Source organism: Perca flavescens, chromosome 5 (assembly GCF_004354835.1).
Source record: "Perca flavescens isolate YP-PL-M2 chromosome 5, PFLA_1.0, whole genome shotgun sequence".
NCBI lineage: Eukaryota > Metazoa > Chordata > Actinopteri > Perciformes > Percidae > Perca > Perca flavescens.
The window spans coordinates 398908-687265 of NC_041335.1; the positions used below are offsets into that span (position 1 = coordinate 398908).

General features: G+C 43.1%; 12 protein-coding genes and 3 long non-coding RNA genes across 20 annotated transcripts in view; 9 read left to right on the forward strand and 6 right to left on the reverse strand.

Annotated features, from left to right (window-relative positions):
• Positions 1–271: 271 nt before the first annotated feature.
• Positions 272–25568, reverse strand: traf2a (Tnf receptor-associated factor 2a). 2 transcript variants are annotated; one of them, XM_028578337.1, is made up of 11 exons: positions 25077–25568; positions 23199–23277; positions 22333–22431; positions 21241–21402; positions 20590–20664; positions 20383–20457; positions 19210–19692; positions 18545–18722; positions 18276–18424; positions 16464–16682; positions 272–323 (listed from the first exon to the last, which is right to left on the reverse strand). In XM_028578337.1, exons 1-10 carry the CDS (start codon positions 25265–25267, stop codon positions 16464–16466), a joined length of 1710 nt encoding a protein of 569 aa, XP_028434138.1. In that variant the 5' UTR covers positions 25268–25568; the 3' UTR covers positions 272–323. The 2 variants fall into 2 exon arrangements, with proteins under 2 accessions (XP_028434138.1, XP_028434137.1); XM_028578336.1 differs by lacking the exon at positions 272–323 and adding an exon at positions 12339–13634.
• LOC114555730 (uncharacterized) lies at positions 10498–11762 on the forward strand. The gene is made up of 3 exons (XR_003692586.1): positions 10498–11176; positions 11314–11392; positions 11470–11762. It is a non-coding gene; the product is annotated as an uncharacterized LOC114555730 (long non-coding RNA).
• Positions 25569–28535: 2967 nt separating the features above from the next.
• Positions 28536–43054, forward strand: rabl6b (RAB, member RAS oncogene family-like 6b). The gene is made up of 17 exons (XM_028577633.1): positions 28536–28823; positions 29949–30331; positions 30465–30599; positions 30944–30991; positions 31190–31219; positions 31617–31669; positions 31792–31880; positions 36017–36157; positions 37165–37270; positions 37551–37654; positions 38075–38454; positions 39437–39584; positions 39758–39961; positions 41362–41599; positions 41834–42020; positions 42721–42773; positions 42869–43054. Exons 2-17 carry the CDS (start codon positions 30202–30204, stop codon positions 43052–43054), a joined length of 2232 nt encoding a protein of 743 aa, XP_028433434.1. The 5' UTR covers positions 28536–28823; positions 29949–30201.
• Positions 43055–49805: 6751 nt separating this feature from the next.
• imp4 (IMP U3 small nucleolar ribonucleoprotein 4) lies at positions 49806–54885 on the forward strand. The gene is made up of 9 exons (XM_028578343.1): positions 49806–49917; positions 50757–50865; positions 50955–51038; positions 51803–51912; positions 52758–52890; positions 53240–53394; positions 53476–53570; positions 53659–53732; positions 54507–54885. Exons 1-9 carry the CDS (start codon positions 49915–49917, stop codon positions 54617–54619), a joined length of 876 nt encoding a protein of 291 aa, XP_028434144.1. The 5' UTR covers positions 49806–49914; the 3' UTR covers positions 54620–54885.
• Positions 54886–56362: 1477 nt separating this feature from the next.
• Positions 56363–82424, forward strand: zfr (zinc finger RNA binding protein). 3 transcript variants are annotated; one of them, XM_028578321.1, is made up of 20 exons: positions 56364–56497; positions 56641–56722; positions 59362–59656; positions 61236–61374; positions 62151–62363; positions 66381–66622; positions 66843–67046; positions 69134–69455; positions 70488–70669; positions 70770–70889; positions 71465–71610; positions 72389–72554; positions 72682–72884; positions 74707–74857; positions 75468–75609; positions 77604–77701; positions 78552–78647; positions 80331–80442; positions 80762–80859; positions 81753–82424. In XM_028578321.1, the coding sequence occupies exons 1-20, from the start codon at positions 56461–56463 to the stop codon at positions 81933–81935; spliced, it is 3231 nt and encodes a 1076-aa protein (XP_028434122.1). In that variant the 5' UTR covers positions 56364–56460; the 3' UTR covers positions 81936–82424. The 3 variants fall into 3 exon arrangements, with proteins under 3 accessions (XP_028434124.1, XP_028434122.1, XP_028434123.1); XM_028578322.1 differs by having other exon boundaries at positions 59362–59641; XM_028578323.1 differs by lacking the exons at positions 77604–77701; positions 80331–80442; positions 80762–80859; positions 81753–82424 and having other exon boundaries at positions 56363–56497; positions 78552–78634.
• Positions 82425–83244: 820 nt separating this feature from the next.
• Positions 83245–87875, reverse strand: LOC114555320 (retinitis pigmentosa 1-like 1 protein; the record flags this gene model as incomplete). The annotated part of the gene is made up of 1 exon (XM_028577634.1): positions 83245–87875. A coding segment is annotated over one exon (3156 nt), but the record flags the coding sequence as incomplete, so codon positions are not given.
• Positions 87876–87929: 54 nt separating this feature from the next.
• fam169ab (family with sequence similarity 169 member Ab) lies at positions 87930–111914 on the reverse strand (the record flags this gene model as incomplete). Its single annotated transcript, XM_028577635.1, has 12 exons — positions 111813–111914; positions 104396–104532; positions 104120–104305; positions 97770–97941; positions 97484–97663; positions 97251–97373; positions 96990–97114; positions 96868–96898; positions 96700–96787; positions 90374–90443; positions 88146–90281; positions 87930–88061 (listed from the first exon to the last, which is right to left on the reverse strand). Coding segments are annotated over exons 2-12 (3378 nt in total), but the record flags the coding sequence as incomplete, so codon positions are not given.
• Positions 111915–119110: 7196 nt separating this feature from the next.
• Positions 119111–126170, forward strand: LOC114555731 (uncharacterized). The gene is made up of 4 exons (XR_003692587.1): positions 119111–119144; positions 119410–119459; positions 119930–120058; positions 124720–126170. It is a non-coding gene; the product is annotated as an uncharacterized LOC114555731 (long non-coding RNA).
• Positions 126171–129145: 2975 nt separating this feature from the next.
• On the reverse strand, positions 129146–131832 carry gcnt4a (glucosaminyl (N-acetyl) transferase 4a). Its single transcript, XM_028578340.1, has 3 exons — positions 131813–131832; positions 131503–131573; positions 129146–131140 (listed from the first exon to the last, which is right to left on the reverse strand). The coding sequence occupies exon 3, from the start codon at positions 131137–131139 to the stop codon at positions 129850–129852; it is 1290 nt and encodes a 429-aa protein (XP_028434141.1). The 5' UTR covers position 131140; positions 131503–131573; positions 131813–131832; the 3' UTR covers positions 129146–129849.
• Positions 131833–132659: 827 nt separating this feature from the next.
• LOC114555726 (uncharacterized) lies at positions 132660–142565 on the reverse strand. Its single transcript, XM_028578341.1, has 8 exons — positions 142483–142565; positions 140083–140237; positions 139787–139883; positions 139501–139597; positions 137321–137852; positions 136821–136961; positions 133371–133485; positions 132660–133112 (listed from the first exon to the last, which is right to left on the reverse strand). The coding sequence occupies exons 2-8, from the start codon at positions 140167–140169 to the stop codon at positions 132958–132960; spliced, it is 1224 nt and encodes a 407-aa protein (XP_028434142.1). The 5' UTR covers positions 140170–140237; positions 142483–142565; the 3' UTR covers positions 132660–132957.
• Positions 142559–178379, reverse strand: LOC114555323 (putative ankyrin repeat domain-containing protein 31). The gene is made up of 9 exons (XM_028577636.1): positions 178297–178379; positions 175103–175275; positions 164643–164929; positions 154059–154217; positions 153786–153925; positions 152317–152488; positions 146632–146793; positions 146373–146512; positions 142559–142654 (listed from the first exon to the last, which is right to left on the reverse strand). Exons 2-9 carry the CDS (start codon positions 175192–175194, stop codon positions 142559–142561), a joined length of 1248 nt encoding a protein of 415 aa, XP_028433437.1. The 5' UTR covers positions 175195–175275; positions 178297–178379.
• Positions 178380–178574: 195 nt separating this feature from the next.
• Positions 178575–181330, forward strand: LOC114555729 (uncharacterized). Its single transcript, XR_003692585.1, has 3 exons — positions 178575–178883; positions 180679–180855; positions 180958–181330. It is a non-coding gene; the product is annotated as an uncharacterized LOC114555729 (long non-coding RNA).
• A 971-nt stretch (positions 181331–182301) lies between these two features.
• LOC114555718 (3-hydroxy-3-methylglutaryl-coenzyme A reductase) lies at positions 182302–193796 on the forward strand. The gene is made up of 20 exons (XM_028578328.1): positions 182302–182455; positions 184012–184188; positions 184735–184846; positions 184968–185055; positions 185140–185224; positions 185316–185421; positions 186170–186276; positions 186361–186480; positions 186565–186725; positions 187237–187490; positions 187571–187737; positions 188368–188562; positions 189506–189664; positions 189854–190011; positions 190131–190236; positions 190340–190510; positions 191668–191808; positions 191930–192088; positions 192265–192419; positions 192802–193796. The coding sequence occupies exons 2-20, from the start codon at positions 184024–184026 to the stop codon at positions 192854–192856; spliced, it is 2664 nt and encodes an 887-aa protein (XP_028434129.1). The 5' UTR covers positions 182302–182455; positions 184012–184023; the 3' UTR covers positions 192857–193796.
• A 3361-nt stretch (positions 193797–197157) lies between these two features.
• On the forward strand, positions 197158–203690 carry fxn (frataxin). Its single transcript, XM_028578344.1, has 6 exons — positions 197158–197338; positions 197538–197603; positions 197868–197959; positions 198053–198173; positions 201937–202034; positions 203218–203690. Exons 1-6 carry the CDS (start codon positions 197231–197233, stop codon positions 203354–203356), a joined length of 624 nt encoding a protein of 207 aa, XP_028434145.1. The 5' UTR covers positions 197158–197230; the 3' UTR covers positions 203357–203690.
• A 46904-nt stretch (positions 203691–250594) lies between these two features.
• tjp2b (tight junction protein 2b (zona occludens 2)) overlaps positions 250595–288358 on the forward strand; it is an 86200-nt gene continuing 48436 nt past the window's right edge. For 2 of the 3 annotated variants that reach the window (XM_028578317.1, XM_028578318.1), the window contains exons 1-2: positions 250595–251133; positions 284839–284892. In XM_028578317.1, the coding sequence (XP_028434118.1) occupies positions 251071–251133; positions 284839–284892 (117 nt within the window). In that variant the 5' untranslated portion in view covers positions 250595–251070. The remainder of the gene's footprint in view (positions 251134–284838; positions 284893–288358) is intronic. The other variant, XM_028578319.1, reaches the window with a different exon arrangement.

Here is a 288358-nt window from a genome sequence, read left to right on the forward strand (position 1 = left end):
AAGGGCGGGTCTTGGCATAGCCATAGTAGGATTTGTAATTTCACTTCCCGGTGGGCTGGTCTGGTTTTTTGGTATGGCACTGGGTTGAAATCAAAGTTGAATATTATGGATGCTGTCCTTTAGGCTGCCTGCACTGGCAGCCCACTCTTTGTATTTCCAGTATTTATTTATTTTTGCAGCCCAATGTTCTCTACATTCATGCAGCCCACTCGCAGATTGCAGCCTGGTTAATGATGACGTATTTGTGTTTTGAGTCCTCCGACGGCGGGCCCTTGCTACCGTCTGCATACACTTCAGTCACTGGTGCTTGTTGGAGGATGCCACTGCAAGTGAAAAGAAGCTGTTTTAAACGGGTAATAGAAAGCGCAAAACGACACTGAAAAGACAACAATTTAAAAAGGAGAGCTCTAGAAGTGACCAGATGAACTTTTTCTGTTTTTAGCAAAACGCCAAATGAAGACGATGAGACGGGTAAGCTAAGTTAGTTACTGTTGCAAAACAATACAACGTTGCCTGCAAACCAGCGTATATGTTTATGAATCAATCTTTTTCTTGTAGCTCCGCAGCAGCAGCTACAAGTCCAGTTTGCTGCTAACAGTGACAATGAAGAGCCAGTAACGTTACCAAGCACATACATATACACAGGGTACAAGCTGATATATGGGTCTGATAACATTTCATTAGATCAGAATCGGACCTAACAGGATGTGAGTGTTTCTGTGACTTCCTGTTCAGCCTGAAGGCTGCTTGAAACAGCGGGAAACTGTCCGACTTGACCATGGATTTTTGTCCACACTTGGTTGTCTTGTTACCTCCGTAGTTATCCTGTTTTATGTTGTCTATTCTTCCCTGTGTGTTAATGTTTCCCTGTTATTTCTTCATGGTTGTGGTACTCCTGTTTTGTTTTCCTTGTTCTATCCATGTGTATGTCTTATGCTTCAGTTTCCTGTTTTATTTTTATTTTCTGTCTGTTTCTCCTGTGTCGTGTCTTGTTTTACTTCCTGCCTTATGTGTTTTCCTGTCTCTGTGATTGTCTGCTCTGCCCTGATGTGTCTCACCTGTCGATCAGCCCTCATGTCACCTGTCCCTCGTTACTACCCTCATTACCTCGTGTGGGACAGCTGTATGGTAAGTTCTTTTAAAGCTCTTTTACTTTTTAATGTAGAACCCTTTTTTTTTTTAAAGACAGTGATTGTGCTTTTATCTCACGTGATAGTTTTAACCTGCAGCTCATTTAATCGGGATTAATACAGTTTTTCAATTTAATTTAATGGAGCAGTTTTTTATCCAGCAGCATGGAGACCAGCCGGGAAAGCTATAAGGGGTGAGTCATCTGGAGCTATAACATGTGTGGACACTGAAGAAACCTCCAACTCACCACATACACAGAATGGCTTCCTAATGAACTTTTCGTGCTTCTTTTTTAACACTTTTTAGACTGTGTGGACCCAGGGGAGATCCAAAGAGGGATAACAACATCTTAAGTCACTACAAGGCCTCTGACCCTGTGAGTGTGAAGTTACTTTAACTTACCACTGAAACCTTTTCTTCTTTTATCCACAGCCTAACTTCTTTCACCATGAACTGAGGGATGAGCAGCGGCAGCAACTCAAAGCCTCCAAGACCAAGCGACGTCAGGAGAGACGGGCACAACGATGGAGGAGGTGTGAGCAAAGACAAGAATGTTGAGTTAAATTTATTTTGTAATCACAAATCGTGTAATTAATGTAAGTTTGTCTTGTGTACGTCAAGGGCTGTAGGCTCCACCGGTGCTGGGTGGCTAATTGCTGCTTTGCTGGTTTTGAACTAGGCACTCTGTCGCCAGTGCTTTGGTTTCTATGTCCTATTGCTTAGGATAAATCCGGCACAAAATGAACCTAGGGGTTAATAACACGTGTACCGAGTCGACCGTTCTCTGGGATATGTTTTCATGCTAATCGAATGTGACCAGTTTCATCGCAAACCGCTAATTAGCTTATAACGCTAGTTGTCGGGGCAGAGGGTAAAGTAAAAAATCGCTATCCCGTGAGCATGCATTACAGGCAGAGTTAATGCAGGTTATCATCATACATCCATATAAACAAGCATTTCATATTAGGACTGGCAGGAGTATTAGTTTATAGTCCAAATGCAAAGTTGCAATGGCCACCTACCTTGTAAAATCTTAGCTCATGTGTAACCCAAGACTCTTGATGTTTATATGGATGGATGATGATAACCTGCATTAACTCTGCTTGTAATGCATGCTCACAGGATGGATGAGCACGTTGAGGCTCCAGACAGTGAGATGATACCTAATGGAAAAGCTTCTCATGGTTTGTTCAAAACATAAACTTTGTTGTGTTGTGTTGTTTTAACATACTTGTATAATCAGGAGTGTTTTTATTTATTTAAAAATGCCTTAAAGGACACACGTAAGGTTCAAGTGGGGTGGATGAACTATGATTTTAAAAAGATGCGTACTAGTCTACAAAGGAGAAGGAGGAACCCACGTCCGCGACATGAAGAAGGACCAGGGGAGAAGGGAAATCGACTTCTCAACTGCTTTGTTTTACACAGATGAGGAAAAACAAGGCAGTTGTGGAGTTAGCGGATTTAGAGGTGGACCTCCTATATTTTAATAATTAACCAGTGGAAGACATGACTCTAGGACTCTCGTTATACAATCTGAAAAGTGGGTGTACCTCGGTACAAAAAAAATGTAAGTGTGTAATGTAGGAGCCTTGCTAGTAAAATGCATATATGGTTTTATGGATATAGATAGATAGATAGATAGATAGATAGATAGATAGATAGATAGATAGATAGATAGATAGATAGATAGATGGTTTTACTCGATAGATCAGATAACATTAAGTAAGGGTTAATGCCCGAGGTGTCCATTGTATTAATGGCCGACGGCGAGGTGTAAACCGGCCGACGCACAAAATAAACACTTAAGTAAAAGTACCATTAATATTAAACAAAGCATACAGAGAAGCAGGAGTTGTGTCATGGATGATGAAGTCAGATCCCGTCCTGTGGTGTAGGCTTCATGAGATTCCTCCGCCCACTCTTTACCTCTAACACGGAGCATGGCTGCTTGTATATCTAACAGAGGAAACCAGAGAGTCCTCTTTCAGAACTCTTCACACACAAACGCTGGGTTTAGAATATGTGGTTTGGAAACTTTAGACCCAGAGGATGAAGGGAAGTAGTAAAAAATTATATCATGGAGAGGAAAAAGGATGGAGGCTGCTACCCGCAATGCCTGATCACGCTGGATTATGGTGACCATGCTGAGGAGTTGTCAGGAGAGAGGATGGATATATGTATGGATGGTAGACAATGGCAGCATTAATCATTCTGCTTACCTGCCACTCTGTATCTTTCCCCTCTGTATCTGTAATGATGCACACTCAGGTATACAGTGAATCCCACACTGCGATAAATACATTAGAAGAACAACACTTAGGTCATACAGGATAAGGTTTGTGGTATAACACACAAGAAAACAGACTATATGGTAGAGCATTGCTCATATTTGAGTTAGTGTTTCAATGAAAACTGAGACTCTGCTGCCCTCTGCTGAGCAACAGGATACAGATCTCTTACTGACACACTGCACAGAGGCACATCACGCAAATATATACAAGAATTGGAATCAGTTCCATAAATCAATCCATTCAATTTGACCATTTGCCGTTCATTTTCTTTTCCACAAACATTTGACTATCCTGGGATTTGTTTCCAACCTGTCTGATCTGAACCTGAACGCTCATGTCTCTCACACCTGGTGAATATAATGTCGTTATTACTGAAGGGGATGATTGCCGAAACAACGAGTATAATAACTAAGTCTGAATGAACCAGAATTATTCTTCAAGACAATGAGAGGAAAATAAAGTACTCTAGTAATGCATTTACAGGATGAGGCTAATTACATATTCTATTTGTCTTCTAGTCAACCAATCCAGTGTGCAGACCCAAAGCAGCAGTGAATGTCTCTGCTAACAAGTTGTGTGTGTGTGTGTGTGTGTGTGTGTGTGTGTGTGTGTGTGTGTGTGTGTGTGTGTGTGTGTGTACTGCTGCACTGGCTCACATGTTCCTCCATCAACACACACACACTGTTCTTTACTCTGACTCAACAACACACACACACACACACACACACACACACACACACACCCGTCCTGCTGCCACAAATACTCACTACAGCACCAAATGTGGATTCATCCACCGCTGAAAGTAGTCCCCAATAAATGCACAATTTTCTCCTGTTTGACTGACCAGGCTTAGGGTGTTTATGTTTATATTTTTTTTATTGAAATTGACTGGGCTGAGTTACATATGATTTTTCCACTCTATCCATAGTAGGCTATATTTCCTGGCATTTCTTGCCCTTGAGCAGTTCTTCCTCAGTGACACTGATGAATTATATAGAGTGTGGTCTAGACCTACTCTATGTGTAAAGTGTCTTGAGATAACTCTTTTGATTGATACTATAAATAAAATTGAATTGAATTGATAACGAGTGCTTGCTCTGCCCTCAGACTGGTAAAGGGATTTATAGTTAAGCATGTTCCACAATCAACAGCGCTGGAAGTGGGGGGGCTTTAGGGGCTGCAGCCCCCTCTAGTGGCGGCTGCAGTTGGTTAGACTCTCACGGGAATAGTAATACGTGTGTTTATTTTTAGCAACAAAGCTAACAACAGTCAGAGGTGTCAAGTAACAAAGTACAAATACTTTGTTACCTTACTTAAGTAGAAATTTTGGGTATCTATACTTTACTGGAGTAATTATTTTACAGCAGACTTTTTACTTCTACTCCTTACATTTTCACACAATTATCTGTACTTTCTACTCCTTACATTTTAAAAATAGCCTTGTTACTCCTATTTCAGTTTGGCTTGTTTTCCTCCCGGCTCGTCGTCGTTCAAAAACACACACAAAAACTCCTATCCAGATAAATCGCGCCATACGGAGAGAGTGATTTTGATTGTGGTTGGATGAGAAGTATAAACATATACCATTCCGACACCCTATTGGTTTGTATGCGATCCATCGCACCTGCACAGACCCGGTGCTAATACGGCACCGGTGCCTTAACGACCGTTATCTGCCGGACCGAATAGCAACGCGGATTTCGGTGCCTTATTTAGGTTCCACTTATTGTGCCTCCGCTTCTCTCTGATGCTCCGAAAACGGACATTAGACGGAACCGAAACATCGCCGCACTGGACGCTAGTTAACACTACCGTTGGCAGCAGGTAACGTTAGCCTACTGTTAGCTAGTTAACACTACACTCAACAGCAGCTACCATTAGCCTACCGTTAGCAAGCAGCTGGAGTAAACAAGGGTAAAATGCTAAACGGTGTAAAAGTGTGTCACTGACTGTAGCTGCCGTTGTCTGAAAAACACAGACTCAGCCTGAAATAAGTTATTGTTATAAGTTATTGTTATTACATTTTTAATAACTCATTTAATTGACCTGTGGCCTTGGCAATAGGCTATACAAGCCGTTCTTTAATGTCACCTTGTGCTCCCTTTTTTTTAAGATCAACTTTTTATTGTTTTATATTTTTGAACAGACATTACTTAAGTATAACAGACATTACTTAAGTATACTTAATACTTTAAGTAGTTTTGAAACCAGTACTTTTACACTTTTACTTGAGTAAAAAGCTTAAGTTGATACTTTAACTTTTCAAAACCTTCTTTTCAAACCCTAGTATCTATACTTCTACTTGAGTAATGAATGTGAATACTTTTGACACCTCTGACAACAGTAAACATTAATGGATGGTTGATTATGGATAAAATACAAGACTATCAATACTTGATCTAAGAGTATGAATTTATTGTACCTAAGTCCAGACTGGATAGAAAATATTTTGAACGGGCTACGATCTCCCCAAGGACAGGACAGCATCGGAAAGCAACAGCTGTTATCTTTCAGAGGAAGAAGACGGTAAGGAGCCAGCCTTTACTGATGTTATTAAATCATCAATAAACTGCCATTTTGTTATAGTCAACCCAGTCTCACGGCAGTTCGTGAAATGGTCACGCTATTTAATCTATTGATACGTGTACACAGACACATTTATCTCGTTTTTTTTGTGGTGCTCAGCACGTTTTTTAAACTAATGGATTTAATGGTAGCGAGTCGTATGAAAGGCCGGAAATCCACCTAAGGAGGTTGGTTGGGGTGGTGGCTGGGTCGAAAAACACAGGACTTTCACCCCGCGGACCGTCCCCGTTCTTTTTTCCTAATTCCAACCGTCCCGTTGTTGTCCCGCGTCCCTCGGAGACCAGGGATTGTGTCCCACGTGTCACATTTTCTTTCGCTGTTCTTCTTTTCCTAAACCCAACCGTCCCGTTGTTGTCCCCCGGCAGTGTTGGGGAGTAATGGAATACATGTAACGGCGTTACGTATTCAGAATACAAATTATGAGTAACTGTATTCCGTTACAGTTACAATTTAAATAGTTGGTATTTAGAATACAGTTACATTGTTAAAATCAATGGATTACATGACGATACTTCTGTTTCACGAGTTTATTCACTCTGAATAAATTAAGGCAACTTAATGCATTTTCCAGAAGCCGCGATATGAAATAGAAAAAAATAGCTATTTGCGTGATCAGTCACAATGGAGTCGGAACCGGCACGACAGAGCCAGGGCAGCAATACGTTTCTATCTTGGAAATTCAAACAGCGTTTCACATTAAAGAAGGAAGAGGGAGAATGAAACACAGCTAACTGGGCCGTGCAGCCTCTGCTTGCCAGCAACCAGCCTCCTTTCAGCTCCAAATTACTCCACCTCCAACCTGAAGAAGCATCTTAAAGTAAGTTCTTTTTTTAATTAGCCAAGGGTAGTCGTCTGCTGTAGTTTTACTGGTCACCTTGCTATTTTAACGCTGACGTGCGACTTTATATTCTCCTAGGTGCTGATGTACTAGCTCCAGAGCCGTTTAAAGACGATAGCCCCGTTTGACATGCTAACTAACGTTAGCTAAAATTAGTTTGTGGTAGCTTAGACCGCGGTTAGATTTTTGTAGTATGCAGTTCGGGACTACCAATACAATAATCTATCTGCTTGTTAAGGTACACATTCAGCTGGTTGGAATAAAAAGAACACACCATTATAGGCCTGTTTAGTAAGCTGGATGGGATAGCCGCATTCCTACACTTATAAAACGCAAATCCAAGTATTCAGAATACGTTACCCAGATTGAGTAACAAATTACATTTGTGGGCATGTATTCGGTATTCTGTAACGAAATACGTTTTGAAAGTATCCTTCCCAACACTGTCCCCCGGACACCGGGAGTCGTGTCCAGCGTGTCACGTTTCCTTTCCCCGTTCTTCTACGTGCAGAGCACCACGAAAAAAAGTAGATAAACGTGTCTGTGTACACAAATCAATTGATTACAAATTATGTATGTTATAGTATATGACAAGCTCGGTCTCAGAGGGTTTAAGTGCATGCATGTATAGTAGCCTATATAATAAGGGGACCATTTCTCAAATCAAAACCAGGGGGCAATTTGAGTTTAGCGCCCAATATCATTAAAATATCCGATGTTCTTAACTATTAAAGTAAACGGGGAGACAATTCCAGTTTAATGTAACTTGACCATTGTAACTGTTGTGCTGCAATAAACTGATGTGCAGACATACTGGGAAAATTGGGTACTAGCCTAACTATTTCTTTTTAGATTAAATGATTAAACCTTATAGGCCTTAGCCTAAAAATTTACATTTTATAAAAAAGTGACTAATGTCCACATGTAGCCCTAATATTGGATACAGTACTAAATAAAATGGAAAGACAAAGATAATGTTTATAAAAGCTGCTCTAAAGTAGGCCTACAATTTGACTAAACCCTGCAGAGCAGCACAAAGCCGAATTCCTACAATTAAACGTGACAGTTATAGTGTTCTCACGTATGTTTGTCTGTAGGGCGATCATACAGACAGGATACACTTTACTTAAAATAGCAATGGTATGTGTTATTAAGGCAGGACACCAAAAACGGGGACGTCTGGCCATGGCAGCCCCCCCCGGTCAAAATATGTTCCCGCGCGGCAGCCCACAACGCCTTTGGGCATATGGAGGAAATTCTTCATCTTGGATATCTCCTGTGTTAATCCCCATGTTAGAGCCCATATCCAGGCTCAACTCGCCGAGTGCACAGATGTGTTCCAAATGTGTTCCTTCATAGTTTTGATGTCTTTAATATGAATCTACAATGTAGGAAATAATACAAATGAATTAAAACCATTGATTGAGATGGTGTGTCCAAACTTTTGACTGGTACTGTGTATATACAATGTTTATACAGTTAACTATTTACATACAGTACCAGTAAATAGTTAACTGTATAAACATTGTATAAACATTTAAGTAAATTAACTCAAATATATGAATTAATTTGTAAATCTGACATTATTATAGTGCTGAATGGTATACATCCCATGTGTTCATTATTAAAGCTTGAAAAGGTGAACTGAGTTCTGATCCTGAGCTCAGGATGTTGTGGACCAGCTGTAGATGATTTTGCATCATTGTGTAATGAGTTGCATCTGAAGATTGTTGAATGAATTGTAGCAAAAACCAAAGACAGGTGACCGCTTTCAGATGGACACAGCCCTGCCTCAGTAACCCAAGCATCCACATCAGGCCTGTGATGTTGTTCCTCATGCTGTACAGTATAGTACTTGTACCTTTAATATTTTTCAAAAAGAAATATATATGATGGACTTTTAAAATCCAGTCCATTGTTAAAGATGAAACCAGTTACGGGCCCAGTTGGGCCCTTTGTCACGTTTCAGATGTCTGAGTTGGTAGCAGTCCCACTGAGAGAGATTTAAACTTCTGACGGTTTTATTTAAAGAGCTGTTTAAGAGATCAAATGATCCAATAACCAAAACCTTTTTCTTCTCTCCTACCCCATTAGTCCTGTCACAACTCCTCAGGTTTATCTTGGGACCCTTTATAGGGACCCGGCCCCTAGGTTGGGAACCCCTGGACTAAACTGTGTATGAAGCAGTGAACAGTTAACAATGTCATATATGATAATCAATCAGCGACAGGGGACAGTCTTCAGCAGAAAGAGAACTTTTACTTGAGAACGATGTTGAATGCAGGACCTTTACTCATTGAGTAGGTTTACGTTGTGGTATTGGTACTTTTACCAAATGACTTCCTCCACCTTAATTGAGTGACTCTGTTCCTGCTGATTGTGGCTGGGAGGAGTCTGGTAACAACACGGTTACAGGATCAGGACTTTTCCAGGGAGAGAGTGTACCAATACCATGACTTCATACCGGTTCCTGAACAATCCTTTTTTTGATACCAATTTCATGAAACAAAAATAAATTACATTACTGGATTACATTATTAAATCTTGGTAGAAGCATGCTGCATGCTGATTGGCTCCTTGACGCTGATGAGATTTACTCCTTAGGTATTGAATGACGAGGGATTTTTCAATACTCGATTCTTCACAGGCAATTCAGTCAAACACTTCTTAAAAACCAGCTGTGGTTATCTAAAAAGCAGTTTAAAAAGGACCCAGATGTTTAAAGAACCAGTGGACAGGAGGGTCAGCAGGAGTATACAACTTTAAGTAAAGGTTACCTCCACACCAGCCCTGGCCTCTCTCCTGAACACATTCAAAGACATAAATACCCTGCTGTCACTATATGGAAATCTATTCTAACCTTTAAATCATAATTCATTAATATTAAAACACATTTCAAAGACGTAAAGTACTAATTTAATTACTTGCCATTGGTTAAAAAATACTCACCAAAATACAAAACAACTCCTGATTATACAAGTATGTTGAAACAACACTACAACAAAGTTTATGTTTTGAACAAACCATGAGAAGCTTTTCCATTAGGTATCATCTCATTGTCCGGAGCCTCAACGTGCTCATCCATCCTGTGAGCATGCATTACAAGCAGAGTTAATGCAGGTTAAAACAAAAGAGACTTCTTTTAGGCTGTGGATCAAAGGTTTCAGTGGTTAGTTCAAACTGACAGGGTCGGAGGCCTTGTAGTAGTTTTGGATGTTATCTGACCCACAGTCCTTGGGCCTTTCCCAATTCCCAAATTCGTACCTCCTCTGGCTTGTGACCAGGAAATCATTCTCAGCGCGCCATGTTGAATGACGTCCCAATTCCTAAATTGAGCATCGAGGACGCTCCCCAGAGGACCCACAATGGCGGATACACCTTGTATCCTTTGTGCCTCCTTTGCAGGAGCGTTTCCTGCAACCGTGACACACAGCTGGAATCATCTCAAACCATGGTGGCACTCCACAGATAGAAATGTTTTAAGACACTTGCACGGTCAAACCTTCTGCTCTTCGCCTTTTTTGTATAGCGCCTTGTAGGCACCGTAAACTGCATTCCTTAACAAAATTTCACCTTGATATTACTTGTCGATAAATTTAGGCTAACGTTACACCAAATTTAACTGTTAAACATGGTGTTCATCTCCAATGTGCTGCTAGCTTCAACTTATAGGAACAAAAGTCCCCTTGTAGGACTTATTTGCTGTATTTCATGTTGTCGTTGCATTTTGCCCATTATGTAGTCTGCAAATGTCAAGTCCCGTGACTACAGTCATAATTGTGTACACTACAATTACTACATTTGATATGAATTTCACCTTGTAATTTTTTACAGGGACTGATGAGGAAACGCTCCCTGTCATCCGCCTAAGAGCAGAGAATGAGCACCTGTTTACAGGTGGCAGGCACGCAGCCCAAAGGGCCTGGGAGTTACTTACTGAATATCAATGTATTGCATGATACTGATAACTGGTCTTACTTTTAACATATGCAGTGGCCTAATATCCATTACGACCTGATGTTCCTTACATGTCATAATGTTGACATACATTTTCCTGGATTGGGAAGATATGATAACCAGTGTGTATTGGTGGTGACAACTGGTATTTTGATGTGTCATTTGATGATGAACTTGTAAATAAAATAACAACTGCTATGTAGCCCACACTTGAGTTGACACATGTGGCTGTAGACTTTACTTGCTCACCGTGAGTTAGCCATTAACATCTCTGTACCACTCAGGGAAATTCTTCAGGTGACGGAGCTCACAGGTGTCACTCCGAGATAAGTTGCCAAGAAATGGGACAACGTGAAGGGGAAGTATAAAAGTGAGGTTAACTTAGCGATAAATGTTCTGATGCATTTTTCCAGTTTCGAGTTGGTCTGTCACATCAATTTTCATGTCTGCTTATTGTACTGTACTGTACTGTACTGTACTGTGGACCCCCCCCCCCGGCCTTTGAAGGTGCATTTCCTGCAATCCTGATGCATGAGAGGTGTGACACAGCTAGAATCATCTCAAACCATGGCAGCACTCTACAGATGTAAGTGTTGTAAAATCAAAATTGTAAGAGTTGTTTAAAAATGCAGTCAAACTTTCTGCTCTTCACCCTTTGTATAGCGCCTCACCCAACATCCACTGGCTCATCAACCCAGTCCGCCCAGAGTCAAGACACAGCGGAGTCTAGCTCTGACAGCCATCCCTCTGCCGGGCCCCCCCTCCCAGAAAGAAAAGGAAACACTCCCAGGTCTTGCAGTTCCTGGAGGAGGAGAGGTTCAACTGCCAGCCCCAGGCCATGCAGGAGATCTCCACCAGGTTCCTGAACCTCTTTCAGGAGCTGGTGCAGAAAAGATTAGTTTGTGTTATGTATAGCTTTGTGTTAACTTGCTTGCATTTTAGTTGGTTATGTTTTATTAAAAATGGAAATAATTTAGCAAGCAGAAACCAAGCATTCAGCCTTTTTAAAAAAAACTGAAATAACATGTTCATTACTGTAGAGATAACAAGGATATCTTAATTTTAAAAAAGCTATGACATGACGAAGCCAAGGTTTTTAGATTCATCACTCATGCAACGTACAGTTCTATTAGAGAGGTAATTATGGTCATATAGAAACATCAGCAACATTGTGAATTGTACATTGAGAAGTTCACATTATGCAGTATCAAACTCAGAGTGTGTGTGTGTGTGTGTGTGTGTGTGTGTGTGTGTGTGTGTGTGTGTGTGTGTGTGTGTGTGTGTGTGTGTGTGTGTGTGTGTGTGTGTGTGTGTCCCATAGACATATATAAGAGATTCAAGGCTCTTCCTCGGCTTGAATCTCTGCTGTGGCAGGAACACTGGCTTGCTGGTTACCCTGTGTTTGCATTGTGCGCCCCCGTGTGGTCAAACCATGTTATTTACGCTCTAATGTGCTGTAGTAGTTCTCCACTTGCAGCACATGTTCACATTACAAAATGATAAGCACTGCACTTCTTTGCATAGAGGGCATCTTAAAACCTTTAATGAAACAAAAGTAAATACAAATGGAACAAATGTCCAGTAGTATAAAGAGTTCACTAACACACAGTTACTGTCCAAACAACGTAGCAGAGACAACAGGTAGATTGCAGTTTGATGTCATCGCTCCTCATCTTAATCTCAACATGGGCTTTACAGAGATCCATTCAATAGATATGTAAATAAATCAAACTGAGCTGTTTCAGTTTGACCGTGTCATTTGAACACACGTGCATCACACTGACATATTGATCATTCTGTTGCAGTAACAGTGAGGCAGTGTGGCATTTCCTAGAAGTCCATATCGCTGATGCAGCATAACATCATCCAACTCAAATAGAGAAGATTCTGTCACATCCGATCAACAGATCGAGCTACAGACACATCTGTTAGTTTGCCTTTATGTGACATTTAGCAGATGGAAATGAAATGTGAAGCCCTTTTGTTATGTTCACCAGCTGTGAATAATAAAGAAGTCTCGCCCACATCAGGTAACACATTTTACAAGAGAGAGCAAGTTAAGAACATCCATCCAGAGCTGGAAGCAGCACATAGGGCCCAACTAATGGCCACAGTCATCCATGCAAACGGCAGTGTACACAATGTGCAACAGCAACATACTGTGAAGAGGAAAGAAGGGAGGACTGGAGCCCTCCGGAGGTCAGGCTGCATCCCCTTACACACACAGGCAACATGCTTTTAAACCGTCTCAACACGCACCATCACTTGTTTCTATATCTTAATCAGATATGGTTTTCACAGCAGCACACATCTCCTCAAACTCAATACAGTAGCATCACACGCTCGTGTGCCGTATATATTGAACCTAAAATCATAAGAAATGAAATGCTGGTCTCCAACATGAACCAGTGTTTGATATATATGCATTTTTCCTACTGAAACATCTCATGCACAGAGAGCCTTCAGTATCGTTGAGAGGTTTAAAAACACGCTGGATGTTTGGATAAAAGATAAAGATATTCTGACCTCATTGAAGTTATGATTACAGAAAGTAAAACTGTAACAATCACTAGTTGTATGTATGCAAAGGGAAACATTCTTAGTCACTTAGATTTTCATACCATAAAAAGGTAAGGAACAGGGAGCTTATAAAGGACAACAATAAAAGAAAAAAAGTCATATTAAAAATACACTGCACAAAATCAAAAGGTTTACATCGTGGTAGGCTTAAACTGACAGGACAGTACATCCACAACTGAGTGGGCTCAAGGAACATAAAAAAAAGGTACAGGCACTTCTTTTTCTGTAAAAAGTAGGTCGGTTCAAAGCTGTAAGGAAAGCCAAAAATAGGACAGTATTACAATAATATCAACCATTTTCTTTTCTTATACCTCCTCCTGAGGCCTCCACATCTCAGATCCAGCATGGGTCCAAGCACGGCCGAAGGCTACACCCATATGGAAATATAACACTACACCCATATGGAATTATAACACTACATCCATATGTGTCTTCACAAAGGGTTCAACATCCACACACAGCTGACACACACACTAATAATAGACTTATTAAAATGTAAAAGCTGAAATGCAGTCTACTGATGAATGGGTCTCCAATGGAAAGCCTGCTTGTGATTGATGCAGTGAATTTCTGCCTCACAGGTTTTAGTGCATGTCACCACACAAGCACCATCCCTGAAGACCTGGAACACAGGTTCGGAGGAGTAACCCATGGCAACAACTGCCACTTGCTGCAGCGTTTTGATGTTGCATGTTGCAGACCGTTTGCCCCAGCACATTCAATCTCCTCCCAACAGCCGAGAAGGGAGCAAGCCCCCCACATCAGCGTTTGTTCTGCAGCGCCCCAGGCTCGCACTGTTCCATTCAGAAACCCAACAACCACAAACTCTACAACTAGATGGATCCTTTGTGAAGACTCAACATATTTTTAACATACCTGTACAAAAAAACCGCACAGATACATTCAAAATTTCATTGTGGCCATTTCAATATTTGTACATATGCATGTTACTTAATATTATAAATTGCTACAATGATAGTGATTTATAAAATGGTCAAAGAAAGTGTAAATATGCGAGAACAAATATTGAAAAAATAATATTGAATCTCTCAAAGCTTGGGAAAATCAGCTCGTCTACCACCATCGCTGTCCTGGACAAAGAACACACACACACACACACACACACACACACACACACACACACACACACACACACACACACACACACACACACACACACACACACACACACACACACACACACACACACACACACACACACACACACACACACACACACACACACACACACACACACACACACTTCATCTCTTCCTGTATCTGTCAGCTGTTTCATCATGTCACTGCTGAAATTTCAAACTTTAACAATACAAAAATACATTACAAAAAGCCCAGGTGTAAATCAGATAACAAAATACTGTTTTCATCACAATTTGGTCAGTGGCACCATCAATATCTCTGTATTAACAGAGGGACAGATGACCCTCTGTTAATACAGAGTATTTGTACTAATACAAAGTACAAATACTTTGTTACTTTACTTAAGTAGAAATTTTGGGTATCTATATTTTACTGGAGTAATTATTTTATAGCAGACTTTTTACTCCTTACATTTTCACACAATTATCTGTACTTTCTACTCCTTACATTTTAAAAATAGCCTCGTTACTACCTATTACCTATTTCAGTTCGCCTTGTTTTCATTCCGGCTTGTCATCGTTCAAAAAAACCAAAACCCTATCCAGATAAATCGCGCCATCCAGAGAGAGTGAACGTGATTGTGGTTGGATGAGAAGTATAAACATATACCATTCCGACACCCTGTTGGTTTGTACGCGATCCATCGCACCTGCACATGACACAAATCACGTCACGCTCCAGCGAGGAAATAGCAGAAGTATGTAGCCTAGTACCAAGATGTCCATGGCAGAGACTCAAGAGAACTCGCAAAATGTCCCAACCAAGCACCAGCAAGGAGTTTGGTAGCCAGGAAGACCAGCCAACCCTTCTACATCCCTGGCCGTACCTGGAAGAATGTCTCAAAATGGTTGGATGCAAAAACAACTCCTTTTGAATGCGCTGCAAACTCTGCGCACCCAAGTACCACGAGCTAATTACAATACTTAGGCAACTAGTCATCATATCTTCCGCTCCAAGAAACACATGTTTATGCTCAGTAGTACACATATATGGTTCTTTCATGTTTTTTTGTGGAGGTGGGGTAGTGCACTATAGGCCCCTGTGGTGCGGGCTAAGCTTTTGTCCCCTTACATTACTTAGTACTTTTACACTTTTACTTGAGTAAAAATCTTGAGTCTTTTTAAACCCTAGTATCTATACTTCTACCTCTGCAGATGACCATATGCCGTATACCATATATCACAGTCTAGTCTAGATCCTTCACATTCCACTTCAGGGATCGCTCCCGTGCAGCAGGACGTTCCGCCGGATGCATTTATTTTCGGTTTCCTTCCGTTTTCTTTGTGTTGGAATTTTATTATTGACTGCTCCTCGGATCGTTGCAAGGTAAATTGACACAGCTAGCTAGACTATCTGTCCAATCTGAGTTTTCTCTTGCACGACTATTTTGCAGCGGCTCTGTGCGGAGTTTAGCACCGCCGATGACAATTCTGATTGGTTTAAAGAAATGCCATTAAAGCAGAGAACGTTTTCCTTCCATCCCCGAATGCTATTTCAGCGCGCTTTGAAGGAGGGTCTGGCAAAGCCAGACTACTCACAGTCAGTCTACAGCAGCACCCCCCCCTCTCAGCCCTACATGTTTGTGTGAGAGTTTTGGTCCAGCTGGTTGTTAGCAGCAGCCTGCAGCTGCTCCCAGTGATACAGCCCCTGTACTCTACCTGCAGACAGACACAGGCAGAGACGAGCTGGGGAACACAGTGTGGGCAGCGTTTAGCAGCTACAGAGACACATGTTTCCCTCAGGAGTGGGTGGAGACCAGAACAGAAGTACAAGGAGATATTGGACTGCCGTTCATCAGGCTGCCAGTGACACGCCTCCTAGTGAGCGATCATGTTGCTCTGTGTCTGCTGGATGTGGAAACAGGGATTAGTCTCCTAACAGGAGACTAACTATGACATGTCAAACGTGTGGTTTACCTAGAGCCCAGTGAGGTCTACGATGGCCTTGATGAAGATGGTGTCGTCGCGGATGTACGAGTTCTTGGAGTCCAGCTTGGAGAGCGGACAGAAGAGCGGGCAGCCGCTGGCGATGTTCATATCGCTGACTGGCCTCTGGAAGGACGAGGACGAGACGTCGGGCCGGAAGGCATCGATGATGTGCTCCCTGTTGTTCTGGTCCAGCAGCATGAGGGTGACCTGCGGACAGATGTTAGCAGTCTGAGCCAACAGCTGGAGCTGAGCCACGGAGGCCGGTCCAGGACACTTTGAGCTGCTTGGTACAGTGTATTCAACATGAGTAATGGGTCACAGAAAAGGTAGATCACATAAATACAAAATATTAGTGCAATAAGACACAAATCTGCAGCTAAATGTAAAATAACCAACACGATGCTTTGGGATTTCAAAGTCATTCAAACACAAAGTTAGCAAAAATGATCTAAATCCACAGTGTCCAGAAATACTATTACAATAGGAACTAGTGTAGAACTATAGAGCATTTTATACAATTATCTGCCTTCTTCTTGAAGTTAGATGAGACGGTAGCGATCTCTTTTTACGTTTAAGTTTAAATCTGGAATCAGGCAGTGGTTAGCCTAGCTTAGCATAAAGACTATTAGTAAAACAGCTAGCCTGCCTCTGGCCAAAGTTCAGAAATACACCTTCATACTGTAGCTCTGTGGATATAATGTGCCTTCTTTTAAAAAATAACCTAAATTATCTTAAAGCCACAAAAAGACATTCCATTTGTGTTTGTGTAACGTTCCAGGTTAAACAAACCAGCGTGCCAGAGACCAACTGTTTCATGCTTCATGCTAAGCTAGGCTAACCCCATCCTGACTGCAGCGCCACACAGTAGCAGTTCCAGCATGTTCAGCTTGTTATGCGTGTATACATACTGTACATTCAGAGGTTGAAGAAGTACTCAGATCTTTTACTGCAGTAAAAGTAGTAATACCACAGAGTAGAAAGGCCCTGTTACAAGTTAAAGTCCTGCATTCAAAATGGTAAAAGTACCAAGGTATTAGCATCAAAATGTACTAAACGTGAAAAAAGTAAAGTACTCATTCTGCAGAACAATGTCTATTATATTATGTTATTATGAATTTTGATGCATTAATGTGTTTATCACTGTAATGTTGCAGCTGGTAAAGATGGAGCTCATTTTGATCAATTAAAATATAACAATACATCATTTATTTGATGATTTTGTATTATTAAAATCAATCTGCAAAGTAACTAGTAACTGAAGTTACCTCTTAGATTTAGTGGAGCAAAAGCATAAATTAGCAGAAAATAAAAATTACTCTAGTAAAGTACCTCAAAATTGTGCTTAAGTCCTCAGTCCTCAGCTACTTTCCACCCCGGGATATATGGATTTGAGCTAGAGCTGGGCAATATATCGATATTATATCGATATCGTGATATGAGACTAGATATTGTCATTTTGGATATCGTAATATCGTGATATGACATAAGTGTCTTTTCCTGGTTCTAAAGGCTGCATTACAGTTAAGTGATGTCATTTTCTGAACTTACCAGACTGTTGTAACTGTTATTAACTGTAAACTAATATTTGCCTTTACCCACATAGTCATTATAGCCACATTACTGGTGATTATTTATCAAAAATCTCATTGTGTAAATATTTTGTGAAAGCACAAATAGTCAATTCTACAATATCGTTGCGGTATCGATATCGAGGTATTTGGTCAAAAATATTGTGATATTGGATTTTCTCCATATCGCCCAGCCCTAATTTGAGCTAACTCCCATGTCTGGATGTGTTACCTTCTGATTGAAAGGCCACTTGAGCAGTGCGTCGCTGTGTCCTCTCATCACCACGAAGAACAGAGACAGGTGGGTGCCACGGCCCGTCCCGTCGCCATTCAGGTAGATCCGCAGGCACATCTTGTAGCCGTATTTACTGGTATAAAAGGCTGGAAAACACAATACCCCAGCACAGTTATTCACTGCAAGAAGTGAACACTTCTAATCACACAGATGGCTCATCATGTCGGGAGAATAACTCAGATGTAAGTCATCAGTGGAGCGGTTACCAGGAGAGAACATGGCGGGAGCACGGCCCGCCACGGCGTCCTGCCTCTTCTTGGTGAAATCAGAAATTTTCCAGACAAAGATGCCGTCGTATGTGGCGGCAGACATCTCCCTCATTTTCCCCTCCATCTCCACGATGGACAGGTCCCTCAGACTCACCGTCCTCTCCAGCTGACGGACCTGCAGCGCCGGAACACGTCAACAAGACACGTTACTACCTAATTTCTGTTCCACTTAATGTGTCGACTGAAATATTTTCTCTCGGTCACTACGAAACGGAAGTAAAAATATCCCCCTTTCTCTGTAGTCTACCGTTAGCTAGCTACCGTAAATATAGGCTACTTTTAAAATGCCATATTTTCCCTCTGGGCTCACCAAAACGGACGTAAAAGCATATTAACCATTCACTGCACGGGATCGCTAGTATCTTTGATGTCATTTTTCAAGAATCGGTTTAGGAATAGGAATCGTTTTAAAAGTACTGGTTCGGCATCCGAATCGTAAAAATCCAAACAATACCCAACCCTACTTTTAGCAACGACAGAATGAAAGTTCAATCATTTATGAACGCTGAACTTCATTGTACATGATGATCATTTTCACCCTATTTTACTTCCTGGTGCCTTGACAATCTGGTTGCACAGGCAAACATGTGTCATGTTGTCACCTTGTTGTTGAGGATCTCGATCTTGTCCTGGTCCAGCCGGTGCTGGCGGTTGTAGGCCTCCATGGTGGTGCAGGAGCGCTCCATCTCTCGGTTGAGCACGCAGACAATGTTCTCGAACGTGCCGACTTTGAGCTCCAGCTCCTGGCAGCGCCGGCTCAGCTCGGCCACCTTGGTCTTCTCGCTGTGCAGCTGCAGCTCCAGAGCGGCGGCGGCAGCGCTGGGCAGTGGCGTGAAGGAGGTGGCCAGGGTGGGGGCGCCGGCCCCCTGCACAGGAGGCGCTGCGCCGCGGCCCAGCTGGCTCATCTTCAGCTCCAGCTCCCTGAGGGACTGGTGCAGCTCCTGCAGCCGCTGACCCGCCACCTCCAGGCTCTGGGGCTGCACACTCTCCAGGCTCACCTTGATGCCCATGATGAAATGCAGCAGCAGGTTGAGGTGTTCATAGGAACACTGGCGCTCATGGTCATGGATCCTCTCTTTCTCCACCTCCACTCAAAGAAAGACACAACAGAGACACGTTAGGAACACAGACCACAACCCTCATCCTTTACATACACACAGACATGTCAACAGGAATGGTGATGTGTGGAGTTGTGACACAGAAGAAGAAAAGCATACAGCAAAGAAATCATGGAGGTAATGATGGAAATATATGATATGTGAGTGTGATAAGGCTGCCACAGTTGCTTCTACTGAATACTGATGCTAAGGGCTCATTGTTCTAGTGTCCAGATGTGGATCTGAATGTTTTCAAGTCTTCTGTTGAGCACGGCCCAAAGGCCTAACACACACCTGTTTCATGTATTATTGTAAAATCACACACACACACACACACACACACACACACACACACACACACACACACACACACACACACACACACACACACACACACACACACACACACACACACACACACACACACACACACACACTAATACCTTTGCACACTAAAGAAAATGTTCTAAATGTAATAAAGTTGTCTTATCAACAAAATATCATTTCATTTCTCTTATATTAGTTACTGTACTGGGAATAATGCTGGTGTTTTAGTGAAGACATTGAAGTGTAAGTGATAAGCAGGAGATCTTGTTGAAAGTTACCACATCATTACACGACCCACTCGTTGTTACATTGTTACACATACAGCAAATTAGGACAAAAATGTCTACTTACAGACGTATCGCAGCCAACAACATGAAATCTGCATGGTTCTTTAAATTTACTGCAGAACTTAATATGGTCCACATACTGCAAAACAAAAAATGAAAGAAGCTAATGATCTACAGAAGAGGTTGAAGAATTTGATCCCTGGCTAAATGGTAAATGAGATCACTCCAACAGAATTATGAGAAATCACTTGAAAAGACATTTCTGTCATACCTTTTCTCTGGGGATCTTTTTCTTTGCACAACCTTCACAAATCATCGGGTACTTTGGACAGATTTCATCGTGAGCCTGAAAAAACAAAGACTATGTAAAGTTAGTTCACAAGAAGAGAAAAGTCATCCTGGTGCAGCTGGCATCAGTGAGACATCACACCATCTATTTTACAACTATTGTACTAAATATAGGTTATAAATGGTATAAAAGTTGGAAATCATTTTAACTGCCTCACTAGTAAAAGTATGATGGTGTCAGTGTTCCAGGAATATACAAACCATTCAGAGTCTTAGTAATATAATACAACACGTTCATTGTAATGGATTTCTAACTCTTATTATTACTGTTGTATTTGGGGAGTTTAGGTCTGTAATATGGGGGCTTTGGGGGATGTAAACAGGAAGTAATGTTGCCATTGATTCAGTGAGTTACACTGTGGGCTACAGCATGATTTTTAGCCAGGGCTGTGTAATAACATTGGATTTGTTTTCAGCGCACACAGAAAATAGAGAGCTAAGTGACCGTGAGGAGATATTCACTGAATTTGACAACAAGTGTATTGGATTAACATCGCTTACTATACTTGCTCTGAAACTACAACTCCCTAAACAAAGTGGTGTCAGAGAAATACTTGGACAGTGTTTGCCGGACCTTGATGTTCTTCAGCAGGAAGGGTTCTTTGCAGTATTTGCAGTTGAGCGTCCTTTCTGGACACTCCCTCTCGTTGTGGCGCTCCTGCTCGTTGGCTCTCATCAGCTCTTTGCAGGAGGGACACAGGATGATCATGAAGTCACAGTGGCCCTCGTGGCTGGCCTGCAGGGGACCACCATAAAGACTTTCAACGTTTTAATTATGTTCACTTGTCTTATAATGACCTGGGGTGGACCTTTGGCTTGATGCTGTCCACCACATGTAGGGATATATCCCACACATAGACAACACGGATACGATCAAGTCCTGCTGGTTCTTTACAGAGTTCAGCATGACCAGCTGCCAGCTTATTTTCACAGACTTCTATTAAAGTCAACACTTTCACAAACAGCATCGACAAGGTGATGACGTGAAGCAGCAATGTCACTTGTTTAGGTAAGGAAAGACATAGGTTTCAACGATTAAGTTAAAAGTATAAATATAAACCTACAGTATTTAAAAACTGATCCGCTGATGACAAAAAAGGAGAGGAGAGTTGTTTTTGTACAGCGGGTTTCCTGTGTGCTCTAGAATAAAGGCCAGCCTGGGTATCACCAGTGGAGCCAGCAGAGGGAGAATGTTAGGTGTACATCAGTGCCAGACCTTCCTCCACAGCGCCGCAGAGGAAGGTCTGGCTAACCCTAACCCAGCATTTTGAGGATTATGAATAATCTTGTGTACCTGATAATTTTACATGCAAATTGTTACAGCCGCTACGTCACTGTACAGGGCTTCACATCAATTACTGCTCCTGGAAAACTTTTTGAGCAGTAACGTAGCGCAGCACTGAGTCATGATGTAAATGTAGAACTTCTCTCAACATGGGATCAGAGATGTTAAAACAGGAAGCAACTGAAGGGTGTTGGGAGGGCAGAGGTCCCAGCTAGTGGCTCGTCGAGCAGACAACTATATATGTTCTTAAGGTTTGCATGTACTGTATGTTGTTAGAAACATTGTATTGCTGCTATCTTGGCCAGGGCTCCCTTGAAAAAGGGGATTTTGTAATCCCAATGGGATTTACCTGGTTAATATTAACTAAAGAATACCAGCCACCTCAAACTCTTTGATGGTTCCCGTCCACGTGCATCCCTCGTTGGGACAGACAGCTGCCAAGGCCTCCACTTCTCTCCGAGCTGCATTGTCAGGGAAAGCCTGTGTGGAGAAGCAGAGGTGGTTGTCTCTTCAGTTACAGTGTGAGGATCAGCATACCCACAGCCACCTTTTCCCTCCTGGCTCACATTTCTGCAGCACATATGCTCCTTCTAAGGACACAGGACTACGGTTGCTCCATCTATTGTCTACGCTGCCAAGAATTAGAGAGCAATCACACTTTGTGTTGTGTTGGCTCTGAACTCTAGCACATTGGATGTGTGGGACTATGACATGATAGAGCTGGGCCATGTGGAGAAAATAAGATATAGCCATATTATTGACCAAATACCTCGATGTCAAGTTTGACAGTTGGTGCTTTAACAAAATATTTTCACACTGAGATTTTAAATAAATAATCATCAGTAATGTTGATACAATGACTAAGTGGGTAAAGGCAAATAATAAAAACAGCTAGAACAGTCTGGTAAGTTCAGAAAATGACATCCCTTTACTGTAATGCAGCCTTTAACACCAGGAAACGATAACACTTAACATATAACGATATATACGAAATCTAAGATGATATCTTGTCTCATATCACAATATGGATATAATATCCATATATCACCCAGCCCTATGACGTGACAGTGCTGACTATACAAGGCTGTTACATCCACACTAATGTTGGCTTTCATCACCTGCAACCCAAAGATACCAGACCATGGCTGACTACAGTCCTACTGACAGACTCGGCATTATGTTAACAGACGAGGGAACTTCCTAATGCAGTATTTAATGTTACTGCGAGGGGAAAAAGATGCACTTACACCGCCTTGCTTGAGAATGGAGGTGGGTTCCTCAAACAAGTTTTCTTTGATGCACGCATTGCATTTCTGTGGTCCAGAGCTTGAAGGGAGGAAAAGCAAATATTACAAAAGTATCATACATATAATGTTAAACTACCACATCTACAATGCTGTCTGTCCAAGTCACTCTTAACTCTGGGATCAGGACAGAAACATCTAAACTCAAGGTTTCCCAATGAGCTTTCAGATGCTTCTCATGGTCTTCAACCAGAGACACTCCCAGCTCCGTGAGATGAAGGTCTGAATACAGCTGGTCAGCAGAGTTTGAGTTGAGATCATTTACTCAGAGCTGAAAGGATTACTTCATTCGCAATTAGTTGATCAGCTACTGCTGTTTTTGAATGAATTAGTTTAGTCATTTTTCAAGCAAAATGGACAAATAGTTACTGGCATTTACAATATTATATATAAATATCTTTGGGTTTTGGACAGCTGGAAAAAAAACTAGTCATTTGAATATGTCAATTGCGGCTGTAGGAAAATGTGACTTCTGACATTTTTATTAACAATCATTGGCTGCAGCTGTACACGCATACCATGTCATTGTATTAAAGATATTGCAGAAGCTTGAGGCACTAGCTTTATTATCTAAACTTCATAGAATATGTAGTAAAGCCACAAGTTGTGTATGATTTACATTTATATTGACACAAAAAACCAGACGGCTGTGTGATAATAAGACAAGAATAACATGTTGCAATAGAATGTGGGAATATTAAAACCTGGTGCCACGTTTGCTGTGTGTCATTAAGTTCTGAATATGGACTGTGCTGGGGACTGTCACATTTGATGTATTTAACAACAATGTGGGGTAGGGTTTGGAAACACTGAAGAAGCCTGATTTCTTGGCCATATGTAATAAAAGTTCATTTTAGTTATTTATATCATATGTACTATTGTAGTCACATGCTTTACTACTGCTAGTCATCACCAATACAAATTATTTAGAGTCACAGTTTTGTGTGGTTCTGATTGAGGGCATGTGCTTAACAAAGACTGCAGACAGAAGTCTTGCTGAGGCAGCAAACATTACGGATCTAAAATACAACTAAATCTGAAAATGAAAAAATGCCACACACACACACAAAATATGGAAAATCAATGATCTCACAACCAAGTTTGACGTCTCACTGCGCCGTTAGTCCAAATACAGTCTATGGTCCAAACAAGAAAAATAATATATGGATTTTGTTTATGTATTCTTGTTTCTGTTTCATGATAGGCCTACTAATAAAAAAGAAAGAACATCAGTCGTACTATTGTTCCTACTGCTGGCATTCTAATATAGCTAGACAATCTATTGAAAAGTACATGGGATAGACCCTTATCAGGTCACATTATCTACCATATGGATAAAGGTCATCCAAACTCCGATCAGAAACGGACCATTTTAACTTTGGCTCGCTTATTGACAAAGATACATACTGAGTGGAGTATACTGTAAAGATTTTAACAGTTATTTGTCGGCGGATCTTCTAGTGAATTCGGCATAGATATTACTTTAATACAACACACTGTCAAGTTACAACTCTTCGACATCACAGTGCTTGCTCGGGCCAGCCACAACAGAGGTAAGCAGGAAAAGACTACGAGGACACCTGACCAACCCGTCACATAAGTTACGATTTTATTAAGATCAAGTGGTGATTGGTGACTTGCCTTTAAGCCGAATTTTGCATTGGGTCTTTGCAATCTATATATCGTAACGTGTCTTAGTAGTACATAGCGTTACCTGTAACAATAGGCAGGGAAGTATTAAATTGAGGGATATCTGAAGGAGGGCTGGTGACAGGCTCTGCATGCTCCTGTAGCTAGCTCCCTAGCAGCGCCAGCACTCACCTCACAGTGTTGTTAAAACAGAAAGAACAAAAGCGGTGACCACACTGAGCCTGCAGGGGCCTCCTCAACACTTTCTGGCACCAGTTGCACAGATGCTTGTCTTCCAGGTTGTTGGCCAGGATTTTCTTTGGGAAGCCCGGCTTGTTTCCTTCCAGGGAAGATGGTGGAGATGGCGGCTCCTGTGCAGCCATTATTCCCCTTGAACAATATACCAGGCACTCAGCGGGGTGTGTTCAAGACAGCAAACACAGCTGTCGCCAGCAACCACCCATCGTTTTTTTTGACAATTTAATAAGATATGTATTCCTGCTAATGTTAGGAACGCTTAACGATATCTGATCTACATATGCACTGACAGATAAGAGCATGCATATGATGTGAGAGGATGCTGTGTTCGGTTGTAAATCACTCATCTGCCGCTAGGCGCCGCAGCCCGAGAGAAGAGCATCTATTCTAGGCGAGTACTATCAGGAAGCAGGCTGCTGCCCTGGATCTGGGATCTGGACCACAGAGCACAGAGCTGCGGCTACATTTAGCCAGTATAGTCTCGGAAGTTGTCATTTTGTCTTAAAAATAAAAGCAAGGTGTTTTTGTATTCAAATATCCAGATGATTTTGGACATATTTGCAGTCTTACTTTTTTGAACCCACTAACTTTGTCTACTATTTTAACCTTAAAGATATTATCTGTTTCTGAAAGCGACTATATGATTTCTGGTTCTGTTTTTTGTTAATTTGTTTGTTTTTCTTTCCTCGGTGGGTGGGTGGGGAGGGGGGGGGTGTCTGTCTGTTCTGTATGTTAAAAAATATTTAAAAAAATAATAATAAATTGATCATAAAAAAGATATCTGTTTCTATGATAAGTCTTAAAATGTTGAATATTTAAGTAAAGTAATTATTCTATATTCCAAATTTTATATCCACAAGCAGAAATTCTCTAACTCCCTTCTTGTTTTTTTTTTACCTTTTCTCATAGAACTAAAATCTCTACTCAAGTCACTTAGATTGTTAAACAACAACAAAAGTATTAAACTTGTGGAAACTAAAGCTTTTTTCCCCTGAAACTTTTAACTAAATATGATTTTATGTTGACTTATACCTCTTTTTTATTTATATTTTTGATGTAATGTATTTGTAAGAATTAGTCTGGATGTTTATGTGCTATTGTTGTTTACCTGATTCTTTGTATGATACATTTTGTCAATAAATAACAAGGTATGTTTGTATTCATCAGTTTTAGGATGTGCATAATCAATCACCATGTAGCGAAGGGGATCTTATGCTCACATATTTCTAAAGAAACTTGATGCTAATTTTTATTATTTTGCAGACATACATACGGCCGATATCAAAATCAGTAAACAAAACATTTTCATCTGGTAGAAAATGTTATGAAAAGAGAAATGTGAGTGACTTGTGTTCTCCTTCAGTATGGATGATGGGATGTTATATGGATATGTTTGAAGAGATCGCTAAAATTACGTGGCAAATTAATTAAATTAAAGTGTCAGTTTATCGGAATTACACAAAATACACATTTTTGCATTTCCTGTCTGCAGATAGTATGTGCCCACATATGTCCCTCTGAGAGCTTTGCTGTCACTCCAATCTTCTAAAGAAGCCCTTAATACTGAGTATGTTGGTCTTTCAAAATCTTTTCAGCCTGAAGGCTGTGGATTCTCCTGTTTTCTAGAGAAACTACCTTACTGCTTTTCACCACAATGCAATGCATCACATATGGAGTTCAGTGTGTTATGGAAATACATGTTCACATTGAGAGCTTTTAGGATTTCTCATCCATGTTGTCTTATGTTAATAATTTTCTAAAAGACGTGTTCTTCGATTTCTGGAGGAGAAAGGAGAGGCTGGGGGAATTGAATGTTAAGCAAAAAGGTTTAATGAAACTGCATGAAAACGACAAGACAAAACACAATCAAACATAAAACATAAAACACTGCAGCTGACAGCGGACTGATCTCATGCTTCTCCTTGCGGAGTTACAGAAAAACAGTCATGTGACATGACAAACAATACGCTGTAAACAGCGATCTCCTTCTGTTTCATTGCGGGGTCACAGATTGAAGTGCCGACATCACCTCAGTTTCCGAATTATATTCCTGTGGAATTGTGGGTCTCTGATTAAAGACACACCTCTGATTTTAGGTTTACCCCAGGTCACAGACAAAGGTCGTTTCACATGGTAGTGCGATTCTGTCTAATCACGCCTGGCCCTGCAGGGAGTGGCTCCCCAAAACCAGAAACAATAGTTACCTTTCCTGTGGGGACAATGAGTCTTCTTCATATGCTAAATGTCAGACATGACCTGTTCAATTCTTTTGAAGCTACAGACGGTGTGAGCCAGACCAATGCTAATCAGTGTAGTTATTTGATTAGATCTAGCAAGTACATTGTTTTTAAAACATAAGCCGGGTTTTAACTTTTTAACTTCAACACTTAACAGCTGAGATTCAGAATCAGTTTTAATTGCCAAGTAAGTGTGAACCATAGACTGTTAATATTAATAATATACAGTATATGGTGTGAACACATATAGGGAACTTTGTGTTGCTCTCACAGTACACAGAAATAAACATGCAGCTAAAACAGGACAACAAGCAAGGTAACATTTGACTACATAACGATATTATGGTGCGTTCTTTTTGTCTTGTAATCGCGATTAGTAGCTCGAGTGTGACGTCACATCCATGTCGGAAAACGAGTAACCGCGGGTTGTTGCGTTCTTTTTTGTCACACAATACTACGAGTCGGAGAAAAGATGGATTTTTGTAACATTTTTAGTAACATTTAGGATTCTATTCACCCAGTTATTGACATATTACACACATATATTTCACAGTTTGATACATGAAAATTACGTTTTGATTAACATTAACGTTCGGCTACTGCTCTGCTTTCTGCTCAAGACTCGGCTTAAGCCGTTGTTGTCATATAGCAACCGAGCGTCTCTAGCCAATTTCAGCTGCACAAGCTCCAAAATAACTAATCAGGCGGTATTTAACTCCTAATAAGACTGTAGAGACATGTCTATAGGTAGCAGTATACAGTGCTATGTTTAACTCCTAATAAGACTGTAGAGACATGTCTATAGGTAGTAGTATACAGTGCTATGTGTACCACTTCTTTATTTGGTTACAACAAAGACAAAAGTGCTTAAAATTGTAGAAAACCACAATGTTTACTACGTGTGATGCACGACGTAGCCATCTTTGAAAGTGAACTCGGGGTCCTCTGAGTTCAGACGACTTGACGAGTTGTATATACGACCTCGGTGGCGTTCTTTTTGCAACTTCCGGTTCGTAACTCCGGAAAAAAACTCGTAAATCGACTTCGGTGGACAAAAAGAACGCACCATAAGTTTGTAAAACACACACACACACACACACACACACACGGAAATAAGCTACTGCATGGACCTTGTGGTGAGATTGCTCTTCCATCTGCTGTTTCCAAGTTTGTCAAACATGTATTTTTCAATGTTCTCATGCGCAAAACAACATAAGCTTTATTTTGAAAGTTATAAAGGAAGTTGTACATGTGTGTTATACGCTTGACGTTGCTCCGTGACGCTGGCACTGTGCTGTAGCTGCCTGCAGTAGACTGGGAAGGTAGCTCCTCTCTTTGCGAAGGAATGTCGCTGCTGCTGCCGTGTCTCTGTTGGGATGGAGGACTGACAGACGCTTTGGGACAAACATGTCGGGACTGCAGTCTCTTATCTTCTTAAATAACCGTAAGTATGTGTAGCTGCTGGCTGCCAGCTGAAAGAAAACGTCCAGTCTAGCTGCCGTTTAATGGGGGAAAAGCTAAGCTAGCTGATGTCGACTGGATCGCTAAGGATAGCGTTACCTTTCAGCCATAGTAGGTTACAAACTGCGGGCCTCCTCACCACTGTTTGAACCCGTGCATACCCATTAGAGTATATGGCTTTAATATTTTAAGCATAATCGCATAAACATCCTAGAAAGCCCAGTGGTAAGCGCTAACAGCCTGGGCAGCTAATGCTACTGAGTCACTGTGATGTTATTTAACGTTCCGGGTAGTATTGAGATGAACAAAGACCCCCTCTGCGCTGATGCCAGCTGAAGACACATCCCCACAGCCACAGGGGAATGACACTGGGACAGCAGCTCCCTTTAGGACTTCATAGGGACAGCATGGGGCAGCTGTAAGGCCTCAATTATGTATCACTAATATTTCTCTTATAATATAATGTAACACCTCCTGGGACACTGTGACAGCTCCTTACAGGGAATATGGTTTGCAGCCAGGATTCCTGCACAAAGCCCCAAAACACTGATGGACATATTTTACAAAGTGGTTCAGTAGATTTTACAGCAACATAAATGCAAGTAGACAGTGTAAGCGTGACGTTGTACACATTGAGCACAGACATGTCATCAGGCTAAATAAACTGTGGCACCACTCTGGTGAATTTTTTTTTATTATTATTATTATTATCGTGCAGCAGATGGAATATTGTTTCATTTAGATGGTTGAAAGAGTGTTTGAGCTGTCTAATTATTTTGCAGAAACATGGATGCTTCGAATGTATTGACAAAAAAAACATTAGAGGCATAACCTGGGGCTACATCAAATTGGGTATTAATGGTGTTATTTCCATCTGTGTTTCTTGATATTTATTGACTGAAATAACTAGAATATCATATGTTTGATGGATTTCCCTCTAAGTTACCAGATCTGGCTGCACGTTTCCTTCATACCTTGTAATAAAGACATGATTTTGTTTGGGCTTTTGTGTTTAATAAACCTGCCTTTGTTTTAGTATGCCGATACCTGGGCAGGGAATTGAAGTTAATTCCCATTCATAACATCTGTATTCCTCTCTGTTTTACAGATGACGCTCAAAACAACACAGTAGGTACCTCCACCTGTGACTGGCAGCCAAGAACATCTAGTCAGATTTAAGAGTACCGTACCGCTGCTGAATCAATTCAGAATCCAAATTTATTAATTTGGCACTGTATTTGCTTCTAAGCATGGACCCTTAACTTCCCCATCCATCAGGACACACGGTTACACTTTTTCTTCAGTTGTTGTCTGACAAATTGTCAGGGTGTTACTGTACAAGCTGGTGAAGCCTTGTCAAGATGTTTTCAGCGCTTAAGAAGCTGGTGGGGTCCGAGCCAGGGCAGCTCAGGGACAAGAACATTCCGGCTGGCTTGCAGTCGATGAACCAAAGTTTGCAGAGACGCTTCGCCAAAGGGGTCCAGTATAATAGTAAGTGATGCAGCCAATCTGGTGAGCAGGCTTCTGCGGTCAAATATGTCTGTATAAAATTTAAATTAAATGTAGTTTCTTAGTTAAATTATTGAACTGACAAAATTATTGTGCAATCTCTTTCCAATCCAAGTGAAAATAGTAATCCGGGGAGATAGAAACACTGGGAAGAGTACTTTATGGCATCGACTGCAGGGCAAGAAGTTTGTGGAGGAGTATCTACCCACTCAGGAGATCCAAGCCACGAGTATCCATTGGAACTACAAAAGTAAGTCATTGCCACTCATGTCATCTCTGAACATTTCAGCTTATTTTATTTGTTCATGTTTCTATTTTGGTGAATATTTGACATCTGCTGTTTGTGCCTGGGTGATTTATTTCAGTGGCTCCATATCAAGGTAAAAACAGAGACTGTGTCTTTAGATGTAGCTTCAGCTAACCAAGTTTTAGAGTAGGTGTCCTGTGTTTGTGTTAGTCATCCCATACCAAGCACACCTTTACCACCACTACTTCTTCAGGTGTTTTCAGTTCTCAACAGCCTGCACATTTGAAGCGTTTCCCTCTGTGGCCCAAGAACATGAATAATGAAAACGCCCTTTCTGTTTCTCTCAGCTACTGATGATGTGGTGAAGGTAGAGGTGTGGGACGTGGTAGACAAAGGTGAGTGTTGACACACGTGTCCATTAAAGAAGCAGACTTTCCACTCAGGCTCTAAGAAGTTAAACTCTACCTTCTTCTATCTATTGCTGTCAACCTGATACTATTTCATGACAACAAATAGACGCATGGTAGCTTGTTTGTTTTTCTGTCCTCAGTGTTGATGTTGTCTTTTTTGCACCTCTCTTGCACTCATCTCAGGCCAAAAATATCCTCTTCCTGAAGGTGTAGGTGAGCGCCACTATAGTGTATAGAAATTGAGCTTGCTTGTGTGCTGTGGGTTTGTCCCGTCTTGTTTCTCTCTTATCTGAATGTCAATATTCTCAAGGTTTGACTGTTCCCAGGTTTGTTGCGTGGCTCCATTTTCTGAGTTTGGCTGGGTTTTCTGCTTTTTTGTATAGCTAGAGCCTGAGCTGAGCGTCTGCACCGTGTGAACCATGACTTAATTCCAGCACTGTGTATTTGAAGCATAATGTGTGTTTAAAATTAGGCAGTAAGATGTTTTTCCTTTAGAAAAGCGGCTGTGCTATCTGCTTGTTTTACTAAACATAATCTAACATAAAGCAACAAACTAAGGATGTGATATTTTTTTCAGCTCGTCTAAACTTGTGATTTATTTTTCTTTCAGGCAAAGGCAAAAGACGCGGAGAGAATTTGAAACTGGAGAATGAGCCCCAAGAGGTGATTATCACATGATTGTCATGTGTTTAGGAAACGCATGGCTCATTGATGGTATGTGGGTCAGTGATGGAGCAGACCAGAGGAAGAGTTATTAATACATGTGTCTAATATGTGTGTTGTAGTCCGATGAGGTGGCCCTGGATGCAGAGTTTCTGGACGTGTACAAGAACTGTAATGGAGTCATCATGATGTTTGACATTACCAAGCAGTGGTAAGAGTCGTCTGTCTGACACTGAGCTCTGATGCTACAATATGCATGGGCAGATTAGGTTTCAGCCGATAGCTGCAACGGCTGGATTTTGTTCGGCTTCAAAGGCAAAAAACCTTCACAGACATTTCAACACGGCTAGTTTAGACATCATGTCTGAGGGAATAGATGGAGATTTTAATTTTTTTTAAATACTAGAATATCTATACAAACGGGACATGATGCATCAATAGGTATTTACAGTAAATATTGTTGTGCCATGGTATAACAGGAGACAACACACAGGGAAGCAAACACCATTCAATCCCATAATGAAATAAGGGATACATAGAAAACAACCCTCCTAATGCAATCTAAATCATGAGAGTGAAATAATTACTTTACAAATCAAATTAACTATTTCTTAATTCAGACCCACATAAACACTAGTATGGCAATCTAATAGGTTTCCCCCTGATGTTTGTTTAAATCTGCACATATTAACATGAAGCTACTCTAAAATAATGTTTTATAAACCGTTTTGGGTTCATTGAGTGATTACATGCCAGAAGTGTGTCTAGTCACTAGAGCCCAACCGATAAAGGATTTTTAAGGCCGATATCGATACAACTATTTGGTGATTTAAAGATTTGATATTCTGATATATCGGCCGATTATATACTTCCTTTTTTCTTTTCAGAAAAAAAGAAACTCTTAACAAAACAAACAGATTTCCCTAATGTTAGTTATTTGTAGTTATGAGTCCTCACTGAAATAATATGATAATGCAGTTTAAAAATAAACTTTTGTTTCATTGTCACAACAGAACAGAGAAACATCAAAATATATTAAAGTTCTGATAAATAAAATGTATAAAAATACAAACTTAAGATATGAAAAGTGTTAAACACGAGTGTTGCCAACAGTTCCGTTGTAGAGCGTCCTCTGGTGGACAGACAATGCAACGCCAACACTCACAACATGGTTAAAGGGTGATTCGTCAGTTTTTTATTTTATTTTTTAAATATTCATTTATCGGCCATTATAAATGCCGATACCGATAGTTTGGAAAATGCCTAATATCGGCCAGCCAATATATCGGTCTGGCTCTACTAGTTACACATTGTGTGCAGATGTTTAACCCTAACTCTTACAACTTCATATCTTGCTGCTGTCACCTTAAAACAAATGGTGGACTTTATGGGTCTTGCATATCTGCTTTTAGGAAAAGTCTGACCCTATATTTTAACTGTCAACAAATCCCATTAAAACATTAACAGTATGTTGTCAGTCTGTGTCTCAATATTACATTTCATTCAGCTGTTGCGTTTTCCAAAGTGACTTCCAATCAATGCATTCGATCATGAAGGTACACACTCACAACAGCAAGAATAGCATAGAAGTTCATTAGCTTCAAATAAGCCAAACTACAACGGCAACATGTCATTGCAGTTTATTATTATTACAATTTGGTCTTGTGGATCCAGTGTCACTCAGGCAGGCTGAGATTTGTGCTTCTACCTGTGATTCATGGGGAAAAGAGAGAATTAGTTGGGTGTTGTCTGTGCAGCTGTGGTAGGAAAAGCCATGTGAGTGAATAACAGAACCAAGAGAGTTAGTGTACAGAGATGGAAAGTTGATTTCAGAAGGTTGGTAGAAAAAGAAGTGTGTATGACATCTATCTTTTATAAAGTAGAAGAGAGGAAGGAGGAGGGGACTGGGGGTTCTACGAGGTAAGTGAAGATGAATAGTTTTTTGGGGTTGGAGCAATAGTGACTATGTTGGTGAATCTACATTTGGTATTTGTGGCAGCAGGAAGGTGTGTGTATTGTTTAGTCAGAATAAAGTACAGAGTGTGTGTTCATGGTGATGAAGGAACTAGGGCTGTCAATCAATTTAAAATGTTTAATCTCAATGAATCGCATGAATGTCATAGTTAACTCAAGATTAATCACACATTTTGTATCTGTTGTAAATGTACTTTCAAAAGGATATTTTTTAAGTGTTGAATGCTCAAGTGGTGTTTGAGACTGGCCTTACTCCGGTAATGTACAGTCCTGTACTCCGGTACAGTATATGCATAACTTTTAGTCTTGTGGAGAGAACCATCTGGAAGGGTTTGGAAACTTAACTCACCATTCAAAAGATGCTTTTTCTGCTCAAGGAGCTTTGTTTCTGCTAGCCATCAAGTTAAGCCATCAGTTAGTTAAATGATGTATTATAAGACCTGTTCCGCTGTCTCGTCTCCGCTACCCCCCACCCCTACTGACTGCCTGTGCAGTGCTGCTGCAGTGTTTCCTCTATGTTGATTTTATTGTGGCGGTGCGCCATGGCAAAATTTCTTCCGCCACGCTATCAGAAATAGGGCAGACGCACAATAGTCGCAGTTGCCTTTTTAAAAGATCCTGCTGACATAAGGCCCCCAGATTTTCAATGTAATTGCTCAATATCTAAATGATTTCGACAATATGGCTGAGGTTGTTATAATTGGATGGCCTGCAGTTTCAAGCACAGTTCGTTTGGATACAAGCGTTACATTTTGGAAGATAGACGGGATTCTGAACAGCGATGCACGCACACACGCAGCAGAGATGGGTTACAACACGCAGCATACACATGTAGGAAGCGATATATTTCCATCTGATCTGGCTGATCTGGCTGTCAATCCACTCTCGTCCACCGCGCTGTTTACACAAACACAGCTCTACTCTAAATAGCGAATTTTGACAAACAAGCTAAAACAAAGAAGGAATACCAGTTTTACCATAAAATAGGATGAGAAATAGTATTGTTTTATTACAATTCTATACAACAATATTGAATAGGGTAATAAAATGCGGGGTTTCTGTTCAGACAGACCTGCCCCCACTGCTAAAAAAAAAAAGTCTTAAAGGAAACGCAGTGCTGTTTAGTGTTTAACCGAGGATCCGTGGACGGGGAATGAATTACAATAGAAATATATTTATGTCACTAAGAGGGTCTGAAAAGTCAATAAATCTAGTGAGAAAGTCGCCAAGTTGGCAATACTGGCCACAATGTTACTGCTGCAGCATCCTAATTTCCAAACTATGGAGCGAAATCACAGAAAAAAAATTAGTGGCGTTAAAAGGACTTTGTTAAAGGAACTTATTGGGAGTTTAGCTTATTCACCGTAACCCCAGAGTAAGACAAGTCGATGCATACCCTTCTCATCTCTGTGCGTGTTGTAATGCTGTCTGACGGCTCCACCGGTAGCTTAGCCTAGCACAGAACCTGCAGGTAACTGGTTCCAGCAATCCTACTGCTCCCAATAAGTAACAAAATAACTCCAACATGTTCCTATTTACATGTTGTGATTTGTAGAGTCACAACGTGTACAAAAAACAACGTGACATGAGACACAGCCATCTTCTAACTGTAAACAAACCGGGAACTATATTCTCAGACAGGCTTGCTGCAAAGCATATCACTCCGCCCAAGTACTATATTCTTCCGCCTGAGAATATAGTTCCCGGTTTGTTTACAGTTAGAAGATGGCTGTGTCTCATGTCACGTTGTTTTTTGTACACGCTGTGACTATACAAACCACAGCGTGTAAATAGGAACATGTTGGCGTTATTTTGTCACTTATTGGGAGCAGTAGGATTACTGGAACCAGTTACCTGCAGGTTCTGTGCTGGCCTGATGCCAGACAGCCTTACAGCACGCACAGAGATGAGAAAGGTATGTATCAACTTGTCTAACTCTGGGGGTTATGGTGAATAAGCTAAATTCCCAATAAGTTGGCGTGTTCCTTTAATGTAAATGGGCTGTATTTATATAGCGCTTTTCTAGTCTTAATGACTACTTAAAGCGCTTTAGTACAGGAACCATTCACACACAATGTATACATCCGTGTGGCATCCCTGCAGCATGCATATCCTGGTGGCCCAGATTCTCCTGAAAGAAGTGATGTCTAGAACTTGATTGCGCATCACCGGGTTGAGGTTACACAAGCATGATTACACAGGAGATCAAGCGGACAAAAGATTGGAGAAAATGGTTTAGACCTCTGAGGTCTGTGTATGTACTGAACTATTAAAAGGTTTCTCGTGTACGCCTGAGAGACATAAATACATACTGACTGATACCAATACTGCCACCCACCGATCAATGTTGTGTTGGGATTTTGTCAATTGCAGGACTTTTAGCTACATCCTGAGGGAACTGCCCAAGGTACCCACCCATGTGCCGGTGTGTGTGTTGGGGAACCACAGGGACATGGGCGAGCATCGCGTCATCCTCCCTGACGATATAAGAGACCTGATTGCTGGACTGAACAGGTAGAGATCAGCACTTGGCTAAATGGTAGTGATGGGCGGATGAAGCTTCAGGGCTTTAAACGCAGCAAACACAGTGACATCTGGGGATTTGTAAAACCGATAGCAGCCCTTCAGAACGGGCCAAAACACAACAACACCTCTCTGATTTTAATAGTTTTAGTCTCGGGTGCATTGCAATAAAAGTTCAAAAAACCTGTATGGTATTATCAAATATGTAAGTTATTCAGGAATATGTTCCAGTAAAATAATGAATGCATGTCCAAAAAGCCTGCATCTAAAATATTTGCTGACAGCAAATATAAATGACCTTATTAGTGTAGTTAAGGAGTCCACGGAGTATTATTGTGATTTAACTTCCTGGTTAATATTCATGTAACATTTTATGTGATTGGACAACAATACTCCTACTACGTTTTATTATTTTATAACGTAGTGGTTGTTGTATTTGAAAGTAATTTCTCATGATCTCGGATGTACATCAATACAAGTCATACATGAGCATTGTACCACGCCAGTAAGCTCCAACATGTGATGACGTGTGCACAGTCAGAGGTGGCGGAAGTGAAAATCAAACAAGTGTGAGTGTTTTTGTGGAACAACAGAAATGAGAACAAAATAACTCTGACTCAGAGAAACCTCTTTGCCAGTGAAAAAGAGGAAACCACTGCCCAAGCAACAATCAGCAATAATTTGTTTAGTATTCAGAAGAGAATACGTTTGGGGAAGTTGATAGCTCATGCCTTAGTTCAGTCTTAAAATCTGAAGGTCAGCTACAAAAGTTGACAAAAAATTGCTGTTGAACATTTAACAATGAGTGCTCTGTCTGCTGGCTGTGTTTTTAAAGACAATGGTTTGCTAACAGAAACCGTAATAAGTGGTAATTAATGCAGCGTTAACATGTTTATAATCTTGACCTTAATATATTGAAGAGGGTTACTGTCAAATATACTGCATATGTTAGAAACATGAAGTCATGAAGGATAACCAGTAATACTATTGTTTTACAGACCAATGGGAGCTTCTTACATCCACTATGCCGAGTCCTCAATGAAGAATGGCTTTGGCTTGAAATATCTGCACAGGTTTTTCAACATCCCCTTCCTGCAGCTACAGGTTCTTTTTACTTTGTCATTATTGGTGTCATAAATATTTAGTTTGTCCATTCTGTACTTTTTGTTCATGTGTTGCACAGCGTGTATATGAAGTCTTAATCGTGTGTGTGTGTGTGTGTGTGTGTGTGTGTGTGTGTGTGTGTGTGTGTGTGTGTGTGTGTGTGTGTGTGTGTGTGTGTGTGTGTGTGTGTGTGTGTGTGTGTGTGTGTGTGTGTGTGTGTGTGTGTGTGTGTGTGTGTGTGTGTGTGTGTGTGTGTGTGTGTGTGTGTGCGCGCGCGCAGAGGGAGACCCTCCTGAGGCAGCTGGAGACAAACCAGCTGGACATGGACGCCACCCTGGAGGAGCTCTCTGTGCAGCAGGAGACTGAAGATCAGAACTATGAGATGTACGGTCTGCTTTGTTTCTCTCTCTGCCAGGGCATTGTTGCAAAGAGCCCCTAGAAGGGCATGAGCAAAAGCTTTGTTTTCCACAAGTTTCTGGTGCACAGCCGATAGTATGCTGCAAGCACCAGAAACGTGAAGCAAACTTTTGCACGTCCTTTCTGGGAACACACTATAGACTAGCTGTGCTTCCATCTGACTGTTGAATTTTACACCCATGTATGAAATACTGTGCCTTTTTTTTTTTTTTTTTTTTTACTTACTTAATATCATTTTTCCCCTCAAAAATCCAATAGTACTTTCTCTCTGCAAGCCCTTCTCTGAGCCGCTCTGGCCCTCTGCAGGCCCTGCGCTGTGTTTGTAGCCTCAGATACTATTGCCGGTGAATCGTAGTTTATTAACCAGGCCTATTGTGATTCCTGCAGTTTCCTGGAGAACCTTGAGTCTCGCAGTAAGGGGTATGGCTCTCCTGGTCCAGCTAACGGTCAGAGTCCCTCCTCTGGCTCCCAGTCCCCCATCGTCCCTCCCAGTGGGGCCTCCACAGGCAGCTCTAGCCCCAGCACCCCTCAGCCCCCAGTGCCCTCCCAGATGCTCCCACAGTCACCATCCGCCTCCTCCCCTCCACCTCCGCCGGCAGCGGCTAGCGGGGCTGCTTCACCCGCTGTTGAGTCGAAGCCATCAGCCCAGTCGCCCGAACACGTACAGGCCTCTGCTGCATCTGGAGCGCTGGGCCCCCAGAAACGTGGCTTCATGTCTCGCTGGTTTGGTTCAACTCCTGCCTCTGAGGCTCCTGCTTCTGCACCAGGTGAGTCTCTTTTACACTGAATTACTGAAGCAGTAAAAGACTCTGCATCAGTCCACATGCCATCTCCTCTCTAGTTGTGTGCACATTGTCCACAACCATTGATGATACTCACATCCTCACTCTGACACTGTAGCTTACACTCAGGACAAGTCTATAGGAAGCACATCAGAAAGGTTCCAGAAGGCTAACACAAAACATGTTATCCATGAATTCATCCGTACAATGCTGATTATTTGGTGCAGTATACATTTAAAACCCTGCTGTGTCTTTATTTTGAAATTAATTGATTCATCATGCAGCAGAGAGGACAGCAAGACTCTGTTACAACATTTTGATTTATATAATTGCTATGGTGGACCTCCACATTGTCACACAATTAGAAACATAGCAAGATCAAGACCAAGCCATCGTCATGCTTTCGGCGTGTGCCAGCAGGTATATAATTGCACTGCTTTGTGAGTGCATGCATGGAAGTGTGGAGGTTAGTGTAAGAACCAACCAAAGGCCCCAACTCCCCCTGGCTCTTATAACAGGTGGGGGGTGCGACTGACCAGCGCATCACTGATGAGCACAGTTAGAAGGACTCTGAGAAACTGCAAAGCTAGATTTCTAATCCTTTTGCTTCAATGAAAAGATCATATGTTATGTGAAATCCGTTTGACTAAAATGACAAAATTATTGGTTTTGACTAGATTAACTGAAATGTGTAATATAATCTGATGATGAATTAAAAGAAGCTATTGATGCTTGAACAAAAAACAGTAAGATGTAGCTTCTAAAGCAGTTAGCCAATATTTATAGTTTGTTACTTGATCAAAATTGTGTTATTAAAGTAAACAATATTGTTGAGATCATCTTTTATATGACTTATTCAGCCATAACTAAACCTGGCTGGTGTTGTGATGTCACTGTTTCATTTGATTTGAATAAAGTGAATTTGTTTGAAAGTTATCACATAAATTGGGCTGTATGTTTTCCCCAGACGAGCCGACTGCATCAGTGTGTCCTGCTAAGGTTCAGAGTGTGGATGATTTTATGCCCGATGAGAGACTGGATAAAAGCTTCCTGGAGGACAGCCTGCCCCCCCGGACCAAGCCGCCCCAGCATGCAGTGGCTATGGACAGCGACAGGTCAGAGCTTTAACAATCAGGTCCTACATTAGACCTTTTTTACATTCACTTTGAAATCAGCCTTAACCTGGCTAATAAACCAAGCTTTATTTAACCAGCCCAACACTATAGCAGGCTCTCTCTCAATGAGTGAAGGTAAAAAAGAGCTCTTTCCTGTCCTGTCTCTGTCCCAGTGATGGGGAGAGCCGAGGAAACCCCATGGTGTCTGGTTTCCAGGACGAGCTGGATCCTGATGACACGGAGCCCGGTCTCCCCCAGCCCAGGACCCTACCCCTCAGTAAAGACATCACTCTGACCAGTGATGAGGACGAGGTGGCCCCAGCAGCCCCCGTTATCACACAGGACCAAGACCTGGACAGTGAGCACGAGCTCAAAGCGTAAGTTCTTATATAAATCTATTATAATACTGTATGGGTTGAGGTATAGAGGGAATGTGGGGCTGTCATAGGAAGCCAAAGTAAAAGTTAACCAACCAGGGCATTGCCATTAACTAGTAACATCAACACGAATAACCACAAAGCAACAGATTATGTTGCTTCTCTGTCCCTTCTCAATCCATACTGTGACATAGAATTGTAAAACATTTTGACAGGAAACAACAGGCATGGCGGGTGCAGATTGGGTGTTAAGCAGTTAGCTAAGCAGCTAAAGCCATTTGGACCATCACCAAAGAGAAGTCCCAATACGCTGATTAGGGGCGCACGATATATCGACTCAGTATCGTTATCGCAATATCACGTTGTGCAATATTCTATTGAAAGTGTTGCAATAAGTATGCAATATTTAGTTTATTTTGTGGAGCGCTGCGTCCCGTCCGTTGGCTGTGTGGCTGCACATGCACATGTTAGTGCACATCAGCGCACGGGTCCACTACGTGACAAACCCTATGGAGCGTACCACGTGTGGGCATATTTGGACAGAGTGACAGTGTGAGTGAAGAAATAGATAGAGACAGCAACACAGAACAAATCAGTGAAGCCAAAGAAAAGTTGTGTCCTGTTGTCTTTATTTATATATTTGATACTGTCCAACCAGTAGAACATGTTCTGTTCTCTTTATTTATATATTTATACTGTCCAACCAGTAGAACATGTTCTGTTCTGTAGACATGGTCCTTATTTATTAATTTATTTATTCATTCATGTTGGACCAGTCCAATATGACAGTCAGTTGAAATAAACCTTGTGTTGTAAGAAAACTTGTTATATTTGTTATGAATCTATTTTGATGAGTTTTCCCATAACTTTTGTAATTTTACATATGTTTAAAAATATCGAAATTAATATCTTATATCGATATTGCAATATTCATAATATCGCAATATCACATTTTGTTAATATGGTGCAACCCTAACGCTGATTTCACCAATACATTGGTTTTGCATGTAAAGGGAAGATTGAAAATGTAAATGTGTTTAATCACATGTTCTGTTGATTGATGTCGGAACAGGAATGAATCCTGTTTTGGCTTGTGGGATATTTAGTGGGTGCCGCGGCCCCCTGCGGTGCCTTGACAACAAGCGAAGAGTGCTGCAAGATTTGTTCATTTGCATATTGTAGTGTGCTTTTTAAAAAGAATCTGACTGGATGTTAGATGTAGCTATGATGGCTGCTGACTTCCTGTGGTTTCTTCACCACTGCTGCAGAAAAAGATCCCAGTGACCTCAATGAGTGAACAGATAAGAAACAAAGTTAGCAAGTGAAGAATGTGAAAGACACTGGTCTATATGGAATACAAATATGAAGGTGAACATATGTTCCATATCCTGCTGTTTCAGGCCTGTGATCCACATCACCAAACCAAAGGTGGCCCCTAAAGGCCCGAGCATCTCCCTGACTCTGACTCCAGCTGCAGAGCAGCCGCCCCAACACCCAGCCAGGAAGACGGGAGGAGCAGCCAGAGCCGAGGACTCGGACTCCGAGCCCGAGGCCCCAGTGGCCCAGCAGATGCTCTCCTTTGTCATGGATGACCCCGACTTTGAGTCTGAAGCATCAGACACACCAAAAATAACAAAGGTAACGTGGAACACTCATGCCATCACAGCAGACTCGCTCTGCAGGAAGTTTTCAATGGAACGGTTGGATTTGAGTCATTCAGTCAAATCCACAGTATGATAGCAGTCAGACAGAGTACCAACATTCTGGCTGACACAAAGTCAAACATCAGAAGCCTTATTTCTTTCTTTCTTTTTTTAAATCTAAACATTTCCTCATGTGAGCGTTCAGTTTTGGGTACCCCTCTTTTCCCAGGAGACATTTCCAGTCCGAGACGAGCGTCTGTCCGACCTCTCTGACGACGACCTGCAGTTGGCCAATGTGGCAGAACCTCTGAAGCCCACTGTGATCTCCTTCAAACCCAAGGACGATACCGACCTGTTTGGCCTGGGCATCAAGGAAGAGGCTCCCGCAGCCAAGGACAGCAGCGAGGAGCAGGAAGGCAAGTCCACACACGTCCGTCCACTCAATTAGATTCGCACTTCCTTAACTGCATGCCCCAAAGTACAAGACAGCATCACGCTCACCACAAGAAATGAGCTTCTGCAGGTATTACATACAGTCTCTGATAAGGCTGCTCCATTCTGGAAAATATCCTTATCACCATTATTTTGGTCAATATTGAAATCACGATTCTTTAACACGATTACTCATTGACTTTTGGGAAGATGTTGCATTTATTAAACTTAAGAAACTGTGAATCTTCCCTTTAATACTTTTCCCATTTGAACTTTTTGAATTCACCAGAATCGGAACACAAGAAAAAAGAATTTATTTGCAAAATGTAATGTACAAAATAACTTTTTTTTTTTTTTTCCCGATTAAATAGTTGTTGTAAAAGTTAGGAGCCGAAATTGTAATCGCAATCAATTTGATTAATTGCACCGCCCTAGTCTCTGGTGGTCATCCAGAATGAACAGAACCAGAGTTAATGATATAGTTACATATTCAACATGACTTTGGGAGTGAGAGGCCGGTTTACTATTTTTAAAATCATCGGTTGTTTAAGCAATAATGAAGTATAAAGTCTCTTTCAGTCAAATGGTTGAAATATTTAGTCCTCCTTAAATGGTTGTTTTTTGATTTGAACATAATTCAAATGGGATATCAATCATTCTGGTATGTATGTGCTCCTCCTTCAGGGAAAGAAAGCAAACACTCCTCCAAAGAGAAGAAGAAAAAGAAGAAGAAAAGCAAAGAGGTAAAGTTGTTGTTGTTCCTATTACCTAGTAGTAAATAGCAGTAAAGACAGTAATATTACTACAATCAATTGCATCCTTCCTTTTTCAGGAGGATGAAAAGAACAAGAAGAAACACAAACACAAGAAAAAGGAAAAAGACGAAGATGCAGCAGGAGACGAGAAAAAGAAGAAGAAATCCCGGACCAAGAAAACGGAGGTGGACGAGTTGGAGGACTTTCTGGGCGGAGGAGCAGGCTCGATCAAAAGAGATGACGGCGATTATGAAGAACTATAAGTGCTCCTCTTCCATCAGGAACGGAAGCATAAAGCATCTCCAAGCCATACGCACTCCCTCTGGTACCTGTCTGTTCCTTCTGAGTGACTCCACACCTGCACTACTGCTGTCACTTCCATTCCAGCCAATAGGAAACAGCCAGGAGACCCCCGGGAACTGTAGGGTCGTGACATTAAAATCTGATGATTGGCTCTCTGTACTTTGACATGATTGAATAAGTTGGCTTAATATTTCCTTTGATTTGATATACCAGTGACCCACTCTGTAAATAGGGTTCCCATTGTGTCTGGTTGGTGTACTAATGGAGAGCATGCTTACAGTGACCACTGACAGTCTTCTGTCTTTTTCTTTCATTCTACTTCAGTGGCTAACGGCACATTTAGTCTTGTGTCTCTACATATAAACAGTGAACAATCATTCACAGTGAGTTGATTTAAGAACTCTGAAACCACTTCCCCTTTTTTGCTCTGAGAGAACGTCCACGCTAAGCCGGCTGCATGTGGAATCAGTTTGCTTTGTTCTGGCCTCCGTCCACCCTTAGCCTTGCTGGTGTTTCAGGGCGGAGCAGGGAAACGATAATCTAACTCTCATTTCAAGTGTCCATATAGCTGATCGCACACTACAGTTTGTCATTAACTGGTCTGGCTCAACGGATCTACATTGCTGAGATAAAGCATCACATGAGAGACACGACTGGATGTCCCTCCCCTTTCACTACCTCTGCTATCAGGGCCAGGACAGCTGGGATTAGTTTAAAGAAAAACATACAAGTCCAAGCTATGTTTCCCCCCCCCATCCCAGAATAGATGGGCCAAGTCTGGCTATGCCAGCTTAGTCATTAACCTGTATGAATGTAGATTCTGTCAGACTGAGGACTAAACAGAGATTGAACCAACTGAGACTCAGCAGAGTGAGAGTGCTGCATCTGTCTCACCAGATGTAGAATGAGGCAGTTTGAGAGGACTGAGAAGATTAGACTACGATATAATGGCACCAGGAGCCAAAATTAGCATTGGACACGATAGTTGCACTTTGAATCCCTCGTAGTGGCAGCATCTGGGACGCCTTACAACGTTCTGAACAAAAACTTGTATGATGTGTTGCATGATGTTAACCATTATGTACATACTCACCCTCTTTCTACTGACTGGGAAGGGAAAAGACATAGTGATCATGAACTGTTCCAGGTTCAGTTTATTTTATTTTTTTTTACATTTAATGCAAGGTAAGGAAGAGAGAGGAGAAGACCTGGAACAAAGCCTCTCCAGGTTCTGTGTTCACATCCGTTAGCATGTGTTTTCTGTCCGGTGGGACAGTGAGTCAGTCGTGTGTACTGTAGTTTGGCCAAGTCTTAGCAACAGCATACGGCTCTGATGTCTTAATGTGACCGTGAGCATCTTGAAAGCAGTGTCACAAGATGTGTAATGTGTGTGCGTTTGGCCGGCTTAGTGTGGACGTCAGCAACATGATTTTATGATTTCTTCCCATGGTCAAAACAGCTGGTACAAGCAGTTCTCTCACTGGCCCTTTCTGTCCTTCTCCTTGGAGGGCGATATACAAATTCTCCTCTTGTTTTCTGCTATTGCCTTAATGGAGGTTACAACTAGGGAATGCCGAGCCGCTATCCTCATGAACCATTGTGAAGTGTTCTTACTGTGATGTGTTGGTGGTACTCTGAGAGCTCCTATACGATTGCAGTGGATCAGTACATCTGTCTTTTCTTTGATTCTCGTAGGACAGCAAAACACCTGTCCTTCTAAAGGAGTATTATGGAACTATGTTAATATTTCTCTGTAAGTAACCTTTCCAAGATTTCCTCATTGTTTTATGATCCTTGTGTTATTTATTGCTTCTATTTTGTTTTGTTGTGTGATTTGTGCTGAAACTCTCCTAAACGGTTGGACACATGAATTCCAGTTGTTGCAGTCTCCCAACGTCACTGCTTTTAAGGACATTTACGTGGTCATATGAACTACATACACTGCAGTATCTTCCATTAATCACCAAAACGTTCTAATAAGTGAAGCATTTTTTTGCATCTAAGAGAAATTCTGTGTATTTTTAAACTTGTTTTGACAACTTGACAGATTTCATACAGTTTCCATCTCCCATACCTATATGGCTACACTCTGTTGGTTTACAAAGACATTATGTTTGATATTCCAAAGTTGAAACTATGCAGCATTGATCCTGAATACTGTGTGCTCTTTTTTTTTTTTTTTTTTTTTTTTCTTTAGTCATGGAATTGAGGATGAATGCTGAAAGCACAGTTTCAAGCAAAGCATGAGACTTAAATGTACAGCAAGAAAAGAATGTATAAAGTATATAGATAAATGCATATATTTGGAGAGCTTTGTTCCAAAAATGATACATGCACTGTGTGGAAACAACTTAACTGAAATCCAATCAAGTGATCGAGACAGCAAAGATCTAATCATGCTGTCTAAAGTAAAAATCATCTCTGAAAATGGATATGCACTTTGGAAATGTTGTCTTTTTCCAAATGGATGTATGACTGTTGGAATGAAGCCCTTCATTTATTTTTCACCCCGTGACATGTTTCATCTCTACACTGTGTGAGATTGCCTCTGTTTGGTTTGTCCAATAAATGCAAACTTATTTCTTCATAAAGAACATTTATTGTGTCTTTAAAAATAAAAGAATTTCTCCCTTGAAACACTTTGAAAGAAAACAGCATGATTTGGATGACTGCGTGTTGAAATGAAGCTAGAACATGTGATCATTCCAGCTACAGGAAGACGCTGCGTTCTCATACTGTGGATCAGCCATCTCTGTGACATCATCACCGCGCTCCTCCGCTGCCTTCTGGAGAAAGAAAAGACAACCATGTTGCCCTCAAGGATCCATCATGTTAGAGTTATACTTTAAACTCCCATGTTTTTGGTGCATGATTTAAAAAAAAAAAAAAAGGTCTGTTACCTTCCAAGCGTGTTTTTGTTTTGGCTAAAAAAAGAAAGATTTAAGAGTTTAGTTCATGTCATGTGAATTGGCCAGATTTACTCTGATCTGCATTAAATACAAAGCGTGTCACCTTAGCACTTCAAAGCCTGTATATAATCTCCTCAACCATGCTCGGGAGAGAAACCTGCTGCCTGTTGTGCTGTAAAATGAAATGTAACTGTGTGTGTTTGTTGGTGGAGCAGCACAATGAATCACCTCGGGGGTAACGGGTGGTGAATATGGTCGCCATGGGCAGCAGAAGCAGCAGAATCCAGCGAGTCAAACTCCAGATGGAAGCAGCCGAGGCTGCAGGGGCACGGCAGAGAAACGGTGAATTAAAGCTGCACTAACCGGAAAACACAAGTGACTAAATATATTTTATATATGATATAAAGGTGTTGTTCCTGATGACACACCCACAGAACAATGCTTTGGCCTCTTTCAGCTCCTTGTTTTGTTTCTCAAACCCAACAGGAAGCTGTTCAACCTGACTCATGCAGCTGAACTTACTGTCGCATCAAAAGGTTGGGTTATAAAGGATTTTCATCAACTACAAAATGAATTATTACATAGCATTGACTTGATTGAAATAGGTAATTATTCCACATCTTTGTCTAAATGTAAGGCTTGAATATAATGTTTCAAGAGTGGTTTGGAATGCTGCATTAACTGATGTGTAGGTGGGAAACAGCACACCAACATTGACAAGTGACCACCTGAGATGATGAACGTTTTAGCAAACCGATGTCTGTCTGTGTCAGTATGCTGTGTGCTGCTGAGCAGGTAGGTAGGGGGGCCATCTGGGCCATTATTTACAATTACCTCACACACATACAAGTGAAACACTCATAAACACTACTCAAACGCTCTCACACGCAATACTGAAACGCTTTATACACATCTGTAATGGGATTTCAATTGTGTTTGAAACACAAGTCACTCTCTATACCTATAAATACTTGTGTGAAAAATCTTGGTGTTTCAATAGATAGTTCTTTGAAATTGGATAAACAAATTAACTCTGTTGTCAGTTCGTGTTTCTTTCATTTACGTATGCTGACTAAAGTTAAGCCGTTTCTATGTCCTCAAGCTTTTGAATGGGTGATACATGCATTTTTATCATCCCGACTGGACTACTGTAATGCTTTATATTACGGAATAAATTCTACAACTTTAACACGTCTTCAAATAGTCCAGAATGCGGCAGCGAGACTTTTAAAAGGCATTCGTAAATACGAACACATCACTCCAATTTTAGCTTCTCTTCACTGGTTGCCGGTTCGTTTTAGGGTCGATTTTAAAATTCTTTTATTTGTTTATAAGTGTCTTAACAATCAAGCTCCCCTCTATTTATCGGAGCTCCTAGAGCAATACACTCCTTCTAGGGATCTTAGGTCAGGGACACGGAAACTTTTATCCATACCACGGTACAGGTTAAAACACAGAGGTTATCGTGCCTTTGCCATTGCTGGCCCGACACTATGGAATAGCTTGCCCTTTCATCTTCGCTCTGCTTCTGACGTGTCAGTTTTCAAGTCACTCTTGAAAACACACTTCCATTCAATTGCTTTTAATAGTGTTTAATTTGTTCTTAAATTTTTCTTGTTTTGTCTGTCGTGTGATATTCTATTGCTCTGTAAAGCACATTAGTCAGCTTGTCTGTATAAATAGTGCTGTATAAATAAACTTTGACTTGACTTGACTTGACTTTGTGCGTGTGTGGTTTCAGTATAGTACTGAGAGTATAAATAGTGTGTATGAAAGCACTTCAGTAGAGTGTGTGAGAGCATTTCACTTTTTATCTGTGTGAGGTTATTGTGAATAATGCCCAGATGGCCCCTCATAGTTAGAGATCAGTGACCCTATCAGAGCCTTTATGGCTGGGAATAAGGTTAATGAGAGTGCAGATGTGGGCCAGAAAACTGGAACAATGTCCCATTGAAGACACACAAAACATGTATTAGAATCAAATAAAGCCAGTATATCATAGTGTGCATTCAGTTCATCCAGAGCCTGACTTTTGTCCTGATTTAGTTTCTTTTGCACTAACATTAACAGTTGTACTCACAGCTGTGAAAGTAGCCTTCAGCCAGCTTGATGACGGTGTTGTTGGTGCTCAGCACACCGCACCAGTACACTCCCTCTCCAGGGCTGGGCTGCAGCAGCGCCACAGTGAAGGAATCAGAGCCCTGCGTCACCTTCAGGTGACCTCCATCCACCGAGTGCTGCCTCTGGCTGAAGGCGAGGCCGTGGCAGCAGTCAGCGGAGCTCTTCCTGCACCAGACCCTCAGCAGCCTCTCATGCTTCCCTTCATAGGGACATGTCAGCTTCTGCCAGTACACCCCCTCACAGGCGCCTGCACATGGTAACATGGTGGTGGGGAGAAAACAGCTGGTGAACTGTTTATAGTGTTTTCCCAGGTTTGTGGAAGACTCAGGTGCACGTATTTTGCCAGAAACATATAAATATGTTTGAAAAGCTAGAGCAGATAATAAATAATACTCAAAAAGCTTAAAGACAAAACTTGCTAAAGAAGTCCACTGTGGACCAACTACAATCATTAGATCTGAGAAAGGGCATTACGTTAGTTTTGATGCTTCCATTGATTTTACATTCATGTGGCTTAGGTGCTGCCCAAAACAGCTCGGCTGCTGCATCTAAACCTAAACCGTATAATGTTGGGGAAACCCTGGTGTAACCTCGCACCAACACAACACTAAAGAAGCCAAACCTTTAGACGAGATCACCTGTACCTCACGTAGTACATGGTGGGAGCTGCTTTCAACTTTAAACAATTTTAAACTAATAAAGCGCATGTATACTTCGGTCTCATCTCTCCTGATATGCCCAATGGTTTTTGCACACTTTGCACTCACTTTCATCCTGGACTATACTATACGTCTGCCCATTGCACATACTATATATTATATTCTTTGCACATTCTGCACTCAACCCATTCAGCCTCCTTTTTCTTTTCTTATTCAACAGTTATTTTGTATGTATGTATTTGTCTTCTGTGTTTATTGTTTATTTCATATTCATGTCTCTGATTCTGAATCTGAATCTAATGGCTTTATTCCAAAAGAAGTACATTTTGCTGTGGATGTCAGGCAGTTGCACAGCCTTTAACATCTTTTCAGCTTGTATAGCAGTGCAGTAATGTATGAATCAAGTTATTAACTCAAATTAAGGTGAAGGTCTTCACTTACCTGCAGTCAAAAGCAATAACAAACTCAAAAGATGCATAATCCAAGCACTGAACGTGGTTACACTCAAGTTGGATAGTAAATACGGAGAGAAGCTGCTTCTTTAGATGACAGAGCTTCAGGAAATGCCTCACCAACACAGATAGTGATCTGGTCTTCATGCAGAAATAAATACAGACAGTGTAGGCAGTGCAGTTGTACTCAGGCTTGATAGCCTTTTCTTTGACCTACCTTCCCAATCCAATAGTCTATAAGTAACTCATTCAACTGTGAAAATCCAACAAATTGGTGTGTGTGTGTGTGTGTGTGTGTGTGTGTGTGTGTGTGTGTGTGTGTGTGTGTGTGTGTGTGTGTGTGTGTGTGTGTGTGTGTGTGTACCTCTCTGGTTGTTGGTTGTGTTTCATAGTAACCAGTCCCTGCACACCACTGCTTAATTGCATCATATTATTACCATATCAAGTAAAGAACTGTTGCAATAACTTGTGCCCAGAAATACTCGTAACACATCTTGCTCAACACTGTAGCAAAGCTGGCGTTTAACTCGGGCTTTTATTTTGAAAAGCTTACCAGTCAGTATGGAGCGCTTTCATTGGATCCTCTGTCAGCCAATGAAGGAAGCTCTTGTACGCATGTCCTCCTGTGTCCATGTGAGTAGTGCTCGAATGCTAGCTAGCTCCTAGCTAAAGAATCGTCATGGTAAGTTCAAACAGGATTCCAAAGATTTCTGAGCATTCATTCTTTTAGTAGCGTGGTATGAAATGTGTCAACATCACAGTCTTAAGTTAGAGAATACGTTAACAAGTGAATGAGCTCTGCGACGGGTGCAAAGACCAAACCCAGAGCTGCATTTACAACAAAATTTGCAACAACATGATAGAAACATCAATAACTATATAGAACCTTTGTTCTTGATGTTTCTATCTTGTTGCTGAACCAAGCTCACATATTCCCATACAAATTATATATATATATATATATATATATATATATATATATATATATATATATATATATAAAATTCACATGGCATTACTGTATGAAGACTATGGCTGGGACAATATGCTTTTGTCCCGGTTAGATTCTTTCCTGATACATGGTTGCTGATTGGATTTGTGTTGTGATTCTAGAAGTATTGGGATTAGATAGTATTGAGTATTGGTATTATCTTTTCCTTCTTTCATAAAAACCAAAGTTAAATGATACACTTCTAGAGACAATATATCATGAGACATTTCTAAAAACTGATAGTTTTCGAAGAAGAATGACATCACATGTCTAACATGTATTGACTTTGTAAAGAAGAACGTAACATGGATTTTCTGTTTAGATGGAAACAGATCTGTTGTAGTCACCGTCGGTGGTACCGTAAAAACACAACATATTTAGCTCAATCATTGGTCAAAATAAATACATAAAAAATAACAATTCTAGGGAAAATAATAGTTTTTAAAATCGTTGCAAAACAAATCCTGATACATCAGATTTGTGATTCCTAATGAAAAGCCTGAGATAATGTGCTGTTACTGTTGTGCTAGCTGCGTCGCGAGGTGAGGCTGAGGCGGGAGTACCTGTACAGGAAGGCCCAGGAGGACCGTCTGCGGACGGTAGAGGAGAAGAAACAGAAGCTGAAGGGCGCTCTTGAAGGTAGGAGGGCATCATGTTGTCTGCCAGGTGGTCAGCAGTGGAAATGATCCAGATCCTGGGATGACACAAGCTGTTTCTTCCCTCTGCAGAGAATCGGCTTCTTCCAACGGAGGTACGCAAAGATGCTCTGCAGCTGCAGGACCTGCTGGAGTACGACGATGAAGGGGCAGAAGGCCGGTGCTCTTATGGCTTCATATTACCAGCAACATCATATAGTGCACCAGTGACTACGTTTACATGCCAGTAATATTCCAGTAATAATATTTCCAAAAGAGACAATATTCCGACTAAGCTGTTTCCATGGCTAATGAAAGTGAATATTCCCGTTTACATGCAGACGTGTAAAATAGGATCTTTTGAAAGTGTTCCAGCGGTGGAGGACTTGTTGGAGCTTGTGAACACAGCGTCCCTCTTTCATTCCTTCAACCAGTTTCTTGAAAAGGTCGACTCATATCCAAAAACCTGTTGATATCCAAGTCTTTAATAATGTTTAAAAGTAGCTGTGTTTCTGCTTCTTTTCTTTTGGCCATGCATCTCTACTGCAGCTGGACTAAGTTGAACTGTCGGCTGGTTGGTTAGTGTCCAACAACCGTAGCAACACACAGAGCTGACTGTAAGCCGTAAACAGGCAAGAGGCCGTAAACTGTTATTAACTGCGGTAAAAACCATGATTGAGACGCATATTCTGAATGCGCAGTATACATGTCCAAAGAATGCTTCTAAAACTTGAATAATATCAGCATATCACACAATGCTAAGTTCGGAAATAGGCCTTATTCAGAATATCCAAAGGGAATATGCTGTTTACGTGACCTGATCACATTGGGAATATTGTCATATTTGGAGTAATAGAGGAATGTTAGTGTGCATGTAAAGGTACTGCTTGTGTCTGTGTTTACCGTGTATTAATTTCCTTTGCTGTACTGGCTGTGTGCAGGTGTCAGCTCCCACATGGACGATGAGTATAAATGGGCCGGAGTAGAAGACCCTAAAGTGATGGTCACCACCTCCAGAGACCCCAGCTCCAGACTCAAAATGTTTTCCAAGGTCAGAACCAGTTAGGACAGCAGATGGACCACAGGCTGACTCCAGCTCCTTACTTACCAAATCATTTCATTTAGTTATTGTCTTACAAGTTTCCTAAAACTAAGATTTTACTTAATTTATTTATTTTTTTTACTAATTTTATAGAAAAAAGAGGCTGTGTTCAATTAGTACACTTCCAATTTATTACCTGCATAAACTAGTCTTCTTTATAAAAACCCAATGGGCCATCTGAACTATATGTGAAATCTGTCTACAGGCAAACCATCCAGCGTATATGGAGAATAAAGTTCCCAACATTAAATGGATGATAAAATGATTCTTACTTGGAATTACGTGGAGCTGTTCTTTTAAAGGCAAAAAACACACACAATAACGGTACTAAATTACAAGATACATAATTATTCCTAAATTACAAATAAAAGCATTGCTGCAATTTCTTTCTGAATTTTCACAATATTTATACAAATTAATTGACAATCCTTTAAAAATGATACTAAGAATATAATTAACAATATAATGCATGTAATAAAAAGCAATGGCAGTATGAGAAACATGAAAGCATGTAAACCTATTCTATTAGACCCCGAGAATACAAAAATGCCGCTGAAAAGAAGTATGACAGGGGCTCTTGAAAGCTGCTTTTAGCTACTCCCAATCATTGATTCTTCACAGCTACAGGACGTACCACTGAGTTACTGCTGCTCTTTCAGTAGGGATTTCAAAAAAGAACAAACTTACTGAACAACAGAGACGTGTGAGCTACATTTCAGAGGAAGAAGCAGGGCTTTTCTTGATTACACAGTCAGAGCAGAGAATAAATGAGTGATGTACGTGAATGGTTCCAGGAGGTGAAGCTGATGTTCCCCGGAGCCCAGCGCATGAACAGAGGAAACCACGAGATCAATGCGCTGGTGAGCGCCTGCAAGGCCAACAACGTCACAGACCTCGTCATCGTGCACGAAACCAGAGGACAGCCAGGTACGGCGTTCACCTCACTCTGTCCTTCGTCTCATGAGTTTGGTCTCTCTGCTAGCGTTTATACATCATGAAGCAGCCACTACCAAACGGGCTCTCCCGGTGTTCTACTGCACACTAATTCTAAGCAGCTTTTGGGTACGTTGTGTGCTCAAGTTGGAAAAAATACAGTTGTTATGCACAAGGAATAGGAACAGCTGCAAATTATTTCAACTGCAGTAATTGTGAATGGTAATAAATCGGCTCCATCGTGGAAGATGACGTGATATTAAGCAGAGTATAAAGTGAAGTAGAGTCCGTACAGAGCACTGCACAGGGTGTATCTGATGTCCAGTGTTGTGTCCGTTCACAGATGGGCTGGTGGTATGCCACCTGCCGTTTGGACCCACGGCTTATTTCACCCTGTACAACGTGGTAATGAGGCACGATGTTCCAGACATAGGCACCATGTCCGAGGCCTACCCACACCTCATTTTTCACAACTTCACCTCGCGACTCGGCAGTAGGGTAAGGGAGAGCTGGACCAGGCGTTGAACACGTCATGCTGTTGATATTCTCTTTCACGACTAATCAATTCTGCCCCTGCAGGTCTCAAATATCCTCAAGTATCTTTTCCCCGTGCCGAAGGAGGACAGCAGGCGTGTGATCACATTTGCCAACCAAGAGGATTTCATCTCTTTCAGGTCAGTGTGAAAGGACCCCCCTCAATGCAAATGCCACACACACACACTCTGTAAACTGTATAAAACATAATGTGTTCATTTATTTCAGACATCACACGTACAAGAAAACAGACCACAGGAACGTGGAGCTGACAGAAGTCGGACCCAGGTTTGAAATGAAATGTAAGTGTGTGTGTGTGTGTGTGTGTGTGTGTGTGTGTGTGTGTGTGTGTGTGTGTGTGTGTGTGTGTGTGTGTGTGTGTGTGTGTGTGTGTGTGTGTGTGTGTGTGTGTGTGTGTGTGTGTGCGCATACGGCCCGCAGCCTCGGTTTGTGAAAGGCAAGAGTCCTACTGTATGTTGTGCACTAATGTTGCTTTAATAATGTCTTATTATGTGCATTACACATAAGTTTAAGGTATTCTGTACAGTGTGTTCAGTTATCTGACTACAGATGTAAAAGTAAGGCAGTTTTTGTTTTTTTACATGTTTACAACGCCTGAGTGCCATTGATTTGGTTATGTTGCTGAAAATAGATAATTGTGACAATGAATATAAATTTGTATGTAACTTTTATTATTATCCCTTGTTTTGTCAAAACAAGGGATAATACAACACCTTAGTGCTTGTTTGTACAGCATTTTGGTCAGCTTAAACTGTGTTTAAATGTGATCTAGAAATAAACTTTACTTACTTTACAAGAAACAGGATTTAGAGAGCAGTTCTCAACAAAGTAAACGGAAGTACATAATCCTTGTTTTGTCACACAAGGGTTAAAAAAAATATCAGAAGGGACCATAGCTTTTTAGAGTGCCAGATTTGATAATGTGAAGATGCCCCCCTGTTATTAAATTTGGCACTCTAAAAAGGTTGGACACCCCTGCTCTAAACGTTTAGTGGCGTTCCTCCATTGTGTTCCACTTTTCTTTTGGGATGTGTAAAATGTTTTCTTGTGTTCAGTGTATATGATCAAACTGGGCACCCTGGAGAACGAGAGTACGGCCGATGTGGAGTGGCGTCACCATGCATACACACACACAGCCAAGAAGAGGAGGTTCCTCAGTGTGCAGTAGGAGCTAATAAAGCTTGGACTGTTATACAATTCTTTAAATGTGGAGTTTATGAAATGACAAAGTTTTTCTTAGTCGCCTACCAAATATGACAAAGTATAATGTGTTCATGTCGAGGGTTTCCCATAGTCCCTCTGCATCCCATCATCAGGAGGGAAAGTGTGTTTCAAGTAAATTGAGCCTTTTTTTGACAAACCCATTGGTTAACAAAGTGCTGTGTGTATTATAACTGTAACTGTTGTTTAATAAAATTTGTATAATGACTTTTATTGGCTCTGTGATGTTTTGTTTTGCCCAAAACTGGAAAAAAACACATTTCATACAATGTGCAAACATAAAAGATATGCAAATTTGTAGCATAATGGTAAATAACAATGCAAGTCTGCCACTGTATTTATTATTTGTTTAATGGTAGTGGTGCATCCTTCCTGCTTTTTGTGTGGTGTAGTTCATTTACATAACTAAACAGAGATAGGGGCCAGGAGAAAGAAATGCTTGTTATTACTCCGACAGATCCACTTCTACAGTGCAGTCATCCAGTCTCATCTCTAGTATGGTCCTATTTCTTCTAATGTTTCAAAGAAATTAATATTGATGAAATTGCTGTCTCTTCTTGGGCAAACCTCACATTCTCAAAAGCTTGTTTTGAAGAACTTCAGGATTTTATGATTTGATATGATTTTGAATCCTGCCTCTGGTCTTTCCTCACTGTAACATGAGATTTATGATAGCTTTTTCTCAGCTCCTGTTTTTATTTTTAGTAATTGTAATTTATTAAAGCTATTTATTACTGTGTGTGGTTTCTGTGACACATTTTGTGTTACATATGTATGGAAAGTGCTATACAAAAGTATGATTGATTGAATTTTGGTAAAGGTCCCGTATTGTAAAAAGAGAGATTTCCATGTCTTATTTAAAGGGGCTATATAAATACTGTGAAACTTGAAAGTAGAAAAAAGTGCTCAATCCACAGAGAAACAGAACAAGGAGATCTATAAGAGAGCCTTTATGCCTAGTGCAATGAAGTTGATGAATAAACCACTAATCTGCACCTTTCTACAGAGAAAGCATATTGTGTACTGCATGTACTGTATGTTGTGTGTATGTTTGCATTGATGTAACAGGATGTTTTTATCTGTTTGGTGAGACCAAAGAGTATTTTCCACCCTTGGCTGGATAATAAAGTTGGATTCTATTCTATTTTATGCTATATGAATGCACACAGCCCGTATTGAGAAACTGCATGTGCCTTTAAATGAGAGGCCAGCACTTCTGTACAGTTATGTCACAACTATACTACATATAGGTAGAAAGTGCTGTTACAGTCATTCCCCGGCTGCAATGACGGTGCAGAGATGCAGAAGACCCAGAAACACTGACCAATCAGAGCAGGCTGGGCTTTTCCCAAAATACAAGTTTAAAAATATGCATATGGGACCTTTAATTGAGTTCTGTCTTTATGTGTATTTCATTTATTTTTTCATTTCTGTGCTATTTATGTTTTACATTTTCATAGTGTGTGTGTTTTGTATTTTCTCATACTGCCTGTACTGTCTCGTAATGTCATTGTGATTTTAATAAAGTTAGCGGACAGCAAACCAAAAAAATGAAAACATCTTTTACATTGACCTGGCCTGAATGCAGAGTTCCATGCTGCCTGCAGAGAACTGTATGCTGCTGCAGCAGGAACTGTGCGCGCCCCCGTGATGGTTATGCAGTTTTCAGCGGGCTTAACACCATTGCTCCCGTCCTCTGCGCAGGCGCCAAGACGGCATTTCCGGGTACGACATGTCATATAAATACGCTGATCTACTGCTCGACCGTCGTTAGAAAACACAAAGCCAATGATTCCCATATGTCCAGTGGTGTCCTTCACCTATGGTGAGTAGCGCTACAAAAACATGGCTAGGATTTCACAGCTGGACCGGTTGAAGTGACGTTAGAAGCAGTATTAAGATGGTGATGTTAATGGTAGTCCTTGGACCGCTAACTGTTAGCCGTGTGTGTTTGTGTGTCCTCCGCAGTGCCCAGCCGGCTCGGTGAAGATGCCAAAATGGCTACCGGCAATTACTTTGGATTCACCCACGGCGCTGCCGCCCAGTACAGGTAAGGGGGCGCCAAGTAACGGACCTATCGGTCACTACATGCTACATATTAACTTACACGTTAGCGGAGTGTGAGTGATGTGCAGATCAAGTGGCTGTGTGCTTCCCATTGTTAGAGCTGGGGGAGGGGAGGGGAGGGGGGGAGGGAGGGGTGGCCATCCCTCACTCTGCGGCTGCTCACACTGCGTTAAAACGTGAAACACACGCACGGAGCTGCGCTCATGGCCTCTGCGGAGATCCCAGGTTCTACAGATGGAGCCCAGTCTCACTAATCCGTCCCTATCAGTTTAGGGTTATCAGACGCCACTACGCAGCGGGCCAGATTATTCAAAGTAATCCATTATTGTGCACCACTGCCATTCCTTTGGCCAACGCAGTGTTGCCTGATAAACCTTACATTGCGGCAAAAGGTGAGCCACGTACGTTAAAAGGTTGACCGAAGACCCAGTGGTCTTTGAATGAACAAGGAGGCGTTTATTACAGTGTGACTGTATGTCACCACACTGGTTTTCAGATCGGGGGACCCCAGGACAAAATCTTATCAAATGGGGGTCCGTGGTCTAATTAGTTACTTTAGGGGTCGTTGACGTTGAAGAGTTTGGGAACCAGTGTGTCAGCCCATTATCAACCAGGGAAAGCCAGCCTGGGTTTAATAGGGATGATGATGATTGAGTATTCCTCATGATTATAGTTTACAGGTACATGTGATTAATTAGTGGTATGAGTGCTATGAATAGCCACAGCCTGCTAATGACTGCTTCTCTGGTGCTGTTGGAGAACACAATCTGTGAAACTTCTTCTCTGCTGATCTTCTCACATGTATCCAAATGCAAACTGTTGTTTCTACGTTTAAATGTCCAGTGTGTAACGTGTTTAGTTGTTCATTATCAAAATCTGTGTTGCCCGTTCACCAACTTGTCCTTTTTCATCAATATTTACCACCACCATCAATTCAAAGTATTCCTTTTGGCTTGAAATTTAACATTTGCATTTGTATGAACTAAATTCTTACACGTTGGACCTTTTTAACTGTGGGAGTGGAAATTGTCCACATATGTTGTCTGTTGTCTTGTTTGTTTTAGTCATGGATCTAAATGTAGATGACAGCATTCATGGCTTTTACATAGTACAGGACCGTTCACGCACCGTGATCCAGACTGGTGTGCCGAGGCTCAACGTTTACTGGTGCAGCATCGGGAGAAATTCAGGGTTCAGTGCTCACGGGTGACTGACCTTTTGATTGGTAGACAACCACTAACCACCTGAACCACAGACACCCATCTACTCGACCCTTAGTCTCGCAGTTCACACAGCATTCCTGGATGGGAGAAAAACGTGCTCTGGTTTATTGGCATTTCTTTAAACCAATCACAGGAGATACAGTACCTCTGCAAAATAGCCTAGATCTGAGGAGCAGTTAACCATAGTCGTCAGAAATTAGGGGTCTCCAACCTTTCTTCATCTGAGGGCTACTTTTTAAAAAAAAAAAAACTAAAGTGGCCAAGAGCTACTTGTATCACATCTCTTACATTTATTTACATAACACACATATGCTGAATGAAGCCATTTGTACACGAAATTGCTGAAAATATTCCCATCAGGGTCCAAGGAAACATTACCACTTTACAGTTCTATGGCCCGCAAAGTCCGCTACATTACTTTTAATGTTGTGGTACTTTTTGTCAACCTATTGGCGAGCTACTGGAAACCTGCTACTTGTTGAGACCCCTGTCCTAAATCCACCAGAGTTTAGAATGGCAACACAAAGAAAGAGGAAGGTGTTTAACATCCGGCCGAAAATGAGGGCCATTCAGCGGAACCTCTGGCGGCACCTGAAAAATTCCCGTAAAAATTAAACGTTGATTATATACTACTTGAGGTTCTGGTATTTATTAGCTGTAACTTGCCTCTGGTGATGGTTTTGGGGGTGTGAATGCCATATTGACGGTTTTGCAAAGTGACAGAAATTGTCAGACGCAGCCCACCCAACTTCAGTGGTGAAAAGGTGTGGGAGGAGGGTTTTTAGGGCTGTGACAATCGTCACATTTCAGTTGACAATTTATTGTCCTACAAAAATTGTGACTAATGATTTGATTGTCTTGTAATGTTAACTGAAAGCGACTCGTGAGCTTCCCAAAGATTCCCACCCTGAGGGGATTTGTATTTCAGTGTTTCCCGCAGAATTGGATTCTATTTATGGTGGTAGCTGACGGGGGAGGGCCGGACCTTCAGCTGGCTACTATAGCAACTCCAATTTAGCGCAAACCCCAGCGCAGGGGTCTGATCCCAGACCACCCCGATTCATAGAGAATATTTAACCTGGGACAACACAGAACCATTTACTACCAGAAGACCACTTTACTGTTAATTTGTCCTCCGCTCCGATCGCCAACAGCTGTCTGCTGTGAGCACATCCACCGTCTCTCCCTTGGTCATTAATGTTCTGTATTGCAGAGTGGAAGCCTGAGATGCCCTGCTCATGTATTCTACCTCCTAACTAGTGTTGAGGTGATGCTAACAGCATGTGAAATGGGACCCTAAATTGTTATTTTAAAACCACTGCCACAATGAGTGATGCCAACAAGTTGTGGCTGGCCAGCTAACCTTTTGACTTTTTTTCTTTTTGTGTTGTCCTACCAGTCAGCAGCCGACTGCCGGGGTAGCGTACACACACCCCACCACAGTGGCCAGTTACACGGTTCATCAAGCACCTGTGGCGGCACACACGGTGGCGGCAGCCTACGCTCCCACTGCAGCCACGGTTGCTGTAGCTCGGCCTGCGCCCGTCTCAGTAGCGGCTGCTACTGCTGCAGCTTATGGAGGATACCAGCCAACCCACGCGGCCACGGACTACGGCTACCCTCAGCGCCAGCCGGAGGTCCCTCCACCCCCACCGCCTGTCACCTCTCAGAACTACCAGGTACAAAACTACCAGGTACACAAAGTTTTCTTTTTTCCTTTCATGTTGTTACATCTTTTTGTCATTTTGATTCTTGGTAGTCTCACTGGGCAGGGTGATTATACCAGCCGTTGGCGGCGTCATTTTAACAGTGTACACAGATTCAGTGACCGCTAAGTCCTGTGACCTGTTTTTGACTTTTTCTTTTAGTCTTAGTATATTTATTACCCAGCGAACGAATATTCCAATATTTAGGTCCAGCCCTAGTTATTATAGAATTCTAAATAAAGTCATGGCTGGATATAAGATTTTTAAATGATTGGCCTGAGAGGCCGTGTGTGACTAGCCCCACCCTCGAGATTTAACCCTTTGGTGCCCACCAGCCGCAGAATATTGTTATAACTGGGGTATTAAAAAAATCTAGAAAAATAAATACTGTCTCTAAGCTAAACACCTGAGCTAAATCTGTTACATAGCACAAGGGTCTGAATAATGATGTCAATGTGATATTTCATTTTTTTTCTCTTTGTAATACTGTACATTTGCAAGAAGTCGTAAAATTCTGATTCAGCTTTTTCATTATGGGGTATGAAGTGTAGATTGATGAGGGGGGAAATTAATTTCAATGGTTTAAGCATAAGGCTGCAACATGTGACTAAAATGTGAAATAAGTGAATTGTGAAGGGGTCTAAATACATTGTTAAAGGAACACGCCAACTTATTGGGAATTTATCTTATTCACCGTAACCCCCAGAGTTAGACAAGTCGATACATACCCTTCTCATCTCGGTGCGTGCTGTAATGCTGTCTGACGGCTCCAGCGGCATCAGACCAGCACAGAACATGCAGGTAACTGGTTCCAGTAATCCTACTGCTCCCAATAAGTGACAAAATAACGCCAACATGTTCCTATTTACATGTTGTGATTTGTAGAGTCACAGCGTGTACAAAAAACAACGTAACATGAGACACAGCCATCTTCTAACCGTAAACAAACCGGGAACTATATTCTCAGGCGGAAGAATATAGTACTTGGGCGGAGTGATATGCTCGCATCAAGCCTGTCTGAGAATATAGTTCCCGGTTTGTTTACTGTTAGAAGATGGCTATGTCTCATGTTACGTTGTTTTTTTCTACACGCTGACTCTACAAATTACAACATGTAAATAAGGCATGTTGGAGTTATTTTGTCACTTTTGTCACAATTGGGAGCAGTAGGCAAGTTGGAACCAGTTACCTGCAGGATCTGTGCTGGGCTAAGCTAATGCTGGAACCGTCAGACAGCGTTACAGCACGCACCGAGATGAGAAGGGTATGTATCGACTTGTCTTACTCTGGGGGTTATGGTGAATAAGTTAAATTCCCAATAAGTCGGCGTGTTCCTTTTTAATGAATTGCATATTACAGTATGTTGAATTGTGTTATTGGTGTGCATCTGTGCAAGGTAGTTGTTGCAGCTGTGCTCCATGCTCCCAATTTGTCTCACTAAAAGTAACTTTCCTGCAAACACACAAAAGTAGTGACTTTGGGGTTTGCTGTCTTTGACATGTGGACAGGGAGAGCCAGGATTTGAACCGCCAACCCTGTAATTGTGTTCTACGATTTTCCTCTGCAGGACTCCTACTCCTATGTCCGGTCCACAGCTCCTGCTGTGGCGTATGACACTAAGCAGTACTACCAACAGCCTACTGCTACTGCGGCGGTCGCTGCTGCACAGTCACAACCCAGCGTGGCAGATTCCTACTACCAAACAGGTAGACATTCACTTTATTCACTTATGCCCCCTTTAAAACAACATATGCACATATGACATGGCTTACTAATCACATGTTGGAGCCCTAACACATGACACTGGTTTGGAGCCGAGTTGGAACCAATCCTATGAGACGGGGCGTTACCCTGCTTCTCATCATTAGCGGAGATTCCAGTCTGTAGTATACTTTACTGATAAACTACAGCATTGCCCTTTTAATAATATTGAATAACTGACTGCTGTTTCTGCTGCTGGCATCTTGCTGTGTGCAGCATGACACATGGCCAATACTAGCTGACATGAAAGATCAATTAAAACAAATTCTTTTAGACCTCTCCATTTTTCTCTTATAGATGGGTTGGATGTGGCCAAGGTGATTGGTTTTATTTCATGTTAGCAACCTCTGCTTCTTCTCGGTTTACTGGAGGATTGCAGCCATGTGTAGCCTATAGCGCCAACTTCTGAACAAACGACGCTGTAGCCCAGTTTATTTGCTCCCAACCAGTTGAAAACATGCCTAATTCACTTTTTTCTTTTGCTAATTTGGAAAGTTTGCTTAACATTTGCTTGAATAGAACCACAGTTAATGAAAGCTCCTCCAATGTGTTTGCCATGTGAGCTGTACATCCAGGGGCTAACCTGATTGGCATGGTCTAGCTAATGGATGGTTCAGGTGGACTTTAACTTATGCTCCCCATGTGCCAAGACATAAACGTAGTTAGCAAGTTAATTCAACATTATGCTATACAATACCAAAAATGAATTTGTGCTTTCCAGCCCCCAAACCAGGATATAGCCAGGGGGTGACCTCATACACCCAGAGCCAGCAGACTCGACAGGTGACTGTGATAAAGCCAGCTGCTCCCAGTCCAGCCTCGTCCACCTTCTCCATCTACCCAGTGACCTCCACTGTCCAGCCAGCCGCTGCGTCTGTGGTCCCTTCCTACTCCCAAAGCCCAACATACAGCACCAATGCTGTCACCTACTCCGGTAAGCTTTCAATGTGCCTTTTTAAAGAGTATCGTAAAGCCATTGAAATTGGTAATCCATTCACTTTAGCCACAAGGCCTCTCGTGCGTGCGTGCGTGCCTGTGATACTGGCCACTCCTTTAAAGCAGGTATGAAATGTACCTCTTAGTTTAGCATGCTAACATTTTGTTAATTAGCTCTAAACACAGTTTACAGAATGTCATGGAGATCTATTGTCCAAAATGTGTATGAACCCAAATGTGGAACAATCTAAAATGTAATTTATTGTCCATCCATCCATCCATCTTCGTCCGCTTATCCGGTGTCGGGTCGCGGGGGGAGCAGCTCCAGCAGGGGACCCCAAACTTCCCTTTCCCGAGCAACATTAACCAGCTCCGACTGGGGGATCCCGAGGCGTTCCCAGGCCAGGTTGGAGATATAATCCCTCCACCTAGTCCTGGGTCTTCCCCGAGGCCTCCTCCCAGCTGGACGTGCCTGGAACACCTCCCTAGGGAGGCGCCCAGGGGGCATCCTTACCAGATGCCCGAACCACCTCAACTGGCTCCTTTCGACGCAAAGGAGCAGCGGCTCTACTCCGAGCTCCTCACGGATGACTGAGCTTCTCACCCTATCTCTAAGGGAGACGCCAGCCACCCTCCTGAGGAAACCCATTTCAGCCGCTTGTACCCTGGATCTCGTTCTTTCGGTCATGACCCAGCCTTCATGACCATAGGTGAGGGTAGGAACGAAAACTGACCGGTGATCGAGAGCTTTGCCTTCTGGCTAAGCTCTCTTTTCGTCACAACGGTGCGATAGATTGAATGCAATACCGCACCCGCTGCGCCGATTCTCCGACCAATCTCCCGCTCCATTGTCCCCTCACTCGCGAACACAACCCCAAGGTACTTGAACTCCTTCACTTGGGGTAAGGACTCATTCCCTACCTGGAGAAGGCATTCCATCGGTTTCCTGCTGAGAACCATGGCCTCAGATTTAGAGGTGCTGATCCTCATCCCAACCGCTTCACACTCGGTTGCGAACCGATCCAGTGAGTGCTGAAGGTCGCAGGCCGATGATGCCATCAGGACCACATCATCAGCAAAGAGCAGGGATGAGATCACCAGCCCACCAAACTGCAACCCCTCCCCACCCCGACTACGCCTCGATATCCTGTCCATAAATACTACAAACAGGATTGGTGACAAAGCGCAGCCCTGGCGGAGGCCAACCCTCACCTGAAACGAGTCCGACTTACTACCGAGAACCCGGACACAGCTCTCGCTTTGGTTGTACAGAGATTGGATGGCCCTGAGAAGAGACCCCCTCACCCCATACTCCCGCAGCACCTCCCACAGTATCTCCCGGGGGACCCGGTCATACGCCTTCTCCAAATCCACAAAACACATGTAGACCGGTTGGGCATACTCCCAGGCTCCCTCCAGGATCCTTGCGAGTGAAGAGCTGGTCCGTTGTTCCACGACCAGGACGGAATCCGCATTCTTCCTCCTCAACCCGAGGTTCGACTATTGGCCGAACCCTCCTTTCCAGCACCTTGGAGTAGACTTTACCAGGGAGGCTGAGAAGTGCGATACCCCTATAATTGGCACACACCCCTCTGGTCCCCCTTTTTAAAAAGGGGACCACCACCCCAGTCTGCCACTCCTTTGGCACCGTCCCCAGACTTCCACGCAATGTTGAAAAGGCGTGTCAACCAGGACAGCCCCTCCACACCCAGAGCCTTGAGCATTTCTGGACGGATCTCATCAATCCCCGGGGCTTTGCCACTGTGTAGTTGTTTGACTACATCAGTGACTTCCGCCTGGGAAATCGACGACAATCCCCCATTATCCTCCAGCTCTGCCTCTAACATAGAAGGCGTATTAGTCGGATTCAGGAGTTCCTCAAAGTGCTCCTTCCACCGCCCTATTACCTCCTCAGTTGAGGTCAACAGTGTCCCATCCTTACTGTACACAGCTTGGATGGTTCCCCGCTTCCCCCTCCTGAGGTGGCGAACAGTTTTCCAGAACCACTTTGGTGCCGACCGAAAGTCCTTCTCCAAACTTCTCCCACACCCGCTGCTTTGCCTCTTTCACGGCAGAGGCTGCAGCCCTTCGGGCCCTTCGGTACCCTGCAACTGCCTCCGGAGTCCTCCGGGATAACATATCCCGGAAAGACTCCTTCTTCAGTCGGACGGCTTCCCTGACCACCGGTGTCCACCACGGTGTTCGTGGGTTACCGCCCCTTGAGGCACCTAAGACCCTAAGACCACAGCTCCTCGCTTCAGCAATGGAAACTTTGAACATTGTCCACTCGGGTTCAATGCCCCCAGCCTCCACAGGGATGCACGAAAAGCTCCGCCGGAGGTGTGAGTTGAAAGTCTGTTGGACAGGGGCCTCCTCCAGACGTTCCCAATTTACCCGCACTACACGTTTGGGCTTACCAGGTCTGTCCAGAGTCTTCCCCCACCCTCTGACCCAACTCACCACCAGATGGTGATCGGTTGACAGCTCTACCCCTCTCTTCACCCGAGTGTCCAAAACATACGGCCTCAGATCAGATGAAACGATTATGAAATCGATCATTGACCTTCGGCCTAGGGTGCTCTGGTACCAGGTACACTTATGAGCATCCCTATGTTCGAACATGGGGTTCGTTCTAGACAATCCATGACTAGCACAGAAGTCCAACAACAAACAACCACTCTGGTTTAGATCAGGGAGGCCGTTCCTCCCAATCACGCCTCTCCGGGTGTCTCCATCATTGCCTACGTGCGCGTTGAAGTCCCCCAGCAGAACAATGGAGTCCCCCACTGGAGCCCCATGCAGGACTCCAGTCAAGGTCTCCAAGAAGGCCGAATACTCCGAACTCCTGTTTGGTGCATATGCACAAACAACAGTCAGAGTTTTCCGCCCCACAACCCGCAGGCGTAGGGAGGCGACCCTCTCGTCCACCGGGGTAAACTCCAACACAGCGGCGCTCAGCCGGGGTTTGTGAGTATCCCCACACCCGCCCGGGCGCCTCACACCCTGGGCAACTCCGGAGAAGAAAAGAGTCCAACCCCTATCCAGGAGTATGGTTCCAGAACCAAGACTGTGCGTAGAGGTAAGCCCCACCAGATCTAACCGTAGCGCTCCACCTCCCGCACCAGTTCCGGCTCCTTCCCCACAGAGAGGTGACGTTCCACGCCCCCAGAGCCAGCGCCTGCTGCCCGGGTCTGGTCCGTCGAGGCCCCTGACCTTCACTGCCACCCATGTGGCATCGCACCCGACCCCAACGGTTCCTCCCACAGGTGGTGGGCCCATGGGATGGAGAGGGAGTTGCCACGTAGCTTGTTCGGGCTGTGCCCGGCCGGGCTCCGTGGCAAACCCGCCACTGGCCGCCGCCGACGAGCCCACCGTCTGGGCCTGGCTCCAGACGGGGCCCCGGGCTTCCTCCGGCAGGGTCACTCCATCTCTGCTTAGCTTTTTCATTGGGGTTTTTGAACCATTCTTTGTCTGGCCCTTCACCTGAGACCACTTTGCCTTGGGAGACCCTACCAGGAGCACAAAGCTCCAGACAACACAGCCCTCAGGTTCACAGAGACGCACAAACCTCTCCACCACGATAAGGTGATGGTTCACGGAGAGGCGGTAATTTATTGTGAAATTAAATATGTTCCAGCCCTGCTGCAGCGGCTTTAGGGATGACCGTGTGGGTCAGTTGATCCTCCATTATGTTCCAAAATGAAATGTCTTATCTTACCTTATTAACTTATCTTAACTATTTGATGCCGTGAAATTGGGTCCAGCCGTTATGTTCCCACAGCATAAATTGTAAAACCAGTGATCTCCCGGACCATTTATCTTCATCCAATACTTTGGTTTATGACCAAATACAAGTAGCATTCCCATCAGCCTAAGCTGCTCTTGGTGTTTTAGTTTTATCCAGTGTTTGCATGTTAAGGTGCACATGGTTAAAATATTGCACATAAACTTTGGCTTTGCTTTTTCACGGAGACGGAGTAGGTTTTTAAGTTGGCCTTGGTTTCTCCTTTTCCAGGAACCTCGTACTCTGGTTATGAGGCAGCAGTTTACTCTGCGGCCTCAAACTACTACCAACAGCAGCAGCAGCAGCAGCAGAAGCAGGCAGTGGCAGCTGTAGCAGCAACGGCAGCATGGACGGGGAACACTTTCACCAAGAAACCCCCCTTCCAGAACAAGCAGCTTCGGCCCAAGCAACCGCCCAAGCCCCCTCAGATCCACTACTGCGACGTCTGTAAGATCAGCTGTGCCGGCCCGCAGGTGAGTTTATATTTAGCCCACAATAACCGTTTTTGTCATGTGTGCTAATAAGCATTAAGCACATGCACATATGCAGTAAGATATGTGTGTCAATATAAAACTCCTCCTGTTTTTACCGTCTGCTGAGTGTGCTCCTAGTATTGCGTAACCCCAAAGGACTCCACAGAGCCATGCACATGACTCACGGCTCTGTCTTTTTTCCAAACATTGAATGCATTAGACTTACAAGGAGCATCTGGAAGGCCAGAAGCACAAGAAGAAGGAAGCGGCACTGAAGGTTTCCCAGAGCAGTAGCAGCAGCAGCGGTGGTGGAGGGGTGTTGGCCCGCAATGCTCAGAACCAGCTCCGCTGTGAACTTTGCGATGTCTCCTGCACTGGGGCCGACGCCTATGCTGCCCATATTCGTGGAGCGAAACACCAGAAGGTATGAATATCAGTGGGACATCACAGATCTACCCAGAATCAGTCAGAGGCAGGCTGAAGGTGGTGTTAACGGACGAGACAGCCCTCTGGCGCAGCTCCAGCTCTCTTTGGATTTAGGAGAAAATTGTGATACTGAGTTGTTGTAACTTTTATGTCCATGCTAGTGGTGCTAAATCATTAATTCCTATGTGTTACCAAAATGTATTCGATTGCAAAACATGAAATCCCATAACATACATACATCCATTCATCCATTATCTAAACCTTCTTGTCCTGTGCAGCGATGTGTAACCCTAACCGGCTGTTCACATTCACACCTGCTGACAGCTAAAAGTTGTCAACTAAATTAACTTGCATGTATTTAGTCTCTAAAGACTAATGTCTAAAGGTACTCTAAGCGATGTTGGGTGACGTCACTTCTTCGTTCAAAAGTTGTTTTTGTTGGCGTTTGTGGACCCTGGGCTGTCTACAGAGACTGTTTTTTTTGTTTTTTAACAGTGTGTTCAGGGGACAGGCAGCTCGTGGAAAGTGAGAGGTTTGCCGTTTGTGACCAAAAAATGTTGTAGCCTAAAAAAAAAAAACGTCCCATCGCTTAGAGCACCTTTTTAAAGGGGTGATAGAATGATTATATAGGGTATTTTGTACCGTTCCTTAAGGTCTCCTAATGGGGTATGTAACATTGGTTGGGCTGAAAATTGCCCGAATGCTATTTTATTAGGCCCTTAACTACTCTGAATATGGCTCTATTTGGAACAAGAGCTTTTCTTCCAAATATGGTATGCTCATGAATATTTAGAATGAGCTGTGCACTGATTTGGTTTGAGGAAACCACATAGAAACATATGGGAGACTCGACAGCAGGTCTCATATTTCAGACACTGCAAAGTTATACATTGTTTGTCAGGCTATTTCGTTATTAAATTCACTTCTGAGACTTTTTTAAGCGAGAAATCAACTATATAAAGCTCAAATGTGGGCCGTTTTACGAAAATTTGGCAAGACTGTGTTCAGCTGCCGGTGCTGCCTGTGTTGCTGCCTTGCCGCCTGGCCTGCCTTCCTTCACAGACCCCGGGCTGCTATGAGGTAGATTGAGCTCCGTCAGCCTGGCAGCCCGCGGCACTTCATACCCGCGCAAAGTCACCGTTTTGTGGGTTAATGGACTACCAAACGCCGCTGCCTGGACAGAGCTCCAGGGCCTGCAGCTCCCCTCTTCCTGCTAAATGGCCCGTGTGTGAGAGTGAGAGCGCGGTCAGCGAGCTTGTTACACCAGCAATCTCTTACCACAGGTTACCCACATGTCACGCCACTTATACAACATCTACCTAAATGTCTTATAAAGCTAACAACTGTGTCCAATTTCAAGTTAATGAATATTTGTGAATTTCAGAGGAATTCTAAGAGGAGGCTAGCTAGTTCTCATTGATAGAGCTAGCTAGCTACATCCAGCCGCAGGCTCTATCAATGAGACTCACGGACAAGCGGCGTTTATTTCACCGATCGTTTGTTTAAGTAACTCAACACATTATAATTACACACATTATAAGATAAACTGGAACCTGTGGTAAGAGATTGCTGGCGTAACAAGCTCGCTGACCGCGCTCTCACTCACACACACCTGGCATTAGGAAGAGGGGGAACTGCAGGCCCTGGAGCTCTGTCAGTGCACTGGCATTTGGTAGTCTATTAGCCCAGAAAAGGGTGACTTTGCGCAGGTATGAAGTGCCGCGTGCTGCCAGCCGTAACGGCGCTCAATCGAGCTCACAGCAGGCCGAGGTCTGTGAAGGAAGGCAGGCCAGGCGGCGAGGCAACAACCCAGGCAGCACCGGCCGCTGAACTCCGACACACAGTCGGACAAAACCGAACTGTCGTTATTCAACTGACTCGGTTTTGCATTCTATCACCCCTTTAAGATCACTCCACAGAGAATGAGATAAAACCGACCGTAATCGGTCAACACCTAGTACATGCCACCAAACCTTTTGAAGTCTTACATAAATGAAATAGTGATGCCTGTGTATCAGTAGTCTACGGTGTGCCAGTGTGTTAACCTTCAGACCTTCTGAAACTACTCTGAACTTTCTTCTGCAGGTTGTGAAGCTTCATACCAAACTTGGTAAGCCCATTCCCTCCACTGAGCCCAGCATGGTCACTCAGACATCTGCCTCCACCACGGCAGCTCCCAGCAAGACCACCACCGCTTCCCTGAGCAGCTCCAGCAGCACCAGCTCTCTGTGTGTGGCGGCCTCCTCCTCCTCCGCTGCCACCAGCTCCACCCCCCCCTACCTGAAACCTGTCAACATAGTCAGCAGTGGTGTGGTGGGTTCCAAGAACACTTTAGCCAACAGCTTCTCTGCTGCCACCCCTGCCTCAGCTGGGAAGAAAGTCAACGCCCCCAAGATCAATTTTGTTGGTACGTAAGCCCCCGTTGAGGATGTAGCACGTCTTGGGGCGTTTTCACACCTGTAGTTTGTTTGTTTTGGTCTGAATCTGTTGATGGGTTTGTAATCTTGAAGAGGTTTCCCTTTGGTTTGACACCTGGAAAAATCCAAGCGTACCAAAATACTTTATTAGAAATCCTGCAAGAACGCTCACTCCACTTATTGGTCGGATGTGTGTGGGGCAGGAGCAAGAAAGTAAATTATTCTTTTCATGAAATTATTGAAATATTTGAACAAATAGTTTTGCAAAAGTATAAACCTTATTGTTTGAAATTAGCCTGGGTAAACCCTAACAAACTTCTGGCAAATTTGAGATTTGCTCTGCAAGTCAGTCTGGCGAAGAGCCCATTCAAACCCCATTTCCAGTGTGTCCAAAATCAAGGCACCAATCACAACCGTTGAGGTGGGCTTTACGAGACGACGATAGCGCAGTGACGGCGAGCAGCTTTTTGTTTACATTCAACATGACTGCTACCGAAGGGCAGCGTCACCCAGATTGTTGGTCTGATTGGTTGAAGGACTATCCAATGCGCCCAGAGGCATTTGAGCGGCGTCCATTGGTGACGGCCCTTTTGGAAATGAGCTGTCAATGAACCTTTCCCACTATAACGACTAGCCACGCTGAGGCGGTACTAAAATCTGCAATGGAAAGCGGACGCACAGTGCGTCGAGGCAAGTGGAGCAGGTACCACGTAATGGAAAAACGCCAATAGTGAGCTGCAGGTGATGCACTCTCAGGCCGTGTGACTATTATTCTGTTGAGGAAAAAAAAAAAAATCCTTTTTAATCAATCCTAAAAATGAGTTAGCTGCTCTATTACTATCTGCTGGTTATCATGGTTATCATCTCTGTGGTCAACCATGTTAACCGCAGAGAGAATTCCTCCTCATAGAGCCACCGTACCAACTTTGTCACATTGTCTTTGTGTGGAATTATTTGGACAAAGATTTAGCAGTAGCACTGTAAATGGTGTATTATTTAAAATTGTACTTTCTTGTATGCAGGTGGAAATAAATTACAGACCACAGCGAAGGTGGATGAGGCCAAAGTGGAGGCCTCTAAGCCTGCAACGCCCTCTTCAGCTACTCATGATCCCAAGACCGACGTTTCAGATTCTCTGTCCACATCCGCCTTGGCCGCTCTGCAGAGCGACGTCCAGCCTGTCGGTCATGACTATGTGGAGGAAGTGAGTTGTGACAGACCAATTAATTGGGCTAGAGCCAGCCTACACTTACTGAGCAGAAATGCATTTAAATCTTGAATGTAACGCGTGCATCTCTTTCTAGGTCCGCAACGATGAAGGCAAAGTCATCCGCTTCCATTGCAAGCTGTGTGAATGTAGTTTCAATGATCCAAACGCAAAGGAAATGCATCTCAAAGGTCGTAGGCATCGCTTGCAGTACAAGGTTTGTAATGTGGACATTGCATTTGATTTTAATACACGCTGGTTTATTCATCAGGCGTCTCACAGCAGGTTCTGAACATCGTCTGTATCGTGTCTGGGTCAAGATGCATTTGTTCCAGTAGAACAAATAATAGTATGTAGGCACATACACATCTGATCTAAAGGCATATTTGCTGATGAGAAGAAAAGAGAAGCGTATGTATACTGCCAGTGCTGAGACAGAAATCTACCCTGCTGTAATGTCATGTTTGTTTGGTAAAAACTTGGTGCTTTATCTTATTCTCCAAAGAGCAGTGGTCCTTGTTGAGAGCAAGTGTAAGAAGCACCGTGCTCTGCTCTGAGGTGGCAGTCCAAGTCAAACTTTCTGCCAAATGTCTAGGGATGACTGGGATGCTTGATACATATATTATGCCTGTGATATGTTTAAACCATCACTTCTCCTTTTATTAATGATTACCCTTGAGATCTGGCAGCAATTCACTGTACATCAGAATGGAGTTTTCTTCTTATTTCTGTATTACACTCATGAAAAAGCTTTTTACGCGTTTTTTTTTTTTTTTTTTTTTTTTTTTGTAGAAAAAGGTGAACCCGGATCTGCAGGTGGAGGTCAAGCCCAGCATCCGAGCCAGAAAGATTCAGGAAGAGAAGATGAGAAAGCAGATGCAGAAAGAAGAATACTGGAGAAGAAGAGAAGAGGAGGAGCGCTGGAGAATGGAGATGCGGTATGGTTATGGTCGTTAATAGTTGTTGAGGAGACGTACAGTATATAAGTAATTATGTATCCACACCATCAGGTATGCCTTGAAGGGAAGATGGTTATCAATGTCTGTTTCTAGAAGGATTAAGAGCAACCTCTGGGCAGTATTTATGTACAGATGGGTGGCATAAGTGCTGGTTAATGACTGCAGATAGGTCCATAGAAGGCATGAGGCATCCCTGAATGGTTTACCAATGATTGATTTGAATTCTCCACCACCATCAGGGCACCTGGTTAGCTCCCCTGGTAGAGCATGCGCCCCATGTACAGAGGCTGTCCTTCGTCGCAGCGGCCACAGGTTCAACTCTGACCTGCGGCCCTTTGCCGCATGTCATTCCCCCTCTCTCTCCCCTGTCATGCCTAAACTTTCCTATCAAATAAAGCACTAAAATGCCCAAAAACTAATAATCATAAAAATAAAATTCACCAACAAAACACCAAGTGTTAATGCAAAAGGTAGCTCGACTTGCTTTAGATTCTTGAAGATGTTTCGCCTGTCATCCAAAAGACTTCTTAGCTCTGAATTACTGGTGGGGAGTCCCACGTTACGTTCAAAGTCCAGTTACCTTTGACTTAGCAATAGAAGAGATCCCATGACCTAGATGACTGAGAGGCTAGCATTTGGAAACAACTTAGTGAGGCACTTGATGTCGTTTCCTTGTTAGTGTCAACCATCTGTACACCTTTTTTACAAACCGTTTTAAACTGTGTGATAGAGACGAGCTGTGGTTTAATATTTCCAGGCGTTATGAAGAAGACATGTATTGGAGACGTATGGAGGAGGAGCAGCACCACTGGGATGACCGACGGCGTATGCCAGATGGAGGGTATCCACAGGGCCCTCCTGGCCCTCCGGGTCTCCTTGGAGTCCGACCTGGCATGCCTGGCCTGCAGCCTCAGGGTCCTGTGGTGAGGCTTCATGATTTTGTCTCAGTATATTGCAAGATGGTGACACTGCACATTTCACTTGAGACCCCTGGTGACGCTCCAAACGATGACTTTTTTTGAACCGGTTTGGAACCTTTGTGTCTCTCAGCCCCCGCGTCGGCCCGATTCTTCAGATGACCGCTACGTCATGACCAAGCATGCAGCCATCTACCCCTCAGAAGATGAGCTCCAGTCCATCCAGAAGATTGTGTCCATCACAGAACGGGCCCTCAAACTGGTCTCGGACATAATCACAGACCAGGACAAGGCCAAGGAGGAGGACAAAGAGGAGAAAGAGCCCTCTAAAGACAGGTGGGATTTACATTTTAGATTGTCTACTCAATGCAATAACGTAGTAGTTTTTACATAATCCTGCTGACAAACTTCAAACAGAGGTGAAAACACGAGCTCTTTTGCGGGGGTAATAAGAATATCAGAATAAGGTCCAGTTTTGCAAAGCTGTCCCTGCCTCATGCCTGCAGAGCTCGGTACCAGAACCAACCCATTGCCCCCAGAACTGTAAAAACATGTTCAGTTATGTGGAGTTTGCATTCAGCATTAATTCAAAATCCAACTTTCCATGCCTGTAAGATATGGTGTTAGATTTAACAACAAATTCTGTTCTGTTCTAACTTCTGTTAGCAGCAGGTATTTGTGTTGCATCTGCAGCAGAATCCCCATGGTTATCAGGGTCTGAAAGAAAGTAATTAATTTAATTAATTAACACTCACCAGTCTCCAGATGCGGGTACATTTTCCGTTTCCGGCGAGTAAATCTCAGAGGGCTTAGGCTAATTCATTGGCTAGTAAGTGGCGATTTTTGGCAACCAGCCTTCCAAACGAAAGCACAATGAAGTCAAATTTGAATCGATCATTAACCGTTGACCAACGAGCAGGAAACCTTTTCCTCACTCCGTGTCCGCAGGCTTGTACCGGTGTTGATGTTTTGTGCATTGTCGGACACATGCAGCCACTTTCCTGAAACCGCTTTCAGGACCGGCACCGGTCCACAGCAGCCCGCGGCGTGTATGTCCGAGCCCGTCTCCACCGCTTCCACCTGCAGGTTGTCAGCTGTGTGCCTGCCTGGTTTACTCTCGGACCGCCGATTTACCTCGCCAGTCCTCATCGATAGATTCATGTGTCACGCAGCTCTCCACAAGCAGGGAAAAAAAAGCAGAGCTTAAACCCAACTTTCTGGTTCAAAGTTAGGACTAGCAAGTTAATTAGCAGTTAAGAAATATTGTATGGCCGATGTACATTTTTATCAACCAAAAGACGTTTTTAAAACTTTATATTTATTATTTGTTTAACTGATATTAGCCTAATCAGTCAAAAATCCTATTGTCTGTTCATGGTTAAACGGTTAATCATTAACATCCCTACCAGCAGGACTTGCAACCCCATTCATAAAGTTTTGTTATGTAAAAAAACTGCAATTTTATATTATTCTTATTAATATTTTGGCCGGTAAAGAATATGCTTGGCCGGTTGATTTGTCGCGCGCCGCTGAAAAAAGAGCCGTGCGCGACCTCTGCTCAAGCGCCATAAATCAGACGCGCCGGCCGGATAGTGCATCATTTTGACGTCGCGATGTTGTGCGCCACCTTGGATGCATGCACAACCAGATGTTCGAATAGTTCGAATATTCTGTTTTTTTTTTTCTTTTTTTTTTTTTTTTTTTTTTTCAAGAGGGAATATTCGAACGTCATTTTTGAGCAATTTTGACATCCCTACGTGGTCTCTGTCTTCCCTCTGGTCAGCTTTTCTGAAGATTCCAGGATTATACATAAGATAATTTGGAGCACAGCTGTCTACTTTTTAAGCAATAATCCCTCACTGCATTTTGAGATACACGTGGCCAGACCATTTTACTATTGTTTTCCCACAGTATATTTTTCATTCATATTTGACCTCAATGTTACATTATGTAGACTGGATCATACAATAATTTGGATAAGAGTAGCTAACTGCAGAAGTGAGAGCGCGCTCAGCCCTGTTTCACCTTTCCTCCAAACCCACCAATGAGTGCTTTTCAATTTGGCTGTCTAATTCTTAATTATTTTGACAATTCTGTATTTGGATCTTTCTCCTCTAAGAATGAGTCCATTATAACTGTTGCTTGTGTGCGTGTGCAGAGCACTGAAGGGCGTGATGCGGGTTGGCGTCCTGGCCAAAGGCTTGCTGCTCCGCGGGGACAAGAACGTCAACCTGGTCCTGCTCTGCTCGGAGAAGCCCACCAAGAGCCTCCTTAGCCGCATCGTGGAGCACCTCCCCAAACAACTAACAGTACTATCTTTACAAATATCACCACAATCCCTTTCTGCAGTGGCCACTTTAATAGATACCTTCCTCGCGCTTTCCTAGTCATTTGTTACCCTGATCTGTCGGTTTTAAAGCCACCCATTTGGCTGTGTACAAGTTGGTTATCAGAAAATCCAGGAACGAAAAGTTGAATCTTTGTAGCCAAATCTGATTTCAACTGAAAAAATGTGATTAGACTACAGCCCTAGTATGGTGAATAGGGTTTTTAGAACATTGGTAAGAAACAAAGATTCAGGAACTTTGAGGGACTCCAGTATTACATTGTTTTATACACATATAAAAACGAGAAACATAGATTACATTATAAGATAACTTATTTGCATCCCCACCACATTACCCAGTTGTATAAACCTGACATCACACCCATTTTGTTCCAACAGTAATTGAATTTGATGTAACAAAGCCTTTGCAGTCCACATGTACTAACAACTGTAGCTATGAAAGTGGCCACTGAGTAGGATAGATGACATATTCTAGGTATTCCCCCTATCTGGGAAATAATTGTCGACTAGTTGGATGTACAATGGACTTTGAAATAATGTTAGTGCATTTGCATCTGCAACGTTTCTTCCAGATTGTAACACCAGAAAAATATGAGGTCAGTGGATCTATCCAGGAAGCAGCGATCATTCTGACTTCCTGTGCCGAGCCAAAGATGGAAGTGACGATCACACTGACTTCACCTGTCATCAGGGAGGAAAATGGCCGGGATGGAGGTTGGGCAACCATCACAGCCTTTCCCATTGCACCTCCTTTTTTGTCTTTCTGCTATCTGTCTATGAAATCAGGTTCAATATGTTTGACACCCTGAAGAGCGCTGTCCTGCTGGCACTCCACAAAACATGTTTTGTGGGGGCTTTAAATCCGATCATCCTGGCAACTTGCTCTTTATGTAGGATTCATTTGAATTTCCGAAATGAATGGAAGCAAGCTCATCACATTTAACTTTAGATGTGATCTCTTTTCTTCAGGGGTTGCTGTGCACAGTCAATGGCCTGCACACATTTCAGTTTTAATACCACCTTTGACTGAATTTCTTTTCAGTGAAACATTAGAATTAGATAATCTGCTTTTACTGACCTAAGGTGGGAGCCAATGAGAGACCCCCAACATAGTTGTTTTCTCTGTATGTGGGGCAGATCACTTCTAGTATAAAATGAAAACAAGATTGAAAGAGGCAAGTGCCAGCAGTATTGCTCTTAGGCTTTTTGCTCTTACCTCTCAAATGCTATCTTTATCCTTCAAACAAAGCATGACCAGTGTTTGCATTGTGTTAAGTCTAGTTAATCCCAGGTGAGATTCTGTTTTGTTTCCTGTGTTCCAGGGGATTCTGTTTCTATTTCATTGTAAGCTATAATCAATGGGAGACATGCATTACAGTATCTTTTCTCCAAATTTCCTTTGAGATGAGACAAAAAAAGGACAATTCCTGCAGACGATGACCAAATAGACAACTCGAGTTTTAATTTGGAATTAATTGTGCAAAGATGTTTGGATTTTGCAACCCTTTCTCAAATCAAGATTTGGCAGAGGAAATTGGATGTTACTTTCCCACAGGAAACAAATCTTCCTTTTTGTGTACTGGCCAACAACAGTTCACCATGCTGAGGTCCCCTGTTCTGAAGTGCTCCCCTGAGTTGATCTTCACACACACATAGGACTCAAAAATGAAAGCCTTTGGCAAGTTTTTGTCGTTTTGACTTTGCTGACAATGGAAAGATTAGGACAAATAATTTGAAGATGGACCAGTTTCTCTTTTGAATTAATTGACAATGGAAAGATGAACCATATAGTTTTGAAATCCAATTGTTCCAAATGATTCTTAGGGGAGTATTGTTAGACGTTGAGGTACAGAAGGCTATGACAGGAATCTTTGTTTGGACCGGAGTGCAGCCTTTGGTATACAGTGATTGTTGGGGTCTTATTCCAACCTACTGATGTTAGGTATGCATGCAGTGATATCCTAACCCTTTTGTTTGCTGGTAGTTCATGTTTTTTTCTCTTCTTCAGCACCCATTGCTTCCTCCTTTTTTATATTTGTAGTAATATTTCCAAGTCCAGCACAAAGAAACTACAAATTTCCTAGTACACTGTCTCCCATCAGAGGTTTAGTAGAGCCCAACAGCTTCGGAAGGATTTTTGACCAAGGTTTTCTCACATCCCAAAAACATTGCCACACCTACTATTGCCATGCCTCTTTTTTATCAGGTCAGTCCCTATTAGCAGCCATTTGCCCTTTCTTTATCTCTACACGGAGTTCATTCTAACAGTCATTAGCCACGGAGTCTCTCCTCTGTCCCAGTGCGTGAGCAAAGCAAATCTACTCAAATAGAACTTTCCCATGGAGGAAGGCTTTCCAACCCAATCACCTGATGAAAACGATATTGGCTTCAAAACCTTTATGAGCCTAGACCCAAGTGATTTAGTTATTGGTGCTTTCCAAACGCATCAGTGTTGAGTCCGTAAATTCCAAACCCCTTTTTACAGAATATAATGACTGAACCGCTCTATCTGTCCACTTACTTTGACAATGTGTTGGTTTGTGTAGTCAGATTTGTTACAATTATTACAAAATAAGCAACCGATTTGTAGGTTGTCATGGAAACAGACATTGGTATGTGTGGCAATGTGTTTGTTCTTTGCCAGCCTCGCTGACCTGGTCAAACACCCATTCCTCATCACCATTTTGACACTTCAAATCCATTTTTAGATGTAACCTCGGGTATGGTGAAAGACCCAGCGGACGTCTTGGACAGGCAAAAATGCCTTGACGCTCTGGCTGCTCTGCGCCACGCTAAGTGGTTCCAGGTTCGGAACATCATTTTACTTTCTTATTGTAGCCTTATGAGATGCATTCTTTATTTGTTTATTCCTTTTGTTTTTACACATTTGGTTTCATTTTATAGTAATGAGGAAAACTATTACTATTTGAAGCAACAACAAAAAATATTCAAGGATGCCACATATTACAAAAAAGATTTGGTTAATGGCCGTGTGTATTGGTTATAAAGTTCATTTGAAGCTCTCGTATGAAACGAATAACTAGCAAAGAACTGGCATCCTTGTATTCCCTTTTCAATTCAAGTACTGCATTATAGCTCCATGTGATTCCATAAGGCTGCACAATAACTTGCACAAAGGTGTGCCATCAAGAAGTGCTTTCATGTTCAACGTTTGTATCGTTTTGATTCTCTCTATATATATATATATATATATATTTAGAATAGGGATTGAGAGAAAAAGGAATATCTGAGTAGTTTCCTGTGATTCTGCTATGTGAGCAAAAGCACAGGCAAAGTAAAGCAGATTTCCTGTGCTCTGTCAGTCCCTATACTCTCCTCTCAGGTGGACTCTTGTACTTTAAGTACCTGTTTGTGAGATACCTGGATAAACCGGGGGGTCAGGGTTTAGAAGATGACAAGTTCTCATTTCTTGTGCATCTTGCAAACTTTGAACTCCTTTACTAACTGTGAGGTACAAGACTACTGGGAATGGCAGCTGATTGCAAGCTCTTCTGGCTCATACACACCTCAAACCATACTCAAGCTTCCATTATGCACAGTAGTGTTTGGACCTCTATGACAGAACTGATTCACTTGTTTGGTCCATCTCTTGTCACTCTTGTCACTCCGTAAACCTAACTTTATTGCATCAAAAGGCTAGAGCCAATGGACTTCAGTCCTGTGTGATCATCATCCGAATCCTGCGAGACCTGTGTCAGAGAGTTCCTACGTGGTCCACCTTCCCCGGATGGGTGAGTATGCTGTTGAACCGGGCCTCTAAGTGCTAGGTGACGTTGGGCTGTCCCTCTTTGATCTACTGTTCTTCTGTATAATGTACGAGATTAATAGTGTAAGGTAATGTTTACAGGATAGGAGAGAAGCAACGGAGGTTTGTGTGTTTTAATATATTTCTCTGAGCAGTATAAACAATGTCAATGAAACCCAAATGAGCACTTAGTATCTCGACACACATGATTTATGTTTTATGTTACAAGGTAGACAATCCTTATTCATCATTGACGCGAGACGTTGTTCTAGCGTTATGCACAACCATGCTATAGTTAGCCAAGCAAACTTAGAATTTACACAAATAGGCTGAATTACCTGTCGAAAAGAAAGCAGGCAACTTTGGTGTCCCTTTTTAAAATCTTTGCTCCTTATGAGCTCTTTCCATCTTGGAAAAGCCACTCCAATATTAACTTTGGTCTTGTTGCTTTGCCTGTTGCGTTGTCGTTTTTTTAAAAATTCTTTTTAACCACCTGACTCCGTTACATGTCCTAGAGAATAGGCGTAATCTTCTCCCCCCCCCTCCCTGGCATTCGTCATGGTGCCACTGAGTGTAAAAGTGTGAAAGGTGGAGGTATGTCCCTCTTTGGCTAATGTATTTTAAAGATGGACAGCTGTCATTCTAGCAAGTCGCTCGTATGTATTCTGAATGATTCTGAATGTCAGATTCTACGCGTACGACAATACTTTGATTAGTTGGTGGACGTAATTACACATGAATGGGCACAGATTTGTGAGAGAACTGTTTATTTTTTATTTTTTGTGTGCTAAGAATCAACTAAAATAATTACACAATGGAGCTTTAAAATTGGAACCAAACCACATTTGGAGTTGGTTTGAAATGTGATTCCAATGTGATTTTTACAGATGTGTCTCAGTCCGGCCGCTCAAATTGGATTCCAAAGTGTTATGCGCCTGTACTTATGCAGATAATATTACACAGATAAAGTTCAAAAACTCTGAGGCTCTGTAGCGGAGCCCATTTGCACAGCAACCTGTCGGCGTGATTGCAGGGCTAAATGAAGGACCTCTGCTGTTGGTGATGTCTGGACACACATCTGATCGGATTAGGGCTGCAACAAACGATTACTTTCATAGTCGATTAATCTGTTGATTGTTTTCTCGATTAATCGATTAGTTGTTTGGTCTCTAAAATGTCAGAAAATGGTGAAAAATGTAGATCAGTGTTTCCCAAAGCCCAAGATGACATCCTCAAATGTCTTTTGTCCACAACTCAATGATATTCAGTTAACTAAAAAATACTCCCATTTAACAAGCTGGAATCAAAGAATTTTTACTTTTTTGTCTTAAAAAATTACTCGGACCGACTAATCGGTTATCAAAATAGTTGATTAATTTAAGAGTTGACAACTAATCGATTAATCAATTAATCTTTGCAGTTCTAGCACTTGGTAATAACAATAGTAGTGCAGGCAGTCTGTGAAAGATTAGATTTGAGAAACCAGTCAGATTAGCCTGCAGTCTGCACGTAGCTTGGAGTGGTTTGCAGCAGAAACCTTTGCTAACCAGTTACAATGACTATGTATATTATATAATCCATGTGTATTCCATCTTTCAAACAGTCTGTTGTATGCAGGCAGAGATTGTGTTTCAGCGTCTAAGCAGTCTTCACCGTCCTTTGTGTTCAGGCCATGGAGCTGCTGGTAGAGAAGGCCATCAGTAGCGCCTCGGCCCCCCTCAGCCCGGGGGATGCCCTGAGACGTGTCTTTGAATGCATTTCCTCTGGGATCTTACTCCCTGGTGAGATGGTTTCTTTATTTTCCTCTGCATGGATTGTTGTTTTACTCACTGGGCTCTTTTACCGTCCTGTAGACCAAACTGAAGCAGCTTTCTCTTTCTTCTTGGACCAAACATGAGGCGGCTGAGAAGGGGGACAGTCTTTTATTTATTTAATTTTTTTACATCGTCGGGTTCTCATTTTTCCAATTATATATAAAAATAATTTGCATCTGCCCTGTGCTTCAGATAGAAAATGAGGCCAGTAGTTTTCCCGTGATCTTGCTGCCAGAGAAACTGAGCCGAACCTGCGTCACTTACTGCGGTTTTATTTCTTCAACAGGTGGGCCAGGATTGGTAGATCCCTGTGAGAAGAAGCTGGTGGATACCCTCACAACGATGGGCGAGCAGCACAGAGAGGAAATTACCTCCAGTGCCCAGGTACAAACTCTGATTATTCTACATTCATGTAGTGTCAGAAATGAGCCGTTTCTATAGGACGATTGACGCGGTTTAGAAGACAATCTGAAAGGTGAAACATTGAGGAGGGATTCAGACAACCGAGCAGGGATGGGCGATATGGCCTAAAATCCATATTGCGATGTACATTGCAGCCTTGCTTAAATGCATTAGAGCGCACACACACACACACACACACACACCTGTATGTTCAGTGGGGAAGTACGACATCTGCAAACACCGGCTGCCAAGAGTAGTCTGTTATCTAGTGACTGGTCAGACTGGTGAAAGGCTCCGTGGTACAGTAGTCTGTTATCTAGTGACTGGTCAGACTGGTGAAAGGCTCCGTGGTACAGTAGTCTGTTATCTAGTGACTGGTCAGACTGGTGAAAGGCTCCGTGGTACAGTAGTCTGTTATCTAGTGACTGGTCAGACTGGTGAAAGGCTCCGTGGTACAGCTCGACCACCGCTCCGTTGTAGCGGCTTAAATCCAAACCAAGTCCAGATAATTGATGTTGCACCGGTCTGTTTCACCAGCTCCTCAGTTTCGTTTTCAGCCATGTTTACTCAAGATGACTCGTTGTGGCTCTAAATTTCGCGGGTAGATTGCATCATCAACATGCATTATCACGATATAATTAAAATCTCTATCGTAGGCCAATTTTGTATCATTTATATTGCATATCGTTTATATCGCCCATCCCTACAACAGAGCAGGCTTTTTAGGGTTTAGATTTGAATGAATCAGGCCGACTATGTTCCTCACCAGCAGATGTCAGGCTTCACACAGAGTTTTGGGTATTTGTGAGCTCATGGCATAAATATGAGAGGTTTTTCTTATGGCTTGTTTTGAAATGTCCTTCCTGTCTCTACAGTTTGCTCTAAGGCTTCTGGCCTTCCGTCAGATCCATAAGGTTTTGGGTATGGACCCTCTGCCGCAGATGAACCCTCGCTTCAATGTCCGCAACAGCCGCAAGCGTCGCCGTGACAACAGTGATGGGACGGACAGCTTAGAGGGCGAAGGCAAAAAGGACAAGAAAGATTATGATAGTTTCTAAGCAAGCTTCTCAATCTAACCTCCATACACCGATGTACTCACGTGTTGTATGCGCTGTTCCCTCAGTGTTGCTGTTCTCTTTCCTTTGTAACCACAGCCTCACTCTGCTCTCTATCACACAAACAGAAAGCCAGTCTGTGTACTGTTTTAGTTGTAGAGTTCTTAAAGTCCTCTCTGTGCTAGATAACGCTGTTTTTACCTGATGTGTTGAGGCCAGTGACTCCTTAGGAGATCATAGGATCACAAACATGACGTCATATCTGTATAGCTGCATTCAGAGTTGGACTGTTGTAAAGCTTTCATTTGGCCAACTAAATTTCAAGTTTTTCTTTTGAATATGAATAACCGCATAATGCAAGTGATGTTTGATGCTGTGGTCTTGTTATGTCTCACTGCTCAGCTACACTAAAGAGAAAAGATGCACAAAGATTCAGAAGAACTTTAACTGTGGATAGATCTTTGTTAGTAGTGAAGTTGTCTGCCCTAATCTTGGTTTTTATATATATATATATATATATATATATATATATATATATATATATATATATATATATATAAATAAATTTCTTTAAATGGATAAAAAGGCTTTTGGTTTGTGGAAACGTGTACTGTTTTGGTTTTTAAAGTTGTTTTCCTAAGTAATAAGGAACTTGCTTGCTTTCGAAGTTGGTTAGTGTTAAATTAAGTTCAGTACTGGAAATGAGAATAAACTCATTTCCAGACTGAAAAATGTGTGTCTGTGCCCAGTGGTTTCTCTCATGGGTGTTCAGTGAAAACAATATTTCAGATTAGCCTATCGTACAAGCCAGGACTTCTCTGCGTTTCGGCTCAGTTTGTTGTCACCGGCCAGAAACGATTACGGAGTCGTTCTGTAATAGTTCAGAACCACCACGGCCATGAAGACCATCAAATGTTAACCCTGAGCTGATGGAAAGCCGAGATCAGTAAACCTGAGGTCAGCCTTCGCTGTGAGCCAACATGCTCCCTAGAGTCGGTCTGTCGTGCCGAACCTGAAGGACTTGTTTGATTTCCTTCTCTTGACAAAAGCTCAACGCTCAGCCAATCTGCAGTGTGTGTGTGTGATATAATATTCAACAGCTGTTACAGGCATAACCGTTTCAATAACAATGTTGCCAAAGCATCAACTTATGTCTGTCAGTTTATTGTCTTGTCAATAGATCTCACTATTAATGAAAATGGCAAATGAAGCTGTAATTAAACCTGTGAAAGGATCAGTTGCTCTTACTGTGTGTAAATGACATCCAGTGAAACTCACTTTATGCCCATTAAGTACACAAAGGGTGAAATACTCATTTCAGAAATCTTTATTTGGTGTAATTTCAGCTCATTAAAAAAGAAGTCGACAAAGTTTAGTACACAAGCCAGAAGTGAGGGTTAATGACCTAAATGACTTAAATGTGCTAATAAGCACAACTACATTTCACATCCCACAGCTCAGTAATACATGTTCGCTTCAAAATGACACAAACCACAAAATCAACACACAAACTGACACAACGTATGCTGCTGACTAAATCATATCACATTAATAAACGTGGCTGAGCACAATGATTACATAACCCCCGACAGCATCTAATGCTCAGGTTCACAGAGTTAGTTAAAGGGTTAGGAACATGTGAGGCCATTACATATCACATGGGTCTCCATGTGCAAATATCTAGGTGTGAAATGTAAAAGAGAACATGTTAATATGAGTTAAGACCTGAGTTCTGCTGATGGTCGCGATGCAAGAACAGTTTTTGGAAATATGCAACACATATTCATAAAACACAAACACCCTATGGAGATGAACTGTTGGAGCATTTCACACATTTAAAAAAACACCAATTCACTTTATTTCACTTTCCCATTGTTGCCTGCTGAGTAAAACATTACCAAAACCCATAGTTGAGATTTATCACATTACACAATGCAAACTGGACATTCACATTTTTAATGAAATATAAAAAAAATATGCACAGTAAAAATATGAATTCCCCACTTGTCAGAATTCTCAGTTAAAATGCAAATTATGGCTTTTTAAGAGTGGTCCCATTCAAGTGTGTTCATGTGTTAAGTGTGCAGTCTTTTTCTGATCAACCTCTGTGTTTTTACTCAAAAATATAACTGATGCTAACTGGGAAAGGCAAAAACTGTTTAAAACAATTCTGACTAATAAATATGGATCTGCAGACCTTCAGTGTGCACCTTCAACTCAGTGTGAACACGCCTTACTGTTCGGAGGATGAAACAACACAGCCTGATTAGGTTCGGAGATCTTTTACAGCCACGTGCAGTATCTGCTATGAAGTCTTTCACGTGACCATGATGACAGGTTTGTGTTTGTAGAAAAATGACATGCTGGTGAAAACGGCAGCGAGACACAGTGTCCACAGTCACAGGACAAGTTTACAGCTGCAGTTTTGAACTGAAAAGTCACTTATGCACAGTGGCCACTGTGCTCACAGGTAATATAAAAAGGTTCATGTCTGTCATTATTTACCTATGGTTGGCAGGGCCTGGGGGCTCACACTGACAGAGGGGGCTATGCTCTGTCACAGGTTAATGGGTCATGCTGAAACATTTCAAAGGGTCTCGCTCTAAGTCCACATGGAGAACACACAGGTGTTTGTGAGTGTACGCTGTGAGTCTGCCTGCACACTACCGAAGCTTGCATTAAACATTGACTATGAGCATGTGTTGTTTCTTTTGCATTTCCCAGTTCTGTGACTGCACACTACTACATGTATTTTGTGTGGATGTTGATCGTAGCATTCAGAACATCCTAAACTCTGCTGCGACGCTGAGATCTGCGAGCTGGTGTTCCTTCAGCTCTTCTCTTCTGAGCGGAGCGCGGGCTCTTCTCTTCTTCTTCCTCAGCTTTCTGAACTCTAGCACTGCGGCGTGTGGATTTAGCCTGGGGGGTGATTATCACTGAAGGAACTGACCTCCCTCTTAAAACTCTCTTTCCAATCACTACAGGCTCCGCCTCTTCCTCTGACATATTCTGCTCCTCTGGACTCCAACCTGCTGTCTCCCCCTCCTCATCTGTGTCTAACACTAAACTCAGATTGTACAGCTTCTCTGCCGGCTGCTCTGCAGAACGTTTCGCTTTCTCGTCCTCTCTGTCCTCCTCTTCGTCCGCTTCCTGCTGGTCAGCTGTGGCCTCCATCTCGCCTCGCTCTCCTTCATCATCGTTTTCTCTGTAATCCACTCGGGGCTTTTTACGCACCGATCTTCGAGGTGAGTCACCAGTCGATTGGTGCACTTCTTCTTCCTCAGGATCTTCCTCTTCCTGCTGCTGCGTCTGCACTGCTCCTCTCCTGGACCTCCGTGATGGAGTGGCGGCTGAAGTTTTTGTTTTGCTCCGCAGCGCTCTGGTTGTTACAGCCGGAGCTTCTTCCTCTGCCGCCACAGATAGATCCTCTTCTCCAGCGACGCCACTGTCACCTCCCACTTCAGGGGATCCTTCTGTGACGGTGGTTTCCTCTTCCTCGGCTGACTTTGTCTCTTCTACCTCAGCTGATGAACTCTCTTCCACAGCTTCCACACTGTTGTCCTCTTCTTCAGGCACTACTTCCTTCATCTGCTCTGCATCTCCTACAGCAGACTCTTCCTCTCGTACTTCTTTGTCTTTGTCCATTTCCATACTCATTCCTTCTTCCTCTGCTTCCTCCCCTTTCTCCTCAAGTGGTTCCTGCCCTGCCTCTTCTTCCTCCTGCTCTGCTGCAGCTTCATCCCCATCTCTTTCTTCAGTCTTCTCATCAATGTTGTCTTCCTTCTCATCAGCTTTGGCTTCCTCTGCTTGTGTCTCTTCAGCAGGAGCAGCTTCTTCCTCTTCCTTTGTCTGAGGCTGTGTGCGGACTCTTTTGGATTTACCCCGAGGTGTGGCAGCAGCAGACCTTTTTCCCTTCCTCAGAACTCTTGTTTCTACCGCTGGTTCATCGTCTGCCATGCTTTTCTCTCCAGCTGCCTCTTCCTCTGGCCTTTTTGTGGTTTTGCTTCTGGTTGTGGCTCTCCCTGTCTTTTTACCGCTTCTCAGGACTGCTGTTTCAACACTTTCTGCTTCTTCCTGGTCAGTAACCTTTCCCTCGTCTGTATTTGGTGTCTCTTCAGCTCTTTCCCCAGCGGACGTCTCTCCCTGTCGGTCTTCACATGGCTCAGAAACAGCAGACCGGTCCTCTTCCTTTGCCACAGCTTCTTCTTTTTCCATCTCAACCTCTGGCTCTATAGCTTCTTCTTCCTGCTCTGCTGCAGCTTCATCCCCATCTCTTTCTTCAGTCTTCTCATCACTGTTGTCTTCCTTCTCATGAGCTTTGGTTTCCTCTGCTTGTGTCTCTCCAGCTGCCTCTTCCTCTTGTCTGTTGGTGGTTTTGCCTCTTTCAGTAACGGGTGCTTCCTCCTCCTCAGACACACCTTTTGCCTCGCCGTCCTCTGCGGTCTCTTGGGGACTTCCCATCACTGCTGAGGTTGACTGTTCCCCCTCCACTGTCTCTTGTGTTGGGACTACTTCCTCTTGAACATCCAAGCTCTTCCCCTCATCAGCAGGCTGTCCAACATCTGTGTCCACATCTGCAGCTGTCCCGGCCCTGTGGGCCTGTCCCTGCTCTGAGGCATCTTGTTGTAAGACAGCTTCCTCTGCCACAGTCTCCTCTTTGTCTTTGCTCATTTCTGCGTCCGTAGTTTCTACTCGTTCAGTTGCATCCCTTTCATCAAGTCTCTTTGCCTTCTCCTGATCAACAATCTGCTGCTGTTCCTCTTCTTCCTCTGCCTCTCTCGCCTCACCTGCTGCAGATTCATCTCCTCCCTCCTCTTCCTCTGGGTGGGTTCTTTTTGTTGTACGTCTTTGCGTGACAGGGATAAGCTTCCTCCCCCTCCTCAGAACCCGGACTTGAACTGTCGGTTCCGCTTTCTGACTTTCTGAAGCTGCGTCCTTTCCTACCTCAGCATTCTCCTGTCTGCTTCTTGTTAGTCTACTTCTGGGCGTGGCTTGGCCTGCCTGCTTCCTGCGTGCTCTGGTTTCTGGGACTGTAGCTTCCTGCTCCTCATCCTTAACACCTTCAGCCTCCTCTTCATTAGCTCTGCCCTCCCCTGGGTCTGCTGTTGGGACTGCTTCCACTTTAGCCTTCTCCAGCTCAGAGTTTTCTGTCCCCTCAGGAGCATCCTCCTCTGCAATAGCTGCTTCCTCTCTCTGCTCCTCCTCTGCCTCAGCAGGAAGAGCCTCCTCTGCAGCTGCAGCTTCTTCCTGGACGTCAGTATGGCTCACCGAGAGCTGGGCTGCCCGTTGCCCCTCTTCTCCACTCGGTGGCAGTACAGCTGAGTCCGCGCTGGCTTTGGGTAACGAAGTGTCTCCTTCTTGTGTTGAATCCTCTGCAGCTTCCTCTTCAGCCACCGGCAGAGTTCCTTCTGATGGCTCTCCTGTTTCTGCTGTGACAGCTTCCTCCCCTTCTGTTGGGGGGTCTTCGACTGACCCCAGCCCTGTTTTTTCCTCTTCCTCTGCTTCCTCAGCTGATTCCTTTGGTCCCTCTTCCTGGTTCTGGAGTTGTCTCTGTCCCTCCTCCTCTTCCTCTTTGTTTGGCTGCTTCTTGCTTCGTCTGGACCTGCTTTTTGGAGCCTTGGACGTCTTCCCACCACTCCTCAGAGATCTAGTCACAGTGGTTGGTGCTAGTTCCCCCTCCTCACCCCCCATGGCTGCTTTCCTCTCACCACACTCTTCCCCTAAGGCCTCTTCCTCCCTGTCAGCATCTCTGGATACGCCTTCTGACGTATCTTCCGCTGCATCTCGTCCTCGCTCTGCCACAGCTTCCCTTTCCTCCACATCGATTTCTGGCTCTACGCTTTCCTCTCTTTCTGGGGCAGCTTCCTCAACCTTTCCCTCTTCCTCAACCTTTCCCTCTCCCTTTTCCTCTCCCTCAACCTTTCCCTCTTCCTCTTCCTCAACATTTTCCTCTCTTTCCACCTTTTCCTTTCCCTTTTCTTCAACCTTTTCCTCTTCCTCAACCTTTTCCTTTTCCTCTCCCTTTTCCTCAAACTTTTCCTTTCCCTCTTCTTGAACCTTTGCCTCTATCTTTTCCTCCACCTTTTCCTCTCCCTCTCCCTCAACCTTTCCCTTTTCCTCAACCTTTTCCTCTCCCTTTTTCTCAACCTTTTCCTTTCCCTCTTCTTTAACCTTTGCCTCTATCTCTTCCTCCACCTTTTCCTCTCCCCCAACCTTTTCCTCTTCCTCCACCTTTTCTTCTCCTGCTTCCTCAACCTTTTCCTTTTCCTCTCCCTTTTCTTCAACCTTTTCCTTTCCCTCTTCTTCAACGATTGCCTCTATCTCTTCCTCTATCTCTTCCTCAATCTTTTCCTTTTCCTCTCCCTCTATATCTGTCTTTTCTTTGGCTGTTTCATTTGCTGCCTCTTCCTCCTCTGCTCCCGTTTCCTCTTCTCCCTTTCGCTCTTCTTCCTGGATGTGTTTGCCTTTAGGTGTGTGCGATGCAGATGTCCTCCCACCTCTCAGTGTTCTTGCAGTCACTGCTGGTTCTTCTTCTGCTTCATGTGCATCCACTTGCTTTCTGCTTCTTGTTGTTTTGCGTCCCGGTGTGGCTGTGCTAGTTTTTGTTCTACGTCTCAGAGCTCTGGTCTCAACAACTGGAGCTTCCTCCTCCTCCAAGCTCATCGCCTTGTCCGCCTTGTCCACTTCGGCTGCTGGGGGACTCTGGTCAGCGTCCTTTGGCTCTCCATCTGCAGACTGCTTCTCCTCCACTCTGACTGCCACAGCCTCCACTTCATCAGTGCCTCTTGCTGCTTCTTCACTTACACCCTCACCTGTGTCGTCTCTTGTTTCAGGAACCAGTGCTTCCTCTGCTTCACTTTTTTCCTCCTCCACAGATTTTTCTTTTTCAGAATTGTCTTCTTGAAGCTGTTCCTTCTCGGCAGTCTGGGCCTCTGCACTCACCTCTACACATAGGTCTGTAATGTCTTCCTGCTTCCCTCCATCCTCCTCTTCCTGTTGCTTTTCTGCAGCAGCACTCTGTGCATCAACAGCTGTTTCGTCTGCCTTCTTCACACCGAGATAATGGCAGCTTGTTTTGATGTCCACTAGGATGACGGTGGCTTTCTGGAGCTTGGAGGTTTCAGAGCCAGATTCCTTTTCCTGAGGCTCTTCAGCCTGTCTGACGGCGGTTTCTGCAGCAGCAGCAGTGTCGTCATCTGCAGCAGCAGAGACACCGATGGCCTCTCCCTCCTCTGCTGCTTCCATCACCGAGACAGGCTCCGTCTCGTCCTTGCTCTCCTCCTCGTTCCCCTCAGTTGAAGCTATAACGTCCCCTGCTGCTTCCTCTGCTTCTGGAATCGTCTCTTCTTCCACAGCACTTAGTTCCTCGGTGGATATCTCTTTTTCTGGCCTGTCAGCGACCTCCTCTTGTTCCTCCACCTGTTCATGTGCTTGCTCTCCCCCAGCAGAAGCTCCTGCTCCCAGGTCAGCTTCTTTTTCTCTCTCAGATCCATGCGTTACGTGTTCACTCTCCTCTTCCTCTGTCAGTGCAGTCCCCTCCGCCTCCGGTTGTTTCTCCGTCTTCTCTTCATTTGTCAGTTGTTGTTCATCTTCCAGCTGTTGCTTTTCTTCTCTTAATTCCTCCAGCTCAACTGCATCCTCTTTTACTCCTTCTCCAGTTTCAGCTAACTCCTCCACTCCTTCAGCCGAAACGTCATTCTCCTCTGCCACCTCTTCCACCTCTTTCTCTGAGTCTTCACAGACTTTCTGGCAGCGTCTGGTGTATTTGCGTTTGGGTGTGGGTGTGGGTGTGTTCATGACAGTTCTTCTTCTCAAACTTATCCCTCCGTCCTGGGCTGCAGTTTCCTCCTTCACCCCCTCCTCCGGCTTGCTGTGGTGTGTATATCTCCGTCTGGGGGTTTTACGCTGGACAGTTGTTCCTCCTGTTCTTCCTGCTTCGCCATTCTCTGATGTTTCACGTGGTGACAGACTTACCTCGTGTTGTGGAACTCTTTCTTCCCACTTTTCATCAGTGATCTGAGTTTCCTCCCCCACTTTATCCAGAGTTTCTGCTTCTGTGTGTAACTCCAACACTTCTTTAGAGACTGCCGGCACTGCAGTGTCTTCCTCTGGACACTCTTCCTCCAATTCTGATGCCACATTCTCAACTGTGATCTGTGAGTCCCGGGCAGTGTTGTTCAGATCCTGGGGGGCGTCGGCTTCCGCTGGTGCCTCCTCAGTCATAGCAGCTGATGTCACATCAGCTGTTTCAGGGTCTTGTGGCTTCAGGACAGCATCTGGTTGTTCCGACATGGCGGCTGCAGTGTCAACTACATCCTGTCCCTGTTCTTCAGGAGCCACACTGACAGCCTGAAAACGAACACAGTGAAGTGAATCATGAACACGTTGCTGTGTCCTGGTCATGTAGACAAACATGCAAATACCAGTTTGCATATACACACCTTAGTCTGCATCGACTCAGAGACATTCTCCTGCTCCTCTCTGGGAGTTTCTGCTTCAATGTCCTCGATTCTGAAAGATGTTAGATATCAGGTGTTCATTTCAATCTTTATAAAGTAGAAGGATCTGATGGTGTGACAACACACAATTTAATGAAAATTAACATGCACTCCAAGATGGCTGATATCATGTCAGGCAGAAAAAAATTATATACAGTATGTTCCTCAAGATGAGAGCAATGCTCCCACCAAATTTGTGAACATCATAGAAACTTTATTAGAACCGTGCTGTGGGCTTCCGGTTTGGATCATCTAGTGACAAGACGTGCCAACGAGAAGCTCCTGATACCTTGGATTTAACTGCGATAAAAACTCTCTAATATACGTACTGGCGTCGAGTTAACAGTTTCAGTTGGTTTATTTTTTCTCATTTATTACCGAAATTACACGTTCGGAACATGCCGAGCTCTCAAAAGACCAGAGGAGATACAGAGCCGAAGAAACCAACGCTGAGTAGCAAAGTGGCTAATATGGCGTCGGCTACAGCTAGCAGCGAACTCGCTGCGATGCTAACAGCAGAAATGGAAAAACAACGCGAAAATCTCAAAGAAGACATGGCTACACTCATTCAAGCATCTCTGGCACCTATCCAGTCATCTATAGCTAGCTTTTGGGAAATGGTGGATACACTGGGACAACGAGTTACATCTGTGGAGATCACTGCAGGCGAGAACTTTGAAGCCCTCTCTAAAGTGGAGAAAGCCGTCTCTGAACTAGAGGCGGTGAATGCTACACTGGTGGACTGCATCGACGACTTGGAGAACCGTTCTCGGAGGGCAAACCTCTGTATAATAAATGTGCCAGAGGGCAGTGAACCCAACGGTGATATGGTAACTTTCGTCTCTACGCTGTTGAAGGACATGATGGGGAACCAGGTGTTTGCCACCCCGCCCGAACTGGACCGGGCGCACCGCGCTCTACTGCAGAAACCCAAAGATGGGCGGCCACCTCGAGCCATCATCGTTGCTTTCCATAAATATCAAGACCGGGAGAAGGCACTACGCTGGGCTAGACAGAATGAGATGCAGTATAAGGGACATGCACTAAGACTATATCCCAACCTCAGTGCTAACCTCTCTAAGAAACGTGCAGCCTACAAGAACATCAAATCAGCCCTGTATCAGAAGGGAATCCAATTCAGGCTTCTCTACCCAGCGCGCCTACGAGTGTCTTATGGAGGGGATACACTGATGTTTGAGACACCGTCGGAGGCTGAGGCGTTTTACACTCGTAGTATTGAGAGGAAGGCCGGCATCTCTGCTGGTCCTGAACATGAGGACTAACTGAACGCTGGCTATTCAATAACGTCGGGTAAAGTAACAGTCATAGCTAACGCAATGTCGCCTACAGTAATTCTTGATTTGCTACGTTGTTATGTATGATTAACCCTGGGTGTTTTAAGACATTCAGATTTGTTATTCTATTAGGGCATGTTCACGTGTTATTACATAGGGCTGAATACTGGAGCTTGAATTATGTTCAGAGTTTGTGTGTTCCATTTTAGTCAGGAGCTCTCAAAAGCAAAATTTAGGAGATTAAGGTGAATTGTTGGAAGTGTTCAGAAGGGGGACGAATCCTGCGTGCTGCCAGTTTGGCAGAGAAAGGGAATGTTTTGGGGATGTGGGGGCTAACGACTGGACCTTTTTTTCTTTTCTATATTTACTGTAAACTTTTTGGGTTTCATTATATGCTGTCTGTTGAGGGAGGTAGGCGTGACATGTGCATGGTTATGAAAAAACGAGTCATGCACACTGTATTCATAACTTTATTGTGTAGCTATGACTAACAATTTAAAGGGTAGGTGTGGGGGGTCAGCGATCAGGTTTGTATCATGGAACTTTAAAGGGCTCAACAGTCCAGTAAAGAGATCTAAAATATTTACCCACCTTAAGAATTTAAAAGCTGATATTATATTCCTTCAGGAAACCCACCTGCGTAAATCTGATCAACTACGTTTAAAAGGCAGTGGGTGGGACAAATCTTTCACTCTAGCTTTAATTCTAAAGCAAGAGGGACAGCAATACTAATACACAAGAGAATTCAGTTTACCTCACCTGGTGCTATATCTGATCCACAAGGCCGCTATGTTATTGTCCCCGGACGGATCCTCCAGACACCGCTTATACTAGTGAACTTGTACGCTCCTAACTGGGATGATGTGGGGTTTGTGCAACAACTTGTCGGAAAATTGCCAGATCTAAATTATCATTTTTTGATTTTAGGGGGTGACTTTAACTGTGTCATAGACCCCAACTTAGACAGATCCAACCCTAAAGTACATACCCTTTCGAAAATGGCCAGTACATTTTCAAGATTTTTCGATCATGCAGCATGTGTGGATCCCTGGCGCTTTTTGAATCCTCAGTGTAAGACCTTTTCTTTTTATTCTAACGTCCATCACTCGTACTCAAGAATTGATTACTTTTTTATTGATAAAAAACTGATGGGCTGCTTGGAGAAGGTTGAATACGGCGCCATCGTAGAATCAGACCACGCCCCCATATTTATGGATCTCTCTTTCGATCACAACTACACTAGTCGTCCTCAGTGGCGCTTTAATGCTACATTACTGTCAGATGGGAAGTTCTGCGATTTAATCTCTGTAGCCATCAGCAGGTTTTTGGAAACTAATAAGTCGGACTCAGTTTCTCCGTCATTACTTTGGGAAACATTTAAAGTGGTTATTAGAGGGGAAATAATAGCATATTCGACCTACCAGAATAGAGAAAGGAACAAAAAAAGACGACAGTTAATAGATTTGATATTTGATCTAGATATGAAGTGTTCCACATCTCCAAGCCCATCACTCTATAAAGAAAGAATTGACCTCCAAACTCAATATAATTTACTTTCTACTTCGGAAACAGAGCAACTTATTATGCGTTCGCGTGGGATGTTTTATGTACATGGTGAAAAGGCGGGCCGGCTTTTAGCTCATCGACTAAAATCTAAATCGGCATCACAACATATTTCTCAAATCGAAGATGCGACAGGAAAACTGACTACAGATCCTCTCAAAATAAATGATATTTTTAAAGACTACTATTTTGATTTGTATAATTCAGAATCACTTAAAGACACATCACTCTTTGTGAATTTTTTTGATAAAATACGAGTTCCTACCCTCTCTGATGGCCAAAAAGAGCAATTAGATCAACCGCTAAGCCTTGAAGAAGTTGCCTTTGCCATCTCTTCAATGCAAAATGGGAAGGCCCCAGGGCCCGATGGCTTCCCTATTGATTTTTATAAGAAATTTTCTGGTCAACTAGCCCCCCTGTTATTAAATATGTTTAACCATTCCTTGTCCCAAGGTAAATTACCTGGATCCCTTACCGAAGCATCTATTACACTTTTGCTGAAACCTGCTAGGGACGCATTTAAATGTGGTTCATACCGACCTGTATCACTGTTAAATTCTGATGTTAAAATACTTTCGAAACTGTTAGCGATGCGATTGGAGGCACCCTTGTCATGCCTGATTTCAACCGACCAGACAGGTTTCATTAGAGTTACTTATTTTCTAATGTGCGACGTCTTTTAAATGTACTTTACAGTCCTTCACCTAATGTCGTACCAGAAGTTGTGGTGTCGTTAGACGCGGAAAAAGCTTTTGACCGTGTAGAATGGGATTACCTTTTCTTTGCATTGAAACAATTTGGTTTTGGTAAAACTTTTAGCCAGTGGATCCAACTTCTTTACTCCTCCCCACAAGCATCGGTGATCACGAACCAGCTCCGCTCACAAAATTTCCCCTTATCTAGAGGCACCAGACAAGGTTGCCCACTTAGTCCACTTTTATTTACATTAGCAATAGAACCATTGTCCCTCGCCCTGAAATCTACACCCTCCATACAGGGTATTCCTAGATGGGGAGTGGAAAATAAACTATCCCTTTATGCGGATGATATGTTGCTCTACATATCAGACCCGCTGTTAGGTATCAATAAAATACTTACACTGCTGCACACTTTTGGACAGATCTCTGGCTACAAACTTAATTTATCGAAAAGCGAATGTTTGCCTGTAAATGAATCAGCGAGGAAGATCCCAGATCATGCTCTACCATTTCATATATCAAGGTCAGGTTTCAAATATTTGGGCACTAATATAACTCCTGTCTTCGAAGATCTTTTTGATGGGAACTTTGCCCCACTCATTGCCAAACTTAAATCAGATTTACAAAGGTGGGATATCTTACATTTGACCTTAGCTGGCAGAGTGAACTGTGTCAAAATGAATATATTACCAAGGTTTCTATTTTTGTTTCAATGTCTCCCTATTTTCTTATCAAAATCCTTTTTCCATCAGATAGACACATTAATTTCAAGATTCATATGGAACGGTAAGATTCCTAGGATAGGTAAAGCCCTACTCCAGCGACCAAGAGCAGTAGGTGGGTTGGCCCTCCCTAATTTTCGGAGCTATTACTGGGCAGCAAACATCCACAAAATAACACATTGGGTGCAATCTCCAGATACAGATTGGTGCGAGTTGGAGAGCAGGTCATGTGTGTCAACCTCTCTACACGCTCTGGTGACATCTAGCCTCCCTGTCAAGATTTTTCAGTTTACATCTAACCCAGTGGTCATCTCCACTCTCAGAATATGGACTCAGTTTAGAGGGCATGCTAACAAGAAGAGAACACTTTTGATTCAGAGCCCGCTGTGTAACAATCACACGTTTTTACCAGCCAAATTAGACCAGACCTTTGCAGGATGGCATAGGAAAGGGATCCACAGATTTGGGGATCTTTACAGGAATGGCATATTTTCTAGTTTCAATGACTTGAGTTCTAAATATGACCTTCAAAAAACTGACTTATTCCGTTACTTTCAAGCCCGCCAATTTGCTAAGAGCCATAGCTCACAATTTCCTGCTCTCCCGGAGAAATCCCTAGTGGACTCACTTTTAGAAGTTCCTTCTGGGTTGAAAGGTTTCACAGCCCATTCATATTCAATGATTATGTTACTTGATGATGTCAACATAGACAAGATCAGAACTGCGTGGGAGGAGGAACTTGGAACTGGAATCTCAGAAGACGTTTGGACTAAAGCTCTAACAAGAGTGAACAGTAGCACTTCCTGTGCAAGACTGGGTCTAATTCAATTCAAAGTTTTTCACCGCCTACACTGGTGTAGAGCTAAGATATCCTCATTCTATCCTAATGTTGATAGCAAATGTGTAAGATGTCATGTTAATGTAGCAGACTTGACACACATGTTTTGGTCATGCCATAAACTAGCACGATACTGGTCAACTATATTTGATGTACTGTCTGAAGTGCTTGGGACAGTTTTAGAACCATGCGCTACAATTGCCATATTTGGTGTACCAGATGAAGGCACAAACTTGACACAAAATCAACTCAACATCATAGCATTTGTCTCTTTACTGGCACGTAGACGTATTTTGCTACTTTGGAAGTCAAGCTCCCCGCCCACTGCAGCACAATGGCTTAAGGATGTAATGCTGTTTTTACATCTAGAGAAGATTAAATTTACAATAAGAGGCTCTAACAAATTCCTCTCAGTGTGGGAATCTCTGTTGTCATACTTTAGCAACCTCCAGGCCCTACCGGTGTAGTGAGTGACCAACCTGGCCGACTCTGAAGGATTGACTGCCCCCCTCCATATTCCAGCTACACTATATATAGACACCTGGCTACAGTATTCCCCTATGGTGTGTCGTCAGAGTTTTGAAGGCGTGCCGTCCTTCACGGTAATCATGTTTGTTTATGTTTCAATTCTAAGTATGTATTTTATTTATAACTGTCTGCATTGTTAATTATTTCTTATTTGGTCCAGTCAGGGTGGGATGGGGTGGGTTGAGAGGGGATTGTTATGTGCAAGAAAAAGGGAAAACTCATATCTGTAACGATGTGTCTGTTCATAATCTGTATTTCTCAATAAAAAGAGGTTTAAAAAAAAAAAAAAAAAACCGTGCTGTGCATTAGGGGGCGCTATAGAGCCCGCTGGCCTTGCCCCAACCCAGGTCTGACTAATGTGTCAATTGTTGTGAGTTTTCAAGCATCCCAAGCCCCTGGAAATGTGATTACGCAGCAGAAAAATAATAATCTTTTCAAAAACAATAGCTTCCTTCTACTTTGAACCATCTGAGGAAGAGTCACAGTGGACCATGATGGCCTACAGATCTCACGCTATCTGAATGCAGAGGTCATACTCCAAGCATCTAAAATGGAAATTCTTAACTTCCTGATATAAATGCATTCATGCTGTTTTCAGGAGTGACATAGTTGAATTCATACAGACCTGATAACCTTTTCCTCTGCAGTCTTCCTTCGTTTTGAGCCACTGCTCCGGCCCCGGGCTGTGAGTGGAACTTCAGCCTCTGAACCTGCTACAATGTCACAAAGTGCATTATTACATTAATATTCAATCTAAGGGAAAGTTTACAACATAGAATGATGAAGTGCTCACCTTTGGTAGTGCTCAGGACTGTGACTTCCTCCTGCAAAGCAAAACCACAGGGATCATTTTCACACAATTCTTTGTTTCTCAAATTCATGTTTCTCAACTTTGAAGAAGTAATAATAATGTACCACGATTTCAACTGTGCATTCGATGGATTCAGCTTCTTTTATTTGAGTGGTGATGACCACATCCTTCTCAGTCATGTCAGTAATCACAAGTGATTCCTCTGTGAAGGACCGACTCCTGGACACTGCTGAGGGACACAGGAAGACATGCGCAATGCTTAGATGAGTACACTAAAACAACCATTTGTCAGCTTATACTATCTTTGTGCTGTCAAATTTTTTGGGATATGCTGTCCCGGGGTCTCTGTCTCTGTCTGTTTGTACCGCTGTGATCCATGGCCTGGATCTTGCTGGCCATGTTGGTCCTCTGGTTGGGCCCACCGACGCTCTCCACCTCCCACAGCAGGTCTGTGTCTCCTGGGAACTGCCTCAGGTACTTCTCACACACTGGGAACAAACAGGAGTGTAAGTCATATCCTGTTTACACAGCTGACAGGAAGAACATACCATAGGTTCATATGGATAAGGTGTTCTTGCTGCAGGGTGGATTCTTCTACCTTTATACATGGATTTTGTGAGGGGGTACCTCAACCCCAGACAGTCCTCTTTGAAACTGAGCACAAAGTCCTCCAGCATCTGCAGGCCGAAGCCTTTCCCACGCTGACATTTCCTCACAAAGATGGAGTCCATCACAGGGAGCTGATAGCTTCTGGTGGCAAACGAATTAGAAAAGCTGCCTACAAGGGAAACACAAAGCACATCATGTCAGAAAGGAATGGACCGATATCAGTTCTCACACACGGGCTAAACCAGGTCTTATAAATCACATAAATAAACTATTACCTGAGGGTTTGACTGAGTAGAAGCCCACAGCCTCTCCGTTACTCCAGAGGATTTTGGCGTGATCTTTTTCTCCGTGGCAGAGGAAGGGCAGCTCTTCAGAGCTCATCTCTCTGGCTCTATAGACCACACGGTTAAGGATGTACAGAACTATTCTCTCTCCTACTGTCTCCACCTGAGGGACACACACACACACACACACACACACACACACACACACACACACACACACACACACACACACAGAAAAACACTGTATTCTTCATATAATGGCACCCTGCCACGTTTGAATGTGTTCTCTTTCAAGGTTTATTCAAACAATGTTTCTGCTTCATTTATAACAAGATCTTTCATTTAGCACTGAAACACACAGAAGTGCCCTCTGTTATCAACAACACACATTAAAGATTCCCATTTTGTGCTCATGAGTATAAAAGGATGGATTACGGTTTAATACAATCACATGTAAGAGTGACTACTCTGTAATCATGCCTCCTGTTCACACAGAGATCACAGCTGGGGGACAACATCCAATTTCATCCATCTGTGCCAAAATGCATTGTAAAGTTCAGCCGGTGAACCAAGTGTGTGTCTTCATCCTGGCAGTCAGGTTTAGCTTCACTGCCTGTGTTTTGCCTCAGCATAAAGCAGTATGTATACCTTCCTGCAGCCTAGCAAGGAAACACTTTCTGTTGAAACACAAAGATGTCCTTTTGCACTAAAAAGTAAGGAACTTTGGAAGATACCCAGTTGATTAGTCAAGTATCAGACTGCTGAAGCCTCATATTAGAACAAGGACTGTGGGGATTCCTTCACAGCTAGTTTGGTCAGGGGGAACTGTAATAGCAGTCAATAACTCAACTAACATGTGAGGAGTGTCTTACAGTTTTTCTCAATGGCTTTGGCACGTTTACTGAAACAAACGTACAACTTTCAAAACTCGAAGTACAATCCTCACACCACGTGGTACATTCAGCACATCACTCTATGTGACCTGCAAAAGGTGATTACTCAATCAAAAGAATTAACTCCTGTTTCAAATGTAAATAAATCCATCAATGAATAAATCCTTGTCATCAAAACCAAAGGTTACTTTATCATTGCTTAGACCAAGACAGTCAAAATGCAAAAACATCTTGTCAGATGACTCTAAAAGTCTGATAGTTACCCTCTGTAATATTGTCCAGTTGCTAACATTGTATATTTAGGCATCTGAAAAGTACTGATGTCAGCCATGGTATACAATATACTTTCTCATTTTATGTACACACCAGCCAACCACAAATACACAGAGAAAGCTTGTACAGAAAATTATTGTTATTGTGATTGTTGGTTGCTCTATTTTGCATGTAGGGATTTACACAATGAACATGTGTATAACTGCATTTGAGACTAATATGATTTCCGGTGGGGGAGGGTGTGTAACCACAGTCATGGTGTATCCCCCCTCCCTATCTCTGCTTCTCTTCATAGAAAGCTTACATTTAGGGAGTGAGGAGTTGCAGCGTTCGCCTAGACCGGCGGGGGAGGGGGTGTAGCCAAAGTCACGGCACGCCCCCTCACTAGCTCTGCTTCTCTGCAGCTCTTAATTATGCTGTTATAGTTTTAGACTGCCGGGGGACTTCCTTTGACACACTGAGCTCCTCTCTCCTCTCTCTTTCCATCTGTGTGCATCCATGTCCCAGAAATGCTTGTTACTAACCTTATTCCCCAGAGTCCATGTGTTTTTTTTTCGCCCAGCATGTTTCCTTGGATTTGGGTGGCACCAAAATCATGGTTGCAGCTGTCGCCGTGGTCCTGCTGCGCACCCTGCTACACCCTGCTACGCTCTGCGGTGCCCTGCTACGTCCTGCTACATCCTGTAACACCCTGCAGTGCTCTGCTATGACATGAACTACTACGACTACTATTTCTAGTCACTTTATTGTGACTATTATTTCCACTGTTCATCACACCCCCAACTGGCACCATCAAACACCACCTAACAAGAGCCTGGGTCTGTCCCAGGTTTCTTCCTAAAAGAAGTTTTCATCACCACTGTCATACTGAATGCTTGCTCTTGAGGGAATTACTGGAATTATTGGGTCTTTGTAAATTATAGTGTATAGAGTGTAGTCTAGACCTACTCTATCTGTAAAATGTCCTGAGATAACTATGATTTGATACTATAAATAAAATTGAAGTGAATAGCAAATGAATGCAAACTATTTCAAGGCTTACTCAGTGCCAAAGCAATGACAAATGGCAATAGTCATGTGAACAACTGACCTAATGTTCATAATAGATAGTCATATAGTTTGACAAAGTTTAATAGTCATTCGAAGGTTGAGCTAAAGCGATTGAGAAAAGAGACTGTAAGACAGACTTTCAAAAATTTAAACCTATTCTTAAAGATCTGCAGACTTCAATAAAAGTTGTATTTTCACACAATGGGGGGATGGGGGGGGTTCATCAGCACATTGAGAATACCGTTCAAAATGTTAATCGTTGCGTCATCATCACTTGAGCCATCACTATAGCCTTTAAACTATACTTTTTGTTTATGGTATTTATATTTCACATTATTTCTCCCTTGTAAAACACAGCATCCTCTTCTGTTACTGTGACACATTTGGCCAACCACATATTGAATGTGGAACAGATGCCTTTCAATTTTGGTGTAGTCTTGCACAGCCAGACCTGTCCACTCCACTGTACAGCACTGTGCCAGGGCTGGACTAAGGTCTGGATACAACACTTTTCTATTCTGGGATAGAGGAAAAAACTCTCTGGGATTGTCTGAAGTTCTTAAAACCAATCACAACCATCCTGGGCAGCGCTAAGCTCTAAAATAGATGGTGGAAGGGGAGGGACATCAGGCATGTGAGAGACATCAGGTTTTATCCCAGCACTGTAAACCCGGTAAGCCAGACAACATGGTGTTGCTCCAGAGTTTACAGAGTCTAGTGAACACCCATTTTCATGTTGACCTAAGATACTGTAGCTTTTCTGGACTGCACTAGGATTCAGCTACCATTTAAGTGTCAAACTCTGTGGGCCACAACAAAAATCTGCAATCAGCATAAGACTGATGACACCATGAATACGTCAGTGCTGTGAACTTGTACCAGTGTGCTGCACAAGTAGTCTGGATCAACAGAAGTACATTTTCACGATAATTGCCTCACATCCGGCGGACCAGATGTCCCTCTCCTTCCTCTCTCTGTGTGTCGCCGTTCTCAAACAACTAACTTCAAGCTAGCGAGCTACACCCTGAACATATCAAGTTTTAAAGAAGATGTGGATGGTGCAACAAGGCAGGCCTGCTCGGTTCTTTCAGGGAATGATTGTAAAGATTTATAAAGAATATGTTTAGGTTATCTTTGCTCTTGCTCTGGAACCTTTAGCCTCCTGTATACGCTCTAGCCCCGAAATACACCCTATAAGACATTTAGGAATTCATCACAAGATCTCGGCCTACGCTGACGACGTTATATTATTTATTTCAGACCCCAAAGCCTCTATATCTCCACTGCTGCAGCTAATAAATAAATTTGGCTCATTTTCAGGATACAAGATAAATTGGGGGAAAAGTGAACTAATGCCATTGTCAAACCTAGTAGATATGACATTCCTCAAGACAACTCCATTTAGAATTGTATCAGATAAGTTCACAAGTCTGGGTATTATAGTCACAAGGAAGTTGAGTCAGCTACTACGTCATAACTGGGATGTGAAAATTAAGCAGTTGGAGAGGAATATACAGTTCTGGAACACCTTACCTATATCAATGGTAGGGCGTATCAACGCCATTAAAATGGTGGTCTTGCCTAGGTTCATTTATATATTTCAATCAATCCCAGTATGTATCCCTCAAAATCACTTCAGACAGCTGGATTCAATTATATTATCCTTTATTTGGTATGGCAAAATACTTAGGATCTTAGGATTTAAATCATATTACCTGGCTGCAAATTTAATTATTTTTTCATTTTGGTTGGGGTGTTTACCAGGCAACAACTCGGATGAGATGCCTGCGTGGCTGCAAATTGAACACCTCTCCTGTCAACGCACCTCTCTACCTGCTCTTATTAATAGTCCAGTAAAGATTAAGAAGCACCTGTATAATGATAACCCGATAATTTATAATTCTTTAAAGATATGGAAGCAGGTAACAACAACTCTGAAAACACCCAAAGTTTATATGGATTCTCCTATTTGCCGTAACCATGCATTTAAACCTGCACTGGATGATGTAGTTTTCTCGAACTGGAGGGAGAAAGGCATTATCACTTTGAGAAATCTTTATATTGAGGGTCACTTGGCCTCCTTTCAGCAGTTACAGCGGGCATTCCAGCTCGCGGCTTCCCATTTTTTTCGTTTCCTACAGTTGAGACACTTTGTGAGGACTCATGTTCCACAATTTGAACGTAAACCTCAGCATGTAGTATTAGATAGTTTTTCTCAAATCAAACCATATACGAGGGGTGCTATATCTAAATTCTATGGTATCATACAGAATGTGAATAACACATTGTCAGACCCATTTAAGGAGGCTTGGGGGAGAGAATTGGATATGGAAATCTCAAATGAGATGTGGGAGAATTGTATTAAGAACATCCATAATAGCTCAATCAATGCAAGACATAGCTTGATACAATTCAAGGTAGTACATAGACTACATTATTCTCCCTCCAGATTGCAGTATTAAGTGTCAGAGTGAAGTAGGAACACTAACCCACTTATTCTGGTCATGTCACAAGTTACAATCATTCTGGGGCTCCTTGTTTGAGTTTTTCTCTAAGGCCTTTAATCATCCGTGTAACCCAGACACGCTCACCGTATTGTTCGGGGCGGCCGATCCAGATAGTGTGAGGAGTAGTTGTGAAGCCAAGGCTATTTCGCTCTCAACATTGTTAGCCAGAAAGCTGATTTTAAAATCTTGGAAATCTGAAAGGTCTCCTACACTTGAAATGTGGTTGAGGGAGCTGGGTAATGTCTTACATTTGGAGAAAATCAGGTATATCATGTCTGCTAAAGAGGAATTATTTTTTGAAATCTGGCAACCTCTCCTCGATTTAATGTCTAAAAACTAAACTCGTGCTACCCTGTCGCTGTGCCATTTCCTTTGTCTTATGTCCTGCTTGTCGCATGTCGACAGCTCCTGTCAAGTAACCTGTTCTGTTTTGTGTAACACCACCATCTATTGTTATTATGTTTCTACTTCTTTGTTACGAAAACAATAAAAATAAATACACAAAAAAAAAAAAAAGAATATGTTTAGGGCATTTCCTCTCTAACTGGGAGGTTTTGGGACTGATTGGTGGGATTGCTGTGGATGAAGTACACACGGAGATCCACTGGTAAGAGCCAATGAGGTTTCACCATGTATCAGCTAATTTAAATAGCTCACGTTACTGTATTGTGTCAACAGTTAACTTCATGTAATATTGGATGTGGTGTTTTCTTTTGCGGGGTGCAAACGTTCCACCAGAACCAATTCCTTCCTAGACTATTTAGCAGAGCCCCCGTCGCTGTGTCTGGAGCTTAGCGCCGCCCAAGACCGTTGGGATTGGTTTAAAGAAATGCAACAAAAAACAACCCAGAGCGTTTTTTTTGCTCCTATCCCAGAGTGTGGTCTAGACCTACTCTATCTGTAAAGTGTCTCGAGATAACTCGTGTTATGATTTGATGTTGTAAATAAAATTGAATTGAATTGAATCTGTGGTGTAGCCAGACCTTACTCCACAGCGCTGTGGAGATAGAGCTGGCTATGTGAGACTACTGCAAACTGCAAACTGAGACTACTAAACAAAACTTTACTTGAAGGTATCTACATAAGAGTGACATGACACTGTCATGAACATGTCATAAACATTATAAACAAGTCATAAACATTTATGACATAAAGCTTCTTTTAGTAAGTGTCATTCGGTTTTTGTCATGACGAGTTAGAGTTAGAGATAGTGTGTTCATGACAATGTCATGTCACTCTTATGTAGATACCTTCAAGTAAAGTGTTACAAAAAAAGGTTTAAATTCGCTGAAGTATTGTGTTCTAGGTCTTAAATTAATTTAAACAAGTCTTAATTTCTCTACGTCCATGTGACACCTCTAATGCTCACTGAAATGTTTTTTTTTTATTCTGTGGTGTTGTAGTTCTTTCTTTTTCTCTTCCTAATTTAATTTGCTGTATATTTACAGATTATTATTTCTCTGTGTCGCTTTTATTCAATTATAATAAGTTTATTAACTTTGCAAGTACTTTTGTGACTCTGTATTTTGTTGTACTTTCATGTCGTGATATAGGTCTTACATTTCATTCATAAACTTGCAGAAACCCTGATTAATGAGTGAGTTTGATGTCCTCGTACCTCCACCGCTCCATCCCGAGCAGGGTCTGCTGTCTTGAGGATGTCATCCACGGGCCACCACTGGTCCAGCAGGTACAGAGCCACAGCAGTTAACGGCTCAGTGGGAGAGAAGAGGGCCAGGACCTTCTGCTTATCACTGGATCCATACAGAGGGACGAAGCCCACACTGCAAATGTTGATGGTGACCTGAGGACAGACAGAAGCATAGTCGTCATCATCAGTGCTGATATGGCCCTTATTGAGCCAACACACACTGGTCCAGTCAGGAGGGTTTACCTGGGTGGAGTCAGGGAGGGTGAGGTGTTCAGGAGCATCCGGGTTGCTGTAAAGAAGGTTGTTCATGTAGTTGTGGGCCAGCCGCTCCAGTTCTGTGTGGCTAACATCAGCCAGGAGATCCACAGGGAACTTCATCCCTAAACAACACACGGTAGACAGACAGCAGGTACAACAAACATCAGCCATTACTGTTGGCAACTAAAAGCTCAAGTTCTCATCTCTCAAACATTATTCAAGCAGTGACAATGGAATTCTTCCTTTTTATATCACCTGGAGTCAAATACAGATTGAATGAAGCCTGTTCACTAATGCGTATTAGTCTGTAACCTTTCTTCATTTCCTAAGGGGTGCAAAGTAAATGCTTCTGGATGCAATTGCACAGACCTGCAAGTGCTAAGGCAGACCTTCTGATGTATTCAGCCTGAAAATGGGACGATGTTTGGGTGTTTCTAATGCTGACACAAGCAAGATGCAACTAGATCTGTAGTGAAATAACTTGTGTGTAGTGTTAAGATTGAAAATGGCTGCAGTGGTCTATTTTGTAAAGCTAAAGGAGTTGTTTTTTGCCACTCCTGCATGCAAAAAGAGAAGAGAATCACAACTGGACATAATCCAATTGGTTTCCCACATGTCAGCCAATAAGAGGGTACCACTCTCTAGTATAAGGCTCCCTTTATGAAGTGCTGTTAGAAGTTGTAACTAATGGCTTTATTAATTAAGTAAAGTTTTTTTGGTCCATTGGTAGACTGTGGTCCAGATTATCTGCAGCCCTTTTCTAGAAACGAGTGATCAAACCCCAGGCTTATTGGTAAATGACTAACTATTATTAAGTCCCCACTGATTGATTCTTTTCTTATCATTTCAGAAACGTCACACTTTGTTCCTAAAATGATGCAAAAAGGCCAAACTAACAAACCATCACCGACATAGATCTCCTCAGAAATACCCAGCGCAGATCAAACCACAGCCCCCCCAGTCCCAGCACGTCTCTACACCAAACAGCCAAACAGGCTGTTCACTTCACCTCAAAGTGTCTATGGAGGGTTATAGACTTAAACTTAACCCCTTAACGCCGACTGTCGCTAATTTGCATCAAACCCCTTCCTTTCCGACTGCAGGCGAGATAGCGTGTGTATTCCCCCCAATGCCGGTTTGTTTACATGCGATACATACCTTGGAACCTTTTGCATGCACTGGTTTCTCGTAGGACCGGTCGGAGTGGGAGATACATCCGGTTCACGGAAGCAAAATTAAACCTAATCCTACCCCTAACCCTGCCCCTACACCTAACCCTACCCCTAACCCTAAATAAACTACTGTCAATGTTAGAGAGTAGAAGAGTGTTTTCTTTCATGCCGTTGTCAAGATCCATGTATTTGTCAATTACAGTTTAGAAGTTCTAACAACTTTGTGACATGAATGAAATGTGTTTTATTAATTTTACCATTTTGTAAAGAATTTTACCATAATGCCTGTTGTCGCTACTTTGCATAATACCTTAATTTATATCTATTCCATATGCTATAGACAAATTAACAATCTCAACTTAATTTAGCATCAGCTTGGAGCCAGAAACACACATAATATTTTGTTTATATAATTGTGAATAAATTCAGGCGTCAAGGGGTTAACCCACGTAACCTGATCCAATCCACCTGCCACAACAAATCCCAGTTAATCCTTAGTGATCTCTGTTGAGACTAATATGCTGTGAAAGTTACTTTATAAAGTTAGCTTTATAAGTGGCAAGCTTTAGTTTATTCTTACTTTAATTATAATTACTAGAGTACACAGGCAGAACTGTTTGGATTGATGAGCACCTGAAGCTAACATGGCTAAAATGTCAAACTATGACTTTCATAACCAACCTATCCTAAAACCTGCATCAACAAGTTGTTAAATAGTTTTTTGTGAAATGAAATACTTTGAGTAGGGTTTAGGTAGTAGATGGAGATAAGAAAGGCTGGCGGTTCGATCCCCAGCTCCTCCTGTCCATGAGCCAGACACTCCAAGGATGCCTTGCATGGACGCTCCGCCATGTGGTGCATGAACGTGTGTGTGTGTGTGTGTGTGTGAATGAGGGGCGAGTTGTACATAGCTAAATTGCACATTGTAAAGTGATTTGTCCTGTACAGTAGAAAAGCACTATATAAATAGTCCAATTACCCTTTTAATTAGTTCAGATTACCAGCTGTCTGGCTTTTTGATTCCAATAAAACACCTCCAACGTCTACTCTAACCACAACTCATGCTACACTCAATAATATAAAAAGCAAACACGGAACCAGCTACACTTCCTCTCCACCCCCCACACAAACTTTGTATCCATTACTGCTGAGTAGTGGAGGGGTATGTAAAACTAGCAGGAGGTTGCATTAGGAAGCAAACAGCTGATACCTTTAGCTTCAGGGCCTGCAGGGTGGAGCTTGGGGGGGCGGGGGTCAAACAGGAGCTTCTGCACACACACATGCTCATTCACAAGGCTTCAGCAGCTGTCTGCTCACACAAGCTTATACATGAACACAGGCTGGAATTCAAACCTTCACTCTATATCTTGCTCAACTTTCTTGTTCAGACACTCGTTTGAGAGCGCTGAACACGTCAGTATTGGGTTGGAGTACGACAGTATATGAAAGGAACTTCTATTGGAATTTAATTTAGCTGGGACATAAACCTGTAGACTTACACAACTTCAAACACAATGCACACACACACACACACACACACACACACACACACACACACACACACACTGGTGAAACAGTTTGAGCTACTTGCAGGACCAGTTTCCTCAGCATGTGAACTATAACCCTGTCGGGGGCGGGGCTAGAAGGAGGGCATCGGGGGTATACTATCATTTGGCTGCCTGTTCTGCCAATCTTCCCAGCCCAACCAGCACTGGAACTGGAAGTGACAGTTTGTTGAAATTAAAAACAAGTGAAATTGTGTTGTTCTATCCTATCCAATATGTTTAGTATTTTTCTAAGCAGATTTTCAGTGCTGTATTCTGATAAAAGGCATTTAAAGGCACACTGCTCTGTCTGTGCGTGTTTACATGAATCTGTAATTATTACAGATACGTAATTTCATATCCAGCTGCTTGTAGGATGTAAACCCAGACTGATGGATGGTTCTATCTAGACCAGTTAACAATTTCTTTAAAGGAACACGCCGACTTATTGGGAATTTAGCTTATTCACCATAACCCCCAGAGTAAGACAAGTCGATACATACCCTTCTCATCTCCGTGCGTGCTGTAACGCTGTCTAACGGTTCCAGCATTAGCTTAGCCCAGCACAGATCCTGCAGGTAACTGGTTCCAACTAGCCTACTGCTCCGAATTGTGACAAAAGTGACAAAATAACGCCAACATGTTCCTATTTCCATGTTGTGATTTGTAGAGTCACAGCGTGTTCAAAAAACAACGTAACATGAGACATAGCCATCTTCTAACAGTAAACAAACCGGGAACTATATTACTTAGATACTGGAACCATTCACCTGATGTTCTGTGCTGGTCTGATGCCGCTGGAACCGTCAGACAGCCTTACAGCAAGCACTGAGATGAGAAGGGTATGTATGGACTTGTCTAACTCTGGGGGTTACGGTGAATAAGATAAAGCCCCCCCTTCACTACATTGATCCAATCAAATCGATTGTTTACTGTGCGTATACAGTTCACTAGAGAACGTGTGAGAGAGATGACAGGACAGAGAGCAACTGACCTGCTACTATCCAATCAGCTGTGTGGGACCACAATCACTCCATTTATTTAATAAAAATCCAACACAGACCACATCCGTGATGTATGCTATCATATTGTGCACTATCCCGCCATGTCACACACACACACACACACACACACACACACACACACACTTATACTGTCACTGAGCATCAACAGCCTAGCAAAAAGTCCAGACTGTCTTTTGTGAGAGGGTCTGTGTGTGTGTGTGTGTGTGTGTGTGTGTGTGTGTGTGTGTGTGTGTGTGTGTAGAGATGCATGCTCTAATGAAAGCGGGCCTCAGGCCAGGGAGTAGACAATTCCACAAAAGCACCCATAAACCAGACACTTCAGGCCTGCTCTCTCTGCAGCTCTACTAACCTACAGAACATATTAATAACAAGACAAGGTATAACCTTAGTATGAGGCTGGACCATCAGGGCTCCAGACTAACTTTTTATTATCTAGGAGCCCTATAGCCCCTAACTGAAGATTTTAGGGGCACAGGCAGAAAATGTAGGGGCGCACACCTAAATTGACCTGCGACACACTTATTCACATTCCCCTGATTTTAACTGTATTGCTGATAAATGCTTACATAATAATTACATAAACTACAAGGTGCGGTTTCATTTTAGTTCACAGTCTCAGCCTCATACAGGCTCTCCCTCCCTCCTCTCTGTCTTTTTGTTAACACTGAAATAGCAATCATAAGGTGATTAAACTTCCACGGAAAGGGGAGTATCTAACTATCTAACAGCCAGTGTGGGGAATATTGAGCGAGCCAGAGAGAGAAAGGAGCTCAGACACTCAAAACACACAAGCACTAGTTGTACTGACCAGGTAAAAAGTTAGACATTTGATCAGCAACTGTGTATTCAGACTCACAATTTAAGTAATGTGCTGTTTCCTTATGGCCAGGCAAAGCAGCCTAAATGTCTTTTTATTTATAAGCGGTCTCTGCTCTCTACTGTCACTTTACCTCTCTCACACAAGTGAGGTAGGGGTACCGACCAGAGTGCGGCAAATGTCAGAGCTGACAAAAATGCAAATACATCAGTGAATGCACAGGCAATTAAAGTGCTCATATTATGCTTTTTGGCTTTTTCCCTTTCCTTTATTGTGTTATATATCTTTTTTGTGCATGTTAAGAGGTTTACAAAGTGAAAAAGCCCAAAGTCCCCCCCAAAGGGACTTACCATCTCCAACAGAAAACACTGTTCACCAACTGCTCCAAACAGCTCTATTGTAGTCCAGCATTTACTTCAGAGACAAACGTGGTCACTTTGGAACACATGTTATAATGCTCACCTAGCTGCTAGCATGGCACACCCTCATACTCTGCTTCTGACTGGCTAGTAGTCCTTACATAGGTACTGTCAGGGCACGCCCTCATACTCTGCTTCTGACTGGCTAGTAGTCCTTACCTAGGTACTATTTTGGCTACGTCCGCCATTGCAGAGACTCGCCTCATGTAAAAAAAGGAGATAGCGGTGTACAATCTGACGTCAAACAAAGGAGACAAGAGTGCGCACTTTGACGTCACAAGCCAAAATCTCCTGTTTCACCGGCTACACGACAACACTGCAACCGGAGTTTCTGAAAATCTCCACCTTGGCAGGGGTTTTCAAAATACTGCGTTTGCGTGTATAGAAAAAGCTGCGGTTTTGAAAATACCTGTGTTTGTGTGGACAGGGCCTAAGGCTGACTCCTTATTGGCTATCACTATGAGGCATTTTCCTCGCCAATGTACGATCTTTAGCAAACAAAAAAGATTAACTTTGGCTGAAAATCCCAGCTCATAAATGTATTATGGATTGCAACATCAATGTTTTTCATGGAAACATGGTAACAACAGCGTTGTGCAACAGCATGTGCATGTTTCGCCATGGCTGACTTTTACAGACGACGAAAGGCGAGACACACGAGTGTAGCTCACATCCATACTAATCACTCAAGCCCACGCCCCCACCCCCCCTCACTATGGCTAGGCAATATATTGATATTATATCAACACTGATATATGAGGTTAGATATCATCTTAAATTTTAGATATTGTAATATTACAAGTGTTGTCTTTTCCTGGTGTTAAAGGCTGCATTACAGTAAAGTGATGTCATTTTCTGAACTTACCAGACTGTTGTAGCTGTTCTATTATTTGCCTTTACCCACTTAGTCATTATATCAACATTACTGATGATTATTTATCTAAAATGTAATTTTGTAATATTTTATGAAAGCACCAATAGTCAACCCAACAATAACGACATGTTGTATATGGTCAAAACAGAGCCACTGGCGTGAACAGGTTGGTGTCCATGTGGCATGTACATCACGGTGCCATGCCCACTCATTTATTCGCTATGCAAATCTAAGATATATCAAATGTTAAGAGGACGGTTTCACCTTGACTGAATGTGTAGGGAGGGGGTCCAGTAGGCCTGGAAGGATGTGGGGTTTGAGGCATTAAAATCAGCGATATCACAGACCTTTTCAGAGTCAGGGACATGATGATTTAGGATCATGATTGTAATGTATGCCAGTCTAATGCAAGTTATTATTCCTGAGATTATATTGGCCACCTTTAACAGCGAATCCAGGACTAGGTCTGAACTGTTGGTCTTTAACATCCAGACTACAACTCGCACGTTCTGCTGAGAACTAACACAGAACCGAGAAAATAAAGGTGGGCTTACTCTTGTTATCTTTGACAGACAGAGCGGGACAGAAAGACACAGACACTTCAGTACATGATGTTCAGATAACAGTGTGAGCAGGCTACACTGTGTGGCTTATTCTTTTTTAATATGCATATTGCAAACATTCAAAGCTGACTTAAATGGAACTTAACTGGGTGAAAAAGAGGGCAGTTTAAAATTAACACAAGACAAAGGAGAAGCAGCAAGAAGCTGCTGAGAGAGAGAGAAGGGAACAAAAAGTTCCAAAGTTAAGGTAGTTGGGACTGGGGGAGGTGTGTGTGTGTGTGTGTGTGTGTGTGTGTGTGTGTGTGCGCTCTGCAGGCACAATGCAAGTGATGAAGCCTCCAGCAGCAGCAGCAAACATTAAAAATTACTTTTAAACTGATTTCACACGCAAACTCATCACTGACCGTTCAACCCTCAAAGAGGGCTATGTTAACCTACATTTTTCTTCATAACAATTAAAAACAATTACAAATGTCACTAATAATTTCAATAAATTTAAGGTCTTGGTGTGGACAAAACAACCCAAATAAATGCAGCATCAACCAACCAACCAAAACCAAGACTGTCTCTTCTTGTTCAGACAGAGTTTATAGATGGCTTTGCGTTTACAAAGGTATAAAGCAGCTGCTTCATGTTCGGATGGGATGTTTGAATTCAGAACATTTTGTTCCCAATAAAAAGCGACCTAGTTGCGTTGAGTGCTTCGCCTCCAGCGGGCTGTGAGCAGCAGCGGCTCCAGGGCTCGCAGTGAGGCCGGCGAAGCCCGGGATCAACTGGCGGCGGGAGAGACATCTGCTGCCCGCTTTCGCTTCAGCAGATGCCGCGGGCCGGCCATCCTTGTTTCTGTCTCCTAATTCCAAGTGCACAGGGAACAAGACAAGGACCACTCTCATACACACACACAGACACACAAACACACACACGCCGAGCCAAGCCGAGCCGGGCCAAGCCGATCCGAGCCGAACCGCGGGAACACACACAAACTCACCTGTACTCTTCACAGGAAGCTTTTCTTTCCTTGAAAACTCTCGCTGTTGTTTAATTTAAATTCCGTAAACACGTTTATGGATTGGTTTCTGATGTGGTTAGCTGCGACACTCTGCGCATGCTCGGCTCAGGCAACCAATCCCGTGCAGCCGCTTTATATAACTCAACTATAATCCAATGTAACCCCGAAAATCCTAAAATCACTGAGAGCAGTTTGTTACAACAGCATCTTCAAAGTCGGACAGCTTTCTAAGGTGATTATTACATTGACATACTCGGAGCGTGTTTTCATTCTTACAGGAGATCCCAGCGTTTACAGATGTGACAGGCTGAACATCTGGTGAATGGGTATCAAATGATGCGCGCAACTTCTGGAATATTGGTGCAGCCATAATGAAACATGGGGGCCGGTTTGAATATTTCATTATATATTAATTGTAAAAAGTCAAGCAAATAAAGCAAATAGGCTAATGAATAAGCATGTGATGTCATACAGAGTGGGGTTTTAATCAATTAAAAATACATAATTTAAAAGACAAATCGAGAATTAAAGAGATTAAAGCAGATCACCACAATCATATATAGCATTTACATTATCATTTCACTAGTTTTTCTATTCAGTGTCATTTTCTAAAAGATCTTTCCTCAGGGTCGTGGATGTCACTGAGCAGTGGGATTTAAAGAGCTAATTATCTAAAACAGCGCCATGCAGCGTAGAAGTAACACATAGTAAACTATTACCACTGATTACTTTCATTCATGTTGCCTTTCTTTAAATAATTGTTAATTTCTTATACTGAAGTTGCATTGTTGAAACTATATGACAATCTATATAAGCATATACAGAGAATTAAAGAGGAAGACTGGTGGGACCGGCCCATTCTGTGAACGGCGAGGATTGCAGGTGGATAGAGCAACGGTTTATACATGGTCCCAGCAGCCTAAAATCTCCTATTTTATCTGCTTTTATATTTTGAACTGTTTGTAACTGCTCTTTAATGTTTAATTTCTTATACTGCACTGTAACTTTTATTCTCGTATTTTATCTGTTTTAAATTTTGTAATCGTTTTTATGTAAAGAACTTTGAATTGCCCTGTCTTTGAAATGTGCTCTACAAATAAAGCTGCCTTGTCTTGCCTTGTGGTGGAAGAAGTACTCAGATAATATTGGTAAAAATACCAATACAAACAAACACTATTACAAGTAAAAGTCCTGTGATCAAAGTCTTACTTATAAAAGTAGTAGTATATATTATATTTAACACGTTAAACACACCACAAGGTAAAGACATTGTACCTATGTATATATTGACCATAAAAAATAAATAATGTAAGTAAACAAATACATCTGTGATAGTCCAAAGCCTTCCTCCTCCCTGTAGTTTGTAAAACCATATTTTTGTACTGCTTTTTGAACTGGCTCATACTTTAACGATGTTCTCAATCTGTTCCACAACGTTCCGAGCCCAGAGTCTGAAACGCTTCTTACAGACCACACTAACATTTACCTTGACCGATTCCTCTCGGCTATGACATTTGACATGTGATGGAAAAAGTCCTTTAGTTAAAAAGAAGCAATACCACGGGGTGACCTCTACGTAGGCTCAGTCCCTGGCAGCGGCCGCAGGTTCAAATCTGGCCCGCGGCCCTTTGCTGCATGCCGTCCCCCCTGTCTCTCCCCTTTCCTATTTTCAAGCTGTCCTGTCAATAAAGGCCATAAATGCCCAAAAAGATGTAATCTTAAAAAAAAAAAAGCAATACCACAATGTAAAAGCTCTATTGTAGCTGTCCTGGCTGCGTTGGTTATTTTATTGTACTTTAACTTTTAGTATTGAAATCATGCATTGCCAAAATACCACTAGAGGTAGGTGAGAAAATAAACTGTGAACCAGCTGTCAGGTAAATGTAGTTGGTATTGTGTGTGGTAATTCAATTCATTCATAGAACTTACTTTGTGAAAGTTATTGATGTAATCAATGCAACATGTTGTGAAGTTTCTTCTTCACAGCCAGCTCATGATTGTCAGGAACAATAACCCGTTGGTTAATGGACTGAAACTCCGTCCCACTCCTTTGTCTTTCTTTGTTAATCCAGATGAAGTCCTGAATAACAATGTGCTCCTATTTTGAAATAACTGGATGTGGATAGACTGTGAAGTCTCAGCAGATGGTATTCACTTTGTAAAATAATTCTCCTGTCTTGGGTATGTATGAATAATTAATTTGTATTTTAACTATTTTACCTTCTTATTAATCTGTGCTATATTAACACATCCCTCACAAGTGATGTAGCCTATTTCATCTTTTCATTATTGCTTGTTACTGCTTTGCATGGTTGAGCGGTGCTAGAAGATGGCTCAGGTCTGTGTTGCTTGGCTGTGCTCTGATGCTTGCATGGCTTCTTATACTGAATGTGGATACTGTTTGATGTGTAGCTGTGCTAATGTCTTGCTGCTTCCTGTAGCTCTGCATGGCTAACTGAGAAAGCTTGTCTGTTGTTTTAGTGGTCTGTATGGTGTCTTGTTGACTGCTATCTGTATAGTTTAACCTGTACTAATGTCTTGCTGCTTCCTGCTGCTCTGGTCTAACATCATCTGGCCAACGGACTACAGTTGAAAATTAGCCGGCTGGCTAACACTGGCACATTTACAGAAATGTTGATTAATGTGTGTTGTCCTTTATAAATAAAGAATAAAAAATAAGAATAAATTGTGTCAAATCCTCAAAAAACCAAATCAAGCCCACTCAGTTATAGTATTTGTGGTATTCAGGGTACTTCAAGTACTTTGTAAAGAAAAGCTATCAGCATAATCCACTTGTGAAGCTGCATCCCTCTGTGTGTAAAAAACTCACCGCCATATTTTCACTTTATTGTCAGATTTCTCTAAAATGTGTTTTGCATCACAGACAACCAAACAAAATCTCATCAGACAGTAGCATTGAGCAGCTGCAGTGTTAGCCTCATACAGGTACACAGCAGGTCACATCAGCTGGATGAAGTAATGTACCAGATCCCAGCAACATCTCTATGTGCCATAAAGAAAAGGTTTTCCTGACCTCAAGCCCTTTAACATCTCTGGGACAACCTGGAACACATCATGTTTCAGGGCAAACTATGACATATCAATATAGTCAGTTGTGAAAAGTTTTGTATGCGTTTCCCTGTTATATTATGTTTCTGTCTCGAAATATAATGATCTAAATGAGATGCTTCTTTAATGTGAGTTGTCCATTGTTTAAGTGGATGGTGTGAGAGTCTTCAGTCCCTGTAGGTGGCACTGTCCTCTCAAACTTCATTCTGCTCATGGAATGTGTTTCAACTTTCAAGCAGCTCAGTAAGTGAGCGCCAGCAGAGCTCAGTCAGCTCTTCCTGTACCAGTGTTGCACAATAACAAACACATCAAATGAACATGAATGTTGTATGCCACAAGGACAGTTGTTCCCAAATCGCTCTTGATCAAGGTGTGAGCCATATGTTAGTGTCAGGTACAACAATGAGAACAGTCCAAGTTTAGAGCTCAGTTTTCTAACTTGGTGCAAAGAAAAAACAATCAGACAAAGACAGGGTCCCAGATCTTTGGACAATAAGGAGCCACATGCAACCTGGTCACACAGCCAGCGTAAAGCTCTCGGATCAGGAACCTGAACACAGAGGAGGCGGCTCATTTCTCATGCTGAGATGAAGACCATGATTCATCAACTGATCACACTTGTCATTACTGTTAAATAGATAAAAACACAGAGTGGACACAGAGCCACCAGCTATGGCTACCATCCCGACTGCTTCAACAAGCAGGAGCACCCATCTCCATCGCTACATCAGAATATTGCACAGCTTCATTAAGTACCCTAAAATGGACACACATGGATGCTGATCATCAGTTTGTATTGCTACAGATCACAAACACTGTGATACAGGCATCGGATTGTTATTTCTGTATTAATCTATGTTTTTTTGTATCTGTCCCTATTTAAATAAACTACAAATAAACAGTAAGACTGTCTGTATGTGGACGGGTTCAGGCACACAGGTCAGGTGACACATCAGCTGACCTTGGGTATGGACATCAGCATGGTGAGTTAAAGCTGCTGCCGGAACATGTTTCACTCCATAATCAGCACCGAGATGTCTGTCTGCTTCTCTGTCTGTCTCTGTCTCTGTCTCTGTCTGTCTGTCTGCTTCTCTGTCTGTCTCTGTCTATCTGTCTGTCTGTCTGCTTCTCTGTCTGTCTCTGTCTGTCTGTCTGTCTGTACTTCCATAAAGTATTTTTTCACACACACACACGCACACACATGCACATGAAGAGACAGGCGTATCATTTCTGACAATCACATCAGAAAGGATATGAAAGCACATATTCTTCATGTTGGAAGGAAGTATGGACTACAGAAATGAAAGTAAAAAAATGTACAGTTTTTTACAACCGCTTACACACAAAATCTTTACATATCACACGATTTTTGAAACCTCTCACTCAAAGAGCCAAACTGGACACCAAATCTCCAAAACCGTGAGCTATTTCTCAGCCTTTCACTCAGTTTTCAATGGCATAACACCTTTTTTCAAAACACTACACACAATTCTCTACCTGAAACACAAACATCTAACAGGAAGTGTGAAAATTTGGTGCAGTAAAGGGAAGCTGCCCGCCCCCCCTCCTTCCCACGTCTATGATTAAAACTTGATAAATTTAGGATTTATTGCAGGACTGTTTTATTGGATTGTATTTATTTTAGCTATAGGTGTACCTAATAAACTGGCAACTTGAACTTTGATCCAGCATGTTTTCAGAGATCTAATGTTATTTTCCTCCCTGATAGCGATGGATGAGTCACTGAATCAAATCAGATTGATCTTGTGTTCCCGACATCCATAGTAACCAAGGTGTTGCTTTTCACACTTTACCTGGCGTTCATTTATCAGTTGTACAAATGTTGCCAAGCCATTTGTACACATGTGGGTAATAGATTGAATTAAAACAACGAGTAGTGTAAGGGTTTACAATATTAAATCCCATTCTGCGATGCCAGAATGGGATAGGTTTTTTGTCAGAAGAAGGCTAAAAGCTGAACATGGATGAGGGAGAGAGGCATACTTCCAACAGCCCTCATTCTGTTGAGTTTGTCTCTGTCAAAGATGCAGAGAACATTGTCCTCGTTGTAAACTTTGTGCAAGCAGCGAAACGCTTTTAGCCAAAAAAAAACACAACATGTAATGTATTGAAGCATGTGATATGTTAGCACAGCAGTGTGAAACTCAGGGAAGCCTCGACTGCCAGGGATGCATGCACTCCGGCTAAACAACAGAAAGTGGATTTCAGAGCAGGACACGGTGACGGAGACACGTTAAGTGGACAGGACCTGAAAAAGATTGTTGCTGGGTCGATTGTAGAGGAGATGTTTCCACAGTGGCCTCATTTTAACTTGTTATAAAGAAAAAACCCACAAAGAGTAAAGTCAAGCTGCCACAGAGAAAGATGGACGCTGGCTACCTCAAGAGAGAGAATATGCAGAGATGGAATCTATCTTGAAGGCCAACCTTTGGAGAGGTTGACTGTGTGTCCAGCTGTTCACTGGATTGGCAGCTCCACTTTGGAGGGCAACAAGGCTGCCATAGCATGTAAACCAATCAGATGCAGGCCCACACTTGATGTTACTGGCCAGAGAAATAAGAAATTCATTCATCATATGGACTGCTTGGCAAAGTTGCAGCCACTCTAACAGACAATGCATCAAAGTTTGACAAGGTGTTTAAAATACATCAGCCTGTAAATTGGGAGTCTGATTCTGAACTGGACAGTGACTTTTACAGATCTCACAGAAACCCCACTCTACTGAGACTGATGTCAGTTTACTCTTCCCCGACATCACAGGTGTTCATCTCATACAATTAACCTTGTTTTCACTGGTGATGTTCAGAAATACTTCACTACTGAACGTATGCACCAACCAGTTGACTGGCATTTAAATGCGGAAGATGGCAATGTATGCTTATGTTACTTTTTCCTCTCTTAGTGTTTGCTATAAATATTTGATTGGTTTATCTTAAATCAGTCTTTTTTAGGAAAGCATGTCATTTGTATCCTGAGTGTCTTTCTGCTGAACAGCCCGGCGAGGAGTGTGTGAGAACAGTCATCACATACAGTGCTCTCTGTTCTTCCAGGCAATTACCTCATGTAGTGAGGTGTTGGTTGGAACCAGTGGCTGTCTGCACACACAAGGCCTGCATTATGCTGAGCTGCTGTGGTCCATGGGCAGTTTTTCATTGGCCATCAGCTATAAAGCTGGCTTTTCATGCTAATGAAAACATGAGGTCCATATCTGTGGGGACGATTGAGCAACAAGTGACTGGCATGCACTGTGAGTGAAAGAAAAGGATAGAGTCTTTTCTCAGAGTCAGCACACTGTGTTCCCATAACAGCACATGAACTAATCAGGCAGATATAAAGGATAACCAATTATCTTTGAAGCTCAACAGTTCTCTGAAAGCCACGCTCGTTTTGTATCTTACAGTCACATGATTATTTGTTTGCTCAGGTTGGATGTTCAAGCTGATATTTGCATTGAGGTGAGAGTGCTATGGCAACACAGCGTGAAGGAGAGAAAAAGAGAATCAAGGAAGTGAAAATACTGCTAACAAGCTGTTTCCCAGGAATGAACAGCACATTTAGTTCATCTGTGCATAATGCTGAATGTGTGTTCTCCTAGGAAATCAGAGAGAGAGAGAGAGAGAGAGAGAGAGAGAGAGAGAGAGAGAGAGAGAGAGAGAAAGAGAGAGAGAAAGTCATCCAGTCTCCAGACAGAGTTATAAAGTCATTTAAAGCCACTGAAACATGTTCACAATCAGGATTGCAGTTTCTTATGGGATTAGTTTTGTGACTTTAATTCCAAGCAAAACTTCTCAAGTATCAAACAAAAAACACTAACTCAAGCAAAATAATTGTCACCTCAAAGGTAAAACTTAAAACTTGCAAACAAAACATTTGTGTAGTTGTAAACTATTGGTCTTTTATTTGTTTGATATGATGTCCTTTTGTTTCCAGTTCCCTCTGCTTCTTTCTCTGCTGATCAGTCTTTTTCTCTCTCCATCACGTTTGCAGTCATGCTCCCAGCTTTCTCCTTTGCGCTCCCTGAGTTTTTGCTTGCGATTCTGACACAAACATTTCGCGTGGGCGGGTCTTACAGGGGTGCGTCCCCATTGGCTAATGAGTGTTAAGGGAAAGTTTGAGTGACAGCTCAGCTTCAGTGCAGGTAAACTAACGTTAGAGACTCAGAGTCTGGTGTGGAGGACACACAAGCCACTTCACAGGGGATTCCTACAAGATTAATAAAGTGTAAGTATTGATCATATATATTATCTGTGATCTACGTTGCAAGCATGGTTACTAGACATTTGTTGTTTCGTTGTGTTAAGTTACTAGCTATCTAGCTAGTAAAGCTTTTTTAAGTTAGCATTTAACGTTAGCTATACTGCTAACGTTATCTAAAACTTGTAGCCACCGGCTACCTTACTGAGCTAATAATTTCCCATGGGAATCATGTATTCTTCGTGAGGCCTTACTCAATGGAGCTGTATTAATTATCGTCTTCTCTCTGTAGAGACCTGCAGGACCCGAGCAGAGCTACGATGCGCTCCCAGGTCACCTTAGGTTAGTAACGTAGCTATATTATGGTCTATTAGGAAAAATGATTATCCAGCTAACTACTAATTGTTGTGGTTGCTATTGGCCTGATAATACACAATGCTAGGGTATTGGTTAAGTTGTACAATGTAGAAGCTGTGAATATAATGTATTGTATCTAGAGGTCGACACATACTGTACAGTACAAATGCAGTGTTAACTGGTTCATCTTTATAGTTTTGTGCTCATCTGTACTTTCCTAGTTATGACACAGACTGGCTATCCTAACTCTAATTACATGTCTTCTGTTGCATTTGCAAGCAGGTCAGCAAAAGGAAAATGTTCATAGTGGTTTTAAAGCCTACACATTCGCTAATGGCTACTTAAAAGCAAGTTATTTTAATTGTAAATCACAACCTTGGAAGCCTCAGTTATCAGTAAGAACTTTTTTACCATTTGATTTGTGTAAGAAACTTTATTATAATTTTCTATCACAGCTCACATCAGGCAGCAGGCCGACCAACCAGGAGGACGTGGGAGCAGCAGAGGGAGAGGAGCCTTCGGTCTCTCTGGGGAGGAAACACTGTGTGCGAAGGCTTCAAACAGCCAGGGTATAGACCAATAGCGTATGTATTGATCATAATTTGCTCAGATACTCAATTAACACTTACAATAACCTTTTTTCTTAAGTTTGTATTGGTGTACTTGTAGTTTCTTAGTCCATTGTATGTTAATATATCATACTACAGTATACTGTCCTGTAATTTAATTTGTCTTACTGTAATTATATTTTAAAATACACATAATATATTCAAAAAAAAATTTACATTCACCCTTGTCTGTTTGGTTCATTATATAAAACAGGAAATAAGGTTGAGACTATTATAATGCTTTATTTTTAGTCCAATATAAAACTCCACATACATAATGGATATTTGAACATATTTTGCTGGGGCCCCGGTGGTAGAAGAAGCTGGAACTCAGTGTCAGTCATTATTTGCAGTACATCACAGGTCAGGGTCAGTTTTTCATCACCAACAATACACAAACATACTGAGTAATTGGGCTGTAATAAGCTGTATTTCTCTGCTGACTTGTGTCTGCAACAACACTTCTGAGGGTGGTGCAGGAATATCACACACAACTCCTGGGATCATGTGGTCTCCTGAGCTCACTGATGGCCCACCGCTCCAGTCTGGACCACAGCCTTTTCTGCAGGAAAGATCTCTGAAGGGCTGGGATGTAACTGTAGTCCTTCACTTCCTTGACTTCTTATTGTAAAGCTTGAAGTACCTTATTGGATGATAAAAAGTGTTTGAAATTAGCTCAATAATAAATAATTGTAATAAAGCCTGCACTCTAGAAACATTTTTCTAGCTTTCCTGAACACTACTGGAACACTTATTTCTGAAATATTATTGATCACAATTTCTAGATTCCTACCTCCACGTTGACTACATGTGTAAAGTAAGATATGGCCAGCCACCAGGACACATGCACATCACATCAAACCATAAGGATCACTAAGCAAAGTATTTGTCAAGGGCCTGGTGTGTTAGTTAAAGTACATAGTTTGGACAGTAGTAACACTATGCATTAATACTAAATATTGTTGACATTTACAGCGCTAAAAAAATACAAAAAAATGCATCCGTTATCTGCCATCTTAAGGTAGTGCAAAGAAAGAAGAAACAGTGTGTACAGATGGAACATTATCTAATGTATGTGTCGAACTCTATATATAATATATTACATTCACAGCTTCTACATTGTACAACTTAACCAATACCCTTATCAGGCCAATAGCAACCACAACAATTAGTAGTTAGCTGGATAATCATTTTTCCTAATAGACCATAATATAGCTACGTTACTAACCTAAGGTGACCTGGGAGAGCATCGTAGCTCTGCTCGGGTCCTGCAGGTCTCTACAGAGAGAAGACGATAATTAATACAGCTCCATTGAGTAAGGCCTCACGAAGAATACATGATTCCCATGGTAAATTATTAGCTCAGTAAGGTAGCCGGTGGCTACAAGTTTAGATAACGTTAGCAGTATAGCTAACGTTAAATGCTAACTTAAAAAAGCTTTACTAGCTAGCTAGTAACTTAACACAACGAAACAACAAATGTCTAGTAACCATGCTTGGAACGTAGATCACAGATAATATATATGATCAATACTTACACTTTATTAATCTTGTAGTAATCCCCTGTGAAGTGGCTTGTGTGTCCTTCACACCAGACTCTGAGTCTCTAACGTTAGTTTACCTGCACTGAGGCTGAACTGTCACTCAAACTTTCCCTTAACACTCATTAGCCAATGGGGACGCACCCCTGTAAGACCCGCCCACGCGAAATGTTTGTGTCAGATTCGCAAGCAAAAACTCAGGGAGCGCAAAGGAGAAAGCTGGGAGCATGACTGCAAACGTGATGGAGAGAGAAAAAGACTGATCAGCAGAGAAAGAAGCAGAGGGAACTGGAAACAAAAGGACATCATATCAAACAAATAAAAGACCAATAGTTTACAACTACACAAATGTTTTGTTTGCAAGTTTTAAGTTTTACCTTTGAGGTGACAATTATTTTGCTTGAGTTAGTGTTTTTTGTTTGATACTTGAGAAGTTTTGCTTGGAATTAAAGTCACAAAACTAGTTTCTGAGGCGTGTCTTATTATCTAAAATAATCACTTCTAACCTCTGGCCATACATTCACAGTTGGAAAGGCTGGGTTTATTTACTTCCCATCCCCCACACAGCCCTGGATCCTTAATCCTGCACTCAGGTCCTGGTTTCCCCCCTTAAAGAACAAAGACAGGTTGTTCACCCTGAGGTACTCCTGGTCCATCTAGGACCACAGGAACTGGGCAGGGCCGATGACAGTCTGTATTTGATACATGCTGAGAGGCCCTTGGTTGGGTCTAACCGCTGTAAAGGTTCAGCTCTGTGCACTCCAAGAACACATGCTTTTTATACTGACAAATATAATGCCAATCCTATTAAAATATGTCTATACAACCCTTTTACAGAAAGAACAACTATCTACTTTTCATTGCCTGCTCTCTGTTTGGAGATTTATACTACAGTTCTCTCATAGGGTTCATTCAATCAATCACCATGGTCCAGCTGTCGGTACTAAAGTAAATTGATAAAAGGAAGGACATTTTTTACCTTTTACTGGATTTATGCGTTATCACGAGATCATGTGAGAATCATGGAATTACATGTCACATGAAAATCCATCTTGTCAGGCCTTAAGTAATTACAGTAATTAGCTAAGTGGTTATGTTGCTCTGATTGGTTGTAGGTCCATTCAGTTGCATCCAGAGGCCTCTTTCAAAAATGAATTGAAAGGTTCCAGGTGCATTTGCAAATTAATCTGACGATGCCAGGCTATGAATTCACAGATGTTTATAAAAATAATGATCAATACGTCCTTAGAGACGTAAAGTCGTCCTGTTGGAGGAAGCCCTGCCTCAGCCTCACATACTGGTCTGACAGCGACCAAAGCTCTCACCTTCTCTTGTCTGCTGCTCTGCCAACCCCTAACAACCAGGACTGAGGTATATACAACCTCAAACAGTGTTCCAGTTCACTCTGGCTCTGTGTGACTGTGTGTGGCCCCCCCACCTTCAGGGCCGGCTGTAGCTCGACTAACTCTGAAGCCCTGGCTCCTGAGATGCTTCAGTACTGCACCCCTGTACGCTCTGCTGCATGTTGGTGATATCAGCTTCCATGCAGACTCTGTGCTCTCAACATCTCCTATATACACCAAACTGCTATTTTGGTCAAATTGCAATTGCTTTTGTACATGCATGCAATTGATCATGTACTGTCTGCATGTTTTTTACATGATCAATTGCTTATGTCATGTTGATCAAAATATAATATACTGGATGTCTGTTGAATTGTTTTACTCCCTCAAAACATCTATGCATAAGTTAATTGAATATGTCTTTAAATGCACAATGGTTGAACTCATTGTCATAATCGGTCAAGCGAGTTTTCCATACAGTACATTCCATTTGTTCTTACAGATTGTTGTCTCAGGGGAATCTTGACTCCACTAATGAAGGGGATTGTGTAAAACATTAGATCAACCAATGATCAACCTTTGTAAAATAGCTTGGAGGTGCACCTAGTGAACCTTCAATTGACAAGCATATCTAAAAAGAGCACAACACAGTGTTACAATTTATGAAAATGGAAGAACAACAAGTATAAATGTGAATCCTGTCCAATCTCTTGTAATCCTATGCTCACATAAAGGAATGTGGGACTGTGGGATCTGTTTGACCGTACTGTCCAAAGCAATCAGCAGCCAACTGGTTCAGTCCATTGGGCGTCGGCCAATGATTCCATCTTTGAATAACAAACTATCTCGGGGACAGTGAGCCATAATGTAATTACTTTGAGTGGGGAAGGTTGTTCTTGATGTCATTTTAAAGCTACGAAACAAATGACAAATTATTGAGAACATCAAGGGAGTATGAAGGGGCCAGCCAAAACATTAGCTGAAACTGATTCATAAATTCACAGACGTGGAAGATGACACAGCAACTTTTTTGGAAAAGAGGTCTTAATGAGTTAGGGGAAAAGAAAAAAACTAACAGCTCAGCTTTGACTCGGTCCAAAATACCAGACCCCAGAGAAAGAATGATGCTTATTGTTCATTGTATACCTGCAGATAGACAGACACGCAGGAGGGGGCACAGGTTTCGTATTCACATTTCACCTGTCCTCCACAACCCCTCTGCAGCGCAGAGCAGCCATGAATTGAGTTTATTGTGAGGGGCAGGCCCATGTAGAAGTGGAGGAGCGACAGCGAGGCCACACTCCCTGTCTGCTCCAATGATACGACATCTGATTCACCACCATGAGCCCTGCGCTGCTCACAGCTACGGCGAAGCCTCCAATGATAATGAAGCATCTAGGAGATCCATCAAGTGGCACTGGGGGATCTGCAGGGCTTCCATGGTGACACATTACAGAAACAAAGTGGGAACATAATTATTAGTGAGTTAAAACAACAATCTCACCATAAGATCCATTAGCAGCTGCACTGGAGCTCTCGATCATATCACACAGTCTTACTCTGCCCAGTTTGCCCAGTTTTCATGAAATCGTAGATGATGACATTTTTGATTTTCACTTTAAGGGCTTCTTATCTATGTTCATTTGAAAAGCTCAGGACACACTTTACAGGAGTACTCCAGTACTTCCGTGATGTAACGCCCAGGCCTTTAAACTGCACGACTCCAGTTTGTAACACAGGCTTTCTTTTACAGGTTTCTGCTTTCTCTGGACGTGACATCACGATGACATGATGAGGGTTTCTATGGCAGACTTGACGAAGCTCCTCCAGAGCCTCAGAAAAAGGAGTACTCCTCGTTAACTGATCTTGATGTGTACAAATCGGTGGAGTGGCCCTTTAACTGTCCTGCTACCTGTGAGCCCGTTTTAATTTCCCAGGACACAAGGCCGGAGCATGGAGGGAATACCGCACAGTCTGAGACTTCAACAAGACACACCACAGCAAGGCACATGGCCAGTCAGTGGTGGGACCAATCCTTTATGCCTTATACCAGGGGTGTCAAACATATGGTCTGTGGGCCAGAACCGGCCCGCCAAAGGGTCCAATCAAGCCCACTGGACGACTTTGCAAAGTCTTCTTTTTCTGTAAATTTACGACTTTAATCTTTGAAGTATTTTCTTGTCATATTACCTCTTTTCTCCCGGGTCCCTAACATTATTATTTCTCGCTGGTCTCCCCAGCAGGACAGCTGGTGTTGTGGGGTTGGGAGGGTGAAGGTTCCTGTCACCAACAATGAGCTGATTTGCTGTTGCTGGTGTGTAGCCCCAAACACGGAGAAAGTTAGGACAGAAAGTATTTTGACAGTATTTTGATAAAACGCTAAGAAATGATTAGGACATAATTATTGTTATTCTACATTCTACAGTTCAAGAGATATTTGCCTGCATGCGTTGATGTAGCACCCCCAAATCTTGTTTGAGCAATACCATCACAAAATCTGCTGCTAGCACAAATATCTGGCTGAAATGACAAAATATCTACTCAGGTTTTGGCTTACAGTTTCTGAGATCCAGACCCTTTTAGAGGAGGGCAGAAGGAAAGGCAACTACATGTCAAGCAACAACTCAGATTATAAAGGCCACCTTTTGTTTTCTTCTTTTTTTTAAGATAATTGTTTTTTGCCATTTTTACCTTTATTTCTGAAAGGACAGCTTTAGACATGAAAGGGGAGAGAGAGGGGGAATGACATGCAGCAAAGGGCCGTAGGTCAGAACCGAACCCGCGGCCAACGCGTCAAAGGACTGATCCTCTGTATATGGGCACGCATTCTAGCAGGTGAGCTAAACGCTAAGGCCAAGGCCACCTTTTTAAGGTTAAAGTGCACAAAATGTTCCCTAATATAAAGTCAGATCAGGAGTTAGCCATCTGCCACCTCTTCCATGAAGTGCCCTCAAATCTTCCTGTGAAAGAGTGCAGCTGATCGAAGTCTTGAAGCGTTTAGCTCCCGGTCAAGCGGACAGAAACATGAGCTGCTGCTGCTAATGCACGGCAGCACCTCTTCCTTTGTGTTGTAAATAAACCACCAGCTGATCCTGTTTCAGCCCGTCTGAGCACATGCTCATCAACACACTGACTGAATGCAGGTGATATAAAGAGATGCAGTAGATATAAAAGGCTAAAAACAATGGGATAACAAAAATCTCCAAGGAGCCATTCACCTGTCTGGGAATTTGAACACGAGATGTCTAGCGCTGCCTCTAGAATCCTGTTCTCAGAAAGATCTCAAATCTCAGAAATTGTATACATTGTTCATCTGCTATTTTACCACAAAATTCACTTCTGAGACTTTTTTTTGGCGAGAAATCAACTACGTAGAGGTCAAATATGGGCCGTTTTACAAAAATTGATGGCTAATTGCAAATTTTGTCGGAATGTGTGTCGCTAGATGGAGCTCTGTCACGGCCGGCAGCCCGCGGTGCTCCATACCCGCGCAAAGTCACCGTTTCTGGGTTACTGGACTACTGCCGCTGCCCGCAGCTCCGCGGAGTCGCGAGCCCCGGTAGTCCAGTAACCCAGAAACGGTGACTTTCTCGTCAGACTATGTGGAGCTTATGAAGTCCGACACATCTTACCAAAAAACAGACCATATTTGAGCTTTATATAATTGATTTCTCGCATAAAAAAAGTCTCCGAAGTGAATTTAATAACAAAATAGCAGACAAACAATGTATAACATTGCACTGTCTTGTCTCCAATGTATGTGTATGTGGTTCGCTCAACCAATCACCGGCAGCCAGAGACTCTAGGATCAGTTAACGAAAACCCTCCTGACATCCATCCAAGAGTTTCACTGGGAGCATCCCGCAGCTCATCTAAATATTCATGAGCATACCATATTTGGAAGAAAAGCTCTCTTTACAAATACAGCCATATTCACAGGGTAGTTAAAATAGCAAGCGGACCATTTTCAGCCCAACCAATGTTAGATACCCTATTAGGAGACCTTAAGGAACAGTGTGAAATACCCTATATAATCATTCTATCACCCCTTTAAGACCTCCACATGCGTGTTACTGCAGCAGTGTGGTGAGAAGGGCTGGGACAATATGCTTTTGTCCCGGTTAGATTCTTTCCTGATACATGGGTGCTGATTGGATTTGTGTTGTGATTTTAATTTGTTGTGATTCTAGAAGTATTGGGATTAGATAGTATTGAGTATTGGGATTAGATAGTATTGAGTATTGGGATTATCTTTTCCTTCTTTAATAAAAACAAAAGTTGAATAATACACTTATAGAAACAATATATCATGAGACATTTCTAAAAACTGATAGTTTTCGAAGAAGAATGACATCACATGTCAGTCAGTCAGTCTGACATTTATTAACTTTGTAAAGAAGAACATAACATGGATTTTCTGTTTTTTCTGCTTTGGCTCTGTTTAGATGGAAACAGATCTGATGTAGTCACCGTCGGTGGTACCATAGAAACACAACATATTTAGCTCAATCATTGGTAAAAACAGTAAATCAAAAATATTGATTATATATTATATATAATATTGATTTTTAAAACGCTGCAAAAAAAATCACAATACATATGATTTCCCCCTCCCACCCTTGAGGTGTGGCGCTTTCCGATGCCTCTCTGGTACTTTATGACAGACTACCCTGAGTTATTGTAGCTCGCAGGCTCCCCTCCTCACTCACTTCATATGCCTAACATCAGTCCTGTTCAGTCATCAGTATTTACAGCCAAGTGTGGAGGCAGCCAGAGACTCTAGGATCAGTTAATGAAAACCCTCCTGACATCCATCCAAGAGTTTCACTGGGAGCATCCTGCAGCCTCAACAACACGCTGGACATGTTCCCTACCTCATAACACCTTTACAAAGCCTTTTTCATATTTGTGGATAAGATCCATTAATATACATGGAAACACCTGTGTGAAATAACCAGACAAGAATGTCTGTTTCTGTCTAATCCAGTCAATGTAATACTTCATCAAAGTATTTCATTCTATTAATGCAAAATTACTATCAGTCAAAAATTAGTAGTCATGCTCATTAAAGTCCTCCTAAGTCACAGCTGGGGTGTGTGTGTGTGTGTGTGTGTGTGTGTGTGTGTGTGTGTGTGTGTGTGTGTGTGTGTGTGTGTGTGTGTGGGGGGGGGGGGGACAGTCAGACAATCTTTATAAGCTTCTCAATCCAACAAGCTGAACAGCAGCAGAGAACACAACTACTGTACAGGCCATCAACCAATGAGAAGCAGCCGTAACACTAATACGTGGTAAACAGGTTGACTAGTTAGTATGAGCTTGTCATTATCAATTTAGACAACGTCATTGTATATCACAATATCTGGTTATACGATTTCATGACATCATTCCATTAGCATGGCAGCATGGTGGCCCAATGGTTGGCACTGTGGCCTCACAAGGTTCTGGGTTTGAATCCAGGTGGTTCCGGGCCTTTCTGTGTGGAGTTTGCATGTTCTCCCCACATCTGCGTGGGTTTCCCGGGCGCTGTGATTGGCTGTCCACTGCTCCCTTGAGGGATGGGTTAAATGCAGAGAATGAATTTCACTACATGTATGTGTATGTGACAATAAAAAGTATCTTTACCTTAAAGGATGATAAATTATGATGCTGAATTATTGCCCAGCTGGCAACCTTTTATATATTACTTTAAGTATTTGTTAAAGATGACCAAATGATTTGTAAACCGTTATTGTTGTAAACATTATCTGGATGCTCATTATAAAGTTGCAGCTGATGGTTATAATACCTTGTTAATGGTTAATAAATACTTTGTAAAGCATCTCTAAACATTATTTATAGCTATGTAGAGCACAAATAATCAATAATCATCTCTGTTCACAAAAAAGATTTACTGGGGCCACATTAATGTTACTTGATGGATTATAAACCACTTATTAATCATTAACTAATTATGATGAGCATTAGTTACAACTTTATGAAAGCCATCCAAATAATGTTTATGATGTTTACAAAACCATTATTAACCACACACAAAGTAATAACTATCTAACATAAACTAATTATTTTATATGACACTAAATGAAATAATAACATCAATTATACGACAAAAAATTAGTAAAGCTTATAAATCATAATTTTTTTAAGAACCATTTATGAATGATGGTTATTATAAAGCGCCACACTTTCATTCAGGAATAAATAAATCATCAGAAATCTAAACTTTTTCAAATCACTTTATATCTTCATGTCAAAAACAACTAAAAGACAACGCTGTGGATCATTTCATTTAGTGAAAACACGAGAACAACATGGCTCTTTGGTATTTAAAACAACATGGAGCCTGTGTTCAGATGGGATGTCCAGTGGCACTTGTTTTTAGGATGGCATTTCCTGAAACAATCCAGTATTCTTTTAGACAAAGGCACTTTTTCGTTTCCTTCTGTTTCAGACAAAATGCCTTGTGTAGTTAGACGTTAGACTGACATAATGTGGAAAAGCTGTATTCTGCTGAGCAGGTGCAGCAATACTGAGAAATATTAGTCAAATATAAAGTAACCTTTTAAATAAAAGTAAAAGAACAATCTCTTTCCCACTGTACATTACTGCTGCAGGTGGTTCAGACATTTTGTGACCTCATCGTGCGTTTGCTGGAGAAATCGTAATCTGCAAAGTAATTAGAAGCCATCAGACATGTGTTGTATCCTAACAAGTTCAATGTTTTCTAATTAACAAAACGAAAATATACTCAAGCCAAGTGCCTGCATCTCAAAGCTGTGCTTGGGTCCAATGATTGAGTCGATGAACTCTGATGTCATTTTGCACCTTTGCCTAACAACAGAATAAACACTGGCGCTCGTCGTCACATTTCCTGTTTGCGTCAGTGTCATGTTTGCACGTTTTGACGTTTTTCCATCAGCTTCTCCTCCAAACACTTAATCAGGATCGGGTCCACTTTGGGGTCAAATTTGTTAGCAAACCAGTGGCCATAGTTGAGGAGCCAGCGAAGTTCAGCCGCTCCGTAGATGCAAACGCTGCGCATGTGTATACCCGTGCACGCTGGGTAAAGATTTCCTTCTAAATAGTTCCACTTGACTAGTCGTGTCTTGCTCCTCAGATCCGTAACATCAGCCTTGGACCGGGGAATGTGCCCCGGCACCCCGGGGACCCTGACCAGGGTGGCCCAGAAGTGTTCATCTGGTGAGTATGTGTCAGCTGACCATGCCAGGAAGTCCTTTGCCACCTGGCTGCTGCTGATGTAATTTACAAAATCCTGTGACAGGACAAAGTAAGCGCTGCCGATGAACATCTCGATGCCGTGAGGAGGAGCATCTTTGAGCACCGTGGTTTTGACCGGCATACGCCGGTACTCAAAAGGCACGTTCTTCAGCTGGTGCTGGAAGCTGAAGCGCTGCTTCTTGAGTCCGCTGGGCCGGCTGGACTCCAGCATGTTGCTGCCGTTCAGCTGCTTCAGCTCCAGCACCAGCTCAAAGTTGGACTTGAGAGGAAAGTCCTGGCCACAAAGGTTGATGACATACTTCCAGTTGACCTCTGACCTCAGCAGGTCAGAGAGGCAGTTCAGGTCGGCATTCAGCCTGCTGATGTGGGCATATTCCACAGACTCCAGTTTAGAGGCGATGAACACATTTGGAGTGCACCGAGCCAGGTTGGTGATGGCCTTTATGAACGCTGGAGAGGACTTCTGGTCATAGTGGATGCAGTAGATGTTGTGCGGTGCATAGATAGCGTGAAGGATTCGCTCCACCATGGGGGCGTTCTTATGCACCACCAGGGAGTAAGCCAATGGGAAGCTGCGCTCTGCAGCAGACACCGGAGCCTCATTGTAACCCCGTGCTTTGAGAAAGGTTTGGCAGTCCGAGGTCAGACTCACGGTGCTGTCATCGTCCACGTCAACAATGGCTTTCCGTTTGATCCGGAGAGCTTTGCCGATCTCCACAGGGTCCAGCTCGTAGATGGCCGTGCAGTTGATGTCATACCTGTGGTTGTGGGTGCTGGAGAAGCTGCCAGTGATTCCATAGGGCTGGATGTAGACGCTGTCCCTCACCGTCACTTTGATGTAGACCAGCTTGAGCAGACAGACTGCCAGCAGAGACAGAGAAAACAGGAAGCACCTGTGTCTCAATCTATGTGTGTAGTGGGAACATTTTATTTTCATTCTAGGAACAAAAGGACAAGAAAAGACACGGACATGAGCGTTCAGGCGACACTGTTAACTACTGCCTCCGATTGTGTGCAGAGCAATAAGTGAGTTAAATAAGTTTAAAATAAGTGACATAAATGACTGTCTTTATTGTTTTACTGTAATACACATTCAGTGATTTTTAGTAAATGATTAGTAAAGATAGTAATTTACATTCAGTCTTAAGACACAGCACTGGAACTTTCTTTGCCTTAGCCAACATTTGACATGAGTATTTCCTTAAACTGTGTTAAGTAAGCAAGTCGAAGTAAATCGAATCAAGGAAGGAAGTGAAGAGGTGTCACGTATAGCCTATAAGCTGTTTCTGTTCTCAGTTACCTTGCTCTCTAAAGGTGTCTTTGAGCGTCTCTCGAGCCATGCACACTTCTCCCACACCTCCACATGAGAACCTTTCATAAGGAGAAACATTTCTTTAGTAAGTGAAGACAGAAAGAGAGGAAACACAGTGACACAGCAACAGCACGCGGATTGAACACATTCAGTACATCTCATTCAGGGATCGAACTGCTTGCTCACTTGTGATGTTCTGCATTACGCACCAGGCGTCTGAAACATGACAAGCTGAAATACTCTGCCATCCGGTAACGCTTCCTTAACCAACTGCGGACCAGAGGAGCAGAGAACTTACCCCACGCGTGAAGAGAGCGAGTCCCGTGTGTGTGCTCTCATGTCCCGGGCTCCATCGCGGACTGAGCCGTCCAGAGGAGTGGCAGGGGGAGAGTCCGGGCCGGCCGGCAGCAGTCCGCCCCCTGCCCGCACATCACCGCCACCCGATACATTTACCACCCACTCACTAATCATTAACCCTCCTCGGCAAAGCCCAGCACCCCGCCTCTCATCTCATTAACACAACGAGCCATCTCTGTACAGTAGCGCAGAGCTGGGCCACAGCATGATTTCATATCTGACACATCCCCAACACCAGCGCTGGAAGAAGTAATCAGATCCTTTACGTAAGTAAAAGTACTAATACCACACTGTAAATATACTCTGTTACAGTTAAAGTCCTGCAGTAAAAATGTTCCTTTAGTAAAAGTGTGTAAGTATCATCAGGAGAATGTAGTTAAAGTATTCTCCCATTGTAGTGTGTGTAAAGGATCCAACCAGGTGTGTGTTTAATGGTCTCATCATCTCAGCTGGACTTGTAGCCGTTATATTGTTGGCTAGCTTACTTTAGAATCAAACATCAGATTTTATAAACTACATGTGTTCTGTGTGCAGGAATTTTAATGTGTAAAGTAACTAGTAACTTAAGCTGTAAAAGATGAATGTAGTGGAGTAAGCTGTAAAAGATGAATGTAGTGGAGTAAAAAGTACAATATTTCTCTCTGAAATGTAGCGGAGTAGAAGTAGAAAGTGGCATGAAAAGAAAAGACTCAAGTAAAGTACAAGTACCTCAACATTTGGACTTAAGGACAGTACTGGAGTAAATGTACTTAGATACATTACACCACTGCCCAATGCATACACCTTCATCAACTGTATTATCTTTATTGCTTTTGCTTCAGGCAGGTGAACAGAACACTGAAATGAGTGTTTTTGGCTACAGTAACAAACTACAGTGTCATTCTGGTAGAAAGCTGAAGTACAAACACATACAGAACATTACAGCTGTAAAGAGGGAAAGGATCGAAGATAAATAAATTAGAGGGAAATACTTTTCAATCCCATTGGTGGGTTTGGAAGTCACATTAGACCCACAGTGAATTGGTCATAAAACAGAGATTAAGTAAACCTCACAAAGAGTTCTGGAGAACGTGTGTGGAGAGATCATTATAATAATTCAGTGCCCCAGTCGTCAGACTCTGAACAGTCGTTCTTAAGGAGCTTCTCCCAGTAACAGTCCATCATGGCGTTGGGCAGCAGCTCCGCGTCATCCACCAGATGAATTATCCTGATTTTCATAAGACTTCTCAGGGTAACGGCCTCTGCAGAAATAGAAAAGACATTCAAATACATTCAAAACCCTGCTTTACGTGTGAAGTCCCTTTTTAGAATAAATACAATTGATTTAATGAGGCTGTTTGGATCTCCGGGTGGGAGATGTAGGAGGCGGCTGCTTAATTATTGACATAGAAAACGCCACGCTTCAGTGGCTGCCCGCCCTGCCTCTGTATTTGTTGGAGTTTCTCTGCGGGATGTGTGGAGCCAAAGTGGAGCTGAGGTTGGGGTTAGGAACTACAGACCTGGGGTCAGCGCCTGCTGAGAAGGAGCAGCCGTGTAGCGCCGGACATCGTCCTCAGGACCTTCAGTCTGCCCGTTCAAGAAGTAATGCGACAAAGGTTGGTTTTTGAACAGCACCTGAGAGGACAGTGGGAGGAGTTCATCAGAATTACCCTTCAACACCAACCATTGACATGTCTGTTAATAAATAATGACTTATTAATGAGAGTATCAGTGTCCTGGGTGGGAAATGTGAGCCCTGAGGGCCTATCAAATGTCTTTCAGCAGCACTCTGGATCATACATCCATTAAAGTGCCTCTGAAGCACCACGCTATTTTTAATTTGGAAGACGTGGAGGAGTGTGTGTGTGTGTGCGGTGTGTTTGTGGGTGTTTGTGTGTGCTGGTGCACAGCTCCACAGTGAACGCTCAATAATTTACAGGCTGATGCTGTGTGTTGCCCCGTCTCCACAGACCCCTACTGGCAGGCAGGAAACAGCAGACACGTGAACCTCGTTTCACATCAGGAAGGATGGTTCTGATTCAGATCACTAACTCATCCTGGATTCAAAACTAAAAACAGCTTCTGACATCACCACATTACTGTGTGGACTCTATTCACTGCTATTGGCAAACGGCATTGTGGGTTTCATTTTATTCTTGTTACCTGATCAAAGTGTTTCTGTTCACTTTGTAATTGCTGCTTTTGATAAGTGCTAGATAAATAAACATATTACCTATTATAAACTTTATTATTTATATCTATATCAGTGATTTATGAAGTGTCAGAACTACTGGAAGAGCATACATGTACTTGAAGGCCAATGTTCAAATTGTGCAAACATACATTTGAGGATAAGGCTGGTGTTATTAGGGTCCAAGCGCTGACAGCGGCGAAGGCCCTATTGAAACTGAAGGAATTATTATTATTTTCCCGTCAAATGAATTGGCTTTTTGAGGGGCTTAACATATTCAAAAACTCACCAAATTTGGCAGTCGCATGAAGTCTGGTGAAAATTTACGTATTTTAACGGTTTCGGGAATAGGCGCACAAAAATGGCTCGCTAGCGCCCCCTAGAAAGTTAAGAAAATTGAGCCCCTGCAGTGCGTTTAACGTAGACTCACGAAACTTGGTACACATACGTAACATGTCAAGATGTACAAAAAACGTCATTAGAGCCATACCCTAAACCCAACAGGAAGTCCACCATTTTGAATTAAATGTTCGAAATTAGTGTGATTTTGGCCATTTCCACATGTCGTACTTTAACAAACTCCTCCTAGAGATTTCATCGGATCAACTTCAAACTCGGTCTGAGCCATCTTAAGACGTTAAAGATGAAAAGTTGTTAAAAGAAAAACTTTTCGTCATAGGGCGTGGCCTTGGCAGTGCGGCCATTTTGTGCGTTTCGCCGCCGAAACAGGAAGTGGGTGTAACTTGTACGTTGTTCGATTACCTCGAAACTTTTCAGGATTCATAAGAGTCCAACCCTGAGGACAAATAAAGGCCGATATTTACTTAAAGTCATAGCGCCCCCTAGTGGCAACAGGAAGTAGGCCTAAAAGTCAAGGTGCTATACTTTAACGAACTCCTCCTAGAGATTTCATCCGATGGACTTCAAACTTGGTCTGTACCATCCCAACACTTTAACGATGAAAAGTTATTAAAAGAAAAACTTTTCGTCAGACGGTGTGGGCGTGGCGGCCATTTTGAGTGTTTAGCGATGAACAAAGAAGTTGTTGTAACTTGAGTGTACGTTGTCGTATCTGCCCGAAATTTCTCACGATTGACAAGGGTCCAGGCCTGAGGACACCTACAGGCCAAAATTGACTTTTGGTCATAGCGCCCCCCCACTGGCAACATGAAATGTGCCTTATATGACAAACATCATCCGATTTGCATGAAACTCAGAATGTGTGGTCTAAGTGTGATACTGAGCCGCCCCCTATAATATGGCCACGCCCACTTACTCAGGCCACCACGCCCCCTTTCATAACATTTGAACCGTTTAAGGTAGAGTCTTGTGTGAGGTGTCATTGAACTCAGCAGAGACTTCCTTCTTCATTGGTGATGGTTTGGCCCGCCCCCTATGTTCAAGCCACGCCCCCTTTTATTACTAATTGCCCGATTGATGTAAACACTTGTGTGAGGTATCATTGAACTCAGCAGAGACTTCCTTCTTCATTGGTGATGGTTTGGCCCGCCCCCTATGTTCAAGCCACGCCCCCTTTTATTACTAATTGCCCGATTGATGTAAACACTTGTGTGAGGTATCATTGAACTCAGCAGAGACTTCCTTCTTCATTGGTGATGGTTTGGCCCGCCCCCTATGTTTAAGCCACGCCCCCTTTCACAGCTAATGAACCGTATGACATAGCGTCTTGTGTGAGGTATCGTTGAACTCGGCGGGGAGTTCCCTTTTCATTGGTGACGGTTTGTGGCGTCTGAGTGCCGCGCAAATGCACGGTCGCAAGGAGCGGCGTCCGCCGGTAACCCCTACACGCGCAGAGGCACGAGGGCCCGTCCATCGCTGCTCGCAGCTTTAATTCTGTATTGTTCTTACTGTTAACTGCTACAAAGATAAACAAACAAATACTGTCTGACTTACTGTCTGTGGCTCTCAGCTCCAAGCCTTTTGGATCCTAATCTTCACAAAGTATATATAGTTTTTAAGGGGGGTTGGGTCAGAAGAGAAGAGGAAGAAGAGATATCAGGCTGCAGCCTATGTGAAGTTAGCATACTGTCTTCCTGCCCGCGAGGGTTATCTGTGGCCGCTCCGGTTTGAATGGCGACCTGTGTTGTCTCATTTGAAGGGGCCTAAAATCTAATTTTTGTCCCGAGGTTAGTGCTAAATTAAAAGAGTTTATTTGGAGGAAATATAAAAGGACTGATTCATGGTGGGACTACAAGGAAAGGTCACAGAGTCACCAAAACATCTGGATTCATCCTCTGGGCGAGAAGAATATCCACTGGTTGTCCCTGCACTGTATCTCGCTCTGAATCAAAGTGTTGTACAAATCTCTCTCGTCTCGGTGTGCTGGTAGTTAAGATGCATAACAAATATTGTGACTGCAGCCTCTGCTGCATGTCATTCTCTCCTTTCCTTTCTTTTGAGTAAAGGCAAAATGCCCTGAAACACTTATTACAAACTAAAGCAAAGGTGTGAATTGGTGTGGCTATGTTGTTTCAGGTCCTGATGGTAAAAATAGTGAAACAAAACCCAGGAAGGCCAGTCAGTGTAAAAGATGTCAGTGAAAACATACAGGAGTGGGAAGATTACCAGATGCCAAAACACTGCACAGCTGTTTGTAATATAGTGAAACAGGATTCAAAACTCTCTGTAGTGATCTGATAGGAATGAATGAGGATGAAGTGAAGTCTGTCTGAGCCTGAGGGGGTTTGTGAGCCAACACATAGTGTTTCCTTCCTTGTTCTGAGTGCAGTGCTAAGATAAAGGCAGTTTGGTGTCTTACCTTGTCCCAGGCGTAGGATGAGCTGACAGGGATGTTGTTGCCAAGGATAACCTCCAACCAGTGTTCTGGAGTTGGGTGTTTACTGCCTTTTTTGTCCTTTAATGAGCCATCCTCTAGCACATTAGCATAAAGCCAGTCATGCTGCAGAGGCAAGACAAACAATCACATATGGTGTCAGAGGAAAGCTTTATCACAAACTCAATATTGCTGTCAATATGTGAAATGTAAATGGCAGCTGATAAATCTTATTGGTCAAAACTTGCACTAAGCAGACACACTCTGTCATGCCACATCACATGTGAAAGCTCCACATATGGATGAACCTGTAAGTGAACCAACTTCATGAGGAAAAGTAAAAGGTACTGATCTATATTCAGCATAAGGAACACGTAATTGTTGCCTTTACTTTCATCAGGCAAGACATTGGGTTAAAATATTTCAGGGTTGACAACAAGCTGTTACAAATGGATTATGGTTTAATGAGAAGAGCTGTGCCTAACCTTAAAAAAAAACTTCACAAGACTTCCAACTTCCATAACTCCCCTCTGGATGAGCGTAGAGAGATGTTTGCTGTTGTCTTCAGCTCTTGTCTGTATCAGCGCATTGTTTCCTTTCATCTGAAAGTTGATGTGTTGTAAAGTGTTTCCTGGCTGTGGGGCACTGCTCTGTTGGCTACCGGCTCTCGCATTCATTGCTGAATGAACAGGAGGCATGGGAAATGTAAGGATCGATCCTAACACACTGGTCCGTGTAACTGGTTCATGGCTTTCTGTTCTATGACCATTTGGACCGCAGCTGTGTTCTTCTCTAGCTTTAAAAGAGGCCGGCGTGGAGACCAGATCTGGCTGCTGTCTCACTACTGTACTGTCCTGATGGTTGGGAGGCTGAGTGGAAAGTTTGGCCTTCATGGTTACAAACTTCTCTACCAAATGCGATTGCAACTGGAGGATCTCCTCCAAGTTCCTCTGACGTGAAGCGAGGGAGGTGAGTTGACTTTTCAACACACGGTGCCGAAGGTAGTCGGGCACACTCCTGCACAGAGAATCAAACAACACAACTGTTAATTAGATCACAATGGCAACACTAACCTTAAGGTTGACAGCCGTGTCTTTCAGAGAACTGAATAAAATAATGCATAAACTGTCAGGAAAGACAGAAACACAAAAACATCACTAAACATTCACTGAATTTCTACTTCTACTGTAGAGATGCCGTTGAACAGAGACAGGTAAGACTGAGAAAGAGAGGGGAGAGAAGCAGCCCGGTTCAGTTCAGACCTTTATTGTCCCACCAGAGGGCTTTCGGGCAGTTTAAACACAATAAAACAGTTAGACATTACCAGACTTTATTGGCTTTTAGTTTAGTTTATTAGTTTATACTGTTGTGGACAGTCCCCCTTAATTAACTATACAGTAAAAGGAGCAGCTTTAGCCTCAACGGCTCATTTCCAGCTGTAGTTCCCAGCCAGCTGACAATAGGCATCCTAAAATACAATGGTGTGGAAATTGAAGTATATTTACAAGAGGCAATTTCTCACGTTGAGCACACGAGTGCGTGTGTCGTTTATTTTTTAGCAAGACAACAACTCTACAAGGAAAAAGGTGCTGACCAGCAACAAAACCCTGTAGCGTCTAACGTCATCACGCATTCAGAACATTTAAAGGGGCCGCAGTCCCTGAACAGTCATAATTACATGAAGTGACTAAGGACAGTAAATTACATGTATATGTATTACGTTTATCACTGCATGTAGAACCATATTAAGAACAAGGTGCTGCGTTAATAATCAACAGTGTGTAGAACCACACTTAACAAATAAGGTGAATTATGTATGTCACATTCACTACAATGGTATTAAATCAGTCCATGCAGTTAATACAATATGAAGGAGACAAGAAAAAGGAGAAGAGTCTCAAAGGCCACATTGAAAGCACATGCAAGACATAACATGGAGGCAGGCAGCAGAGATGGAGCGACAGCAACAATGACTATGTCACATCGAACACACATCACATCTGACAGATTAATGTGTGCAGTAATAGTTATCGGACTGTCATGTTTTAAGGTGTTAAAGCACAATGATTTTAAGAGAAATTTAAACCCACAACTGCGAGACCTGGGTTTTGTTTTTATTTTTGGCTATCACTCATTTTCTTCACCATGTGCAGAGATCTGGTGATGAAATGATGTTGATGACACACTAAACTGTGGACTTGTTTGTGTGCTGGAACTGTAATGCTGCGTTTCATAGTCATCATATGTCCTCTGATCTCAGTAAGGACTTTTTTTGTGATTAACATTTTTTTTTTTTTTAAACAAAATACAAAACATACATCTCGCAACATGAACAAATTTCCTTCCGTCATCACCACCCACCCAGACAAAATTTAAGAAAATATGACACAGTTACTTCAATATTCCAGACCATTCAACAAAACAGTAACAAAATAGACAATAAACCAAATACACCTATGTATAAATGGCAACACCATAAGCCCATCATACACATCTGGGATCATTTTGTAAAATGATTGTTCTTATCTGAAGAAAGCTGTGGGGTGTTGTAGTGGCTCTGTAGTGCCATGTTCTGAGAATCAAAGCACTGTGTAACACAATATAGTTTGCTGCTGGCTAACAAAGCTTCACTGAAATCAAGCAAGAGAGAAGTTCCTGAACTAACCGGGATTTTCGGGCAAGGTTCTCCTTCTCCATATGGTGTTTGCTGAGCACCTCCATCAGCACATTCTGGATCTGTGTTAGAGCGGCGTTATATCTGCCTGAAAAACAGCAAAGCTACAGTGAATGATACAAAGTCTTTCTGGTTGTCCTCTATTTGAAAGCAATCTAACCATGTTTTGCATATCCTCTTATTTGCATGAGTATTACCAGCTGGATATGCTGTGATCATATTGGTTATGGTGTATAATTCTCTTTCTGTGCACATCAAACATTAACAGCTGCTCTACCTGCATCTTCCGGACCTGTTAGAGGCCAAGTCCATATTTCTGATAGTTTCTTCTCCATCTCCTCCAAAACCGCTGTTATGGCCTCTGGATGACTCAGCTATAAAAATAGTTAATTAGTAAAAAACACACAACACACAACATCACATCAATGCTGCAAAACCAGTGAAGCCTTCAATAAAGTGATGCTGCACGTCTCCTGAAGAGAAGGTTGAAATCAAATGAATGGACGTGTGCCATAAATGGTTAACAAGACCTATTTGTCCATGTGACACAAATGCACACTTGAGAGCCCTCACATAATCCGCAGTGGTGTCTTTCTTCCTCAGCTGAATGTCACCAGGCTTTCTGGCTCCGTCTCTGTCACCTGATTCTCTGGATTGCATATTTGCCTTGTTAAAGCTGCTCTGGCAGGAGAGTTGCTGGTGGCACCGAGCCTCTGAAGATGGGTCACCTGAAAGAATCCTGCACTCAGACCTCAGCTGAAATCAACACTCTAAGAAATCCTAAGTATAGTTTTTCTACGCTTGATATGAGCAACAGATCCAACACAATTTACATATGGTTTTTGACACAAATTGTTTTCAAAAATTCAACTTGAAAATGTTTTCAGAGTAGATACCCCGCATAGACCACACTCAAGTGCACACATTGTCTTGTAAACTGGACAACATGACAGGCCTGAGCGAGGACTCCATGACGACTCAAAGCGATTTTGTCTCAAATCTATCTAATCTTTTTTTAAGATAATTGTTTTATTTAGTTTTTCATTTTAAACAACAACAGAACAGACAAACACACTTGAACAAGAACAACCCCCCTCTCCCACCCCCCACCCTCCGCGGTCTCGAGGAAAAGAAAGAAAAAACAAACAGACAGAACTCCCACCTTGCCTAGTTGCCCTCCTCTACTTCTTGTGATGTTGAGGTCATTAGGAATGATACCTGTGCTGCTGCACCTTTCCATAGGTCTATAGTCAATGACTTGGCTTTGTTAATCCTTGCTGTAGAGAGCTCAAGCATAACTATGTCCAGAAAATACGTCAACCACTGTTAGCTATACAAAGCGAGTGGGGGGGAGCCAGCGCTGAGCTATTATTTTCTTGGTCGCGGTTGAGCCAGCTAGCCAAACTTTCTTTTGTTTCCAAAGTAGGTGTAATTTAGAGTCGTCATTAAGTAACAAAACAATTGGGTCAGTAGGAATTCGACATCCTATCACATCAGATACTATTGATGTTGTTTTATTCCAGAACTCGTGCACCTGTTCACACTCCCAGACCATGTGCAAGAAAGTTCCAGTTTGTTCAGGTTGGCAGAATGTGCAATAGGGAGTAGGAATGGCTTTGGAGACGTATCTCTTCTGAGGAGTCCAATATGTCCTATGGCATATGTTGAAGTGGATCTGCTGGTGATTTGGGTTCTTGGAACAGTGGGAAATGTTGTCCAAAACTGTCTCCCTATTAATGATGTTCCACTCCAGGCTCAGCTCTTGCTCCCATTTCTTTACTATTGGGAGTTCTCTTACGAGTACAACAAGCCATTTAATGATTGGGTGAGTCTCGAGACTGTTTCCCCGTGGTACTCTATAACAATTTAGGGCTGACCTTAAGCGAAGATAAAGGAAGAAGGATGTCTTAGGGATCTCAAAGCTAGTTCTCAGGTCCTGAAAACTTAACATACCTTCCCCATTGAATAACTGGTCTAGAGTATAAATACCTCTGTCACTCATTGGTTATAAACAAAAGGTTTGTTACCAGACATTAAGTGTACGTTGTGCCAAATTGGGGCGCTGAAATGCCACTTATTGGTGTAGCGAAGTAGCTCCTCCACCTGCTCAAAGTTGGTCAATGTGTTGGTGAAATAGGGCCATAGGCTAGCATACACTTTTTTGGACACACACCTTCAAAGGCAAGGTCTTGCAGTCTTAGACTTCCAGTGAGATTTCTCTCCATGGGGACTATAGATGAGGGGTCTATCGACACTCTGAGGGCCTGTAGCTGAAAAGCTCTATGGTACATTTTAAGTTTGGGGAGTGCCAGGCCTCCCGTGTTTGTGGTACGTTGCAGGGTAGAGTATTTTAGCCTAGGTTGTTTACTATTCCAAATATACTGCCGGATTACGGCATCAAGTTTCTTCCAGAAATGTATTGGTGGGGGTAAGGGGATCATTGTACTTAAGAAGTTCACACGAGGAACTATGTTCATTTTAACAACAGCAATCCTGGACCGTAGCAATGCCGGCAGCGCAGACCAATTAGTCAGATCCCCTTGAACACTACTTAGTATAGTTTCATAGTTGTCCTGGACAACTCGCTGTAGCGATGGGTGAATGGTGATGACAGATGTTTTTTTGTTGGGTAGTCCTAGGCTCGAAAGAGTGCTCCACTGACAACCTTGGTTTTCAGTATCAAATGCCGGCCAACATTATCCTCTTCTATGCTGTCCATCAGTATACTGTTACTGTGGTCGAAAAAGAAATGTTTCAGAGCCACTTTTCAAGAATACAGGAGGTGAGTGTTTGACCCAGTCTTTTAGTGGAGTACAAGCTATGGTTGCAAAATGCATCTGCTGCACTGCTGTTGCAGCACTGAGACTATTTACTATGAATCATAGTGTCTGTATGTTAGATTTAAAGGTTCACGACATTTGCTCTGCAGAGACTGATTCCTGAAGTTCAGTATGGAAAATGTGAGCTACTCACCTGGTTGTTCTTGATGTGTAGGCGCCTCACGAGGCAGCTCATGTATAACAGAAGGTCCTGGGAAAGAGCAGCTCTTTCATAGTCTCGCCCCCTCTGCCATGTCCAGTGCACTCCGGCCACCGACAGTCCTGTCACTGGGGTTGGCCCCATGCTGGAGGAGAAGCTTCACTACCTACAACACACATGCATTTCACAACAGCTTGTCAGACAATGATTCTGTGTTCCACATCAGCGGTGTAACAAGGCAGATGAATCATAGCTTTTTCATCACAAAATCCGGTAAGTGATCAACAAAACCACAGCTGATTTCACAACTGTCAACTATATTGTCATCTTCAAAGTAAAAAAAAGTGGCAGACCACACTGCAGTCATGTGATCTTTCACTAGTTTAAACCAGGGCCGCATTCAGACCCGACAAACACAACACGTTTTTTATAACTGAAACGGGGGTGAGTGAACACCCTGGTGTGTGCGAGAGAAACCTAATCTCAAAGCCGTTTTACAACATTCAGAGGAAACATGTCGTTAAAGACAAAAACCGGAGCAAAACGGAGATTGAATGTGTTCCAGGGGTTATTGCATAGACTGTATAAGTAAAACCAACCCATCTGGATCGCCCCCTGGTTGCTGGCTGCAGTAGTCTATATCCACGACGCTCCACTTTTGGGATTCCTCTGTCGCTGGCGGAAATTCTGACAGATTTCACTCATTTCGGCCGGATGTCCATCCCCTTCCTCTTTCTTTGTGTTGGAGTTCTAAACTCTGGTGGACTTCTGAGGACTATGGTTAACTCCTTTGAGCTGCAGATGTGTAAGATTGGGAAAATAAACCCCTTTTGCTGTGTTTTAGTTTACCGACCTCCTGGTCTTGCACGTACATTTCTTGACGATTTCTCTGAGTTTTTAACGTCTATCATTAAACTAGACTGCGTTTTAGTCCTTGGGGACTTTAATCTGCATATTGACAATCCCTCTTGTTCGAATGCAGCTTAACTGTTGACTATTATGGATTCTTTTAACTTTGTACAGCATGTTTCTGGTCCCACGCATAAAAAAGGCCACACGTTAGATTTGGTATTCTCGTGTGGCCTAAACATTGATAAACTGAGTGTTGAAGAATTTCAAATTAGTGACCATTGCTGTATTTCTTTTAATTTGTTGCCTACCATGATGCCTACTGTCTGTAATGTTGTAACACAAAAACGCATCATTAGTGAGACAACACCTAGTGATTTCTCTGCCTCTTTTGACTCTCGTCCCTTTTTTGAATGTGATGATGTTGATTGTCGGTTTTGGATATGGTAGCGCCTGTTAAAAAGATTTCAGGGTCACAGAAAAAGGCCCTCCCATGGATAAATGATAACATTTGTAGTTTTAGGAGAAAATGTCGGAAGACAGAGCATCTGTGGAAAGCCACTAAATTAGAGGTACACAGACTCCATTTAAGAGACGTAATGCTGCATCTGAATGAATTGATAAAGCAGGCTCGCTCAGCTTATTTTCTAACCTTGTGTCAGGAAATAAGAAGAATCCAAAAGTCTTGTTTGACACCATTGAAAATCTTACTGCACCTTCGGCTCCTCTTGTGCCTGTGTACACACATGAGGACTGTAACAACTTTTTGTCGTTTATTTTTAACAAAGTACATGACATTAGGGCCAGTGTTAATTCTCCACTCATCAGTGTTTGTTCTACTGAGTTTTCACCGGTGTCGTCTTGGTCGTCCTTCACTCCTGTCAGCCTACAGGATGTGAAAACCATAACAGTAAATATGAAACCGTCTTCGAGCCCCGCTGACATTGTCCCAACAACTCTATTGTTGAATTGGCTCAGTCCCCGGCTACTTCAAACACGCTGTGGTAAACCCGATCCTTAAAAAGCCCAATCTTGACCCTTCAGAACCTAATAACTACAGGCCCATATCTAAACTTACATTTATCTCCAAAATTTTGGAAAAAGTAGTGCCATGCCAGCTGACCTCCTTTATGGAGCAGCACAACTTGTTTGATACTTTTCAGTCTGGTTTTCGAAAATTACACTCCACTGAAACAGCCCTTATCAAAGTCTCTAGTGATGTGATGATGGCATCAGACTCTGGCTGCTACACTGTACTTATACTTCTTGATTTGACTTCTGCTTTTGACACTGTGGATCACCGTATACTGATCAATTGGCTTCATAATGAGATGGAACTATCAGGATCTGTCCTTCAGTGGTTCTCTTCCTATATTCATGACAGAACCTTTAATGTTGCTGTAAACAATGTACAGTCTGATGTGACCAATTTGTCCTGCGGAGTGGCATAAGGGTCAGTTTTGGGTCCTATTTTGTTTTTACTGTACATTTTGCCACTTGGTCAAACTATTGGTTGTTTCAGAGATGTATTATATAATTTTTATGCCGACAATGTTCAGTTGTATTGTTCTTTTAATGTTGTTGAGTTCCATTGTTTGTCTCTGTTCCTAGAGTGTGTGTCCTCCATCAAAGACTGGCTGGCCACTAACTACCTGCAGATCAATTCAAACAAGACTGAAACGCTGATCTTTGCTCCAGACCATAAGATCCCGCTGATCAAACAGCACCTTGGCTCTCTGGGCCCCTCTGTCAAATCCAGCCTCAGAAACCTGGGGGTTGTGTTTGACCAGGCCTTGTCTTTGGAGACACACTCAAAACAGCTCGTCCGAAATTGCTTTTATCATCTTAGGAACATCTCTAAAATTCGCAAAATGTTGTCAAAGAATGATCTGGAAATGATAATTCACGCTTTCATATCAACAAGACTTGACTACTGCAACTCTGTTTTTACCTGTCTGAATAAGTCTGCCCTGAACAAATTGCAAATTGTTCAAAATTCTGCTGCTAGACTTTTAACAGGTGCCCCTCGAAGGTCTCATATCACTCCAGTCTTGTCGGCTCTCCATTGGCTCCCTGTAAAGTTCAGGATTGATTTTAAGATTTTAGTGCTGACTTTCAGTACATCCTGGACCTTTTGAAGCTGTATTCCTCTGGCCGGACTCTTCGGTCCGCTGGCCAGAACCTGCTTGTAGTCCCTAAGACTCGTTATAAGACCCAAGGCGACCTGTCTTTTGAGTCTGTTGCTCCCAGACTGTGGAACGCCCTGCCCCTGTCCATGCGTCTGGCAGACTCTCTTCACTAGTATCACTTTAATTTTACATATGTATATACATTTTTATATTGTTTGTTCTACCTATTCTTTTGTACAGCACTTTGTGATTTTATCTGTGAAAAGCGCTTTATAAATACATTTTACTTACTTACTTTTACTTACTCCTCAGATCTCTGCAGGGTAAATCCAGACAGCTAGCTAGACTATCTGTCCAATCTGAGTTTTCTGTTGCACGACTAAAACAACTCTTGAACCATGTTCCACCAAAACAAGTTCCTTCCCGAGGCTATTTAGCAGAGGCACCGTTGCTCCATCTGGCGCTTAGCACTGCCCAAGACGATTGTGATTGGTTTAGAGAAATGCCAATAAACCAGAGCATGTTTTTCTCCCATCCAGGAATGCTGTTTGGACTAGCCAGACCTTCCTCCGCAGCGCTGTGGAGGAAGGTCTGGCAAAGCCAGACTGGTGGATGGAACATGGACCAAACGAAAAAAATCTAACTACACTTCAAATAAATGTTTTTCTTTAACTTCTTTAAGAAAACCTCAATTTAAAACCATATTTGTAACATAAAAACAATATTTAAACAAATGACTTAGTAAACCCCAGGGACATGTTTTTCACGAAGATAAGAAATAACATTCAGACAAAGAGGCTAGTGTGAGAGGGATGCTAGTACTTTGGTTCTCTATGGACATGTGGAAAGTGTTGCTGAAAACTATACTCTACATGGTAAAAGTCTTATTTAGAGTTTCTTGATCACCTGATAGTTTCCAGACATAACAGCATCATTTAGGGGTGTGACACCATCAAAGCTTCTGGCGTTGACATTGGCTCCAGCCTTCAGCAGCTCCTTAACCACTGCCTCGTCACCCAGAGAAGCCTCATGGAGGGCTGTCCAGCCTGACGATTTAAGTTAACATTTACTGAGAAGAGTGAGTTTTGTGTTTGACAGTTATTGTTTCATTAGTTACAGATATGTCAGAATACAGAAGTGATAAAGTGTCTAAGCTGTGACAAACCTGCATAATCCTCCATGTTGACACTTATCCCAGCCTGAATCAGCATTTTGACTTGTTCCAGATCATTTTTCTTGCATGCTTTGTGCAGAAGATTCTCTCCCTTTTCATCTCGCTTGTTAAGTCGCTTCTTGGTGAATTTCAGACATTGCGAAGCCTTTGCTGCTTTGAAGATGAATAAAATCAAGATAGGAATAGATCCAACACAATTTACATATGGATTTTTGGACACTTTTTGAGAGACAACAATCGGGAAGCTACAATTCTGAGTTTTTAACCGTAACAAAAGGTGTTCCACAGGGCTCAATCTTGGGTCCAGTTCTTTTCCCCATCTATATCAACTAGTGCAGTGCCCCTTTGAAAATGTACCTGTTTGGAACGGGCCGATTGCTTGGCCTGTGGTATTGCTTCTTGTAGAATTCATCAAAACCAAATTGTACCCCGAAATTACTTACAGAAGGACCCCAAACCACTTCATATGCAACTCCCCTGTATATTCTACTACTAACTTACTGATTTACCTGACAGAGAACATTGTAGATTCAGACTGTCATCACAAAATATCACAATAACAATGTGGAGTAATCAGACATTAGTGTCATGGACTCACGGCAGTGCGCTACCCACCCGGCCTGTTATGAGAGCTAATCAGCACATATCTGTGTTCATCAACCACCAGAACCAGACGGTGTGTATGTGTGGGTGTGTGTGTGTGCACACAGAGAGAGAGAGAGAGAGTGAGAGAGAGATATAGAGAGATAGAGAGAGAGAGAGAAACAGTGTTGTCTTGTGTTGTATGATCATTAACAAATTTAACAATTCAGCAGAGGTGTTAATTTCCATACAGATTTAGTGGCTTGACAGTTAACGGTGAAGTAGGGGGATTTGATTCACGTGGGTATTTTGGCGACGGTAATGTTATTAGTTAGCAGTATACTTAATTAACCCGGGGTGAGTCTGATGAAAAGTGCTGTGTCTGCCAGGTTCAGCTCGGAGATTTTCTCGCATTGCACAGCACTGTGAAGGAATAATCTCCGAGATTAGGTTGTGTTCTGCCTCTGGTTAGAAGTGGTGAATGTGGGGACTTCCGGTGGGGACTTCCGGTGGTGACGATGTAGGAGATCGTTGTTAGAGGGCTCCCAGTTGAACTGTTAATATATCCCTGTAAACATCACAATTGACTCAGAGAAGTGACGGATAACAGTTATAGCTCCAACTAAGTCGTGAAATGAAATCGAGAGCGAGTAACATACAGAACTTCCCAGTTAGTGAGTGGCGGCTACTGTAGCTAGCAAACTTGCTAAAATAGCGGCCGCGAGCTCGGACGACAGCAGCACACCTGACCCCGTCAAAGACTCGCCAGACATTTTATCTAGGAGCCAGTTGGTTTCCAAACTGGAGAAGCAACAAGCATCGCTTCTGAAGGACATGTCTGCGTTAATTCGGAAGTCTGTTGGGCCACTGCAGACTTCTGTGGACGCGCTCCGCGAGACGGTGAGTCACTTTAATGGCCGCCTCACCGCTGCAGAATCCCTGTTGGGGGACAACTTTGAGCGCATAACAATCACCGAAAAAACAGTGAAGATACTGCAAGCTCAGAACAAGTCTCTTCAAGACCGCCGTGACAATCTTGAAAACAGGTCCTGTAGAGTCAACCTCCGGATAATTAACATTCCGGTGGGCAGTGAAAAAGGACGGGACCTGACCGAGTTCATATCTGATCTGCTGATGAAGAACCTCGGCCCCGATGTCCTCCCCAAACCCCCTGAGCTTGAGAGGGCACATCGCTCTCTAGCCCTTAAAGGCGCTTTTCCATTACATGGTACCTACTCGCCTCGCCTCGACTCTACTCGCCTTTTTTGGTTTTCCATTACGAAAAAAAGTACCTGGTACCTGCTAACAGGTACTTTTTTTAGTACCTCCTCAGTCGAGGTTCCAAGCGAGCTGAGGCGAGCCGAGAAGGTGACGTGAAACCCTGCAGGCTGCCGATTGGTCGGAAAGAATCGTCACTGATCACTGCATTGCTAGCGACAGACGGCATTTTTAAAAGGTTTAGCCAGCGGTGTTTTTTTGCTGCCGGAGGCATATATACAAGTGGCCTGATGGTTATACGAGTAGTAACTCTAGAGTCATATTGTGAGAGAAACAAAGTGTGTCCCCTGTTCTTTCTGACCACGGTGGGAAATCTGGAGCAGGAAAAGTTAACTATCTTGTTGATTTCATGTTGTTTACGGAGAAAGAGACCCAGGAAATGAGTCGGTGGAAATGCAACGCTACCAAGCCACGCCCACGGCAGTCGCTATGACGACCAGCCACGCTGAGGCGGTACTAACATCTGCAATGGAAAAGGGACTCACCGTGCACCGAGTCGAGTCGAGTCAAGGCGAGCAGAGTCGAGGCGAGTCGAGCAGGTAACATGTAATGGAAAAACGCCATAATCCTGGACCGGGAGGTAGACCCAGACCTTTTGTGATATGCTTTCATCGTTTTCAGGAGAGGGAGAAGGTGCTTCGCTGGGCCAGACAACATGAGCTTAAGCACCGCGAAACAACACTGCGGGTGTATCCAGATGTCAGCGCCAACACTGCAAAGAAACGAGCTGGTTTCAACAAAATCAAGCAAGCCCTCTACCAGAAAGGAGTGAAGTTCAGGCTTCCCTTCCCTGCCCACATGCAAGTTTCGTATGAGGGTGAAACATTCACTTTTGAGACTCCGGAGGACGTGCAAGCATTTTATACCGAGCGAGTGATGAATAAAGAATAGGGCACTGTATAATGTCCACCGCTGTCACCTACATCTGGAATCCCCTGCCTCGCTGGTTTGGATGAGGTCGTTTGCTCCTGCCATTGTATGCTACCTGAAGAATTACTGTTTTGCGGACGTCCTCGGCAGGCATCATGGTGACCATGTAAACGGGTAGGTGTGTGGCTCTGTTTACTCTTCTCATGCACCAGGAGCGATGTGCATAGACTTATTATATTCCGCTTTGTCACAGTGGGGACTTTGTTTACTTCCGATTGTACAATGTGGGTACCATTTGTGATTTTATTAGGGCCCGAGCGCCGACAGCGGCGAAGGCCCTATTGAAACTGAAGGAATTATTATTGTTTCTTTTCCCGTCAAATGAATTGCCTTTTTGAGGGGCTTAACATATTCAAAAACTCACCAAATTTGGCGGTCGCATCAAGTCTGGTGAAAATTTACGTATTTTAAGGGTTTCGGGAATAGGCGCACAAAAATGGCTCGCTAGCGCCCCCTAGAAAGTTAAGAAAATTGAGCCCCTGCAGTGCGTTTAACGTAGACTCACGAAACTTGGTACACATATGTAACATGTCAAGATGTACAAAAAACGTCATTAGAGCCATAGCCTAAACCCAACAGGAAGTCCGCCATTTTTAATTAAATGTTCAAAATTAGTGTGATTTTGGCCATTTCCACATGTCGTACTTTAACAAACTCCTCCTAGAGATTTCATCGGATCAACTTCAAACTCGGTCTGTGCCATCTTAAGATGTTAAAGATGAAAAGTTGTTAAAAGAAAAACTTTTCGTCATAGGGCGTGGCCGTGGTGGGGCGGCCATTTTGTGCATTTCGCCGCCGAAACAGGAAGTGGGTGTAACTCGAGTGTACGTGAAACTTTTCAGGATTCATAAGAGTCCAACCCTGAGGACAAATAAAGGCTGATATTTACTTAAAGTCATAGCGCCCCCTAGTGGCAACAGGAAGTAGGCCTAAAAGTCAAGGTGCTATACTTTAACGAACTCCTCCTAGAGATTTAATCCGATGGACTTCAAACTTGGTCTGTACCATCCCAACACCTTAACGATGAAAAGTTATTAAAAGAAAAACTTTTCGTCATACGATGTGGGCGTGGCGTGGCGGCCATTTTGAGTGTTTAGCGATGAACAAAGAAGTTGTTGTAACTTGAGTGTACGTTGTTGTATCTGCCCGAAATTTCTCACAATTGACAAGGGTCCAGGCCTGAGGACACCTACAGGCCAAAATTGACTTTTGGTCATAACGCCCCCACCTGGCCACAGGAAATGCGCCTTATATGACAAACATCATCCTGAAACTTTACATGAAGATTTACATGAAACTCAGAATGTGTGGTCTACATGTGATACTGAGCCGCCCCCTATAATATGACCACTTACTCAGGCCACGCCCCCTTTCATAACATTTGAACTGTTTAAGGTAGAGTCTCGTGTGAGGTGTCATTGAACTCAGCAGAGACTTAGTTTTTGATTGGTCATGGTTTGACCCGCCCCCTATGCTTAAGCCCCGCCCCCTTTCATAAAATTTGAACTTTTTAAGGTATACCCTTGTGTGAGGTATCATTGAACTCAGCATAGACTTCTTTCTTCATTGGTGATGGTTTGACCCGCCCCCTATGCTTAAGCCCCGCCCCTTTTCACAGCTAATGAACCGTATGACGTAGAGTCTTGTGTGAGGTATCGTTGAACTCGGCGGGGAGTTCCCTTTTCATCTGTGACAATTTGCGGCGTCTGAGCGCCGCGCAAATGCACGGTCGCAAGGAGCGGAGTCCGCCGGTAACCCCGATGAGCGCCGAGGCGCGAGGGCCCGTCCATAGCTACTCTCAGCTTTAATTTATTTTTTCTTTCCAACCTCACTATTTTATTTTATTTATCAATTTTTTTTTTAAACATTTTTATTTCATCTATTTATTTATTTCAGTATTGTCCTTATTTATTTATTTGTGTATCTGTTTTGTGTATATTATGCTGTCAATTTTGGAGTTACCTTGAGAATTGTTCTCTCTCGGGTGGGGTGGGACTGTGGGAGGGATAAAAAATGAAAGAATGGAAGCCCTCTCTCTTACATGGAACTGTAATGTTGCCTGTGAAATTGCTCCCAATAAATAAAAAAATGTATACTTTAAACTTAATACTATATAGTATTGAGAGATTGAACTCTCTGGAAATGGATGATGGAGATGTTCACATATGACAACTACGATGATTTCAGATTATAGGCAGCTTTATTCAATATTGAACAAAGGAGATAACCCTGTGTACACACACAAGCTGCATGTACCCAAAGTGTCTCCCGATCTTAGAATTGAACATACATTTTATACTTTCTGGGGCCACCCATCAGGAAACCCTTATTCATGATCTCATCCTAATACTGACAGGTCCCCCTACTCTAATAGACTCAAACATCCTGTAGCCCCTTCCAAAGGCCATTTGTTACTCAGTTAGTCAATTAGTTACTCTAATTTGTTATTAACTTAAACATCTGAACCAGATGCCACCATCGCACGCACGGGGCCTCTTAGCCTCACTGTGATCTTCTTCCTCGATCATAATAACACATTATAGAACATATGAAATATGAAAATACATTTGAGTACATGCAGGCTTGATTATTTCACCTATCAAGTATCTGGCTTTTGTTTGATAGTGTTGGCAAATGGCTTTTTGTTGAGTTTCCTCTTAGCGAAAAAATAGACACGCCAACCTTATTCCACAGGTTAATAAGGTCCTCTGCTCCAGGAAAGTGAAGAGCTATGGTTGCAAAATGCATCTGCTGCACTGCTGTTGCAGCGCTGAGACTATTTACTATGAATCATAGTGTCTGTATGTTAGATTTAAAGGTTCACATGACATTTGTTCTGCAGAGACTGATTCCTGAAGTTTAGTATGGAAAATGTGAGCTACTCACCTGGTTGTTCTTGATGTGTAGGCGCCTCACGAGGCAGCTCATGTATAACAGAAGGTCCTGGGAAAGAGAGCAGCTCTTTCATAGTCTCGTCCTCTGCCATGTCCAGTGAACTCCGGCCACCGACAGTCCTGTCACTGGGGTTGGCCCCATGCTGGAGGAGAAGCTTCACTACCTACAACACACATGCATTTCACAACAGCTTGTCAGACAATGATTCTGTGTTCCACATCAGCGGTGTAACAAGGCAGATGAATCATAGCTTTTTCATCACAAAATCCGGTAAGTGATCAACAAAACCACAGCTGATTTCACAACTGTCAACTATATTGTCATCTTCAAAGTAAAAAAAAGTGGCAGACCACACTGCAGTCATGTGATCTTTCACTAGTTTAAACCAGGGCCGCATTCAGACCCGACAAACACAACACGTTTTTTATAACTGAAACGGGGGTGAGTGAACACCCTGGTGTGTGCGAGAGAAACCTAATCTCAAAGCCATTTTACAACATTCAGAGGAAACATGTCGTTAAAGACAAAAACCGGAGCAAAACGGAGATTGAATGTGTTCCAGGGGTTATTGCATAGACTGTATAAGTAAAACCAACCCATCTGGATCGCCCCCTGGTTGCTGGCTGCAGTAGTCTCCACTTTTGGGATTGCTCCGTTGCTGCCAGAAATTCCGCCAGATTTCACTCATTTCGGCCAGATGTCCGTCCCCTTCCTCTTTCTTTGTGTTGGAGTTCTAAACTCTGGTGGACTCCTGAGGACTATGGTTAACTGCTCCTCAGATCTCTGCAGGGTAAATCCAGACAGCTAGCTAGACTATCTGTCCAACCAGTTTTCTGTTGCACAACAACTCTTGATCCATGTTCCGTCAAAACAAGTTCCTTCCCGAGGCTATTCAGCAGAGGCACCGTTGCTCCATCTGGCGCTTAGCACTGCCCAAGACGATTATGATTGGTTTAGAGAAATTCCAATAAACCAGAGCACGTTTTTCTCCAATCCAGGAATGCTGTTTGGACTAGCCAGACCTTCCTCCGCAGCGCTGTGGAGGAAGGTCTGGCAAAGCCAGACTGGTGGATGGAACATGGACCAAACGAAAAAATCTAACTACACTTCAAATAAATATTTCCCAAAAGACAGTTTCTGTCAATTTGGGTAGTTCTGATCACGCTGATGTTTGTTCATGAGTGTTCATTTTTCTAATCAGTTTAGTTTTTTATGTGAAACTCCAACTTCTTTAAGAAAACCTCAATTTAAAACCATATTTGTAACATAAAAACAATATTTAAACAAATGACTTAGTAAACCCCAGGGACATGCTTTTCACGAAGACAAGAAATAACATTCAGACAAAGAGGCTAGTGTGAGAGGGATGCTAGTACTTTGGTTCTCTATGGACATGTGGAAAGTGTTGCTGAAAACTATACTCTACATGGTAAAAGTCTTATTTAGAGTTTCTTGATCACCTGATAGTTTCCAGACATAACAGCATCATTTAGGGTTGTGACACCATCAAAGCTTCTTGCGTTGACATTGGCTCCAGCCTTCAGCAGCTCCTTAACCACTGCCTCGTCACCCAGAGAAGCCTCATGAAGGGCTGTCCAGCCTGACAATTTAAGTTAACATTTACTGAGAAGAGTGAGTTTTGTGTTTGACAGTTATTGTTTCATTAGTTACAGATATGTCAGAATACAGAAGTGATAAAGTGAAAATAAACAAGTTTCTAAGCTGTGACAAACCTGCATAACTACTCATGTTGACACTTATCCCAGCCTGAATCAGCATTTTGACTTGTTCCAGATCATTTTTCTTGCATGCTTTGTGCAGAAGATTATCTCCCTTTGCATATCGCTTGTTAAGTTGCTTCTTGATGAATTTCAGACATTGCGAAGCCTTTGCTGCTTTGAAGATGAATAAAATCAAAATAGGAATAGATCCAACACAATTTACTTATGGATTTTGACACTTTTCGAAGACAAAAATCTGTAACATTGCGACGCTACAATTCAGACAGAGTTTTTAACCGTAACAAAAGGTGTTGCACGGGGCTTAATCTTGAGTCCAGTTGCTTTAAATATGAATCAAATCTGGATAAAACACAACTTATCAGAGGGGAAAGTACTTTCAATTACAGTGACCATATACATATTATTCGGACATTTTCTTGTTATTACCAGATGCAAAATTTTTCAGTTTTTACAAGTAACTTCTTGTCATAACAACATGTCGCTTTATCTTGTCATTTCACAAAAACTTCTAATTATTTCAGTTATTAATGGCCTTGATTCGGATTTGCAGCATGCTTTTAAAGTAGTTGTTTCCATTTCAGGTCAGTGTGAGTCTTTTTAAATGTAGCACCCTGCTAAATTTATATATTGTTTATTTTGTGTTCTGTTAACAGAAATACAGTATATTCTTAAATATGGGCCAGTTCAGTTGTTCCTGTCATTTAATACCTTTTTGTTATTAATATTGTTGTTGTTGAAATATTTCCTGTGTGAGTAACCTTTGAACCCTCTGTCATTTTATTTTGTATTGGGTGGCCAGGTGTCAGTTTTGTTGATTATCCAATCATCGCCATCCAGAGCGCAGTTTGGCAACCTTGGAAAAACCTCTTTGGAAAAAGAGAGTGACGGAAAAAAATCTGAGATAGCTACGAGCTAGTTGTAAGTTCTGCACGATTGATTACATTACTGGTCAAGTTAAGAGCCGGGGGGGAATTCTTTTTCTTGTTTTTTGTCAGTGTGTAGCCCTCTTGAAACGGGAGAGTGAGTTTTGTTTGGAGCCGGTTAAATCGACCACGGAGATTTAGCTGATTTAGCTAACGCCATAGCCATGTGCGAACTGCTACTACATACCCAGAAACCCACTTCACCACCAAGTTTCTGAGTAAGTATGGACATTGTGAACACAAATTAAATTGACATATTTGGACAAGATATAGTTAAGCTCATTAGATTTTGGGAACTTTTGGCTAGTGTGCGTCAGATGCTGCCACCCATGTGGCTGCCATAGATGTGCTCAGGATTCGCGCTGCAGGCCGGAGGTGTCTGTGTTTTGTACATGGACGGACGGAGTTTCACGACAGGTTTCCTCATTGCATATCTCATCACTGGACAGAAGGGTTTGGATAGACGGTCACTATAATCTTCCTGTTACCAAGGAACCGTGAGTACAGACAGTATTCTCTGGAAAGATTTCTACTGAGCTCCAACAAGCGCGCCAACGTTGTGGTACCACAAAACTGAGTATTGTTTAGTCATTTCATTTGGACTATGAGGACATTTTGAAAGGTTAAGTCACCTGGTTCTGGAAATAAATATAAATACATCTTGTATATAGCATTCAATCTTTGTGGTCTGATGTTTAAGTGTGTGTGATTGAAATGTGATTTTATTTTTATTTCTGCAAATAAGGGTTATAGTGGTTAAATGTATGTGCATGGGAGTTGTATGCTCATAGTAAAAAAACAACAACAAAAAAACAAAAATAAAACAAACACAGTATAGCTATCTTTAAGCTAACCAGGCCTCTCTACACTTTAGCAGAGTCGCATGCCCGGAATTTTTTTTAGTTGCTGTGGATACATCCTAACTTTAAATTCTAGTAACCTCTCACCAATTCATTCCCCATGCACATGATAAATCCTAAAACAAGTGGAATTGAGTAGGGGGGCTACACGTGGGGGCTCGTCCGGGATGTGGTTTACTTTTGTTTTGTGTGTGAGCATGTTGGAAAAAAAAAAAAAAAAAAAAGCTAATATAACATGGAGTCAGAACTGATTATCAAATGGTGTGAAGACAAAGGTATTGATGCAAGGAAAGCATTTGTACTTAGTAAGGTTTCCCTTGGTATTACTGATGAGACTATGTATAAGGTACTGGATGAGGCTAAAGTTTTCGGTCCCTGTAAAATAAGAGGACGTTGTGTAGAACACTTCAGTAAAAGCCAGTTAGTTTTAGTCAAAACTATTAATGATATGACTAAGACGGACATACCTGAACAGTTACTAGCTGGAGATGAGTCTGGACCTTGGATAGTGACTGTTACTGAGAGCCAGAGTGTTCATGTAACTGATGAAGGAGACTTCCAGTCCAAGTTGCTGTCATTCTTAGCAAATGAAGGGAAGACACTAGCTGACGTCACAGGCTTACTAACCTCTGCTTCTGCTCCACCCACCGCTCCAGACCTGAACACAAAGCTGGTGAATGCCATCTCCTCACTAGTTGAAAAATGTCAAGCCACACCTGCAGATGGACCGGGCTATCGCAAGCTACGCATGTTCTCAGGTATGAGACCCACTCCACATGGAGAAGAGGAGTATGATGCTTGGGCGGAACAGACCACCCACATGTTAGATGAGTGGCAGTGTTCTGATGTTGTCAAGAGACAGAGAGTAGCTGAGAGTCTTAAAGGACCAGCAGCAGATATTGTCAGAGGTTTGAGAGTCACTAATCCCCAGGCCACTGCCAATTAAAATTAAATTAAAGCCCTTGAAACAGCTTTTGGAACCACAGACAGTGCAGCTGATCTCATGGTACGGTTTCGTAATACATTCCAGCAAGATGGTGAGAAATTATCAGCCTACTTACTCAGATTAGACAAGCTATTGCATGCAGTCCATCGTAAAAGGTGGAATTGAAGTGATTGACATGAATCGAGTGCGCATTGATCAAGTTGCTAGAGGCTCTCTGCCTCATGATCTCGTAGCCCTTCGCATAAGACTGACTCACAAACTCAAGCCTCCTCCCAGCTTTACTGAGTTGCTTCGGGATGTGAGAGAAGAAGAGGAGATGATCCTTGAAAGACCAAATGTAAAGAAGGTTGAATCTTTCACTATTGGTAAGCGTGCAGAGTGTGCTACAGCCTCAGTTGTACCTGTACTGCCAGAGCCTGCGCCAGTCCTGCAAGATCCTGCAATAGAGAGTCTAAGGAAAGAATTTCAAGGTCTCAAGACTGATGTTGCACGCCTCCTTTCTGCCTCTGTGACTGCATCAGCAAGTGTGGCGCAGCAGGTAGACCAGAACCTCAACCAGAAAGCTACTGGAAACTCATATGCACGTGTGAAGGAGAGAGCTCCCAAACCTCAGTATCGCGCTGATGTCTTTTGCTACAGATGTGATGAAGATGGTCATTTCCAGCGGGAGTGTCAAAACCCAGAAAATCTCAGAAAAGTTAACAAGCGTCTCTTGAAAATAAAACAGCCGACGGGAAACTTTCCAGGGGCTCAGTAAAGGAACGGCCTGACGCTCCGGAGAAGATACGTTCCACAACGTGTGACACCAGAAAAACCAGGCTAACCTGCCAGAGGATTTAGTTGGACCTAGCTCTATTGTCTCAGTACAAATTGAGGGCATTTACGCCAAAGCTTTACTTAATAGCGGGTCCCAAGTTACCATACTGTATCGCTCCTTTTATGACAAGTATCTAAAGCACCTGCCTTTGACCCCTATTGAGTGCCTGGAGATTTGGGGCCTCAGCGCAAAGGAGTATCCATATAATGGTTATATGTGCTTGAAGTTTGAGTTTACTGGAGATGTGGTTGGAGTAGCTGAGACCATAGAAACACTTGTGCTTGTGTGTCCAGATCCAGTTATAACAGGGGATGTTTCCATTGTGGTTGGCACAAACACCTCTATAGTTCGAAGACTGTTCCATGCATGTAAAACACATGGAGGAGACGATTTTCTTAACACCCTGTCTGTTCATCCAGTAATAAAGGAAGCTTATGAGAAGTTTCGGGAGACTCCTGACCGACAGCTGAGACAAAAAGAGGAACAGTCTGGTTCACAAGAGACAAGCCTTTCACTCTGCCACCTGGCGGCGTTGCAACAGTTGTTGGTATTCCAAAGTTTCCTGGAGGTCTCTCTAGCCAAACTGTTCTTATAGACCGTCCAGAAGAGGATTGTTTCCCTGAAGAGCTTCTAGTCATGCCTGTTGTTGAAAAGTCCACTGCTGTTCAATGTTGTCACATCACAGTCACCATGAGAAATGTGTCCAGTCATAATGTGACATTAAAACGTGGAATTCCTATTGCTCATCTATTCCCTGTAGATGTAATAAATATAGTCCTTGAAAAGGAGGGCCCTAAGCTGCCAACACCTCAATTGTCCCCGTCCTCTTTCAACTTTGGTGACTCTCCTGTGCCTCCTGAGTGGAAGGAGCGACTGTGTCAAAAGATGATCGAGAGAAAAGAGGTTTTCTCCTGCAGTGAGTTTGATGTGGGTTGTGCAAAGAGCACACAACACACATTCGTGTGACAGATGATAGACCTATAGATCAGGATCAGGGAGAAGGTTTGCGCCCAGTTGCTTTTGTCACCAGAAGCCTCTCTCCAGCAGAGAAGAAGTATCCCACGCATAAGCTTGAGTTTCTGGCTTTGAAATGGGCTGTTGTCAACAAGTTGCATGATTACCTCTATGGAGTCAAATTTGAGGTCCACACTGATAACAATCCATTAACGTATGTCTTAACTACAGCTAAACTGGATGCAACCGGGCAGAACGTGGATGCGGATGCATTGTCACGGCGCCCTCATGCAAACCACAATGCTCCTCATGAGGAGAAGGAAACACTGCTTGCCCCCACAATCCAAGCTGTCTGTCACATGTCCAAAGTCAGAGTACCTCGTTGTCGCCGGTACAGAGCTGTAGATCTCATGGGCTCATCCAAAGGTGCGGTGCCCAGAGCCTATTGCAACCTATCATTTCTGAACTCTCAGCAGTTGCCCAAATTGAACGCAGCAGAAATCTCAAATTCTCAGCAGAAAGACCCGTGCATTGGAGAAAAGTGCCAACCACGCCAATAAAGAGAAACATCCTGATGTATCACTGGTGTTAAAAGAGTGGGGGAAGCTAATGGTCAGAGACTCTGTGTTGTATAGAATGAGCCATCCACCAAACAAACCAGCTCGGCGGCAGCTGTTGCTCCCACAAGAGTTCAGAACAACTGTGCTCCAGTCGTTGCATGACCAATTGGGCCATTTGGGGTTTGACAAGACATACGGCCTGATACGAGAGAGGTTTTACTGGCCCCGCATTAAAGTTCAGATTGAAAGGTACTGTAAGAAATGTCCGAGGTGTGTTCAGAGAAAGACGCTGCCTAAGAGAGTTGCTGAGTTATCACATCTTAATAGTGATGGACCGATGGATCTCGTCTGTATGGATTTTCTGACGATTGAGCCTGACTCCAGAAATATCTGCAATGTGCTCGTAGTTACAGATCACTACACGAGATATGCTCAAGCTTTTGCAACTAAAGATCAAAAGGCATCGACTGTCACTAAGGTTCTGTGGGAACAGTACTTTGTCCACTATGGTTTGCCAAGAAGGGTGCACTCAGATCAAGGCAGGGATTTCGAAAGTCGCCTCATCCATGAACTGTTGAGCATGCTTGGCATAAAGAAATCCAGAACCACTCCCTACCACCCTCAGGGTGATCCACAGCCTGAGCATTTCAACAGAACTCTCCTTGACATGCTTGGAACCTTGGAAACACAAGACAAAAGTAAATGGAGTAAACACCTCAGCCATCTTGTACATGCGTACAATTGCACAGTGAATGAGTCAAAAGGCTATTCTCCATATTTTCTAATGTTTGGACGGGAAGCCAGGCTGCCAGTAGACGTGACATTCGGGGTCTCAAGTGATGGCACCTCCACAAAATCCTACTTGAGGTATGTAAAAAAAATGAAACGTGAGCTCCAAGCTGCCTATCAGTTGGCTGGGGGTATGGCAGAGAAGAAAAATGAAGGGAACAAGCAACGCTATGATCAGAGAGTTTGTTTCTGTCCATTAAATTCTGGGGACAGGGTCTTGATCCGAAACATTGGTCTACAATGGAAGCACAAGTTTGCTGATCGAGGGAAAAATACTCCTTACATTGTGGAGAGTCAACTGTCTGGTTTGCCCGTGTTCAAACTGAAGCCAGAGAGTGGACAAGGCTCTGAAAAGATACTGCACCGCAATCACATTCTGCCAATCGGAAGGGAAGTGCAGCTGCGGCCTGAGATCAACAAGGAGCCCCCGAAACGAAGGAGAGCAAGCAGACGGCTCAAAGAAAAGAGAAAAGAGAACTATGATACTCCTTGCTTACCAGCGCATGAACAGGATGATAAGATGGAGGCCACATTTGACTCTGAAGATGATGAGATGGGTGTATGGCATGACTATTATGTACCACGAGAGTTGTCAGGATCAGAACCTCAAAACCTTGATCACGGTTAGCCATTCAATCTGGATTTGGATCTGGCTGTTTTTACAAGTAACCCAGAAACGAATGAGACAGCTGAAGAACCTGCTGCAGTGGAGGAGGGTGACCATGTGGTACAAAATGTGACGCAGAGATTGTGAGACGAGATAGAGACACTGAAATACAGACATCAGACGAAATAGCTGAGAGACTAGACAGTGTAGCAAAAGCTATTTTTACAAGTGGATAGGTTAAAGGGAATGTTAATAATATGCTAACACAATCTTTTAAGAAAATGTGTTTATTTTTTTTCGTATGAGATATACGGTGTTAGACATGTCATGAGGGCATGACCATTTTTTTGGTGGGGGGAGAATGTAGCACCCTGCTAAATTTATATATTGTTTATTTTGTGTTCTGTTAACAGAAATACAGTATATTCTTAAATATGGGCCAGTTCAGTTATTCCTGTCATTTGATACCTTTTTGTTATTAATATTTCCAGTTCTCTTCCCAAGTGTGGAAATCCTTCTGCCAAGCGCTCGGTGCCACCACCAGCTTGTCTTCCGGCTATCACCCCCAGACCAACGGGCAGACCGAGCGGGCCAACCAGGACCTGGGGGCAGCCCTCCGGTGTGTGGCCTACCGCAATCCAACCTCATGGAGTTCCTACCTCCCCTGGGTCGAGTACGCCCACAACTCCCTCATCAGCGCTGCCACTGGGATGTCTCCGTTTATGTGCGCCATGGGGTTCCAGCCTCCGCTGTTCCCGTCCTTGGAGGAGGAAGTGGCAGTTACATCGGTCCAGGCCCATCTCAGATGGTGTCGTCGAGTGTGGAGGGAGGCTATGGCTGCTCTCCAACGCACAGCCGCCCAGAATAAACGCCTGGCAGACCGCCATTGTATCCCCGCTCCCTCCTACCGAACTGGTCAGAGGGTGTGGCTGTCTTCCCGGGATTTTCCCCTTCAGTCTACTTCCAAGAAACTCGCCCCCCGGTTTGTGGGTCCCTATCCCATTGAGTCGGTTCTGAACCCCACCACCGTCAAGCTTACACTCCCACCACACACGAAGGTTCACCCGGTTTTCCATGTCTCCCAAGTCAAACCAGTCTCCACCAGTCCTCCACCAGTCCTCTCTCTCTCCACGCCTCATCGACGGCCACCCGGCCTACACCGTGCGACACCTCCTGGATGTGCGACGTAGAGGTCAGGGTTACCGGTACCTGGTGGACTGGGCCGGGTATGGTCCTGAGGAACGGTCGTGTGATGGTTGGAGTCCGGCTGGCTGTGATTGTCTGTTTTTTATTTTTTTTTTCCTCATATATTTTGCTGTCAGTTTGTGTTGGCTCTGTCTCCCTCTGTTTCCCCCCTCCCCTCCTGCCTGTGCCAGCCAGCTGATTGCGCACACCTGCTCGCCTCCTCACTACCACTCCTCCCACCGTACACACCAGCCGGTCATCAACTTCAATCAAGCCCAGTATATCAACCCCGGTTTGACTCACCATCTTCGCTTGATCGTTGCTCCTGTCTCATTGGTGACATATGCCTCAAGCTCCTAGATACTATCCTGTGTGTGTTCCTGCCTGTGCTTTTGTAACCCGTTTTTTGTCTTCTTGTTTCAGTTGCTACCCTTCCCGTCACCCAGCGTCCAGTCAGCTGGCTCCTCCATCCAGTCCCTCCCTCACGGTTCCTGCACCAGCCTGCCCCAGCTCTCGCCACTCCGCGCTTCAGTGCTTCCCCTGTCGATCTCTCAGCCCCGGTCTCTCCGTGTCTCTGTTCCCAGCTCCAGCCCTCTCCTCCCTGGCATCCACCTTCCCACTTCCCCCATCCTCTTTCCCATTTTTCCCAAAAGTATCTTGTGCTGAGCTCTGCATTTGGGTCCGTTCTGTCCTAACCATAACATTTAGCCAACTTCTTGGAAAAAATGTAGATATCTATCGTGTCTCAGAGGTACAGAGGTATGATTTTTGGTTAACAAGAAACTACAAATGCCCCGATCACGTTTTTAGCCTCTTATCTGATTGTCGATCATCAATGAGCAATATCTGTCGATAAAAGGCTGATTTAGATATTTTTTGTTGTTTTGTTTAGTTATAGCAGCTGAACAAGCTAAATAAGCTGAATAAGAATCACAAGTCAGTCTCGTTTCTTAAGACCTTTTCCCACCAAACATTAGCGCATATATGCAAGTTTTTTTTTTTTTTTTTTTTTTTAAGATTATTGTTTGGGGCTTTTTCCCTTTATTACAGTGACAGTGGAAAGACGTGAAAGGGGGAGACAGATGGGGCATGACACGCAGCAAAGGGCCGCAGGTCGGATTCGAACCCAGGCCGCTGCAGGACTAAGCCAACATGGGGCGAACGCTCTTACTGGGTGAACTAGAGGCCGCCCCATATGCAAGTTTTTGAATGGAAAAATCTGCTAATGATAGATGGACTCATTTCCCATTGTAAGTAGACAAGTATACGTTTGTCAGGAATGCGCTGGAAAACGGGTGTTGTTTTCCAGCGCAACTTGCTCCCCGATTTCAAAACAGACTATAATGACGGCTCGTTTGGAATGCAATCTTTTATTTTACGAAAATAATTCCCTGTAATGTGTTTCTGAAAACATTTTTATGCGAGAAATAGGCCATGCAGTTGCCGAATCTGTCTTCATTTCAGATTGATCAATGGTCAGTTAAAAAAATTGAATGAACTTTTGAGAGGCGGAAACCCTGCATTTCCAAAATGGGAAGCATGGAAATCACAGTGGACAGATTCCCAAGAGGGGGGGTGGTCTCTACACTGTCTTAAGCCCGAGACACACCAAGACGATAATCGGCCGTTGGACAGTCTGGCGAGGTCAGTGACTCAAGTCTGTTCGGTGTGTTCCGTGCTGTCGTCCGTCTGAGGGGCCGTCGGCGTTCATTTTGGCCGACCTGACATGTTCAGTCGGAGACAGGGCAGTCGGGACTCACCCAGAAATGGGGAGCGGAATGAGGTGACTAGAGTCTCTCAAAATCTGACAAAAATCTTTTAAAGTGACCTTTGTTGATCTGAAATGAAGACAGATTCAGCAACTGCACAGCCTATTTCTCACTTAAAATGTTCTCAGAAACATGTTTTAGTGAACTATTTTAGTACAATATGAGATCGTATTCTGAACGGCCGCCATGACAGTCAAACTCATGTGACACGTTCGTCCAATCAGCTGCCGGTTTTCATTTTTTGGGCAACAATACAGATTAGTGCCACGTGCCGCTATGGAGACGTATTACGTTTCTCAAGTCGGTGTCGCCTCAGTGTGTTCCGAGGCAGTTTTTTGGACCTCGAGGATCCGACTGATCATTCCGACTGGCTTTTCTGTCGACGGTCGGCCGTCTGGTTGGTGTGTCTCGGCTATTAGTGAGTATCATGCAGTTAAGAATAGATGAGCCTCTGAGAGTGACATCGTGACTTAAAAGCCCCTCCCCCTACACACCAACACCGGGGCGCAGTTTAGCAGTGGCACTAATGGAATTCATTAAAAAGTAGCCATAGATTGATTTTGTGAGTGCAACTGCAGTTGGACACCCAGGCTATTGCTTTATATAATAGAGATAGCTACTGGTACAGTACAATTAAGAACGCACTAACTACACTCTATGAAACACACTCATTTCTAGTGAAAAAACATCACGATTGATAAGATCCTTATATTGGTGAATATAGCTCCTGTAGTGGGTTTTGTGTCCATGTGATTTCAGTTTCAGTTTGACTCGTGCAGCTTCAGTCCGAAGCTAATACCGTTGTGCAGCAAGAGAGCACTGGGAGCAAGATGCCTCAATACTAATTAATTAAAGTTATACTACTTTTCAGCGTCATATTTGTACTCTTGTGTCTACTAGAATAGGTTATCATGCTATGATGTTTCTTATTCTGCCCATTGCTGCAGCTCCTCCACATGAAACACTCTGTCTGATCTCTTAGACCAAACAAAAAAATCTAACTACATCTCAAAAGATGGTTTCTTTCATTTTAGGTAGTTCTGATAACGCTGATGTTTGTTTAAGTGTTAATTTTACATAAACATTTTTTTGTTTTGTTACGGTGGCAGCAATACACTGCTGTAACATGATGATGATGGTTGAGTAGTTTCTTACTTACAACTACCTAATTGGGTTGTAGAATCAGCAGGGCCTGCTACAGACTTGGTACAGCTGGATATCCCTGGCTCGGGGGGTTTGAGTCTGTTTATCTCCACCTCAACTTTCATATTCTGCTCTTTGATGCCAAATTGTGAATATAAATCACTGATGTCCATGTCCTTAGCTACTCCTATGCTTTGCCAGGTCTTAAGATCACACAACAAGCTTATAGAGTCATCATCTGAAGACGAAACACCTCCATACATCTCACTCTCATACCGCTGATTACAGCTGCCAGTCATCTCCATGTCTCTGGAAGAAAAAAACACATACCGAGATGACAGTCAGATAATTCAGGAAGTTCCTCACTGACTCCTACTCTGCCAAAACTTCAAAAAAATATTCAGTTTGGGGCTCACTAACAAAGCTTTAAACAATGAATGAATAAATGAATGCCTTTATTGTCACTGCATGTTCACATACAACGAAATGTTCCTGTCTCTCATAAAAAAACTGTTCCCATTCACTCTGCACAAACACACACACACAAAAAATAGCTGTTAAAAAGGGTAAAATATGATCAGATAAAGTGCAGTAAAATTGGTAAAAAGTGCATATGCAGTTATTCCATCCATCCATCCATCCATCCATCTTCATCCGCTTATCCGGTGTCGGGTCGCGGGGGGAGCAGCTCCAGCAGGGGACCCCAAACTTCCCTTTCCCGAGCAACATTAACCAGCTCCGACTGGGGGATCCCGAGGCGTTCCCAGGCCAGGTTGGAGATATAATCCCTCCACCTAGTCCTGGGTCTTCCCCGAGGCCTCCTCCCAGCTGGACGTGCCTGGAACACCTCCCTAGGGAGGCGCCCAGGGGGCATCCTTACCAGATGCCCGAACCACCTCAACTGGCTCCTTTCGACGCATCCATCATCATGCAGTTATTCACATTATTAAAATGAAATTGGTGGGGGGATGGGAGTTTAGTTCATGTGTGGCTATGGGGTAAAAACTGTTCATCAGTCTGGAGGTGTGGCATTTTGTGGCCCTGTGCATCTTCCAGAGGGCAGCAGCGTACACAGATGGTGAAAAGAGTGAGTACCGTCTTTCACAATCCTGCAGGCTCTGCTGTGGCAGCACCACCTGTAAATATATTCCTGGAGGGGAGGGCAGGGATTTTTTGGGCTGTGTTAACCAGCCTCTGGAGAGTGTTCCTGTCTGCCGCTGAACAGTTCCCATACCGATTGTGATGCTATAAGTCAGGTAAAGTCCTCCAAACTGAACAACTACACAGATCACTTGTCGCTTTTTTAAAACGACCCAAAAGTGTCTTATGATCTGGCAGGATAATATAATTTGTCAAAATCTTTACCTATAACCATTACATAAACCTACATTCTTAAGAGGTTTTGCGGCATTATAACAATGTCATGCTACTGGATTGGATTACTGTAATGCTCTCTATGTTGGTTTGAATCAAACCTCCATCTCACGCCTTCAACTTGTCAAAATGCTGCTGCTCGGTTTTTAACAAATACATCTAGACGTGCACACATCAGTCCCGTTCTTTACACCCTACATTGGCTCCCTGTGTGTTTTAGAATAGATTTTATTGTTTGTTTTTAAGGCCCTTAATGGCCTGGCCCCAGAGTACTTATCTGAGATTTTAACCCTGCGTGAGCACAGTCGGTCCTTGCGGTCTTCTAACCAACTGGTTTTAGAAGTGCCAAGGTCAAGGTAGCTGCCCCGAGACTCTGGAATAAGTTACCCCCTGATATTCGCACAACTACAGATGTTGCTCTTTTCAGGTCTAAACTCAAAACCTACCTGTTTAGAATTGCTTTTAATACTCAGTAGTGGTGTGATAATTTCATCTTCCTGTTTCTATGTAACCTTTTTATGATTCTACTGTTTTCTACGTTTCATTCTTCTTATTGCAAGATATGTTGTTCTATTCTTAGTTCCTGATGAGAAGCACTTTGGATACCTGCTGGTTGTTGTAAAGCTCTTTACAAATAAATTTTGATTGATTGATTTGATTGACTTCTGCTTTTATACCTGAGATTATGTCAAGAGTCATAAATCACATGTCACTTCCGTTAAAGCCCCAGTGTGTAATGTTTGTAGTTGTTCTTTATCAAAATCTGTATTGCCCTTCACAAACTTGTCCTTTTTCATGAATATTGACCACTACCATGAATTTCAAGTATTCCTATTAGCTTGGAATTTTACATTTGCACTTGCATGAACTGGGGTAGACGTTCCATAACGATGCGCCATCTTGAAATATGTTAGCCGGTAAGGGACATACAGGCTATACTGCTCCGCCTTTCGCGTTTTCGACTCACAGCTGCTGCTAATGGGTATCATCGCTTCCTGGCCCCGGCAAGTTTGAAGAAGGAAACATAGAGAACCAAACGTATTCAAAATCCTAATTTCAGGAACAGGAGTCTTCTTCTTCTTCACCCAGAAAAAGAAAATGGATATTGAAAAGAGCAAGAAAAAAGAGTGAACATTGGAGCTGTTTTTGGACGCACACACCAAATCCCAACTAGTTAATTATCCTCTGGACTAGAGGTCGACCGATATGGGTTTTCTCTGGCCGATGCCGATCTTTAGAAATCAAAGTCAACCGATGGCCGATAAATGCTGCCGATTTTTTTTGCCCGATATTTGGCCGATATGTGCTTGTTTTTAAACCTCTATTTGAAAGATAAAATGTAACACTAATATACACAGAATTTCTCAACAAAAACATTTATTGAACACTTCACCAATCTACACTTGTATACTTCAATTAAAAATGTATAATTTAAAAACATACTGTATATTGTATAAATAATATATGAAAAATATATTAAATAAACAAAACAGGTAAGAAGAAAATAAACTTTGTCAAATAAACTTGTAAATGAAAAAATAAAGTTTAGTGCACTTAGCAGCATTTATTAAATTCTGAGAATACAAATCTGCACATCTTCACAGAAAGTGACATGTTATTATTAATCTCAACACTATTTCCTCCTAACTCCTGTTGAATCAAATCAGACTAGGGTTATCTAAAGTCAATTCTTGTTCACCTTGTTTGTTAGATCATTGTTCATTTGTTGAAGTGTTGTATCTGTGTTTTGGGGATCCTACTGTTACATGTCCTGTTGCACTCATTAGGATCAAAACTCTGAGTTGTAATTTAAAACTCGTCCAGCCAATTTAATAAAATTAAGGGTTTTATTCATGCTCGAGTCCATAGATGCAGTTAATGGATACAGGCACGGAGAAGTGAAGGCTCTGTTAGCAACGATTAGCTCCGTTAGCGGTTAGCTCCATTAGCGGTTAGCTCCGTTAGTGGTTAGCTCCAGTTAGCTCCGTTATAGGAGTGGATGAGACTGCCACGCACAGGGGTAACAACCAGGCTTTGATAAATGACATTCGGGGAGCTTCCACAGCGGTGTGGCCGCGGTGTTTTGTACGGTTTTATTAGTACAGTTAATCCCAAGGAAAGAACACCAGCAATATGCTAGCTACTACTAACGGTAGCGTCGGAGCCTGAAGTGACTGTGCGAGACACACAGCGCAAGAATTCACGAGGGGAGGGGCTGGAGGCAGGTGGTCTGAGTGCGCTGTAAAAAATGTCGCCTATTCGTGTTTTTAATACTATGCTGCCCGCAGATGCGCCTGCCTATTAATCGGCTTGATATACTGGGATATTGGCCGATGCCGATTATGTAAAAAAATGCCGAAAATCGGCTCGATTAATCGGCCGACCGATTAATCAGTCGACCTCTACTCTGGACCGCTACAGTCTCCTTTTATGTTTCTCTCTCCTTTCCGTCGGGTGGCGCGCGTGCCCGCTCGTGGTGTCTGCACCACTCTCCGACATGAACTCATGGATGTATTAAGCAAGGGGGTAAGCTTCGCTTCAGAACTCGAACCTCCTATGGTGCCATTTTGATGCTACAACAATATCACCTCTCGTTAGCATTCCATTGACTGCCATTCATTTTGACGTCACTTTGACAGTGAATAACTTTACATCTGAAGCGTTTAAAGACTCTATTTGTCAATTTTTTATTTCTAAAGAAACACGACAATGTATAAAAGGCTCCATTACCTTGTATCTCACGTTATGGCTCCGTAGCAGACGTTTTTATAAAAATAGGCTAACGATTGGGTCATAACCACACGACTTACTGTTGCATAGTAGAGGAATTACCGTATAGTACAGGAGAAGCTCGCAGGCAGTTTGGACTTACATGAGCTGTGACACCTAGGTCTAACATACACCAGTTCACAACCACATAAGTGTGAAGTGCAAAAAGGCAGAGAAGTACGGGTTGTGTCGTGGTCAATAACCCTGTGTATAAAAAGCAGAGTGAAAGTGCACTACCTTCAAATGACACACCTGTGGCTGCAGGAGAGGGGGATAGTTATATACTGGTCTGGGCCTCATGAAGCTCATTAAGCCATGATGGGATTGAAGGAACATCTCTTGAACGAGCGTAACCGTGCCATCTGTCTAGCACACTAAACAATGAGAGGACTCTGGCAGGTAGAAACAGTTAAAGGGGCATGGAGAGACCTACAATGGCGCAACACAGATGTTTACCACCGCCATCTTTCAGAGCAGGACTGTGGATGAAGATAAGGGCCTCGTAGAGTAAGCACGGCTACTGCAGAGGCTCTGCTCCTGCGGCAATTAGGCTTGTGTGATAGCATTGAAGTGGGTGAGATTTAGATAGGGACATCCTTTGAGAGTGTCCTCTGTAGTGGACAAACAGTGTTCGACTGATGTTAGCGTTGCATAAAACGTAATGAGACAGAGTATGCACCGGGCAGAGTTGTTGAGACACCTCCTCTGCTTCACAGGTGTGAGCGGGGGGAAAACATAACCCTCAACCTAAAAGAGCTGTTCAAGCTCTAAGATGTAAAAGAGAGATTTCCCTCAGCAAGACTGATAACGCACTTAAGTCACCTCCTCTTTTAGTCAGGGCTAAAAGGAGGACTGTTTTAGAAGACAGCATATTGAGAGAGGTTTCTGATATCGCCTTCAGGGGAGACACTACAGGTAAAACCATAATTTTTCAATTTCTGAGTGTTTGGGCTATTTTGCGATGTTTTATTATTTCTATTGGGAGATCCAAAATACACATTTAGATGTTTATTTTACACCACTTTGTCAATTTGCGCCTGTAAATTTACCAAAAGTTAGCATTAGATTACAGTATGTTTAATTTGCATATTTAAACATACAAATAAAAATGTTAGTTTAAATGTTTTACCCTATTCACCTTGCAAAATGTCTGATATCTTATAATCCATTTATCAAAATGGGTTTCTCTCCAACTCTGAGCTAGGGCTGGGCGATATGGACCGAAAATCATATCCCGATATATCTTGGCTGAATATCGATATACGATATATATCCCGATATTTTTTCCACAAAGTGAGAGCAAATGTTCAGTCAAAGTCAAAGCCAAATATGACAGGTCACATGTAGTTTCATAGAAACTGGCTATTTCAGTGAACAGTTGCAAAATCAAATGAATAAATAATAAAAAGGTTTCTTCACCTGGTTCAATGCTCAAATGTTCAAATAACAATAAAATGTAAACATAAATTCTGATTAACCCTTGTGTTGTCTTCCCGTCAACCTTTTCGACGCCTTTTTTTTCAGTTTGTTTTAGTTTTTTTCCAACGTTTTAAATTGTTAAATTTTTCTTCTACACATTTTCAGCGCTTATTTCTACATCCCATATTTTCTAATACAGGGCTGGGCGATATAGAGAAAACCAGATATCACGATATTCTTGACCAAATACCTCAATATCGATATTGCGGCGATATATTCTAGAGTTGACAGTTGGTGCTCTCGCAAAATATCTTCACACTTAGATTTTAGATAAATAATCATAAATAATAGAACAGCTAGAACAGTCTGGTAAGTTCAGAAAAGTACATCACTTCACTGTAATGCAGTCTTTAAAACCAGGAAAAGACACTTATGTCATATCACGATATTACGATATCCAAAATCTAAGACGATATCTAGTCTCATATCACGATATCGATATTAATATCGATATATCGCCCAGCCCTACTCTGAGCCATAAATCTCCACTTTAGCAGCACTTACATACCCCAAATGTTCCAATTTGACTCCTATCTATATTCTGAAGGTTTTTACCGAGGGATTTGTTCAAATATCATTTAATAGACTGATTTATGTAACTTTTTATTCTTGAAAATGCAGCAGAAATTGATTTTATTTTTTTCATGGCTGGTGACACCATATTCTGATTTATGGAGGGATAGATAAAGATACCCAAAATTCCCTCTGTTAAAAACCTTTGACTCTATATGTACAAGAATTTTGAATCTGGCTTTATCCAATGCAGATCAAGTTTTCTATTTTGGGATAATAAAGTGACTGAACTGAATGTTTTCTGTTCTGTTTTCTGGAAATGTATGCAAATTAGCACATATTTTACAAGAGAATGCATCATTTGCATATCAAATTACTGAAAACTTGAAATACAAAAAATGTAAGTAAACTGGGGTAGTTTCATGGTTATATCTATTTGTTTCCCTATTCACCTGGAGTGTCTCCCCTTAAATGGAGTTTCCCCAGAACATGCAGCACTAGATGGCGGTCTTAATCTATAAAAGGGGGGCCCTGCAGAAAAAGTCTGGGAATCACTGCATTAAAAGAACTTTGTGTATCTGTTGTCAGTGTTTGTGTGTCTACATTCTCATAATGCAAAATGTTCTGAAAATTTCAGATCAATGAGATATTCCCTTTGAATGACAAGAAATATCTTGAGTAGTAGTAACCAAATTGTTTTGTTGTGGATCAGTGATAAAGCGTCCCAGACAGTATCAGATAGTTACTTCTAATTCAAACTAAAATGTCCACTGGAGGGAACATTTGATACAACATAAAAACTGAAAGGTTTAAAGGGGTGATAGAATGCAAAACCGATTGTACCCTGTCATAGTTGAATACCGACAGTTCGGTGGGTAAATAGGACATACATAGAAGCTCAAAGTCCCACTGACACCCCTTTACTATGAAAATTTCATATTTTGAAACTGCCGCTGAAAACGGGCAAATCCCAACAAAGCTGGAAGTTGACGTCAACCTCCCAAAAACCGGAACCTTTGTCAGCCAATGGGTGTATTAAGAGAACGGTCACGCCCCAACATTTACATAGGCTACACAACTGACCTGAGATCAGGTAGTCTTCCGAATCTAGGTCGCGCAGATCTCTGCTATTCCATTACAAAATTCACTTCTGAAACTTTTTTATGCAAGAAATCAACTATGTAAGGCTCAAATACGGGCCGTTTTACGAAAATGGATGGCTAATTGCAAATTTTGTCAAACTGTGTGTCGGAATTCAGCGCCGGTGCTGCCTGTGTTGCTGACTCGCCGCCTGGCCTGCCTTCCTTTACACACCCCGGCCTGCTCTGAGGTACTTGGAGCTCCGTCACGACTGGCAGCCCACAGCGCTCCATACCCGCGCAAAGTCACCGCTTTTTGGATAATGGACTACTAAACGCTGGTGCTCTGACAGAGCTCCAGGGCCTGCAGCTCCCCTCTTCCTGCTAGCTAAATGCCCGGTGTGTGTGAGTGAGAGCACGGTCAGCGAGCTTGTTACGCCAGCAATCTGTTACCACAGGTTCCAGTTAATCTTTTAATGTGTGTAATTATAATGTGTTGAGTTACTTAAACAAACGATTGGGGAAATAAACGCCGCTTGTCCGCGAGTCTCATTGATAGTGCCTGCGGCTGGATGTAGCTCTATCAATGAGCGCTAGCTCCTCCTAGAATTCCTCTGAAATTCACAAATATTCATTAACTTGAAATCGGACACCGTTGTTAGCGTTATAAGACATTTAGGGAGATGTTGTATACGTGGCGTGATGAAATTCAAACTGTAAATATACAGAAATTACGCCAAAAATGAAGCTAACTATCCGTGATTTGTAGCTAGCTACACATAGCTAGGATTGAAGGGACAGTCATAGCTAACGAAACCCCCACTGTTCACAAAAAATCATTAACTTGAAATCGGACACCATTGTTAGCTTTATAAGACCTTTAGGGAGATGTTGTATAAGTGGCGTGATGGAATTCAAACTGTAAATATACAGAAATTACGCCAAAAATGAAGCTAACCATCTGTGATTTGCAGCAAGCCACACATAGCTAGGATTTAAGGGACAGTCATAGATAACGAAACCCCTAATCTTCACAAAAAATCATTAACTTGAAATCGGACACTGTTGTTAGCTTCGTAAGACCTTTAGAGATATGTTGTATAAGTGGCGTGACAAAATTCAAACTGTAAATATAGCTAGTTATGCCGACAGCCAGCCAAGATTAACTGGAACTGTGGTAAGAGATTGCTGGTGTAACAAGCTCGCTGACCGCGCTATCACTGTCACACAGAGGGGAGCTGCAGGACCTGGAGCTCTGTCAGCGCAGCAGCGTTTGGTCCATTAACCCCAAAACGGTGACTTTGCGCGGGTATGTAGTGCTGTGGGCTGCAAGCCGTAACGGAGCTCAATCGAGCTTAGAGCAAGCCGGGGTGTGTAAAGGAAGGCAGGCCGTGCAGCGAGGCAGCAACACAGGCAGCACCGGCAGCTGAACTCCGACACATAGTCTTACCAAATTTGCAATAAGCCATCTATTTTCATTAAACGGCCCATATTTGAGCTTTACATAGTTGATTTCTCGCTTAAAAAAGTCTCAGAAGTGAATTTAATAACGTAATAGCCCAACAAACAATGTATAACTTTGCAATGAGACCTGCTGTCGAGTCTCCCATGTGTTTCTATGTAGTTTGCTCAAACCAATCAGCGCGTAGCTCATTCTGAATATTCATGAGCATACCATATTTGGAAGAAAAGCTCTTGTTCCAAATAGAGCCATATTCACAGAGTAGTTAAGGGCCTAATAAAATAGCATTCGGGCAATTTTCAGCCCAACCAATGTTACATACCCCATTAGGAGACCTTAAGGAACAGTGTAAAATACCCTATATAATCATTCTATCACCCCTTTAAGCAATGTGCCCCATCACCATCTGCAGCGATTTAAACGTCAGAGCCACCTGGTGGTGGTCAAAAACTGAATTTGCATGTAGTAGATGCACATACATTTTTCTTCATTCAAGTCCACACCTGCATAACAGAGGTTTGTTCTATGACATACAGTACAGGAATTCTAAATAAATATAAATACTCAAAGTATTGAAACTAGGATCCCCTGAAGGATGCATGTGCATGTAAACGCACTTTCAATAAATGAGTTTCAAAAGTGCAATCAATCCTAGCCTAGTCACAAATCACAAATGCAATCAATTCTAATAAAGCAAAGATCTGAAATCCAAAACCTGTGATGCTCTAGTCACACACTGTCCCTGATGCAACTGCAGACAACACCCCCACCATTATTGCCAACAATTCCCACTAAAACAACCAAACCAACACTGAATGTATCTACTAATGATATATCTTGGAGCTGAATGCCATAGATAAGTAAGAAAAACTCACAATATATCGTGCTGTCTCATCAAGACTCTGAATGCCAGTTTAAGTGTAACGTTTGAGGCACCTCTTAGACCAGATACACTGGGGCTACATGGTAAGGTTTAAATGAATAACATGCAAAACAAACATGTGAGATCCTGAAATAGCATAAGAAAAAATACGGACAATGCAAAACTGCCAGTAAGTCCTTAGAACATGTGCATGGTGAACTTTTCCCAACAGCACCGCAGATAGGTTTCAGATGCTCTTGTATGTTCCTGAAATAAAAAATGTCATTTATCAAAACCTTCTTCAAATGCAAGCCGTCCATATCAGAATCATTTGACCTACTAGTCTACCACATAACATGGTAAACCTGTTAGTCCAGAGACATAGTTCAGAAAGTATCCTGTTGTCTTCACTAGTCTATAAACTTTATATGATGTTTACGTTAAAAATGTGCGCACGTCGATCTTAACTGACACAGAAATTGAGGTGATCGTGGGTGAGGGACGAAGTCCACACGGAGATACACTGGTAAGAGCCAATGAGGTTTAACCATGTATCAGCTAATTTAAATAGCTCACGTTACTGTATTGTGTCAACAGTTATCTTCATTTAATATTGTAGTTGGCGTTTTTTTTTTGCAGGGTGCAAATGTTCCACCAGAACAAGTTCCTTCCTGAGACTAAGCAGAGCCACCGTCACTGGATCTGGAGCTTTGAAACGTCCAAGACGACTGTGATTGGTTTAAAGAAATGCAAACAACCCAGAGAGTTTTTTTCTTCTATCCAGGAGTGCATGTGTGGTGAGGCCAGACCTTACTCCACCCCACAGCGCTGTGGAGATAGAGCTGGACATGTGAGACAGCTAACTTGAAAGTATGTGCAGCCCAGCATACACAGTGTGAAGCTCCACACTGTGGCATGGTTGACAGCTATTTACAAGCACTTACCTGGGCTTAGCAATCACAGCCCCTCTCAGATTTGTGGCATATGAATGATCTGCTGTGATGCTTGAAAGACGCTGTGAAGTTTGTGGGACCATGGATTTAGGTCCAGAACAACTGGTGGTTTCCTTAACAGCCTCACGATGAGATGTTTCCTTTAATGGTGATAGGATTCCAACCTGTAAATACCAGATAACTTACATAAAATCATTTGTATCAACACAAATAAGGTGTCCTATCTTAGAAGACTTAAGTTAAGTGGTATATTTTAACACCATTCACTAGATGGCAGCACAAACTAAAACATGACATGAAATGAACACTAGACAGGCCATCATCTGCTGGGGAGAAACTACTTTCAGCCCTTTATGTGTGAAGCAAACAATAAATAGTCCCCAACAAAACACCATGTTTAGTTGTGTGTCACTGACCTTGATCAAAGTTTTTCCTTCACTCTAAGGACAAAACATGTCATTTCATGCTTCATAAAGCACAACATGCTGTGTCGTAAGTAATATCATTATAATAGAAAGAAGAAAACTGTGAAGACTCTACCTTCTAGCCCTTGACTATGACTATCAGGACATGTCTCTATACTGTCTTAGCTGGGTTCAGTGGGCCCATTTTTCACATCTTAGAGTAAAATGTCTGCATTGTATCAGGCAGAATGAATCTCCAATGCAGCAAATCCTCAAAACTAAAAAACTGGAACTTCCAAAATTACTATAACGCAATAACTTTAATTCATTAAATCAAAACAGTTGCTATTATTTTTCTGCCGATCAAATAATCAGTTCATTGACAGATCGTTTCAGCTCTACTCCAGAATATTGTTTTTAATGTCCCAACCACTTAAGAGATTGGTCTAACCTTTAATCTATGACCAAATAAAACAAAAGCTGCACATACCTCTGCCAAGGTTGCAAAAATCCCATAACATTGCTATTTTGATTATCCAAAAGTATATAAATACATTAATAACAGGACATGAGTTCCCACAGATGGATTTCTTAGGACATGCTGACTTTCTCCATCTGTGATGTGATAATAGCATGTGATGATAGCATGTTGGTGTAACTGTCTTCAAAAATGAATAAACATGAATGTATGGAATGCCCTATGACTGCACTGATGAAGCTCCCCTGTCTATCTGCCTTTTACTTATGTGTGTATTTTGTCATTATAATATGAGTTGTGTTATGAAATAATATTGTGTGTGTTTAGTTTCTGTCATATAATTTCCTAATCTGTAGGGCTGGCCAATATATCGATATTATATCGATATTGATATATGATATGAGACTAGATATCGTCTAAGATTTTGGATATTGTCATATCGTGATAGTGTTGTCTTTTACTGGCTTTAAAGGCTGCATTACAGTAAAGTGATGTACTTTTCTGAACTTACCAAACTGTTCTAGCTGTTCTATTATTTGCCTTTTCCCCACTTAGACATTATGTCCACATTACTGATGATTATTTATCTAAAATCTAAGTGTAAAGATATTTTGTTAAAGCACCAATTGTCAACCCTAGAATATCGCCGCAATATCGATATCGAGGTATTTGGTCAAGAATATTGTGATATCTGATTTTCTCCATATCGCCCAGCCCTAATTGTAATGTACGTATTAATTACTGCATTGTCCTATTATGAAGAGAGTTGTAAGGACCTCAGGAAGAATAGCTCATTGCAGGAGCTACTGAGGATCCTAATTAAACACACAACAACCATCTGTGTGCATTCATGTCCCATTAATGCATGTTACTAACTTAGCTTATTTCTCAGAGTCTTTATGTTTTCTCGCCTCGCAAATTTCCTCGGATTGTGTGATATTACTTTTTTTATTTTTATTAGTCATAGTTATATTATCCCTCGCTCTCTCACTCAACCGGTCGAGGCAGATAAGATAAGATAGACTTTATTAATCCCACACTGGGGAAATTCCTGTGCTACAGCAGCTCAAAGGAAAATGTACACACATCAGAATAACACAAATATACATTAATTAGACATAGGAGAAAAAATATACATAAACTATAGGAAATGGAAAAATAGAATAGTTATAATAATAGTAATAAAACAACCGTATTTACACAACAAGAAGTTATCTTCACTCTTGGAGGAATTGTTTTGTCTCCGTAAATTAGTGTGGTCTAGACCTACTCTATCTGTAAGTGTCCTGAGATAACTGCTGTTGTCATTTGACACTATAAACTAAATATAATTTAATTGAAACCCCTTTTCTCATTCAGGCTGCGTTTGCATCAATGGTTAGGGCCCACTGTCTCATTCTTCATCCACATTTGTACAAAATATTTTTCATTCAAAAAACATACTCTGTCAAATTGGGGGTTTTAAAGCTTGTGGTAGGTTTGATCATGTGTGAATTTCCCCCCAGTTAATGAACTGGTGTTACACTGATATCTATGATCCGTCATATTATTTGGCACCAGATTATCTACGGAAAACACACAGAAAAAACCTTAACAAAAACAAATCAATCAATAATACTCTACTGCTCCCTCTGTTTACTCATGCTGTCTGTCTCCAATAAGGACAGGTTGTCCAACAAGAACAAGTTGTCCAACAAGAACAAGTTGTCCCGTACACACTGCTTCCAAATGCATTGATTTTAACCCCCCAGCCTCTCTGATCTCAATAACTGAGCTAGACACATGTTGATCTAGGCGTTTACATCCACGTCCTCTCCTTACACGCCCAAATGGCACTCCCCATGTAGTACACCCCCTCCATTGTTCAGTCAGATACAGTCAGATGGATAAAGTTTTGTCCCCTAACACCACACTAGGTTTTCTGTTCTTGTGTATTTATGTCGTTGTGTGTACATTTATACTTTATAATAATTCACACTCCGTGTGAAAACAATCAAATCGATCTAACGTTATCTATCTTCTGCTTTAATGTATTGTGTGACCCATGTCTAAATACAGTGACAGCTACCAGGCTGACAGGGAACCTGTCTGACAAATTAGATTATCTCTTACTACAACTAGCCCGTACTTGGTGTAACAGCTAACGTTAGTTACCTATCGAAATATGTGCCCTATATAAACTCATAAAGTTGACAATTGTGACAAAACATGTGTAGCTAAATAAGGTCTAAAGGCAAATAAGGTCACAATGTGTTTGGCAGTAAATTATCTAACGTTAGCGTTTGCCTTAACGTTAACATTACCTTATTTAGCTGGATGTAACAAATATGTTTTATGCTGGTAAGCTTATGTTAATGTTGAAGAACACCGAGAAAGAAAGTCGGTCTCTAACATTACACTACAGTCTTGTTATTATTACCTGTGTGAATCTATGGTCTGAATAGGGTTAAACATCCGTCCCGGCTCCTCCTCTTCTTCGCAAATGACAGACAAAGCTGTGGCGCGAAAATAAAGTTCAAACCTAATATACAGTCTTTATGGTTCAAACGCATATCTACCGTTATTATCTATCCTGCCTACACAGGCCTACATGATGTCCGCTGATGGCAGCTCTCTGACTCTGCTGTGATGCTCTGTGGGTGCATCCTTTCAAAACAAACTGAATAACATGACGTAAAGATGCCTATTGTGGGAGAAATGACAACATTGTGCGTATGTAAATTGCTGCCGGTAGGGTTCTCTAATGAAGGGCTCTGGTTCCGAAAGTGTTTTTCCATTGACGTTTCAGAAATTGCTGATATAAAGGTTTTTTTTAGCTACGTGAGGAAGCATGACCATAAAACATTTGATTCTGCTAAAAAAAAGAAGACGGCAATAGGTACGCCAAAAGGTACGTGTACATAAACTATCATAGACTTCAATGGTAGAAGCTAGCTCTAGCCGTTCGCGGGGTCGCGGGTAGGGCGACGTCTCTGATTGGTCCACCTCGTCGCTGTTACGCTTAGGGTTGTGGGTAGCGTAGTATTTCTCCATAAAATCGCGAATAAAACACATTTATCTTAAAACCATGTTGATTTCATACGGACTTCTAGCTTCTACAGGAGCAGAAACTTTCGTTTCACAACCTCACAGATCGTAGTCAGTCTACCTTAGATGGTTAGACATTAAGGCTGATAATCAAAATCCATAGGGAAATTATTTATTCGTGATTTTATGGAGAAATCGGGAGAAATATTAAATTACATCATGACATTGCGTGGGATCATGGGAGTTGTTGTCTTCATTGTTAACCACTATTGTCATTTAAAATGTATCTGTTCACGGATGAGTTCATATATTACAGTTGTATTCAAGTTACTTTTAGTAGGCCTAATGTTTATTATTGGGCTACTTGGATTCTGTTTGAGGTGGTTGCTGACCAGTTAGCGAGCAAGCAAGCTAACATTAGTCAGCAGCAGAAGGTCTGACCAATGGGTCTGACTAGTCCAGCATTCTGGGCTGGGAGAAAAACGTGCTCTGGTTTATTGGCATTTCTTTAAACTAATCACAATAGTCTTGGTGCGGTCTTGTTCATACACTAGATTAGAATAGAATATATCTTTGTTGTCCACAAGGGTGGACCTTCGTCTTCGGCTCACTGAACACAAGAAGCAACAACATAAAGCATAAAAAGCAGACAAGCAAACGAGAAAGTCTTCTACACCTATACGTGACTGGCCAGGCCTGGAACAACCTGGATTTGAACCCTGAACCTTCTTACTGTGAGGCAGAATTGCTAACCACTGAGCCACCGTGCTGCCATGTTGTATTGATCATAAACGTGTTACTTAAGGGAGAGAACAGCAGAGCTCATGTCTGGTGGGCAGTCTGTGTTCACGGTGATCGACCTGACACAGACCCTCTGTGGGTGTCTCTGGTCCACAGAACTAACCAACCAATGAGCATTTTCAGGAGAACATTCTTCATTGAGTTACAAACTAAGCCTAAATCCATGAATAGAACCCTGGCATATTCTTCAGGAGGTGTAAACTGGTTAGTAACTGTGTTAAGCAGAGTCAGGACAGCGTAGCCTCTGCAAGGTCTAGCCACAGTGAGGTTCAAGTAGCTGGTCAGAACTCCTCCCATGGTTTTAAACAGTATGGAAGATATTGCTGCAGGCTGAAAATCATTTTGCATTTTCGTGATTGTTTTTTTGGCACAGGCCTGATTATTGAGAAGTTTATGATTTTGGTACTGTGTGTGTGTGTGTGTGTGTGTGTGTGTGTGTGTGTGTGTGTGTGTGTGTGTGTGTGTGTGTGTGGAAAAAAATCCTTTTGAGGAGCACATTCTTTTAAAAGATGGGCTCTTAGACAGCCTGGCCTGTGTGTGTGTTTTGTTATTTATTCTTTTAAAATTCTATTGATAAAAAGACACCTCACTCTAATGAGTCATAGCAGTACTTGAACCTTAGCATCCAAATATTCTTCTTCATGGGTTCCCAAAAAAGATTTGGAACTTTCATTTACACATTTTCCAATGGCAAGTGATGATCACACCATTGCCTACATCTGACAAGGGTCCGGGCCTTGTCCCACTTAAAATCAGGACATGGAGGCCTGAACATAAAACGGTTTTGGTCTTTTAAAACAACGTTGCAGTCATTTCTTAGCAGAATCCATCATAAACATGTTTCTATGAATTGCCAGATATTACAATAAAGGCCAACAGAGGTGACCTGACCACGCCTGAGGCAGGGAAGTGAAAATCAAACACTCCTGCATAGAAAGGAATCGCCCCCTTCAGGTTCAATCCATCAACCCAATTAGAGGTTATATGTATGCAGCCTTCAGTCTTTTCCACCCCAAACATGATGTATGTGTCCTGTAAGTTGATTTACTTCAATGTTCTTTTGATTGTCCTTGATGCACACAATTTATGTTCATGTTTTGATGAATTGTTGATGAGTTTTTGTTATCTCGTTGCAGTTAAAACCACACGCAGCAAAGAAACTGAATTGAATCTGCCAGTCTGCTGACTGCGTCTCATTCATGCTGACACATATTGAGTCAACTCTCCAGTGTTTCCCTTCACTAGATGTAGACAATGTATTGCAAAGTCAGTATGAGTGGAGCCTCTCCCAATACACATGCACTGCTAAACACACACACGTAATTTAAGCTTTAAATGTGTTAGGTTTTTATTTTGGTAGTGGGCTTGGCTGTATATTTGGCCATCGAAGCTTAGTTTGTGGATGTCAGACATTAGTAGTGTGATGGGAAATCCATCTAAAAGTAAGCTGAACATTGTAATTTTTTTCTTTTCAACTTTCTATTGATATACAGGCTATATGTATATGACAACAGCTCACCAAAAATGTATGAATGTTTGCAATAAATGAACAAGTCTTTATGTTCTTTTGGGTGCATCCATTTGTTTCAGTTCTATCCTGTGATGTGTGCAGACTTTGGAAAGGGCCAGGGCAATACATCTCTGGATGTGCAATTTAAGAAATCAGCTAGTTACTGAATAATTGGTTCAGCCTTGAGCCTGAATGTTCAGCCTTGAAATGTGAACCGGCACTGTATCAGGAATGTCAAAATGTGCATATGGGACTATTTATGAAAATGTATTGCCTATTTGTACATTTCAAAGATATGTAGGCTTAGTTTAGTCTGAAAAATAAAGGTAGATAGGGCAACGCAGTAAGATGATCCCAACATGAAATGGAACAATGGGAAGGCAATCAATTCTCCAAAATAACTAGGAAGGAAATGTTATATGCCTTTGTTATAATGGCTGAACCATAAAAACGTCAACATGTTTTGACCACTGTAGACATGGAGCAATTTTAAAATGTCAAATTGGACCCTGTTAAAATACCAGTAGTTCCTTTATCAAATATAATTTCCAGCCCATTAAACTGGTCTTCATTCATACAAGAGAAGAAAAAGAGACACCCACACACCTCATGTTCCTGTAGGCTACTATCCACCCCTCTATAATCCATATCCAAACATTTTGTACACAATAATGTAAAGTTAAACTGAGTCAGACTGTCACTCCACTGTTAGACTCATCTATAGGAACCGATACTTGCACAGTAACAGGAGCCAGCCCACCCCCTCAGGCTATAGGCTCCCTGTGCAACCTTCTGAGTTTGTGTGGTGGCGAGATTTGGCGTCCTCACTCTGGCCACGCCCCATTGCTGCAGTCGCCTAGGAAACGGGGCGTGGATAATGCGCCTGTATGGCAGGTGACCGACGTGATTGGCTGAGGTGTCGTACGATAGTAGCGTGCGATCGGTCCATCGGTACTAGTGAGCTGCAGGGAGCCGCTCGGACTGTGTGTGTAGCCGGCTGTCCATGCTCCGCACCGAGAGGCTAATACCACCATACTCCTCTCTCTCTCAGTTTGTCTGTAGCCGGCTGTCTGTGCTCCGCACCGGGAGGCTCTCTCTCATCACCAGTCCCTAACCCGCTAAAGGTAAGTCGGTCGCATCTCTTCAGTTAATAGTTAGCTACAGTTATGTTGCAAATAAAAAGGCCTATAGGAAAGACTGACGGCTGAATCCAGCCTAGGACTCTACTAGACCAGCCTGTCGGGGACAAAAACCGCAACAAAGCCCCTCCGCTGAGAGCATCCAGCGGACATCGTCTGAAGAATTGGCTTGTTTCTAGCCTACAATTATTTTTCAAATTGGTTTACATAATTAGAGATTTGATACTTTCTACGATCCCATGTCGTTATCACATTGTAAACATACTTATGATGCATTATAATCTGCTTATAGCACGGTATAACTATAGTTATAAGCACTCATAAATATATTCATAATTATGACACATTACAAAACATTTTTATTTGTTTGACGGGTTATTATAGAAATTAAGTAGCCTACTCCAATTTGAAACAACGTTTTTATGACTGAATGATGGACATTTCCCTCATGTAATGTTTCCCCAAATACCTCAATCTGAAGACTCAAATCTAATACCTGAAACTATTTCTACTTTACCTCTCGTTGTAAAACATTATGAACATGTGTGATTGCTTATAACTATAGTTATACTGTGCTATAAGCAGATTATAATGCATTATAGTGTATATTTATAATGCGTTATATATGGGTCATAGAAAGTGTTACAGATTTCTTCTCTTTTATTATTCTTTGACATTGAGTTTGAAATCTGTCTTGGCTTTGTGACATATTCTTCCTTGCATGTGTCTATTCCGCCCAGCAATGTGTCAGTGGTTTTTAACCACTACACAACAAATTGCATCTGTTTGAAATGAAGTTGGAATTGAAGAGCAGTGGCAAACCTAGAGCCTGGGGGGCCCCAAGCCAAGAAGCCCCTCAAGTCCTGCACTCCCCTATAAAATGCATTCAATTGTGCTTGATCAGACCTAATAATCATTTATTAAAAATAATAAATAACACCATGCACACACACACACACACACACACATACACAGGTCTTTTTCTGCATAGAGGAATTTCTGGTGCCCCCCAAAGAGGTTTTAGCCATCAGCTCCAAAAGGTCTTTGACTTCCAGCGGCCAACTCCCCTCTCATCCACAGCAGCTAGGCCTAGATTTTACACATGCGGCTGGCGCTGATAAGCCAGCTAAGCTGCATTGTTTTGACTGGACCTGAACGCTGTGAAACTAGCCTACTGGGATCCCAGTTTTACCGTCCTGAGCAGGCCTCTCTCCCGGCGGCGCAGTGAGGTGCTGACGGGCGCGGAGCTGTCAGCCTCAGGCTCGAGCTCCGACTGCAGGTTGTTTTATTTTTTAGTTGTCACCTGCCTCCTGAAATTTGTGTTTTCCTTCATATAAAAGATGTTTCTACCATAAATTGGTTTATTAAAATGTATTAGAATGCAGGAAAAGTGTGTGGAATTTTTTTTTCCTAATCTGAGATGATTTTTGATTTCCATTCTGGTTGTGTTCCCTGATCACTGACATGGCCTGTTGGGAATACTTGTAATGTAAAGATGTAGTCCCCTTCAGCTGACATGTCTCTGACTGTGTTATTTCTAGCTCTGCTACACCATGCTGACCCGTCTGTTCCGTATGCACGGCCTCCTGGTGGCCTCCCACCCCTGGGAGGTGATCGTTGGCACAGTCACCCTCACCATCTGTATGTTGTCCATGAACATGTTCACCGGCAACGACCAGATCTGTGGCTGGAACTTTGACTGCCCCAAAACAGAGGAGGTGAGTGAATGAGACGATCGGTCTTTCCTCTCCTTCCACTTTCAATTCAGGTTATATGTCACATTATATGTGACATGTAACCTCACAGCTCTGACGTAGTGCCCTTATCTCCATTAAAACTGAATATGCATTACCGTGACCAATAGCTATAAATCCTAAAAAAACCTAATGCATTTTTATCTGCAGTGGAGCAAACTCTAGGGAGGAAAGTCAGTCAGTCAGTCAGCCACACCACTGCTCCAGGCCAGACTGAAATAACAGCTACTGGACGGATTGCCATGAAACTTGGTTCAGTCGTTCCGCTCTCATCTGGCACCTTATCACTTACTGGCAACCTCACCGGGACGACACAACTCCAGGAAGTTACTGCTCCCGAGTTAACAGGTTAATCAGTGAGCTTTAGAGGTGCTGGTAGGTGGAGAAGTGAGGAAGGATACTTCCCAAAATGTCCCAACTATTCCTAAGTCCTCCATTGAGGGTTGTCCCTTACTGAACCATAAATTTCTAATGAATATCTGTGACTTTGATTTTCCTCTCTTTTTACAGCAAATTCTGAGCAGTGATATCATCATCCTGACCATCACACGCTGCATCGCCATCGTCTATATTTACTTCCAGTTCCAGAACTTGAGACAACTGGGGTCCAAATATATTTTAGGTAAACTATACATGAGTACATAAGATGTTTAGAAGCTGTCAAAAGTTACTAAGATACTGTAACTGTGGAGCTGTGAACCAGCTACATAAATCTAAAATGCAGCTTGTCTACTCTCTTGCAGGCATTGCTGGCCTTTTCACCATATTCTCCAGCTTCGTATTCAGCACAGTGGTCATTCACTTCCTTGATAAAGAGCTCACGGGCCTCAAGTAAGGACACACTCTGCATTCTGTCCTTTCTTACCAGAATCTCTGTTGAAGACTCTCAGTTGATTGTTCTGTTCTGTTCTCCAGTGAGGCTCTGCCTTTCTTCCTGCTTCTCATCGACCTCTCCAAAGCGTGCACTCTCGCCAAGTTCGCCTTAAGCTCCAGTTCTCAGGTGTGAAGACATATTCCGTCATCATATTGCAGCACTCTACGTGACATTCAACAGTAGCCCTGACTGGTATATTGTGCTGTAATGTTTTCAGGATGAAGTGAGGGACAACATTGCTCGTGGCATGGCAGTACTGGGACCTACCTTCACTCTGGATGCCCTGGTAGAGTGCCTAGTGATCGGAGTGGGAACCATGTCAGGTACTCGCTGCCATTTGGCGTTTTCCACGTGTCATTACACCATGACATCACTGTCGGGTGTGATCACAGAAATGAAACAGGCTTTATACTGCTACTCTTTAAGAACGTGTAACCATCGTTAGGACTGCTGCTGTCACAAACGTGGGACTTACAACTCTGGTGTTGAGCTCTGTATATTAAAGCAAAAAGAAGTGATCATGGAGTTGGAGGAGACAGAACAGAGCTTTAAGGCGACAATACGCTTCAAACACACACACACACACACACACACACACACACACACACACACACACACACAAACACACTTTTCCAACACTGGAATTGGGGTGGGCTGTTTATGAAAACATTACTTCACACAGCGATTGGGTAAGAAAGTTAACAGGAAATGATTCTTGTTTTATTTTTTTACTGTTTGCTGATCATTCATCCTGTCTCGCCCTTTGCAGACTTTGCAACCCACCTTGGAGTGTGGCTGTTTGGAACAGCTACACTTTTGCCTCATATAATGTACAAACAAATGTATTGCTCTAGCCTTTACCCTGCTGACACCAAACCGATTATCTGACCATATCTGTTAAGACAGTTCTTCTATCCAAGCAGACGCCTTAGCAAATCATGGCCTATTTTGCTTTTAGCTGACCAAGAGGAAATGGACGAAGAGCAGCACTGTTGCAGCAGATAGTGACAGTGGCTCTCTGACTTGGCGATCCTGGTGATATAGTGTAAGCGTCTGTCTTGTATCTTTCAGGTGTGCGGCAGTTGGAAATCATGTGCTGCTTTGGCTGCATGTCTGTCTTGGCCAACTACTTTGTGTTCATGACTTTCTTCCCTGCGTGTGTCTCCCTGGTGCTGGAGGTAAGGTTGCAGTGCTTCAGTGTGTGTGTGTGTGTGTGTGTTAGTGTGAGTCTGGCTAACGGTGTTGTGTGTTGGCTCGTGCAGCTGTCCCGTGAGAGTCAGGAGGGCCATCCTATCTGGCAGCTGAGCCACTTCTCCAGAGTGATGGAGGAGGAGGAGGACAACAAACCCAACCCTGTAACCCAGAGAGTAAAAATGATCATGGTAACTCCTTTCTTGCTTTCTGCCTTTCTTTGTTTCATTTGAACATGTGTGACGTGTGATTTCTAACCCGTGCTCTGTGTGCAGTCTCTGGGCCTGGTGATGGTCCACGCCCACAGCCGCTGGATCGCTGAGCCCTTGTCCATCAACAGCACAGTAGGCATCCCGCAGGTTGGCATGGAGCTGGACCACCTGTCACCCAGGAGGATTGAGCCAGAAAAAACACTTTGGCAGTTCTACCTCAGCAGGTGAGGCTGGTGATTTGCTTGCTTTTAACTCATGTGTGTGACGGCTAGCCTGCCTCTCCTGCACTCATTCAGGGCATAAGTTGTTCATGTCCTCAAAAATGAATTTGATGCATCCACAAGTCGCAATATAGCTCATGAACAGTGGAGGCTGTATGTCAGGATATGATGTAAGAAGAGGTCAAACACTACTAGCATCACTTTATCGACATACCAAAGATAGGGATTTATTTACCTTCTCTATTTCATGATATCTTGATGCGACTTCATTATCTTAAGAATTTCCAGATAGGAAATTATGTTACACATACTCACTTAATCCTCTAGGAGTTTTGCTCTGACACTGTCAAATCACTTCACAATAGAAAATGTGTGTTATGACGATGTTAGAATTGATAGCTCAGGTTAAAGAAAACATCACAGTGTGTATTGAAGATACAACTAAACAATTGGCAGCCCAGGCCAGTCTTCTGGAATCCATAATAAAAGGTGTGTTTGTGCCTCCTCCGTGCAGGATGATCACCATGGACATCGAGCAGGTGATCTGTCTGGCCTTGGCGCTGCTGCTGGCTATCAAGTACATCTTCTTTGAGCAGGTTGAGATGGAGTCTACACTGTCACTGAAGAACCCCATCACTATGTCTGCCCCGGCCATGCCCCCCCGACGGCCCGCTGACACCTGCTGCAGGAAGGAGCCAGGCTGTCCCCGACTCCCGGCCCTCCCCTTGAGCGTGGCCGCCCCAGCTCCTGCCAACAAGGCGCAGAGAGGTGAGTGTGTGCCCAGTGATGCTCGGCAGCGGAGCAACTCGTGCAGCGCCGTGGTACCCAACTCTGCCCTGTTTCCCCAGATGAGGTGATTCGGCCCTTGTCTGCCCCGGCGGCTGAGCCCCAGCCAAAGAGCTTCTTTGTAGTGGGGGAGGAGGAGGAGCGGCTCAAGTCGGAGACCGAGCAGCCAAGCCCCACCGCAGAGCCCAGAGACCTGGACCAATGTGTGGCCATCCTCAACAACCCCGAGGTGAGACATTTCACATAAAGCCTTTCACAGCTGATCCCTGGGCTAACCTCCTCTCAGGTGGCTGATTGGTTACGTCACTTCACCCCCCCCCCCCCCCCCCCCCTGAGGTGTCTGTTTCATCCGTAGAGCCGTATCCCACCAATAAGACTGCAGGTCTGAGTTGGTTGTGAGATTTAACTACTTAGTAATGAGCTTAGTCACTCCACTCTCTCTTTGAGGCTGAAGCAATTAGAGCATGACGCCAGCAGAAAAGAAGTGATTCCACTGGCTCTGTGTGGCCTACCTTCTACTCAGTTCAGTGCTTTCTTAGACAGGACACATTGCTCCCACGCTGCACTGCAAAGGAATACATGTGACAATATTTCAGTCTGCAGCCAGCCTGCAGTAAGTCCAGATCCCTTTAGTAACAATCATCACTGGCTCCCCCAGCAAAAAGCTCCAAACATATTGTTATAATCTGTAATGAATATAGTATAAATCATAATTTATGTGAAACTGCTTTACTCAAAGAGACATAATGTAAATAGTTTCTTCAAATCTTAAGTGACTTTTTAAGATGTGTGACTGAGCAGTGGTCCAACCTGACTGCACTGTGGAGAGTAAGTCCCTGCGTGACTGTGTCTCCTGCAGCTGGGGGCTCGTTTCCTGAGTGATGCTGAGGTGATGCTGCTGGTCAGCTCCAAACACATCCCTGCATACAAACTGGAGGCCGTGATGGAGAGACCTGAGAGAGGAGTGGCCATACGCAGACAGGTGATATCTGCCAAACTTCCCTCTCCCTCGGCGCTTTCCTCCCTGCCGTACACCGACTACGACTACTCCAAGGTGAAGAAACACACACACACACACACACACAGAACCATTATTCACATTCAAACCGACATTGCAATGTAATAGAACACAATTTTTCTTGTTTAATGCTACACAATCTCAGGGTCAGAAACACCTGGCTACGCTGCCCTATGCTTAACGTGAAATATGCAAATAGTCAGAGTAGATGAAGAAAACGAGTTTTGTAAATGTGATGTGCAAGCTTTGATGCTCGCAGTACTACTGTGTGAAAAAGGCCACGGCCCGGTTTATGTGCCATCCACATGTTAACATCTGACATTGTTGAAGAGTAGCATAGCTCCTTTGGGGAATAGCTTGGTGCAGTGGGTGTGTGGTGGAGACACGGAGGATCAGAGCAGAGAAGACATTAGCAGTAAAGTTGTCGACTGGTAGGGAATATACAGTGTGGCTTTCACTTTGGTGAAGTGCTGCAGCTCCTCAGGATCGGTGAAGTCCTCAGGTCTGGTTCTCAGCGCAACATCTCCCCCTCACTCTAACAACGAGGCTTTATATGGTAGAACGGCAGAGTCAGTGTGATTGGTTACAATTCTGTCACTGACTGGTGATCAGTAAGATTTATATTTATTTTTCATATATTATTGTTCTCACGGGGCTGTTCTGCAATGCTTTCAGATTTTATTAAAAAGTTCAGTCATGATAATTTTATTACGTGTTTAGAAGTTTTACTGTTTTAAAATTCAATAGCTAAATAAAATACATTGTTCATCTCATTTCATCTTTCTACATGAAAGAGCAGTTCATATGTTTACTGTATCACAGGTTGTGTTGTATTGCTTGAGGATAGTGAATAATACAGAAGATAAGGAATCACAATACCAAAATATTGAAATATAAATGGAATTAGATGATCTTCCTGTATCATTCAGCCCAGTTGTTTCACAAGCTGGTCAACGTTTCTGCTGTCTCTGGTTTCCAGGTTATGGGCACCTGCTGTGAGAATGTGATTGGCTACGTGCCCGTACCAGTAGGCGTGGCCGGACCGCTGCATCTGGATGGGAAGCAGTTCCAGGTTCCTATGGCAACCACGGAGGGCTGCTTGGTTGCCAGCACCAACCGCGGCTGTCGAGCAATCGCTGTGAGTGTCACATATATTGATCAAAGTACCACAGGGGACCAAATATTATGCATGCAGTATTGCTAATTGGCACTGAGCTGCAGACGAGGCTGCACAATCATTGTTGTGGAGCAGTAGCAGTACAGATTTCTCCGAATCTTCAATGCGGTCTTATTTCCAACATCCTGTGTGTGACTTGTGTTGCTGCAGCTGGGAGGCGGGGCCAGCTGTCGTATCCTGGCTGACAGCATGACTCGAGGACCCGTGGTGAGGCTGCCCTCTGCCTGCCAGGCTGCGGAGGTCAAGGCCTGGCTGGAGAGCACGGATGGCTTCCAGGACGTCAAAGAGGCCTTTGACAGCACCAGCAGGTAAAACATGAACCCGGACATGGACAGGACCAGAATTCTGAGTGTGGGCTCAGTGTCCGTTGTGTGTCAAGAGTACAAGAGTTGTTCAGAGTGAAAGAGTCTGTGGTTGCTGTTGGCAGGTTTGCTCGGCTCCAGAAGCTGCTGGTTGGTCTGGCTGGGAGAAACCTCTACATCCGCTTCCATTCCAAGACGGGAGATGCCATGGGGATGAATATGATCTCTAAGGTAACTAACTATAATGGGTGTGTGTGTGTGTGTGTGTGTGTGTGTGTGTGTGTGTGTGTTGATGTCCTTGGCCTTGTTTGAAGCCTCCTTATTGTGCCTGCAGGGCACGGAGCAAGCTCTGAGCAAACTGCAGCAGCACTTCCCAGAGCTGCAGGTGCTGGCTGTCAGCGGAAACTACTGCACCGACAAGAAACCGGCCGCCATCAACTGGATTGAAGGCAGGGGCAAGTCTGCAGTCTGTGAGGCCACCATCCCCGCTAAAGTGGTCCGAGAGGTAGGAGGAGCCAAACTCTGTAAGGTCTTAACTGGCTTTACTTTAAACCAGTGGCCAGAAATGGAACAGAACTCCGTGGTATAGGAGACGTTCAGAGTTCTTTATTGTCCCTCAAGGGGACATTTGATGTGCAGTTGGTGGTACAAAAAACAACAACAACAACAACATCAAACACAATAAACAAGGCATGAACTATCTTAGCAGCACAAAACCAACAGATTGATTAGGAACAATGTCATCGCTTAATAGTGAACCGTGAAAAGTGATTTCTAAGTGTTGCTGAGAAGGCCCAAAGGGACACTAATAAAAAGAGGTTCTAAATGGACAGCCTTTAATAAAGATGCAGCTGCTGGCTTGGATTGCTGCACATTCTTTCACTATTAAGAAAGGATGCTGCTGTTAGCCCTTCAAAACCCTTGAACATAGTTTCAGTGAATGCTGGTTCCCTGCAGTAGCTAACAGGAAACAGGATTCAGCAGGTAGGGTAAAAACTTTATACTCTTATTAAAACTAAAAAAGCTTTGTTTAGGGTGTACGACATACACAGCATCCTCCTACGGTGGTTTTAGTACATTCCTTCTTTGTGTTACTGTCCCTATGCTGCAGCTCAGCAAGGAAACTTGCGTCCTAAAAAGACTTTGGAAGATAGCCACTTGACTGCTGAAGCTTTATTAACTAACAGATAAATATGTTCAGACAGAACGAGGACTGTGGCTGTATTCACTTCCATTGTAGACATGTTAGGAAGGGAACTTTTAAAGGTCAGTATGACTCCACGTTCATACAGGCATGTGAGGGTTGTTTTGAGATGGACTTGGCATTTTTTTGATCCTTTCATTTAAAATATGTTTCATGGGCAGTTCACGCTTGATGTTTTTAGACCTTACTCCGTTTGTATTGTGTGAGCAATTGAAAACAAACCAACAGGGAAAATGTACTTCAGTTTTTAATCAGTGTCACTAACATTACAAAAGCACACAGAATGAAGTGATGAATGGTAAAACTAGATTCCATATCTTGATCTGCTTCTGTACATTGAAATTGAATAGATACATATTTGAGTTTTATGTGTATGAATGAGTTCCTTTAGTATGTATTCATTACAATCATTCTATCTCATACTGACTGTGTAACAGCAAAGTGTCACTGTATTGCAGGTTTTGAAAACGACGACAGGAGCCCTGGTGGAGGTGAATATCAGTAAGAACCTGGTGGGCTCGGCCATGGCGGGGAGCATCGGGGGATTCAACGCTCACGCTGCCAACCTGGTGGCAGCCATATACATAGCCTGTGGACAGGTACAGTAGGAGGAAAATACTGTGCATCTGTTTATTCCCATGTATTCCTGTGTTTCCTGTCTTAACGTATGTGGCTGTGTGTGTGTGTGTGTGTGTGTGTGTGTGTGTGTGTGTCCTCCAGGACCCCGCCCAGTCAGTGGGCAGCAGTAACTGCATCACCCTGATGGAGGCATCCGGACCCACAGGGGAGGACCTGTACATCAGCTGCACCATGCCCTCCATAGAGCTGGGCACTGTGGGAGGGGGCACCAGCCTGCCCCCCCAGCAAGCCTGCCTCCAGGTACACACACACACACACACACACACACACACACACACACACACACACACACACACACACACATGCAAATGAAAAATAAATCCTGTTGGAATAAATGTAATTAATGTTATCTGTGTGTGTGTGTGTGTGTGTGTGTGTGTGTGTGTGTGTGTGTGTGTGTGTGTGTGTGTGTGTAGATGCTGGGCGTGCAGGGAGCCAGTCAGGACTGTCCGGGGGAGAACGCCCGGCAACTGGCCCGGGTGGTGTGTGCCACCGTGCTGGCTGGAGAGCTCTCACTGATGGCTGCTCTGTCTGCAGGACACCTGGTCAAGAGTCACATGACACACAACAGGTGAGAGCAAGGGACCTTTTCACAGACTGACACGTTCATGTTCATTGGCACAAACATCAGGAAGATATGTCACAGACCAAAGGCTTTGTATGTATAATATACATTGCATATGGCCAGGTCTATTAATACTACAAACTGTTAGCTGAGAGATCTTTGTCCCAGTCAGTGTCACCATCTTTGCATAAAGTAACACCAAAGTGGCGGTGCGCGATCATGGAAGGCTTGTATTATGTGGACGTGCCAACAGTTTTGTTGTCATTGAACACATACATTCTTTATGACATTTACAGCATTAGCTCATTTGCCATTGAAACACATTGTATCAGCAGTGTGTATTTGACGTACAGCGTGCTGGAAAGTGATCCATGTGTTGTGTCTGCAGATCCAAGGTGAACCTCCAGGAGACTCCAGGAACGTGCACCAAGAAAGCCTCCTGAGCCCAGTTACTGGACCCAGGAACATACTGTATGGACTATATGAAAAGGGACTAATCATTCACGAAGAAAGCAGAGCTCCGATGTCTTCCAAGTGCTTTCAAAGAGACACTGCTATCTTTTGACCAATCTCGCTGCTGGATATGAAAAGCTAATCAGACTGTCTTGTGGCAGTATATTCATTTTCTGTATCTGTGTGTGTTTTATGGGGCTGGCTCGGAGCACTTCATCACTGACTTCTTTTATTTCCATTTTTAAGAATGCTGTCAGGTTTTTGGGAAACAGACAGTTTGGGTTCTAATGACATACAGTGTTTCTGCTGTCCTGTTGCTAAATGGAGCGTTGTGAACACAGGCACAATGAATATCTGTGATTGTTGTGATGTGTGTTGCTGCAGCAACTACTCCAGATTCTGCACCATTTTTCTTCAGGGCGCTTTCTCTGAAGCTAACAAGGACACATTTCAGCAGTACTGCCAAGCAGACTCAAATCCTGGTTCCACCTTTGCAGACAGACAGATTCAGGAATGAATGTATGAATGATTAATTATCTGGATCCTAGTGGCGCTTTAAAGCCAAGACTGCAAGCCTTACTTACAGGCAGTTCATCTCAGTACTGAACAGGTGAGGAGGACAAAATCATGAGTGTGTCCTTTAAATAAAGAGAAGAAGAAAGAGATGGAAAGATAAATAAATAATGCTTCATGTTGGGATTGAACTCTATAATTACCATAAAGAAACTGAAGCAACTCCCCTCTGCACTGCTTCACAGACGTATGTGTGTGTGTGTGTGCAGGTACTGTAACCCATCAGCAAAGTGATGTCAGTGTGATGATGCACCGTGCATCATCTTGTGATGTGCTGCGGCTTCAATGAATTCAGTTATAGTGAGGCTTCCTGTTGTACCAATGAATGGCAAATATTTTGGATATATTTTGTAATAAATCAAAAAGGACTTAACAATGACACATTGTCCTGTTATTATTGATGCTTTGTCATGAATTGCACTTAAGCTGGAATAAGGAATTTAAAATAATGTGACAGTGAAGGCTCCACTGAGGAGCTACGTTTGATTGCAGCAGCAGTCTCTAATCCGGGATGACTGCACAGCAGCTTCATGTGGCGTGGCTTTGTTTCCCATCATCATCATTTTCAATTCAAAAACCATGTATTATATCAGTTTACGTTGTGCTAACATGGTGCATTACTGATTAATTATTGCATTCCCAACTATGTCCCTAAATAAATGCATTTCTAAATTAATAAAAAGGGAAAGAATTCCTAAAAAGAAAAACCATCAACAATATATCTTTGCACAAGTCAAATTAACACAAACTAATGACTAATTACTAACTATTGAGAGAGTGGGACACTTAATCTGGCTCTGCTCAACAGTTCATCCTCTGGACTTTCTTCTTGTTCCTATTTATTAAACATTATAAACATTTCTTTTTAAATTGGTAGTTAATGAGAAAATGAGTGTTGTAAAAGTAAGTTACAACAATCTATCTGTCAGACTTAAATTATCATTGTGTGGTTCTGACTTTTTAAATCAGTCTGCACTTCCTGGAACTAATGGCTGGAAGAGTGGAAACTTTATGCAACAGTGATTTAGAAAATGGTCAACAGAAATGTATCTCTCAAATGTTACATATATTAGTAGTAAATAGACTCCAACATTCTTTAGATCTTAAACATGGGTGTTTGAATCCTGCAGGTGCCCTGCTCTGAGATCTCCAGTGGCCTGGTTTGGCCCGGTTTAGCCCAGGAGTCCAGCTTTAGCACAGCTCAATCTAATCAATGAATGACAGCTGTAGGTTAGTGAAAGTTTCACTTCTAATGAGATTACAGGGCTTTAGTTTTCTCCCCTCTTTCTTCTTCCCCACATCCTGTCCAATGATCTCATCAGCAGAGGCCGAGATCCTCCACTGATCTGTCACCAGAGAAGCTGCCAGCCAATCAGATGAGGGCCCAACATATCTCACCAGCTGGGAGCGGACTGATTGGCTAACCCCTGGTAGGACGGTTTATGAATAATGTGGAGTGAGCTGCTCTGCAGAAAGAGGACAGGCAGGGCTTCACATCTTTGTTCAACACGTATGGGACACAAATATTCACATAGCATGAATACATGTATGTAGTACTGTATGACTTACTGTAAATTAAATACATGTATGTAGTACTGCATGAGTTACTGTAAATTGAATACATGTATGTAGTACTGCATGAATTACTGTAATTAAGGAGGTGAGGAAAGTACAAGAGTGAACAGTATTTCTCACCTATGCTTTAATACAAACAAAAAGACATTAAACTCTGCTGTTACTTATTATGAAAACACTATAACACTTTAAAAAAAACTCTGCAAAGGCTCACGTGAGTACTATATGCAATGCCTTTTTTAAGTGTTTAAAAAAAAATCTTTTTATTTATTTATTTACTGCTGCTGCACTGATTGCCACCAATGTAATTTTGTTGTGTTCATACAACGACAATAAAGTGTCTTGAAACTTACTGGGCATGCTCAGGTATTCTCCCCACTGGTGTGCAGTTAAACAGGCAGCCCAGTCACTGCACAGAGCAACAACATCACTTCAGGCTTTTGGCTGTTCAGATATTCTGCTGAATCATCATGAAATTGTCCCTTTTAGGAGACTGATATAAATCTCAGTAATGGCCCAATGAAGAAATGGTCTGAATGAAGTATTGTTACAGCACATGGTGTTCTCACACACCATGTCCTGGATCATAAAAACAACACTATTTAGAATGCATTTTCTTTGGAGCATGATGGAAAAGTGAAACAGAGCAGTGAACAGCGCTCAGTATTCAGCTCACAGTACCATGAGCAGTGTTAAAGCAGCCCTGAGGTGCTCAGTGAGCTGGTTCCACATGCACATTGTGTGCACACTCTGCTGTCTGGGGCTGAAGGCAGCGCCCTGCAGACAGCCCTGTGTCCAGGCTGGCTGTCCTGTCACTGCACAACACTGGACACTCCCATGACTTGCTGAAACATATAGTGTGGTGCTACTATTTATTTTCACAACATTCTCACAGACTGTTATATGTTATTCTATAGAATTTGAATTGCTCGCTTTAACAGTAGCCTTCATGGGAATACACCTGATGATGTTGTATTTTGGGCTGGATGTAAATGCATCCTTGCACATCATTGTGTATAAAGCACCCAGCCCTTTATGTCCTCTGAAGTAGCTGTAAGGTTGTCCAGAATGATGTTATTCCACTCGGTCTGACAGTATCATATCTGCTGCATTATTGTGTGTCATCTGAAAACTGGAATTTTAAATAGTTATGTGGGTTTGAGAAAAAAATCGTAATGAATGAGCAAATGGTATAGGTCAGGGAGATTTAAGAGGTTAATCAATACCAAGATTAGTTCTGCAGCAGAGCCTGAACGCCTCACTGTCTGTTTGCACCTTCCACTCCCTCGTGCTGTTTTCTACAGAATGATCTTTCTCAAATAAATGGGTCAGGGGGGATTGGATGTACTTCATAGAAGCAGGTGACCACTGGGATGTTGGATTTAATATTAAAGTATTGATTCAATATGAAATTTAAGTGCATTTTATCTATTTTCAATGACAGAATTGTTGGGGTCTTACGGAAAAGTGGCAAAAGCAATAGGAGGAGGAAGAGAGGAAAAGACGAAGGTTTTACAGAGATGAGGAGCGCAGGAAGGAGCAGGAGAGACGAGACGATGATAAAAGACACGCTGGACTGAACAGCACACTGTTTAAAATAGGTCAGCAGAATACAGGTCGATGTGATCACTGCGGGCAAGAAGAAACAATAGAGCATGTTATACTATAAAGAAGAAAGAAAAATGAGATTAAAAACCTCACAGAAATAGAAGTATAGTGTGATTTTATGGATATTCTACAAAAGACCTCAAGAAATGGGTGTTATCGCGTATTGTTTCTGTATCAGAATATATTTCAGTATATAGACAAATTATTATGATTGGGAAGATATAATTTAGTTATGTATTTATTTTGATTTATTATTACGTTATTTTGTTTTATTTATTTATTTTTCATTTATCTCCACCATCATCATCACCATTATTATTATTGTTATTATTATCACATTATGTATTTATATTTATTTATTTATTAAGTACAAGAGACGTTTTAGCAGAGACAGTTTAGAGAATCTTTAATTGTCCATAGTTTTAGTTATTAAACTTTCTAGATATTGTGATCCACACTCCACACCAGCTGGGGGCGGTAATGCACCACATCGTTGTTTAATAACCGCCAATAATCCATGCCAATAATGCTCAAAGAAGCCGGCGCAGGAAGCAGCAGCAGAAGCCCAGCAGCCTCCAGCTGTGGTCTACAGTCATTGGGTGGACATCATGCTGCTCTTCACTAAGTCTCCATGTGTTTATTGGCAGATATGTCAGCTTGCGAACACACGGCTCAACACGGTGAACCCACACACACTGAGGAACCTGTTTACCCAGGTAGCTATAGCTCCATAGCATAGCATAGCATAGCATAGCTATCTAACTAACGTTATGTGTCCATAGGAGCTGACAACACACGCTGCTATGTTGCTAAGTTGATGTCATGTGGCTAACGCCAGTTGTTGCATCATATATCATAGTTCACTAACACTGATTTAACTCTCATATTAACGCTATTTAATATTTAATATTCCAGCTCAGGAGCTTGTCTCGCCCGTCCACTGCGCATGCGCTGCAGCCCATCTGTCGGCCAAACAACAAAGTAAGTTCTGCCACCAGCAGATTCCATTCACAAGTCTCGCAGTTTAAGGAAACACCTCCCAGGACGTGTTGTAGGCTGTCTTCTCTTCAGTCTCAACACAGATCATGTAGAAGCTGAGTAAAGTTAGAAACGCCATGGAAATAAATTATATAAAGTTGCATACATTGCAGAGAAAATGTGAAAATAAAATAATCCAAAGTGTGTTTAGTTAACTGATTGTGATGATCAGGTTTGTTTAGTATGTGACCTGAGTTTTTCTCTCAGTGGTTTGAGAGCAGACTTGATGGTGACAGGTGGAGGAAAAACATCCATGTGACGTCACTAAGGCTGGAGAACCCCCCCCCTGTTCAGACCAGGTAAGCCACAGTTTCTTCCTTTTCTAAGCATCAGCCGTGTGGCCGGTGCTGAATAGTTGGACTAACGTGTAACGGTGTGTCCCTGTCCTCCAGTGAGCTGTCTGAAGCAGCGTATGAGAAGCTGGCAGACGAGACGCTGGACGCTCTGACTGACTATTTTGAAGACCTGATGGATGAAGCTTTCACTGGAGCAGAGTACGATGTCTTGTTCTCTGTAAGTCAGGCTATGTCCTGTTCCTCTGCCCCTTTGGAACGTCCGACTGCACTAAATGTTGTTGTTACACACTTAGAATAGCTTGATGGGCTTCAGTTGATCAGGCCACTCACCGAGAGCAAGGTAACTGGCTTATTATCGTGGTTATATTTTTTGTGTGACATCACCTAAAGCAGTTTATCAGACTTCACACAGCTCCCTCGAGCCAAAAAAAGGCTTTATACAATTTTTTCCACATCTGCAGTAGAACTCCCCAACATCTGCAATCCCCCTTTAACCTCCTGTAGACTTTAAAGGTGACGGTACAGTCAAACGTTTCTGGTTGCTCCTTCTCAAACATTCACTCTAGGGCTGTCAAAAATGGCCAAAAATGATGGTTTGAATATATTGGAATATCTACTTTTGCGCATTTTGGCCATAAGAGGGGCAAACCAATACAACAAGAGACATAACTACTTGTATAGGTAGATTTATTTCAACGTATAAAAGATCTTGATATATTACAAAATAAACTAATAAGAAAAGTTAGTTGTTTGTAATTTAGTCATAAACATCCGAGTCTCTTGCCGTTCCTTGAATTGTCTGACGATTTTGGCATCACTCCTTACCGACAGAGGTTCTGAATCTTGTTGTCTCGCCGTCTTTGTGGGGTCTTCTTCTTTACCCTCGTCGTTTGTTTTCTTTGTTCCGGTAGCGCCAGCCGCATCATAGAAACGTCATCAACGCGCCCACTCGACGGGTCTCAATCAGACAAACTCAGACAGGGAGCAAAACATTTAGGGAGCAGCGGTCCAGGCCCATGCAAGAACGCACCATCCACAATATTTCAATATAAATTTTCTTTTTCGAATGTCTGATTGTTTTTGCAATTGGAAGGAATACATATTTTTTGACAGCCCTAATGCCCTCAGAAAAACCAGGTTAAGCAGGTAATCAGAGAACGTGTTCACATGCACTGTAGTAACTTGGTTACTACAAGTCCATGCATACACGCAGCATGTCAGTAATCCGACTCTCTCCCCTTCCCCACTCCGTGTTTGAAAGCATGGTTTCTTATTAGATAGAAGACAGATGAAAGGAAGGTGATGCTCCTGACATGCAGTGAGAAGAGCACATCTTTTTATTTTTGTGTTAATCTCAGGTGTAGTCTGACTTTGGATGCATCGTTGCGTGTTATGTCATCTCCTGAAGTCTTTGTCCTGCACATGCTGACATATAAAACTCCAATTATTGCTGCCTTATTGATTTCTTGCCAGCAGAATCGACACACTTAGAGCCTGTTGTTCTTGTTGGCAGACACTTAAGTTTATCTGGCAGGAAGCTTAAAAGCTGTAAATCTTGGAGTAACACAGAAGCAGTGAGAGACATAGCCTGACTTATCAGAAAGGAGGATACATTTTCAGGACAGAGGGACAGGTAGAGAGGACCAGGGAGCTAACCTTACTGTTTGGAAAATGGCAGCAACTCCTTCTGAGGCCAGAGGGAGCGAGCGAGAACATCTTTTCCATGGAGAAAAGCCTTCGGTGGTGGTCTTTGCTCTTCTTTCATTGAAGAAATCCTCTCCAGTTGTGATAGAAGGGATGCTACTGCAGCACCTACGCTAACCTCTGTAGGCTCGGACACAAACGCATTACTTGAAGCCTGACTAGATTCGTGTGATACCGTGCAAGATAACTGGGGAGCAGGAGGCCGTTGAGAAGTCACAGCAGCTTAAGTTATTTTTTCCTGTTTGGGTATCATTGTGTAGTTTTTATTCCTATTAATTATGATTCTACTCACCACCTCCGTTGCTCTGAAACAAAGCGGTGCCTCTGTCAGTCACAGCTGAGTGCGCAAGGACTCTAACTGTTAAATCATATTATCTTAACAAACACTTTGGAAAAGATACCCATCTAACATTGAACAGTGTGTGTTAATGAGACTCCATCAGGCAGCGCTGCATGCTTCTTCCTCAGATGTGACCTACAATATTCACCTTAATGATAACACGACCCAGTCTGAATCTGACATCCAAATCAGATGAAATAAGATAAGATGGAGCTTTACTGAGATGATCAGCCTACTGGACCAGCACCAGCCGTGTCGGATGGAGGGCAGCGTTTCATTGCTGCCACCTCCTGGCTTTTCATAGAGAGGTGTTTGGTGTTGCACCAGTCTGTTCTTGTCTTCACTGACTCTGGTCATCCTTTGACCTGTCCTCTAGCGCCACCATGAGGTTGATATATTTGGCTTTTAATCAAACATTTCAACAACTAAATTCTGTACAGATTTTCTTAGTTTTTAGTGCATATAGTTACGTTTAGCATATAGCTCAGAGCCTCAATGTGCATACTTAGGCACTCTCAGTATCTGATTCATTAAGTTTGAACTGGAAATAAATCCTTCAGACGCCGCACAGTTGGACAGAACAGTATTATGTGTTCCTACAAGCTGATGCTATTTGGGAGTGTTTAGATTGGATATATCACCAGGGTGGGTGTGTGAGCCTGATTTTAGACAGATGAGTGCATGTGTGGAGGGAAAGGTGCATTTTGTTTCCGGTTTCCCACTGTTATCATCACACTGCACTGTCCTCCTGTCTGTCAGTAGTATGTCTGTCCTGGCACTGTGAGATGTCCTCTGGGATGTCCCCTCTACAGATCCGTTTTGGTTGGACAGCAGCTGTCTCCACTGACTGATTGGCCAGTGTTCCAATCTTGGCAGCTGACCCCCTTTTTCAACTGGCTGTAGTGACATATGAGGCAATAAACAACACACACACACACACACACACACACACACACACACACACACACACACACACACACACACACACACACACACACACACACACACAAAGCAGTACTGTAGAGTGTCTCATAGAGGCTGGAGTAAATCTTTATGGAATAATCAACTCTGTACCTGTAAGTGCAATCCTCTAGCATGAATGATTCACAAAGAATCACACAAGATTTTCAAGGAACAGACCAAAATGTCATGCAATTGAATAGACCTACAACCAATTAGAGCAAGGAAACAGCGTAAGAGAATTTTGATTCATATTTGATCAGCAGCGCCTAGTTTGACAGTTGGATTTGAGTTTGGTGAGCCTGGTGCGTTGTGATGGATGGAGAATGCTAGTTAAGTCCAGTAACTAGGTTCAAGCGTGACTGTCAGTCATTGTATCAAACCAGCCCCATGTAAGATAAACGGTTGTGATTGGCCTGTCCAGGTTCTCTTCAGCTGTGTATCTGTCTGAATGGGAGGGGGGCCAGACTGTCTGACACGTGAGCTGGCAGAGTCATCTGGTTTCCAGGCCAGCAATCCTCCCTCGTCCATAATGTAGTATCATCGCTATTACAGAGTGGCTTTAATGGCCGAGGTATTGGCATGCTTAAATAAATAGTTCCTATGCCTTAAATCGTTTTTTACATTTCTCTCTGTTCAGATCAAACAAACAAGATACAGCATGTTCATCAGTGAGCTTCAGAGGGGCTGGGAGGTGAATGTTTGAACTGTGTGCACAGCCAGGCTAGCTGTTTTCCCCCCCAGCTTTGTGCCGAACACACAGACACTCTGAAAAAAGAATATGTTGAATATAACAGATATAATAGCTGGCTAGAGCAGAGTGGGAAGGCAAAGCATATGGAATCCGAGCGTTGTGTGAAGCCTCAGAGTATTGCAGTATATTTGTAGAGGTTTATGGTTGAAATAGCTTATTAAATTGTTTTTGTCACATGAAATGTGTTAATGTGTTTCTGTTGTGTCTGTGGTTGATGTACAGAGTGGCGTGTTGACAGTGAAGCTGGGCAGGGAGCACGGCACCTACGTCATCAACAAACAGACGCCAAACAAACAGATCTGGCTGTCTTCTCCCACCAGGTAAGACTGGAACATCCCAGAGTTGTTCTCCGACACCTGCATCAGTAAGACACTAACATCTGTCTCTAAATCACACTTATAGCACATAAACAAATGATAACAAAGCGGATTCTGCTTTATGTACAAATGCATTCTGTTGCATACATTTGATGCTTCTTTACAATTATTAGTACAGGTACTGTTTTGTTAGCAAACATGATAATGGAGTTATATGCAACCACTCCAGGATTTCTCCTCTCTGTGTCCATGCAGCCATGCGGAGGCTGACGGTAGGATGTTACTCGAGGCTGTCAGACAAAATTGATTTTTACTGGTGATTCAGATGTTGTTGTGCTTGCTGTTCTTGTGCCACAAGACTTAAAGAAGGTACTGTACAGAACAGAAAATTTCCGGTACCTTACAGCACATGACATTTTAGAGGGCCTTGGATCTGAAACGGCGTGTGCACTCCAAATGTTCCTTGCTCTATGTGTGACAGCGTGTCCAGCTTTGTTGGTCATGGCAAATAAAAAAAGGCCTTGTTGACATTGACCATGGCACCAGACGAAATCCCTCAAAATGTAGTACACGGGTTTAAGAGGTTTGTGATGTTGCTTTATGATGGAACGGAACATGCAGATCAGGCAGACCTCAGCAACCAGTGCCTGTCTGGAACAGCATGTGAGGAGGGCAGCTGACCAGGCATGTGGTGTGTGGGGACCGGCACTGCCATCGCCTGCAGTAGCTTCTACTAGCTGGGGCTGGACCATTTTTAAATCCATATTTTGTGTCAAATTATTGACATTGGTCAGAGTGGCGGTCAGAGCTCTAAGAACTGACTTCTTCTCTTCTTTAGCCAATCATTGCCATGCGGTGTCTGCGTTGTTACAAAAGCTTGGAGGTGCGTGGCTCGGTGCTCAGACCCTGTGCACACAGTCGCACACAGTCGCCCAGGCCGCAGTTGCATAATATGGCCGTCCACACCGGCCCAACCGCGCTGACTGCAAGAAGCACAAAACAAGTTTTAGTTTACATAGGGTTTGTCTCTGGTAGGGACTTTAATGAAGATCAAACCAAGTGTCACGTATGAATTATGCATAAATGAAATGGGTCATTCTAAAGGGTTCACTTTCTATTTATTGACACTGTAAAACAATCTGAACTGACCGCCTGTGAGCTGATTTCCTTGCTCGTCTTTTTGCAGTGGACCGAAGCGTTACGACTGGACAGGTGAACGCTGGGTGTACTCTCATGATGGTCTGAGCCTCCACCAGCTGCTCTCTAAAGAGTTCTCCATCATCTTCAGTAAAACCATGGACCTATCTGACCTGCCATACTCCTGAGGTGCCACAGCCACTAATGACTGCCTACAGTGGGACTACTGCGAATCATCCAACTACTGTCAGATCCTATAGGAGCCACGGACACACAGTATTTATACACAACTCTACAGTAACGTCACAGTAAACGCCCTGAGGAGAGCAGCTGTATATAATGAGTGATCTATATGTGTTCTATAATAACGTATTGTTTGAGTTTATTTCATTTACAGCATTTTAAAAGCAAACGGGTTTGCACCAAAGTGCTTCAACAAAGACAGACATATTATGTATGTATACAGGCAAAAAAACGATATATGTGCATAAATATTGTCATTTTATTAAATATTTGACAAACCTTCAGATGTAGATGTGGTTCTATGTAGACCAGACTCTTTATGCTGTCTGGTTTCATTGAGTTGTGGCTGTCGCTGAGAAAGCTGACTGCGACTAAGGGGGCAGTATGATCTCTCAGATCTCTGCAGGATTTTGTAGAGCTAATCAAAGTCATGTAAAGCAGGAACATTAAAAATTAAAACTCTCAAAGCTGTTTTCTGTTTCTTCAGTATCCTACAGAATTGGCTTTTTATCCACAAGTTTGTAATTTGTCCACATTTTACATTTCACCAAGTTTTATTTAATGCTTTTTTCCTTTTCATCCGTTATTACTCCAGTATATCTAAATTTAGTAACTTCCTCATTCATCAATCTTTCCACCTTTTGATGAAAAGATTCAGAGGTGTGCGCGGTCACAGAAGGCTTGTATCATGTGGACGCGCGTGGACAGTTTTGTTATTACTTAGAATTACTCATGGGGGCGGCAGACACTACCCACTATAGCTTTAAAATATATTTGTATTCATTTATTTTATTCCAGCCCAATTCCATTCATATAGCTTCAACTCCTGAACCATACTGTTTAATTGCATAAACACAAACGCTCCAGTGACAGGGAACCTTTCTTTATGAATGATTTCATATTGCATATAAGCAGCAGCAGGACTGATGTATGCTCTGCATGCCACTGTGTGGCACTGTGGGCTAACTGGGTGCTGGCATGTTGCTGAAGTGGACCACACTGAACTTAATGGTGCCTGCGTTGGGACAGAGCCATGTGTTGTCCATCCTCCGAGCCCGGCAACATGTTTCCTGTTAGGCTCTTTCACATTAAAGGCTCCAGAGTTTGCCTTTCAAGACTAGTTGGTTCTATAAAAGCCTGATTTCAATAGAATGTACACACTGTCCAACACAGGACATATTTATTTCCTGTTTTTTTTTTTTTTTTTTTTTTACCTACAGTTAGTGTTTGTTTCCTTTTAAAACCGAGATCTTCAACAGGGGGTCTGGGAGTCAATGCAGGGGGGGACACCAAATTATTGTTAATTTTTGAAAGTTTTTAAAAAAATTAAAAATTCTTAACATGAATCCAACATATTATTAGCAAATATAAACCCCCACTGCCTATAGGTAAAGTAGTCACTAAGGTAGCCCCCCACAGATCCAGTTAATTCTAAGGATTCACTGTACCACATGTATGTTTAACATTAAAAGATGATTTATAAAATCACGCCAACCATTATTATTTTAATAGCTTAGTATTCTATGCATAAAAAGGTATACATAACTACACATTATTGTATAGGCCCAGCTAATTTTAAACATATGTAGTAGGGGGTCCCTAGCCTCGTGAGACTGTCCTGATCTGGCGAGCTCCAGTTTTCCACTCGCAGATCAGTCTGGCATCTTGAGGCAGAGAAACTTTGGAGCCGTTAGCCAAACGACCGGGCCAATCAGCGTTGGTTTTGAGGTGGGTTAGGTGGTGATAGACCGATGGTTCATCCAATCTGCTAACCAGTATTTTCAGCCAGCGGTAGCCCTAATTCTGTTAGCCGCGCACTAATGCTTTTTTTCTCTTGGATCCTTCTTTTGGAATATGGTCCGTGAACCTGAAATGGTGCCTTTTATTCCTAAATTCTCGTTACACAAACGGCAAATCTCCTTTACCAACATGTTGCTTGCATGCTGAGCTTACGAGCTATGCTTTGCCTGCAGCAGCAGGGGCTTGTGGTTGTATTTTCATACGCTTTGTGGATTTGATTGGTAGATTTGGCCCGTCTATCACCAACATAGGTGATAGACAGATGGTTCATCCAATCAAATAACCAGTATTCCGCCCCTTCCCAAAAGTTCTCCAAAGGAAAGTTCCCAGATGGATATGCCGAGCAAATGCGAAGCAATCCATCTGGCGGAGTCAGGTTAGGGGGTCCCTGCTCCATCTCTAAAAAAAACATGAAGACCCCCGCTTTAAACAGGACCGGGATTGTTCCCTAACCTTAACCAAGTGTTTATTATTGTAACCATGATGACAAAGCTCCCCTTACCTTTACAAAGTATATATTTTATTCCAAACCATGATCTTTACCTAAACCTAATCAAATGTTGGTGTTGTGACATCATAAAACCCATTTATTTTTAGTGATGGATTCGTTGTGGAAGGCACAGACCGATGATGTCATACTGCTTTGTGTGTCGTTCTAAAGGGCAGTTACAAACAACGTATTTTGTCATTTAATTTGGAGGATTTGTTGGTTTTCAAATTCTCACTTTGTGCCATGCCTTTGCTGCATGGCAGATATGGCATGCCTATGGCAACTTTTAGTTTTCAAGGGAATTTCTCAGAGAAATATTTCTTGCATTGCTAACAGCTGAAACTGACTGCTGGAGTTTTCTTCCCATATATAAGTGATGTGGTCATCTATTGGCAAGTTTGAACACATTTTCATCTGAATATAAACAGAAAAGCCATTATGTTGTTGGAGTTCCATCAGCAGTAGTAAATGTTTTGAAGGAATGTAGGAACTCCACAGTAATATGAACGACTGATATTAGAGGTCAGGCCAGTGTAAGAGGATATAAATGGGATTGTTTCCCAGACTGACATTAACTGATCTGAATTTAAATGACATTTTCCTTGTACACTGCATGTTTTTACCAGCAGGTTTCTCCTGATGCGACGTTATGTACTCCGTTTCCCAGGAATCACTAATTCAAAGTGTGCATGGTGATGTTATAGTGACGGATGAATCAGGTCACAGAAGCTTATGATGCAACCATGACACAATCCCGCACAGCAGCAGGCCTCATCATCCTCTCTGCAGACTCCATGATCAGGATCTACCACTCTGTGTGTGTGTGTGTGTGTGTGTGTGTGTGTGTGTGTGTGTGTGTGTGTGTGTGTGTGTGTGTGTGTGTGTGTGTGTGTGTGTGTGTGTGTGTGTGTTCCCATGCTTCCGTTTGCACACAGATCCCTGTTTCCATTAATTTGAGGAACAATAGAACAAAGATCTTTGCTTTGATCCATCAACCTACTAATGCTCACTCCGTCCTTTCTCAACTATCCTACACTGAAATCATGAGGGGAAATGTACTAGTTCAATCCATTTTGTCAAAAATGTAAGGGTAAATGAATCATGGATTTTATTTTTTGTTTTTCATATAATACAATTTAATATGCCCATCCCTCAGCGGATCATTTAATAACAATAAAACTCAAAGGGAAGAATATAAATGAACAAATAAAGGATCCACAGACCCCCAAAAAAAGAAAAATATTCTTGCTGAAGTTGTAGATAGTGAGTTACAGCCTCCAATAATTATTACAACCCACAATGTAAAAAATGTTGGATAGCACAAACGAGGATGATTTGCAATGACAATTAATATTCATAGGATTGTTCCTTCATTCAGTCTGACAAAATGTGAAGCCAATTTTTGCTTTGCTTTATTCACGCAAACTTGACCTGTGTTTTTGTCATCTCACCACCAATTGGCTTTTGAGGTGCCTTAACAATGTCATGCTACTTTTGTAGACAATCAATGAAAACTGTTTACAGTGAGGCCTAATTCCCTGTTAGCCAATGTTCATTAGGCAAATAGCACAATGACTGCTATGCTAAAAATGTTTTATTCTGATCCACTAGGATGCATCCTCTGAAAGGGATCGGTCTGACCAGTAGTTGTCCAGATTTCTTGGTCCGGGAGAAATGTGTGTTCTTTTGTTTTAATGTAATGTTACGTTGCAGAGAGTGAACACTGACCAAAGTTTGAAAAAAAAAACCTAAAGGTAACGGGGGTGGATGTGGCGGATTATCACTCTAAGCACCCAGAGGCTTAGTGCCACTATTCTCCTCCTGTGGTGGGATTTTCTGTGTGAATTATGTAACAGTAATGCTTCAGCACAGATCAGCACACAGCTGTTTTGTCTTTTGGCCTTGTTCCACTGCTGCTCTGTCTCCTGTGTGCAGCGCTCAGCTTCCAGACGACGCGCTCTACTCCTCAGCGCTGCGACCGCAAACACCTACTGACAACAAGGGTGGACCCGCTGGGGGCAAGCAACGTGTTGTCATGGCAACAGGTTGACTGACTGGTGTTGCTTTAATTGTAGAGCTCTGATGAGTAACAACATGAAGTACAAGAAGTTCATGACCATCATGCAGGCAGCTCTCGGAATCGCCCCCCTCAACAAGAGAGAGCTGATCCCCCCGCCACGCAGACTCTGGAAACCTGCGCGGTGAGTTCTTGGTCTGTGTGTGTGTGTGTGTGTGTGTGTGTGTGTGTGTGTGTGTTTCCATTGAGTATGTGTGTGAGTGCACCCAGAGTGGGTGGTCAAGAGATCAATGTAAAATCAAAGAGAATCACTTTATGTTAATGATGCCTCAGCTCCCTGCAGGCCTTCAAATCAAAAGCAGACATTAATATTCAACCGTTCAAACATGTTTTTGCTAATGCAAGCTCCACGCATATTTACTGGCTCACAGAGCGGAATAATTGTAATTTTAATGCATTTACGAAGATAATTCTCACTGGTTATGAAATGTCTACAGTACCATGGTATGTCTTATTAAAAAGATTAGGGATTTAGAGAAGAATCTCATAATATTCCATGATTTGATTCATTTTCAAAGCAGCTTTATTATTACTGAAAACTTAGTGAACAAGTAATCCCATTAAAAACATAGCATGCACCATATGTGAAAGTAATCGCAGAAGCTTCCTTTAGACCCTTCTAATGTCACTTTATACTCAGCTTTTTTTGAACAAAGTCCCCAAACAAATCTGCAGTTCATCAAATTACCACAAAGGGATTGGCACAATAAACCGGGGGCTTTCAGGGTACTTGAAAGTGTGGGGGATCTGCCTTGTTACCCACAAGTACCGGTACGTCCAAGGACTATTTATTCAATATTTCATATATCTGTATCTATATATTTCCAATTCTTTCTGTAAATGTGATGATGACTATCATGGAAAATCACTCTCACCTGACCACACTGTCATGTCCAAACCCAGCCCTCCTGCCCCAGGGTTTAAAACTACAACCCTGACACAACAGGGGACACATTCTTCTCAGGAGCCCCTTTTGTCTCTGATGAGAGTCATATACCACTCCAAATCGCTGTGGTATATAATGAATGGACCACCTCTATCTCATCCATTATTTTCTTATATAGTATTTCTCATAACACTCACATGTCAGAAGTAGATTAAACATCTGGAGCCCAGCCAGATGCCCACCCTTACAGAGTGTTAAACAGCAAGAATGAATGGCATTTAATTGCAACATGATGAAGAGTAGATCTGTTTATAGGCTTGATGACATGACATAACATAAAGTACAGTGCAGAATGCAAGCTGCACACTAATGATGGCAGTTATAAGACAAAGGATGTTCCCAGTACAGTATAGGCTATATACTGTACACTACCTTGTGATTATTATCCATTTGATTTACTCCAAAGCTTCAGCAGCACAAACAAACCTCTTGAGCTTTTAGAATGGGCTGTCTTGTCTGTGTTTTCATTGTTTTTATTAATGATATATCACATTTGTAATTGGTTTTATCTGTCATAATTGTTGCGGTCAGCCAGCTATTTTTATACACTCGTACACTCAGCATTGATTAAAAGCAACAAATTCACACCCCACTGGATTGCTGAAAGGCATTGTGGGAAATGTCAATCACAACACTCAAAATAACAAAATCAAATATCAAAATAAACAATGTATTTAACAGTGTGCTTCTGTAGTCTAGTTCTTCCATAATGTGGTGGGCACACTGATTCAGGCTAGTAATGTCTGAATAATGAATGGATTCAAACTGATTAATTTATAATTGTGTGTTTAGAAAATGCACATATTTATATGTGTGTATGTGTGTGTGTGTGTGTGTGTACTTTATCTCTGGGGATTGTGAGGACATTCTGGGACATTTATTTCCTAGATTGATGTGTGGGGTGCCAGGGCTGTTACTACCTAACCAAAGGGGGAGCTGTGTCCGCATTCTTGGCTGGATGTCAATCCTGTTCTCAGTGGGCATTACACTCTGCCAGAGTTATCCCTTGTCACAGATTGCTCTTGATGTTCATGGACAGTCTCTAAGCCCAGCTCAGATGTGGAGATGTCAGTATTGGCGGCCTGAGGGTTGCCTCTCTGCTTTTTGCAGATGATGTGGTTCTGCTGGCGTCTTCAGACCGTGACCTCCAGGGCTCACTGGGACAGTTTCCAGCCGAGTGTGAAGGGGCAGGGATAAGAGTCAGCAGCTCCTAGTCTGAGACCATGGTACTGCTGGAAAGACACGTTCCTCCCAAGAAAAAATTGTTATCAGCAAATATTATGGGAACGAGAAAGAAGTCAGGCGATGTTATTATAGGGCAACAGAGTCCACATAGGGTGGATGGAAACAACATGGAAGCAGCTGTTTATTTCCCGTCTCCAACCGACAGTCACTGTTGACTGTTTCTTTTAACCATGACCAAAACCACATCTTAACCATGACAACCAAGGTATCCTTACCTTAAAGAACTATTACTTTTAACTCACACTACAATTTCATGTCATTTATTTATGTATAAGGTCAACGCACATTAATCAACATTTCTCTAAATGTGCCAGTGTTAGCCAGCTGCAATTTTCCACTGCAGTCTTCGGCAAGGTGATTTGAAACCAATAAGGTGACAGTTAATAATAATAATAATAATACATCAACAATATCTACTATTCAGTACATGTAGCCATGCAACATGAAGCAGCAAAACACAGCCAAGCAATACTGATTATAATCCTTGTTTTCACAGTGATGTACCTTTCCCTTGATCCAGCTTGTCATATAGTCTGTTGAAGGAGGGCTGATCATTGCATTCATATATAGTTTAATGCTTTAGTTGTTGGGCAATTATATATATCTACAGTTAGCTGGGTTGTTTTTGGGGAATTGCGTTTCTTTGTTTGATTGTATTTTGAAGGACACGGTGGAGTCAAGGATAATCCAGTGATATTTAACATGAGAGACTAGGCCTCCTTGATATGGGATAGGAGAAAAAATGCTCTGGGTTGTTTGCATTTCCTTAAACCAGAGATCTTCAACAGGGGGTCCGGGACCCCTAAGGGGTCCTCAGAGTTAGTGCAGGGGGGGCTGCCAAATTATGTAAAAAAAAATATATATATAAATTTCTTATTTCTAAAATTAAAATAAGTCTGAAAATATACATTAATATGAATACAAAAGTTTAATAGCAAAGATAAATTGGCCTATTTGTGAAAAAAAGAAAAACTATACACATTGAAGATGAGCTTACTGTAGGTAAGTTAGCCACTGGTAGCCATACAGTTATGCTCAAGAAGTCACTGTGCCTTTCAGATGTATGTTTACCATTAAAACATGATGCATAAGTAATATGCATTTCTTTTCATCCTTTCTGCACAGTTTAATGTGCAACTCAATTGTATAGGGGGTCCCTACTCGGTCATTGAAGACGTTGAAGACCCCTGATTTAAACCAATCCCAACGGTCTTGGGCGGCGCTAAGCTCCAGACGCAGCGATGGTGGCTCTGCTAAATAGTCTCAGGAAGGAACTGGTTCTGGTGGAACGTTTGCACCCCGCAAAAGAAAACTCCAAATACAATATTACATGAAGTTAACTGTTGACACAATACAGTAACGTGAGCTATTTAAATTAGCTGATACATGGTGAAACCTCATTGGATCTTACCAGTGGATCTCTGTGTGGACTTCGTCCACAGCAATCCAGAATAAAAACAGTGGACGGATCTTCATTCTAATATATACCTGTTTGCTTTGTCATCCTGAAGCTGAGCATTAGATGCACACACACACTCACTAGAGCACACATGCAAGTACACACACACACACACACACACACACACACACACACACACAGGTACACACATACACACACAGGCACGCGCTCACAGAGGTCTTGCATGCAGCAGCAGTAGCAGGGCTCCTTCTCTCCCTCTATCTCTCATCTCTCCTCCCTTCCAGCCTCTCTCTCTCTCTCTGTCTCTCTCTCTCTCTCTCTCTACTCAGTCTTGCTTGGTCTCTGCTCTGTCAACAGCTCCTGCATCTTTCTCTATCCCTCCTCTTTTTTTTATCTGTATAACTCTCCGGCGTTCATCTGTCACCATGCGTCTCGGCATCTCCTCCTTCATTACGGATATCCTGAGCACCTCCAGTAACATCTGTTTCTGCTGGACCGAGGGCAAGGTAGAGTCAAACCTACTCCCCCTCTACCTCCCTGCTGCTGTGCTCTGGAGCAAGGCAGCAGCAGCGGCAGGGCTCAGGGCCTCTGGGTGCTGCTGGACACACACACACACACACACACACACACACACAATGTGTGATTGCATGAAGTTCAGTGGGCTGCTGTGGATGCTGTGTGTGTGTGTGTGTGTGTGTGTGTGTGTGTGTGTGTGTGTTAAGAGTTTTCTCTGTGTGTCATCATTGTCAAAGTTTGGCTTGCTCAGCTGTTTACTATTGGATTGGTTGAGTTGATATTACAATATGTAGTACAAGTTTGTGCCTCTATATGTGTATGTCTTGGTGTTGGGAGAGGGGCTGTACAGGGTTTATATTTGGTTCAGAGAGGTTACTGTGGTTTGGGGTGTTCTTGTATTAGCCAAAAGATCCTCATGTGCTGATGAAGATGTATTTAAATAGACCTACTAAGTTCTATCCTTATTCTATTTCTATCCTTTGAAATATAAGTAACAGTATGACATTACGTAAGCCCTAAACAAATGGTTTTTATTGGCTAACCTTCGTTCTAGTCAGTTTCATCTCTATGCATCCAGTACTAAGGTGTCTGGGATGGCTTTAGCCTATCTCAGCATAAAGAGAGAAACTGCAGTTCATCGTTCTATCAAAAGTGGAAAAATACAGCAAGTTAAATCTCTCGTATGAACCCCCTGTATCTTGTTAGCTTACAAGCTAACCACCAATGATGATATATTACCATACTGACTCACAGAAGCCAAATCGCTGCAATATAACACTAATTTGGACCTGGTCTGACTCAGGTCCTCATGCAGATCTCTATGATGCATTGAGTCACTGTGCCCAGCGGTTGTGGGTCAAAACAGGAGGTCCAGACTGAAATATCTCAATGATTGCTGGGAGCAGAGTTGTCCTCAGGATGAATTATAATAACTTTGACTCTCTGCGCCATTATCAGGTAATCCAACCTTTTGGTTTTTAACCAAACGACATTCCCATTAGGTTAGCTATACTTGGTGCCCTTAACATGCTAACATTGTACACTAAGATGGTGAACATGGATAACATTTCCTGCTGAACATCAGCATATTTACATTCTTTATGGTCAATATGTTTCCATGCAAATAGCCTAGCATTTAGCTGTTAGCATTTAGCTCAAAGCACTGCTGTGTCTAAGTGTCTGTAGACTCTTGATGGTCAAGACTACATCTAAGTTTATTTGACAAAATATCTAATTTAAACAAACTTATCTCAATCCAATTCAAAACTAAATTAGGTTGTACCATTGCACACATTGAACAGTTTTGTATATTCATTATTGGACTAAATGAAAAATAATTTTGTGCAGAGGAACATTGGTCAGGTCTACTGGTCACCAGTACTTTCTGGGACACAAATATATAATCTATAGCTACTGTAGCTGGATGAGTTTTCCATTAACGTTGTGAATTTCTCATGTGGGTTTAGAAATGAATGCCACCTGGAGTTCATCTGACATGCAGTTAAAGGATGTCACGCAATGTTTGGTTGTAAAAATACATATTCATTTTTCCCGTTTGTGTCTCGGCTGCTTAACAAGGCTGTTTATAACTCCAGGGTCTATCAGCAGTATCAGAGTGTAGAACGACAGATGTGTATCTGTGATCAAGGGGACAAGAAGATAAAGAGATGACTTTATTCATATTGACAGACACTCTCTCTGTGTGTGTGTGTGTGTGTTTGTGTGTGTGTGTGTGTGTGTGTGTGTGTGTGTGTGTGTGTGTGTGTTAGATTGATGGGTTTGTCCCAGGACTGGAGCAGTATTAGATTCAGTGCTGGGCGTCGGCGGGGGAGTGCAGAGGCAGCTGCGGATCTGTCGCTGATAAACCAATCAAACACTCTCTGTCCACACACAGCTGGAGAAACACATCGTCAATCCTGCGCTATTTATCAGGTAGTCATTACTGTAGCACAGCCCCGAGGCATCGATTCAGCTAAAGCTAAGGTGTGGCAAGGTCACCTGACAGTAAACACTGCCAACATACAGATAGCAAAGGCAAGAGTGCAGTGTGTGCACCTGCATCATAGTTATATATAAAATGTGATTATACAGACATATATATATATATATATATATATATATATATATATATATATATATATCACGGAAGGATCATGGAAGGCTTGTATGATGTGGATGTACCGACAGTTTTGTTGTCATTACTTAGAATTCCTCATGGGGGAAGACAGAAACTACACACCATAGCTTTGTCCTCCGAAGCCGTACAGGGCCCTGCCTCTTCAGAGCGTGCACCACGTTCCTTGGTGGTCACCGTGTTCATCTTGGCGTGCTCGGTGTTAAGCAACGGCATCACAGATAACGTTCTCCAGGGACACTTTCAGCACACTGCGGGTCTCCTCGTAGATCAGACCGGAGATGCGCTTTACGCTGCCGCAGCCAGTCAGCAGAAGGCTGTTTTGGTGATCTCCTGGATGTTATCGCGGAGCATTTTACGCTTTCTGCTAGGCATCCACATTGTTACTACTGCATCGCTTCATGCTTTCCTAAACTCCGGTATGGCCTGATGCCCAATTACTAGGGGGGTGACGAGACACCCCGCCCATGAGACGAGATACGAGATTGGGTTCACGAGATCGAGACAAAACAAGATTTTAACACTATTTTAAAGAAAACTTCAATGAAGAAATGAAACTGGAAAAATAGTCCTTTATTTAATCAAAAGTCACAAAATGAAAAACGAGCACTGAAAGGTTTCTCTAACGTTCTAACTAGGGGTTGACCAATAGTGGATTTTACCGATACCGATAGCTAGGTTGGGCCGTATTTGCCGATAACCGATTAATCGACCGATAGTATTTAGAATTGATACTGGATAAAACAGTTGACAAAATACATACATTTTTTCTAAAAAAGTCCAGACGCTTTTGCCAATAATCAAAATAATAATGTCATATTTATTGATATTACACCCACAGCAATGCTACACAAGTATGTGTGTTGTCTAAAACAGTTCTCCTACATATTTCAGTCCCTACAGGATTTCGCGGCCTTTTTTTGAGATTGTTGCGGTCCAAAATGCCTGATTTTGCGGGAGCTTTTGTAAAAAATTGCGATAAAAGTTGCGATGTATTTTGTTTTTTTGTATAGTTCTTTAAAAATAAAAAGGAAACATGTTTTAGGGAGAATAAAACTGTCCTGGGCTGAGTTTTCCTAGTAACCTTACCAAAAAGGCTCAGGATGCTGCAAATGTTGGTATATGAAAATGGTTGGTGGATTTAAGACAAAAAAATTATAATTTATTGAATGAATCAAATTTGAAAATATCTATCAGTGGCTTGTTGATCTTTACATTGTTAGTTAATTTCCTAACCTGGCCTGGGACTCACATTCATACAGTTTGATAAAGTACTGACTTTGACTTATCATTGCACTTACAATAACGAGCGTAGGTGTCCTCAATTTAGGTCATTGTGTCGTCTCATCTCCTTTTTCTCCTGCATCCACCGTGTGTGTTGTTTGTGTGTCTGTGTGTGTGTTGTTTGTGTGTCTGTCTGTGTGTGTGTCTGTGTGTGTGTTTGTGTGTGTGCAAGCGTCAGTTGCGGAGGGAACGGACCAGTAGCCCCACCCGCTGCAGAGAGCCGACAGCCAGGATTGAAACGGCAGCAACTTCAGCGACTTTTAAATCGTTAGTCTAAATCGTTGCACGTCTTGTAAAACAGTTTACCCCCGCTTTCGTAAAGAACATCTGGATACTGTTTTTCACGGTCCTTTGCTGTTATTTTTGTAGGTAAATGTGAGACGTTGGCAGCACACATGTCTGCTGCACATGCTGCTGCATCTTCTGAACAAAAAAAAGTGAGTTTGCTGACGTATGACGACGCTTTGAAAAGTTGCGGTGATTGGTCAAAATTGCGAGTCGCACCAAAGGTGATTGGTTGAATTTGCAGATTCTAGTCAGAATGTGAGTCTGAAACCGCTCCATTGGGCTGTGATTATGGGGCGTGTTCCAACCGAACCAGGAAAGAAAATGCCTCTGCATTCATTGGATAGACCTACAACCAATCAGAGCAACGGAACTCAACACTGTGTATCGTCTCCATAGCAACCACTATTTGCACAATGCATTCGTTCTAACTTCCAACTTTTAGACTTTTTTGAAGCTGAATATATCATTTGTTGCGTGTAAATATAAATGTGGATAACGTTAGTGATAGTGACATGCTCGCTACAGTCACATTTCTAAAGATGTTTTATTTCTCTGATTCACGGCTTTGTTCTAACGGCGCTGGGCACTCCCTCTCTTCAGTCTCTCTCTATCTCTCTCCACCATATAACGCTCCCTCTCCCCAGTCTCTCTCTATCTCGCTCCACCATATAACACTACCGTGCTTTCGGGCAGTTGTTGATGCTCCTCCGCTGAGGATTTTAAAATGAATGCGCTGTCGATTCTACACATCTCAATTCTCCAGCGGCAGCCACTAGACGGATCGTGGACGATTTGGGTCGGACTTGCGTTCATTTTTGTCAGTGTTTTAACCACTTGAGGTTAGTTAGCCTACTGCTAATGTTTAGCGTCATCTCAGCCTCGAAAGCAAACAAACATACTGTTGTGCTGTTCTTTCTCTACTAATGCAGCATCTATTCAACAAATTAATAACTTTATAATGATATAACAAAATGTACTGTATACATACCTTTTTGCTGTTGATGCTTTAAACGCGCATCTGATGTCGCACAGCATGTGCTCTCCGTGCAGCGCGCAGTAACACGTGTCGAAAATAAACAACATGAGGCATCAGTGATAGTTTTTATTCTGCCTCTAGAGGAGCTATTGTAACGCATGATGCCAGCAGACCCTTCTCAGCTCTGTGTACTGTGGAATAAATGACAGCGTGCGCTTCTCAGCCGCTCCAGCAACGGACGCAACCAGGAAAAACTATCGGCATGGATTTTTGCCGATAACAATAGTTCCACCAATCAACTATCTGTGCCGATTAATCGGCAAAACCAATGAATCGGTCGACCTTGCATGTACCTTTTAATCAGGAGGAAAGATGTCCATCAACCTGAAATTGTTGTTAAGGGTGATAAGCTAGTCTCAGACTTTAGCTTTGGATAATTATCGATTCACACCTAACCTTTGAAAAACAGGTGAAAAGGGCCATCCGTACAGTTAAACTGAAACTTAGCATCTTTAAATTCATTGGGAACCAATTGACAACAGATGCATGGACTCTATGAGTTTCCCACACCTGTCCCCCACCTTGCAAACGCTTGCTTGATGTACAAAATTACCCACAACTTTGCTCAGCCATTAGCACCACATCAGTTGATGTGGTACATATGTAGATCACTTTGAGTGTTCCTACACGCTATAACATTCAGTTTGTGGCCTGACTCACCTTGACTCCTAATGTCTTCAGCTGATGAAGAGTGAGTTGAGTGTTCACACCTCGTTGTAGACAGTAGCTCATAGTGGAGACAGTGTTGTTCTGTTCAGTGAAGACTGTTTGTGTCAGCACAGTGACACCCTAGACTGGAGATGGGAGGAGGGGGGTGTCGTTTTTTATTTTGTGTGTGTGTGTGTGTTTGTGTTTGTGGCAGAGTGCGAGCACTAGCCAGGGGTGGGTGGGTCCATATTTCTTATTCTAATCAGTCCTGTCCTGTTGGGGCTATAGGCGAGCGCCTCTACAGATTAATGTTCCTCTATCGATTGATCCATTTGGCCGCGTGGATGGATGGCACCCTAAGGTGACCCACAGGCTACAGTATTCACTAGCTCTTCGTTTACACACTGCTGCACACTGGAACACACTGCAATAATATTGCCACACACAGGTGTACCTTATAAGAGTGGCAGAGTGCTGTCAATAAGGGATAATCAGCAGCAGGCTGTGTTAAACAGTCAGAAAGTGACCAGGTGACAGGTTTTAACTGGTTTACTGCTAACAGCTATTCTTTAGGTTTTTCAATTATTGCAGCCATGAAATCCTAATTTGATCACAGAGTTTAATCAGACTCTTCCTCTGATGACCAGGGAGCATGGAAATGCTAGGAAACTTGAAGAATTGCCCTCCCTAGGACACAAAAAGGTTTGGGGGCATGAAACCTTTTTCGACCATCACAGGTCACCAGGTTATGTTGGTACTTTTATGTACAGGTACTTTTTGCCGTGTTTTGCATGTTATGTAAAACGCACGCATGCACACACACACACACACACACACACACACACACACACACACACACACACACACACACACACATTTTAAGCATTACTATTAATTAAGTCAAAGTGAAACTAACTAACTTGAGCACAGCAATGAGGCTTAAAGAGCTGTATGCAACAGCTCCGGCATCTTCCCTCTCCACCAATGGTTCACACACCAGTGCAAAACAATGCTTCCACTGATCATGTGTACAGACCTGTCTACATCCAGTCTACACGTGGCCTGCCAGCTGTGTTTTTCAGTCGTCTGTCTCATGTGCGTCTGATGGAACAGATTCTTTTTGAATTGGTTTACACAGGCTGCAGTGTATCTTTAAGCTTTAAGTCTTCTCCCCTCCGTTTTACTCATGTAACTACAGTACAGTGATGTGTATTGGGCTCTGAGCAGCTGTCCTGTGCCTGAGCACTGTGTAATACTGAGTGAAGCTGCTGCTCTGCTGACAGGCTGCATTACACAGCCTGTGTAAGACTTAATATCTCCCTAATGTCATTATTATTTCCCCAAAGAATAATAATTATCAAAATTCCCAAGACACACATTAGAAAAAGTAGATGCATGTACATTTTGAGACCCTCTCATGTAAAATAGAAGTGTTTCGATCACTCAGAGTTGGAACCATTAGAGGGAGTGCAGCTGAAGACACATTTGTATTAGCTTCAGCTTCCATTGCTCTTGCTCTATAAATTCTTAGAACACGTGAATGAGTGGAACCATGCAGGACCATGATGTGTAGCCAAGCCTCAGCCCTGTGATTCTACAGCAGACTTCTGATCACTTCTGAGACTGAACCTTAACATCCTCTCCTGCTAATGATTCTGCAGAAAGCCGTGTCAAGGAGAGGGCACCAGACATGGGATGTCTACACACAGAAGTAGAGTGAGGATAGGATGAAGCAGAGAAAGGGGATGAAGATTTACTTCCTGGGAGATCAAGGACACTTGAACAGGGAGGGTGCTTGTTGCCTTCAGGCTGCCCCCAGGGAATCCTGGAGTAGGACAGTATTTGGAGCCAGGTGTGTAAATGGTGGAGGAAGCAGTAGGTGTTGTATGAACAGATGTGTGAACAGTAGAGGAGGCAGCATGGATTAACGACACAGGAGCCAAGCATGCACACTGCCCACAGGTTGAAGTCTTTTTATAGCTCCTTTCTGAGGAGTTGTTTCTGTTCCCCGTGAGCTGCAGGATTACAGGATTGTGATCCTGGCTGCTCAATCTAAGCACTCATCTCAATACGTACTGGCCAGAATGACATAACATTTGCTGTGTGTATTCATTGTTTCCAGAGGATAAACCCTCATGTTTTAAAGGACCCGCTGATATTTCCTGCCACCATCAGGCCAAGCCTTCCACTTTAGCACTAGAACAGTGCAAACAGACAGGTGACTAATGAAAGGATAAGCTGAAGAATGAATTTCACAATTTGGGTCATATTTCTGTACTTTTTCCTTCTGTACTTTCCTTCAGTTATGATAAGATTGTACTTACCTCTCAAGTTAATTGCTAAGGTCTGGGAACATGATGATGTCGCTAAAAAAAGTCTAGGGGGGTGAGGAACATGAGCACTCATTTATATGCAGATGATAACGGTTTGTGTAGCTGTGGGTCTTCTCTCCCAGATGCACTTAATAAACTACAGTCTACCTTCAATATTTTGCAGTGTTAGCTCACTGAATGCACACAAAACAAAGTTGATGTTGTTTTTAATGCTAGGAGGAAGCATACAAACATTGGAGATGTGATGATCAATAGGAGTTGTAAGCTGTTATAAATATCTCAGCTCGGTGAATGTCTGTCTTTAAGGTTGAGAAATTTGTGAAGACGCTAAGACTGAAATTAGATTTTTATTTTAGACAAAAGTCCTGTTTCTCTTTTGAAGTTAGGAAAAGGCTGGTCACTGCCACGTATTTAACGGTTTCTTGATAATGGTGATAAAACAATAGCACTCTGTCTTCACATGTGGACATGTTGGACATTACATGTTTACTGCACTGATAAACTGCTGTGTTTATTTCATACCACCTCTACACTACTGTGTGACCTGTAAGAATTCTGTTCTGCTTCGGTCTTGTCTGCAGTTTGGATTTAAAGCAGCTCAGTGTGTTGACCTGTCTCACTTCCTCCATTTCATTAAAAAGGCATAGCTGTAGAGAATCCTGCAGACTCATCTAGTACCGCCCTACAGATCCTTACCTGCTGCCCCTGTGTGCTGGCAGAAAACAGACACACACACACACACACACACACACACACACACACACACACACACACACACACACACACACACACACACACACACACACACACACACACACACACACACACACACACACACTGAAATTATGCAGCGCCTCATTTTGACACAAACACACAGCAGCTGATTCAACACACAAATTTTTTTCATGTACATGGAGGCACGCACACAAGTACATTTTTTGCCATCTTGACACATTTTCAGCAGCCAGGCTGACATACACATCCAGACCAGAAATCAACCCTGGCTGTGACCGGGTGTTCAGGGGTCACCTCTCCTCCTCTCTGCCTTCTGCTGTCTCATTCAACAACCCAGCAGCCGTTATCGTGACATACAGACGCCTCACACACTGTGCTGCAAGTCTTCATTACGCTCACAAAGATTCAAAAGGCCAGTGAGGATGATTTACACTGTCTCATATTACTGTGATATACTGTGTGTATAACTGCACAGGCCTTTCATCATGACGATGAAACGACAAAGGATGCAAAGCGCAATCACAGTTTTATTGGCCAATGCTCAAGTGTACACAATTTGACTTGTTCCTCTGACACACAGAGCATGCTCAGTGTGACACTGCACAACCACCAGACCACAGTATGCAGTGACACTGCCCAGTATAGAGTCATTTAGGTGGAGGAGTATTAGATGAAGAAGAAGATGAGGAAGGTGCAGTGCACAGTGGGAAATACTGATGGTTGTTGTTCATTTGGTAGTTGAATGTTTGTTTGTTTAAGGTCGATCATTATCTGGTTATTGTGGAGCTGATGATTAAATGTCTCCAGGTGCTAACTTTTCTGTGTAGAAGAGCACATTTTCTGGTTTACACTGTGTTGTGGATCCGTATCACTTATTGGAGTTTCAAAGATACATTTTGTGCGAGCAGGGGACCAGCAACTCCTTATTTCAGTTACAAAGTCTTAATTGTCTCACTGCAATGACCACAGAAGGCCACAGCAGTATCATTCCAGTGTTCAGCAAACGGTAAAACCTCTTTAACTGAGCTCTGAGTGGGATCTGTGCTCTTCTGTAACTCTGTGTTGAATGGAGGTCACCATGTGGCCCATACTGTATGTACATGTTTAGTTCACCTGTAGGATCTTGAAGTGTGGTTTTATTTGTCAAAGCCCTACATGCTGTTGAGTTTTTATTACTTTTAACCAGTGTTTTTATCCAATTTAGTGATTACCAGTCACATATACAGCAGTCCCATCTAAAATTGGTAGGTGTTAATATGTAAAGGTTCATCCACATAAGAACACATTTTCTCCTCTACCTCTGGCATCTCTTCATGCATGCGGCGATATCTGTCTCTGAGATTTCTACCTCTACCCCTATACAACAAAGGTGGTATTAAAAAGCAGCAACATCTTCTCAGAAACTGTCCCTGTGCTATCAGTCCAGAGAGCACAACAAACTGAGTTCCATTCACATGCTGGAGGCAGCAATCTAAGATAGACAGCTGAAAACCTGGACAAATAAACCCAAAACTATCTGCATGGAGAGATATCACTACAGGGAAGGGAGAAAATATACGTTTTGTAATTTTGGTGAACTGACCCTTAAAGGTCCCATGGCATTAAAATTTCACTTCATGAGGTTTTTTAACATTACTATGCATTCCCCCAGCCTGCCTATGGTCCAGTGACTAGAAATGGTGATAGGTGTAAACCGAGCCCTGGGTATCCTGCTCTGCCTTTGAGAAAATGAAAGCTCAGATGGACCAATCAGGAATCTTCTCCTTATGAGGTCATAAGGAGCAAGGTTACCTCCCCTTTCTCTGCTTTGCCCACCCAGAGAATTTGGCCCACCCATGAGAGAGAGAGACATCATGGCTTTCAAACGAGCAAAGTGGCAGTTGGTCAAGGCCACACCCCCACTCTCCACCTTGCCCCCCCACTCTCTCCTCCTTGATAGCTACAGACACAGAAATGGCACATCCTAAGGAAAGATCATTGTGGGACTGGCTCTAGTGGCTGTAATTGTGCACCAAGGCTGAATTTCGGGAAAGAGACTTCAGATACAGTATTAGGGGACCACTAAGGTCTATATAAAAGAGACTTCAGATACAGTATTAGGGGACCACTAAGGTCTATATAAAAGAGACTTCAGATACAGTATTAGGGGACCACTAAGGTCTATATAAAAGAGACTTCAGATACAGTATTAGAGGACCACTAAGGTCTATATAAAAGAGACTTTAGATACAGTATTAGGGGACCACTAAGGTCTATATAAAAGAGACTTCAGATACAGTATTAGGGGACCACTAAGGCCTATATAAAAGAGACTTCAGATACAGTATTAGGGGACCACTAAGGTCTATATAAAAGCATCCAAAAAGCAGCATGTCATAGGACCTTTTAATAACTAAGTTCTCTGTAAGAAATAGTTTGTGCATGTGGCTACACCATCTTCAAACACATTATCAGAGAGCCGATACCATCAAACCAAGTATTCCTGTCTTTCTTTTGTTAGTGCACGTCTGTAATTAGATAACACAATACAGAAACAAACATATCCTCGTCTCTCCTCTTTTCTTCACCTTCTTTCTTTCCTCCCTAATTTCTAATGTTTTGCAGCTTACGATGGTGTCTTTCTTTATCTTTTGTCCTTTTCACTTCCTTCTCTCAGCTTCTTGTGCACGTGCTCTCAGAGTCCGAGAGATGTGTGTGTGTGTGTGCGCATGTCTGCTGCAGCAGTGTTAATTAGCAGAGGCCAGATGGATGAGGTGATGGCGTGTTACTGTACCCTCTGCAACGCCACTCCCACTGTTATCCAGCACATGCTCACACACACACACACACCCACACACACACACGCAGGCTTACATAACCCAGCACAGTGCAGTGCAGATGTGCCCTTATTTACAGTTCTTTCTATTTTGGGTTAAAAGTGAAATGTTTTACTGTCTGTCTGCAGATGATTAGAGCGCACAGCTGTTGTCATTTGAAATCTTTGACTTTTCAACTCAATTTTCTTCTTTTTTTCACTACCTGCTATTTCTGGTACCTTGGTACAATGTATTTTTGGTAGAGGCTCAAAGGGTGACAGAGTTATAAGACAGACAGTTTTCACACGTTTCCAAAAATAATGTGGGCAGCAGCCAATGGAGAGAGAGAGATAGAGAGGTAAAGTCAGATTTCAATATTCCTACACTCTCTCTCTGCTCAGACGCACTGCAGTGTCTCTCTCTCCTTCTCTCTTTCTTCCTCTCAACTCCTCTGTTCGGCTTCCTCAGCAGGTTGCCACTATCCCATAAGCATAATCTCACACACACACGCGCACGCACACGCACGCACACACACGCACACACACGCACACACACGCACACACACACACACACACACACAGTGACCTTGACAGACAGGCTTGAGGCAGAAGTTGCTCTTTGACTCTTAATCACTGATTCAGGATCAGAACAGCAGTATTTACCATAAGCAGTATAATTATAAGGTCAGCTCTGAGGCAGGTAGTATTGTTTCACAGTGTGTAACAGAAGCTCTGCAGCAGATTGGTTAGATATGACATGTGCACAGTGGCCATGCTTTAGCCTCGCATTAGTAAATACTAAATGATCCTAACATTAACAGTGAGTGACACAGTTAGTCATTTAACAACACCTAAATAAATGCAACCCAAGCAATGTTTGAATGTGAAGCAAAAGCAGAAGCAGTTAGATGTTTTCATGCCATACTAACCAGGTTCATTTGGGAGTAAAGCATGAATGAGGTGTAGCAAAGGAAGGTGCTTTTCTCTGGCATCCAGTAACAGTAGTAATCCTGTATAGTAAAAAAAGATGGATTGGGTATATGCTGAATATTTCCAACATTTGAATCTGCATGAAAATCAATTGGTTGGACTATCAATGCAAACAATGATTTGGAAACGTATTGCTTCATTGAAAAAAAGTTACAGACAGACTAGTCAGACAGACAGCTATCAGTCTGAAAGAGTATTACATGGCATGTAGGAAACATCCCACAAGAGTACTCGTTATTGCTATTGCTATTGCGTTCGTGGGGCAAGGTCTACTGCAATACAATTATCTGATGTTACAACCTGATGCTAATGTGTCGTTAATATTGAAGACAATAACATTCAAATAAGTATCAGTATCTTCTCATTAACAAAAATCTATAGTGTTTTCAGCACAAGCCTTCTCTCTGTTATCAGCAGGGAGTTAGCTCTCTGTCCCTGACAGAGGATCTGCTGCAGAAAATGCCACTCTAACCCTGAGGTATCTGCACAATGTGTGTGTGTGTGTGTGTGTGTGTAAAGGTCTGACATTGAGAGGATGTCTTTATTCAGTCCTGGCATTAGTTGTTTCAGGAGGTAATCCTGCAAAAGAAAAGCTCCGTGTGACATAACTTCATCCACATTACATGCTCCTTGTCCTTCAAGGGATGGGAACTGTCATCCACTCATCCATCTATCCATTCATCAATTTATCTGTCCATCCATCCATCCATCCATCCATCCATCCATCCATCCATCTGATCTGATCTGCTTGAACATGGTGCTTGATATGGATAGTGCATCACTAGCACAGATGTCCAATAAAGAAACACGCCTGGGTTGAAATAGTAGCTCTTGTGTTAGCACAGCTGGGTGTACAGACACGGCAAGCAGGCGCTCGCCTACGGGACCTCCCTCTATGCCTGGCTCCATTTAGCCTGCTCCACTTCTCTATGTTCTGTATCTGGAGCTGCCCTTAGGGATCGTGAATCTACTATCCACAATTTAACCACAATGTAAACCTTGATAGTTGCACAATGTTGCACTGATCTCATAGTCTCAGCTGTCTCAGGCCTGTCATACTCTGTTACTCCTAGTCAGCCTCAGCCTAGCTTTATTTATGCTTGACATGGCTGTCTGATCACATACACTAACAAGTTGTGTGTTTCTGTGGGTGTTCTCACTCTTTTTGTCCTTTCTTTTAGGACACATTAGGTGTGTCTCAATTCAGATAATTCCGTGAGTGCACTAACATGTAGGCTAGTACACTGTATATGTACTCACTTGTGTAGTGCATACATTGCTGTGGTACAGTTTTCACATTTTCAATTGCAACTGCTGCAGCTTCCGCCTCATTTTCACAAGTTTGAGTTGGTGGTCCCGTAGCTTCTGCTCCACAGCAAAGATGGCGAACGTTAAGGGCAAGCAGTCACCAGCGTTCCACACTCAACCTTTTGAGTGTTTTGAGTGCAGTATCCAGGTACTCGTTGTGCTGTATTTGGTCATACTTCATCAGTGTGAACCCACTATGTACTCTAAATAGCAAGTGTAAAGACAGAAGTGTGTGATTTGAGACACAGCACTCCTTTCTCTTTCTGGAATCTTCTCTAATCTTCATTCTCTCTATTAATACCACTTCTTTTATTCTTCTTACTTTCTGTCTCTCCGTCTTTTTGTATAAGCATGTATGACAAAGGTTCTGATAGGTCAGTTCTCTGTGTCTCATGAGCGGGTTTGTATGTAACGTACGAAAACTTATGCACAACAATTCGTATGATATCCTTCAAAATTACAGTGACCACCGGCCGGTCATGTGACAACTGGTGACAAACGGTCACGTGACAAACAGTCAGTGACATGTTTGTTAAGTTTAGCGGTCTTTATAGTTTTATTTAGCAGAGAAAAGGTGACTGTGAGCCAGGTACAGAGCACCGTGAGGGGCCTGTTGTTTCAGCGGCCATTGCAGTTAAGTTTAGCTGACAAAAAGTGACCCTAATACAGCGACAACAGGTAAATTCTGACACCAAAACGACTAGTCCAGATTAGAAAAAAGATTGTGGTTTGGGTTAAAATACTTGTCCCCACATGTAGTACTCTTGTGACACAAACACCAGTTTCCTGGGAGAAAGTGTGTTTTCTCCTTAACTTCTCCCGGGACATGAACTCCGCTCCCCGGCTTGATGGGACAAAAAAGTTTATCTTGATCCTGATGTATCCACCTCGCTCTTCCTAGTCTCTGTTGCCAGACCCTCCTCCACAGCGCTGCGGAGGAGGGTCTGGCTAGTTCACACAGCATTCCTGGATTGGAGAAAAACATGCTCTGGTTTATTGGCATTTCTTTAAACCAATCACAATCATCGGGACGGGAAGTCGAGCACAGAAACAAAATAAAACATCCGGTTAATTTTCAAAATAAAATACACCGTGCTCACGGTGGATCATATTTCCCTGCACTACACCTTGAAAACACAGCAGAGTCGTTTCCCCTCTACTCCTCTGGATGGTTTTGTGGTTCTATTCTACGTGAATTCGTGACAGCAGAGCACGGAGCCTTTCCGCAGCTGTTCCGCAACCGGTGGAAATTAGGAGTCAGGAAGAAACTTGTTTTGGTGGAAGTACGTTCAAAAGTAGTTTTAGTCATGGTACAGCTAGCTGTCTGGATTTACCCTGCAGAGATCTGAGGAGCAGTTAACCATCCATAGTCCTCACAAATCCACCGGAGGTTAGAACGCCAACACAAAGAATGAGGAAGGGGACGGACATCCAGGGGAACCTCCGGTGGCACCGGAGCAATCCTGGAAGTAAAATGTCCTCAATATAGACTACTAACAAGCTCAAAATCAAAAATACACCTTCCAACAACTTGCTGTCTGGTTTACATGTGTGCTGCTGAATGAGTTCATAAATGTCTGGATTTACTGTTCCCTAATCCAACTTTGAATGTGTAGATGGCAATACTTTACCCCTGTGTGTGTGTGTGTTTTTGTATCTGTGTGTGTATGTATGTGTGTGAATGTCTGTGTGTCTGTGTGTGCATGCACGTAGGTGTGTCTGTGTGTGTGTGTCTGTGTGTGTGTCTGTGTTTGTGTGTGCGTGCATGCGTGTGTGTGCATGCGTGTGTGCGCATGCGTGTGCGTGTGTGTGTGTGCGCGTGCGTGCGCGCGCAGCATTAAGACAGAGAGAGCGCTGACCTGGTGTTTCCTTGTAGGGGGGGCTACAGCTCAGAGGGCTGTGTGCTGAGGCACGTGGATGGCTTAAACACACACTGCCAGCAGCCTCACACTCTGTGCGTGTGTGTGACTCCCTGTCGTCACCAGGTATTCCACCTCACACACACTCCACTGTTCTACCGTGCACTACTGCAGGTCAGTCCCATTCCCACAGAGACTTGAGAGCAGATAATTCAGCAGAGCTGGTTTATCTATTTCCAGCAGCTCTACCACTGGCTTTAACTATCTACTTTTAATATATTAAAACATTATCCCACATCATTCACATTTACCTGTAACCTTTTAAACTTGAACTTGTGTTACACTTACTTTCTTTCTGTTCTGTTTTTATGAAACATACAGAAGCTCTGAAAGCCAACGTGAAAAAAGGAATTGTTGGGCAAAACCCTACATGCACGTCCATTATGTTTTACAGTGTTTGTAGTTAACTGGGAAAATTAAACCTTTTGTTTAACATTTGGCTCAACTCTCTGTTACCCTTGTAACGTGTACTAAGTGCTTGAGTCTCTCTCAAAACAGCCTAATTGAGCCTACAAGTTTGTCTCGTATGTACGAGATAATATTTCCTACATACGAGTAAATGTACTGTATTTATATAGTGCTTTTCTAGTCTTAACGACTTCTCAAAGTGCTTTAACATAGAACAGGAACCATTCACAAACATTCATACACTGTGGCTGAGGCTACTGTACAAGGTGCCACCTGCTCATCAGATAAACATACATACACTAATTTAAACTCTGATGGCGCAGCATCAGGAGCAATTCAGGGTTCAGTGTCCTATCCCAAGGACACTTGGACATGGAACTACAGGGCCAGGGATCGAACTACTGACCTTCCGATTTATAGGCAACCGCTCTACCACCTGAGCCCGGAGATAAACTTTAGGATATTAAGTCGTCTGTACCTGATAATATTTCCTACAGAAGGTAGGTAGGAGGTAAACTTTAAGATATTATCTTGTACACAACTTAGGTTCTGGACATTTCCCCTTATTATTTTTTTCTCCTTGACTTTCAGGGCTTCTGTAGAAAACTATTTTTCATTTATTTCTGTCATGCTATTACACTGCATAGTTGTTATAACGTTATTTCCCTATTCCATTTTACCTGCTTTGGTTTCAACTTCCTGTTACTTTAAGGGTCATTTTACCCAAATGATGAGTGAGAGGAATGGGAAAACCCTGTTCAAGAGCTACAATGACTATCTCATTCTTTCTTTGATTCGTTTTGTGTTTTCCATCAACCTCCATATCAACTGAAGCTGTAAGACATGCAAGGTTGAGCTATAGATAGAGAGAGCTTCCCTTTCCTCTCCTGATGTTGCTGTGTCTCTTTGATTAATTGTGGCCTGTTTGACTACAGGAGAGCAGAACATTGCTGCTGTCTCCTCCTGTGGACCTGTGTAATTAAACACAGAAAAGGAGGGGTCGGGAAGAAGTTAATTGTCATCCAGGAGTGTCTGGAACATTATGGGCTTTAGCCCTGAATGTTTTTAGCAAAGCCCTTCACTGCTCATCACACATTTTTGTACTGAGCCCACATCAGAGCTGTGCTTTAGACACAACGGAGAACAGAGCCCCCCCCGTGGAGTCTCCACTGAGCACTGGCCCAGAGAGTTCTCAGTGTTCAGCTCTCACACTCTGACAGTCAGGTCACTAAAGTGAAGCAAGTAAAGCAAACACAACACGAGACCGACAGCTACGCTTAGTCAGAGCTACGTTGTGTAAGGGTTCACCCAATTTCATACTAAAAAGACAGTAACTCAGGGTACAAGATACTCATCGAAACGGCTGAAATAAAAGTTTATCTTGATCTTGATGTATCCACCTCGCTCTCCTAGTCTCCGTTGGCAGACCATCCTCCACAGCGCTCCGGAGGAAGGTCTGGCTAGTCCACACAGCATTCCTGGATGGGAGAAAAACATGCTCTGGTTTATTGGCATTTCTTTAAACCAATCACAGTCGTCTTGGGCGGTGCTAAGCGCTGGATGGAGCCACGGTGCCTCTGCTAAATAGTCTCAGGAAGGAACTTGTTTTGGTGGAACGTGTGTACGTTCAAAAGTAGTTTTAGTCGTACAACAGAAAACTCAGATTGGACAGATAGTCTAGCTAGCTGTCTGGATTTACCCTGCAGAGATCTGAGGAGCAGTTAACCACAGTCCTCACAAATCCACCGGGGAAAGAGGAAGGGGACGGACATTTGGCCGAAAAGAGGGCCATCTGGCAGAATTTCCGGTCGCAACGGAGCAATCCCAGAATTGGAACGTTGAGAAATAGACTACTTTGACAGTAAATATAACTAATGTAGCAGCTAATGTTTACGTCTTCTTGCCTGTAGCTGAACACTGACTGCTTTTTGTCTGAAGTAAAGGCAGAAGTAGTGGGACATTTCTATCGCCTCCTGTCAACACTGCTTTCTGTTAACTTTGATCATGATCTTTGATCAGTGTTGGTTGGGGCTGAAGACAGTGGAACTTACCTGACCTCTGTTGCAGACCAGGATGAAGTGACAGAGGGGGCTGTTAAACTTGTAAGGAGGCAATTGATTTCATAAATAAAATGAATTGATTTAACCGTGCAACAGCCTGAGAAAGGCTAAAGAACAACGATGGCCGATGTCCATCGAGCTCCTCCAACAGCGTTGCTGTCCATGGTGCTGAAACAGCTTAGCAAGAGTCACATGTATCTTGGACAATTTTTCGATAAATATAAAAAGCCTAGTCTTGCATTGCCAGACCTTCCTCCACAGCACTGTGGAGAAAGGTCTGGTTAGTTCACACAGCATTCCTGGATGGGAGAAATATGTGCTCTGGTTTATTGGCATTTCTTTAAACCAATTACCGGAATTGACGGTGGGAATTTCCGGCCGCACCGGAGCAATCCGAGAAATGGAACGTCGTGGATATAGACTACATAAAGCCTAAACAAGGCTAAGCACCCCAAGCCCCATCATGGCACGGGTGAAAGCGTAATTTTTTCATGACACATGGGGGGCAGCACGAGCACTTAAAAAAAAAATCCTCGAAGCGGTTTTCTACTGTATTATCTATCATTTCACCGTGTGGGGAATTGGCAAATTGGTGCCCCTGCTTGCTGAGAAGGTACCGTGCACACTGCACAGAGAAGCTGTGTGTGAAGGGGAAAGGAGAGGGGGGACTGTTGGTGCTCCGCTAATACTGAGCACCCACGAAGCTGATCGCTGTTATGTGTCAATTCAACTTTTCATCTCCAATCCTATCCTGAGTTGAAAGAGCCTACTTTACAACTTTATTATCGAGTTGATAGGCGTGTGTGTTCGTGTCGGCCGTCTAAAATGAAAACATTTTTTTGACTACTTTTTTTTTTTTAAAGGGCATGCGCCTGTGAGCACCCATGGAGGAAAACATGAATCGCTGCCTATGTTGCTTGGTCTCCCAAATGGAACGGTCTGGACAAGGGGGAGAACGGGGGATGATAAGGCTCTATCGGAGATCTACCCCAACTTTTGGAATGCTCGCAGGATTGTACTTACTCTACCAGTCCCTGTGGCTCCTTAAAATCTAAAGTTGAAGTCATACCTGAGGTCAACCATGTCCCAGGAACGGATCACTGGCCTTTCCATCAGTATCAATCATTCAATAGGGGAGCAGATTTCATACGATGACATCATTGATGATTTTGCATCAAGGAAGGCCGGAAAGGTCAGCTTGAAGGGGATCTCGCCCTGGGTATAATTCAATGTAGAACCGCCACTGGCACCAAGCCTGCTTTGTCACCGCTCCTCATCTCTGCTGCAGCGTACAGGCTACAGGCCACAGGCCACAGGCCACAGGCTACAGGCTACAGGCCACAGCTCTCAGGCTACAGGCTACAGGCCACAGGTCACAGGCTACAGGCTTCAGGCTACAGGCTACAGGCCACAGGTCTCAGGCTACAGGCTTCTGGCCACAGGCCACAGGTCTCAGGCTACAGGCTTCTGGCCACCGGCCACAGCTCTCAGGCTACAGGCTACAGGCTACAGGCCACAGGCCACAGGTCACAGATCACAGGTCACAGGTCTCAGGCCACAGGTCTCAGGCCACAGGTCTCAGGCTACAGGCCACAGGCCACAGGCCACAGGCCACAGGCTACAGGCTACAGGCCACAGGTCTCAGGCTACAGGTCTCAGGCTACAGGCCACAGGCCACAGGTCTCAGGCTACAGGCCACAGGCCACAGGCCACAGGCTACAGGCCACAGGCCACAGGCTACAGGCTACAGGCCACAGGCTACAGGCTTCTGGCCACAGGCCACAGCTCTCAGGCTACAGGCTACAGGCCACAGGCCACAGGCCACAGGCCACAGGTCACAGGCCACAGGTCACAGGCTACAGGCCCCAGGCTACAGGCCACAGGCCACAGGCCACAGGCCACAGGCCACAGGTCACAGGCTAGAGGGTACAGGCCACAGGCCACAGGCCACAGCTCTCAGGCTACAGGCCACAGGTCACAGGTCACAGGCTACAGGCTACAGGCCACAGGTCTCAGGCTACAGGCTTCTGGCCACAGGCCACAGCTCTTAGGCTACAGGCTACAGGCCACAGGTCACAGGCTACAGGCCACAGGTCACAGGCTAGAGGGTACAGGCCACAGGCCACAGGCCACAGGTCACAGGTCACAGGCCACAGGTCACAGGCTACAGGCTTCAGGCTACAGGCCACAGGCCACAGGCCACAGGCTACAGGCCACAGGCCACAGCTCTCAGGCTACAGGCCACAGGTCACAGGTCACAGGCCACAGGTCACAGGCCACAGGCTACAGGCTACAGGCCACAGGTCTCAGGCTACAGGCTTCTGGCCACAGGCCACAGGTCTCAGGCTACAGGCCACAGGCTACAGGCTTCTGGCCACCGGCCACAGCTCTCAGGCTACAGGCTACAGGCCACAGGCCACAGGCCACAGGCCACAGGCCACAGGCTACAGGCCACAGCTCTCAGGCTACAGGCTTCTGGCCACAGGCCACAGCTCTCAGGCTACAGGCTACAGGCCACAGGTCACAGGCTACAGGCCCCAGGCCCCAGGCCACAGGTCTCAGGCTACAGGCCACAGGTCACAGGTCACAGGTCACAGGCCCCAGGCCACAGGCCACAGGCCACAGGCCACAGGTCTCAGGCTACAGGCCACAGGTCACAGGTCACAGGCTAGAGGGTACAGGCCACAGGCCACAGCTCTCAGGCTACAGGCCACAGGCCACAGACCACAGGTCACAGGTCACAGGTCACAGGCTACAGGCTACAGGCCACAGGTCTCAGGGTACAGGCTTCTGGCCACAGGCCACAGCTCTTAGGCTACAGGCTACAGGCCACAGGTCACAGGCTACAGGCCACAGGCCACAGCCCACAGGTCACAGGCTAGAGGGTACAGGCCACAGGCCACAGCCCACAGGTCACAGGTCACAGGCTAGAGGGTACAGGCTACAGGCCACAGGCCACAGGCTACAGGCTACAGGCTACAGGCCACAGGCCACAGGCCACAGGTCACAGGCCACAGGTCACAGGCCACAGGCCACAGGCTACAGGCCACAGGTCTCAGGCTACAGGCTTCTGGCCACAGGCCACAGGTCTCAGGCTACAGGCCACAGGCTACAGGCTACAGGCTTCTGGCCACCGGCCACAGCTCTCAGGCTACAGGCTACAGGCCACAGGCCACAGGTCACAGATCACAGGTCACAGGCCACAGGCAGGCACAGGTCTCAGGCTACAGGCCACAGGCCACAGGCTACAGGCCACAGGTCTCAGGCTACAGGCCACAGGCCACAGGCCACAGGTCTCAGGCTACAGGCCACAGGCCACAGGTCTCAGGCCACAGGTCTCAGGCTACAGGCCACAGGCCACAGGCTCAGGCTAGAGGTCTCAGGCCACAGGCCACAGGCTACAGGCCACAGGCCACAGGCCACAGGTCTCAGGCTACAGGCTACAGGCCACAGGCCACAGGCCACAGGTCTCAGGCCACAGGCCACAGGCCACAGGCCACAGGTCTCAGGCTACAGGCTACAGGCTACAGGCCACAGGTCTCAGGCCACAGGCCCACAGGCCACAGGTCACAGGTCAGGGGTACAGGCTACAGGCCACAGGTCACAGGCCACAGGCCACAGGCCACAGCCCACAGGTCACAGGTCACAGGCTAGAGGGTACAGGCTACAGGCTACAGGCCACAGGCCACAGGCTACAGGCTACAGGCCACAGCTCTCAGGCTACAGGCCACAGGTCACAGGCCACAGGCCACAGGCTACAGGCTACAGGCCACAGGCCTCAGGCTACAGGCCACAGGCCACAGGCTACAGGCCACAGGCTCACAGGCCACAGGCCACAGGCTACAGGCTACAGGCCACAGGTCTCAGGCTACAGGCTTCTGGCCACAGGCCACAGGTCTCAGGCTACAGGCCACAGGCCACAGGCCACAGGCCACAGGCCACAGGCCACAGGCCACAGGCCACAGGCCACAGGCCACAGGTCACAGGCTACAGGCCACAGGCCACAGGCCACAGGCCACAGGCCACAGGCTACAGGCCACAGGCCACAGGTCACAGGCTCAGGCTACAGGCCACAGGCCACAGGCCACAGGCCACAGGCCACAGGCCACAGGCCACAGGCTACAGGCCACAGGCTACAGGCCACAGGCCACAGGTCTCAGGCTACAGGCCACAGGCCACAGGCCACAGGCCACAGGCTCACAGGCTACAGGCCACAGGCCACAGGCCACAGGTCACAGGTCACAGGCCACAGGCTACAGGCTACAGGCCACAGGCCACAGGCCACAGGCCACAGGCCACAGGCCACAGGCTACAGGCCACAGGCCACAGGCCACAGGCCACAGGTCCACAGGCTACAGGCCACAGGCCACAGCCCAAAGGTCACAGGTCACAGGCTAGAGGGTACAGGCCACAGGCCACAGGTCACAGGCCACAGGCCCCAGGCTACAGGGCTACAGGCCACAGGCCACAGGCCACAGGCCACAGGCCACAGCTCTCAGGCTACAGGCTACAGGCCACAGGCCACAGGCTACAGGCCACAGGCCACAGGCCACAGGCCACAGGTCACAGGCCACAGGCTACAGGCCACAGGTCAGGGTCCACAGGCCACAGGCCACAGGTCACAGGCTACAGGCCCCAGGCTACAGGCCCCAGGCTACAGGCCCCAGGCCACAGGTCTCAGGCTACAGGCCACAGGCCACAGGTCTCAGGCTACAGGCTTCTGGCCACAGGCCACAGGCCACAGGCCACAGGCTACAGGCCACAGGCTACAGGCCACAGGCTACAGGCTACAGGTCACAGGCTACAGGCTTCTGGCCACAGGCCACAGGCCACAGCTCTCAGGCTACAGGCTACAGGCCACAGGCCACAGGTCACAGGCCCCAGGCCCCAGGCCACAGGCCACAGGCCACAGGCCACAGGTCACAGGTCACAGGTCACAGGCCACAGGTCTCAGGCTACAGGCCACAGACCACAGACCACAGGTCACAGGCTAGAGGGTACAGGCCACAGGCCACAGGCCACAGCTCTCAGGCTACAGGCTACAGGCCACAGGCCACAGACCACAGGTCACAGGTCACAGGTCACAGGCTACAGGCTACAGGCTACAGGCTACAGGCCACAGGTCTCAGGCTACAGGCTTCAGGCCACAGGCCACAGGCCACAGCTCTCAGGCTACAGGCTACAGGCCACAGGTCACAGGCTACAGGCCACAGGCCACAGGCCACAGGTCACAGGTCACAGGCTAGAGGGTACAGGCCACAGGCCACAGGCCACAGGTCACAGGTCACAGGTCACAGGCTACAGGCCCCAGGCTACAGGCCACAGGCCACAGGCCACAGGCAGGCCACAGGCCACAGGCCACAGGCCACAGGCCACAGGCCACAGGTCACAGGCTAGAGGGTACAGGCCACAGGCCACAGCTCTCAGGCTACAGGCCACAGGCCACAGACCACAGGTCACAGGTCACAGGCTACAGGCTACAGGCTACAGGCTACAGGCTACAGGCTACAGGCCACAGGCTTCTGGCCACAGGCCACAGCTCTCAGGCTACAGGCTACAGGCCACAGGTCACAGGCTACAGGCCACAGGCCACAGGTCACAGGTCACAGGCTAGAGGGTACAGGCCACAGGCCACAGGCCACAGGTCACAGGCTACAGGCCCCAGGCTACAGGCCACAGGCCACAGGTCTCAGGCTACAGGCCACAGGCCACAGGCCACAGGCCACAGGTCACAGGCTACAGGCCACAGGTCTCAGGCTACAGGCTTCTGGCCACAGGCCACAGGCCACAGCTCTCAGGCTACAGGCCACAGGTCACAGGCTACAGGCTACAGGCCCCAGGCTACAGGCCACAGGCCACAGGTCTCAGGCTACAAGCCACAGGCCACAGACCACAGACCACAGCTCTCAGGCTACAGGCCACAGGTCACAGGCTACAGGCTACAGGCTACAGGCCACAGGTCTCAGGCTACAGGCTTCTGGCCACAGGCCACAGGCCACAGGCCACAGGCCACAGGCTCAGGCCTCAGGCCACAGGCTACAGGCTACAGGCTTCAGGCCACAGGCCACAGGCCACAGCTCTCAGGCTACAGGCTACAGGCCACAGGCCACAGGTCACAGATCACAGGTCACAGGTCACAGGCCACAGGCCACAGGCCACAGGTCTCAGGCTACAGGCCACAGGTCTCAGGCTAGAGGGTACAGGCCACAGGTCACAGGCTACAGGCCCCAGGCTACAGGCCACAGGCCACAGGTCTCAGGCCACAGGTCACAGGTCACAGGTCACAGGTCACAGGCCACAGGCCACAGGCCACAGGCCACAGCTCTCAGGCACAGGCCACAGGCCACAGGCCACAGGCCACAGACCACAGGTCACAGGCTACAGGCTACAGGCTACAGGCTACAGGCTACAGGCTACAGGCCACAGGCCACAGGTCACAGGTCACAGGCTACAGGCCACAGGCCACAGGCCACAGGCCACAGGCCACAGGCCACAGGCTACAGGCCACAGGCTACAGGCCACAGGCCACAGGCCACAGGCCACAGGCCACAGGCAGGCCACAGGTCTGGGGTACAGGCCACAGGCCACAGGCCACAGGCCACAGGCCACAGGCCCCAGGCTACAGGCCACAGGCCACAGGCCACAGGCCACAGGCCACAGGCCACAGGCTACAGGTCACAGGCTACAGGCACAGGCTACAGGCTACAGGCCACAGGTCTCAGGCTACAGGCTTCTGGCCACAGGCCACAGGCCACAGGCCACAGCTCTCAGGCTACAGGCCACAGGTCTCAGGCTACAGGCTTCTGGCCACAGGCCACAGGTCTCAGGCTACAGGCCACAGGCTACAGGCTTCTGGCCACCGGCCACAGCTCTCAGGCTACAGGCTACAGGCCACAGGCCACAGGTCACAGGTCACAGGTCACAGGCCACAGGTCTCAGGCTACAGGCCACAGGCCACAGGTCTCAGGCTAGAGGGTACAGGCCACAGGCCACAGGTCACAGGCTACAGGCCCCAGGCTACAGGCCACAGGCCACAGGTCTCAGGCTACAGGCCACAGGCCACAGACCACAGACCACAGACCACAGGTCACAGGCTACAGGTTACAGGCTACAGGCCACAGGTCTCAGGCTACAGGCTTCTGGCCACAGGCCACAGGCCACAGCTCTCAGGCTACAGGCCACAGGTCACAGGCTACAGGCCCCAGGCTACAGGTCACAGGTCACAGGCTACAGGCCACAGGCCACAGGCCACAGGCCACAGGCCACAGGTCACAGGCTACAGGCTATAGGCTACAGGCCACAGGTCTCAGGCTACAGGCTTCTGGCCACAGGCCACAGGCTAGAGGGTACAGGCCACAGGCCACAGGCCACAGGCCACAGGTCACAGGTCACAGGCTACAGGCTACAGGCCAGGCTACAGGCTACAGGCTACAGGCTACAGGCCACAGGCCACAGGTCTCAGGCTTCTGGCCACAGGTCTCAGGCCACAGGTCTCAGGCCACAGGTCTCAGGCTACAGGTCTCAGGCTACAGGCCACAGGCTAGAGGGTACAGGCCACAGGCCACAGGCTACAGGCTACAGGCTACAGGCTACAGGTCACAGGCTACAGACTACAGGTCACAGGTCACAGGCTACAGGCTACAGGCTACAAGCCACAGGCTACAGGCCACAGGTATCAGGCCACAGGTCTCAGGCTACAGGTCACAGGTCACAGGCTACAGGCTACAGGCCACAGGTCACAGGCTACAGGTCTCAGGCTACAGGCTACAGGCTACAGGCTACAGGTCACAGGCCACAGGCCACAGGCCACAGGCCACAGACTACAGGTCACAGGCTACAGGCCACAGGTCTCAGGCCACAGGTCTCAGGCCACAGGTCTCAGGCTACAGGCTACAGGTCACAGGCTACAGGCTACAGGCCACAGGCTACATGCTACAGGCCACAGGTCACAGGCTACAGGTCTCAGGCTACAGGCCACAGGCCACAGGTCTCAGGCTACAGGCTACAGGCTACAGGTCTCAGGTCACAGGTCACAGGCCACAGGTCACAGGCTACAGGCTACAGGCTACAGGCTACAGGCTACAGGCCACAGGCCACAGGCCACAGGCTACAGGTATCAGGCCACAGGTCTCAGGCTACAGGCTACAGGTCACAGGCTACAAGCTACAGGCCACAGGTCACAGGTCACAGGTCACAGGCTACAGGCTACAGGCCACAGGCCACAGGTCACAGGCTACAGGCTACAGGCTACAGGCCACAGGCCACAGGCTTCTGGCCACAGGCCACAGGCCACAGGCCACAGGCCACATGATACAGGCCACAGGCCACAGGCTACAGGCCACAGGTATCAGGCCACAGGCTACAGACTACAGGCTACAGACTACAGGTCACAGGCTACAGGCTACAGGCGCAATTTTCAGCAGGGGGTGCGGGGTGCTGTCGGGGCGGGGGAGGGTGCGCAGAACTACTCTACCTCTGCCTCCCCCCCCTCCATGAAGTACGCTACATATGGTGCGAACTAAATGGGCACTAAATCACATGCCAATCACTACTGGTCAAAAGATTCCTTTGCAGCGGCCCGGGTTTAAATCCGACCTGCGGCTCTTTGCTGCGTGTCATTCTCTCTCTCTCCCCCTTTCCTGTCTATCCACTGTCACTATCGAATAAAAAATAATAAAAAGAAAGATGAATGACTAGTCCAGCTGAGCAGGCATCAAGTATGCCTTTCCAGTTCAATAAACCAAGTACTGCCATCTGACTCACACATCACAAGACAATGTTACAATTAATTAAATTATACCAAAGCGTTGTATGGCTCAAGACTATGGCGATATAGTATTCACTAAAAATCACCCAAGCAGAAAGCACAATAGTAATTCTGAAACGTGATTGACTGAAGATACAACAATGCCATCACACAACACAGCTGAGTGCAGGTTGTAAAATAACAGTCACTTAGTCAGCTGCTACTTCACAAACTGCAAAAGCCAACATAGGGCTACTGCACTTGACCACTAAGTCTCATACAGGCCTATAGCAGCATCACAAAATTATGATGCAATACGTCTGATATGCATGGCATTTCAATAAACTAAACAAAATATGTACATTATCTGGTCACACGGTGACAACAGATTATATTAGCCTACTCAATTTACAGATAGCAAAATAGCTCTTACCTTTAGAAGTTCTAATTTCTTGTCTTTTTCTTTGCAAATTCGCAGATCAAATCCTCAAAGTCCAGCTCCCTCAGCAGCTCGCTAACCCTACTACACATGCGCTGCTGTGTGTTGGGAGCACTTTACAGGCAACGCAACAAATGTCTCCGGTGGACAGTGATCTAGAATCCACTCCCGTGGTACCGTTTCACCGTTGTGAAGGTGTCGGGTCAGTGCCTCGTTAGTGAGAGAGCGGGACTTTCTGCCGCCAGCCTCGTCCCCCCTCCGAGATGCTGGACATTTAGCCGCCGATTCTGAAAGGCTAATATCCCTCTGGGTATAACTTCCTCCCGGACGGTCTCTGTGATCGGTCCCCGTAGTGCAGGGCCTTCAGAGATGATGGTACCTGAGGGGCCATTACCTTGTTCTGTAATGCTGATGACCGGCCTCATCTCTGTCTTTTTCCACAACAACTTCGCTAAAGTTAACGTTAGCCACCGTTAGCTGTGGCTGAGTGTAGCTGGTAGAAGGCAGCGATTCTTCCAAGCTAACGTTGGCTAGCTCCTCGACATCCTCCTCTTCGTCATTCCCAGCTCTTTTTAAAAAGCTATTTATTCGCGGGACATTTTTATAGCAGCCGCTTCTTTCTCTCCGTTTTCCACACTTTCACTCGCTGATGCAACCCAATCTGACCGGGGATCAGTTACTAATTAATTCCACTCTGTCAATCTCAACGCGTTCTTAGAAAGCTGATATTGGATCAGTGCGATGTAAACAACCTGCTCTATGCCCACCCACCTTTATCTTTAGCCAATCTACACAGTGCATGAGGCCTTCTCCCAATCATTACATTAAACAACTTGTATTTTATTCTGATTGGATAATTATCACCATAATGATTAATGCCCATTGGGTAATACGGGCTTGATCGCAGTTTGCCAACAAGGGGTGCTGCCACCAACAAGGGGTGCTGCCACCAACAGGGGGTGCTGCAGCTACCCCAGCCCCCCTACTTCCCGCAGCAATATGATAGTGGCACAGCCAGAGTTCAGTAAAGGCCAGCATGAGTACTAACACACTCTGTTCATTCATCTTTTTTTCTGTCATGATGCTTCCTCCTATATAATATAATAATATAATATCATAGAGTTGGAGAAGTACTGAACATATAGGGAACCTATTTGTGTTGTGTAGTTATTTGCATGTGTACAACAGGGAGGAAAGAAGTGAAACAAAACCTCAGCCAGAATGTGAAAGCAGTTGGATCGATGTGTTGCTCAGTTGTCCCTCCAGCTGCAATATGATTCCATTTAGGAAATGGGCCCAGGATTGATTCATATTCTTCATTGCATTGCCTCTGTAGACATATAAGAGTATATTTACAAAGTCCTTCATTTGCAAATATAGCACAGTAACACATCAACAACCTCCTCTCTGTTCCCACCACAACATGGTTGCCGGTTGTGTGCAGTCTGTGAAACACACTGACACACACTCACACATACTCAGAAACACTGACACACACTGACACACATTCACACATACTCTCACACACTGACACATACTCACACACACACACACTCACACATACTCACACACACTGATACATACTCAGAAACACTGACACACACTCACACATACTCACACACACTGACACACACACACACACACACACACACTCACACATACACACACACTGACACACTGACACACACTGACACACACACACTGACACATACTCACACATTCTGACACACACACACACACACACACACACACACACTGAGGCTCAGTGGGGAGGACGCCACTCTCATTTGTATGGAAGAACGTATCCAAATGCTGATCAAACAGGCCACTCAGCAGCTTCAGAGACCTTTGAGGTCACAGTGTGTCACAAGACTGACAGACAGTATCCCATGATAAGCATCTTTGTCACATTCACATTGAAGGAATGATCAGAACAGGAATGTTGAAAAATACCTATTTTACAAGTTAAAATGTATAAATGCTACTGGCAATGCTATTGTTATTGGCAAGCTAATGATGTTTTTTTTTTCTGTTGATCAATTAGTTGTGAGTATGTGAGCCCAATACTGACTGAGGGCCGAGGTATACTTGATCCAAAGTATGTAAGACCTGCCCTACTTTATAGTGGACTTTATAGGTGGAAATCCCTAAATATATTTTTGAATGAATTCAATCATGTACAACCAATAGAGACATGGTGAATGTGGGGCTTCTGGGACCCTGTTGGTAATCCAGCCTGGTGCAACAGTATGTGATGAAATACAAGAAATGTGACATAGACATACAGCTAAAACAAGGACAACAAAGCTAAACAATGTACACACAAACATTTAACTATGTACAGACAAATATATGTAAAAAGTGTGTGTGTGTCTTTGTGTCATTTGAAGATTTCTCAATAAATGATACACTTTATAGACAGTGCTTATAATGTCTTTGACAAGATGACATGCTTAGCACATTCTTTCTTCTTTTTGATCTGATTTGATTTTCTAGTGCCACCCTTTGGGCAGCTTTTAAATTTTTAGCCCCAATGCTAATGAAGCTCAAAGAGAAGCACTCAGTATCCCTGAGATGGACCATGGAGCGCAGATATGAACGCCTGCAGAAACATGATGAAGAGCTTGCTATCATTTCAAAAATGAAAAAGTTGAAACATTTGGTGTATCATTAATCACTATTCTAAGCTGCAGTAGTAGTTGTAATATTTGTGGTGTTGTTGCTTTTTGAGCCACATGAGTCATAACGAACTGATGGTGCAGCAGTGTGTGATGTGTGTTCCTCTCTGTCTGTCTGTCACAACATATTTCATCAGCCATCATCAGTTCTGAGAGAGGAAACAATCATCTGGCCTTAGTGTGACATTTCTGAATGACAGACTTCAATTCTAGGACATTGGTGTGTGTGTGTGTGTGTGTGTGTGTGTGTGTGTGTGTGTGTGTGTGTGTGTGTGTGTGTGTGTGTGTGTGTGTGTGTGTGTGTGTGTGTGTGTGTGTGTGTGTGTGTGTGAGACGCAATGTAAATAATCAGTACTTTTAGTGTGTATAGAGCCAGCATATCTCCACATATAAATGGGTGAATTAAGGGTTTATTTCAACCAAACCAGAGTGGTGATTGTTGGAACAGTGGAAAGACGAACCAAGAGTGGACGGAAATTGATGTTGCGCAATTGTCCAACGCCACATCGCAGCTTGGTTAATACTGGATCAATTTTAAAGATTGTTGTTCCCATCAGTCACTTAGACACAAAAACATGGAGAAATAGGGTCAGGTTGAAAAATACCAAAGTTAACCTTTACAGTTTTTTACAATCACTTTGGCACTAATTTCAGAACCTTGATGTCATTTTTCAAAACTCTAGACACAAAACTCACAACCAATGATCAAAATGCACATTTTTCAAAACTCTAACACTTGTTTCAATTGTTGGATACAATACACATAAACCAAAGATCATATGTTTATTTAACAAAGATCAGCTGTTCAATATGACACAATTTAACATCAAAGTACTACTATTTCAAAAAGCAATTCACACATTACATTTCAGATGATTGTCTATTCATTTCATTATAATCATCTAACTATCAAGCCATACAGCTGCTCTAAATGATAAGTAAATGTGGCATTACTCTTAATGCATAGTTGTATGGAAACAGACAAACAATATTCCATGTTTAGATCATGAAAGTTTCAAGATAACGAGATTCATTGTCACCAGTTAGCGTGGAGCATGAACCAATTAGACTACATGATCTATGAATGTAATATTTCATCATAATTCTTTACTGTAATGTACTACTGTTTATCAGACACTGTTTCTATGGTCCCATGTACTACCTTTGAGACTATTTACTGTATTGACAGTACTGCACTGTATGCATGCAGGCCCTTGGAATTGCAGGTCCAATTCTGCCAACTCGTTACTGATGATTGAGATATATACTTTATATATACTTGATATATAAAGTACTGTATATATATTTATATATATATATATATATATATATATATATATATATATATATATATATATATATATATATACTGTTCAGTGACCAGCAGACCAGACTGTGGTTGTACTGGGCAGCTTCCAGGTATGAATGTGGAACTGTGTGAATGTGACAGGTCGTTGTTGCAAATGAGAATTTGAGAATCAAAAAATGAGAATCAATACCTGGATACTGTAAATAAAGGGTAAATACAGTAAACATATATATATATATATATATATATATATATATATATATACATTGGTTGGTCTGTAGTATTCTCTCTACTACTGCAGTACTTTTACAGGGATATATTTATATGTAGTACCATAATGAAACATGTATCACCTATTTTGTACTACAATATTTAATGATTGTAAGACTGATGACCCAGTGAAACTATGGGTAGTGTCGCTGATCTAAAGTAACGTTTCAATGGTATTTCATAATAAATTAGTTTTTTGAACCAATGATTGTGCAAGATTTCTTTAAAGATATGAATGCACAATGCAATGTTTTGAACATTGGACAGGCAGTGTTACAAGTGATGACCGTTTTGAGTTTTGTGTCTAGAGTTTTGAAAAATGACGTCAAGGTTCTGAAATTAGTAGCAAAGTGATCGTAAAAAACTGTAAAAGAATTATATTAGAATCCTATATTTGAATGAAGGCAGTTTCTCTCCTCTCTCCTCTGTCTGGTGTGTTTCTCCCAGTAGCCTCTAGATGTCGCTGCTCCTCTGTGACTGGCTGGGATGCTTGAGTCTCTCTCTCTCTCTCACACACACACACACACACACACACACACACACACACACACACACACACACACACACACACACACACACACACACACACACACACACACACACACTCAGGGGCTAAATCACGGCCCACGCTTAATGAGTTTGCTAAGAAATTTGGCCTGGATATTCAAGGGCAGTAGATAATGGATGCTCTGCCAGAGAGAGCACTGAATTCATCCAGCGCTCTTTGAACTAGTTCTGTCACTTGTTTCACATTTGTCTGTCTGTTATTTTGATATAATCTTCAATTATCAATTATTGAAGACAGTGAACAAGCTCATGGCAATAAAATATTTAACTTTGACATTTAAATATGAATTAAATTGTGAAAATGAATTTGATTTGATTGATATATGTTTTAAATGATATACTGAGATTTGATAATACATGTGTATGTGGAAAAAAAAGATTAGAAAGTGTATCCAATTATGGCAAGAACAAGAGGTTATTGTAACTTGTGAAATCTATCTAATAAATCGGGAAGCCTCGGTGTGTGTGCGTGTGTGTGTGTGCGTGTGTGTGTCTTTCTGTCTGTCTGTCTGTCTGTCTCTCTCTTTGAAATATCTCATGAACCGTTCATCCAATCTACTTCACACTTGGGTACCCAATGAACTTGGGAATTTGGAGCAGTTTGAACAGCGTTGGATATTAAAGTGCCCATATTATGAAAAAATCACTTTTTCTGGGATTTGGGGTGTTCTTTTGTGTCTCTGGTGCTTCCACACACAGACAAACTTTGAAAAAAATCCATCCATGGTGTTCTGAGTGAGATACGGTTTCTGAATGTGTCCTGCCTTCAGTCTCCTAGTGAGCTGTTCAAAATCGGCTCCGACATGTGACGTCACAGTCCGAAATGAGCTGGCTAACCACAACCGTTAGCTTGTAGCGTTAGCGTTAGCATGCTAATGCTAGCATGCTACGTCGTTCTCAATAGCAAAGCACTGCTACAACACACACAAGTTCACCATAATCTACAAAAGAACTACTTACATGTGCGCCCTCATTTAGAAGTCTCCCAGCTAATCCTGCCTTGTAATTGACCAAAGTTGGAGAAACAAGCTTTCTTTTACTGTCTCTAGAGTTAGCTAGCTGACATGCTCTACATCTGAGCTACTGGGCATGTTGAGTGCAATCAAAGATAGTACAGAAGAAGAAGATGAAAAGAAGTCTCACTCTGTAGCTAAAACAGAAACCAGGTGAAAAGAGGATCTGCAGCAGTGAGAGAGAGCTGGCAGTACAACAAAAAGATGGTGTTTTTAGAAAATTAAACCATGTAAACCTATTCTGGTACAACCTTAAAATACAGTTATGAACCTGAAAATGAGCATAATATGGGCGCTTTAAACTGTGAATAAAACTAAAAGATTGCGGAATAAAGGTTGAGGAAAAAATGCTGCCATAACACTGGCTCTTCAGTGTCTACCCTTCACAATAAAGATCCATCTTAAATTCACTCAGCATTTCGCTAAGAGGAAACTCAATAAAAAAACATGTTCTACCCTTCACAATAAAAGCCCTGCTTAAATTCACTCGGATCATTTTGCTTAGAGGAAACTCAATCAAAAGGCATTTTTAACAGGTACCCAGGCAGATAGCTCAGTTGGTAGAGCAGGCGCCCATATAGAGGTTTACTCCTTGACGCGGTGGGCCCAGGTTTGACTCTGACCTGTGTCCCTTTGTTGCATGTCATTCCCCCTCTCTCTCCCCTTTCATGTCTTCATCTGTCCTCTCAAAAATAAAGGCTGAAAATGCCCAAAGAATAATCTTAAAAAAAAGAAGGCATATCAAGCTGCTAACCTGTTTGGAAATGAACACCTCTGCTGAAGTGTTAAATTCGTTAACGATAGGCTATATGACGAGACAGCCCTGCCCTCATTAAAGGCTGACTGTGGTGATATCAACATGTGATGTCGCTGACAAAAAAAGACAACACTAAAATGTAGTTAAAGAAAAACTCTCTTTATTTGCATTGCCTTCCACTTTTTCCTCCGCCCCCTCTGTCTCTCTCTCTCTGCGTGCATACACACACTCACAGTCCGGAGCTGAATCCGTCTCTGTGAGTCCCTCTCTGTACTCGGTCCAGTTCTGGTGGTTGATTACTTACTTACTGCCCATTATGCCTGTTGGCATGTAGGGCAGCGACAAAGGATTTTCACTCCTGTCTGTTTTGGGCCAGTGTCTTTATAGAGCCCCAGGTGTGATGTAGGGTCTTCAGCTCTCCTCCACCGTCCTGCGCCAGGTATTCTTGGGTCTGCCATCTGGTGTCCAGTGAAGGGCAGTTTGCGTGATGTTTTCTTGCTCTCTACGTATTACATGTCCAATCCATTTCCATCGCCTTCTCATAATGATGGTAGCCATGTTGTCAAGTTTACACTGGCTGAGTAGAAGTTGATTGGAGATGGTGTTGGGCCAGAATATTGTCTTTATTTTATGTAAGCTTTTGGTGTGGAAGGTCGACAGTTTGTGGAGATTGCTTTCAGTTGTTCGCCAGCACTCAGAGCCGTATAGCAAGGTAGACAGGACACAGCTCTGGTACCCAAAATTGATGTGGCTGCTTCCAACTTGGCATGCAAAGTAACTGGGTGGAGCATTGTCACAGGAAAAGCATATAGGTAATCATCAGCCACAGGTACAGGTGTATGGCAAAGGGGAAAGCAAACAGCTTTTTACCATGTCAGTGGTATTGTTTGATAAGTGTTCATCGGAAAGCAGACTAAAACTTACCTGAAATGAAGTGGACAAAACTGAAATATACCTATGCTACGCTGAGCATGCACTGTCATTAAATAAATGGGTCACTGTGCTCAAAGATAAATAATGCATTTAACATTGGTTAATTGGCAGCCCAGAACATGTGTCCAAACAATTTCTCCCATTCTTGCACCGCAATGGCCTAATCTAGGTCTGGTTAAAAGACTCTACATAATGTTTTGAGTTTGTTTATTTATGGCATTATTTGCAGCTGAGCTAATAATATAATAAATACTGATAATATGTTTGTCTAATAAATATATGGACATTTTCTGAATTAAATTAATTGCTGATTTAACCCAGCGGAGCATTGATGTACCATCAGAGAGCTTGCAAATGACCCACAGGTCTGTCTCTGTCAGTCCACTAATCATCATCCCTAAAAGCAAAATGAACTATCATGCTTGCTTGCAGTGGTGGAATGTAACTAAGAACATTTACTTGAGGTTTATTTGTCATAGACAACCCAGGGTTGCACAATGAAATGTAAGTTGTAGCCCCTTCACGTTATTCACACATATAGAACATACAGATCCTTATATACTGTATACAGTAGTTTAGTGTTAGTTTAGTGGTTTAGTGGGGATGAGGGTAGTGCCAACGGTAGTGGCAAATACTGGACTGAAGTACAAATTCAAGGTACTTGTACTTTACTTGAGTATTTCCCCTTGAAGCTATACTTTCTACTTGTACTCCACTACATCGCAGAGGGAAATATTGTACTTTTTACTCAACTACATTAGTCCAACAGCTTTAGGTACTTTTCAGATGACAGTTTTTTCTCCCCTTTCTGTCCAGTGAAAACCATGTATCTCCAGATGTGTTGATGTTCAATGTTTGTGATAAACTTAAGGGTGAAGTGTTCCTTTAAGTGTTGAGAAAATTCTCCTTCTTCTGAAGCTAAATAACGTCTTTAAATAACCTTCTGGATCAGCTGCATCAGCTGCTCAAATGCATCGTCACAAAGCTGAAAACAGGGCGGTTTTTCTGACACCAGGAAAAGTTTTAAAACTTTATAGAAATATGTGTTTTTCACAGGACAGCGACGCTACAAACATATGGTGATCTGATAGAATATGTTGTTATATTGCTGTAGATGAAACTAGCCACCAATATACAAAGGACAGCAATAAAATGCAACAGACACATTAAAGGTCCCATGACATGGTGCTCTTTGGATGCTTTTATATAGGTCTTAGTGGTCCCCTAATATAGGGTACAAGCGGCCGAAATGGGTTTCATCAGGAGAGTGGCTGGCGTCTCCCTTAGAGATAGGGTGAGAAAACCTCAGTCATCCATGAGGAGCTCGGAGTAGAGCCGCTACTCCTTTGCGTGGAAAGGAGCCAGTTGAGGTGGTTCGGGCATCTGCTAAGGATGCCCCCTGGGTGCCTCCCTAGGGAGGTGTTCCAGGCACGTCCAGCTGGGAGGAGGCCTCGGGGAAGACCCAGGACTAGGTGGAGGGATTATATCTCCAACCTGGCCTGGGAACACCTTGGGATCCCCCAGTTGGAGCTGGTTAATGTGGCTCGGGAAAGGGAAGTTTGGGGTCCCTTGCTGGAGCTGCTCCCCCCGCGACCCGACACCGGATAAGCGGACGAAGATGGATGGATGATCCCCTAATACTGTATCTGAAGTCTCTTTTATATAGGCCTTAGTGGTCCCCTAATACTGTATCTGAAGTCTCTTTTATATAGGCATTAGTGGTCCCCTAATACTGTATCTGAAGTCTCTTTTATATAGACCTTAGTGGTCCCCTAATACTGTATCTGAAGTCTCTTTTATATAGGCCTTAGTGGTCCCCTAATACTGTATCTGAAGTCTCTTTTATATAGGCCTAAGTGGTCCCCTAATACTGTATCTGAAGTCTCTTTTATATAGGCCTAAGTGGTCCCCTAATACTGTATCTGAAGTCTCTTTTATATAGGCCTTAGTGGTCCCCCAATACTGTATCTGAAGTCTCTTTTATATAGACCTTAGTGGTCCCCTAATACTGTATCTGAAGTCTCTTTTATATAGGCCTTAGTGGTCCCCCAATACTGTATCTGAAGTCTCTTTTATATAGACCTTAGTGGTCCCTAATACTGTATCTGAAGTCTCTTTTATATAGACCTTAGTGGTCCCCTAATACTGTATCTGAAGTCTCTTTCCCTAAATTCAGCCTTGGTGCAGAATTACAGCCACTAGAGCCAGTCCCACAATGATCTTTCCTTAGGATGTGCCATTTCTGTGTCTGTAGCTATTGAGGAGGAGAGAGGGAGGGGCAAGGTGGAGGGTGGGGGTGTGGCCTTGACCAACTGCCACTTTGCTCGTTTGAAAGCCATGATGTCTCTCTCTCTCTCATGGGTGGGCCAAATTCTCTGGGCGGGTAAAGCAGAGAAAGGAGAGGTAACCTTGCTCCTTATGACCTCATAAGGAGAAGATTCCAGATTGGTCCATCTGAGCTTTCATTTTCTCAAAGGCAGAGCAGGATGCAAAATTACGAATCCCACTATGGCCATGCCAAGACCCGCCCTACGAAGCAGCTCGATTGGTTGGGGTTAGGCATTTCACCTCGAGTGGTTAAGGTTAGTGTTAGGGGATTGGTCAGGGGTTAGGACCTGTACATGTAAGCATGGACGCCTGGCCAATAGTAGTGTGTGAACGCTATTGAAGGGCGGGTCTTGGCGTGGCCATAGTGGGATTCGTAATATCGCGAGCAGGATACCCAGGGCTCGGTTTACACCTATCACCATTTCTAGCCACTGGGGGACGATAGGCAGGCTGGGGGAATGCATAGTAATGTTAAAAAACCTCATGAAGTAAAATGTTCATGCCATGGGACCTTTAATGCAGCAGAAATATGAATCCAGAAACATCAGATAGAAGAGGAAAACACTGACAGGAACATTTTACTGCAATATACATACTCTAGCTCAGGGGTCACCAACCTTTTTGACACTGAGAGCTACTTCATGGGTATTGAGTCATACGAAGGGCTACCAGTTTGATACACTCTTCTGAAATAACAAATTTGCTCAGTTTGCCTTTAGTTATATATGATTATTAATGATTAATGATACTCATTTATGTGAAGACACTGGTCATGTTAATGATTTCTCACAATAATTATCAACAATGACTTAACAAGGTGGGTAACCGATAATATCAATATTAAACTTTCATTTTTAGAACAGGCCTGAGGGCTACTCATGTGGTCCTTGGGGGCTACCTGGTGCCCGCGGGCACCGCGTTGGTGACCCCTGCTCTAGCTGATAATACTTAGATACATATGTCTACTGTCTGTAATGATCATATTAAACTATTTAACTTCAGAATTATAATAATAATAATGCAATACATCCATATTTGAAGCTAATATGAGACTCTGAGAGGCTGATAAACGGAAGTACAAACAGTTTTTTGTCTGTTAATTCTATAGTTCTTTAACATTTGTAGTCTGTAGTGACTCTGAAACAATATGACCACTAAGAGATTTTCTACATACGCTGCAAGCTGGAGTTTTATTCTCAGTGTTTAGACGGAGAAGAAGACAAAATGCTCTTACATTGACAGAGTCAAGGGGTTAGAGTAGGACACTATGTTTTTTTTTCTTTCCTCCCACTATACTCTTATGAATGTCATAAATAGGTCCCAGCTAAAACATATTTCAAATGATTAAACAAGTTGATACATATACATATATATAAATAAATATTGATTTTGAATAAGAACATAAAATAAGGTAAAACATAAGGAAACATGAAAACAAGACAGCAACACAAGTCTCACAGTTCTGTGACGGACTGAAACGACAAAAATCGACCAGAATGAATCCAAAAATTTAAGAGAAATAGGGATAATTGCATTATCCGATTGTCACTTGAAGACAGTTACAACAGTTACAGCTGAACATGTCCAAATATGGGTGAAAAGTCCTTCAGTCCTAACCATAGACTGTATAAAAATATGTTTCTCTGACCATACAGTCATTGGTTCTGACCGCAGGCTCTGGCGTGTGATTGGTGGCAAGAAAAAGCACATGAGATGTGGGCATATCGGAGACTTTAACAGAAAAAAAGCCATAAGCGTGTAGCCGACGTAGTGTGCTCCAGAAAATGAGATTTACAGTTTAGTCGATATTCCCAACCGCCGACAAGCTGTGGCGGTGTTCGCCACATGTTTACACAACCGTTGGCTGAGCGTCGCCACTTCCAGCAGATAGAAAACAATGTTTCCAATGAAGGAAACAGGAAACGTGTGTTTCCATGATTGTTGTGCTGGAGTGTGAGCCGACGGGACCTCCCTCTTTCCGCCTGCTGGCTCCAGTAGGCTGTACGCCTGGAGGAACCCAGCCTGGCTGCGAGGAGGGCGGAGCACTGTGGCTGCCTGTCACTAAGATATGTTTCATTTCAAAAAACTAGCCCAGGCTACGCTAACGACCGTCTGAATCCACACGGTTCTGCGTTTAACCGCGACGCCACAGCTGCTGTCCTGTCCAGCCGAGCCGAGGAGAAGCAGGATGCCGGCGGTGAAAGGCGGAGGAAGACTGGCCTCTTACCCGAGCAAGAGCGAAAATGTCGGAGTAAGTCGCGCTGTACTGAATTTGACATGTGTGAAGTTACATTTGGTAACACTTAGTAACTTGGCCATAACGTAAACCCGTTTTGTCACGTGATTTACTGTCCAAGTTAAGAGTGTGCGTAGGCTATAGTTTTCGTTTACAACCTGCCGACTTGGTTCAGGCTGTGAAGTGCGTGTTGGCCAGCCAATAGTCAGCTGGTCAGTACACCTGTTGTGTTTCAGGCCAATAGAAAGCCTGGAACATATTATGGACTCTGCTGGTGTTTCCAGGTGTTAATCAGCCTGTAACCTGAGAAAAGTACTACAACTTTCGCCTAAAGCCAGTGCTGCGAGTTGATGCTAATCCTGTCCAGATTGACAGCTGTGGTTTGATGAGGAAGCTCTCTGGAGATTAGGAGGTCACTGGATGTAATCAGTAGACCAGAAGGGAAACGTGAATGACGATGGCTGTTCTGTCATGCTGCCTGTGATAAAAGGCACCCCAACCTGTTCAGTGAAATGTGAAGGGAAACAAGTCGTAAACCTACACGGCACAGGACACCGAATACATATTTTCCCTGTTGCATTGGCTTCAGAAGAAGCCTATAGTTGAACTGTCTATTGTGAAAATGTTTTATTTTTATTTTTTTTAATGATAAGGGCAATTGAACATTTAGTAGGCACATAATTGTACCTAATGTTACTGTGACTGTTGCGGAGAGGTGATAACCACACAGTAACAACAGCCCCCTAAGGCTCCTTCTGGGCTGGTTGGGCCCAGAGAGGCTGCTCAGATTAATGGTCATCCTTAATTGTGTGTGTGTGTGTGCGCGCTCTATGGCAGACAGGAGAGTCTTCTTCAATCCTTTCAACAACGGTACTCTAACATCTTGGCTTTTCATTATTAATACATGCAGTATGTCTGAGCTGTATGTCTCCTCCATTCAAACTGTTAATACACTAAAGTAAAATAATCCTAAAGTGTGCTTCTTGTACAGAAAAAAAGCAGTTGTAAACAGGTTGTTTCTTAAAATGTTAATTCTTTACTTTTGAAATATTGTTTGTAGTTTGTCGTTGGAATTCTGAAAGGGTTTGATGTGTCATTTGAAGAGTTAGTAGAGTTGAATGCCCAGTAAGAAGAAAGAGAGTAAGAGATGGAAGTAGAAGAACTGGCCTTTGGCGTGTAAGCGCTGGAAGCTGAAGTGTGTACACTTCAAACCGTGAAGTGTCAGACCTAAAAGTAGATGAACTGGCAGTTGAAGAGAGAAACAATGAAAGCAGTTGCAAGTGTTAGTGAAAAAATCACTTTCAGCTGAAGTGGGCGCTCATGTTGGAGATGAGCCTCTAGGAACCCAGGCAGTCTGCTGTAGATTTCATCTGTTGATCTTAGCAAGTGTAGGAAAAGTCCAGTTTTTACTCTTTTTGAATAACTGATGGGTGACTGAGTCTGGATCAATGAGATGATTTTCATGTAATTAAAAGGAACTTAACAGTGATGCATACTGAACACAAATCTACTTTATCCATCCCATTCCTGAGCCATGTCTAATCCAGTCAGTACACTGTTCATTCACACAGACAGACAATCAGCTGAATGAAGCGCAGCACCTTCATGTATTATAGAACATGGAATCAGGACACAGCTGAGTCCTCTCCTTTCTTACAGAGAGAAGTGTATCATCCCTACTGTACTGTTGTTCACTGGAAGCCATGATCACCTTCCCAGAAATCAATGGAGCTGAAGTATCCTGAGTGTCATCAACTTTCTATCAATACTCCCATGATTCAGTGGGCTCTGTTCACCAGCTTCTTCTAGCAGCAGCGAGCCCAGTTCAGCCTGAGTGACGTATCCACACCAACACAGCTGCTGACAGTGAACAGGGAGAGCATTCACACACTGGCACATATGAGATAGAAACAGCTGGCACAGCCAAACACTGACGCACTATATCCATGGAAACAGGAGAGCTGTTGCACAGAATAATCCGTATGTCTATCAGAGACAGTTGGAGCTTCATGCTAACACTAACAGGGGACACGTCATGGCAGCTGCATTACCATTATTTTCATTGTCAAATAAACTGTTGATTGTTTATTGTATTTAAAGGGGCATGTCAGTGATTTTACACAAGAAGACCAGCTAACTTGTCATGTGGAGTAGTCTACCACTCAGCCTGTGAAGACAGTTAATGTCTTTCTAACTAGAGATGTTCCGATACCGATACCAGTATTGGTATCGGCCTCGATACTGCCTAAAACGCTGGTATCGGTATGGGGAAGTACTGGAGTTTATGCACCGATCCGATACCACGTAATAAAGCCCTAAAGACAATCTACGTTAAAGTAGTTTATTTATGTTCTTTTTCCGTTATAACCAACTGTCAAACTGGAGAATAAAAGAAAGTTGTATGACATTCATTGTTTGTGTTTGTTCATGTTTTACAAAGAGTTTAACCTGAGCCAGACGGACAACAAATCATATCACATTCATACAGAGATAGTAGTATACAGCTGTTATACATCATATCACATCCATTCAGGGATAGTAGTATACAGTTGTTAAAACATAATAAAATATATGACCCACTGGTATCGGATCGGTACTCGATATCGGTTGATACGCAAGTTCAGGTATCGGAATCGGTATCGGGAAGCAAAAAATGGTATCGGACCATCTCTATTTCTAACGTCTTCTGTGTTATACCCACACAGAAAATGTATGTATGTATGTATGTATGTATATGTGTATATATGGAGAATAAGTTCCCTATCTCCCACTGCTATGGAGGGCTTTAAAGACACTCATACATTTACCAGGCAGAGAGGGTCTAACATAAGAAGCTATCAAATTAAATTAAATAGTATCCAGTATCCATAATAATATCCAGTTTTTGTAGCTTGACCCACACCATGGATTAAAAGTAAGGATATGCCTGCTTTCTGTTTTGGACATTTTAATTTAAAATATCCAAGTTGATTAATTGTCAGAAAATAGTAGACATGCCATCACAATTTCCCCCAGTCCAAGGTAAGGTCTTCAGTTTGTCCGAGCAACAGTCCAAAACTCCTGATAACTCCAATTCAAAGCAGCGCATCCTCACGTTCATAGGCTGGATCCAGTCATTGTCTGGCATATTCCTTTCTCCAAAAATGTATTATCAGAATAATTGTGGATTCATTTTCTGTCAGTCAACAATTAATCCTTTCAGCACTATTTGGAGCACTGATTCCCTTGCTTCCTCTCTGTAGTCCTGTGAACCCCAGGGTGCTTCATGGCTCAGTGCTAGGGCTTTAAGTTAGACAGAATGCATCAGACATCCTAATGTGTGGCTTTAGAGTGTGTGTGAGTTGTGTTTCAACAGTAATCGCTGAAGTGATGGTAGATGAGCTCGGGGCTGTGGACCCCCTCGCGCCATCCCTCCCCACCACCCCACCCTGTGTGCAACACACAGTGACTCTATAATTAGATTAAGGCTGTTTCTGGCTCAAGAATCAACTCCTCATGTAAATGTATACAGCAGCAGTGTCCTCGTGTCTCCGTATCTAAAGTTTGTAAAATCCTCTGATTCTGTTAGGCTGTCCTGGCTAACCTCAGGAGGCAGTTGGCTTGTCAGCTAATCTTGTTCACCTGGGCCTTGTGCTCACTCTGGGTACGTCCCAGAAACTGCATCCATGTTTACTTCCCTTCCTTCCTTTCGCATCTTAGTCTGTCCCACCAAGGAAGCATGGGAGAGACTCTAGGAAATCATGTGAGGAGAGAGGAAATGAGGAAATGTGTTTTAAGAGGGATGAGAAGTCTTTCCCCTGAAGCGTGGCATGAATATGTCCGCTGTATGGGTGGAGTTAGCAACCCTTTCAGCTGCACGGCTTCCAGGAAGGCTGCTCTCTGTATCCTTGCCTATAGCTCCTCAGAGAGCCCTCCTCCATCTTCGCTCCTCGGGCAGGAACAAGAGCTTCATGAAGGAGGGCCAGAACAACTTCCGGTTCAAGCGAGGAGATATCAAATTAGAAACTTGGGAACCAGCCATAGTCTTTCCCTTCCTACCTTACATCCTTTTCCTTTACTCTAGACTCTAGAGTCCTAGTGAGAGAAACAAAGTGTCTCCCCTGTTCTTTCTGGCCACAGTGGGAAATCTGGAGCAGGAAAAGTTAACCCTCTCCTTGATTTCATGTTAGGGTTTGGCGTAGGGTCCGTATCATCACGTACCTACGTACGTACCTGCAGCGTCATTTTAACGCATAAGCATAAATTGGCCTTAACTCTGCTGATTTCCACAGCCCATTGTTAATTTGTGGTAAGGGTTAGGCTTTCTTAAGCTAAAGAAAGTTTCACTTTTAACTGTAAACTAGTTATTTGTAGATGTGGAGAGCCAGTGACTTATTTTTTCAATTGTGGAGGTTGTTAGCATATAGCTACAAAAATGCAATTTGAAAACTGCATCTACGTCCACAGATCGCCTCTAAAGAAGTTCTGCAATCTAAATGACAAGTGGACAGTTTCTGTTAATAGTCTGGATGAACATCTGACATTGTGTGGTGTTTGTGAGGATTCTGATCTCCGGCCTGCTGATTTCGTCACTGCCTGTTCTCACTCAGGTTATCTCCTGCACAGTTGGTTTTTGCTAGTGAAATCAGGACAGTCAACATTACAAGTGTGCAAACAGGATCAGACAAGTGTGCTCTGCTGAGCCTCACCTCACTCCTCCCACAATGAGTTTACACTTGCAGTGCTTGTTGCCCGTGTATCTTCATCCACCATTTCACCTGAACTGGCTTTGCCTTTTTAGCCTTTTCTGCATAAAATGTAAGGCAAATGAACTAAGCCAACAGATATTGACTATGTTGATTTGTTTTGGTCATTCATGTCAAAATATGCGTTTTTAGGAGCTCTAATTACCGCCTCCTCCTTGTGTATTGATCAAAGCAATGCCAGTCGACTTTAAAATACACTCACCTACATGACATGCATCCACTGGACCTTTTTCACAGCAGACTTGACTTTGACTTGTCATAGTAGGAAAAGCACAGCTGAAATTGATAACCTTAATGATGGCTCAATTCCATCAAGAGTCCCAGTAAGCTATTTCAGTGAGTCAGCATGCACAATACCAGGGCCTCTCCTAAGTGGAATGCAGCCATCAGTAATGGTTTGGAATACACCTGTGCTTTCCTACTATGACATGTCAACATGTCTGTATGGCATTCAGAAACTGACAGCAGGCTGAGATTATGATAGGGAGAGATGGCCGAGAAGTGTCTGAATCCTGGAGTTATGAAATTGACTCTCTGAAGCATGGCAGGAAGCATGGTTGGAATATTACTTCTTAAAACTATTGAAATATCTATTTTTGCACATAATGTCCGTTAGAGGGCAAAGGTACGAGATACATAACTACTTGTGTAGGTATATTTATTTCAACATAAACATAAACAGTCTTAATGACAACTTAATGTTTCATTCACACACTCGCCAAATTATTGACAACATTGTCAGGCTCAGTTTCTGTAACCATTATAGCATGAAGGCATGTTTGGTGGAATAAGCAAGCTAGCTAACTAGCTAGCTCCCTCCTCTCCACCCCCACCGCAGAGAGACTTCTATGCCGAGCGAACGGATGACAGACTGGGAGATGGACAGTCTGGTTAGCCATCTCCCGATGTCCATTGCTGTCCTGGCGGAGAGTGAAGCAGAGGGACCGTAGTCTCTGTGTGGCTGCTGCTGATGCAGGCTTGTTGTTTGTATCATAGAAACAGTTTGTATATCTAGTTTCCCTTTTTGAATGACAAATAGATTTCCACCGCCTGCTGGCATGGAGAGTTATTTCTTCTCACGCAGGCGCAGAACGTACGTGCAACGTTTTGGCCAAGACACAGGAGACGTGAGGAGATGCTGCAGTCAGCCTTCATTGACACTAGTTCTTGCGGTTCGCCTGGTGTGCCAGCACCTTAACACCAAGCTTTCCAATTTGGCCCAGATGAGAAACCTTGACCATAAATGAATTTCCAAGAGAACTGATTGAAGATATGTACTGCAATATACTACTTGAAGTTTCAAGATATTCCAGATATTCCCTGACCAATGGGAACTGTGCCAGATGGGCTTGGACAACTGCTGGGAGTGGCTGACCGATAAGATTCCTGTGTGTGTCTTTATATCTATGTGTATTTGTGTCTGTGTTTAGCGTTTATTGGTACTGCCCTGTGGCTGGGGAATGGGTTCAGAGGCCAAGGGCGTGGTGCACTGCTGAAACCCAAACTGAGACCAGGGAAGACTACATTTGGTGCAGCGCTGGTCTCTTGCTGGTCTCTGCATGTGGGCAGGACTTAAAACAGCATCCAAAGCCTGGTGTCATAAAATGTAGAAAATGAGCACACAATGCACACATGAAGTAGATTCAGAGTGCGGAGGGCAAGATGTATCTCATGATACATTGACGAATCAGAGGCCATAGGCACATTCAATCTCAAATCCATGTTGAACAACATGTTTCATCTGAACGGTGTGCAACATGCTCTGAGATATGTTTTCTCTCATTTGGTTGGTCAGTCTCTTGTTTATTGGCACTGGTGAAACCCAATCAGCAGTGACGTGTCTGTAAACCCGTTGTAATAAAAAGGCAGAGCGCACAGAACAGGGTGTTCAACGCACCCCCGCTTCAGTTTAAAAAAACGTGCTGCTACGTTTTGTCGGGGCTCAACTTGGCCCAGGTTTTTGACTGGGCATGTGTGCATAAAAGTGCTGATCTTAGCCACAATGTGTAGATAATCCTTTGCTAAACAAAGTTAAAGATGAATTTGACTGATAGCATTATTTATTTATTTTTTATAGATGTCCCGTTGATATTGTTGTTGTGAATTCTTTTAGCCACTCCTGTATAGTCATGTAGATCTGATATCCTGACAGCCCGAGACTGTGATAAATGGAGAGCAGCATGATGCAGTGCAGCAGGCCTCGTGTCGGTTGGCTTCTCCGACGCTCTCAGCTCTGCTGCTGAATGTTTGTGGCTGAACTACTTTTGGACCAGACGCTGGTGCAAACTCCTCTATTGCGGTCCACTGGGACTCTGACATCAGCAAGTCAGGAGAGACTCAGTGGTGCACTGGGATTTTATAATGAACCACAGTGACCAGTACGCACAGTTTTTATTAGTTTGACTGTATGAAAATCCCATGAAGCAATGCCTGCATGTTGTTAGCTTCCTGAGAGTTGCAGTTGACTGGATGTTTTGGCATGCTTGGCCTCAGTACGATGAGCTGGCAGTATCTCTGCCCAGTGGGACTGATATGCTCCTCTCATGCAACTTAATGACATGCCACTTAGCATAGCCTACCTCAGCTCTTCTGCTTCACTGCCAGTCATGAATTCCAACACACAAACACACGCACTCACGCACAGACAAATGCACATACCCTTGATGCCCTGTACTCCAGTGTTAGGGACTCTAAAGTGTTGGCCCATTAATGCTGTGGATAACAACGCTTCCTTTATTCAGCATTCCAACCCCCACCCTCACCCACTCAGATCAGTTCACATACTTAAAATATACTGTCTGCAGCAACATCCACCCCCCCTGCTCCCCCTGTTAGGACTCTCTGGACTGGTTTCTAATAGCTGCTATTGGCGCCACACAACAAGTAGGGTGTCTGAGACAAGAATACAGAGTAGTCGTACAAGTATGCAATATCAGGGAATTATGTATACATATATTCTTCAGAAAGGACTGATGGACAATTTTACAAATCAACAAATTTTACAATCTTACAAAACTTACGTAAAAGAACCAAATGTAAGCTTCTTCTGTGTCTGTTGTCTGCGAAAGTCCTGAGAGGCAAGTGTTTTCTCTCCTGTCTTAATTTGTTTTCATCTGTGAAACAGGTGGAAAAAAAAGTTTCACCAGGTGAAAATAAAAAACGTTGGTAGGTGAATATTGATTTTCTGGTCAGGATAATTGTATTGTGTTTTTGTAATACTCATTTCAGCCACGAGAGGCTGAAGTGCACCAATACCCCATTTTCTAAATAGGACTAAAATCATTCATGTTTTATTCCATGTGAGAGCTAACGCTAACAGCAGATTAGCGCAGATTAAAATACACTTCTAGCCAAAAGAAAGACATGACTGTAATGTATAGCCACTACAATATATGTACCGTGTGTTTAGAGGAGATGGAGAAATTGAATCTCACCTAGAAGGAAACATGAAACTTCCAGTCCAATTTAGAACAGAACATGGAGGAGTGGTGCACTTCAGCTTCTTGTGGCCAAAATGAGTCTTACAACAACAAACCCAAAATGAAATGTACCTGACAAAACTTTGTTTACCTGTGTCTCCTATAGTGTCCAAACCAGCCAATCAGTGTGAAGCCCTTATTTAACATCTCAGCTCAGCACTGCACTGTACGGTGAACAGTGAAGAAAAGATTTACATGTGGACCACCAAAAATGTACTTTGGCCACTAAATTTTGGGGCTTGGTGGCCGTGCGGCCAGTGCTTAAAAATGTTAGTCTATTGTAGTGAATGTGACATACATAATTCACCTTATTTGTTAGGTGTGGTTCTACACACTGTTGATTATTAACACAGCACTTTGTTCTTTATATGGTTCTACATGCAGTGATGAACGTAATACATATACATGTAATTTACTGTCCTTAGTCACTTCATGTAATTATCATTGTTCAGGGACCGCGGCCCCTTTTAAATGTTCTGAATGCGTGATGACGTTAGACCCTACGAGGTTTGTTGCTGGTCAGCGCCTTTTTCTCTGAGAGTGTTATCTTCCTGAAAAATAAACGACACACGCACTCGTGTGCTCAACGTGAGAAATTGCTTCTTGTAAATCTACTTCAATTTCCACACCGGTGACCCCGACGTTAGTCTGCTGGACGGATCCAGAGACACGACACGATCATGACCACTAACGCTGTTACCCTGAAACTCCCTGAATTCTGGGAATCGTCGGCATCGGCATGGTTCACCCAGACTGAAGCACAGTTCGCTCTGCGTGAGATCACCGCGGATACAACAAAGTACTACTACGTTGTGTCGGCTCTTGGAAATTCAACAGCATCTAGAGTGGTGAGCCTTCTAAAAACTCCTACGGCAACTGAGAAGTATACGACGCTCAAAGCCCACCTGTTAAACGTTTGAACTGTCGGACGCTGAGAGAGCCGGCAGGCTTTTCTCCCTTCAAGGACTGGGTGACAGAAAACCGTCCGAGCTCATGGACCGTATGCTGGATCTCTTGGGTGAGCACAGACCAGATTTTCTGTTCATCCAGCTTTTCCTGTGCCAGCTGCCTTCCCAAGTGAGAGCTGCACTAGCCAACACCACAATCACTGGCTGTTGTAGACTGGATGAAGAGGCTGATCAATTTTTCTTGGCGAGTCAGGGAAGTGTGTGGCCGCGCTTTTTCCCGCGCACATTGCTCCTGTGACGCTGGGGGACTCCACCCTTGTCGCTGCAACAACTTCTCGTTGGCTGCAGTCTTCTGCCCCCCAACTGTCTTCAGGCTTGTGTTTTTACCATGCAAAGTTTGGAACCAAGGCTAACAAATGCCGCTCGCCATGCAGTTTCGGCGGGTCGGGAAACGGCAGAGCCGGCGTTCAGTAGTGGCCATGAGCGTCGGCCGCGTTGGCAGGCTGCTTTTCATCCGCAACAGCATCTCCGGACGGCGTTTTCTGTGCGACACGGGAGCACAGAGGAGCGTCCTACCTGCTTCCCGTTTGGACATGGTGACCGACAGCCACGGCCCCCCTATGGAAGCTGCTAATGGTAGCCCCATCCGCACATACGGGACGAGGTACGTTGAATTGTGTTTCGAAGGACATCGGTTTGTCTGGGACTTTGTTACAGCGAAAGTTGCCATTCCCCTCCTCGGATCCGATTTCTTTTTTTTGCGTGCACATGGGCTGTTAGTGGATGTAAAGAACCGCTGTTTGATCGACGCCGTCACGTTCTGTTCTTATACGTGCACGCTCAGCGGGGCTGATTCCATAAGACTGTCTAGCATGCTCTCAGCCTCAGATGACTTCCACCGTCTGCTTGCCGGTTTCCCAGCCCTCACTCAGCCCACTTTCTCCGCATCTGCTGTGAAGCATGGTGTGGAGCACCATCTCCCCACTACTGGTCCGCCTGTCTACGCCCGTGCTCGGCGCCTCGACCCAACCAAGCTTGCCGTGGCAAAGGCTGAGTTCGCGAATATGGAACACCTGGGCATAATCCGCCGATCCAACAGCCTGTGGGCATCACCTCTCCACCTCGTCCCCAAACCTGGTGCCGGCTGGCGCCCCTGTGGGGACTACCAGCGGCTTAATGAGGCAACGACACCTGACCGCTACCCAGTCCCGAACATACAGGATTTTTCAGCGCACCTGGCTGGTAAGGTGATTTTTTTTCCAAAGTGGACCTCGTCCGGGGATATCATCAGGTGCCTGTACACCCACTGGATGTTCCCAAAACGGCAGTGATCACGCCATTTGGTCTTTTTGAGTTCCTGCGCATGCCGTTCGGCCTCAAACGCAGCTCAATCTTTTCAACACCTCATGGACTCTGTGTTGCGGGACCTGCCTTTCCTTTTTGTGTACTTGGATGACATCCTGGTAGCGAGCTTGTCCACATCTCAGCACCTGGCACACCTCCGCACCCTTTTCGAACGGCTTAGCCAATGGGCTGATTGTCAACCCTGCCAAGTGCCAGTTTGGTCTCTCCACCACTGACTTCCTGGGACAGAGAGTCACTAAGGACGGTGCAGTCCCTCTCCCATCAAAGGTGGAGGCGGTCACACAGTTCCCACGCCCGCTCAATGTCAAGTCCCTGCAAGAGTTCCTCGGCATGGTGAATTTTTACCACCGCTTCATCCCTCGAGCCGCTCAGCTCATGCAGCCCTTGCACGAGGCCTTGAAAGGTAAACCCAAACACGCTGTGGACTGGACTGAGAGCAGGGACAAGGCTTTTGCTGCCACAAAGGCAGCCCTGGCGAACGCCACCATGCTGGCGCATCCTTCTCCTACGGCCTCCATCGCCATCACCTCAGATGCCTCTGACTAAGCTGTTGGTGCTGTCTACGAGCAGTGGGTGGACGGGGCCTGGCAGCCACTGGCTTTCTTCAGCCGTCAGTTGCGCCCCAGTGAGCGGAAGTACAGCACTTTCGACTGGGACCTGCTGTGTCTCTACCTCGCCATCAGACACTTCGTTCCCTGCTGGAAGGCCGACACTTCACTGCTTTTGTGGACCACAGGCCGCTGACTCTTTTGGCGATGCCGGCGCCATGCTCCTGTGTGACGTCTCCACAGGCAGTCCTCGGCCACTCGTTCCCACGGGATGGAGACGACAAGGTTTTGATGCCATCCATGGTCTCTCCCACCCGGGTTCGAAAGCGTCACAGAGACTGGTTGCAGCAAAGTTTGTTTGGCACGGCCTCAAGAAGGATGTTAGGGACTGCGCTAACACCTGTGTTGAGTGCCAACGGGCCAAAGTACACCGCCACACTAAAGCCCCGTTGGAGTTTTTCCCAGTTCCGGAGAGACGCTTTGACCATGTCAATGTGGACCTGGTTGGTCCCCTACCCTCCTCCTATGGGTTCACATACCTGTTAACCATGGTTGACAGGACTACCCACTGGCCTGAGGCTGTGCCATGACACGGGCATTTATCAGCACCTGGGTTGCCCATTTCGGCACTCCTTCGGACATATCCTCTGACCGTGGCATGCAGTTCACGTCTGAGCTGTGGAACGCTGTCGCACAGAGCCTCGGAGTGAACCTCCACCGCACAACCGCATATCACCCACAGGCTAATGGGCTCTGTGAACGTTTTCACAGGTCGATGAAGGCTGCCCTGCGGGCCAGCCTTAAAGACAGCAACTGGGTTCGACTGCGCCGAAGGAGGACCTTCAATCCTCTTCCGCGGAGCTTGTTTATGGACAGCCGCTGCGGGTTCCAGGGGATTTTGTGGCTAGCACCACGGTTCCTTGGTCTGCTACTCTCCAGCTGTCGACACTACTGGACAATGCAAGGCTTTTTGCACCTGTCCCCATTTCCCATCACGGCCTCCCTCAGTCGCACGTCCCCGCCGGGCTTCAGACGGCTGACTATGTTTTCATTCGCCAAGATGCCAGGGGGACCGCTACGCCCGCCCTATGAGGGCCCATTCCGTATTTTGGAGTCGGGGGACAAACATTTTGTGGTGGACAGGGGCGGTAAACCGGAGCGACTCTCCATTGACCGCCTCAAACCAGCTCACTTGAACGTGGCCAGGCCAATTGACCTGGCTCAGCCCCCACGACGCGGACGGCCTCCAGCCCTGTCCCCACCTCCTGTTTCCCCCCCTCCCAGGCCTCCCACACTCCATGCCCCACACCCGTGTCAGGACGGGAAACCGGCCACAGTGGGGCCTCCCCAACCTCCGGTGCAGCGCACCCGTTGTGGTCGGTTAATACGGCCACCTCCCCGTTGACTGTTTGGTTTTCTTCTGATATGGTGAATTCTGGGGGGACGTGTGTAGTGAATGTGACATACATAATTCACCTTATTTGTTAGGTGTGGTTCTACACACTGTTGATTATTAATGCAGCACTTTGTTCTTTATATGGTTCTACATGCAGTGATGAACGTAATACATATACATGTAATTTACTGTCCTTAGTCACTTCATGTAATTATCATTGTTCATGGACTGCGGACCCTTTTTAAATGTTCTGAATGCGTGATGACGTTAGACCCTACGAGGTTTGTTGCTGGTCAGCGCCTTTTTCTCTGAGAGTGTTATCTTCCTGAAAAATAAACGACACACGCACTTGTGTGCTCAACGTGAGAAATTGCTTCTTGTAAATCTACTTCAATTTCCACACTATCCCTGTTTGCAACTTTATCCAATTTAAAGCTTTAGTGCGTAACTTTTTGATATTAATGAACGTCCGTTAGATTCCAGCCATTGCCAAATGAGTTGCTACAAAGCTAATTAAGACTGTCAGCTCCACACAACTCTCTCTGGATTTCTCAGTATGACTATGTTCACAAGATTGGGTCGTCTGGTGACTTTCGCGTGGAGAAACTCAAGTGAAGATAATGACCTCTTCTGAAGAGTCCATGTTTTTTAATCCTCAGTGTCCTCCTTGGCTACTAGCAACTGTGTGGAGGAGGGTGGGGTGGAGGGGTGGGTGATTATTGTCATGTTGTCAACCGTTTTGTTGTCATTACTTAGAATTCCTCATGGGGGAGACTACACACTATAGCTTTAAGCAATAAAAATGTAGCTTTTTCTAAAAAGGACACCTCTCTTTTTTATAGGGGCTATTTACTATAAAGCAAAAGTATTTATTGGATTAATCGATTATTTATATGTGTGTGTGTATGTATATATGTATGTGTATATATATATCCCTACTACTGTATAAAGAAACAAGAAGATTACAACACAAGTCTACTCATGGCTGAAGGCACAAAAACACTAAATACCTGCAAAACATTCACATCAGCCTCAGCTGTACTTTGTGTAATGCAAATATGAGCATACAGACACATTATACTAATATGGTGAACATGGAAAACAGTATATATGCTAAACATCAACGTGCCAGCATTGTCATGATGATGTTAGCATTTAGCTCAAACAACTGGTGCGTACAGCATGGTGGTAGTCTCTTAGTCAAGTTGTAACTTAATCTGTGTGTATTCAGTTGTTTAGGGAGGTTTGTGTCTGTTTCTGAGGTCAGCTTGTATCTTTTCTAACTGAAGTCTGGTACAAGGAGAAGAGATCTGGGATAAGGTTTTCTGGGATTCTGGTCTACACTAAAAGTCAAATCCCTCCCAAGGAAATGCTCCCACGCTTTAATATCACCTTTGGCAAATACTATTCAAACTAGATACAGACAGTATGGCTGCCACTACTGGTTTAATGTGGATATTTAAATGTGCATTTGCCTGTGAGTCCAGGTACTTGTGTGTGTGTGTGTGTGTGTGTGTGTGTGTGTGTGTGTGTGTGTGTGTGTGTGTGTGTGTGTGGGGTGTGCGGGGTGTGCGTGAGACAGATTATTGTTTCCTGTCAGTGAACATGACTAAGAAGACGTTATCTGTGGAATTACAGGAAGAGGGAGTGATGGTTTACAGGCTGCTTCCCCTGTGTTTCCACGCCACCACACCCTGAGTCCTGAGGCCCAGACCAGACCACAGTAGTCCCCACTGCTGCCTCAGGCCCGCATTTATCAAACGTTCATAGCATTAGATATGATCTCTGGGATAGAGCCTGTCATCATTATCAGTGGTGGGATATCGCCACACAAGCTGTCAGCGCTTGTGAACACAACTATCTGCCTCCAAAACATTTCCTGCTCCGATGGGAAACATTTGGCATTACAGAAGGTTGTTATCATGTTCCATGAAAAATAAATGATTTGTTCTACAATTAAGGTTTGGAAACTAGTATTCGTTGCCTATTTTGGATTTTCAAAGTATACAATATATAAGCTGCTCAAATTCTCCAAGAGCTGCGTGTCCTACTGGGGAATCGTGTAGTCACAGCAGGTCTGTGGCTGCGTCCGCTCTGTACTGTATGGACAAACCTCCTTTAAGTGTGTGTGTGTGTGTGTGTGTGTGTGTGTGTGTGTGTGTGTGTGTGTGTGTGTGTGTGTGTGTGTGTGTGTGTGTGTGTGTGTGTGAGAGAGAGTGTGAGAGAGAGAGAGTGATGTTAATACGGGACAGCTGACTCATGTTGTTTTCCAGCTCATCCAGTTTAGAATTTAGCAATGCAATCAGCACCATAACACAGACTGTAGTTGAAGGGAAAGGCAGCCTACAGTTGTGCAGAAACATTGGCACAAAAATAGTAGTTGTAGTTAGGGCTGTGTATTAGCAAGAATTTGGCGATACGATACGTAACACGATACATGGGTCATGATTCAATATATTGCAATATATTTCGATAATGTTCATAAGGCGATATATTCAGATTTCTTTTAAAGTATAAAACTATTATTTAAAAAAAGACATGATGTTCATAAAAGTCAAAGAAGTTTACTTTAGGTAAACGATTCCGTACACAGAAAATCAATCTGCCAGTTTGGGATTGTGGTTCCCAGGTTATTAGTGAGCTAATGTTGATATACTAAAGTAAGCCAAAGTTCAGCCATAGCTACGATGTAAGCTTCTAGCAAAAAGTCAGGCACTGTATAGGCACTGTTAGGCACTGTTATAGGCACTGCTAGGCACTGTTCTAGGCACTGCTAGTGCTAGGCACTGTTATAGGCACTGTTAGGTACTGTTAGGCAAGGACACTAGTGGTGTGTCTCAGCATAGCCATTTAGCGGTAGGGGGTTTAAACACAACATAAACGTGAACCACAGTCTTACATGAATATTTTTGAACGTTTACAAAAAAAGAAAATCGATATTGCCTTTTTGAAAATCGATACAGTATTGCAAAATAAAATATCGCGATACTCAAGTGTATCAATTTTTTCTTACGCCCCTAGTTGTAGTATCTTGTGTACATTTTATAGAGTTATGGCTTGTCTTGAAAAGCCTTGACATAGTACACCGTGATCTTTCAGTAGCCATGTTTACAGGTCAGCAGCTCTTCAATTTACCTAATCAAAGTCTCGTCCTGTCGGGATGTTAATCTGAGAAATGAAACACTGTAATTACTGAGAAATAACAGGAAGGACGTGTGTGTGTGTGTGTGTGTGTGTGTGTGTGTGTGTGTGTGTGTGTGTGTGTGTGTGTGTGTGTGTGTGTGTGTGTGTGTGTGTGTGTGTGTGTGTGTGTGTGTGTGTGTGTGTGTGATGAGTTTATATATATACTGTATGTGTTATAATGATTCACCTTACTAGAGTGGCTCTACAGTCTCATTGTACTTAAATGCAATGACAATAAAGGCATTCAATTCAATTCTCACACACACTGTGATCAGTCCGAGATAGTTACCATGTGCATTATGATAATAATGATGAATGCATTCCTGAATATGAAGTAGGTCAAATGGCAGCATAATGAAGGCAGAATGAATGAGAAGACTAAACAAAGTGCAGAATGGTGATGTAAATAAAGAGCTGTGTGCTGTAGACAGAAGACAGTAATGCTTCATTGTCTGAACACAAGGACAGTGCTGTGAAGGGACAACACTCACTCCTTACTGGTGGACTGCTCTGAGCTAATACAATGAAGAACGCAACAAATGGCTGCTGCTTCTGCTGCTAATCTCACTATGGCTGGGACAATATGCTTTTGTCCCGGTTAGATTCTTTCCTGATACATGGGTGCTGATTGGATTTGTGTTGTGATTCTAGAAGTATTGGGATTAGATAGTATTGAGTATTGGTATTATCTTTTCCTTCTTTAATAAAAACCAAAGTTAAATGATACACTTCTAGAGACAATTTCATTTCATTTCATTTCAATTTCATGAGACATTTCTAAAAACTGATAGTTTTCGAAGAAGAATGACATCACATGTCAGTCAGTCTGACATGTATTGACTTTGTAAAGAAGAACGTAACATGGATTTTCTGTTTAGATGGAAACCGATCTGTTGTAGTCACCGTCGGTGGTACCGTAGCAACACAACATATTTAGCTCAATCATTGGTCAAAATAAGTACATAAAAAGTAACAATTCTAGGGAAAAGAGTCTATTTAAAAAGATATTGCAAAAAATCACAATACATAAGATTTTTTATGTATTTATTTTTTTTTTTTCCCACCCCTAAATCTCACCATGTTCTATTATCTCCTGGTTCCATCATTGAGAGCAGGTGTGATCCAGTGCAGCGGCAGCAGGAGACAGACAGCAGATACAGCAGCGTTAACCACTGCAGCACACTGAGCTGGGCAGTATTGATTTGTTAATTCTGAATATGTCTTCATTCTGTTCAAGCAGACATTGTTTTCCATTAATGTCATTATAACGTAAAATTAGCAACCTAATGTTTTAGTTTTTTTGAGTCACTATGGTGTTACCTTTCTCAAGTGGTCCAGTGTGCAGGCTGATTGTCACAGTCTACTGGAATGAATGGAAAGTATCCTGTGATTTAGTCAGCAGTAATGTAGAGCAGAGATATTCAATGGGGGGGGTCCATAACCCCTAAGGGTACGTCAGAGTTAGTGCAAGGGAGCCGCCAAATTATGTCAAGAATGTTTTTATAGTTTCTTTTTTCAAAAAATCAAATATGTCTGAAAGTATACAATAATATGAATCCTACTTATTGTTAGCAAAGATGAAAAAACAAACATTTAATTTACACATTGAAGATAAACTTACTATAGACATAGCTATTATGGTAGCCATACAGTTATGCTTAAGGATTCACTGGTGCCTTCCACATGTATGTTTAACATTAAAACACAATATAAATAATATATATCCATTCATTTTTATTCATCTGGCCCAGTTTAACAATTAACTTAATTTCGTACAATATATAATATTTACAGTAGTAGGGGGTCATAACTCCGTCTCTCTTTCAGTTAAGGGGTCCTTGGCCTAAAAAAATTGAAGACCCCTGATGTAAATGTATGTATGTAATGTATATGTGAGTGGCTGTGATTCTTAAAATGAATGGAGATTGATGTCAGACTTTGGCTCCTATTTGCCATTTTGAACCGGCTGATGAAGGGTTGAAAGCTATCTATATTCATATTTTCTACATGTCCATGCCTCTTAGTACAGTCATAAGACTGTGAAGAAGAGTGCAGAAGGATACTTGATACATGGGATCTGATGGGGGATTCTGGGTAGTTTGACACCACAGTGTTGGAACGGAGCCAGGACTTGTATTGTATGTTTTGTGTGTTATGCTAACACAGCTACAGCTCACTGCTGGCTGGAGGGAACTGGTTCCCATGACCTCGTGCACGTGACTGAGTTTGTGTGGACGTGTGGTTTGAGGTCAGAGTTGTGTATAATGCCACAATATGTCCATTGTATGTAGTTGGACTTGGAGCTGCTGGGGCTGCTGTCTGAGCGTTGCCTTGATAATACGGAGCTCAACCAACCAACATTATGAGGCTGATATTGATATTTGAGAGATTGAAGCATTTGATAGTAGTATATCTGCTTATAGAATACTTTTAGCTAAAACTATTGGCCATGCTGTTATAATGACCAGGCTCCTAATTTACAACATAACATACATGAAGTAGGGCTGGGCAATACATCGATATGATATCCATATATGTGGCTAGATATTGTCTTCAATTTTGGATATCATAATATCTTAATATGACATAGGTTTAGTGTTTTCCTGGTTTTAAAGGCTGCATTACAGTAAACTAGAACTGGGCAATAATTTTATATGATAATTTATCGTCTTTCAATGGAATCATATCGTGATGAAATCATATATCAGGATAGTGTAATGTACAATTATGTTGTCTAAATTGATAATAAGCAATACTAACAACATTTTCATAGAATATCTGTTTTGAGGGACTATCATTTGAAGAATTGCAGATACTAGAACCACAGAGATGGAATTGATTTCAATATTCTCACGTGACTTTAAGTTTGACAGCAAAGCACAGTGTTTTTCAAAATGTCAGATAGCTGCTTGAACAGCGTTGCATAATAGTGGAGCTGTGTGTGAGCTGTGTGCGCTGACCCTTCATTATTCCAGAGTTAGCGCCCTGCAGGACGACCCTGACCCTCACCTGCTCCCCGCAGCAGCTGTCAGGCCGCTTCACAGCCAGCTCAGGCTGTGCACGTTCAGACATAACGTGCACATCGGTCAAGGCATATTCTAGTGTTTGAAGTTAGCTGTTTTTCATTCAGCACACTGCCAGTGCTTTAATGTCAGAGGGGTTTTATTGTTCAGAGCTGCTCTGTGCCTGCAGCTGCTTTCCACTTCAAAGCTCTCATTACACACACACATACGCACGCACGCACGCACACATGCACAGGTCTGTGATGGTGTGTCTAGGTCTGTGTAGGCCTGTGTGGGTCTGAGCGGGTCTGTGTGGGTGGGTCTGTGTAGGTCTATGTGGGCCTGGGTGGGCCTGTGTAGGTCTTTGTGGGCCTGTGTGGTCCTGTGTGGGCCTGTGTAGGTCTTTGTGGGTCTGTGTGGACTTGTGTGGGCCTGTGTGGGTCTGGGTGGGTCTGGGTGGGTGTATTTGGATTATAACATGCTGGCTGTTGAAGTGCTGCCTGACTGCAGTTTTGAGAGCGATGCGTCCTGAAGTTAACTGACTGTTGAATGCACCACTGCTTTAAACCGACTTTTGTCTGAGAAATGGCTTGAATACAGATCTCATCGGTGTGGACTGCATTTAGGGAATATTTTAGAACTGATGCTCATCCAGTTACACGTGCACTGTGCACTGTAGACTCTGTGAGTTGTAGGGGGAAGTAGACAAGCTGCTATTCAGTGTTTCTGAAACTGGTGTAATGTTCCATCTGATGATCATAAATGACCTGTAACAGTAAACGACACTAACAGTGAAAAGAACGCTATTTTTATTAAACCTTTGCCCAGAATGATTTACGGCAGGTAGACGGCGCTACAGTCACACATTGTGACGGGTCACAGAGCCTGTGCAGCCAGGTAAAAGGCAGCAGGAGTTTTCTTTATATAGGCCTAATTGAATTCAAATTTAAGTTATCAAATTATCAAAGTTATCTGCTGTAGTTATGGCTGATACTGGGGCAGGACCATCACAGAATGAAATTTAATTAAACAAAGGACAACTAAAAGCTAAAAGGGAAAGTGAAAGACAGCAGGCGAAAACCCGTCAACCTTGGTCGGGCTTTCAACAGATGGAGACAATTACAGGATTGTAAATTATTCCAAACCCACCCTGAATCGGCCCACTTCGACAGGTATGTAATATGTCTATTTTGTTCATAAAATAACTTTAATATGTGAGATGTGGTTGTACGCTAATAGCGTACATGAAATTACATCCCCCTTCCATTCCATTTGTTCCGTTCCTACGTTCTTGTTAGGTTTTCCCATTCTGTATCATTGTGTAGCTTGAGAGTGCAACACATCAGCGCCAGATTTTTTTTGCTAGTTCTAGTTAAGATCTTTGTTTATTTGACATAAAAACACAAAAATATCTCCCCACATTTTTCATTCTGGAGACATGCTGCTCATGAGTCCTAATGCTTTTGACCTTCGGACCTTTGTGTGGGAACATTGGAAGCGGTGCCTTCAAACTTTACATTGTTAATGCTGGGAAGGCTCAAAGAAAAAATCATCAGTATGTTCATATTGTGGCTGCAACGAACACCACAGTCTTTAAGAGAAGCAGATGGCACATGATTGGCTGAATTTATATACAGATTATGATGAATAGAGCTGTAACAATTCCAAATGTTCCTTTACAATAAAAAATGTCTCATAAATAATTGCATTTAACATTGTAATTGTCTCTTTCAGTCAAATTCAAAAATATTTATTTATTACTTTTTAAAACCAATTAAAGTTTCCAGGATACATGTTTTGGTTATATCCCTGTCATGTGACCCAGATAATGTACTAACACACTACACACCCTATGAAGTAAACCACGCCTCTTTATTATCATAAAGCAGCTTTTATAACTTTACCCCCCCCTGTAATTTTTGTTGCTATGAACATGTATAGGGTCAAGTGCCAACAACTAACAAATTATATAATAACAAAAATATATAGGCCGACCAATAATCAATTACATAATTACAATTTGGCATATCTAAACAAAATCAAAAAGTCAAACGCTTTAAGACGTTAGCTAATGTAAACAATTAATTGCAGTAAAAAAAAAAGAAACTGCAATTATATAAAAAAAATTACAATTAGATAAATTATGTAATAATTGTTAATTAGTTGCCTAATTATGAGTGCCATTGATCTGTGTGCTGCTGTATCTATGGGCTATAAGCCATATGTCTGTGGTCTTATCAAGAACACAACAGCTGGAAACATGACTGGTGCTGGGATGTTAGTTCCCCCACGTTGGCGTATATAACCACCAGCTGAAATCACCAAAACCAGTGTTTAGTTTGAGTGTATGCAAAAGGTGTTGTGCACAGCGGCTTCATGTAGGCGCTCTACAGTTGTCTTACAGAGAGCTAACTTGCTGGTCACGTGAACATTCCCTCTCTGATCCAGAGAGTCCTGTCTTCTATCTGATTGGTCTCTGCTGTCGCTGACTCATCCTTCTCTCCACTCATGTGGACTGGGAAGGTCAGTGGCTGGCATAAGGAATCCCAGCGCCTCAGCCTCTCAGCTGCACTTTGAAGATTAAACTTCCATTTTAATGAAAGCCTTCTCTCCCACTCTCTTCCTCCCTCCTCTGGGACCGAGGCTGTGGTTTCCAACCGCTCCTGATGTTGAGACTTATTTCTAAGAAAATTGATGAATCAGTCAGGGATTTGTCGATTATTACTTTGATTCATTTTGCTTTAGATATTCAACTTGTATTATGGAATAAATCTATGCCGGACATCATGTGTGCAAAATTTAGATTTTTATCAAATGCACGGTTTTACTTTAAATCAGTTTATCAGTTTAAACAATAAAGACATTTATTTAATTTTTTTTAGTGAAGATCCAAAGTTTACTGTCATAGGTAGCAAGTCCAAATAGAAAGAACTGACAATCCACAGGTATACAGGATTGGGGCAGGTACAGATCAGGGTTCAGGGTTCAGGGTTCAGGTTTGGGTTTGGGTTTCCGGGGCTGGAAATCAAAGGCTTGAAGCAACATTGAGGATGTGTCAGAGCGAGGTGGAGGTGGAGGTGGAGCTGGGCTTTGGGTGGATGTGGGAGTGGAAAGTGGGAGTGGGAGTGGGAGTGGGGAGGGAGACCAGAGAGACAGTCTGAGGACCTCTGGTGGACGGATGGAGAATGGCAAGATGGTGACAGATCTGATAGAATATGTTGTTATATTGCTGTAGATTAAACTAGCCACCAGTGTATATAAAGGAGTTAAAAGGAGCACAAGCTTAAAGATCTACAGCGGTAAAATGCAACAGACCCATTAATGCAGCAGGAATATGAATCCAGAAACATCAGATAGAAGAGGAAAACACTGACAACATTGATGGAACATTTTACTGCAGTATTTTACTTTACCTACTTTAATTTAGTTGAAAATATATACCTACTTTTACTTCAGTAAGGTTTTGAATGCAGGACTTTTGCTTTAAGTGGAGTATTTTTTTGAAAATGTACTGCATAAAGGATCTGAATACTTCTTCCTCCCACTATTGCTGACGTGCCAGCAATGACGAGAAGGACTGTGCAAGTAATCTCTAATAGAAAGACAATTTTGGTATTAGTATGTCGGAAAAAGCCGTATGTGTCCTGAGGGTGGCTGTGCTCTGTGTGGTGCCATGACGACATCCCATAAATCTTGGTAGTGGTAGTGTAGGACTTGGTTTATCTTTCATCAGTCCAAGCTGACCTCGGACTCAGTTTGACATGCAGCTTAATGCAGAAGCTGTCATACTTTACAAGGAGTACTTTTACATGCACACTAATATTTCACTATTATTGTGAATATGACAATATTCCTAATTTGATGTAAACAGCATATTCCGTTTGGATATTGTGAATAAGGTCTTTTTCGAAATATAGCATTTTCTGATTAAGACGTGTGGGATATACCAGTATTATTCAGCATCAGGGTTTTTGCTGCAGTCTGTGACCATTTAGGACCTCTTGCCTGTTTACGGCTGACCCACTGCAGGTGATGCGGGCCCTCACATTACCAAGGCAACAAGTGTGAACAGTCCTTTGCTTGTGAACCAGTATGCAATGCTCGGTGTTATTCTGGGCCGTCATACAACCTGGTAGTAACTAGAGCTGGAACCATCCGTCAATGGGGATGAAGATTATTGTTAGTTGTAAACCGAAAAGCCACAGACCTTGTTCTGTTGATTGGCTAATTGATTATTGACTGATCAGCTCAGCACCATATTGTACATTTTATGTATTAGCAAATAGTTTGGAAGGGGATTATTTGTATTTAATACTATACCATCAGATGAAACCATGTGTTTTATGTCACATTTAATATTTCCAGATCAGTACAGTCTTGAGACTTTTCTGGGAAAAAAAACCTAAATAGTTTTATATTTTTGTTATTTATAGAGTTTATTTTTGTTTCCCCTTATTGCCTGATTGACTTCTGAGAACAATGTTTAACAGCCGAAAGTCTTTGTTATTATTCATACCTGCAAACTTGTCGCTTTTTGGCGAAAATTGCCGTTTTGAATGGGAAAATGTCATCCATGTGAATCGTGTTGATTCGAAGAGTTTTTATTTGGGGGGGGGTCCCGAGACCAGGTCAAAATACGGCCATTAATGCTTATCGACCGTTATCTACCGGATTGAATAGCAACGCGGATTTCGGTGCCTTATTTAAGTGCCATTTAAATGCTTGCGCTTCTCTCTGATGCTCTGAAAACGGACGTTAGAGGGAACTGAAACATCGCTGCACGGGACGCTAGTTACGGTAACACTACACCTGACAGCAGGTAACGTTAGCCTACCGTTAGCTAGCAGCTGGAGTAAACACGGTTAAAATGCTGACAGCCAAACGGTGTAAAAGTGTGTCTGTATTTCACTAGAGGATTCCAACATCAGTCTATAGCTGCCTTTGTCTGAAAAACACAGATGTTGCTGAAATTCATGCATCCATGTGACATCCCTGCAGCATGCATATCCTGATTGTCCTGAGCCCAGGTAGTCCTGAGAAAAAAAAAAGATTTCTATAACTTGATTATGCATAAGGAGGAGGCCAGGCGAACCAAAAAATGGGAAGAAATGGATTAGACCTGGGAGGGTACAGTGGTCCCATTGTAGTGCGTCTCATTATAATGGAATGCACTACAAACCACCATATTGTCCCTGGTTCACACACATCTTCTCCATTTGTCTCCTACAGTGTTGAGGGTCCATATTGTGCACCGGTCTGTTCCCTTACCTGCTTCCTTTCACTAATTCAGCCGGACGTCTTGGGCATGTTAAGAAAGCTTACAGGTGTGAGTCTGACTGAACAAAGCTCAGCTGACTCAAACTCTGCCGACAGCCATCTTCTCTGATTTACGCTGTAGAAGGCACTGAAGCACTCTCTGAGCAGTCCTCCTCTTCTCTCAAGGCATGCACTACATGCCCAACACTGTTTGTGGACAAGTGACGATGCCGGCCTCTCTTGTTCGACAGAGCGTAGTTCTTCTCATCCCATTAGCCTCCTCTCTGCGCCTCTCTGAGGAGCCTTGTTCTTTATTCATAATGGAAAAGATAATGCCTGAAATATTTACAACAACAAGCAGAGGAAAGTGTTTCAATAAGAAATGAGGTAGAACAATTTCAGAAGTTACTCTGAGCTTTTAAGGATAAGGTTGAAGAGGATGTGCAGAAATGGGGAGAGACAAAGTCAAAATGTCTGAAGGAAATGTGGACTCAGATTAACGGTTAGTAATGGAGGATTAGGCAGCGTAATCCAGAGTCCCAGGTGGAGGAATAAGTGGTCAGGAGTAATGGAAGAATAGAACAAAACCTTTCGTTTAATTAAACATTGTTCATTAAATCCTTTATTCTATAAATGTCCAGACTAATGAGCAGTGTCCAGCAGCCTTCCCACAACCAAACCGGAAAAATCCACTTCTGGTGATCATATTCTGAAGCTCTTAATGTAGCTGGGGTTGGAGGCTGAGATCTGTGATTCCAGCACCATAACTGTACTGATTTATTTATACATCATGTGTCACTGGGTGGAACACGTAGCTAACACCAAAGTAGCACTGCAGGTCCTCACAGACACTTAATTAGCAGCTAATTACATGGCCGCTGTTTCCTGAAGCCTCCATGCTCTCCTTAATTAAAGTGATCAGCAGACTTCTATTGGTGACTGTAACCCTGCTGCTGTCATGTCCTGTGATGGCACATTCACGCACAAATATTTATTATATTCAATTATTATCAGATAATCAAAATGTATTCTCAACTCTCTATAGTGATCCCAAGATGACCCATAGTTTATAGTTAAAATCAATGAAATCTGAGATGCAAAAGCTGCAGCATGGGCATTGAGATGTGAGCTCCTTAAACTTGATTGATGCAGTTTGTGTCGAATATCTCCCTACTCTTCAGTCGAACCCCATCACACTGACATGCACCTAGCCATGGCATCATTTCAAATGTACATTATCAAGATATTTTTTTGACAGCATTAAGGAACAGAGTGTCCGTTCGACATTAGTCCTGGAACTCTGTGCATTCATGCACAGATATGTGTGGCGGTGTGTTGAATGCCTGTGGACATACAGGCAAAGACAAAATCATTTCAGATTACATTCAACCCTATATTCCTAGAACTGCCCCAGAACATGTATAGTACTTCTGAAAGAATAAATTAAATCTTTATTTTGCACAATTAAAAGAAATTCTATACAGTGTGTGTGTATGTATGTATGTATGTATGTATGTATGTATGTATGTATGTATGTATGTATATATATATATATATATATATATATATATATATATATATATATATATATATATATATATATATATATATATATATATATATATATTAAATGTGTGTGTATGGCCAATGACTGGCTGGGTCTGGAAGTCACAATCCAGAGAGAAGAATGTACTTATGCCATCAAATGAATCATGTGTTTTATGATCTAATGCAGTTAGATAAGCATTAAACAAGAGCATGTGTAGCATCAGGCCGCCTCACAACAAGAGGGTTCTGGGTTCAAACCCGTTGGCCGACTGGGTCCTATATGTTCTCTCTGTGACAGCGTGGGTTTTCTCAGACTTCGTCCCTTAATCCAGAGACATGCTGGTTGGCTAAATAGTTGACTCTAATTGCCCGTAGTCTGAATGTGAGCGTGAATGGTTGTCGGTGTGTCAGCCCTGTGATAGTCTGGTGACCTGTCCAGGGGTACTTGTGTACTTGTTTTATTCGATTACTCTGTTTTTGTGATCATAAGGAGCTGAAATTGTAATTGCCATTAAAATTTAGATTAACTGAACAGCCCTAGACATACATACATACGTACATATGTACATTAAGCACATGAGTGTGTCTGCAGTGGAGGAGAGGAGAAGGGTATGTTTCAGATGCTGAATTACTGTATGTCTTCGTGTGCACTTTTGATGCATGAATTATTGAGAGACCTACCTGAGTGCAGGCCATGATGCGTCATCCATTTTAAAGGATCAGTGTGGGCCTTAGAGCCACCCAGTTGTCTTGTCTAGCTTTGAAAACATGAACCACTGTGTGGTTTGCATGTTCTCATTTGGCTGCACGGACAATGTTAACGTCAAAAACCAGCTGGAGCACAGAGTGAGGTCACGGATACTGTGGAACCCACCGATCAACAATGTTCAGGTTACGTAATAGCATGAAAATGTGATAAATGCATGAGGTGTGTTCTATATGGATACCTGCTAGACTAGGACTATAGAAGGAGCTCCAGCAGTGACAGTGACACATGGTCAGGATCATTTCAACAGCATTCAAAACAAGAGTGCATCTGAGAATATAATATTTTCTGTTTATACTGTACCAGACTACCTCATATCTGTTTCCAGCAAAACATAGCAAAAGCATAAAATCTGTTTTATGTTCTTCTTTACAAATAAAATAAACGTCCAACTGACTGACTGACATGTGATGTCATTGTTCTTAGAAAAATGTTAGTTTTTAGTAATGTCTCATGATATATTGTTTCTAGAAGTGTATTATTCAGCTTTACTTTTTATTAGTTTTTTACGATCGCTATGACACTTTTTTTAATACTTTTAACAACTTTCCTAAACTCTTAACATGGTTAGCACAACATCCGTCTGTGTAGGCTATACAATTAACACATTTCTTGTTGCTTTGACACAAAATGCATACAGTTAACACAAATTTAAAATGCTTAAACTTCTTTTACACACAAGCTCCACCAACACCAAAACAATGGATCTTTACTGTCAAATTTACAAATGCTTTCACACTGTATGTCAGAACAGATAACATCCTGTTCTAAACCTAACTTGGAGGCTAAAGTCAAAGTGAACAGCTGATCATATTGTAAATTGAAACACAAATATATCCCCTGCATTTTATACATGCATTTATTGAGAAACAGCTGATTGAACACACTCAGGTGTTGAGGTTCTTTCAATAGCCTTGATCATATGGTAGTACATACAGTAAAAGAGGACCTATTTGAACTAAGGCTGCACGATTATGGCCAAAATGATAATCATGATTATTATTATTATTGAGATCACGATTAATTATCACGATTATTTTTTGATTTAACCAAAACAAATTTTATTGTCACATAAGCTAATTATAACTGCTTTTACATCCATATTGTGCTACATTCTTGTTAATACATCCATATTGAGCTACATTCCTCCTTTTATTGAAGGATACTGTGAAGGAGTATACCATTTCAGCTGTTGTGCGACCGCTTTCCATACATGCACGTTTGCCGTAAGGTATCTACCTGACGAAATAGCAACACGGATTTCATTGGCTCATTACACTGCTACTTACATGTCTGCGTTGCGCTCTGATGCTCCGAAACCCACGTTAGAGGCAACATAAACATCGCTCTATGTCACGCTAGTAAACACTAATAACACGTTACACAGCAGGTAGCGTTAGCCTACCGTTAGCTACAGTAAACACTAATAAAACGTTACACAGCAGGTAACGTTAGCCTACTGTTAGCCACAATATTAACTGGGTTAAACACAGCTAAAAAGCTGACAGCCAAACGGTGTAGTGTGAATGTATTTCCAACAAGGGGACGTCAAACAGTCTGCTGCTAAAGCTACGAGCTAACAGACACAAACTAGCACTATGGTCACTGCTGTTGTCTGAAAAACAAAACATACGGGACATAATGTTGCGTTTACTGGTAAACTGGTAAACATTGTGACCGGCTTATGATGACCGACTGCTACCTGTTGTGTGATTTTCCTCCCGTTACTCCTCTGTCCTCTGTGACGTCTACATCTAGAAACTAAGCTGCACGGTGCAGGGAACAACTCTGATTGGCTCACAGAGGCACGTGATCAGACAGTGGTTTATGGAGCGCTAGAGTGGCTTTGCAAAAACTTTGATAAGGAGCGTTCTATGACGCATTTTAAATATCTCATTATCACACAAATTTGATCGTGGGAAGCCAAAATCGTGATCGTCATTAAAATTTGATTAATTGTGCAGCCCTAATTTGAACAATATACTGTAGATGAACACAGAAAATAAGAAAAATGCCTTCACGAGGGAGAGGAAGAGGAGTACCGGGACAATTCTGTCTCCTTTTTTTCATAAACCGTACATTCTATAAAGCTACTCTGAGATGGGTCAATCATTTTTTGTATTCAATCTCTGCAGCAAAAGAAACAAATTGGTGGCCGGGTTGGTTCAATGGGTAGAGCAGGCGCACATATACTGAGAGATTAGACTTGTGACGATTTCCTGCATGTCTTCCCCCTCTCTCTCTCTCTCTCTCCCTTTCTCACCTAGCTGTCCTGTCAAATAAAGGCGGAAAACCCCAAAAAATTATCTTTAAAAAAATGTACTAAACCCAACAAAACAAAAATGTAGAGGCTTCAACAGAAACTGCAGTGCAAAACACTACAATCACTTTTGTCTGTGTTGTATAAGGGCAGACCTTACTGACACAAGAAATAATGAAGTTTCTGTAATTCTATGGGATGTTAGTGTTTTGTATGACATTGTGCTATGATTGACTAAATGTTCCTGTTGGGAGAGAACATGTGTTGGTGTTTTGGAAGAATTATTTGATTTTGAGACATGATTGCATTGTTTTGGTAGACACAGTGTATTGTGTTAGTGAATTTATGGTATTAAAGAAAATCAGTGTTGGAGTTTAGTTTACAATGTGTGATTTTGAGCGTGAAATTAACTGTTTTGCCAATCGTGTGTTGTAGGTGTGTTGGTGCGTTAAGAGTTTAGGAAAGTTGTTAAAAGTATTGAAAAAATTGTAGCGATCGTGAAAAAATTGTAAAGAAGGAAAAGATAATATCAATACTATCTAATCCCAATACTTCTAGAATTGCAATCAATTAAAATCACAACACAAATCCAATCAGCACCCATGTATTGGCAAAGAATCTAACCGGGACAAAAGCATATTGTTTCAGCACTAACATGTATCTGTGGTTTTCAGCCATATATTGCTGTTATTGATGTCTGTATTGGTAGTAAATGGAGGGTGCTGTTGTATGAGGGTTGCATAAGTGTGAAGGAAATTAGAGTGTGTGTGTGTGTGTGTGTGTGTGTGTGTGTGTGTGTGTGTGTGTGTGTGTGTGTGTGTCTCAGCATTAGCGCCCCAGAATGAGTGTTCAGAGCTGGTTGCTCATGTACCACCGTGATTCATCCAGTGATTAGTGTGCTAGCCAGCAGCGTTGCTTCCCTCTGCTGTTGTTCACAGCTGATGTGTCTAGCAGGCTAATTATCTTACACCGGGTAAACATCATGTAACTGCCACACTGAATATTCAGTAACTTCCACATTTTTCAACCTTTTTAGATATTTTCCTACACGCACTACTGCGCCCAGAAGCCTCGCCACCTCCTATCAATCATGCTATATGAACAGCTCTAAAAGAACCACACCACTGCTTTTGCACGTCTTATTTCATTGGGTACAAGCTGTATCATATTTTCCAAAGCACACAGTTGCCATGTCACGGTAACAACCCTGTCACTAGACTGAACATTTGTATTGAACAATTCTGTGTTAAATGAAAAGAGATTTAAACCATGGTCAGGGTTAGGCAACTGAAACACTTGGTTATGTTGTTGGACAACACAAACTGGGACATGTCCCCATCCTGAACTGAAAGGTCTTCCTGCTAGAGTGTGACTAATAGATTGGTGTAGTCCAGTGGTTCTCAACATTTTTGGGACCAGCGCCCCCCTATCCATTATCCAGGTCCCTTACACTTCCCCCGTGCTCTGGTTTATTGGCATTTCTTTAAACCAATCACAATTGTCTTGGGCGGAGCTAAGCACCGTACGGAGCCACGGTGCCTCTGCTAAATAGTCTCAGGAAGGAACTTGTTTTGGTGGAACATGTGTACGTTCAAAAGTAGTTTTAGTCGTGCAACAGAAAACTCTGATTGGACAGATAGTCTAGCTAGCTGTCTGGATTTACCCTGCAGAGATCTGAGGAGCAGTTAACCATAGTCCTCACAAATCCACCAGAGGTTAGCACAATTTGCAGCGGCACCTGAACAATCCCGGAAGTGAAACCTCGTCGATATAGACTAGGAGTCAAGTGGTGCAGTTTAACGTTTTATTATGCCAAATACGGAAGCATGCAGAAATCATCAGGGAGAGCCCTTAACAAACACATCAACCCATGAGGTAAGATGAAATCGCAGAGCTAACTAAACTGCCCCCCACCCCCAAAAAAAGGTACAACTGTGGGCCTAACTCCCTAGCAACAAAGACAAACAGGAGAAAAGGAATGTAACAAAAACTAGCAACAGGTAACACTAATGTAGAATAACAAGGTAAGGAAGGACTAAATCCTTAGAAAATAACACTCTGGGTGTCAACAGGCAGCACAGATGGCCAAATGACTAAAGAGCAGCTCCTCAGCCTTTACAGATGGACTGATGGCCCCCACATTCACCAGCCAATAGAACGAGAGAGGGGGGAGGGGCTAGAGCCGAGGAGCAACACATGTCTCAGTCCTTTTAAAGCAGCTAGAAAAGATATTGTTAATGTAGCAAATGAAATGTGAAGACAATGTTCCAGTGTGAAATGGTCTTCCGTAGTGAAGAAGCTCCAGACAGCGGTGAGCTCGGTGTTGATCTGTTCTGCTTCTCTGTCAGCGCTCTCATAGCAGAGAGAAAACATACCGGGGCCCCCCCTCGTCTATGTCCCTCGGAATCATTTGACATATTTTATACTCTGAGTCATGTGAAAGAACAACACAAGATAAATGTATTTTTTATATATATATATGTAGACGATGTATTAAAACATATTTGCAGATTTGAAGTTATGGATTTGTTAGATTAGATTAGAAAACATTGTTCCTTGAGATATGAATAAATACATAAATATTTTTTATATCGGGAATAAATCTGAAAACTGTTCAGGGACCCCGCTCTGAGGATTACTGTTTGAGGGATTGAATACAGTTAGGCAACAGTTCTCACAAGTGTGAGTGTGAGTGTGAGTGTGAGTGTGAGAGAGAGAGAGAGAGAGAGAGAGAGAGAGAGAGAGAGAGAGAGAGAGAGAGAGAGAGAGAGAGAGAGAGAGAGAGAGACAGAGCACCAGGGTTAGTGTGCAGAGCGACAGAGGGAGGAGGGAGGACAGGCACAGGGCTCACTCCGGCCTTTCTCTCCCTTTGAACCTGTGGATCCCGCTCCTACCTGGCCATGTCATCCGGCCTGTGCAGGAAGTGGAGGAGCGTGGTTCGAGTGCTCAGGACTCTCCGCGGGACGGGATCAGCAGGAGGTGGAGGCGGCGCTGTGAGTCTGAGTTATTTTTAGCACCCCCCCCCCCCTCCCCGGGCATAGCTAATCCTCCGCTGCTCAGGCTTATCCTGATTGGAGGTAGGAAACAGAGGCAGGGTGGATGAGTGCCTTCTCCTGTGGGAAGCTGACTTTGGTTTTGATGCCGTAAACTACCAAGTTGAGCTGGACCATGCTGGAGCAGGATTCTGCTAGTCAGAGCTGTGGGTTTGGCAGGGTGGGGGGGCCACAGCCGCAGAGGACGCTCCACCGTTAGCCATGAGTCTGGCGTGGCTCCCGCGCGGCTGCTGCGCCGGCTACCCCAGCTGGCATCGCTGCAGGCTGGCCGGGACAGGCAAGATCGCGGCCTCAGATGGTTGCAGGCAAGGGGGAGGCAGCAGCAGAGACGGTGGGGGGGCCAGGATCCAGCTGAGGGGGCTGGACACCGAACAGCTGAAAGGCAGCCTGGTGGTCCTCTACGCACCTGCTGGGAACTCCTGTCTGCTCAGATTGGTGGGACATGGATGGATGGATGGATGGGTGTATGAAAGGACAGATGGGTGGGTGTATTGATGGATGGATGGATAGTAGAGAGCAGAGTGTGCTGATGTGTTTTATCCCCAGGCACGGCTGCATTTAAAGAGTCTCAAATTGAATTGATTTGAATGTATTAAATGTAAAAGACATAAAGGTGGATTTAAAGATAAATTTAGCACTGGAATATGCAACTGGAACTCAATGCTAACTGGAAATAATAAGATCTTTAAACAACCTTCTCTTTGACTTGCCTTTGGAGGATCGGTCGTGTCAATGATTCCTCTCACCAGGAAACGTTATGATCTGATTTGCTAATAATATTATTTTAGACATTTTGGCTAAAGTGACACTAAACAAAATAAAGTTTACTGATGTCTGGTTTGTATATGGCATTTATATATCATACATACCATTCATGGTAGCGGTGATGCTTTGTCTAGTAATTTCATATTTACTGCTTTGTGGTGAATCAGTTGACCTTAAATATCTAGGAATTGTGATTATGGGTGTCTGTGCGAGGATGGCTCATTGAGGGAACTATCGGGTTGGATGGGTTAAGTTTTTTTCAGTTGTATTCATGTATGTCTGGACTAGAGCCCGACCGATATATCGGTAAATGAATATTTAAAAAATAAAATAAAAACGGACGGTTAAAGGCTCTAGTCTGTACGCGCTTTTGTAATGAAACAATAGATAAATAAATAAACCTTAGTTTAAAGAGTAACTTAACAGCAGGCTGAAAAGCCAGAACATGTTTCCCTTCCCTCTCTGGAAAACGTTTGAAGCCCCTATTACCTGTGACCGCGGCATCACTGATGCTGTGGTGTGAGGCTGTTGGAAAACAGCGTCAAGTACTGTCTGCACACTGATTTCAGACCAGACATTTATTTAATGCCATTTGGACCTTCTTCGGGATAAAATGACTAAGAATGGTAACCACACTCGCTGATAGAGGCTCTGTGATAAGAGTGATCATCAAACCTGCAGGTGATAAACACCTCTAAGGATTCATTTTTTGACAAGCATACAATGTTGTGTACAATGCAGCAGTGAGGACAAGGAGGCTCTGACACAGAATTCAGAGAAACAGAAAATGAATAAGTGGAACTAGAGGAAGCAGCTTCATTACAAGCTCTTCCTCCCTCCCTCCTTCCCTCAGTTTTCTAGTCTGTCTTCATTATGGCTCCTGCTACAAGCAGGTGAATCTGAGCAGAGCTAGGTGCACATACATCGTGTGTGTGTGTGTGTGTGTGTGTGTGTGTGTGTGTGTGTGTGTGTGTGTGTGTGTGTGTGTGTGTGTGTGTGTGTGTGTGTGTGTGTGTGTGTGTGTGTGTGTGTGTGTGTGTGTGTGTGTGTGTGTGTGTGTGTGTGTGTGTGTGTGGTACAGCAGCTAGGCAGTGAGACAGACAGGACAACATGCAGGCTGCTGTTATTGACATGATACTGACTGTTTAGAGGTCACATCTCACACCCACACACGCCCTTTTCCTTTGGTGTGTGTGTCTTAATCTGGGTTAGTCTCCTTTCCTCCCCCAGTGATCTACAGTATATGTCCCAGTGCACACAGATTTGTCTGATGTGTACTTCTGTGCATATATATTTAGTTGTGTCCGGGCTAAAAAAAAAAGCATTGTGAAAAGTTCATATATTATTGGATGATTCTTTACAACATATTTTTTTTATTGACTTTCCTCCCAGAGGCCTGTGTTGCTAACCCTGTGGTGTGTGTGTGTGTGTGTGTGTTCCCTACAGAGCTCAGGGATGGAGGAGATGGTCTGGGAGCAGTACACAGTCAACCTGCAGCGGGTGAGTTCACTGAGTTGTTAAAGTGTCCATATTATGAAAAAAATTACTTTTTCTGGGATTTGGGGTATTATTTTGTGTCTCTGGTGCTGCCACACACATACAAACTTGGAAAAAAAATCCATCCATGGTGTTCTGAGTGAGATACGGTTTCTGAATGTGTCCTGCCTTCAGTCTCCTGGTGAGCTGGTCAAAATCTGCACGGCTTTCTACGTTACTAAAACGTAGAAACGAGGGGCTAACCGCAACATGCTAGCTCGTTCTCAATGGCAAAACACACACTAGTTCACCATAATCTCCAAAAGAACTACTTCCATGTCCCTGTTCTGCAGGTATTCCACACAAAGTTGGAAGTGCGCCCTCATTTAGAAGAAATCTCCTGGCTAATCCTGCCTTGTACTGACCGAAGTTGTTTAAACAGCTAGCTGATGTGATCCTTACTTAGTTACTGAGCATGTACGACTCCCAACAAAGATGTTACAGCAGTGAGATGTCTCACTCTGTAGCTAAAACAGAGACCTAAACACACAGGGTGAAAAGAGGAGCTGCAGCAATGTGCAGTATAAACCTAGTAAACCTATTCTGGTACAACCTCAAAATACAACTAGAACTGCAAGCAGTTATGACGGGGTCCAAGCCACTGATGCCAGTCGTCCCCGACGCACCGGGGATCGCACGAAAGCGGAACCCAAAGCCTGGTGGTAGGGATGTAGGGATTAACAGTTCATCTCCATGCATATACAGACTACCTTTAACAATTCTCTACAGTAAACAAACTTCTTAACCCCCCTGACCACAGGGGACAGCAGAGAGAAATGAGAGAGTGACTGAGAGGGTGGAGGGGGGGAGGCAGGTGTGGTGGTTGAAGGAGCAGGGGAGGTGGTCAGGTTGTTGTAAATGGTGTCATAGGCGTCAATTTATGTTTTCCTCCGGGGGTGCTCACAGGCAAACAGGCCCTTTTTATGAAAAAAAAGTAGTCAAAAATTGTTTGCATTTCAGAACCTTAGGAAATGGACAGCGGCCAACGCGAACACACACGCCTATTAACTCGATAATAAAGCCATAAAGTATGCTTTCAACTCAGGACAGCGCCACTTCTCACAAATAGAGATAGGATTGGAGATGAAAAGATTGACTGGCACATAACCACGATCAGCTTCGTTGGAAATTAAGAATCAATGCCACCGACATAACCAATCACACTGTGACGCTCCACTCAGCACCAACTGCAATGCTTAATTTTAAATGAATGTAGCCTACTGGCAGTCTGGCACATGTGGGTGCTCGGTATTTTCCGTGGGTGCTTGAGCTCCGGAGCACCCACGGTATCGGTGCCTATGAATGGTGTTGATTTTGGATTGAAAAAGTGAGAGAAAAGAGTTACATTTGTCCACTGTGAAGGTTGGAGAAATTTTGTCAGGTGGGTTAAGAAGTTTGTTTATTGTAGAAAACCAGGGTAGCACGCAAAAGCAAAAACCAAAATGTAACAGTAGGAGGTAAACATCAGTAAATATTGAGAAGTGTGAGATGCAAGGTCTGTGGTACATTCCCATTGCAAATATGCCATTAACATTGATTGAGTAAAAGGGCCAAAACTCGTCTACGTTGATTATAGCGCCTCCTAATGGCCGATCTTCGCCAAATTTGGTACACAGCATTGTAGTGGGATCTTGAACAAGGATCTCAAGTCCTTTGCTGATAACATTTAATTTGGCCAAGATATGATATGTGTGTGGTAGCTAGCTAGGACATTACTTTTGGTCATCAAATGCGCATATTTTAACATAGCAAATGTACATGCACAACTTTTGGTCAGGTCTATCTGGAGATGCTATCTACCAGGTTTCATGCAGATCGGTCACACAGCCTAGGACGAGTTCGAAAAAGTTGGTTTTGCGCATTGCACGATATTGCAAAAATGTTTTCAAGCAGAAATGGGTGTGGCCTATATCAGGTGATTCAGCTTGATTCAAGGAACACGTGGATGTAAGAATTTCTAATGTGCGATGTGTAATGTGGGAGTTAAAGACAAAAAAACATTATAGCGCCACCTAGTGGTCCACATGTGTAATATTTGGTAGGTGTGGTCCATGGCCCATTGTCCATCTACCCTGTAAATTTAAAGTTGTTCACATTAGTGTAAGTGGTAAATTTAGACTTGGGTCCCATAGGCCACGCCCACTTTGACCCTCCAGTACCCCACTCTAAGGTTGGCCTCAGGACTGGCCCTAGATGGTATCCATCATATTTTGTAAAAATCGGATGAGCAGTTCATGAGATATAAACTTTTTGTACTTATAGCGCCCCCTAGAGACCAATTTTCATAAAACGCGTGGGGGACCTTCAGAGGGTCATGGCAAACAAGAATCTAAAGTTTGTCGTTGATAGCATTTATTTTGGTCGAGAAATGGCAAAGTTGGTGTTTTCATAGTTAGCTACACAAATTAGTTTGTGCGTTATATGCACAATTTTTATCGTATAAAAATTATTTTTATAAGTTTTTGTCAGGTCAATCTGGAGATGCTACCTGCCAAGTTTTGTGCCAATCGGTCGCACAGTCTAGGAGGAGTTTGAAAAAGTAGGTTTTTGATAAATCACAATTTGTCACGCATAAAAGTCTAGGCGGAAATGGGCGTGGCCTATATCACGTGATTCAGTTGGATCCAGAGAACACGTAGATGTATGGTTTTTGAATGTCCGGTGTACGGTGTGGGAGTTATAGGGCCAAACGCGTTTTTTCTGCTATAGTGCCACCTAGTGGTGGAAGTGGGTCAATTGTTGCTCCTGAGGTCCTTGCGGAGTTGTGGACTAGTCCTGAAAATGGCAACCCCCCACCATGTACGGTTTAGGCTGTAGTTGGAGTTTTAAGTGGAGAAGAATAATCTTTAGAAAACCAATAGGGTTCCACAGCCCTGCTGTGCGAATGGCATAGCTTTGCAACCGCCGGGTTCTTCCAGACTCAGGCTTGGACCCCTAATTATGAACTTAAAATGAGCATAATATGGGCGCTTTAAAGCAAGAGGCATCAATCCAGCCATTCAGCAGCCTGAAGCATATGAAAACGTACTCCTGATAAAGCTCAAATTCTGATCTTGAACAGCCTAGCATTAAAATCTTCATTACCCTTTTTTGTAATAGAACACCGTGTATCCACCTCTTGGTCCTGTATCAGTACCTCAGTCAGCTCAGCCTACTTTAGGTTGGCTATATTGTTTGCATGTGTTGTCTTGTTGTACGGTTTTACCTTTTACTAGAGGAGGCCAATGGAAAGAGGTCTTCTGACTTTATTGTGTTTTAATGTCGGCCTATATAATTACTGCTCTGCAGTGTTAGCCTATATGCGTGTTTTTTTTAAATCATCAAATAAAAAAATACCGTGCACGAGTCTTTAGCCGTTAGTCCCTCTCTTTATGCTGGAAGAAAAAAGATTTAGGGCGTTTTCACACCTACAGTTTGTTTGCTTTGGTCC

What these genes read in the sequence shown, in the direction of transcription:
- traf2a (XM_028578337.1), bottom strand. Translation starts at nt 25,267, where the DNA reads ATGGCTGCACAGGAGCCGCCATCTCCACCATCTTCCCTGGAAGGAAAC. An exon ending in TGTTTTAACAACACTGTGAG is followed by an intron (nt 23,278 to 25,076) that starts GTGAGTGCTGGC and finishes CCTCCCTTCAAG; the next exon opens with CTCTGGACCACAGAAATGCA. An exon ending in TCCCGCCATGTTCTCTCCTG is followed by an intron (nt 18,425 to 18,544) that starts GTAACCGCTCCA and finishes TGTGTTTTCCAG; the next exon opens with CCTTTTATACCAGTAAATAC.
- rabl6b (XM_028577633.1), top strand. Translation starts at nt 30,202, where the DNA reads ATGTTTTCAGCGCTTAAGAAGCTGGTGGGGTCCGAGCCAGGGCAGCTC. An exon ending in TTTGACATTACCAAGCAGTG is followed by an intron (nt 31,881 to 36,016) that starts GTAAGAGTCGTC and finishes TGTCAATTGCAG; the next exon opens with GACTTTTAGCTACATCCTGA. An exon ending in AGTGAGCACGAGCTCAAAGC is followed by an intron (nt 39,962 to 41,361) that starts GTAAGTTCTTAT and finishes CTGCTGTTTCAG; the next exon opens with GCCTGTGATCCACATCACCA.
- imp4 (XM_028578343.1), top strand. An exon ending in GACTCAAAATGTTTTCCAAG is followed by an intron (nt 51,913 to 52,757) that starts GTCAGAACCAGT and finishes GAATGGTTCCAG; the next exon opens with GAGGTGAAGCTGATGTTCCC. An exon ending in CCTCGCGACTCGGCAGTAGG is followed by an intron (nt 53,395 to 53,475) that starts GTAAGGGAGAGC and finishes CTGCCCCTGCAG; the next exon opens with GTCTCAAATATCCTCAAGTA.
- zfr (XM_028578321.1), top strand. Translation starts at nt 56,461, where the DNA reads ATGATTCCCATATGTCCAGTGGTGTCCTTCACCTATG. An exon ending in GGCGCTGCCGCCCAGTACAG is followed by an intron (nt 56,723 to 59,361) that starts GTAAGGGGGCGC and finishes TTGTCCTACCAG; the next exon opens with TCAGCAGCCGACTGCCGGGG. An exon ending in GGTCCACCTTCCCCGGATGG is followed by an intron (nt 78,648 to 80,330) that starts GTGAGTATGCTG and finishes CTTTGTGTTCAG; the next exon opens with GCCATGGAGCTGCTGGTAGA.
- gcnt4a (XM_028578340.1), bottom strand. Translation starts at nt 131,139, where the DNA reads ATGAAAATAAAATGTTCCCACTACACACATAGATTGAGACACAGGTGC.
- LOC114555726 (XM_028578341.1), bottom strand. Translation starts at nt 140,169, where the DNA reads ATGCAATCCAGAGAATCAGGTGACAGAGACGGAGCCAGAAAGCCTGGT. An exon ending in AAGACACCACTGCGGATTAT is followed by an intron (nt 139,884 to 140,082) that starts GTGAGGGCTCTC and finishes CTATTTTTATAG; the next exon opens with CTGAGTCATCCAGAGGCCAT. An exon ending in AACAGGTCCGGAAGATGCAG is followed by an intron (nt 139,598 to 139,786) that starts GTAGAGCAGCTG and finishes GCTGTTTTTCAG; the next exon opens with GCAGATATAACGCCGCTCTA.
- LOC114555323 (XM_028577636.1), bottom strand. Translation starts at nt 175,194, where the DNA reads ATGGTCCCACAAACTTCACAGCGTCTTTCAAGCATCACAGCAGATCAT. An exon ending in TTATGTCTGGAAACTATCAG is followed by an intron (nt 152,489 to 153,785) that starts GTGATCAAGAAA and finishes TGTGTGTTGTAG; the next exon opens with GTAGTGAAGCTTCTCCTCCA. An exon ending in TTATGTCTGGAAACTATCAG is followed by an intron (nt 142,655 to 146,372) that starts GTGATCAAGAAA and finishes TGTGTGTTGTAG; the next exon opens with GTAGTGAAGCTTCTCCTCCA.
- LOC114555718 (XM_028578328.1), top strand. Translation starts at nt 184,024, where the DNA reads ATGCTGACCCGTCTGTTCCGTATGCACGGCCTCCTGGTGGCCTCCCAC. An exon ending in GGGGTCCAAATATATTTTAG is followed by an intron (nt 184,847 to 184,967) that starts GTAAACTATACA and finishes ACTCTCTTGCAG; the next exon opens with GCATTGCTGGCCTTTTCACC. An exon ending in AAAGAGCTCACGGGCCTCAA is followed by an intron (nt 185,056 to 185,139) that starts GTAAGGACACAC and finishes TCTGTTCTCCAG; the next exon opens with TGAGGCTCTGCCTTTCTTCC.
- fxn (XM_028578344.1), top strand. Translation starts at nt 197,231, where the DNA reads ATGCTGCTCTTCACTAAGTCTCCATGTGTTTATTGGCAGATATGTCAG. An exon ending in TGAGGAACCTGTTTACCCAG is followed by an intron (nt 197,339 to 197,537) that starts GTAGCTATAGCT and finishes TTAATATTCCAG; the next exon opens with CTCAGGAGCTTGTCTCGCCC. An exon ending in TGGCTGTCTTCTCCCACCAG is followed by an intron (nt 202,035 to 203,217) that starts GTAAGACTGGAA and finishes GTCTTTTTGCAG; the next exon opens with TGGACCGAAGCGTTACGACT.